The sequence below is a fragment of the Hesperophylax consimilis genome, chromosome 3 (genome assembly GCF_061612785.1).
Source record: "Hesperophylax consimilis isolate HC1 chromosome 3, BYU_Hcon_1.0, whole genome shotgun sequence".
NCBI classification, from domain to species: Eukaryota; Metazoa; Arthropoda; class Insecta; order Trichoptera; family Limnephilidae; genus Hesperophylax; species Hesperophylax consimilis.
Genome location: NC_142838.1, coordinates 22,889,741 through 23,178,098, shown reverse-complemented (window position 1 = coordinate 23,178,098; position 288,358 = coordinate 22,889,741). Strand labels below are relative to the sequence as shown.

Genomic DNA, 288,358 nt, shown 5'->3' with positions numbered 1-288,358 from the left:
AGATATAATACTATCGTTAAATGTAATTATGTTTTAAACGATTGAAAAATGTGGTGCAAGCTTAAAAAATATTTGATATAATAATTGAAATAATTTTGTTAAATAAAAATAGTTCAGTGTGTAAACATTAATAAGGTTGTGGTGTTAAACAAAATATTTTATTATCTGAATTAGAAAACATTGCAGTCAATCTAAATATTCCAGGTTGAAAAAACTGTGCCCACTTTTGATGTCAAATCATTTTAAAGAGGAAGCGTTTGAATTTATTTGTGCACACCAATAGTATCGAAAGTTTAAAAAAAGTTTTTCGAACGACGTCGTTTGGAACACCCGCCAGCAGTCCTCTCTTACCCTGCAAATGCCAAAAAGTACTGGGTGCGTTACGACGTTTATGAATAATTGTTTTTATTAAAAATGTTATCTGTAAATTGAATTAAAATGATTATGTTCTTTTTTTGCATTTCTTTGGCATTCACTATGTAACAATTTCTAGACATTTTTTGTTTTTAATGAGTTTTATTATTCACAATGTACATTTTTTACGTATAAATTTTATTAATTAGCGCATTAGTGTATTTTAATTTGTGCGCATTAGAAATCAACAAAAAAATTAATTCAAGCATTAATATAGTAAATAAAATAATAGCACCTTGCAAATCACCTCTATTGAAAATGTTCCCCGTTATGTTGACTCCTCCCTCCGTTTCCCTCTCAACCCCCTCCCCCTCCCTCAAATCCCCTCCCACCAAAGAACCAAACTAAATAAAACCCCATATTTCTGCACTTAAAAATTTAGTTTTAAAATAGCTGACGTGACGTGTCGAAACCGGTCGCTAATTAATAAAATTTATACGTAACAAATGTACATTGTGAATAATAAAACTCATTAAAAACAAAAAATGATTATGTTCACCTAGCATCAGTACTCGAATAACTACTTAGAGAAGAATACCGTTTAAACTCAGTTTCCCAATTAAGGCATATTAACTCTTTGTAATGTTCACAATAATAAGTAATAGGATGTATTTAACTATAAGCTATATCCTCTTCACTTTGTATTTGTACAATTTTTAAAAATGTAATTTTTAATTTTTTTATTCCAAACGTCAAAAGTTAAAAAGGTTTATAATCGTTTGTTTTAATTCATCCAGTACATTTAAAATCATAATATTTAAACCACATCAAAGTTTGATAATGTCAAATAGTCGTTTCAAATTTTAAAGTTTACAAAGTACAAATTGACGTCCCCTGCGAACGAAAATCAAATTTTATTTGATTTATTTGTAGAATTTACAATTTACTCCTTTAAAATAATATACAGTACATTTGCGCCACGTTACAAAGTGGAAGATACGGAATTAAAACGTTGTTGAAATGGCTTTGGCCGTGTTTGGTGAACAGATATGAATAGCCTGGTACTTACCCATCTTCCTCTCCTCCATCTCCTTCCCACTACTTTCAGCCTCCAATTGGGAATGCCATAGTCTCACTGGCTCCAGGCGGTTGGTAGCAGTAGGGACTCTTGTGCGGTATTCACATAAAAAAATAGAATTACTTAAAATTATTGCAAAATAAAATCGTTAAATTTATTTATTTATTCGCTTACATCCTTCGGGCTTTTACGTAAAACATGTACAAACCACATAACATAAGGCATTAATGTTAAATAAATATATTATACATATTAATTAAAGTTTTCATTTACATTAATTAAAAAAATATATATTCTCAATCAATATTACCAAATATGCGTTAATAAATATTGTCCCTGAATATTGAGGGAACCTCTCGATCAAAGGTGGATTTTTTTATTAATAAATGGCTCGCAGATCTAGATGTCCCCCTCTGACCCCCCACCATACGAAAGAAGAAGAAGAATATGCGTTAATGTCGATTCTTTTTGATTAATAACTGGTGTAACTATACAAAGTTATTCGAATTAAAATGACGCCACAAAGTGAATTTGGAAGTATTTAAGAAGTAAATTCTGTTTGTTTTAGATAATGCAGAGATAATGAAGAGAATTTCAAAGTTCTAAGAAAATTTCGCAAAAAAAATTATGTATGTAAAGACCTCGTAGTAACAATTTTCTCTCATGGCCATAACCACTAACTGTGGATCATGCCAACCCTCACCTTCAATGGGCCTCTAATCATCTGATATATTCTACTTACGATTTTCCACTTCTTTACAAAACCAATTTCGTTTAAGGGGTAAAACAACCACCAGATCCTTCACCCCCCGAGGAACTTCAACCTTGTAATTTGTCTTTGTGGTTCCTTTTCAAGGAGAAAAACCAAAAATAGGAATCATGAATATTTCCATTTCATCCCTCCTCGTTTCACCAGCATTTTTAATGATAGCCGTATTGTGGCTTTTAGAATTTAACTCTCAATGAATTGAGATTGATTTGGACGTACCTAATTTTGTGTTCAAAATGAAATTTTATGTTTCATTTGTAAAATTATCGTCTTCTTCAGAGAAATTGGAGGGATGATTCATTGTTAGAGATTTTCTTTCCTTTATTCTTTTCCTGTGAGGAAAACGTATTTTAGGAGAAGCAATCTGTATTTTTACAACAAAAGCTTTTGCAGAAATTATAATGAAATATTCTGTACGTTTTAATAATATCTGACTGTGGGTTGTTAAAATCTTGAAATAAACCACAGTTTAAAAAAAACTCAGATACGTACAATTTTGCGCTTAGATGCTTAAGATGAAGTTAACTATATGAAAAAGTAACAATAATAACGAAGAAGGATTTATATAAGAGACATAAAAGTAAGTAGAGTACACCACATTTTACAAGTTCTCAATACGAATAAAAATGGAAAAAAGTTTTTTTTTACGAACCCTTTATCTAAAAATTATTGATTGGATTTTTAGGAAATCAGTTTTTGGGTTTTAAACTCACTATACAGCGCTCCAAAGTTTTGTTTTTTAAATTGCTAATCTAAAATATTTTTCGTCTTAAGAGTTATTCATTTATTAATTATTTATCTAATTTATGAATAAATATGAAGAAATGTTTGTTTGGTTGCCGTAAACACAGTAATCAGTTTTCCCCTAGACATAATTAGTTAATTGATAATGGAGTTAAAAAGGTTCAACAGTTTTATTGTATGAAACATCCTCAGTCCTCAGTCCCTACCCATCATCTGGTTACCGAATAATCCATTAGGAATGGAACGGGCGCGCCAACAAAAGGAGGATTTGATGGCAAGGCGAGGAGCTGCAAGGAAAAGCTCTATCGTTAAAATATTTAATTAACTCCCCTATCTCCTGCAAACTTCTCCTTACACTATTAGGTAATTAAGTCGGAATGGAAAGTTTATGCGAATCGTGGAATACAACCATGTGAGGTACAAATTAATTAAAACAAAGAAAATATTGTGTTTAAAAGTTCTTTCTTGCGCCATAATGCGAAGATTTAAAAATAATGACTTGATGTGCTATTAATTGCATGAATATGGGGTACAAATTGAAAATTATTTAGTTAAATGTTACCACTAGTTTATTAATTTACTTTGTTTGGTAACCAGAATACCCCACGATTTGTTATAATTGAGAATCTCTGAACACTTTCTGAAAATTTTGGATTGATTAGTAGTAGGTTTTTTTTTTACTTTTTCGATAATCTGGTTTACGTAACCGTTCGAATTAAAGACGCTTATAAGATTTTGAAAATTCCCGTAGCAGAATGATACTGATTCCATCTTAAATAAATGCATGACATATAAAGTGATTCCATTTTTATTATTTTTTTCGTGAAGAAATTTATATTGATATGATTAAGAAATATCGCAAATAAATTATTAGCATTTTTAACAATTTAAAAAAATATGAAATATACATAAACATATCAGTTTTGTTGGTCCGCCATGTGAAAAATTACCTCAACACGGATTACATAAATGACACTCCGTATGGCATGTTGCAAAAAACAAAACAAAAGCACATTCATGAAATATAAATTCATCTTAATTATATCGAAAAGCTGGCGTTTTTATTTTAATTGATTTTTATATATATCCTCGAGTCTTCGAAAAGCTTCCCATATTGATAACCGGGTAGCAGAAACATAAATAGTAACCTTCGTACATAACGCGGCCGTAATTCACGCTTCTTGTCCCCGGGCAGACGCTGGCGGTGCAGTCGCTCGACCGGACCGCGCCGCGCGGGTTAAATGGCCCGGCAAATATCTGATTACGACGTCAGCGGACACCGCCGCCGACTTCTGCGCCCCGGATACCTACCATTTATTCCTTTGTGTCCCGGGTAACGCGCGAAATGATTAGTTATGGTGGAGGTCCTTCATTTTATGTTTTTTTTTAAATGAACGGTTTGAACGTATCGCTTTCGAAACTATCGATCATAATTAATTTTAGATTGTTAGATTATCTTTCATAGTGATTGTATTTACATGTATTTCATCTCCAGTAATAAGTGCAAAAGTTATATTAAAAGGATAAAATTGAGTATGTTTTGCATCTCCTTTTGTGTTATCATATTTACTATCAAACTGCCCATTGGCGTTTTAATTTATCTTTAATTAAGGTTCTATAAACTATTGCAATGAAAAGTAGTGCGTAACGTGACGCAATTAGAGTATAATCGTAGACGTTTTCAACAACGGGTTTAAATAACGTTTCATGAATAATAAATAGCATTGTAATGTATCTAGTCCCTATGCTCCTACACTAATATTAAACGCAAACGTAAAAGTACATTTTGATGCATATCATAATCAACGCTAATCACTCCGCCAATCGAAGTATAAAAAAACAACTATTAGCCCTGCATTGTTCCGGGGCAGTGTGTAGACCCGCTGATGCATCTACTGCGCGCTACTGAGGGATTCGTACAGCCTGCAGTGCAGTGTACATTGTGCAGGGTACAGTGTATACTTGTACAGTGCAGAGTTGTACATTGCACACTCCCCTCGATAATGAAACCGGCCGGCGGTGGTTCGTTGGCTGGCCGGGCACGCGGTCCGCCGATGCATCGCCACATTAACACATAGCCGCACTGTGATTTGTTTTCATAAATAGTAGATAAAGGTATAAAAACAAAGTTGAAAGCAAGGATCTAGCAATTTTTACTTCAAAGAAGTGTTTTCATCTAGATAGCAAACTGAAAAACTGGTGCAAAATTTACAAACGAGAATAATCCACCGTGTAATAAATTTTCCCGAATGTCAAGTTTAGTGCTCTTGCAGTCTAGATATTGACTGTTTTGGCAATAAATGATTTTGTTTTTCTAAGGTGATCGGTACGTCGGTATAGATTTTTTTAAAACTCTTAGTAGGCAGCCAAAAGAGGAATTAAGTAAGTTTTTTTTGCAGGAATCTCCCACGTCTATAGTTGAAACGATTACAAATTCACGGAGATATTTGTATCCGTACATATTTCTTATAATGTTTCATAAAAACGTCTTTGCACCATAAAATGTAAAATGCACCATAAAAACGTCTTTGTTATGAATAAATCAATTAAAATTTTATTTACAAAAAAAATTTCCTCACTCTTCTACTATTTCCTTTCACAATTTATTTGACAAAAATAAGTACACGGAGAAAAATGATCCTGTTAAAAAAGTCATAGCATGCTACTTACCTGATAAATTTTTAGTTTTTTAGAATGTATCGAGAACACGTGTTTTTTTCTAATATATACCATGACGAAATGCGACAATATTAGTATATTACAATCAATATCAACATTTGTGTTTCGCCGTCATAATAAAATATTCGCTTTTGATTGATATTTTTTTACGAACTCTGTCAATTCATTCGTTGGAGGCAGTCCCGTTTTTATCAGGCAAATAAATAATTTGACCAGATTTTTAATAAATTAATAATATTTCATATTACTAAGTTTTCTTGATGCAGGAAATACGTTGCAGCGTAGCTGGTAGACACACATACGACCAAACAAACGTTGATATAAATTGTGATAATGAATGCTCGTTCATTATTGTTGTACCTAACAAGTTTTGTACCTCTCAAATAACACCAGAAACAAACTTTTCACAGACCATCTAAAAGATATCGAAGATATGGAAAGGCTAGAGAAGAACAGGTATGCTGTCATGGCGTTCAATTTTACAGTAAATACGTCAAAATGATATTATTCAACGCATTCTGCACATTGCCGTATACCTACGCCAGAACTGCGGATAGATTATACTTCATCGAGTAAAGCTTATAGCTGCTTTATTATTCTGCCTACCGAGATACTGCAGCACCACGGAAATGTTCCAAGAAGGACGAGTTCACTCATTCAGAGCACTTTAGAAGCTTACGGCGCAGACTAAGCCAAATTTAGAATACCATCATCACTACCATTGATGCTCTATGGAGACGGGAGGCAATCAAATATCCCCCATAAATCTCTACGTACTCTCTGGAATAGATTTTAATTATTATACAACCTATTTTATTTTATTTTTTTAATCTGTAGACCATAAGACTTAGAGTTCTCTGCAGTTGAATGTTCATTTCAAGTGCGAAAATACAATATATTTAGGCCAAGTTAAAATAATCATAGATTAAAAAATAAAAAAAAATATAGTTCACTGGCCGCCACTGCGCAAACGTCACGTACAATGCGAACTCTGCAATACCACGGGGACCGGATTTGAATCGGATCGGACGGACAGATAATTAGGTTTATTATAAAGAGGTGACGTTTACATGTTGTGGGATGGATTTACAATCTACTCCCGTCCCGTTGTGGCGAGAAAGTCTGTTTTTATGTTTAGGTATTTACCTACTAACTGAAACTATTTTTAATGCATTATTTTTAACATAAACGCCACACAAGAGGCCCTTTGCCACCTTTTGGGATGCTGTGTGGAGGGTCTTTTTAAAGAAAGGAAGGAAAATGTACTGGAAACATAAAATGTATAAGGATTGGGTAGGAATCTAGGTATCAGTGTGTTCATGATCTTGAATCTTGATCTTGGCCTTTGAAATAATCGAGTTTTTTTTACATATGTCTTTTTATAAGCCAAGAAAAAAAATTATAAGGCCTATGAAAACCGCTTTGAAGTTCAAAATTTCCTATTTACGAACCCATTTTCGGTTATGGTTTTCTTGTAAAATGTGGCAAATTAAGTTATTTATAAAATGATCGGAAAACATTTAAATATTTATGCCTGAACATTCACAAAATAAAATTAAAGGCACTTTTTGGCCATGTTTTTTCGTGCCTAAATCAAAACAGCTGGATGGTGTTAAGCGGGAATTTAAGCCTTATTGCCATCTACGTAAGGAGTGTTATTGATAGCGGCTCGATTCAAAATATTACACGACGTAGTGCATCGTCTTAAAAGTAAACTGAAGGTTAATTCAAATAATTTTTCTTTCTAGGTGTATAAAACTTTATAATGTCGGGCTCTGGAGTAATGATGAATCCGCTTAGTTTTTTCTGCCTAAAGTGTTTGCCATGAATGTTATTCAATGTAATTTATCTCCTTGCGATGTTATTTCTATTGTGACCTATACAAGGTATCTAGGAGTAAAGTGGACTAACTTAGAGGGGTTATTCTACATGAACGATTAGTAGATATGTAGATACTAATCTACAAGTAAAAAAGATAACGACATTCGAGGTTTTCAGTCAAAAAAAATGTACGGAAAATTTTTCCTTAAATACAATGGGATTTCAAAAAAGTTATCCACTTATAATTTTTACTTCTATCATCATGTACTTCACTTCAGTCTTCTTGAACACCTGTAAACCTAGCTTAGAAATGTTTATATAAGACAACATGCTATGAAGTTTTTTCCACATTTTTCTATTGGATGGATAATGAGGAAAAATATCAACTTGTAAAAACATTTTTTGTTTTTTTATATACAAATCTATAATAGACAATTAAAATGTATTTGAATCTCAAAAAAATGGTTGGCTGAGGATTGATCCTGCCTACCCAGGAACTGGAATCGATAACTGTACCGTGGGATTTACATATATTTATTTTATATGAACTGCTGTAATGTTACCCGATGTCAGAGATATGCACATATATCTATGTGTTTGTACGTGATTTCCACGAAAAAAATTATAGAATGCATTTTCATTGACGACTAGTCTATTTCTATCGAGTTTCATCTCAATTACATGTCGGGAAGTGGATTTATTTCCGCTTCAAAGATTTACAATAATTGATCAAGTGAAAACAAATTGTAATTCAAATAGATTTATTTAAAAATAATTAAATAATCATGAAAATCATTCTGAGCTGGGTAGTTTGGATAGTACCTAGATACTACTATAAAGCATAAAAAATAAATAGAGTAAATTTGTTCAATTTCTGTTATATGAAACAAAGTCATACTTACATTTTTTAGGCTTTTCAATCTGCATTCAATGAAAATAGTGGAGTATAAACATTTTACCTTTCTTCAAATCCAAAAAGATTTATTTTCACTTCTAAAAGTATATCTGCTTTCAAATTTCATCATTTTCCATGAAAAAACTGAAAATGTAATTTCCTTCATGAAAGTGAAACCTCTACTCAGATCATAGATAGAAACTTTATTTTTTTTTAAATCCAGTCGACCGGGTCGTGAATATGGCGAGAAAAAAATAATTCATAAAATACTAATATGTGACAGAGTGTATGTTGCTAAATTCACATGCAATTAAAAATACTAATTTCTGTTTTGACTCTATCTGAAACTGCGATTCAATAAACTTTAGAATTTGGATTTATGTTGAATTTACTTGACATTCACAATTGTAACTGACTGTGGGAATAATTTTGATAAGCAAAAAGTAGGCGCTAAAATTATTTTATTTTAAAGAATTTAATACTTTGATATTGAAGTGTACATTCCTTTTGTTTAAAATTTTGAAAGAGGTAAAAAAATATTAAAAAGGCAGAGAAGGGTTCTGGTCAAATAGGTAAAAAAATACACTAATTGTAGGTATATTCATACAAATTAACATAGAAGTAATAAAAGAATATGATAATGTATATAAAATAAAAATACCTAATATGTAGCTATTCCAAATTCCTGTAATATTCAAAAATCTGTTTCTGAAAAAAAATAGAAAATACACACAAGATTTAGGAGATGAGAATTTGGTAAAGATCTGTCAAAAAATTTATATAAAAAAATTCAAAAATCAATCATTTTAAATACAAGCAGGATTACGAAAGAATATACCTACTTAATTAAAAGATCATATTATTATAAAGATTATACTGAGGGATAAGTAGGATTTATAGGTCCAGTTAGGAGTGCTACCGAGCCGCACCCTGTAATAAGAAAATATCTGGAGTCGGTGAATTATTTTCCCATTTGATCTCTGATGAGTTGACGTGTTGTTCTTGTATTGCTTAGTATTTATTATGCTTATATATTGCACTTGCATAATGTGAATTGATTAGATGATACTTTGTGGAAAAGTGTGTGGAAGGGTTTAGTTTTTCCTGTGGGGAAGATTTAACCCGGACATAAAGTCTAAATTTAAAAAATATATATTTTTATAGTGTCCTGAGCACAGCAACGAATTAACGAAATACACATAAATACAAAAATTTAAAAAAGAGAAAATAGCGAAAAAAAGTTTTTACCTGGTTGTAGTAAATGATGAAAATCAGTATAAAATATTATAAAAAGTATGTAACAGATTATATAATATAAAAGGTAAGATATTTTTGGTTTAAATTTTAGTACATAAAATAAAAAAATCAACGAAACTGAATTTATTTTCAAGCCTATGTTTCCTTTGTCTGCGAAATCAATCAAATTGTTTGTTTTAGATGAATGGACATAGAACAACTCAGGAAGTCTCTTATTACGAGTTGGTACTTTTAACGTTATTAGTTTAGTTTTTTATATATTTTTCTTTATTTCTACATTTGAAGATTTTTTTTACATATTATTTAGTATCACAGGGTTATCTCTACGGAAACCCTCATATTAAAACTTTACGTGACCAATTGTATGAAAATAAAATTAATTTTATTGAAATTATGTTAAATTAAACGAATTTAAATTAAATATTAAGAAAGAAAATATAATACAACGGTAAAATTAAAATACTTAAGGGTAGTTATAAAAACTTAGCAAATATGTATGTAATTATTAGACCTGTTGTTTATTATTATTTAATGTAATTTTTTTTATTGTAATTATTATTTGACCTGCAGCCAATTGCCCTATTTATCGCATCCTTCAAACATTCAACTCAATTCAAACAAGCACAAATACCGATATATTTTTTAATTCACTCCCTCAATTTAAGAAAAACTTTTTTAGCACACTGAATTCGCTCACATAACACATATAACCACACACACACACGTGCACACGTACACCAACACACACACACACCTCTCTCCTTCCCCAGCACACTAATTAACTTAACTTAAAAATGTAACTTAACCGTTAAATGTATAAAATACCTCATTTGTATATATGTCAGCGACATGTCAGCGACATGTCATTGGTACCAATTATTGTACTAACTTTTATAACTTTTTTTTATTTTTTTTTTATTTTTTATTATCAATATAAAGTTTCTTTTACAGGTTTTTTTTTTCGATGTCTGTCTCACTAGGATAAACCTGTGTCGAGACAGACGTATTTGATACATTAAAAATGTTTACATATTTTTTGATACATTAAATATTTCACTACATTAAATGACATTGTGAAAAAGATAGAAAATAATAAATAATAATAATAAATGATACATTTGTTAATCAGCATCTAGTTGGAGTACATACTTATGTAGGGATTTTTATAAAAAAATTTATCATGGATCTGTCTTGGCTGATGATCCAAGATTTGATGTCTGTTTTATATTTCAGAAAAAATTCGTTCAGTCTAATGGCTAGTGGGAGAGCATTATATAGCCTTGTTGCAAAATATCTAAAATTTCTCTGGCCAAAAGTTGTTTTAGCGAAAGGGATTTGTAAGAAATTATGTCCTTTTGTTCTAGTATCACGAGCAGTTTGGATATTGTCAAAAGTAGTTTTGTGTTTGAAGAGGTATGTTAGTATGTTTTTGGCATAAAGTTGCCTAATGTCCATAACACAGATTTTCCTAAAGATTTCATCCGAACTGCTTGTGATTGGTAGTTTGAGGATAATCTTTATTATAAGTTTCTGAGCTTTAGATATTGGATCAATGGCGGCAGCGTTTGCTCCTCCCCATGCTATGATACCATACTCTATTAAAGATTGACAAAGTGCATAGTAGATTGTTTTGAGCTGGCTTAGGTTGAGAAAGTTGCGAGTTTGTCTAAAAAAATAAATGAATTTTCTAAGTTTGTTTGCTGTAGAGGTTATATGTTCTTTCCACTTTAAATTGCTATCAAAAATAATACCTAAGTATTTAATTTTAGTTACCTGTTCTAAATAAGGGCAATCACATATTATCGGATTTGTCAGGTTGCAAGCACAAATTTTAATTTGATTTTCTGGGTTTCTTAAGGAAGGATTAATACTAAATTCAATGTATTTAGTTTTGGTCACATTCATTGTAAGTGTATTATTGTTTAACCATCTTTTAACCACAGTTATGCCCCTGTTAGCTTTTATGTATACATCACTCTAATTGCTTGATTTGAAGAGGAGAATCGTATCATCAGCGAAACTTACAATTTTGGCATCTATTTGAAGATTACATAATTCATTTATGTATATTAAGAACAGGGTAGGACCTAAAACACTTCCTTGAGGCACGCCGTAGCTAATTGGTAATTGATTGCTATTGCAGTTGTTGATTTTTACACTTTGCTTTCGGTTTGACAGGTAATCGCTAATAATAGTAAGTTCATCACCATTTATACCAATATTAGATAGTTTTTGTAAAAGTTTAGTGTGAGAGATAGTATCGAATGCTTTGCACAGGTCTAAGAATATTGATATGCATTTGATCCCTTGTCTAAGTTTTCATTTAGAAAATCGGTAACTGTTGCCAGGGCTTCGGAGGTGCCTTTATTTTTCCTGAATCCAAACTGGTTGAGTGATAGTATGTTATTTTGTTCAAGGTATTCAATTAGTTGATTATTAATAGTTTTTTCAAAGACTTTAGATAGTGAATTTAGTGATGTAATTGGACGATAGTTCGTTGTGTCTGCTCTAGAGCCTCCTTTATGTATTGGGATTATGATTCCGTGTTTTAGGTTGTCGGGGAATCGGCCTTTTAGGATGCTTAGGTTAATAAGATTTGTTAAGGGAGTGGTTATTTCTGATACAAGTTTTTTAAGGCAATATTTGATATATCGTCCAAGCCAGTTGAAGACGAGTTTTTTAATGAGTTTATGATCAATCTAGTATCTTCATTTGAAATTTGTTTTAGACTAAAATGCAAGTTGTTGGGCAAATTTGTATTACAGCTTAGTGAACTGGAGTTGGTATGGTTTACATCGATATTTTTTGCGAGTTGTTCACCTATTTTTGAGAAGTATTTATTTGCATGATTAACAATAATATCGGGATTACTAGACAAACTAAATATTTTATCATTTACTTTTAGTTGTTTTAAGTCATTCGTAAGATTAGGTTGAGAGTGGGTGGCTTCTTTAAGTGTTTTCCAAAGTTTTTTAGGATCATTATTACAGTTTTCTATTTTCTGTTTGTAATATATCTCTTTAGCCTTTCTTATTATTTGGGTACAAATGTTTCTATATCTTTTATAAAAGTTTCCAAGTTGTATATCATAAGGATTGTTAATAACGTTTTTGTGGAGTTTGTTACGTTTACGGATAGATTTAATAATAGTGTGGTTAATCCATGGCTTAATTGGTAAAATATTATTTGGTATATGTTTTATAATTATGTTTGTATGTTCGTTAATGGTAGTCTGTAAGTAATTGATAAAGTACGTCCAGGCGTCTTCTGGATTTATAATGTTAAGTTATTCTGACCATGATTTACTCATCAGAGATTGACGAACACAATCATAATTGATTTGAATGATTTTTTTCTTATTTGTTGTGTTTTTATGTTTGTCTTTTCTGTTGCATGTTTGTATGGAGAGAATAGTGGTGTAGTGGTCGGTAAGTGTAGATTCATATACAATAGATATTACTGGGCAGTTGGATTTGACCATGATGTGGTCGATGCACGAAATGGAGTCTAATGTAGCACGTGTGGGAGTGTTTATGGTGCTTTGGAATCCATGGTAAGTGAGCGTATTTAAGTATTCTTGGCACTGAGAATGTTCGTTTGTGTGCAGAATATTTATGTTGAGGTCACCAGCAATAATACAATTTTTAATATTACATAATTCAGTTAAACAGTTATTAATTGATTTTAGGAATGGTGAAATATTATAAGAGGATGGAGAACGGTATATTGCTAAGATACATGTGTCATTTTTGAGAGTTATTTGCAAACAGTTTGCACCGCTGACTTGGATTTCCTTGACAGATAAACCAATCAGGTCAGTTCTGGTATAGACAACAACTCCATCATTTTGTTTAGTATGTATTGAAGTGCTGTAGTGATCATACCCTTTCAAAATTTTAGGAGCATAATTTTTTGGTATCCAGCATTCAGTAAGAATAATTATATGAAAAGAGGTTCCAATATTATCAAGTTGTAGCAAGAATTCGTCAAAATTCTTGGAAATTGATCTAATATTTTGCTGTAAGATTTGAAGAGAGAATGAGTGTGTTTGTAGTACATTTTTACAGAATTTAGGATTTGACGTCCTATAATTGGTAATACATTCCATTTTTAATAATATCCATTACAATAAGGGTTTTCTCTAGAATTAAAAATCTACAATACCATTTTTTTAATGTCACTTTCATGATTGACTTGAATGATTTTTTACCCCGGACCCTTACGAACGAGTAATTTATTGGCTTTAAACCACACAAATTCGAATTTTGTTTCTTTAGACTTTTGTTTTGCTTTCCACAGCAATTCCTTATAGTAAGGCGTAAGCACTTCATTAATATAAATAGGTGATTTTGGGTTAAGTATTTTGGCTGTATTTTTGAAAGATAAGACCATATCTCTCGTTTTCTGGTTGTAGAAATTTACTTGCAGTTTATCGGGGGCGTTAGTTCTGCGGTCCTGGGTCCTGGTCACAAGGCGTAGATCCTGCTGCAACAATGGCATACCAAGGGAATTGGCTACCCGAAGAACGGCTTCAGCTGGTTGTTCTCCCGGCCGCAATTCAACACCCGCCATTTCCACACAGTCGCAGAGATTATTTTGTTCCATAGTGGCTAGTCTGGTTTCCAGGCTTGAAATTCTTAAGTCATTCTTTATATTTATTTCACGTAAGGATTGTGTATCTTTTTGTAGGTCTTGTAGTACTTTAAAATTTGATAACAGATCTTCATATTGATTACTTATAAATTCGTTGCATCTCTTCAGTTCCTTAATTTCGTCTTCGAACATTTTTTTAAGTTCAGTGACCTTTTGGTCAAAATGTTTGGTCAGACGAATAAAGAGCATATCATCATCATCGGTATTTGCAGCCGAGGATTTAGACGGTGATCCTGGTCTAATTAGGCATTTTGGGCATTTCCAAGAAGTTTTATTTTTTTCTGCCATTTTTTTGTATTTGGAATCAGAGATATTGAGGCAATTATTGTGAAATGTTATTTTGCACTTGGTACACGTGAACATATACTCATCTTTATTTATTGGGTTGAGGCAACCTTCACAGTTAAACTTTGTGGTTAATAATCCTCAACGCCTAAAAAATAGTTTTCCGCAAAATTTTAGCACGAAGCGATCTCACTTTTGACCAATAGCGAGATAGGTATATTGTTTTGAATTTTGTTTAATGTCAAAGTAATTATGGACACTGATAAGATGATCCTAAATTTCACTTAGATACAATCTTAAAACTTAAATAGGTGTTAACTTTTCACTTATCAATATGGGTAGCCACAGAGTAATTTTTAGACCGTTAGGTTTCACCGTTTTACACACGATTGCAGTTTAGTTTCACTATTTTATCACTTTACTATTTCGATTTTTTTATACTTAATTTGTTTATCACATTTATATAAGCAGCGCGAAACGCAGTGATGACACTGTGAGTAGAGTTTGACACTTTTTTGGTTTTATTACAGTGATTTTGGTGATGTTTTTTAGATTTTTATGTAGAGCGTTTGACAGTCGACTTGTAGGTAGGTAGGCTAGTTGTTAAACTGACTTTGTAACTATTGTCCTCTATGTAATTATGCACTGTTTGTTTCTGCAATAAACAAAATAAAATAAAATATAATAAAATGTGTGTACTATGTAGATATTATTTAAAAATTAAATTATGTAAAAAAATGTAATACATCCTTGGGTATGATTTGAGATTTTCACGGCCAAACGTATTATAGTGATTTGTTTTTGGGGTATTATGCCGTGTTGCGCTACCTCCTTTTTGAAGAGCAACTAGAATATGTGAAGACAGATGCACTAAAGCGTAACGGTTACCCCGCAAAACAGATTAGGCAAATCATAAGAGCCAAATCTACCCCAAAGGAAGACAGGATTGAATAAGAGTCAAAAGTCAAAGAATTATGTTCACAATGTGACAGACATAATCGCCAAGATACTTAGGAAAGAAAGCATTGAGAATGTCTTCGGAACCATAACTAAAATACAGGACTTACTTAAACCTGCAAAAACAAATTTTCCTCTGGAAATAGATGGAGTGTACAAACTCAGCTGTTCTGGATGTGACAAGGTTTATGTGGGTCAGACAGAACGGACAATCTCCAAAAGGATATCTGAACACTTCAGAGCTTGTAAACTCGGCCACCCTGACAAATCGGCAATTGCCGAGCATTTGATTGAAACCGGGAATTACTGTGGATTTGTTCCTGAAGTCCAGGAGAGACCCAAAATGAAATGAAATTCACAAAATTCCCTTAAATATTAATAGAGACTATAGAGCTAAGCTTAGTAGTTATTGGTATCCGGTAATTGACGGCTACACCACAACTAAAGAAAAGCAGAAACGCAGAAAACCACTTTAACATTATACGTTACTGTCAGGTCTTAGAGGGTTGGAGCTGGCAACACGGTATCACATCTTCATACATAATCACACATTTCACCACAACCGTAAATTTTATTTTTTTACCTACCGAGAAAATACTCGTACAAGGCCTCTAAGTCTATAAAAGCCAGGTAATATTTAAAACACTCATATGAGGTAAAAATTGTGAGGCGCATATGACGCCGTTCTATTTGTATAAAGAACATTAACTTTAAATTCAGTAAATTCAAATGATTCATCACTTCATGGAATATAAGAATCTAGAAAATCAAAAAAAAAATCAACCTTAAATGTCACATCTGCCCTGATGATGGACACTGCAAAGCTGTCCGAAATGTTGGCTAAAGAATTAGTATAATACCCCGAAAACAAATCACTTTAAGTAAAACATCCTTTTTTGTTCTTTCATACATTTCTTGATTTTGTTTGTGAGATCTTTTTGTTTTCCTAGTAATAGTGTAAATTTTTAAACATCGATAAAATGTTTATCAGCTGCGGTCACGGGTGTATTTTATCACTTTTGTAGAATACAGTAGTGATGAGATGCTGGCGTTTTACTTAGTGTTCTTCAATATTAAAAGCGGCTAAACTTAAGAATTAAAAAAAAAAACGTCGCCATATGGACGGTGACGTCACACACCAACAAATTTGTTGCGATTTCTGGAGACAAAACTACAAAAATTATATTAACTTTTAATACTTACAATAAAAATGAAAAATTATCCTGGTATTTAAGTAAAAATGTCACTATCGACCAAAAAACAAATATAAAAAGGGAACTGAAGTTACTACAAAAAAAAATATTACAAAAAAAAATTCTTCCTCATTTCTTTCATGACTCTCGGTATTAAAGTATTGACCTACTAACCAAGGTATAATTTTTTTTTCCTATATATTTTTTTATTAAGTTAGACATCAAATAGCTGATATATATTTGAAATATTTCTATTAGAAATATTTTGTTGGGAAGATTCAACGGATGAATGTATTATTATTAAGACCATTTTAGCTCTCGGTGAATTGAATGCAGCTTAAAGTTATATCTACCCTTGTAAAATAATTACGCAAACTGCTATCTGCACTGCTGAGCATGATAGCTATCCAAGGATAGGTTAATTATCTACTTATTGATATTTCAACGAATTACTCCACTTGAGCTGTTTCTCAAGTTACGGGTTTAAATTGTTTTATGACGCACATAAGTGAAACGTAAATGAATCTGCATTGCGTAAAAAGCTATCAAATACTAATCAATATACCTAAACCCGTTATTTTAGACTCGACATAAACATAATTATATTTTTATTGTACGTGTTGACTTATCAACTATGTTTTAAGGATCCTTTCGATACTCGGTTAAAGATAGAGTATTAGAAAAATGAAGACCTTGACATTGTAACAACCAACAACCTTATATGTACCTATATATGAGGGATGTGTTTATTTTGTGTTAAAAAGGAGGAGCCCATCAATTTTAAGGCGTTGCAGAAAAAAAAATGTACTCCGAAAATTAGGAAATTTTTTTTTAATTAATTTTTTATTTCATATTGATGCATTGAGTATACGGAGACAAAATTCAAAAGCAATGTTACTATTCAAATTCTAATTTATTGTGTTGCAATTTCTTTTTTTCAACATCTTTTTCTATATGGTTGTGCAATCTTTTTAACCAACGCTTAATGGAGGGTTACACGCCTTTAGATTAGAGAAAGGCTGTAATCATGTCGTTATACAAAGGTAAAGCGTCACGTATGAAATGTGGGAATCATAAAGCCAACAGCCTGCTTAGCTCAGTTGGCAAGCTTTATGGTAGAGTTTTGATTGAAAAGGTAAGAAAGGAAACAAAGGATAAAATATGGGACGAAGATGCTTTTGAGTGGAAGGGGGAGTGGAACTAAGAAGTTTCTGGCAAAAAATCAAAAACTTTTCTGTGACTTTGTAGATCTACAAAAAGCGTACCACCGAGTGGACAAGAAAAAGCTATCGAAGGTGTTGTATGCAGTGAAAACGAATCTTACTCAGGAAATTGAGTCTCTGTATGAGGGAAGCGTTGCATGTGTTAGGGTGAACTGTGGTTATACGAGACGGTTTGATATCACAAAAGGTGTTAAACAAAGCTGCGTAATATCACCGTGGTTATTCAATCTATACGTGGATGCAAGAATTGAAAAAGGTGGGATTGGGCGGGAATTTGAGCAATCTGAAAGTGTGTTACCTGTTGTATGTTGATGATGGGGTGCTGCTTGCTAACAGCATGTAAGATCTACAGTTTCTCGTGTCTAGGATGAACGAAATTTGTATGAAGAATGAGTTGATGATGGATTTAAGTAAGTCTAAAGTCATGGTGTTTGAAAGAGAGAGTACCAAAACAGAGTGCAATAATTCTTAGCGCATGTGGATGAGTTTATGTATTAAGGTAGTATGTTTACGAGAGATAGGAAGGCTGACAAATATATTAAAAGAAGGGTAAACGCAGTTGACGCTAGCAAAAAATTGACAAAAGAAGGGAGGCTAGCAGTCCACAATAGAGTCTAGGTACCTACCCTGATGCACGGAACTGGCAGAAAAGGGATGAAAGTAGACTGAATGCTGTAGAAATGAGATCCCTAAGGCTTATGTGTAGTAAAAACATGTATGATCGTGTAAAAATGTGAAGATCCGCAAAGAGTGCAAGGTTTATGTAAGCGTAATGTGTAAGATTAAGAAAAGGACGCTTAGATGATTTTGCATGTGAAGTGAAAGCATAACGAAAGGAATGTAAGGAGAATATACGACCCAAATGCGAATGGTAGCAGAAATCGGGGAGGCCCGAGGAAGAAATGGCACGATCGAGTGAATAAGATATTTGAGTCGTGCCATGTCAACAGTCAGAATAATAAAAGAGTATGTGAGATGATTTATGAATGTGAATGAGGCAATAAAAGTTTGGTGGGCCGTCCTCGCGGCCTACCCCTGAGGGGAAACACCGTTATGGTTAGTTTGTTTAATACCTGGTATATTTAAAATAATAATCATATTAACAAAAATAATATTTATTATTAATCATATTAAAATTTTTGATATATTAACAAAACCGTACCATTTAAAAACACAGCAAATCTCAGGTATAATAATATAATAATATTATATAATACTTGGTATATTTAAAATAATAAACATATTAACAAAAATAATATTAAATATTAATCATATTAAAAATTGTGATATATTAACAAAACCGTACCATTTAAAAACACAGCAAATCTCAGGCAAAAATACATGTTACCAATTCCGATTTGTAAAAAAACTACAAATACTCATGAACAAATTTCTTCAATAAATTGCCAATAAATTAAGATCACTTAATTATAAATTTAAAAAATTCAATACACCATTGAAAAAAATTACTGAAAACCTTAACTAAAAAAAATATAATAGTAATAATAAAAAAAATATATATTACCATTTGTTATTTCGGCTACTGGAATTATACCTAGCTTTCTGATTAAAAATTTAGGCGTATTAGATCTCTCAAAGAATTTATATTTTAAAATGCGAAAATCAATAATTTTAGATATATGAAGGATTACGAAAGATTTTGTAAATATTTATACTGAGGGTTAAGTACGATTTATAGGTCCAGTAAGAAGTTCTCCCGAGCCGAACCCTGTGATATGAAAATATCTGGAGTCGGTGAATTATTTTCCCATTTGATATCTGGTGAGTTGACGTGTTGTTCTTGTATTGTTTTGTATTTATAATACTTATATAATGCACTTGCATAATGTGGATTGACTAGATGATCATTTGTGGAAAAGAGTGTGAAAGCTTTTATTTTTTCCCATGGGGAAGATTTAACCCGGACATAAAGTCGAAAAAAAAGTAAAATAATTACAAAATAGTAATTTTTCGTGAAAAAAACCACAAGATCGCAGCCTTATCCATGTTTGCATACAACATTAATAAAAATACGACAATAAGATTTAATGTATATTAGAAATTTCTCGGGGGAGTTTAAATAATATTTAAACTTAAATATTATTTGTTCTTAAATGTGTTATATTGTAACAATTATTTTACAAGCAATAATTATTCGCCTGAAACACTCATCCACATTGAAAAATCTCCTGATAAAAGATACATGACGCCAACGGGACTCGAACTCGTGTCCCTTCGATTTCCGGTCGACAGCTCTGACCACTGAGCTATGGCGGCTTATCTCTTACCCGCGAAATTATTCAATATATACTAGTGTTTCATTGAACAATTACTGCTTGTTACATTTTTCACCTGAAAACAACCAACTTTATTTTATATGAGAAAGGCATTGTAAGTGCTAACTCTCTCACTAGATGGCGTAGAGACAAATTGTCTACATTTTTAGGTGAAATACTTGAACTTGTCAAAAAATATTGTTATGTTGTGGTTGCTAGCTCTTTTCTGCATAACGACGCTAATTTTAACGGTGCTGTCATAAGGTTTAGGGTTCATCTGGTATCAAAGCGGTCAAACCACTTGTGAGTAGAAGAAAATAACAAATTATTTAATAGCACACTTAACAAAATTACAGCGAAATCACTTTATTTATGTTAGTTGTAAACTTTGAAAATAAATACAACGATGTAGAAGTTAACGTTGGCGTTAAAGGGCGTACGTTATTAATGGATTATTTATGAATGTCGTCGGAACAAAATGGCAAGATTTAACATAATAATTTCTCCATTTATGTGAAACCGTTAATGTATCAATATTAATAAACCCAGTTCATGATGATTGGGTGAGTGAAGGGGTTAGATTTTATAAAAGTAAGGAAATAATCATGTAAAATCTACAAAACTTCCAGCTGTTCATACAAAAAAGTAATCTTAGATCAATGAAAATTGTGAAGTTTTCAAAATAATGTTTTTGTTACGGAAATTTATAATGTTAAAACAATATTAAAATATTTATATTATGAAATAATAAAATCTTTACGAGAACTTGAGAGCGAATTACGATTATATTAGAGAACCTGGTTTTTCAAAGTTAGTGAGATCATTGGTTTTGGACTCTTTATAAAAACCTTGTTAAATGCCCCCGTAAGATGATCGTAAGGCTGAGAGGTTAGACGTTACTTATCTGAATTTTTATTAATCAATAAATATTTACTACGCGTTGCAAAGTTGTTAAGATTCAGTGCAGTAATTCTTTTTTATCTGTCATTATTTCGCTGCAGACATAAATAAAGAAAATGTTTTTAATGCTTCGACTGGCGTCATTGGAAAAATACTGAAAGAATTATTGGGTGCTCTAAGCCCAAAGCATTTGTAAATATTATTCTACACCATTCGCTAGTATTTCGTTCAAAGGATTATTGATATTGAATCTGAATGTTAAGCCGGGTTACAATTGATAGGTACTAAGAAATAATTAATTAGTTGTTGTACGGTGTAGGCAAATCTTCACAGGTTATTGAAAAAAAATATTTCAGGCATTTTTCCTAGTAATTTAGTGATCCGGTGATTCAAGGAGTCTGGTTTTCACCAATGTGTCACGGCTTTAGTTTTCTGATATCTCCAGTATTATTATTCTTAATCACCGACATTTCAGCTTGTAATTTAAATATTATCACGCTGTTCGTAACCTAAAAGTGTTTATATCAAATGAAAAATACACTTTGTAAAACACCACTTTTATTTTGAATTAATATTAACAGCCAACCAGGTTTCGCTTAGCTCAAGCTTCATCAGGGCTTTTTATATCAACTTTTGATTTAATAAGCCCTGATGTTGATATAATAAGCCCAACAGTTGATATAATAAGCCCTGATGAAGCTTGAGCTAAGCGAAACCTGGTTGGCTGTTAATATTAATTCAAAATAAAAGTGGTGTTTTACAAAGTGTATTTTTCATTTGATATATAATGTCACATCACAAAGTGTTTGCTTCCTTCGATAAAACTAAAAAAAAGTGTTTGGCTAAAATTGACAATAAAGTTTATGAACTAAATAGATGAACGTGCTATTTAGTTAACTGAGCATAGTGAAGTCCTGTTTTTAACTCAACCTGTTGGCATTTCATGTGTATAATACCATAATACCTTCTTATACCTCTAGAATTCGCATGAGCATGAATCAGATTACCAGCTTTCAAATCGGAATAATCAATATAGTTGTACCTATCTGCCTAAGCAAAAATATATATGTTTGTAATTAAGATAGTATAGTTTATTTTGGAAAATTGTTTTATTCCTCATTGGAAATAAAATATACTCTTGCATAACATTAATAGTACATATAAGGTACATATAAGTAGGTAGGTATTTAAGTACCATCGTAAAAACCATATATATTTTATGTTGTCAGTTATGTTTCATTGCATATTTATTGTTTATATAATTAAGAAGGTAGGTACGTAAGTACCATCTTAAGCGTAAACCATGTGTATTTTATGTTGTCAGTTATGTTTCATTACATATTAATTGTTTATATAATTAAATAAGTAGGTATTTACGTCCCATCTTAAGTATAAACCATGAATATTTTTTTTATAATTAAGAAGGTAGGTATGTAAATACCATCTTAAGCGTAAACCATATATATTTCATGTTGTAAGTTATGTTGCATTACTTATTTTTGTTTTATGTAATTAAGTAAATAGGTATGTAAGAACCATCTTGATTAAAAACCATATATATTAAATATTGTTAGTTATTCATAGGTGGAGTAACTATTCTATAACGAAGTTCTATTTTAGTCACAGACTCACATGAATACTGTTAAGGGCTTGTTTAAAAATAAATAACATTTCTAATATTACCAGGTTACTATTCCTAGTACCTACCAGTAGCTTTGATGTATTTTCAGACCAAAATTGTCCGTATAATATCAATAGTTGCATTAAATAATAATGTAAAAGCCTTTGAAATTACATCGCAAAATGCATTTATTTATTTTCATCTCCGACCGACGAGATACGCCGAAGAGAACTCGGTGGCTGCATATTGGTTATTATCAAAGTGCGGAAATTAAAGTGAACTCGTCTGACACGGCTCTTTGTTATCCCGGCCAGTGTATGCAGTTGCCGCTGAACCGCTACTTGCAACTTCACGTGCACAGAAAACACAATGCACTGGATAAAATGCATACTATCTATATATGCATACGTACTGTACAACCTATACAGGGTACTTGTGTAGGAGGTACCTGATTGGGATGGTGCTTTGACTGACCCTTTCCTCCAAACGAATGGACCACTGGCCAGCTTCTCTGTAATCACGTACGGGGTGGTTTTTAGCTTTAGGATACCCTCTACTCTACGCTGACTGTTGATAGTTATGGAAATCCATGTGTGGTCTGTTTGAGTATAATAATCATTTAGGGGCCGTTCAAGTATTATGTAAGCACTATAGGGGGGCAGGGGGGTCTTTGCTTTGCTTATTTTTGATGACATGGGGGGGTGGGGGGTCGAGATAGTGATTACGTCAGCACTGCTCAGCAGTAGTTATTTTATTTTACACATTGGCAACCCACACATTGTCTATGTTTGAAAACCGAATACATATTCGGGGATTCCCACCGTGTCAATAAAGTTTGTTTAAATGAATATTATGTGCATTAAAGTCCTCTATCCTAAGTCTATTTTATAAGTGCTGCTTATGAATCAATCAAAAAACAGAATACATTAACAGAAAAATGCATATAGGTTCCAATTTTTACGTAAGCATGGAAGGGGGGGGGGTAAGAGCTTTGCTTACTTTTGATGACAAGGAGGAAGAGGGGGTAAATAATTTTAATAAATCTGCTTACGTAATACTTGAACGGCCCCTTATATCAGATAAAATGGTGCAGGTTATTGGAAATTTAACTGTCAGCTGATTCGAAATTCTGTGGATACGATTTCATATTATGAAAGGAAATGTTTGAATCGTTGCAGCATAAACCTGGGTATCTAGCGCGGTGTATCGATAACGAATTTATCCTTAATATAGACAACTTGTCATCGTTCCCGAGCGCAAATGCAGCTCGCTAACCTACAAACAATATTTCGCTTCGAATAAATTAAGAACACTCAGTCGTTGCGAACTGTTGTTTGACGATCTGCAATAATGCTCAGGAAGGATGACAACCTTTATCGATCGACCGTGCTGGATACCCTAATCTGTCTTTATGTCTTCCGCTCCTTAGTGTTCTCCAATATTCAGCATGATAGTATAGTTTGTGGTTAGTGGCAACCCTGTGTAAATTATCACTCAAAAATACGTTCATGTAGTCCAGGAAATTATGTTTATATTTTGTCAGAAACAACAAAAATATTTAATTGTTTACGACTGGTTACGACTCAATATGTTTTTTTTATTTTTTTTTATAGTGAATACCTCACAAGAGTCCCAACTGCTCCCGTCTGGAGCCAGTGAGACTATGGCATCCCCAATTGGGGGATGTTGTGAGGCTGAAGGTAAGTGGGGAAGGGAAAGAGGAAGGTGGGGAAGTACCTGGCTATTCAGATCTAGTCACTAAACACGGCTAAAGCCATTTGGAGCAACGTTTCAATTCTGAATGGTGGTCTTACACCAGGGCGATATTGGTAGTATCTTCCACTCTGCAACGTGCCGCAAATATACTATATATTATTTTAATTAATTAATTGTGAAATAACACAAATTAATCAAATAAAATTTATTTGCGCACGCCGGGTTCGAACCCGCGACCTTCGGAATGGCAGTCCAATGCGTTACCACTGGACTATGCCGGTCGTCGTAGTATGTACGCTTGATTTTACCTCTTAAGTGATTGGTTCCGTTTACGTGTCGGTCGCACAAGGTACTTACGTTTGTAAATAATTGAATATTGATGAAAAGCCCCGAATACGCTTTTATGATCGCAATTAATTTCATGCACTTTATTTTGCCCTTTTGACGGCTTATTTATTGATTAGCTTGTTAGGAGCGACTCAGTACGATTGTTGGGCGTCGTGTAGACGGGACCATGTATATTATGAGCTCGATACGTTATTATTTTTATTACTACAAGAGTAAAACAAACTTCTTATCGTTAAGGTTCCATTATTATTTATTGCGTCCAAGAGATGGCGCTGTTTTAAAAAAATCAAGTTTTTACCTGTCTTAGATAACATCTGTTTAATATTAGTATATAAAAAACACACATGTATTTGAACGCAACGTTTTGTATAAATTTAAAAGCTATCGGTGAAGAACCCTCAGAGATTTAAGAGTTTGAACAAACGAACATTTACATTTTTATTTATATAGAAGATAGATAGATAGATTTGAAAATAATTTACATTCATAATTTTATCATGCGACCACCCAATTTTTTTTCATGATTTGTGAGTATTTAAAATATTATTAATCAGTTTGGTAAACTTATTGAGTACAATGAATCTCTTTATCAATTATTTTTTTCATAAATGTTTTTAATTATACCCTGCTTTAAATTTTGTCATTTTAAGTAAATACATGTATTGTTAATTTGAGTAAATTAATTAATTGTAAAAGCCTTTTAAATAGATGATAAAATAGTCAAACAATATAAAATGTAAAAACCGTTCAAAAAAATATTTTGAGAAAGGGAGAAAAAATATTTTTTTTCATAACTTTTAAGATAATCGTAACCCGTTATCACATTCTTCATGTATAATATTCATAGTATGTAGCTATGGTTGAAGTAAAATTTATTTTTCACAAGTCGTGTTTTACGCGTATAAAAATAGAATCAGACATATACATATAGCAGAGCTTTACGTAGAAGACATATGCATAAAGCAGAGCTTTACGTAGCAGACATATGCATATAGCAGAGCTTTACGTAGAAGACATATACATATAGCAGAGCTTTACTTAGAAGACATATACATATAGCAGAGCTGTACATAGCAGACATATACATATAGCAGAGCTTTAATTAGAAAACATAAACATATAGCAGAGCTTAACGTAGCAGTCATAGCAGACGTAGCAGACGTAGCAGACTGGTACAACAGATCTTTACAAAATTGCTTATAATTTTTTTCATAATGTGTATGAAATGATTATACGATAGCAAAGAATATCTTCTACGCTAAGTTATTTTGAAATGATTTTTTTGAAAACTTAGGAAGAACATAATATTATGTGAATTGTATAAAACAAGCACGTATGGCATAAGTACCTTCGTGTAATCTTGTGACTAGTTTCCGGTATATTTACCGTTGCTGACGAGCAGAGATGTGCTTTATTTCAAATAAATCCATTTCAAATGGAAATGCAAAATGGGTATTTTCCATTTTGCATTTTAAATGTTTTTTTAAAAACCATTTTGCATTTTGCATTTTAAATGCTTTTCTCAATGCATTTTCCATTTTTAATGCTTTTTTGCAACATTCTTCCTACTTTCTCCACTCATCTTTTTTTCATAAGCCCCAAATAGGATAAATGCAACTTGATAAATGTAAATTATCTATGAGAGATAATTTAAATTTATCAAGTTGCTCCCTGGTAGGAGCCCTGGCAATTGAGTGATACCATTACAAAAAATACTGATTCAAATACTGAACGTGGGGCCATGACGTTGTAATATTAAATGTTAGATAGCAGTTTCTATGTTTTTACGTTGGCAACATTAGTCCTGCGCAATTTTTTTGTGGTTTCATAATCTTTAGTCGTGGTGTTTTTGGATTTACCATCAATATGTTTGTTCTACATTGATGTCCATTATTAAATGACAAAATTGTTTAAAAATTCTATAATTATTTTAATTGTTTGACCTGAGAAACTATTTTGCATTTTCAATGCATTTTGAAAACAGGTATTTTGCATTTTGCATTTGAAATGCTTTTCTAAAAACCATTTTGCATTTTGCATTTTCAAATGGAAAAGTTTTGACCCATTTCCATTTTGCATTTCAAATGGTTTTGGGTACCCATTTTGCACATCTCTGCTGACGAGATGACGTTGAATAAATATTTGTATTTACAATAATATTCCTTGTCTCGAAAGCTCTCATGTTTGTTGTATAAGGTTTATTTACTCATTTGTTGTGAAAAGATCCCTCTAGAATGCATTTCAACTTTTGAAAAAGCAGAAGGTTCCTACACGGAGAAAATTTACTGATATGAAATATTTTTAATCAATTAAAAATCTGATCAAATTATTCGTTTTCCTGCTAAAACCAGGACTATAGGCCTAAAACGAATGATTTTCCAGATTTCATCAAAAAATACACTACAGGACAAATATTTTATGAGGAAGAAGGAATACGTGTTCTTAAAAATAATAATAAGTTCGTGTATCGCCCCCATATTTATTCGGAAAGCCCACCTGCGTTGAATATGTATTCAGATATGTTCTGATTGATTAATTTTATCTTAATAAATTATCATGTGGTCACATTTCTAACCGTATAGTGATACAAAACCCGTAATCATGTTTCTACGTATACAATACGAAATAAAATACTTCAATTGACAAAATATTCAAAGATGTACACGCTTCATTGAAACAATTCGAAGAGAATAACATATATAATCAAATAAATGGTTTCAGTCTGGATCAGAAACAAAGGTATTATACACGCAGTTTGTCAAAACTTAAAACCAGACAAAAAATAACGCAACACCATTTACACTAAAATATAATTTTTATCCTTGCTATATTTAACCGCACGTAAGCTGAAGAGAGAAAAAAAAAACACGCAAATATTAAAAATAAATTAATTATTTAAAATTAATGGCATCATTAATTCTCAAAGAAAATATAAAACAAATAATCAACCAAATGCTATTTACTTTCTGTGTCTTCTGTTTCATATTTTCACTGTGAAGTATATGTTGATTTTTTTTTGTATTTAATATTACAACGGAAAACACGATACTATAATATCACGTTAATTTGAGATGTTTTTTTTTTAATTTGTGGCTGAATCCAAATGAGATCATAATTATAAGTAGGTTAATTTTTAAATAAAAAGGTGTGTGTTTTTGAAGTATTTCGAAGGATTTTACTCAGGGTCATCAAAAATTTGACATAAGCCGACGCGCGACGTGTATGATTCCACTCGAAAATCATGGAGGGGCTTAATATCTTTTTCCTAATCCATTAGATAAATTCATCCATCATATAGTATTGAGAGTTATATCGGCGATCTGCTCATCACTTAAGGCCCTCCACCGGTAAAATAATTACCCGACACGGCACTACATCAATCACTATTACCAACAATACCAATCAATTTGCATTACAAGAGGAAAATGGGGCCGGACGGCAAGGGTTGAAAAATGCCCTTATGATGGTAAACGCCCGCCCTCATCAACGAGGTTCTTGAACGCTGTTCGGGCTACTGTCCGCCTACAGACTGATGACTTCTGTGGACCTGCTTTTGGAAGTCTCACTGAACTTTTTTATAATTGAACGACGACCTGTGCGTCCTGGAGTATTTTACGCGAATATAAACAGTAAAACTTCATTACAGATATTGTAAATCGCTCACAAAATAAACTATTTCAGTGGTTTTACTTGAATTCCATCAATAATCTGGCACTATTTATTGAAAGATGGTCTTTTGTAGATTTCACCGTAATACTTTTTCACAAAATCAATACATTCATCACAATTCAAAAAGTTCAATTTTTATAAACAATGTAACAAATTCGACCCATTCTTAGAAAAACAAAAACAACCATGAGTCGTAAAAAAATACGTAATACAGTAACTGAGCTCACAAATAATTTAAGTTCAATTGTAAAAGTAGTTTTATAACATGACTATTTTTAGTTTTTAACCATTACTATTAAACACGAGAATCGATTTAAGAAAAGTTTTTTAAGATAAAACATTAACTAAGTCAACACCACTCTTAACTCTCCGAAAATATACATGTTACACGTTTTATAAATATTTAAAAAAATAAAAGAGGTGTTTAATGAGTAATTGTTTTGTTTGAAATTATAATGTCACATCACAGAGTCTTCAAATGAAAAAAATATTTTTGTATTTTATTTTCTCATCGGAATCTTTGTGGTAGCTTGGATGTAATGTTAATTGCTAATTTATTGGAGTCCTTATCCATTACATAATAAATTATTAAAAAAAATTTAAATTGAAAACACTACAAAACAAAATATTTTGTTTCACTATACACCTTTGGCTGATAGTAGTCATACAGTTCGCTATGCTACCGGCAACAGCCTCCTTCGTTACGCGCGGCGCGCTGGACATAAATTGAAATATACAGCGGCCACTCACTGAACTTTTTAAAATAGGCGCAAAAATTGAGATAAATGCGGCATTTTATTAGTCCACAGTAACCGTTTGAGATTTTCCGCCAATCTTCGCGATATGCATACAATTTTATTTTTACAAATGTCAAAGTTAAAAAAAGTGTTCTTTATTGTTTTTGTAAACTATCATCATGTATATCTTTCGTACATATTATTAATTAGAATTATTTATATACACCCAATATTGTTTTAATTAACGGCAATTCTCATTGACATATCTTTTGCCAGCTTCCTTTATGCCAATTGGTACCATTATATTGATTATTCCGATTCGACAGCTTGTTGTGGGAATCACGATCATGCGAAATCTGGCAGATGAAATATCAAATGGTCGAGTTAAAAAAGGACTTAGCTTCTCGCAGTCAATTAAGTTCTGAAGGATTGAAATTAATGAAAAATACTTGGTTGTCTGGTAGAAACCTCTGCCACGCAATTAGCTGGTCTATAATAATACAAATCAAATGTACTAAATATGTAGATATTATAGAGCGTTTGTTTTATCAATGCCAATAACTTTTTTGTATTTTTATAGTAAATTTACTGGCAGAACTGTTTTCTTACGTAATAACTGACAAATAAAAGAAGAAAAACTAGCTACTTTTCTACTACTTTTATGCTTTTCCCTTAGGCAATATTGTACAGCTAATATATCAGCTAATGTATTAATTAATAATTATAATACGGTTGAACTTATTAAAAGACTATAATATTCTTACAATTTTTAGTCGATAACATTAATTAGAGGTAATCATAGTGCACACTTTTTACATATTTCGCAAAATGTGGGTACTTTTGTATAAAATACGAAATTTTATACTCATAACTAAATACACGAAATAGCCTTTTCTGAGAGGACCTACTATTATATTTTCTTTAATGGCAACATTGCGTATTAATAAATGTCATTTTAAAAGAACTTTAATGTAATTTTGACGATTACTTTTAGCCATTATAAAAATTGAAGATCCGCAGATAGCTAGCCCGAGGGCCGGTGTTAGAATGAACTGCGCAATTGTGAGTAACAACGAACCCTTTCTTTTGAAGGTAATTTGTTCGGATTAAACGATCGAGTGATCTTATCGATTCCCCCGAAGGAAGGGGGATAATTAAAAGGCGATTAATCTTTAAGATCCATTATGTTTAATTCACTTTCAGCTATTATCTGCACTATCACCGAAAGCTGTCGGTTGCTATCGATTTCAGTTATTATCGAACAAAATCACTCAAACGAATTTGGGGGAAATGATGCGTAAAATCTATTATTATATGAAAGAGTAATTAGAGTGATCCGATTATCTGGGCGCCTTGTTTTCGGCTATTGAAAATTTGCATGTTTTGTTTTATTTTTAAGCCGAAAGGCAAAATTACTCGGGATCTGGTTAGAAAAAAAACTGTTCATGATTGATTATTATTTTTTACTTATCCGTTTTTAATTTCATTTTCAGTACTATTGAACAAAGATATGTACTATTATTTAAAAATAAAATGCTTAATACACTCATGTTGGGGATTTTAAGAATATCTGTAAGGATTAATGGACTTTTCCAAATGGGTGTGAAACTTACATGCTGTAATAAGCATAATAATATCATGTTCACCTCCTTGTGAGAACATTTATTATTTGGCTACAATGTGATCCTTAACTTTTCTTAATTATAAATTTTCATGGCGAGACTCATATTTTTTATTCCCTTCTGCAAAATTGCATTTTTAAAATATTATGGATGCGTAACATGAAGACAACAAGTCATATATTCTGTAAGAAATCAATGATGATGACGTATTCAATGCATGATTCAGCCAAAGTGAGGCGTTTACCATCGAACATGCAATGTAAAATGTCAAATACACTTCCTTACAACCTCGGTTTGTTTCTTGCTCAGTTTAACTAGCCTTACTTGTGTTTTATAAACAGGGGGTAGTTTTATATAAATAGGAGGTTGTAAATCTACCCCGGACCCCCGCCACAGGGTGGCTTGTTAGCCGTTTGTCTCGGGAAACCACGTCGGGAGACTTAAAATATTTATACTCCACAAACTTCCGGATCGCTGTGTATTTGTACAATGCGGAGTGATTATGAATAAACCTGAATGAATTTTTGTTACTTGATTTTTCAAACTTCCGTGAATCTTCGTGTTGTTTTTAAGTTTGTATGATTGAAAGGTTGCGTAACACAGGCAGGGTCATAATGCAAATAAAATTTTAATGACTCTGAAATTGTTTTTGAGAAAATAACCTTTCCCTTACCGGTAACATACTTGTTTTTATTTAAGTACTTACCATTTTTGGCTCATTGTGAGTTAACGTTTTCTTGTAAGAAGCAGTTACTACTCAGCAGCTACTTAAACATATGTTTGCATATTTAGAAATATTACGATTCGTCGTATTATCGTTTTTGTCAAACTAGGTCATTTAACCATGTTGTGTTTCATTGTCACCAACGTTGTTTTTTCGTTTCATATTTTTATTCTGGTGCTATCTAATACCGGAGATTAGCTATCATCAGGCAAAACTTCATCCTGAAAAGTACAACCCGGAATAACTCGTGTCCTTGGGACAACAAGGTTCAATCTGACCTTTCGGCCAAAATTGACTGTTTTACACCAAGTTTCTAAATTTTTTTTCACTTTAAAATCCTAACCTCCAAAATATGTCCAACTTCCATTATATGTAATTATAAACTTTAAATGTAAATATGTACTTTCGCACAGTATCTATTAGTTGTATGATTATGCAACAAAGTTAAATTTAAAATACTTTATTTTTTAAAACAACAAGGATTTGCATATTTTACGGATAACTTACTACAATGGATATATTTTTGAGTGACATAGTTCTATTTGCATTGTGTTTGAGCTCATTCACTTGGGACAGCAAGTTTCCATCTGCCAATTTTTTTAATATCCCAAAATAAATTAATAATGACATTTATGAAATAATGAATATGCATTATGTATAATAATTGAATTATCTTAAGCTTTAAGAACATCTATGCAGAAAACGTGGCTTTTAACCAAAAAACCTAATTCAAATAATCAGATAAAATTGCTCTGAGTTTAGCTGATTTTAAGAGCAACAATACTTTCAAACTTATGATAAGATAATCTAGTTACAATACGTTATGTGTTTCGTTATATATTTCAAGTGTTGGAATTGAACTAATTGTTAGTATTTTATTTAGGATTCAAAATTTTGAACCCTAATTTGTTAGTTTCATACCAATGGCAAATAGAGCCTTGTTATTCCAAGGATATGAACTGTTAGTTTTACACAAAGGAAAAAAAATATAAGTGCCTTGTGGACGTGTTTTGAGATCCAAATATTTTTTAATCGACGCGAAAATTTCTAATACCAAACCGTAATTACGGAACGCAAACGGAATGGAGATCTACGACGTCAGAAGAGAGTAAATGATACAGAGCGCTGGGCTGTTGAGATAAATGGAACATTTGTTCCATTCAAATATGTATGAAAGGCAATTCAAGTGTTTTGTATTCTATGGTTGCTTGTCTCATAAATTTGGTAAGAAGTATGGTATCTTCCTCAACTCCGTCTTTCACCAATCTTCACCCAGATAATACAAAGTCACCGTCAGTGTATTCACAAATTCTAGCATATTATTAAGTAACAGGTCATTCGTGGTATTTATCCATATTATGTTCTTCATTATTGTCTATTATCTATTGTCTGTTGTCTGCTGTCTCTTGTCTGCTGTCTATTGTCTATAGTCAATTTCCTATTGCCTATAATATATTGTCTATTGTCTGTTGTCTGTTGACTGTTGTCTATTGTCTATTGTCTATTGTCTATAGTCAATCTCCTTTTGTCTATTGTCTATAGTATATTGTCTTTTGTGTATTGTCTATTGTATATTGTCTTATTGTTTTTTGTTTATTGCCAATTGTTTATTGTGTATTGTGTATGGATTATTATGTATCATTTATTATTTATTGTTGGTTGTTTATGGTTTATCGTTTATTATTAATTGTTTATTGTCTATTGTTTATTGTCTATTGTCTATTGTCTATTGTTAATTGTTTATTGTGTATTGTGTATTGTGTATTGTGTATTGTTTTTTTATTATTTATTGTTTATTGTTAATGTTTATTGTCTATGGATTATTTCATTGTAAGTTGTTAATTTTTTACTTCACTAATGCAAACCTGAAGCAGATGCACAATCTTTGAAAATACGACCGTAAACAACAGAAATAATTAATGAACAATTAACGTATTTATTTATTTATTTTACCTAATCCACGGCGATTTAAATATATTAATTATTTATTTTTTAGTGGGGGATTTAAAAAAAAATTAAAATGACGCCATATAGTGAATTTGCAATAATTATTGAAGAAATCAGAATAAATTTTTTTGACGTTTTTTATATTATTTTTATTTTCACGAAAAAATATATAACTTGCTTGAAAACCTTATTTTAAGTTGCTCAACATCCAAACTTAGAGTTTACCGGCTTCAATATTTGTTAATAAATTGATTTCGTAATCTTATTTCAGAAAATAAAATTGGTCCATAATGTTTTTGTGATTTTAGTAAAATTTTCTAAATATTGCTTTGCATTTCTATATTATTATGATGGCATAGTTTCATTGAATTTGCAACAACTCATAATTTTTTTGTTCATCTAAACACAGTTCCGTTATTTATATAATTATATTATATCTAATATAAAATGTACCATGTAAACATTTACATTAGATATTTTTGGCCAAATAAAAAATAGCGTTCTTATGTTCTACTAAATGTTCGAAACCCTACCGTGCTTCGTCACGGTAGGGCTCGGAAAATTTGTTTATATCTGTTCTCCGCGGGTAGTAGTAATGTGGGCGGTTGCTGAACCACTGGCTTATGATTATATTTTTCTTTTACGAATACGACTTAACGATATTTGTTCCATGGACCGAAGGTTATATGACTATAATAATCTTATTACCACTATGTGGGTGTTTTTTCCTAACACCTAACAAATTGTTTTGTTTCGCAGTACGAAACCTTAAATTTTAAATTAGCTGTTATAAATATATTTTTATCTATTTACCAATGCTAACACTCTGTGTTATAGTAAATTAATTATGTGTGTGATGGTGTGCTTAGAACATCTGATTTCCTAATCTATCTTGAATTTCATGGTAACATTTTTAGATTTCATCGATTGAAAGTTTGAATTTTTAGGATGAAACCAGATTTCATTTTTTACGTTTAGGATATATGTATGATCTATTCCGCTTGTTTAGGCACCGCCATAAACTCGTGTTTTTGAACTCTATTCGTGCGTTCTTGCTTTAATGGAATACATGCACTATTCATACCCTCCATTCTTGGGTATTCTTCTGTCTTTGGTCAACTTCGAATTTTTCGTTCACTTGATCAAAACATGATTCTTTTGACATTCTCAAGTTCGCTTTATAGTGATTCACTCTGCTTACAGTATTACAAATAAATCCAAGCCTTGAAGAATTTTTTTATGTTTACCGGCCATATTGTAGCGGTTGAGAGCGCGGTGGGTAGGATCCTGGGCCAGCAGTCAGATGAATCGAGTGGTTACCGTTTAGTTCTCTTTTCATATTATATCGAATGTGTTTTATAAAACACTTCAAGCGACATTTTTTGGTAATGTTACGTTTCAGTGGTTTCATATAGAATGTTCCTCAAAATGCAACATATGTGAGTAGTTTTTACGAGAATTTTAATATAATTTTTATTAAGAAAATTTTATTCTTAAAAACTAAATTTATGCTTTCAATTGTTTTTAGGTTATTACAAAAACCGTAGACCCAATAACTCAACCCTCAAATATCTCATAGTTATAAACAAAATAGCACGAGAATCGCAGTTTTACGAATCAGTAAATAGTATTTACCGTATTCTGTAATGCTTTCATTTTGTAGATTGAAGGGTTAAAACACTTGACATACATATTACGAGTCAAATGATTTTTTTTTTCCGAAATAAGCAGATTTTATAACGTTTCTCTTTGGCAATAAAACAGGGTCAAATAATTATTAGCAACACTTACTTACTAGAGACTATAATACGAAATACTAATAAGATAGATCTTCCCTTTAAAAATATATATTGTCATATAACAGATTTTAGGCGCAAAGATCCTACAGTTGCCAACTTGAGTAGCGGGAATTATCAGGTTAGTTGCTGGGTCAAACGTAACGCGCAAAAGATCCGCTACAGTTCCCCCCACCCCCGGCGACCGAGCTCCTCGTTCCTCCTTCTTACGCGCCGACCTCTGACCTAGCTGGACGTGTGTTCGTTTCGGCGCCCGCGTTCCAATTCGCACCGCTCGGTCGAGAAGCCAAATGTACGACAATGTCGCGCTTTGAACATCGACAGGCTGGCACCGTTTGTTTGAAACACGGCGCACCGTCCTGCAATCAACAGGATACCCCGACTACACCATGCTGTGAGTCTCTTACATTTCCTATTACCCTTGAATGTGTCCGCTAATAACCTAAATTCGTCCACGCTGCCTGTCGGTCTAGAGAGCTGTTAATTATTTCCCAGAGAGAGATTAGGGAACCCTTTGATGATAATTCTAGTTAGGATGTAACAACCTGTATTCTATTGTCATTCCCCCATGTAATGTCCATTTTGCCGCTCAAATACAATGTTGATTTATAAAAACCTAACCTCTTTCATTTGGGGATAGCGGTTGTATGGGAGTGTTTTGTGTAGACGGTGGGATATGGATTCTTGAGCCTCGCGCTGACCCCGAACCCTGACTATGAGAGAGACGTCTCATGCCCCCGCTTCTGAGCTGGCCGAGGGAAAGTCAGGGCCCCCCCCAGGTCCGACGCGCGACACTGGCGACCAACTTAGGGCAGAATTTTTTTTTAAACATATCCTTCCCGACTGCACAAAATTGCTTTTACGATTGCCCCCAATTTGAAAACATGTACTATGCAATTTTGTTGCCAAGCGCATTTTTGCCGCGAGAACTTTTGTTTGTTGCCAAGCGCATTTTGCCGCGAAAAAATAACGGTAGGAATCCTCTCGAACGAATAAAAGAGACGCACGAAATTCCCGCCAAAACGCTGTGATAACGAAAGTTTGAACATAATGTTTCTTCAATAACATAGATTCTGTGTTCTTTGTTTAAACAAAACAAACCCACTGTTTTAATTTCGGCATAAATTGCACCATAATAATAACAGTCAGGATTTAGAACTGTGAAGCCAATTTTTACACCGGAAGTGATTTTTTTAAAAAAAAGCACAATACACCCAACGGCCCATCGAAGCTGATTTCTAAAAAATATATCAGCTACAACCTGTAAAACACAAATAATTCTTTATCCCGATTAATTATATAGGTACGGTGTTCGCCCATTTTCTTGTTTTTTTTCAGCATTTGACTGTTATAAAAGTGATTTTAAGTGAATTGTTTCAAATTAACTTCAGAAGTGCAGTGTTTTTTTTTGCAAAGAAGTGCTTTCTCGACGCAATAATAAGAACGTGTGTTCAATCTCACGATTTAGTGCCAGTAAATGAAGCAAATATAAAATCTTTCCATCAAAAGTGTTTTTTCGCTTCTAAAGTGCTGTTTTTTGTGCCTTTTTCGTGCCTTTCCTCAAGTGCAGTGAATATAAGTGCGAATAGTGCCCACAAAATTAAATAATGCAAATCCTAAAGTGTCCCCCTGGCCAAATTTTCTTCAAAAAGACTTAGAAGAATTTCGGAGTTTTTTTTTCCTTTTTTAAACCATTTTTTAACAATGAATTCCAATCAAATGGCTACATCTTTGGACATGGGTGTCATTCCCAATGTACACAACTTATCCAAAGTGCACCTACAAGCCGTCTTAAAAGACAGAGGAATATCACCACTAAACAAATCAAAGTCAGCATTGAAAGCATACGCTTTGTTATTCAACAAGAAGTTCATCAGGAAAATAAACCTATCCGTTGCAAGTGAAGACAAGGCACCCAATACCCCAGTTTTGGAAATCCCCGTTTCTAACAAAGAAACCAGGACACATGTTACAGTAAAACAAGACAATGCACCCATCACGGCACAAGAAAAAACATACGATCTCACTCCTTGGAAGATCAAATATAACGGTGTTTCTGATGTACTGGATTTCATTGACCGAATCGAAGAAACGGCCTCAATTAAAAATGTTCCATTTGACGTGCTGCAGAAAAACTTTATAGAACTAATATCTCCAGAATTAATCCCGTGGCACCGAATACAAAAATCAAAATGCAAGGACTGGAATAAACTCAGATCAGCCCTGATCACTAGCTTCGGCAAATCAGAGGCCCAACACAGAATTAAATTATCGTTACTATCCATTAAACAATTAGTAAACGAAACGGTGGCAACATTCATAGAGAGGGCCGAGTCCATCAACATCAAACTTTCCCACCCTGTCCCGGAAGCCGAATTATTACCAGTTATAACTGATGGCCTCCTACAAAGATATGAAAACATTATCACCTCACAGAAAATTGTGTCGTTGGCCCATTTAAACGAAGTTTGCCTCATTTTGGAATCCCACCAAGACAGGAAAAACAACAAAACCACCACGGACAATATCACTGTACCAAGCCGTCCTTCTGGATTAAAACCAGAATTTGACAACAAAAAAGTTTGCTCCTTTTGCAAAAAAGTAGGTCACCTAGCTACCACTTGTTTCAAGCAGGCCAAATTTCTGGAAGCTAAAGAACCCAGAACCTTAAAGAGACATCGCTCCAGGGATCGTTCTCCTCCACGCGACGAACTGCGTGAAATTTTCAAAAAATCAAGAAATAACATGGAAAGGTTGCAAGACCCTCACTTTGTTAAACCTCAAGTGGATTTCTCTAAACCCCCACCGAATTTTCACGCAAGAAAACAAAAAAACTAAATAATAACCTCTCAGGTATTCATTCTGTACCAAGGTCTAAGGAATGGACTGATTGGTTATCACACATTAAATATTTTAACCAGACCTTAAATGTTTCTTCGGTTTGTTGCAAACAAGCTAAAGATGGAAGACCTTATGCCCTTTTCTCCGTTAACAATGTCCCCTTCTCTGGACTACTAGATAGTGGTGCATCTGTTAGTTGCCTTGGCAACAATGCCCACCTGCCTTTTGTTAACAACGGTTTTAAAGTTTTTTCCAAACCTACACTCGTGACAACTGCGGACAATGCTCCCCAGACAGTCATCGGTACTCTGCAATTACCAATTAAATGTAACAATAACACAGTTACAATTAACTTTCTAATAGTACCCTCTATATCCCAGAATTTCATCCTTGGCGTTGACTTCTGGAAGGCTTTTAACGTTGCTCCACAAGTATTGAATACTCTTGACCAAAAACCTCCGGTCGCTCAAGTTGGTGAGATTCGCACTATAATTCCTCACGAAAACCTAAGCACTGACCAGGCTCTCCAATTAAAGGAAATGATCAACAAATTTGAATCAATATCTTTCGAAAAATGCGGACTGGGTTTAACTAATTTGGTAAAACACCACATCAAAACCAACGGCCCACCAATCAAGCAACGCTACTACAATTTAGCCCCCCAAAAATTGAAACTTTTAGAAAATGAACTTGATGAAATGTTGAAAATGGGAGTGGTAGTTCCCAGCAGAAGTGCTTGGACCAACCCAACCCTTTTGGTTTCAAAAAAAGACGGCTCTGCACGCTTTTGCCTCGACAGTAGACGATTGAACTCTTGTACTGAAGCCGACGCGTACCCACTGCCTTTCGTTCACGCAACTTTAGACAAATTACGCAATGCCAAATTCATTTCTTCCATTGATCTAAGCAAAGCTTTCTGGCAAATACCTTTAGATGCGGAATCCTGCGAAAAAACTGCTTTTGTTGTACCTGGTAGGGGAATGTTCCACTTTAAAAGGCTACCTTTTGGTCTAAAAAAATAGCCCCGCCGAACTACAGAGGCTGATGGACAAACTATTCGGCCCTGAAGTTGACAACAACCTATTCTGCTACCTTGATGATCTCATCATCGTTAGTGACACCTTCGAAAAACACCTGTTAATGCTGGAAAAAGTTTTTCAACAACTTAAATTTGCTGGTTTAACCATCAATTTAAAGAAGTCTGAATTTTGTAAGTCTCGCCTGCGTTATTTGGGATTCATTGTCGACGAAAAAGGTCTGAGAACAGATCCTACTAAGGTGGAAGCAATGGCAAATTTCCCCCGACCCAAAAACGCGAAAGAAGTCAAAGGTTTCCTTGGACTTACAGGTTACTATAGGAGATTCATTAAAGACTTTTCCACTATTTCGGCCCCATTAAACAAAATTACTGGTATCCGTAAAGGTATCAGCAACTTTCGTTGGTCTACTGAAGCCGAAGAAGCTTTTACGACTTTAAAAAATGCTCTTCAAACAGCCCCTGTCCTGAATTGTCCTAATTTTGAACTACCTTTTACCCTCCACACGGATGCTTCTAACGTAGGGATCGGTGGAGTCCTAACTCAGGAATTCCCCGATGGCGAACACCCGGTAGCCTATTTTTCCCGCACCTTGAATAAACACGAGAAAAATTACGGAATCACCGAAAAAGAGTTACTGGCAGTATTGGATTCTGTTCACCATTTTCGCGGTTACATAGACGGTAGCAAATTTACTGTAGTCACAGACCATAGTAGTTTGAAATGGTTGATCTCTCTAAGTAATCCCTCCGGCAGACTCGCTCGCTGGGCTTCTCGCTTGTCCCAATACACTTTCGATGTCATCCACCGTAAAGGTGCGGACAATATTGTCCCAGATGCCCTGTCAAGAATTGAACTTGCCACATTAAACATCGATACAATTGCCTCTACCCCATCCACAAAAGATGAATGGTATCTCAAAATCTATGAAGGATGCAAAAACAATCAACAAAAGTTTCCCAATTTTATTATAAAAGAAGGACAACTATATCGCAATTGTAAGGCCCCACTGTCCATCCTTGAAGATTACTCTTGGAAACTCGTTGTGCCCCTCGAAAAGAGAAAACAAGTAATCATCAACAATCATAGTGCCCCCGACTCTATACACCCAGGAACCTTCAAGACGTATAAAAAGATTTCCTTGAAGTATTACTGGCCTGGTCTTTTCAAGCAAGTTCGCAACTACATCTCCAAATGTGAAACATGTAAAGCTTACAAACATAGTACGGCACCCCCTGCCGGCCTAATGGGAAAACCCAAACGTGCTGATAGACCCCTCCAATCGTTATCTATGGACCTCGTCGGACCTTTTCCCAGGAGTTATTCTGGACACATGCATATACTCAGCATTGTGGATATCTTTACCAAATTTTGTTGGATCTTCCCCTTAAAAAGAGCCAACGCCGCCGCCATTGTCAAACTTGTGGAAAAACACATTTTCATACCCTACGGAACACCCAAAACCGTAATAGTTGACAACGGAAAACAGTTTATAGCACAAGAATTTAAAGATTTCCTTGCTAAATACGGGATTAAAGATATTTATTATAATACCTTGTACACTCCCCAAAATAACACTGTCGAAAGGTATAACCAGACTATTAACACAGCTCTGGCCATTTTGGTTGACAAAGACCAACGTAATTGGTGTAAGAATTTAGATAAAATTCAAGCTGCCATGAATAACACTGTTAACCTATCCACTGGTTACACCCCCTTCTTTTTAAAACACGGTATGGAACAGGTGGTACATGGTTCATTGCACTGGAACACGAATTTCCCCACGTCAACCACCTCCACAAGCAATCCTGCCGTTGATTACGCTCATCGTTTGGAAGAACTTACTGCCATTTATAGTGAAGTTACTGATGCCCTATTGCTGGCCCACCAAAAAAGTGCGGACAGATATAACCTACGTAGGAAACACATCACTTTTAATGTAGGCGATGTTGTCTGGAGAAGGAATAACACCCTCTCTCAAGGAGCCCTGTACTTCTCTGCCAAGCTGGCACCCCGTTTTGTCAAGGCCAAGGTTGTAAGAAAAATATCGGACTTAGTTTACTACCTGTCCGACTCCTCTGGCAAACATACTGGTAATTACCATATTAAGGACATTGTAAAGTCTGGAAGTGAGGAGACAGTTGAAACTGCCCCACCACCCCAGCAACTTTAAACTAACCCATTGTGTATTATCACAAACTATTGTAAGCTATGAAGTCTTACCATAATTAGGCGTGTAAAGTGTCAACTACATGTCAACCTATTCGTCAAAAACGAGTTTAACCTACCTTTGTAAATAAATGTATATTAACATATTATGACCATGAAGTATTATTCCTGTAATAACGTTCTTTCCCTCACGACAATCGTTTTCTCTCTTTTTACGTTTTATTTTCCCACCTGTTCTGAAACTGATCATTTTAGAATAGAGACACGTTTTCGAGTTACAATCGCCGGGAAGTCGCGAACCCGCTTTTGCTTCTCAACTTCTACACTATGCAATGTTTATGTCATGTCACCCCATTTTCGTTTCATTTTGTTCCCTTCGTCGTGTTAGAAAGAACCACCCCACTTTTGTTTTTGTTCCTTGTAAAATAACGATTGGTAATCACTCATAAGAGTGCCATCCAAAAGAGTTCGGATTTTGTAAATTCCAAAGTGTTAAATACCGACCTTTTTTTAAAAAAAAAAGAAAACCTGTCAAGTACAGCCATTAATTCTTTCTTGTCCAATTCAACGTTACCTTGAGTATGTAAAACCCTATAGTGGTCTCAAAGGCAAGAACCAAGTAGCAATTAATCACATAATTGTCTTCTTTGTATGTATATAATTTTTTTCATTTTTTTTTCAATTTTTTCCTTTCAAAAATTGATGGCGTCCTACCCAAGCTCACATTTACCAAAAATCGGATTTTGACACATCCATTTTGGGAAATTGTATTTATAAAAGAAAACCAAATGTCGGTCCTATAAAACCACATACCATAACTGGACTCGCTTCAACTAAAAGTATGTAAAACCCATTAAGGTCTTTTATTGTATGACGAGATCTCGATTTCTTTTCTCTACTGTTACGTCACGTATGTCTCGTACTTCACGTTTCAACCCTACGGGACAGGTTAGTAAAACCTTACGGTTATCCTGATCTTCGAACGCAAATAATTATATCACAACGTAAATCAACAGGACTTTGTTTGATCATCGTTGCATAATATAAACACCCAACCTTTGTCTCACCATTTAACCAAGTGTTTGCAACCCAATTGCACGCTACAATGAACAGTATGTAAAGCCATTATGGGCCTGTTCTCACCCATCGCACGATGTAAGTAGAAATACCTCCTACCATCATCTTGCACCTTGTAACAAATGAAGTAACATTGAAATTGTTTATCTTCTCTATTGTTCCATCGTACGCCTCTCCAGGCTACGGAGTTAGTCAATCTAACAAATCTTTGCAAACAGTATCAAATGATACTGCTAGCTTTTGTTGAATTATATTTAAATGTAAAATTTGTCACGCGATAGGAGAGATCCTTAAAAAATCCACCACTACACGAGAAGTTCGTTACAATTACTTAATATTTATAACCATGTGTTATAATTTGGTCGTGTGACATTAACTTGCCATGAGTACCGCCTTTGTGTATAATTTGGTCGTGTGACATTAATTTGCCATGAGTACCGCCCTTGTGTATAATCTGGTCGTGTGTCATTAACATGTCATGAGAACCGCTTTTGTGTATAATTGTGTACAACCCTGTACACGAGACGTGGAGACGTAATAATAATACTTACCGTGATTCGTGTGAACGACATAATATCGACATCGTCATCTCCTTTAAGGAACTGTTTTTACACTCTTTGACTTCTGTCTATAATTGAGTTGTACCTTGCATATACTGCATACTCGTACACTATACGTGAAGACGTTACAATACTCACCATGAATCGTGCGAACGAAATAATATCAAACCTTTATATGTGAACTACGTAAGTATTTCACAGAAACCTCTTTGTTCAACGCCAATGCCCGTGGACTTCCTGTTTTTGCTGCTTTCCAAAAAGAAAAGAAGCCCAGGAATATCTACTATCCCAAAAGGACTAGTTTTCAGCTTCACTGTCAATTATGGGGCATAGTGCCGCAGGAGTTAATCGATGGGCACAAAACCACTAAACTCGTCGTCTGGGAAACGAATAAGAAGAATCCCAGGTTTGTGAAATTGGAACTAGGGTCTGTCTTTTCTCACAATCATGTAGAAGTTTAAAACGACCCCTAATCTTTTGCCAAATACACGCAAAAGATTAGCCTCTTTAGTACAATGTGTATTCAAATACTGTTTAAAATTAATCCACTTTATTAAAATGTAAAGAGTCAGGAAATCTGCTGGTTGAATATGTTTCACTCTCACATAGAGGTTGAATTGGAAATTAGTCCAGTCTCTAGCAAATTTCGTAACTCAATTCCCGTCCTTTTTCCTCCCACTCCCTACCCCCATGCCCTCAGGCATATGTATGAAGTGGAAAATCTGTTGTCGACCATATTTCGCCCTCACTTCGAGTTCGAATCGGTAATTGTTCCGGTCACCAACAGGCTTCCTACCTCACCTTTCACGTATGTTGTCATTTTTTTCTCTCCTCAACGAAACACATTCATGAATTTTGAATATGTATGATACGCACTTGGCGTATCGTCTGTCTTTTCTGACAACCTTTATTCATGAATTAGTTTCCCTGCTGTTGCCGTGACTCGTTCACGAATTTTTTTGTCTTGTTCTTTGAAATCCTACGAAAATGTTACCACCTGTATGTTAACATAGGCCAAAGAAGGCCGGTTGTTTTTTCAACCAAGACAGTTTGTCATTCGGCAAACGCCAAGTCATCCTAATAAAGGATAATGTTTATGTAATCAAAACTAGTTAGGAATCTCTCTACCTCTCTCTCACACTCTTCGTCACTCTCTGGACCGGCAGTTAAACCTCGTTTGTTTATTTTTTCTGGACACATTTTGTTTCTCTCCAAACTTTTCTTCATTGGTCCCTAGGCAGGTAAACTTCAAGAAATTTGCTTTAATAATAATTCCCCCCGGATTTAAAAAGAAGCCCAGGCGGATGCCATCTCCAGCAGCCAAGCTGAGCCTCACCTCCTAGCAGCCTGCGCTGTGGTTACAAAGGCCCCTCGACTACTACTCGCTACACACTTGTTCCATCTTGTTCCATCTTGTTCCTGAAAGCACAGACAATACCACTCATATGTATGACGTTTGTCACACCACTGCAAGCCGAGTTGTCCCACTATACTTTATGACACTCTGAACTACCTTTCGGACACGCTAGTCCCGGAGTTCAAATTTCTTGCCCTCAATGCCAATGCCAGTTATACCGTCTCTTGCTCTGTCATGCAGTGACACATACCAGGTCATGGGTGAAACATAATTACCCTTTGCCCCTCCAGTAAACACAAACTGCGCATCTCTAAAAAGTTATCCTGAGCTACATTATGCTCCGATAACCAACACATACGATCCGTGCCCACCATAATAGCACATAGGACTCGTACTGGCATAACTACGGAACCTGGACTACTCTCTCCAATGACCACTGTAACCATAGCCGCAGCCCCGCAAACCACAGCCTCACTTCACAAACATCAACGCCCACAACGAAGCAAAGTGTTTTTTTCCAAGGCCTAAGTGTACTCCTGAGTGTTATCTCAATGGGTCAGATTACAGTGATAATGTAATCTTTTAGAGTCAGTGAAATCTCGTTTCCTTCGCAACTCTTCGAAACCAAAAAACCAACGCAACGCAAACTTAGCTTCCAGACCAATGAAACCCTAGAATCACACCTTAACATTCCGTCTCTTGTTTTTCAATTGTATAATGTTGTCTATTGTTTTTTCAATTGCATAACCATGCCCTTTTGTCTTTCAATTGTATAATGTTGTCTATTGTTTTTCAATTGCATAACCATGCCCTTTTGTTTTTCAATTGTATAATGTTGTCTATTGTTTTTTTTCAATTGCATAACCATGCCCTTTTGTCTTTCAATTGCATAATTTTGTCTTTTGTCTTTCAATTGCATAACCATGTCTTTTGTTTTCTAATTGCATAATTTTACTTGTTGTTTCCACACCTGCTCTCTCCCCAAAATTATTTGCTCCAAACATGCTATGTACCCTTCCTCATTTCTCCCCACAAATATTGTTACCTAGCCTATGGCATAAGCTAGTCATTATGTTTTAGCTAGGCATCTCTCTGGCCATCCAAGTCTCTCAAACTAAGGGCAACTCTTGTTTTGTCAAAAAACCCCAAGGGAGGCACATAGAGGATCTTTTAACCCTGATGCTCCATTACCACGTCGCCCTTTTTACGAGCGCGGGGGGAGGTGTCATATAACAGATTTTAGGCGCAAAGATCCTACAGTTGCCAACTTGAGTAGCGGGAATTATCAGGTTAGTTGCTGGGTCAAACGTAACGCGCAAAAGATCCGCTACAGTTCCCCCCACCCCCGGCGACCGAGCTCCTCGTTCCTCCTTCTTACGCGCCGACCTCTGACCTAGCTGGACGTGTGTTCGTTTCGGCGCCCGCGTTCCAATTCGCACCGCTCGGTCGAGAAGCCAAATGTACGACAATGTCGCGCTTTGAACATCGACAGGCTGGCACCGTTTGTTTGAAACACGGCGCACCGTCCTGCAATCAACAGGATACCCCGACAACACCATGCTGTGAGTCTCTTACATTTCCTATTACCCTTGAATGTGTCCGCTAATAACCTAAATTCGTCCACGCTGCCTGTCGGTCTAGAGAGCTGTTAATTATTTCCCAGAGAGAGATTAGGGAACCCTTTGATGATAATTCTAGTTAGGATGTAACAACCTGTATTCTATTGTCATTCCCCCATGTAATGTCCATTTTGCCGCTCAAATACAATGTTGATTTATAAAAACCTAACCTCTTTCATTTGGGGATAGCGGTTGTATGGGAGTGTTTTGTGTAGACGGTGGGATATGGATTCTTGAGCCTCGCGCTGACCCCGAACCCTGACTATGAGAGAGACGTCTCATGCCCCCGCTTCTGAGCTGGCCGAGGGAAAGTCAGGGCCCCCCCCAGGTCCGACGCGCGACAATATTTAGTCAGCAGAATTGCATACTTTATTATGTTCTCAGCTATGCATGTAAACGAACCTGCTTTCTATCATAAATTCTAACCTAACCTAACCTTATCTAACCTAACGTAACTTAAACTAACTACGCGCAATTCCGCAAAACTACCCTAGTGTGGAGGAATCTTCTACAATTAGCATTACCTACTTACGATTTCCTTAATACTAAGCACAGAAAATATTTCCTTTACATTTACGGTTTTCGTAATTTGTATAAATGTTGCTATTTTATGTTGACACCGAATCTTGGATGCTTACCATTTCAAATAACGAGGTCACGGTATTCTGAAAAAAAAAAATTTTCTACAAGTTTCATAGAAATTTTCAATAATAAAACTCGTTGAAAGGTGGAAAACCATATTGATTGCTTATCAATATGAACAAAAATGTGAATAAAAACACCAATACACTTAAGCGATTTTATTCAATATTAATACATAGATATACATTTATATTATTAAGGATAATATAATACAATGAGTTTCATGACATTCATGACACATAATATTATGATGTTTAACTAATATAGCGGATCCCTGAAGAAGAATATATATTATATTATGTTTATAATTTTCTTACAAAATATTTTCATATCGCTATAACGGTGGCATGCAAACACTGGTATGCTCGTGAGTTTATCGGTTAAACATCAGTTTGATGAATCCATGTATATACTGAACGCCGCTTTATTTGATTTAATACATTGAAAAAAGGTTATCCTAACATGACAGTATTGTTGTAAATGGGTATGTTCTAATTTTAAACAGTATCTGGAATTAAATTTAAAAAACACACACACCTTGTTTTTTACTATAGATATGAATAATATAATATATTGTAAAATGGTGGTGGAACGATTATTCAATGAAAATTGTTGAAGTATTAATTAAATTTTTAAATATTAAATTAAATTTACTGAGTTAACAATTTTGCAGTTTTTTTAAAATAACTATCTTTATTTAAAATCATTACAATAGAGGTAACGTTACTGTTATCGTAGAGATTAATGTATGATTATAATTAATAACATCTTTAAATAAGCATAGAAAAATTGTTTTATTTGTGTATTGTCATTTAAATGTCACCATATGGATTGAATTAAACTGTATGCAATTAAAATTAATAATTTTTTTAAGTACAGGTCTAATAATTAGTTGATCGCTAGACATCTTGCATAATTTAAGTTTATCTTCGATGGATAATATAAGTTTTCTTAATGTCTAAAAATATTTACATAATATTTATCAAGTAAATTACTAAGCATAGATAGTTTTTTCTAAATTCGTTATTATTATTGATGGATTCCTGTAAGAATGAAGTATAATATTTGTAATCGCTTTCAAAATTAAAAAAAAAATCTTTCCTGTATGGGGCAATTCACTACATTGATTAACTAAAATCAATCTAAAAAACAAGAGTCCATATAACGAAATTTTTTTTTTTTATTAAATATTCAAATTAACTAGATGATCTTTTAAAAATTTCAATATTATTTTTATGTACAAGTTTATAGCTTGGCTTTTTTCATAAATGAAAACTTTTTTTACAATATTTGTTACATTTTTAAATTTAGAAAAAAAATAGGAAAAGATTGAATTTTAAACTAAATCACTAATTTTTCAACTCATTTTGTCTCAACTCAACTCTGTTGAAAATGACACGAGAAATGAATGTTAATGTATTTATATTACTATAAATAATTTTTTAAGAAAATGATCACAGAATATGTAATCTTAATATAATTTGACTAACCACTTACAGATATTAATAAATATGTAAGATTTCTTAAATATTATTTCATGTTCAACTGATTTAATATCTTCATTTTCAACATTCATATAGTATAGTAATCTAAAAAATAATAATATTTTTTCATTTGATTAAAATATGAACAAGGCAAATTATTTTTACCATTTTAAATATTTTTTTAAATAAGTTATTATAATATGCCATATATACTACATTACTTAAGTTATATACTATATACGTACAAATATACAACCCACTGAAATATTTAAAGATTTAAAAATTCTCTTATTCATCTTCCAAAACATTTAATTTTCTTACATATATATCCTTTTTCATTTAAAACTTCAGTTTGAAAAAAATAAAAACGTATTTTACAATCAGTCCCCATCTTTTCAACACAGTGACATATAATGAAAGATATATTTTCGTGGATGGTAAACATACTAAACTATTATATAAGCATAATATCAAATAAAAATAATGCGTTGTGTAATCATTTTAAACAATTTTTAATATACAAGTAATCATTAATATGTCAAAATTTTATACGTTATAATATGTTTTATTATAGAAGAAGCTATGAAGCACGTCTTAAAACTGTTATTAAAATTTGACTAATACGCTAACAGTTATTAACATTGCAAGAATCTTGTTGTTGAAGTAGCCTTTTTGAGTTGAGCTTCCTGATCGAGGGGCTTCCCCTCTTCCAGAAGGAGTCAGAAGAACCTGACTGTCGTCCTTGCCCTTGGAGTGATGTTCCCTTGCACCGACAACAGAGTTTCCTTGTGCTCCTCCGTTAGTCCATTTGTTAGGTCTCTCTGACACCCGGTTTTTCTGATCTCCTTCCTCTGCTTTGTCATTATCGTCTTTATCCTCGTCAGGATAGTCTTCTTCTTCAGCCCGCCTTCCAGAAGATCCACCCTCTGGTTGACGACTTCTGTTAGGTCCCGGAATTTCTGAAAACACAAAAAGGTATTAAATATTTTTTAAAGCTTTAAGCTTTGCGTGGGTTGAGAATGAAGGTTATGCGTGTTTAGGAATGTAGCTTATTTTTTTAAAACGTTTCCTAAAGTAGGTTGATACTTTTATTAAACATCCGTTTATATTTATGTTTAATAATTAGAATATAATAGCTTCGTTTTTCATAACACTTTATTGTTTATATTTTCAATATATAAAACAAACCGGTTTCGGTTCAACCTGAACCTTCATCAGGGTTATATAAAAACATATTAAATCAATAACATAGTTACAGCCTATTAACGGTAAGATAGAAGGGGGAGGGAAATTATTAACTTTGGTGAAAAAAATTAAAATTAAAAAATTATTAACTTTAGGCAAGAGGGAGGTAGGGGTGAATGTTGGTGGAGGGGAGGGGAATATGTTTAAAATGGGGCTATTATACAAGTCTACTTTTTTCATTGAGTAAATTGGTTTTATTTAGTTTAAGGCATTGTTTTTATTTATTTCCAAAGCGCCTACATTGCTCAAACGTAAACCTTTCCCATTTCTGTGCTGCACATCCATACCCGAGGATTTATTAAAAAAATGATCATTATCTATTAGATTTGATGTGATTTCTGAAAAACCTACACTATTTAGACACCTCAAGTGTTCAAACACCCTCGTTTGAACATTTCTTGCAGTTTTACCTATGTGAAATGTTGGGCAATCATTACATTTTTGCTTGTAGATTGCTTGCTGATAAAGTTTCAGGGTGAACTGAAACCGGTTGGTTTTATATTTAGAATATATATAAAATAAAGTGGTATTAAAAACAAAGTTAATTTTTTTCTAATTATTATAATTTAGTTTTTCCACAAAGTGTTTGCTACATGTGAAAATGTATGTTTATAGATATATTGAAATTACACACATATAATCAGAAAATTGGGAAAAAAGTTTATTTTAAGTGAATACCCACTTATTTCCAGAATCATAGAAATAAGTTTTCTAAATCTACGTTTTGGGTGTGTAAAAACATATATTCTCTTAGAAATACAATTAATTAAATACAATCGGAACAGCTTTATGATAATTTCCTTCAACTTCATTTAAGTAAAAAGTAAATCAAACTAAAATAGAACTTTTACAACTTATAAACAACATTCTTTAATTTGATTTACGTTTAATAAAGTAAACATATAAACTAGTAGCATCGTGAAAACAATTGTAAATTATTCATTTTGATGATTTTAAAGAAAAGTTTTCATGTTACGTTCAAATATATTGTAAAACTTTATGAAAAAATAAAATCGTAAAATCTTAAAAGAATCCGAACTGTCCTCAACGCTAAATGTAAGGATCTATAAAATCAGGGAATATAAATGTTCCTACCTGCAACACAACGGCTGCACAGCACCAATACCTATAACCGAAGCTATTTAGTGATTTAACTGTTCAAATAAAAAGTGAGTAAAACTATTATAAATTAAAAAAAAAAACAAATTTCACATTTCTACTCTGTTGCTATTTGTTATGTATTTTTACTGATTTATTAACTGTCCAATATTTAAATTACTTAGGTACTGAAAAATTTTGTAGTTTGATAAACGTACAATTTTTGTTTCGGTATTTTTTTTATAATTAATTATAAACGAAAAGACTAGCTCCCACGTAAGACCCGAGATTTTTTCTCTACTAACATGGTAATTAAATTATCTAATTATGTTTGTTTAAAACAAAGATAGTCTTTCATTTGTGTAATAATGTCAAGCCACAAAGTGTTTGCTTCCTTCGATAATTATCTAATTAAGTTTGTTATGTAACAACTTATTATTTATTTAAAAAAAAAATTGTATATACTTGTCATGAAACGTTTAAGAAAGCTTAGTGTCTTGTTTGTGGTATATGAGTTTACCGCTATGATCCACTATAAATTTAACGCAATAAACTAACTAATAAAAGACAATATCACTTTATAGGCATGCTATTATCATTCCTTAATGATTATGTACCTATCATTTACACTGAATAATCATGTTCACATATTCATGTATTATATTTAGATAAAACATGAATTGAAAAATAGGTTCCGACGACAAAATCCGGTCTACGAGAAGTACGCACTGATTATCGCTAGTGGAACACGTTTCCTCAAGATAAGTACGCGATAGCGTATGTGTGTGACTTTATGCTCAACCACAATTGTTGCGTATAGAAAATACCAAGATAAGATGCATCTAGTACGGTGAAGTCTTACCGTATAGTCTAATTTTGCTCTCAACATCTCCCAGTGAGTTTTTGGCCACACAGGTATAGCTACCCACGTCATCTGCTCCAATCCTCTTCACCGACATGGACATCCTCGCCTCGAACATACTCTTCTGGTGAACTTCCATCTCGTATTTCTCCGAGGGGATAATCAGCTCTCCTAAAATCATGGACACATTATATGAATATCAAGCAAATAAAAAAGTTCGGATAAAATAAAATAATTAAATATACCAATCCATAACATCCCTGCTAATTTTAATGTCCCGGAGACTTATCGGTTTTTAATTCAAATTTTACAGTTCAATGATTTTCACAGTTCCCATTTTTTTTAAATAGTACTTATTTAAATACATGCTTAATATCCCGAGCACTTCCTTGCATTTTTTTTTTAAATTTTTCTCTCATTTCAATTATTTTTTACATTTAAGTCTTATGTTTTAATGTAACTTGATTTTATTAATTTATACGACCGGTGGAGTGGTGCATCAGATAATACAATGTTAGTTTAAACATAGGTAGATTCGTGTAGTTGAAAAAATCGATCCAGTACCAGTGTAACTCATGCATAAAAAATATTTTAAAATCTATGTGCTAATTATTTTTATAGTATAACGCAAAATCATCACACAAAGCTGCTACCAAAAGGGTCATTTAATCTTTTTTTGTACACAAAAATGTACCCCTTTTTCCTTTGATAAACAAAGTCAATTATACAATATATCGGAATCAAACAATCTGGTTGAAAAGTAAATTGGATTTTATATTACAAATTTCGGCCAAGAAATAATAATAATAAAATAACACAGCATTCGTGTGATCGGAAAAATACCAACGAGATCAAAAATAACTATTTTCCAAACGAGATTAAAATTTCCTGTTTTTTAAATTTTGAACTGGAATTCATATTTATAATTTTCAGCATTATCTTTGAGACTTTGAATATGCTTAATTTTTATTAGTTTTATTACATTACAAGAACCTATGAACCATTAAATAGGAATTTTCTAAATCGGTTTTTAATTTGATGAAAATATTAACTTTGCTCCCTTATTAGTGGATTGTTACAGCAAAAAACTCTTATAATACATATTTGCTTTATTCTTGTAACCGTACTAGCTGACGTGTACCCGGTGTTGCTGGGGTTATCCTTAGGAGACATACATACCTATACCATTACCAACTTTTTTGTAGTCCTTTTTAAGACATTTTTTTAAGACAATTCCGTAATACATTATTTTGGTGTATCTCACAAGACTTAGCTAGCGTCAACAATGTAAGCGCACGAAAATATTTTTTTACGACTTGATTACAAGACATCAACTTTTCTCTACTTTCTATAAATATAATTTACATTTATATTACAAGCAATAATTATCCGCCTGAAACACTCATCCACATTGAAAAATCTCCTGATAAAAGATACATGACGCCAACGGGACTCGAACCCGTGTCCCTTCGATTTCCGGTCGACAGCTCTGACCACTGAGACCATTTTATCTCAGGTATAAAAATTTACACCTGAGATAAAATGTCTCAAACTACAGTTTGAAGTGGTGAGAAAAGCTTTAAACACATCACATTACATTATCCTTATTTTGATTTGCAACTTAACCAAACTCTTCATGGAATGAGCACCTTTTCTCAACAATGAATATACGGAAAATTATAGTATTGGAAGGTAATGTCTATTTTTGATGCTTTCATAATAATCATAATTCATCTGAATTTCTGAAAGATTTATACGTTTGGAAAAAAAATCATATTAATAATTACATTCAAGAGAAAACCCCACATTGCATGTTCCCATACTCGTAAATCTATTATATTTTATACCGTTGATATTAAAAAATAAAATAAAATAAATCTATACCATAATCGTACTTAATGTACGATATAATTTGAAAGTATGAATTTAGAAGGGTTTTTTTAAATTACTCGAATGAGAGAGAATAATAGTATCCTGATCAACATTAAGTTTTTTACAAGTTCATTACCTATATTATATAGATGTCACATGTGAAAGGTAAAAACATGCTTTTAATGAAAAACAGCGCCATCTGTTCGACGTAAAAACAACACGCGCTATTGTTTCTCTATCTGCACAGATACTCTGATCCACAGCAACGCGTAGCGGGGTACAGCTAGTTTATAATAATAGTATCCTGCTCATCATTATCGAATAGTCGTAATAGTATCATGTCCAACATTTAGTTAAAAATGATTCATAATAATAGGATCTTCATCAACATGGAAATTAAAAAAAAATGAAGCCCCGTTTGACATTCAAAATAATACTACACATCGTTATATAGTTAGTTCCGTTTTGATATTATGAAGCAGAATTTTCGAATATATTTCTTTTGTATGAAATTTTATGATTATCAAATATTGATTTTTTCGTATTTATTCAACTATTCCGCATGTCAGTAATTTTTAAATACGATTTATTTTCTAAATAGCCAAAAATATACCACCCTTCGCTCATATTTCATGCAAAATTAAATTTTCACGAATTAAAAAATTAAATTAAAAATTTCACGCTTATCTTTCTAAACTCTAAATTCGACTGATGGAACTTCTGCAGCTCATAAACTTACGAATACCTTCAATAATAATTCGACAAAATACAATATTCCACTGCAACACACATAAGCGCAATTACATTGCCAACTCCCCAATACAACGGTTTCACACTGTGTGAAACCAATCCAGGTGATGTCGATATATTTCATATTAACTTTGTGAATTTTGTGGATTACGTAAAAGACTTATTTCAACACTTTTCCTAAATGGAAGTTGTATTTTTGTAAACCAGTCAAATCGCTGTATTTTTAAAAATTTATTTTGTGTCTTACATATATTATTTTTTAATGTAATTTTATTTTTACTATTTCTTTCTCATGTTTCAAAACTGCCTGTCATTAAAATTGTACCACCTACATATAAAAGCCCTTTGGGCGTTAAATAAATAGATAAATAAAATAATTAAATTAAATAAATAAATAAATAAATAAAATGTTGTTTCTTTATAAATTATTTACCTTAATACTAACATGTACATAATTGAACTAGAATTCCCTCACCAAACACAAGAGCATTGTCTCTTTATGGTGAGGAAAGGCTACTTTAATTTCTATTGTTTTATATCTTTTTTTCCTGTATACTTATCTATGTAAAAATATATGTTTTAAAATATTAAATAAAAAAATAAAATAAAAAAATAAATAAATAAAAACACAATAATAAAAAAAAACAAAATTTTATTCTAAATTCAATATCAAAAAACAATGAAGAAAATTTGATTCGGTTCCTTGAGAAACATAATACGTCTATTAATGTATTTTCTAAGGGGAATGCAGTCGAGAAAATCCACCCGCCGTATCTCGAACAAATAGCATGCGGTATCTACCGATATTACCATCGATTTTACTGCCACTGGTGTGCCCGTGCACTGTGCGGCGTATTTGAATAAACAGACACAATTCCATTACCGGGGTAAATACTTTCTGGTACTGTCCCCCGGGGCGGGATTATTGTACCTCCATCACGAGCTCGTGCCTACATATTACGATTTACGCAACTGTGTTTCGAGATACCAAATAATTATTGGATTGAAACTATCGAACTTTTAATGTTGGTTATGTTTTGTGGATTAAAACTACTGAAATTATTGGGCATAGTGTTATTTTGTAATGGAATTAAACAATAATGTTTCATGTTGGTAATATTATGTTAATACGTTTGAAAATATACAACTGGTCATCTTTTAGATTATATGCAAATGAATAAGCTCACATATTGATAACTGACACATTTTTTAAATGCCACAATAACTTCTTTTTTTTATGTTTAATTACTTCATTTGTGAATAAAATATTATTACTGCATACTTTTGTTTGATAGCTTCAGGTGACATATTGCTTAACCCTCCGAACGCCTGGTAGAGTCTGAGAGACCAAAGATTTTAAAACAGCAGCTGTAAGGATTTAAAATATTACCCGCGAAAGTCATGCGTTTCGATAGCTGCTGCTATGTTATTACGTTAGCATTATATGAAGAAAAGTTAAATATACCCTACCAGATGTACGAAGTAGTTATATTCTAAAAAGCAATATTTTTTCGATTTATTGAACAGGTGTTTAATGTTTAAATGAGTTTTATACTATTCAAGATTTGCTATGTTCACAATGCCTCCGAGATAAACCGTAAAGGATATTGAAGCACCATCAGTTGAAGAAAACCATGATTCTGTATTAAGTTCGATTCACTTAAATTCCGACACAAATTTTATTTTGTATGATTGTCAACCACCTCATTGATAAAGCATAGGTGTTCAACACGTCTTAACATGAAATATCGCAAGAAAATGGATATATGTCTTACTTGCCGTAGTCATACTTATTTAAAGCACTCAACTTTTGTCAAAAATGTGCCATTTTCTAAACCTAAAATTCTAAAGAAATTTTATCACAAAGATTATTTTCCAAGTTACCAGTATTGAAAAACGGTTCCAATACAACATACCATGTAACATTTTGTTTATGTTTGTAATCTTAATATATTTTTAGTTTTACGCGGTTATAAAAATAGTGAACTTATTTTTTTAAATGACGAAGGTTTTGGTTTTGGCTCGTGGTGAATAAAAGAGTAATAATTTCTAAAAAGTTTGATATCTATTTACTAGAATAAATTTTTTGAAATAAATATCAATGTATACAATTAAAAATAATTACTAAATATCCCTGGGTCACCATAAACCCAATATTTTAAAGGATTTAAAGAAAAAAGTGTATTACAAATGAAAAAACAAATGGTCCTAAAATGTATAATATTAAAATACCACTCACTCCCCTAAAGCCTGTATTTGCTAGAATATTATAAATTCAACAATCGAACGATCTGTATTATTATATTATCAGGAAAGATTTAATTGTTTTAGTCTGAGAGTAAATAATAACATGTAAATAACCTGAACTTTGGAACAAAATAATAATATTATTAAATGTATGGAATAATTTCCACGAATAATGAAGAAGTGAAGGGTGTTTTATCTGACTTCCATTGTTTATATTTTCCACAATACGACTGCGTCTATTCTGATGGAATAGTCTGAAAGATAATCTCTCCAGAGTACTTTGGACAGCGATTACGATGCGGATAAGTCTTCTATGTAAATAAATACCCCTTCAAGAAGTGTTTCAACCCTTTGGGCGTATAAATCGGGACGATATAACTGGAGCCGGGAAATAAACATATTATTATGACTGGGTAAGTTAAATGGTTGACGAAAAAATATTTGTATAGTTTACAAGCAAGGACATAGTTTTAATCGACGCGCGACGTGTGTCTCTGCTAACTAATATACTCGTGCATTGGTAAATAACCGGTTTTAATAAAACAAACTTGACTTTGTGCACCCTCAAAATACCTTTAAGACCATTGACTCAACAGCTACGGAAATATTTGCCAACCTCTTTGTTTCCTCCCTCCAATAACATGGGATTCTTCAAGATCAAAGTCTCAAGACCCATGTTCACTCCTTCCTCCCATCAAAGGGACCCTCCATACATCATCCTCTAAGGTGACATTGGCCTTGAGAAAAAATATTTTCCTCAGGGCCTCCTGTGTGGTTAAAAAAATACATATTTCGACTTTTGCTGAGATTTTTGTGATTTACTAATTGCGATGTTTATATTGTATTTCGTATTACTGTGTTAAAGCACAGGGTAGCCTAAAATTTCAGTAATTGACTAGCGTCACTTTAATATTAGTCACATGAGAACGGGTCGTTTTTACGACTTAAGTTCAACAGCTCAGCTATGGAAATATTTGTAAACCTCTTTGTTTCCTCCCTCCTACAACATGGGATTCTTCAAATTCTACAAAGTCTCAAGACCCATGTTCACTCCTTCCTCTCATCAAAGGGACCCTCCAAACATCATCCCCAAAGATGAAGTTGGCCCTTGGAAAATTTATTTTCCTCAGGACCTCCTGTGTGGTGTTAATGTTAAAAAAAAAACAAAAATATATATCGAATTTTGCTGAAATTCCTGTGATTTACCTATTGCGATGTTTATATTGAAATTTATTTAGCATTATTGTGTCAAAGCACAGGGTAGCCTAAAGTTTCAGTAAAGCTTCAAATTATATTTTTATCTGCGAAGACAAGAAAACAATCTTTGTAATTTATGTTGCTCTCATATTGTACTACACAGCAAATAATAATAATAGCGCTGTTTAGTGTCATTTCACTTCTAGTGATACCTTACTATACAAATAAGTAAGAAACAGCAGTAATAACACAATACACACGAAAAACCGATATAATTTTGAAGTTTTAACTGGTTACATGATTTTTTTAATGACGTTTGTCGCTATTAAATTTTACACAAATTGTCATCCTTCACCTAGTTACATTAATGTGACAAATTCAGCGCGATATGGGTTCGATTTTCACGCTGTGTAAAATACATTAAAAATATATTTCCTTCTAGCAGTGTTGTTAAGTTTTTTTAAATGTCTGATGGATGGAATAAAAATGGTTTTGCATCTACGACCAGATATTTTAATGTGTTTGTGATCATTTGAAGTCGTTCTACTGTCATGAATTCTTTCAGTCTATCACTGTTCAAATATTGACAGATTATTTTTCGCAAGACGTTTCTGGTCCATTTACATGCATTAGGGGATTATTTGCCAAGTCTCGATTACACCCCCCTCCCCCCACCGCCATATTGTTTAGCATGCAGCTTGTTCTGACGTATTAAAATAATTACTCGCGCACTAATTTACACCGAAACCCACAGGGTGCTTTACACTGCTTACAGGATTATTGCAAATGGTTCATTGAATTATGTGCACCTGGCTTATAAACCGCACAGCTTATGACTTTCATAGTGATTATTATATAATGTCCATAAGTTTAATACTGAGAATTGGTCACTAAAAATTTAGTTACCTGCTTACAAACCATTGTCGATTTAGATTTATGCCATATTAACCATAACGATTATGATTCAAAATAAGTAAATGTTTTTTGTTGTTCATTGAACTAAACTATAGACCTTGCATCTAACATCATTTATTTCATCTAACTCAAAGTTCAAGACAAATATTCCTACTTTTAATATCACTCGCATGGGCCTGGTCAGAGGTATCTCGACCGATCTGTCCATCGCAGAAATTCAGTCTTCACTTTCAACCCCCCAACACATTGGCGATCCCATAAAATCCAGCAGGCTGAATTACAAGGACTCCTCTGAGGTTATATTTCCTGGAAACCCTCGCAATCTGTCGTTATCACCTTTGAAGGTCAATCTCTTTCCATATATATTTATTCTTCAACTCATTACCAGTTGTAATGTACACTTATCCCACCACTCAATGTTTCAATTACTGCCGTGTTGGTCATACCAAAGCTGCATGCAGATCCAAACCCAGATATTTTAAATTTGAAGGAAACCACGCAGCTGACCAATGTCCTTCTACCTCCCCACCTAAATGTTTTAACTACTCAGACTCACATATAGCTATCAACTCTTCTTGCCCAGAACAATCTCGCCAAAAAATCTCTCAGAAATTGTCTTTTCTGCAGGCTTTTAAACTATTCCCGCCTGTCAAAAAATCATTTGCTGAGGCTTTATCCAGCAACCTCTCATCCGACCCTCTTCCCTTCTTTACAACAACTTCTTCTCTTTCAACTGAATTCACATTCAAAAACGCTATCTCTAAACCGGCTCCTGGATACAATCAGCAACAACACAACTCACTGCTCTTAAATTCCAGTGGTTCATCTCTTTCAAATGCCACAAATGGTTGTGCAAACAATTATAATCCGTTTTCAATGAACTCTCTAAAACTTTCTGAAAAACTCTCCCAAGACAATTCATCATTTATCCAAACACTTACTATGCTTCCAATTGATCTAATTTCTTCTCAAATAAATCTACCGTCCAACGCTTCTTCTATTATTTGTACATTAAAATCATTCATTCTAAATGACTCTTCAGGTTGTCCGAATACTTCGGTGGAATAGCCGAAGTGCTATTTCTAACAAATCTGATCTCCTTAACCTATTTAATTCAAACCTTATTTCTTTGGATGCTATATCGGAGACATGGCTTACTCCATCCACCCACTTTAATGTGGGAGTGTATTCCTGTATCCGCAATGATCGCCCGGAAGGTACGGGCGGCGGTGGTGCCCTTTTTATTAAAAAATCCATATAATTTTCCCCAATAAATAATATCGAACCCCCCGATGCTGACTTTCAAATGATTGCAGCTGAAATAAAGGACATATTCTTTATTTCAGTCTACCTTCCCCCAACAGCCCACTTCAATAAACAAATTTGGTTGCAAATCGTAAGTCAACTAATACCTCCTTTATTTATAATAGGCGATTTTAATGCCCATTCCTCCATCTGGGGTTCTGCTTTCTCCGACCACGTTGGTCGAAGTGTGATGGGTTTCCAAGATGAATCCAACCTTTTCCTTTTCACCTCCTACTGGGATCCCACGCCCCAGCACAAATCCCAGTGCAATGTCGATGCTCTACTAGTCTGGTTTTCTCTCTTCTCGTGGGTGGTGTCCCCCGACCCTTGCTCCAATGATCATTTCCTGATCACCATTACTTATTAAACTTCTTTCCAATCAGACAAGTCTCATATTCCGACAAAGATTAAAACGAAACACACCAAATGGGATGAATTTAACTCTCATATGGACAAGTTCCTACTAAATTTACCCACCACCGATATATTTTCCGTCAAAGATTATTTTATTATTTTTAGTTAAATAAGTGAAAAATGTAATTTTCTTTTATCTAGAATAAAAAATATACAAAAAAAGATGACTATAATAACTTCTGCACATGGCTCACATTAAATGGTTTTGAACTTTCAATCCAAAAGACTACCTTATCAAACCGCCATAAAAACCCCCCGTTCAAATTTTATTTAAAAATTCTCGAATCCCCAACGCTTCTGAAGTAAAATTTGTTTGAGTAACATTTGATGGAAAACTTAAATGGTCTTCCCGTATTAATAATTTAGTTACTAAATGCGAAAAATTTTTTATATACAATTAGATCATTATCTGGCGTTTGGTGAGAATCTTCCCTACTTGCATTAAGTTGCTTTTCAACACACTTATTCGAAGCCACCTCGACTATGCCTGCCCGCTTTTTAGTACTGCTTCGAAAAATGTACTTGATAAATTAGACAAAATTCAATCTAATCCAATCTAGACGCAATCGTCACCCATCAATTCCCTTCAAGTAGAATGTTCTGATTTTCCTTCTTTATTTAAGGCGTCAACTATTTGCTGACAAATTCGTTCTTAAATGTTTAAATTCGAAATGTCATCAGGTTATCCCCAGAGTCTCGATGTTCATTCACTCAACCCATTCATCTACAATCAGAGCTTCAACTAAACCTCTTCCTGCCATCTGTAAAAAAAATAAAAGTCTCTCTCAGAGCTTCAAATCATCCAAAATGATCTACTTCCGTTATACAAATTAAAATATAGCCACATCACCCTACCCCGCACAATTTTAGAAGGGATCGGAATCCTAAAAAGTCATTCCAATCTCCCGGTCCGAACTGTCAATAATATTATGTTCAATGACATTATTTCATCTAAACAGCCCACTCTTCTCGTTTATTTACTGATTGATCCAAATCTCCCGACTCTACTAACTGTGGTATAGGTATTAACGTTTACCACAATAATTTTAATGACAGAATATTTCATTCAATTTCTCAAAAATAATTTTGAACATTCCCTCATTCTCTCTGACTCTCTCAGTTCCCTTCCAACACTTAAATACAGTCTTCTTCATCCTGATGATCTCTTTGTATGCCTTATTCGAGTGAGGATAGCCTCCATTCAAAGCTCTGGAAAAACTGTAACTATGATTTGGATTCCTGAACATGTTGGTATCATGGGTAATGATATTGCGGATGCCTTGGCAAAACAAAGAGCGTCCAACCCTGTTGTTACCCTCGTAAACCAAATTCCCCTATCTGACATTTTTTCCATCAGCAAAGATAGATCCCGCAATATTTGGGCAGAGTATTGACACATTGCTAGTCAATTAAAGGGAGCCTGCTATGCCTCAATACAAAGGACTATTCCATGAAAACCGTGGATTTAACAATTCCCCTATTTTTTCAAAAAATAAATTTCTTCACTTATTCGAATGAGGATCGGACATTGTTCCGTTCCTTCCCACCTTTTTAAAATTCACGTCGTTGACTCCCCAGATTGTACATTCTGTGGTCTAGAAGTGGGAACTTTAGATCACATATTTTTTGGTTTTCCCTCTCTTAACAAATATTCTCTCTTTTATCAAGCCTTAACTAAAATTGCCTCCCATCCATTCAACATCTCATCTCTTCCAAGTTTGAATTCGACTCCAATTTTCATTATAATTTTGAAATTTGCCTATTTAAATAAAATTAATATTTAAATTCACCTTTCATTTCTCCATGATTTTAAATGATGGCCAAGAACACCCCTGAAGGGTGGAAGCCAGCACTAATGGGAAAAAGGCAAATAATTTTTTACTTATTTAAGGTTTTAAAAAATACTGTTTTAAACTAAAATTTCAAACGGTTAATTTCCTTACAATTAAAATCAAATTTAGATTTCAAGGGTCTGCGAGTTTAAAATCACATTTAATTTTGAATCCTACAAATATAACATCCCGTGATTTTTCACGGGTGTGCGATAGTTTATTATTAAATTCTGTTAGATATCTGGATTGGAGCTCAATTATTGGATGTGGCAACGGACTCTTACTACTTATCAAATATTAATAAACTCTTAAATAATATTTCAATAAAATGAAATTAACAAAATTTTTATAGTTGCCAATAAAAATGTGCGGTGAAAAAATGAAGACAACGTTGGTAGTTCTTATTCGAAGTATGATACAGTTAAAAGTGACCGATGAGGATAGGGTCCCATTAGCGCAGTTGGTAGAGCATTGTCCCGGAAAGACAAGGGTCCTGGGTTCGAGTCCCAGATGTGACCGTTTCCTTTTCTGATTTTTCTGTTTCAGATTTGCGTTTAAAAATCACTAATATTGTCTTCAATATTTAAATATTATAATTTGAGGTTTTACTCAATAAGTTATTCCGAAAAATAATAACAAAATTTTTATTTTATTTTTAGAACCCTCACTTCAGCACCTAAATTTTTCATTTTATTAAAAAAATACTAAATATTTTATATGATTTTTATAATAATCAGAAAAATGGAAATACTTAGAAAAACCATGAATAGAACGATGTTTTTGTAATAATTATTAGTATTATCGCTTATGCACTCCATTAATGTACACCAGTTTTGCACAACACTACTACACGTACACTGAAGTGGTCTGGTTTAATCAACTAGCGACAGAACTGAGGTTAGAACCGGATTATAACAAATTTAAAAATAAAATAAACTTTACTGTCTTAAATAATATAGTTAATTAGAATCACGATGATATCTCATTACTTTTATGTATTATCACTTTTTAGTGTATTCGTTTTAAATTAAATTATAACAAAAAAAAACTTTTCACTTTAAATGTGCAACAATCATATACAAATGTATGTTAAGTTTTAACTTCTATTTTTTTCCCTTTATACACGAGTGTTAGACTCTCGTAAAGGTAAATATATTTTAATTCTACTTTAAAATATGTACTTACTGTTTCAATTTAAATAATTATCTTGTATTTTATAATAAATAAATTTAAAAAATAATAATTTAATCTAGCTACACAGATTTCCTAGTAAATTAATAGTAATTTCATAACACATTGGAATACGTGTTAATACAGCTGCGTTTTTCCTGATATTATTCGTGTCTTAATGATTTATTAAGAAATCTGTCAATGCTTTTGTTAAAGTCCCGTTTTCGACAGGAATACTATAAATTTGATAATATTTTATATCGGTAAGTTTTATCCGTGTACTTACAAAATCAAAGATTTCAACATACCACGTGTGAATAGTGAATATGTAACACGATGATGTCATTTACCTGTACTGTCCTTCACCCAGTAATTGATTGACTTCGGTGACGACTCCACATAGCACTCCAGCGTGACGTCAGTTCCCAGTGGCGCGCCGACCAGCTGATTGGGCACTTGAATCACAGGGTGAACTGGTCAAAGAAAGAAAACAAATGTCATAATTTTATATATTTACAATGTGCATTAGAAAAGCTTTCAGAAAGGAAATAAAAATCAGTGCGACTGAAAATCGAACTCTGATGCAGTGTGTAATGATCACCTATCCATCTTGTCATTATATTTTAATTTATTAATTTTAAAAGAAAGACTAACACTCCCGGGTTACCAATAACTTGAAAATGTTTTTAAACCTCCTTCAACCACCATAGTAAGCGGAAAATGTTGCTTTTATCGTGATGGAAGACTTAGCAAGAGGAGGAATTTAACTGACGACGCCTGGGTGGGACCCAAACGCGATGCCAACTCAGCCACTAACCGGTAATAATCAGTTAAACATTGCTTTAATATTACTGTCCGTGATAGGCATCCAAACTTATGTTTTTAAACAACAAAAAAACACTTTCTACTCACTGGAGCGATTGGAGTAATATATATACATATATCATATTATTTGATTAATACCATTCCTCAAAATATTAATATGAAACTGTTTACTGCGGTCTAAGTCCAATAAATCTGCATAGATTTTGCCGTTTATCCCATATTTTTTAATTGTATAAAAATGCCATATTATGACAAGAGATCTCTCAAAACGTTTTTGTAGAATGACAAAATATGCCAAAAATCACTACAGTTACTATTACTGTAAATATCGTAATAAAAGCGTAATTTTAAATTGAAAAATCAACCCGTAAAAGAAAAAGGTCTTACTAATAAAAAAGTTTTAAATTATAAACAACTGATAAATAACCATTAATGAAAGGGGGAAGTTTTTGTACCGTAATACATATATTTCAATATGTCCTTTAAAACTATTAAGATTTGGTTTCACTGAGGATTGTACCTTCCTTCCCATGGACTATAGTAAACCGCGCTAACATTCTTGTCAAATTCCAATCGAGTAGGACCAACATTTTTTTCCTTCGCTCTATATTTATTTCGTATGTTAATGTTATTTTGAGATTTTAGAGATACATGTTTATGTCCCTGTGTGTTTACGTGAATGCCACCAATTGCACCAGAAGGCATTGTCATCGACAACGAGACTATCTGCCGAGTTTCAGTTCGATTACATGTCAGAAAGTGGGTTAGATAGTTCATTTCCGCTTTCAATATTTACATTCATTAATTCCCGAAAAAATAGTGAAATTCAACTAGATGTAATTAAAAACATAAAATGCAAGGAATTGAAATATCTAAAATTATTTACTGGGTATGGAATGTGTTCAGCTTTAAGATGTCATAATCGCCTTACTGTTGTTTATACACAACGAATTTAAACATATACAAACACTGAAAGACTTCACAGTAAACATTGTTGTTCATACACAAGGAATTTATACATATACGAATACTGAAAGATTTATCAGTAAACATTGTTGTTCATACACAGGCAATTTGAACATGTACGAATATCGAAAGATTTAAAAGTAAACATTGTTGTTCATACACAAGGAATTTATACATATACGAATACTGAAAGATTTATCAGTAAACATTGTTGTTCATACACAGGCAATTTGAACATGTACGAATATCGAAAGATTTAAAAGTAAACATTGTTGTTCATACACAAGGAATTTAAACATATACGAATAATGAACGATTTAACAGTAAACATTGTACACAAGTCAAAAAATATATGATACTTAATTATTATGAAAGGTGATTTATTTCGTTTTATTCGCCATAACCTTTTTCTTAATGATGTAATAGTATTAATTATTCAGTCTGGTATATTTTATACTTATGCTAGGATATTTAGTTTTAGATATTAAGTCTGGCTGAAAAACCTTGTTAGCTTATGGTATCATTTTGTCAGAAAAACTTGATTTTAATAAATAATAATAATATTTGTATAATTTGTATAGCGCCGTTTTTGTGCAAAATCACCTGAAGAGCGCTATGCTATAGTTATATAAAGGGATATAAAACCGTATTTTGAGTTTAGTCCATTAATCATCATAGTACGACCAGGAAATTCCAACATAAGAAAATTTTTTTAAATTATATATTGTGGTACAAATTAATAGTTCGACCGTATATTATGTTGTTTGACGGTTCAAGAATGATTCACTGAAAATGTATCTATTGACTTTATTTTTTCCCAACACTTTTGCAACATAATTATGTACATGCATGTAGAAAATGAACATGGATAGTTTCTCAAGGTAGAAATATTCGTGAAATATTATGTTTTTGAAGCACAACAATTAGTACGATATTAAACACATACAACAGAACCAACACCACACAGCATCCTCAAGATCTGAGTGAAATAATCACATATTATATTGAGTAAACAACAACAACAAAGAACCAAATAAGGTTCTTGCTTTAATTTAAATTAATCGGGCAACTGAGAAATTGAGAGAATTTAGCTGAATTCGGTATTAACATAAAAATAACTAAATAATTATATGTTTAGTACTTACAGTGAACGTTCACCCTTATCCTCTTGCTAACTGAAGGTGGAACTCCATTGCTTGCGATACACAAGTAGGCCCCCATTTCGGACCTTGTAATCTTGGATAATTTCAGGATCTCTCCTTGGAATGTGGTTACTGAAACAAATGAAAAAAATCAAATGTAAGAAATTTTTTAAAAATACAAGCTCGTTCGTAGTTTTGTGAGAGTATGGTACTGTAATGTTGGAAATAAATAATAAAAATAATAGAAAGACAGATATTTTAAAATACGGATAAGAATTAGTATTAGAAATAGCAGATATTGATTAGGGAGGGATAATTTCTTCTGTACAGAAAAAAATGTGTGATGAACATCAAAATAATTTTGCAGTGATTCTTATTAAAAAAGATTTATGTAAAAACCACGAATTTATACAATGTATGATAGGAAATAATAGGAACTAACATAATCTTGGAAATAAATATTGTAACGAAGTGGAGAAGTTCTAAAATTTACAACACTAATAAATACCCATTAATTATAATATATTGACTGCCGTAATATAATACCATATTATAAATACGAACCAAATTCATTTTTAGAAAAAGAATTTTATAAAATATATTTTGATAAAACTATACTAACAGACCGAACGATTAGTCATAATAAACCCGATATAGTTTTACAGGGCAAAATTAAAAAAAAATAACTTATATCATTATGTCGATATTCCAAATTCCTGTAATATTAAAAAATCTGTTAATGAAAAAATAAGAAAATATACAGATTTAGGAAATGAGATAAAAAGAATTTGGCATTCTCAGACTATAAAAATATTACTATTCTTTATATCGGCTACTCTCATTAAAAATGTGTGCGTTTTAGATCTATCAAAAAATTTACTTATAAAAATGCAAAAATCAGTCATTTTAAATACATTTAGGATAACGAAAGATTTTTAAAATATTTATGTTGAGGGATCAGTAGGATTTATAGGCCCTATTAGGAGTTCCACCGAGCCGAACCCTCTGATATCAAAATATCTGGAGTCGGTGAATTATTTTCCCATTTGATCTCTGGTGAGTTGACGTTTTGTTCTTGTATTGTTTTGTATTTATTTTGCTTATATAATGCACTTGCATAATGTTGATTGACTAGATGATCATTTGTGGAAAAGTGTGTGGAAGGGTTAAGTTTTTCCTATGTGGAAGATTTAACCCGGACATAAAATCGGAAAACATAAAAAAAATATTAATTGTGAATATCTGTGCACAAATAAGGAGTTATTATTACGTAACAAGAATATTTATTACGAATATCTGTGCGTAAGGAAGGAATTACAATTGCGTAACAAGAATATTTATTGCAATATATATTGAATATCTATGTATATCTGTATATCTGTGCACAAATAAGAAATTGTAATTACTTTACAAGAATATTTATTTCGAATATCAGTGCACGAATATTTAGAATAGCTCATTGGTTATCTGAATATAAATATCTACTTACTGAAAAATGGTTTTGAATTGTTTATTTGCGGTTTTATTCCAATAATATTTTAAACTACAGTTTTAATCTTTTTTATCCATTGATCTGGTCTTTGATCAGGCTTTAGAATTTCACTCTGCCATAGGCATGTTCAGACAGGCTTACCGATAATCAGCTTATAAATTTCCATGGCAAAAAAATGTGCAAATATTAAATGTATAGGTTTTACAACGCCTTTGGAAAATAATCTCCAAGTAGCGTAGGTACTAGTTTAAACTTCTAGTGTAATTTTAAGATTTCAGTTTGTAGGTATATAAATAAACTAGGCAACTAAGACTTTCAAGAAAATACCTAAGAAAATTTTGAAATCATTCATCATGATTGCTAACGCTAACGCCTTCCGCAATATGTTTTGTCTCCCCAGATACTGCAGCGTTTCCCGTATGTTCACAGAGGGGCAAATACCCGGATATGCAGCCCTTATTAGATCCGGGGTGGCAGGAATGAGGGAAAGGATAAGCAGCTCTAGAAATATCCTCACCATGGAAGCCCGCATCACTCCATCCTCCAGCATTGACGAACACAGGAAAAAAATAGTAGCTCCTAATATATTCACGGCCCTAAATGCTTCAAATTACTATTATTATTATCATTTTATTATGTTTAATGTACAATTCATCTGTTTTTTTGTTTTGCTTTTGATCATATTTTTATACTGTTTGTATCTCTATATGGAATGTGTGAGACTGCACTAACCTCCCCACATACCGGAATAAACACTTATTATTATTATTATTATTAATTACCATGACGTACGTATTACGTGTGTTATAAGGTAATTTTACAAGGTATATTAATTAATAATGATAGACATCCCCAAATCGCTTGTGTGGGATTGAACCAAATTAAATTACAGAGCATTCCTCATCGGCAACACTCAACTATTCATTAGAGCCCAACAGTCTATCGATAGATGATGTAATTCGGGGCTTACTGCGAACCCAACTGCGGTGTGCACATGTATTATTGAAAACACACATATTATATTCGAGCGGAGAATGTTCTCATGGTAGCGGAGATGTGGGACCGTGGTGGCCACATGTTTACATAAGAACCCTTTAAAATATGTACCAAAACTGATTTTTTTAAAAACATTCTGAAGTGAAATATCAAGTTATCTACTAAAATTTTACAGAAATTGAAGAGTGGAATTATGACATATATATTAGTATACATGGTGTTAAGATACGTACAAAAAAAAGTCATCGGAGACCAAAATGCCATCTACATTTATCATTCCAAATAAGCTCAGGATTCACTAGTTGTGCTGGCCGCGTTTATGTACACATTTTTAAAAGTTTTTAAAAGTTTTTAAAAGGAAGTGGGTTGGTTCCTGCTAGAATTTCCGGTCGATAAAAAAACGAAACAGGTAGGCAGACATCAAACAACATTATGATTTTGAAGAGAATAAGATGAAAATAGTTTTTTTTATGAATGTGAGAAAAAAACTCTAATATTAATGAACTTATTATTGAGCAATTGATTTAAAACGTCGCGCGTCCTGTCATTCGATTATGAAAATGATTCAAGAACGAGTATTTGGCGTACATCCATCACTTTTATATAAACAGTAAATATTGAACGATATGAAAATAAACACAACTTTATTCCAATATTATGATCAATTGAGATTAAAATTTATGCAAACAGAGTTATAATTTTAAGTTTTACCTGGCGTTGCTTCAATAATTAAATACTCATTTCGTCGGATCATCGAACCTCGCCTTTTAGAGTTATTTCAAATAGTATTCTGCAAATAGAAATAAATATTTCAAAGAAAACCAAACAAATCGTACTGGTGTGTTTTTGGCTTCTGTTAGTCGATTATCCGAAAACAACCCAAAAACACATGGGTAATTTTTTTCTCAATTTTAGCGCACGTAATCACATAATCATACGTGTAATACGGCACGTTCTCTTCTTGTGCGATACAATATACAGACAGATATTCTCAAATATTTTATTTGAAATCATATTTCGTGTGTTAGAATCCCGACGTGTGCAAATTTATATTTTTACATTAACAGTTCGCGACATGTTCCAGAGTGGAAGATATGGGGTTAGTATAAAGTGAAGTACCGAAATTCAGAATCAAAACGTGGGTTGAAAGATTTGGTCGTATTTGGTGACCATTTTTAGCTCCACAAAGGAGGAAACTAATCTCCCTCAAACGTCATCTTAAGGGATACTGTGTGGACGGTTTCTTCAAGGGAAGGAGTCAAAGGAAGTTCTGAGAAGGAAAAAGTTATGAGGTGTGGATAGGAATCTGGGGGTCAGTGTGCCTAAGAGTGATGAACTTATTAATACATCTCTCCCGCTGCGGTGTAAGGTGATGGGACGAGATATTCCTGCCGGAGAGGTCAAAAGGTCTCCCTCAATCAGTCTCTCCCGATGCAAAACGCAATCACAAAGCCAAGCACCCCTACCAAGTCTTCAAATGAAGCAAACTACTTAGGGTGACCTATAGCAGATGCTTTTGTCATCCAAATGAAAGATTCTCGGGGCGGCAGGACCCGTCCCCATACCCGCCTACCAAATTGATCCACCCCGATCTAATTTCCGAAGAATTCAACAATCTCGCTCTCCCCACACTCTTCAGACTCACATAATCTCTAATTGGTAATGCCATAGTACCACTGACTTCGGACAGTCGAGATCAGTTGGAACTCTTGTGCAATATTTACGTAGTACTACATAAAGCTATGTGGACCATAAAGTGGTGGACCATAAAGTTAGGTGGATTCGAAAAAATCGTTAAAAAAAAAAAAAAATACCAAAACATACATGAATTTAAATGAAAATAGACACCTAAAAACAACTCTGTCCAGATGTGAGCTATCACGACGCAAACACTTTTCAAATCTGAACCTTAAATTTGTGAAAACTCGCAGGTACATTGCGCTTGGGGTATTAGCTATTTCTTTCCTAATATTGGACTTCAAATGGGCAATTTTGGATGGAATATTGCTATGAACTAGACTTTTAATGTACCCCCAAAAAACAGTTGGTCGATGTTAGTCAGGTATATCATGAATATCTTGCACGTTTTCCTGTAAACACCTCGTATACGATTGTCAGTGACACATTTGACATATGTTGCAGGTTTAAAACTCTTGAAGTTACGGTAAGAGATATTGTCAAGACATATTGATGTGTACCGGCCAGAATTTACCGTTTCAGTCTGATTTCACTGACTCCCTTGAAACCGGGATTGCGTTTTACACTTAGTGCTTTTTATGTTCATATTGATCTTGGGTGCCATGCAGGTTTCATATTGAGAGTGGAACCCGTAGCTTCTAAATTTTCGACCCATGACCTTATAACATTTTTCCAGGGACAATGATTGAGACTATACAAATTGAATTTAGGACGAAATAACAGCGTAATAATAGTGTACAAATCACCATTTTGTAAAAGTTCTTTAAACGATGTGCACGCAGCGCTCTTGTGAAACACTCCATAGCAAATGCGTTTCCAAGAACCGAGCCACCAATCCCCGCTCACCGCTCGCTGACGCAATGATGAATTGGTAATCGTACTTTATGGCCCATCCTATTCGTTATTTAATCCCATTTTTTTTTCTTTTTCCGAAATTCAAATCGATCCCATTTTTCCTTGCTTTCAAATTATAGTTCTACGTAAAACAATTCAGAATATTATTGTCGTAAAAGGATTAAGTTCTGGATATTAATATTAAATATAGCGATGGCTTCGTGATTTTCCCAAAACTCAACTGTCTAGATTGTAGGTAAATATTATTTTCTAAGTAACTCATGTTTGTTCATCTCCCCATACTTAAAGCTTTAGATGAGATAGCTCAGATAACCGTCGTGCGTCGCAAAGTTATCCAACTAAAATCAATCACAAGCATTGGCAAATGTATTCCAGAAATAAATAACTCATTTTAAAACATAAAAAAACTAGCTTTCATTATTTTAACTATTGTTCTCATAGTGGAAACATGTGCTTAATAGTTGGTCTCAGAGTTTTGCTACAAAATAATTCTGTAGGTATTCGAGTATTTCAATTAACCTTTGAAATTGGCTTGGTAATACGAATAACTTCAGTAGAGTATGAGTTAGACTTCATTTTTTAAATACATCTAATTGAGTTAACACTTTTGTTGTTGTGAATGAATGCAAATTGGAAATGGAAATTAACCCATTTTCCGACATCCGATCGAGCTAAAACTTGGTACATACACTCGTTATCGATGATTACCTATTCTGTCAATAATTTAGTATTCTTTTTGTAGTAATCACGCATACACAAGTGGACATATACACATTTCTCTGAAATTGGAAGATAATACCTCAGATTATATACATACATATATAATATACGAAATAGTTATCGGTCCTACCCATCTGCTGAGCGTTTAAAGCGGTTGACTCTTGTCTCAATAAACGAATAAATTTAATATACATGTATATATATACATTTAATATACATTAATATACAAATTTAATATTTAATATAAATTTAATATATAAATCTTAATAATAATACTAATAAATCTAAACGACTAGGAACACAAGACAAAATGTAACATTCTTCTGTAATACATACACAACCAACTATCAGACACACTTACCAAACAATAGGATGCATGACCTGGGAAACAAGTTTGGGGGTAATATTGATATTTTTAATGAAACCATTTATAGAATTAAGCTTAATCCATACCAGCACTGTGTTGAATCCAACAAATTATAGTAGCGTTGTTAATTAAAGTCTTAATTGTGGTATTGTTTTAGTTTCTATTTTATTTTATGTTACTGTTACGTTTTACTAATATTGTTGCATAATTATTTTTTTTTATATTTTCATTATATTCCAATTAGACTTGTAATCACAGTTTTATATTTGTGTATTGATAGATTATTTTTTGTACCTATTTTATAATGGGTTACATCTAAGTAGGTATTGTTATAATTTCCTAAACAATAAAAATATTTTACAATGAACACAGCATCACGTATTACTTTTATGTGAAATCCTTTTTAGGTGTATAAATAAATAAACGAAATATAAAACAAAACAAGATATAGAAAAAAAATAACAATCAAAACTAGGAATCGAATACAGGATGTCTTGTCTTACCAAGACAGGAGTCTTACCCATTCGACCATTGGGACCGATTTATTAAACGTCATATTTGTCGATCTCATTTTTCAAATTCAGAATTAACATTTTTGTCTTGCAACTATTCATATATGTGTTTTTTTTATATACTAACATCTATTCATAAAAATAGTTGTATCATAACTTTGTTTTTAAGGGTTAATTTTTTTTAGTTTGCCTTGGATCTCAAGAAGTTATACAAATGTATAAATTTCTCAAATAACACACTAAAACAAAAAGTTGACAATTCATGACAAATAATATTTCAAGTATCAATATCCTTTGTCAGACTATCAAATTCATGGACCAATAGACTAGGGTTCTTTGAGAAGAGTAATAGATCAAGTATACACTCATCTATCTTCCACTTCTTCAAGTTTCAAATTCCTCAAACTAGTGATCACCGTGAATTTACTTGGTAACTCACGACTTTCTAATAGTTTAATCTTGCTAACACAAGGATCTTTGGTGTCTTTCATTCAAGTGTGGGTAAGTTCCTTATGATGTAAAATTTAAATTAGCTTCTCTACCGACACGACGTCTAATTAACACATTATCTGTTTTTGATAAAAGGCGGCCATCTTGAAAAACTGTCCAGAAATGTAATGAAGACAGATTTAATTCACATTTTAATCTGTTTTTTTTCACACATTTTTTTTCAATCTTTAAGAAAAGTTTTCATTTGGTGTTGCTTGCAATGTGAACGAGATATGTATGATTTATTTTCTTTTATCATGTAACTGTGATCTAAGTTACCACACCGTCTCTTTCTGTTAAGGGAAATTTGTGTGAACCATTAATGAAATAGCAAAGTTTTTCCTACGCTATTTAGTAGACGTTGTTTGTAATAAGTTTTTATCGGCATATCTTGTGGTTCTCATTAAACTATCTTAAAAATGACGTAACTTTTTAACTTGAGGCTTATGCGGCGCACTACTACGCGAAATAAAGCTTCTAGGTGTTCTTATCATGCGCTATTTCAGTGGCCCAACTGTCTCCTCGCAAAATCCTCTGCATTTGTATTCCCATAGTGTTTTAAATGACATATTGCATTTCAAACACCTGTGTACTCCAAGGGAGGTACAAGTCCCAACAGAACAAAATAAAGAACGCGGCAGTTTGCTCACATTTGCTTCCTTTCTCGCTTAAATTTGAATAAATGAAAACAAAATAGGAAATAATAAAATTCTCCAGAAGAACGCATTGAATACTAGGAATTTTATTACCTTCCTCACCCGGTCTCATATGAGGCTGATTCTACCCTACCAATATGACAAATATTTTCAGAGGTTCAGAAATACACATGGAATAAACAAAAAATTTGAATGCATTTTTTAATTTACGATAATGATAAAATATATTCTGAAGTGTCAATAAACTACTCGGGAATTTATTGACACTTGTGAGATCAAAGATTTAATTAAAACATATTCCCATTTGAGATTAATTTCCAAATTAATTCACGTATTCCTAAATGGAAAACTGTTCTTGAAAACAAATGAAAGATTCTTTCAGATTGTAATGTCACCTAAAAACCTACATATTATGCAATTGACGTTAATAATGTTGATTTCTAAACGAGAGAACTATTTTACGTTTGTTTCGTTTATCTTTCTACTTAATTTACATTTACTATTTTGGTGTGTGGGACCTCCAGTAACCTCAACTAAGCATTTTGCATTGGTTAGATTGCAAACCCTGGAATTTTTTGACACATTTCAGTTGCCACACCTGCTCTCGGAACACAAAAACTGAGCAGTTCAAAATCGAAGCAGTCTCATTCCTTATTCAACAGTTTTGTTGAACAGCCCAAAGATGGCCCAAAATAATGGCCATTCCTTTTGGCTAGTGACCGATGAGTCCGCTCACTAATCTCGTCGTTATTTTAAAACTGTAGACTTCATCCCGGGATATTGGAAATCGGAAGATATCTGCTCATCTTGCGTCCAAACTGACATTTCACACGAAAAGACCTGATAACAAGGCTCCCCGTTCTTTTGAGGAAAGAATATTTTGGGACGTTCTGGCTTTCGCTGCCGATTCCCGCATGCCACGGAGTTCGACGTCAACATTGCCACAAAATTGCACGGTATCGCACCATAATTATTAATTCAGCAAGCCATTTTTGCCAGACAGATGAACTTAGGATGCAATTTGTTATTCGATATATAGATATAAAAATATATATATAACAACACAATAATGTTATAAAAACACCCCATTCGTTTCAGTGCAGTAGTTACGTATTTTACAAATCACTTTATTTAATTGTTGCCATCTAATCCCGCGGTAACAAATTTTTGTAACCTTTGTTTTCATTACATATACAAATAATTAATAAAAAAACTTACAATCTTGCGGTGTTGCTTCTTTCTAACACTGCTTAAATCATATTATATATCTCAATGTGCAGTGCAAAATGAGATACAACTATTTTATGAGTCCATCTCAGTTTGTGCCATAAAGGCATTCTACTCCTTTCGATGTATTGTGTACTAAAAGGTACAAAAATGCCCAAGGGTTAATTTAAAAAAAAAAAAATTATTGCATCCTTTTTTTAAGATTATAATACATCTTAAAAGTTGGAATTCATTTATAAGAAGAACTATTGCATTACACATATTATTATTATTATTTGTCTTTGTTGCCTTGTATGACGTTTTTATTTACCATTTTTATTTATTAGTTTTCGGACAGAAATTAATTTTATCATTTCAGTTGTTTACTATGAAAGCAAATTGAATTATTTGCATTTTTTAATAATAGATAATAATTTTAAAAATATCAATATCCAAGGATTTTAACCATAGCACTGAATATGCCCATTTTAATAAGCTTACATAAAAAAGTGGCTGGTTAAAAACCTTATTATATTAATTTTAATCATACTTAGTGTAGGTTGGAATCTAATCGAGGATATTCGATCTATGGATACTATTCTTAGAATCGATCAAAAATCTTGAACCTTTGCGTTGATATTTCATAAAAACAGGGCAATGTAAATTATACAAGCGTTTTTATTATTAATTGTATGACCCCCTCGAGCAGGGGATAATTTTCAATTTGCCGCATAATCCTAAAATAATTAATAGTTCCACGTGGTGTAACAGTTCCCAGAAGGCAGTTCATATGGAATTATCTATATCCACTGGAACGATTTCGGTCGAAAAATCGACCACTTTTATTTTTCTGCGATTGATATCGGTCCAAAAATGGACCGATTTTTCTACCATTCGTAAAATATTTATTGTAATTATTTAAAACGTTTCCATGGCCAGCTACTTGTTTTATCGAATAGCTGATAATATATTCTCTTTGTCTATGAACTTATCCGTTGTCTTTGAAGTGTTATTTAACGAGTTTTCGCGGTTTTTTTATGGCGTCCTGTCAAAAACAAAATTATAAATTTTCAACATTCACGAAATTTTGGACTCTTCCTAAAATGCCGTAAGTAATTAATTTATTGGGTTTTTAACGCATAATTATATATCTGTGTAATCATGATTGACTTATCTATCTTTGAAATGCGTTTTTAATTCGTTTGTTTGTATTATATTGTTTTGGTTGAAGTTTTTGTGTAAGATTACGTCAACTGAAGACGTCATCTGTTTTTGATTTACAATAATGTCTTAAATACTGCACTCGCGCATTTGAAATATAGATATTCCATCACAGTGATTCAAAACAAAGAGATATATATAAGTTTTATTTGAATTGGTTCATTATTAATACAGATATTTGCTAACCAATTATTTTAAGTCATATGTCAAAAAGTTGACTCTTTTTCACATGTAAAATGGTGTAAAGCCTTCGTCACACAATAAAAATTTAGTAATTTAGTTGTATAATTAATTAATTTGTTTACTTTTACCAAATTTGTGCAGAAACAGCTGTCGTCCAGGGAAAGGGATCACTCCACAACCCAATAATTATTTTCAAATTTTATATTAGTGCAATATTTAACAAAATTTAAACATTTAAGTACTTACATTAAGTGTTTTCAATTTAAAATTTATAGAGCGGTGCTGACTGCAAGAGGAGGCAGAGGAAAAGGGAGACGTGGGGTACGAGCTGGTGCCGGACTACCTGCACGTGGACGTCAACGCAGAGCTGCAATTGCAGCCTCGTCTGGAGTGTTAGTATTTTTTAATGTTTTTTTATGAAAGTACTTTGCTGTGGCCGTTGAACTCATCATATATTTGTATTTATTTAAACAGCGACCCTGCTTTGCTACTGGTGCGAGAAGATCGCGTCAAGGCCCTAAAGGCTGTTAGGGCCCTGCCTGCTTCCATCCGGCTAGAGCTGGAAAGCCGAAAATTCAAGAAGCAGGCGGCGCGCATTTTGCTCCCTACCGCACCTCCAAGAAAAACTAAACAAAAGTAAGTAATCGTATTTAGATGCTTGGTACAATATTATTGTTTTTTCCTGACAGCGTTCCACTCTTACAGTGAGAGTTGGTAAGTTCAGCGCTCTGTGCATTTGGCACATTCAGTGCATATTTTACAGAGTTCTTATTTTATTGTTTATTTACATACTGTACTTACTGTTTCACACGTGAATGAGAACAATTTTCTATGATTTATGTAAATGTTTTCAGAATTCCATCTCCGGAGAGAACAACGTGTCCCTTTTCACAAGGGACGCCTTCACCGTTGCCACGACCCGTACCACCACCGTGGATGTCCACTCCCGCACAGACCCAATCAACGGCTCCCAATGCACCAATTATGCCTATCCGTGCAGCATCTCCCGAGCCGTTACCTGGGACATCGCGGAGTGGGGAACTCTTCTCTCCGGAAGCCGGCTATCACAGCGAGCTGTGGGTGGACGTACCATTCTACGAAGAATTGTCGGCGTTTGGGAACGGTGAGTTTATTTTTTGAAATGTCATACCAGGGGCTCAATATAAAATCAATTATCTATATTTTATATTGATATCCCTAGCACAGTTTCACTGTTGGTATATTGGCAGGAAATAAGCATAGTACTTAAAAATTCCACATAACAAACATACAAAATGTATTGTTGTTATGTCGTGGATGCATCATTACACATCTTTTTTCTGTAACGGGTATTGCAGAGTGAGAAATAAGACATGCCGAACTTCTTTGCGAGGATTACATTTGATTCACCGGCTTCTAAACGGTGTAATACAGCATTTTTTTCTTAAATTGAAAAAACACTTTCGCTTCACGGGACTCATTGTGTTGCGAGGCTGTATTGGTAGGTGGGTTTTGTAACCGGACAAATTATCATTAAAATAGGTCGCTTTACGTAGTTGGTCACTTTAAACGGATACGTTTTCCTACTAAAAGCTATGAAACCTTACTAGAGTTTACATTATCGTCACTTAAAACAGTAGACCGTTAAATGCAAAGTCATTATATCCAAATTCTACTGTAAATTTGTGTTTTCTTTTATTTCAGAGTCAGACATGGGCAGAAAAAGTAACGTGGACGAGGCAGCTGTACTAGAAGAGTCTGTACTTGGAAACCGTGAGTTATAAAACTAACTAACTTACCTTCACGCCATTTCGGTAGGCAGAGAGGATGAACCACCATGCAACTCGATCTTGGCACACACACTCTTTTCTTCATTCCATACCTACCTGACTGTGCTATTCTGACTCCTGACATTGCCCGCCTCAAGTATTTGATTAACTTTTTATATTTTTTTTTATATGAATACCTCACAAGAGCCTCAGCTGGAGCCAGTGAGACTATGGCATCCCCAATTGGGGGATGTTGTGAGGCTGAAGGTAAGTGGGGAAGGGAAAGAGGAAGATGGGGAAGTACCTGGCTATTCAGATCTAGTCACTAAACACGGCTAAAGCCATTTGGAGCAACGTTTCAATTCTGAATGGTGGTCTTACACCAGGGCGATACTGGTAGTATCTTCCACTCTGGAACGTGCCGCAAATATACTATATATTATTTTAATTATTATTTTAATTAATTAATTGTGAAATAACACAAATCAATCAAATAAAATTTATTTGCGCACGCCGGGTTCGAACCGGCGACCTTCGGAATGGCAGTCCAATGCGTTACCACTGGACTATGCCGGCCGTCAAAAGCCATTTCAAGCAACGTTTCAATTCTGAATGGGGTCTTACACCAGGGCGATACTATGGGTATCTTCCACTCTGGAACGTGCCGCAAATATAATATATATTATTTTAAATGAATTTTGTGTGAAAATAACACTAATTATTCAAATATAATTTATTTGATTTGATCCCGCGACCATCGTATTGCGAGTCATAAGCCGTACCAGAGGCAGTGGGTTATCGTAATATAGACACATTAAATTAATTTGGGTTTTCTGTTGTTTCAGAAATGGACAGATCGAGCGACGAGGATGACGAAGCGAGTGACGTCGACCACGAAGAGAGCGATGAGGATACCTTCTGCATGCCGCCAATACCTTATCATAATATTATCAACGTTTCACCTAACTCCGCTATGGCCATAGACTTTAGTAGACAAGACCAGGTAGATAGTGAGGCAATGCGTTTGATTCTGCCGCCTGAAGGTTACTCTTTCGATTGGTCTAATGATATCTTACGTTTTACTGGGATAAGGGAGACTTTCACAGGCACGCCGGGACCAACTTTCAATACCGACGAAATGGGCAAACCTGTGGATGCCTTTCTTAAAATCTTTGATGCAGATTTCGTTGAACTGATCGCGAGAGAGACCAACAGGTATGCAGATCAATGGATTGCGAAAAAACAATTTAAGCGTCATGCGCGTACCAATAAATGGGCTCCCACGAATAAAGAGGAAATGTATGTATTCTTGGCAATTTTAATGTATCAAGGTATTAGTCTTTTCCAGATCTAGTCACTAAACATAACTAAGCCAATTCAAGCAATGTTCAATTCTGAATGGTGGTCCCTCACCAGAGCGATACTCAGAATTTCACTCTATAGCGAGGCACAATGATATTATTATGTATTGATTTTCTTAAATTATGAATAAACCAATAAACTGAATACATTTTTATTATGACAAAGTGTGTAAACAATGTTTAAATCAAAATACTGCTCTTTCATTGTAACCATACAACTGTAATATTGATTTAAAAGGATATTAGGGCTTAATAAATAAATCAATTATTGGTTCCATCAATTATTTTCCCCTCATCCATTTTTTTTCGATACCTTTGCGTTTAGATATAAAATTATCACTATGATTTTATTTGCCATTCTACGGTCATACAAAGGTTTGATATATATATACAAATTTATCATCATTTTACATATTCCGATATACCCTATGTAGATTGACCTTAAGGTAGCTGTCAGTAGTGATTTTTCGTCAAATATTGGTGAATTTCATCAACTTTCAAAGTATCCCCCTGAAATATTGGCAATGTTTATATCTATGATGTATATCTCATTTTAAGCCTTATTTCCTCGTTTTGCACGTTATATAAAAACATGGTTACAAATCTCCAGTTCTAATTTACAATTATTTAAAAAGTAGCACCATGATTTTGACATCGTGAAATAGGCTCTCTGTATAATTCATCAAATGAATAAAATAAAGCCAACACGGCGACTATGCTTATTAATAATTGTAGACAGTTAATGTATCTTCCTAACGTAATACCAGTTTTTGTGGTAAATTTATTATATAGTATAATACAGTGATTTCAATTTTGACACGTCACGCACTCAAATTTTAAAAAATTATTTTCTAACCAAACTTTTGAAGAGAGCATAACGTACAAAAAATTATTTTCCCATTATATTCTTGCATCTGTGGTTATCAAACAGGCCATAGAGAACATAAAAACGTAGAAAATATTCTATAAAGATATTTAAAACTGCCACTGGCGGCAATTTCAAATCACAAAAACGCTAATTTCGCGCATTCATAAAGTTTAAGATTTTTTAATAATTTATCTATCAATTCTAAAAATATAGAATAATTATAAAAATATAGGTGAATTCATTGGCTGTATAGCACTACAATCAGTTTTATGTCTCCGTATTAAAATTCGGAGGTTTGATTTTTTTAATGTTGGCGGAAAATATTCAAATTCGTCGCCAAAAAACCGCGAGCAATCGGAGAAAAAAGTTTTTTGACGCGCGATCGTTCGAGTGGATAATGAACACGCAATTTCCCTCTATTATAATTATTGGTTACTAACAACGTTATCCGGAAAACTAGACTAGAAATAACATGGAAACGAAAATCACATTTCACTCCTTCAATTATATTTGAATGCAATAAACCTTTGAATTAAATGCGTACTACAATGATTACTTTAGGCCACTAAACCTATACCATTTTATTAGGTTAAGTGCTCAAATTTTCACAAATTATGTTGAATCCTTAAAAACTAAAAGGTTTTTTGTCATTTCTGCAACGTCAATAACTTAATCATTCAATAGAAGGTACTTAGTTGTTTCTTCGTGGTAAACCCTCGAAATCAAAATATCGTTTTGATCTATTCTACCAGTATGTAATAATTATGCATTTTGCCGTGAAATGTTTGTTAAAAATCAGATATAACAAGAATTTCTTGCACGCGCTGTTAGGAAGATATTTTCATACAATAACAATTAGTTAATTTCTAACCAATCTATTTATCTACATAAATAAAAATTTTAATGTTCGTTTGTTCAAAATCTTCAATCTCCGAAAGTTCTTCACAGAATGTTTTGAAATTTTGACACAAAGTTTTATTCGAATACGCGTGCGTTTTTATATATTATATAGATGTCACCTGTGGCAGGTTAAATCATGTTCTTTTTTGAAACAGCGTTATCATAGGACAAAAATGCTTAAAAAAAACAAAAATAAAAAACAGCGCCATCTATTGGACGTAAAAGCAACACACTCTATTGTTTTTTCCGTCTGCACTGATAGACCGAGCCACAACAACGCTTGGCGGAGCTCAGATAGTTATATATAATTTTTAAAGTCATTTTCTAAGATAAAACTATCTTAACAATCGACAGGCCAAGATACCTATAACTATAGCCGTGGAACAAATGTTCTAGCATGACAAGAGGAATGATGCTGATGGATGATATTTCCGAAAAAGTTGATTTCAGTAAGTTCTCTTTAAAACTTTGTTTTATTATCTTTCTAAATGTTAAAAATGTCAAAAAAAGAAATCTTGTACTTTAACTGGATGAGTAAATTGTAAATTTAAAAAAAAAGTGTGGTCATGAGAGGTGACTGAGTTACCCCGCACATTTGATTATTTTAATGCCATTTTTTTATATTCATAAATTTTATCGCACATCATAATTATGGCTTCCACATTTTAATGTGTTTTCGTGAAATAATTATCACAGTGCAGTAAATTTTATAAAAAATCTCTTCATTCATCAATGAACGTTGTACTTTAGCGAACGGCTGAGGAAATCGCGTGGTATGAATATGTTGTACATGCTTTGGTACAAGTACTGGGTGTGATGGTTTCAAATGTGGTATGGTGCCAGCGCACAAGAAATACTGTTACCAATGAACGATACTTAAATAAGTATAAAAAATAAGGATACTGTTTTAAATTATACACTGAAAATAGAGACTCTGAAAACCCCTAATGGCCACGGAAAACTGTTTTGTGACAAAACTACAAAACCATGAAATCTCAGGGGCAAATATGTACCTGTTTACAATTTTAAATAAATGACTCCAAAGTATATACACATCTTCAGCTCCACTATAAATATTAGTTGAATTTTTTTAGAAATATTCGATTTTGTAAAGGCTTACAAAATACCATGACGCAACCTTATAAAATTTATCTCGATATAAATACATTTGGCATATTAAAGTAAATATTGCCTTTTCTTAGTAGGGTTATAAATTTTTTTGTGTTATGAGCCCTGTCTACGTTGTTCGTAGCACATGACTCCCCACAATATATAAGTCCATCTCGTTATCATTTCGGAGACAAAATATTATACGGCAAAAATAGAGCCCTATGTATTTTTCTGCCATCAATATATAACATGCAATATAAGCCCTCAAATTGAAAAAATATAATTTTCTGAACAGTTGTATAAAAAAAATGTATTGTCAGGTAGCCAATAGTTGATAATAATTTTCACCGTCTAATCTAAATGTCAAGGGTTTAAACTGTGTGAATGATAAATTACATGAAGTATGTATATTAAAACGAAAATTACATTTTTTTAACGAAAATAGTTCACCATGAGAATTTATCAAATCTAAAGGTTACAATCTGATTTGTATCGTATAGCAAAGAAAACATAGTATCCACACGGAGAATACTTACTGATTGAAATATTGTTATTCTGTTCAAAATCAATTATTCGTTTAAAAATGGGACAGGAGGCTTATAACGAATGATTAGACAAATTTCATAACAAACTCATAATCGGTAAAGCACGAATATGTCATGAGGAAGTCGGAACACGTGTTCTTGAAAATAATAATAGTTTCACATCTCTTTATTCGGACAAAGCACCTGCGTGAACAAGTGCTCAGATATATTCTGAATGAATAATATTTTTTTGGGAAATGATCATGCAGTCATATAGTCACATACCAATAGAAGTAAAGAGGGACTTACACTTCAGCTTCACCCAGCCCCACCTTAATAATCTGATAGAAATTTGGAGAAACACAAACATTACATAAAAACTATACCAATAAATGAACGTATTGAAGATTAGAAAATTGTACCAACACAACATATGCCTTTTAATCTACAAAATACAAAATGGAGTAATACACTCGAAAAAAAACAAAAATATACATATATACTGAATCATATCATAAGTATTATATAGTAATATATGGTATCAGTATATATATTGTACACTAATTCCATAAAGATTGATAGAGGTAAAGGCCCGAACAAACCGCCGCGATCAAAGCGCGTCCGCGATCCCGTGCACGGTGGCGATCAGATGTTGTGTATGAACTTGTAGCAACGTGTTCACATCGAAGCGTTCTCTGATTGGCCGCGGCGTCCTGTGCAGCGTCTGGACGCGGCGATCGCTCGCGTCCGCGATCAGTTGCTGCTTGCAGGATCTGCACGCTGCACGCAACGTAATTATCTCTGAGTTTGTGGTATTTCTCATGATGTCGGATACAATTACAGAGAATGATCAACGAAATTAGCATCTGCCGATGGTTTTTTCATTTTTTCAGCCATTAAATTACAATTATTATCACTTTCGATATAAAATATAATAAACATAATCGATTAGCTTTGAATATTCATATTTTTCCGATATTAAATCGCTTATTTTGAGATGTGTATTGACTACACAGCACCGGAACTCGTGTATTTTTTTAGCCGAGTTCTATGTTTATATTTTGTACAAAAGAAGTTTTAATTATTATATATGTGTTCGATTAATTTGTTTTATGTAAGTGTAAACCATTCTTAAGAATTTTGTCCCCATTAATCTGATATTTAAAATATTGAAATCAAAAGAAACTCTTGTAATTAAAATTCATAAGAAAATAGTTAATTCAAATATACATAAATTCTAACAAAATTGCATTATGGGTTTCATTTTATCCTACCAACCCGTCGAAATTATTTATCTTACCAAACCGTCTTTTACACTTTTCAGGGGCTTTTTCACCATCTTCCCAATAGCTTATCTACCCTAATAACGAATATTATTAAAATAAAAATAAAATACTTACAGTGGTTAAAAAAATCGGCCAACTTATCCAATATATAGCCACTATATATAGGTTCGATTACCGAATTATAAACTCCAACTTAATAAATAAATAAACCGTAAATCGTAAATCGAAAATATTCGTTATTAGGGTAGATAAGCTACTATCTTCATCATCTGCAATAGCCGCTAGAAGTAATAATTCTTCTTCAGGTTCGTCTCCAAACATGATTATGATTATTTAAATGGTTCCCGCTCCGAGCTATACCTACCACATAACCGACACGAACGTACGAGTGCCACGGACGCCAGCTGATCGCTAGTTGATCGCTAGTTTGGTGTGAACGGTTCTGCACGCACACAGGACGCTCACCGTGCACGCCATCGCGGACGCAAAATGATCACGGCGGTTTGGCTTTGCCTTAAGAGAAGCATTGAGCATGAGGGTATCCAAATTTACAATCTCCTTCCGGATAGCCTGTATACGGAGAATCGAATAAATAAATTTAAAAAATAACTGTTCAATTTTAAGGTAATTGAACAAAATTATAATGTAGAATAACTGTAAAAATATGATATATTTTCAAATATTATGTCAAATTATTATTGTGATATGTATACATAATATATAGATATGTTTATGTAGTTAGGCAGTGAAATATTTATATTTATGTAACTATGTATAGTATAGGTAATTTTTGTTTTTAATAACCTACTTAGAAAGTTATTTTAGGAAACATATCGTAAGCTGCACCAATCTTATTTGCACACGTTTGTTAGACCTGCAGTTTGTAGGTGTATCAACATATATTTAGGCCTAAAAGAAAAAGAAACGAACAACCTTCAGGATCAAAAAAAAGAGATTTATACCTATATAAGACAATTCATAATGTAGGTTTCAAATAGCTGTAGTACAAGAAACTATAAGGAATTGTAAACAAGGTTGTGAACTAACTTCTTGAGTGTTATTAGTTGTATATCAATGAAGGAATAAACCATGGGCGTTGAAACACACTTGGAATGTAATCAGGCTCCGAATAATGGGGAATGAGTTAGTTTCCCATAGAGTTAACAGATGGAGTTAAGTTTTTGTGGGGGAGATAATGTAGGTACTGATTTACTTAAGTATTTGAACATAAACAAGAGTGGATTTATGTATCTGGCGGCTTGTCGCGGCTTCGCTTGGGTGATGATTATAATATCAACAAAAAGGTATACATTTACCGTATTTTGTATTTATACGTAACGTGTTCTTGTCAACCATGTCTTTGTCAAAAACCACCAACTATACCACCTGCTAAATTAATAGAATGGAGTTTTTTTTTTAGTTTTTATTCTAAATCATTAATTTAGTATGGTACATTGCTTTCCGATTGAAATTAAATTATATTGATTATTTCGAAATAAAATATTTGCATTTTCAATAAATATGTTTAAGGTAGCCGATCGTGTGTAAAAATATGTATAATGTGCATACAATATAAATATAATTCTGATGGGTTGAAAAAATGTATCTCTGACATTTTTTTTTTTTTTTTTTTATAGTGAATACCTCACAAGAGTCCCAACTGCTCCCGTCTGGAGCCAGTGAGACTATGGCATCCCCGATTGGGGGATGTTGTGAGGCTGAAGGTAAGTGGGGAAGGGAAAGAGTAAGGTGGGGAAGTACCTGGCTATTCAGATCTAGTCACTAAACACGGCTAAAGCCATTTGGAGCAACGTTTCAATTCTGAATGGTGGTCTTACACCAGGGCGATACTGGTAGTATCTTCCACTCTGGAACGTGCCGCAAATATACTATATATTATTTTAATTAATTAATTGTGAAATAACACAAATTAATCAATTAAAATTTATTTGCGCACGCCGGGTTCGAACCCGCGACCTTCGGAATGGCAGTCCAATGCGTTACCACTGGACTATGCCGGCCGTCAAAAGTAACATTACTCAATAACCATTTAAATAATCATCCACAACAAAGCGCTGATAAAAAAAAGAATAAGCAATCTAAAATAGCTGGAAATATTATTATAAGTATCAGCAAATCTCTTACAGTGTTCACATTCGAGAAGTCGAAATGCCTTTTTCATGAGTTTTTTATAACTACGCTGTTTTCACGTGTGTGATAAGTGTTATGATTAAAGTATTTTTCGTTTTGTACATTTTTTTTATTTAAAAGTTTGAATATTTTTTGTGATAAAAACAGAATGGATAGAGAACTCAAAACAATTTTGTGGTTTGTCGCTTTTCCGCAACAAAAGATTTTTTTATTTTTTATTTATGTACCTTGAATAAATACATAAATATTAAATGCATATCCTTTATTGCATCACAAAGTACATATTATGATTTAGTTCTACATTGTGTTACTTTCATTTTTCAGAATTCCACGCATAAAAATACATTTTAATGAAACGCAAATAATTTCTCGAATAAAACATTAATTCACCGATGTACGAGCCGTTAAATCACAGCGTAATTTTTTCGCGTACACGTAAATTACTGCATGCTATTTTGCAATAGACAAAATAAAAGATAAATTCGCTTCGTGTGGGAAGTAAATCAGTCTGTGAAACCTCAGCCCCGTCCATAATAGCCCGGTGCAATTTAAAGTGCAACATAATATCAGTTATTCTGATTCCGGAGGCTGTGCGCTGAAGTTAAAACATTGAGGTTTATTATCATTTGAATTGGATAATGTCATAAACTATTTGGTGATAATTTGTCAGAAATAATGTGTCAGAAAAAAATATCTTTAGCGCATTCGTTGTTTTCCTTTGTTGAATACTGTCAAACTTATTGTAAAATCAGATATGAGCGCATCAACAGAATGCTGCCTGCTCATTAAATTATAATAAAATAATTGCATGAAATTATTGCGAACAGAATGGCGATGTATCAATAGTATACATTGTGTTCGTTATTTATTAAAAAAATGTTTTTTTTAATGTTAACAATTGTAGTACAAACTGTAATAGAAAAGTAGGCCTACTTGTTTCTCAGAAATTCAAATGTAACGTTGTCATAAAATGGCCATTCAGCACCATTTTGTTAATTTAATATTTTATTCTTGTCATCAAATTGTTATAAGCTTAATATTATCATGGTTGTCATCTTCGCTAATTACAATTTGTTAAAAAGCTGAAACGGGCTTAGAATAGGCATTTAATATGAACTTTTCAACTATGTATAAAAAAGGCGCTGAATGGCCATTTGATGACTTTGGCAGATTTCTGCAAAACAACTGGGCCTTAGTATTCAATTTAAAAACAGCCATGCAAAGTTTATGATTTCAAAGCATCGAAGGAGGATATTCGTAAAGTGTATGCCCGTGTTTTCTAAAAAAACAAGTTCTTTTATATACATATAAATAAATGCATCCCAATAAATTTAACACTAAAGAACATTTTCGCTTTCATCAAAAACGTTATCGTTTTTTTTTTAATAATCGTAGATTAGTAGGATTGCTGGATGATAATAAGTTAAACATAAATATGACCTTTAAGTCAACCATAATTAACATCCTTGACTCCAGGCTGATTTAAATTTATAGTTGCTTAGCACTACTCGAAAGGCGTAAAATTTATTTTGATGAAATATTTTCAAATGCATAAATTAATGTTTCGTTTAAATCTTATTTCATAGAATAAGTTTTTCCCAACTATTATTTTATTGCTGAATAGCTGGGCGTACTGTACAGGGCCCGCAGATACTTTAATAGTACACAACTGCTGACCCTGTACAAATCACAAGTGCGCCCTACTGTCGAATTTGGCAGCCATCTCTGGTCCGGAGCCCCTAAATACCTGAAAAAAACCCTTGACTCTGTGCAAAAACGGGCGGTCCGTTTGATAGATTCCCCAATCTTAACAAACGGACTGCAATCTTTAGAGCACAGGCGTCGGGTAGGTATGCTGTCCTTACTCTATCGGTATTACAATGGAAGATGCTCTGAGGAACTAGCGTCATTGATCCCTTCCGCACCGGTGCGTAGTCGGGATACACGCCAAACGCGCGCCCAACATTTGTACACGGTTGACATTTGTCACATGAGAACGGGTCGCTTCTACGATTCGTTCGTGAGTTCAACAGCTCGGCTGTGGAACGAACTGCCGTCCTCTGTGTTTCCTCCTTCCTACAACATGGGACTCTTCAAGACCCGTGTTCACTCCTTCCTCTACACAAAAAGACTCTCCACACAGCATCCCCAAAGATGACATAGGCCCTGAGGGAAATTATTTTCTTCAGGGCCTCCTGTGTGGAGTTAATATAAAAAAAAAATTAAAAAAAAATATTCCACTTTCTTTTCCACCTTTTACTTCGCCTCACAAAATTGCAAAATCGGGTTTGAAATAGTCCAACTTGCTCCTAACACTGGAACATGGTTGTACTGTAGGTACAAATAAAATAATTCGGTACAAGTGGGTACCAGCTACCAAATGTTAAATTCTCGGGCGGAGGAATTTGTTCCGGTCGGTTGTATTCTGGTTAAATTTGGGCAGAGAAAACATCACACTGTGCAATGATTCATTCCTTTGAGTCGAGCAAAGCAATTTATTTACTCTCTCAGAAAACAAACCAAAAAACCGCTAAGACTTTCGGTGGGTTTGCGAGCTCACGGAATAAGAAAGCACTCGGTACTTGTAAGTTTTCAGCGTTCGGGTAATAACATCATTGTTTAAATTTCTTTATCATTTCGTTGCTTACATAATCCGCGTCTGATTATCTGATAAATAATCAACAAATGAGAATCTTTTCACTTGTAAGTAAGTACCTATTACTTAGTGTGAAATTAGAATGAAAATGGTAAAATGAATGATATGTTAGTAGATTTGAAAAATAAATTAATTATTTATTTATTAATACTTCAGATAAATCTGTATAAAACATTTAGCAGCACTAGTAACGAAACATTACATTTAATTAAAAAAATGGAATTTTTTACGGATGACTAGATTTTATGGCAAATATTTCATTAATCTAAAATCAGTTTTTTAAGTATTAATTAATTATACATTTAATAGGAATTAACTCTTGACAGGCCAAGATGTCAAACAAAACGTCTTTAACTAAGTGGGTCTTCCGACGACCCCGTGCATTTTTCTGTCTTTTGTGCTTTTAAACTATAAACATCCCAATTATGCAGTCAATTATTAATGGTAACTTATGTATTTGGGCAGGAATACGTAAAATACTAAAATGATATGTCAAGTATTTAAGCTAAAATAAGGAGGATAGTAATTATGGGTACTACCTACTCCTCCACTTGGCTGCGGGATAGTTAATGAATAAATCAAAAGTTTATAAATGTTTTTGCTATCTACATAAATGCAATAATTCCCTATTTTTATGATAATTGTTTTTCTTAATTAAAAAAATGTAATAACTTAAATCCCGTTTTTTTTCCTCACATTTTTTTCCGTAGACGAATATAATTTTTCCGTATAAACAATTCAACTCATTTTCTAAAACTTACCTTTTTTAATACGGACCTTATTACCTTGGATACGGCAATGTACATCTCGTACCGATTGTTTGAAGGAATTATATCCTTAGAGGGAACATCACAATCAAGTCACAACTTAGTGTCTTTGATACTAAACTAATATTTGGGTCGTTTCTTACCTAAGCAATGGGGTATTTTTACTAACTTTGAATATCGGTAAATATGTTCAAGATTATTTTTCTGATTCTGATCATTGTACTAAAAATGTGTAATTCTAATGTTTTCATTCATAATTATTGATCTTAACCCTCCAATCGGCAATGTGGCCTAGCCAGGACATTTTGATTTTCTATTGTTGACATGTTGACTTTTTGGCGAGCAGTATAAATATATCATACTATTAAGCGAGCTGCGTTGAATGGTGCTAAGGCTGATGAATTAACGTACGGTTCGTAGAATAAAAATGAAAATTACGATAAAAACTTCCAAGACTGTACCACATGGACTGGACAGGCCATCATATATGACATCAAGGTCTGGTGGTTCTGTGATTCGGATACTAACTACCCGCTCAGAAGTCAAATTTACACCGGAAAACTTAAAAAACCTGAGCATGAAGTGAATTAAGGTGCACGAGTGGAGTTAGATTTAGTTTGACTTCGACGGAATTCTGATAGAAAAAAGGACTTATCTAATGGTACTATACGCGCAAACAGAGTATCTGTTCGGTTATATACATAAATACAACATATATACTACATATATACAATATATTGACACGTTCATACACACTATTTGCAAGCCTGCCCTTATTTTAAACTAGTTTGATAGCCCACACCTCTTATTTAGTCTGGCCAGGCCACATTGCCCATCCAAAGGGGTAAAGAAGACCTAAGAACGATCTTAAGCCGCACATTCCGAAATGGTTCCAACTGGCTACAATGTCATTATGACATAGAAAATTCCAACGCCAATATCATTATGACGTGGAAAATGCCAATGATCGGCTAGACGGCTGCCGTCAACGTCGCCCGGCGTGACGTCAACGCCGCCGAATGAATAAACAAAAATGAACACATCGTTTTGGCAGCAAATCATTACAGAAAACTTATTTATTAACATAAAAATAATTTCACTTTCGTAATTGTTTCTTGATTTTTTTAGAGAATAAAAAACAGTAAAAATACCCTATAAAATTTTTTATAGGGTATTATAAAATATAGTGTTCTTGTTAAAATTTTTAAAAGTTTTAATTATTTTATGGTGTAAGAATACCTTTATTTAAATCTATTATATTCCATTCTTAAACTAGACTAATTACCAGTTTCTAAATAGAAAATTAATTGGTCAGTTAAAAGAGCAAAATGTTCGCGATTCTTCCCTAAATACTTCAATATTTCCGCGTTGTTCAACCATTCAACAATAGCTGTTCAAATAAACCCACCCCCGGCCAAATTCAATAACGCCCACGAGTCTTTTTTTAATTGAAATCTTCTTCTCAATTACAGTCTCGGTAAACATCGATTCGTTTTTTAATGCTTCAATCAGTTTCCCTTTTTTGGTAGAAAAAAAAAGATTAAATCATACCGTCGTGAAGAGCAACAAATATTTCAAGTAGTCAAACACGATATAGTGGTGTAATTTCGGGGTTAGCCAATAAGGAATAAACTAAGTAAGAATAATTTAACTATTATATATTTGTTTATAATATTTTGTCATACCTATAATAATATGAAATGTGGAGGAAAATGAGTGGGTTCGTTTATAGGTCTTTGATATTTAATAAAGCAATAACGTTATCGCGCGTGTTAAAACACCTAAACAATTATCAATAATAGTATAACAGTCAAATATTAACTTTTCAAATGCTTAACCGGATTAGACGACAAAGTTAAAGGTACCAAATATGGTTTCGGACCTCTTACGTTATGTAACTTAAAGTCTATTTAGGTATAAAAGCGAGAGGGAATCATTTCACTACCAGAATTGATCGAAACAATTTTTTTTTTTTTTAAAGAAAGACAAACATTTCCGGGTTACGAATAACCTGATAATATTTGAAAATATCTTACTACCACCACAGTAAGCTGGAAATGTTGCTTGTGTTGTGATGGAGGACTTAGCCAGCCGAGGAATTGAACACACTACGCCTGGGTGGGACCCAAACGCGATGTCAACTCAGCCACCAACCGGTCCGTGGCCGAGTTGACATCGCGTAATTTATATATAGTACAATAATTTATAAACCTTGTTATTATTATCATCTGATTAAATAAAATACATTAAAAATAACATCTATTAACAGTATTGTGTTTTCACAAGTGTATTGTAAATATTGTAAATATATTGAGGTTGATTACAAAAGATTCAAAATATTTCTATACTATTGACTTTTCATCTTCGTTATGAGCTGTTTTTGCCAGCTATTTTAATGTTTTGAATATGGCCATGAAATGTTTTAATAATAATTACATATTAAGAAAGTTGAATGACGAAAGAACTGTTGGCAAATAATGAAGTTCGACGCTAACAAACAAAAATGTTATTTTTACGCAGAACCACGTACTTTTTTCGTACTGTAGTTTTAAAAGTGCTAATGAAATGTTTTAAAACATACTAACAAGCACATCGACTTGATGATGTACGACAGTGATGAACTTCGCGAAGATGATATCCTGCCGGTCGCTGTCTTTTTGAATAAAAGAGGGGTGATGTATACGGTATTTGAGCCTCACGGAGCTCCCTTGAGGTTCCATTTCATCACGTCTACTGAGTGATGCAATAAGGAAAGAATACATCTTTGGGGGTTGAATCTAGACAGGAAATCATGTGCAGTTTTATCCCTTATCTTTGTACTTGCCTCGAACTCGAGGGTGGAATTCAAACACACAGCACCCCCATTGGAGGGCTATCCTGAAAATTGTTTCTCTAATCTCTAGACTTGATTTCAATAGACTTCCAACTCAATGAGGAGTTTCTTCTGTCTGTTTTTGCTCAGTTCACCATTGACGAGCAATTACGTGCAATCTACTGGTAGATAATATCTAGAATGAAGATCATAATTATGACTGTTGTCTTACCTCTAGACTTGACTCCACTGGTCTCCCTGACAGTGATGTCCTGACCATCCTCCCTCCTCCACTGCACATGGGGTGCAGGGGATCCCCTAGCTCGGCATGTAAGCTTTACGGTACCCCCTTCTGGTACCATGACATCCCCTGAAGTCTCCTCAGGGATGAAATCAGGAGGAACAACCACTTCGAGGTACCCGAGCTGAAAAAAATAAGAGAAATAACATTTAGAAATAGCATTACAAATTTAATAATAGATTTGGTCGAATATTTCAAACTTCAATTCGTTACGCCATTTAGAACTGTTAACATATGAGCGGTCCTCGTTAACGACGAATTTATGGATCGGTTCAGCTTATGATCAAGTTGTGTTATGATCAACTGTCAAGAATAGTGGTCATGTTGTTCTACTTGTCAAATGATTCGACGGCCGGCGTGGTCTAGTGGTATACGCTTTTGACTACAGATCCGAAGGTCGCGGGTTCGAACCCGGCGTGCGCAAATAAATTTTATTTGATTAATTTGTGTTATTTCACAATTAATTAATTTAAAATAATATATAGTATATTTGCGGCACGTTCCAGAGTGGAAGATACTCTCAGTATCGCCCTGGTGTAAGACCACCATTCAGAATTGAAACGTTGCTTGAAATGGCTTTAGCCGTGTTTGGTGACCAGATCTGAATAGCCAGGTACTTCCCCACCTTCCTCTTCCCCATCTCCCTCCCCTCCCCAATACCCTCAGCCTCACAACATACCCCAATTGGGGATGCCATAGTCTCACTGGCTCCAGACGGGAGCAGTTGGGACTCTTGTGCGGTAATACTGTAAAAAAAAAAAAAAAATGATCACAATTTGATCGAAAACCAAAACGAGAAGAAAATCGGCGCTTAACGTGGACCACTTAAAATAACAGAGCAAATAAATTAAGAAAAAGCAAAATTTCGTAATTCCACGATATAAGTATTTCGTAGATATTCACAAAAAATATATTGTTTTCATAAATTAGTGTAATAATGAAAACAACCCTTCGAATACAATTCATTGAATACAATGGCTGTTACATGTATAATTTTTTTATAAAGAGATCTAAAAAGCTAAGTACTTCCCAACATTGCGTTTATCTTCCAAAGACCCCTCCTCCCATCCTCCTACTAATTGCATTTCCCTCCCAACTATCTTCGGCATAAAATATTCCACGACTCTAGGATACTACAGTACCCCCTGACTTCGGCAGCCCATATCAAGGTAGACAAGTGCCATCAGTTCCAATATTCTGTTAAAAATATTATATATCACAGATACTTTATCGTTTGTCTGAATTCTCAAAACAAAGGCTTCCAATTTTGAAAAGACGTCACTTAAATTTATTGCAAATCGAAGAGTTCATTGAACTGGAGCCACCGATAAAATTAGTATTTTTAATACGAAAGATAACATATGCTCCAGTTTCGCAAACAGAGATCAAAAAGACGTTTGTGCCGCGTATTCTAAACCGACTATGAATAAATCCCTCGGTGTGTTTGACTTAAATCATTTCAGTGCATTTATTCCGGAGCTAACCGATGTCGAACGGTCGTCGTCGGGTTTTCATGACGTCCGAATAGAAGCCCATTAAATCTCATGTCCTAGGAATATTACCAATGTTATCACTGTGTCCGACTTCATTAACCAAACTGGTCCAGAGAACCCGACCCCCTTCCCACTCCCATTATCTACCTCCTCCCCCTCCCCCTTTCCCACCCCACCCGTTCTGACCAACCAACCCCCTACCGATTCGATCTCCAGGGACATCTTGTTATATCAATTAAACATTACATCCAGAGGAGCAGGAAAGCTGTTAGCGGTTGGCTTGGAATTGAACCAATTAAGATAAGTTAATCTCAGAAATATATTTTCTGCAGATTTGTCAGCTGATGAGTGTGTTCTTTGGGTTTAGTCGGCAAATATAATCAAACATACATATTTCGGTTGTGGGTCAGTCTGTGATATACCTAATTCTGGTTCAATGATCTAAATTTGTTTTAAATTTGAAGTTACATTTTCCAAATTGGAATTGATTGTGTCATAAAATCAGACCAGTGATAAAGTACCAACCTATAAATATAATATTTTAATATTAAAATATTATTTTAACCAACAATTTGAAAAAAATCTGTCAAGAATTCGGATAAGCGATAAATAGCCTGGGTTTCAGGGGTAAAATGACAAACTTCGGGAAGTGATTATACATGATGGCAGCAGTACAAAAGATAATTAACTTTTTTCGGAATTCCTTTTTTTCCCATACAAAAAGGAATTTTAATTTTTTCCATAAAAAAAATTAAACTTTTGTACCTGAAATGGACTGAAATTACCTTAAATCGTTGAAATATCGAAAAAATTATTTATCCCTTCTCTCATTGGTTTTATCATGTAGAATCACCTACCAGAGTTTGTGCCTTTATTCCCGGAAACTTTGTTTAATAAAATGTTTTTAGCAGAAAATTATTTTATAGCCAAATTTGAAATTTCTTGGGGATAATCTTGACAAGTAAATCATATTTCGTGGTTTTTCAAGCGTCTGGGATTTTTAACTAATATTCTATAATAAATTTTCAATCCTACAATTATAATATGCCGTGATTTTTTTACGAATCTACGCTAGTATAATACACAATCTTTTACAAAATGCATTCACTCTTTTTTTCCTTATAAAATATCACAGATACGTACATAAATTTGCATCATACTCTCGTTTTTACTGAAAAAAGCTTATTTAGAATTTAAATTATTCAGATATTTTCAACATTATTAAACATATAATGTGAATTATGTTACTTATGCTTTGATTTGCTGACTCACAGGTGGTAAGTTGTTGGTAAATGAGATTCCACGAATGATAGAGGGCGGAAAAAAATAATAATAAACTATGCCAAATAACTTCACAACCAGCTGTTTAGTGGTCATTTTAAAGGTTTTTCAAGGTTAGCATTCCCGTAAATAATACACTTTTTTTTAAATAAAATTTTGTTGTTTACCAGCAAACAAGACGAACATTTAACGAACTAAAAAATTAAAGACACATTTTTTTAACTCTCTTATTTTATTCATGTTACAACAATTTTTTTCCAATCACAAACAAACTTTTTCCAAAAACTCTGTGAAGGATACTCGTAATATGAAAACCTTAACTTTTCACAAAAATTCCAGTCCGGAACTGAAAATATGTAAATTCAAGTTTACGTTTATTTTATGGCACCCGCTTAATTTATCTGATTAGCTATGTATTCATGGTAATTTCACTATAGATTTAAGTTATTCTTTATCTTAACTTAGTCACCCTCGGGGTGATTTTTAACAAAGACTTTTCTATATAAATTATCCAGTTACCAAATATTACAAAACTGTATGTTGACAAAGTCTAAAAGTAGCATCGTCCATTTTTCTAAGAAAGATTTGGTTTTCGGTGTTTTTCAAAATCAAGTGAAAAATTAATTCGTGATTTTTTTTTTAAATTTAAAAATATATTTTAAGTAAGACTAGTAGTCTTTGTAATTCGTATCTGTGTGTTAACATGGAGATCATTCATCAATGGTTAAATTAACATTGTAAATTTGTAGTAGTTGTAAAAATTAAAAAAAAAACTTGTACACAGCTTGGGGCAATAAATGCATTGCTAAACGACTGATGATATCGCATACCGGAAGATGCCGCATCTTAATAATTATTATTATATTTGGATGATTTGTTGGAGCTGTTTTTGTGCAAAATCACCTCAAGATTGCGCATAGGTTCCATCAGTCTTCTTACAGCTGCTGATGTTGCTGATCTAAGAGTTGACTGCCTCAGACCAGTGTTTTTCGGGACGCATAGTTCAGAAATGTAGGGTGTGGCCATTTCATTGATGGTTTAAAACACCGTGCAGCACAGTTTGTACTGGATTCTTTCACGACACTTGAGCCAGTGAAGGTTACGAAGGTGTTCTGAAATGTGTGAATATTTTGAAACCCCGGTTATGAGCCGTGTCTTACTGTTGTTTTAGGTTTAACTCTTTATTGTAAATGTTGACTCAATGATAGCTATCCTCTGAGACAGCATAAGAATAACGATTTTAATTCACTTTTTTTAGAGTTGTTTTTTTTGGTTTGAACTACTCGAAGCTTCTTATTTCAAGCTACTATGATATAAAAATAAAATATTCTTATTTTCTTCCATGTTTGTACTTCGAAAATACGCTTGAAGGGTGAAATACAATTACATGGCAAAAATAAAATAGAAGTGAACAAAACAAAATTATCATACCATTTTAAAGGCGACGTTTATTGACAAAAATTCCCAGGAGGGCATTACAGTTTTGTCTATGTAGTTTTTTTGGATAGTTTTCATTGCTTATTTTTCTTGAAAATTCCTGTTTTAGTAAGTAAATAAAATGGTTTAAATTTTTATATTCTTTTAAAACTGTGTAACTAAATATTTTGTACTGTGTCCAAAGTAATAATTGCTATTGAATTTAAACCATTGATAAACTAAAATTATTCAAATAAATTAATAAAAAAAACATTAGATTATTTATTCAAAAGTTTGTATATTATTTTAAAAGAAAGTTAAAAACAAAATCCCTGTATAATAGTTTCAATTAAAATTTTCCAAGATATTCTTCTCTGCAGAAAACTACCGCAAGAGATCAATGATAAGGAAATTGACTGCATTTGAGGGTGAATAAACCTCACCGGTGTGGAAAGAAGATTTATTTTATTTATTTATTTATCGTTTCTTTACATTGTATCTTTTTTTTAAGTTATAATTTTTAACCTCACTAGGACAAGCCTGTGTTGAGGTTAATAATTTTACAAAATATTAAAAAAATAGTACAAAGATTATAAGAGATTTAAAATAGTACAAATATTAAAAAAAAATAATTCAAATATTAAGATAACAATATTGTTACATTGACGTTTCTGCGAATTGGATACCTACATGGTACCTATCAGCCTATTCATTACAATATAATGCTGTAAACATGTAGGGTGACCTAGATATTTAATTGCAATAAAAATGTAACAAACTATTATTTTTTTTTAAACAGAGAAGAAAGAAAGAGAGAAAAAAACATTCACATTAAAAAAAGAAAAGGATGAAAAAATTAACTTATTCAAAATATTATGCCACAATTTAAAAGGACAAAGATGAAAGAATATGTTGGAAATCCTCGGATGGCAGAAATAATTTAACATTCTTTTTAAATGTACACAAGGAATTTGACGATTTAATGTGATCTGGAAGGCTATTAAATAAAAGTGGAGCCTGGTACAAATAATGTCTCTGCCCAAATGAGGATTTAGGGTGAATTGCCATAAAGTTCAGACCAGAGCCAATTCTTGTAGTACGAATTTGTTGCGTTCTTTTAGCAGAACTAATATTGTTAAAAAATCTGCATAACGTTTGTAGGATAAATAGTTGTTTTAAATTCATGATATTACATTCCTTATAAAGTAACTGTGTAGGATATGTAAATTTTTTCTTATACATAACTTTGAGAATCAGTTTTTGGGCAATATTAAGTGGTTCTATTACAGTCTTCAGGCAGGAACCCCAGCACACTATATTATATGAAAGTAGGCACTGAATTATAGCAAAATACACTGTTTTTAATTTTTCCTTGTCTAGTACATGTCTGAGATCTTTAAAAATATAGATAAGTCTCCTAACTTTATTTACTAACATTTCGACATGATCATTCCACCTCAAAAATTTATCAATTTTTACCCCCAGGTATTTGAGGCTGTCTACACTTTCCAAGGGGTTGCAGTTACACGTTTGCACACAATTGTGAATAATCAAATTATGAGAGGTAGATGGCTGACTTTTATAAGAAATGCTAAAAGTGATGTATTTGGTTTTTTGTGTATTTAAAGTTAAAATATTATTACTCAGATAATTATTAACTATTCCTAAACCTGTATCACATTTTTCAAAAGTTTCACTCTAATTGTTACCCTCAAATATTAGGCAGTGTCATCTGCAAAACTAACAATGTTACCTGGAATTTTTAGACTGCATAAATCGTTTATATAAATAAGAAATAATATTGGCCCGAGTACACTACCTTGTGGTACTCCAAATGAGATAGATTTACTATCGCTTAACATTTTATTTATTTCTACTTGCTGTGTTCTATCACTAAGGTAAGATCTGAACCAACCCATAGCTGTATTATCAATGCCTAAAGATAATAATTTCTTAAGAAGCAACTCGTGGGAAACCGTATCGAAGGCCTTTGATAAGTCTAAAAATACCGCTATAGCTTTGTTGCCATAGTCCAGTGCGTTTATAACTTTGGTCAATACCTTTAATATAGCATCACTCGTACTTCTGTTCTCTCTGAAACCAAATTGGCTGTCGGAGAGTATTTTGTATTTTTCTAAAAATGATACTAATCTTGACTTAGCCAGTCTTTCTATTATTTTTGAGAGAGTATTGAGCAAAGATATTGGTCTGTAATTATTAACACTTTCGTGATCTCCACCTTTGAAAAGAGGTATAATCTTGGCATTTTTACAATGGGAAGGAAATATGCCATTCTTAAAGCTAAGATTAACAATATGAGTTATAGGACCAGCTAACTCATAAACATGCTGTTTATACACCATTATACTTAAGCCATCGATACCACAGGAAAAAGACATTTTTAATTCATTTATAACTTTAGTAACTTCAAAAATGTTAGTAGTTTTAAATTCAAAACTATCTCCTGTAACTTGAGTACCAGGTTTAAAATTATTAACAAGATACATTTCGTTGGTTTTATTAGCACTGCACAAGTTTTTTGCGTATGTAGGACCAATATCACTGAAGAAGTTATTAACATGGTTGGTAATTATATGTGGATCCTCCTCCAATGAGATAGTTTTGTTATTGATTACTAATTTTTTTATGGACACTTGCTCCTTTTGAATATTTATGGCTTCCTTTATAATCTTCCACTGTTGCTTGTTATTACCGTTGACTTTATCCAGTTTCCTTCTGTAATACGTTTGCTTTGTATATTTTATAATTTTTGTACACCAGTTTCTGTATCTCTTATAATAAGCCAGCAGTTGAATATTATTAACCTCTCCTCGACATTTGTTGTGCAGTTTGTCGCGGGTTCTAAGGCATTTGATAATTCCATCATTTATCCAAGGTTTTAAGTATTTGATGTTATGTTTTACACTTTGTACCGACGAGCAACTTTCCACGTGCATTTTTAAACATTTTACCAAGTTTTCAGTAGCTGAATTAACATCTTGCGATGACAGGACTGACTGCCATGATTCTTCTTTTAATTTAGCCTTCAAAAGAATGTTATTTATGACGGTTTTGATTTTTTCATTTTCCTTTGCTATTTTTTTTTGTCTAAAGCTCATAAATCTCAGCAATACCGCATCATGATCTGTTATGTCAGTAGTGAAGACAGCTCCCTGTGGTTCAAATTTAGATTTTACCATAATGTGATCGATGCAACTTGAAGCAGTAGACGAAACTCTTGTAGGTGAAATTATAATAGGCTTTAAGCCGTGAAAAGGCAAAAGTGAGAGGTATTTTTGAGTTTTTATACTGTTCAAATCTAATGTATTAATATTTATATCACCACATAAAATGATTTCCTTATTTTGTATAGATGTAGAATCAAGTAGGACACTCAGTGATTCAAGGAAACTATCTATATGAGTCTGGGACGGAGATCTGTAAATGGCTATTAAACATATATTATTCGATATCTGCATTCTTAAGCAGTTTGCTCCAGGGAAAACAATTTCCTCAACAGTCGCCTGAACATTTTGTTTCACGTAGGCAACTACACCATTGTTTTGCAAATAGTTATTATTTGTATTGTAAACTGTGTATCCTGGGATGCTAGGTATATTGATCAAATTTTTTAGCCAAGCTTCTGTAAAAACTAATACCTCAGGACGATGTTCTATGCCATCAAGCATAGTTAAGGTTTCATCAAAGTTTTTACTTAAACTTCTAATGTTTAAACAAACTAAAGAAAAGTTTGAATGTTTCAAAAAATTTTTGCAAGTAAATGAATCTTTAATAGTTAAATTAGGTTCTGTATTGTCATCCAAATCAATGTTTTTTCCTAAATCGATGTCCATTTTTAATATATTAAATATTGTCGGTGCCTTTTACCATACAACTTCTAAATTCTATTGAGGTCATCTTCGTGTTTTATTTCTTTATTTTTTTTTCCTTCATCTTCTTTCATTAGAATTGATCCATTTTTAAACCAAATATATTTGTATTTTAATTCTCTTCCCTTTAATTTGGCTTTCCAAAGCAGTTCTTTAAAATAAGGAGATAGCGATTCTCCTAGGAATATCATTTTCTCACGGTTTGAGATCACCTTCTTGTTTGCCAATAATTTTGATCTTGTTTCTGGATTTCTAATTTTTAAGAGAATTTTTTTCGGATGACCTGGTCTTCTGTCATATTGTCTTATTGCTGATGTAATATCCTCTGTACTTATTTGGATATTAGCACTTTTTATTAGGTTTATAGCAGTTACTTTGGGATTTTCATCTGTCTTTTCCTCAATTCCTGTTATTTCAATACAGTTATCGAGGTTCGACTGTTCTAAACAAGCCAGTCTGGTTTCTAGATGTTTAATAATTTTACTTTTATTTGTCAAATCATTTTTTAAGCTTTCGACTTCTCCTTTAACTTCATTCATGGAGTCCAAACGAATTATTATGTCATCATACTTTTGACAAATAAATTCGGTAGTTTTTTGAAATTCAGACATTTTTTTTTCAATGTTTTCGAGTATTTGGGTTTTGAGTTTCTCCAGTTTTGTGTCTACGAAAGACGCAAATTTAGTAAAAGTATCTTCTTCTGGGCTAGTGTCTTCGGGGGCAGTGTTCATTTTGTTTTTGGATCTTGTAAATGTATTTAGAGTATCTTGTTGTTGAGAGCTTGTATTTTTGTTCGAACTCATGGTCACCCTTGCAGTAGTTTTGGTAGAAACAATAAGATGCGCAAGCGCCGTCAAAGCGAAACAAGCAAGCCGAATGGCCCGAGTTTTAAAGATGGCGGTGGAGTTGGCCAATCACAATAGATTCACTTATACAGTAAACAGATGTCAACTTCACCGTTACTATTTCGCGATGTTAATAATTTATAAATCACTTGAGTAATTTCGCTTCAACGCGCAAAATTCTTATCACAATTGATGCAGTGAACACTTAGTTAATGTCGCAACTGACTCGAATTGAACCGTTCACCGATATACACAATTAAGCCAAGTTTTCAACGGGTCACTATTACTGTGTGCTACTTTGATTGTTGTTGTCCAATTGATTTGACAAGATAAAATGGTAAAATAAATTCACAGTTAAAATAACTAATTGTTAATAAATTTCTTTCGTCTGTGTTTAGCTTAAGTTTATCAGAAATAAATTTCTTTCGTCTGTGTTTAGCTTAAGTATATCACAAATAAATTTATTTCGTCTGTGTTTAGCTTAGGTATATCAGAAATAAATTTCTTCGTCTATGTTAAGCTTAAGTATATCAGAAATAATTTTTTTTCGTCTGTGTTTAGTTTAAGTACATCTGAAATAAATAACATAATTTTGGAGACTTACAAATACCCATTCAAGAATCATAGCACGATTTGAAACTTTATTGTATTTAAAAATGCATGGATCTTGTAATATGTCTCACTGCCCGTAGCCGAAAGGACTACAGCATTCCCAATTAGGAGGTTTTTGAAGCCGAAGGAATTTGAGAGGGGGGGAAGAAGAGAGGAACAGAAGGGAGGGGTTTACTGGCTGGTATGTTGTACACTCTGGAACGGTGTTACATAAAATTGGGTTACCGCCTAAAGGAAAATAAAAAGTGTTCTAAAAAAAATTTATTCGTCTCGATAATTTTTTTTTTTTATATTTTCAATTTTAACGTATCTTCAATAACGGTGACCGGATAAATCATCACAATGATAATTCATCACATCTTTAAAAAAGTCATGGAAAGTGATGAAACAAAAACTTTATTAACTGGGTTAAGTAGGTTAGGTTAGGTTATGTTAGGTTAGGTTAAAAAAACTAAATTTTTCATCATTTCTAATGACTTTATATCACTTTTTGTTAAACTGTCACTGTTGAGTTATCATGGAACCCTTCGATAACATCGATGTTTTCAAGAGAATTTTTAAGTATCTTCGATGATATCGGTGTTTTCAAGAGAATTTTTATGTATCTTCGATAACATCGATGTTTTCAAAAGATTTTTTAAGTATCTTCGATGATATCGGTGTTTTCAAGAGAATTTTTATGTATCTTCGATAACATCGATGTTTTCAAGAGGATTTTTTGCAAACTAACTTTTTTTCTTTCTTGGCCCGGTTCCAGGGCGCAAACTACAACCTATGGGTCCAGAGTCAAAAGTTTTGCTGCTGCACCAGGAAAGTATTCAACCATTCGTTATTTTCAAGATGTCACTTTTGTTGTGTTCGATTGGCCGTTTATCGAACGGATTGTGTTCAAAACTCACCAACTGATAGTACCTACTTACTGCCATTTTGAAGTTATGCGCAGTTACTACAAAGTTTTTCAAAAAGTAAAATGATTTCAAGGGGCTGAAAACCGACAACGAAAACATTATAAAATATAAGAATTTGTTATTTTCTATGTAATTTAATTTTACATATACAGATAAAAAGTATTGACGTATGTTACGGCAAGCTTTGCAAACTAACATCACGTATAATGTCTCGGAGCAGTAACTGCTTTTGCGGCGATAGCGGAGTCTTAAACGGCGTGGGTGGCGAAGGGTGGAATTTCCACAGAAATGTTTGGAATTCATCAACCGCGGTTGCTGTCCAAGCTTGTTACTGATTCCACTAGCGTATTTGTTTTGAACTACGATGAACTGTTACGAACTATTTGATGGATTTGGGAGTTTATCATGTTAACATCGCCTAAATGTCTTTTGTAAATGACATATTTAACATATATCAAAGTAAATGAGGAACCTTTTAAGGAAAAAAAAAATATCATAAAAATCTTAATTATTTTACAAGCAATAATTATTCGCCTGAAACACTCATAAACATTCAAAAATCTCCTGATAAAAGATACATGAATCCAACGGGACTCGAACCCGTGTCCCTTCGATTTCCGGTCAACAGCTCTGACCACTGAGCTATGGCGGCTTATCTCTTATCCGCGAAATAATTCAATATATCCTAGTGTTTCATTCAACAATTACTGCTTGTTACATTTTTTCACCTGAAAACAACCAACTTTATTTAATATGAGAAATGGCGTCATGTTTCTTTTATCAGGAGATTTTTCAATGTTGATGAGTGTTTCAGGCGAATAATTATTGCTTGTAAAATAATTTGTTACCATTTGTGCTATGCATTAAAAAAAAATCTTGTCTTAAACATTAGTTTACCAAAAAAATAATAATAAAAAATCTTGTTGGTATATTAAATAATAGTGAAATGCACTTAAAAACAATTAGTAGTGCATACTTTTTTTTATGTAAAACTGCACAAGTGTCCCAACTGTTCCCAACCGTCTGGAGCCAGTGAGACAATAGCATCTCCAATTGGGGTAAGTTGTGAGGCTGAAGGTAGTAAGGAGGGGGAGGAGACGGTGAAGAGGAAGGTGGTGATGTACCTGGTTATTAAGATCTAGTCACCAAACACGGCCAAAGCCATTTTTTTTTATTTTTTTTTTATTTGGTACATTATTTTGTTACAATTTATGTTTTCCAGTAATGTAGGCCTCACTGGGTGGCTTGCCCGTGCTGAGGCCTTCATTTTATAATATGAAAATCTTATCTACATATTACATTTAAAGAGAAGATAGTAAATTTGAAAAGAAAATAATAAATTTAAAATTAAAAATAAAAATACATAATAATACATTTAAAATTAAAAAAATAATACAATGAAAATAATCTTGTGTGTTTGTGAGTGATGTGTGTTTATGTTGGTTTTGTGTGTTACGTGTAGGTTTTATTTTTATTTTATGCTATGACATTTTGGTAATATTGTCTTTTTTGTTGTCCATTTTGTAATTTTGTGTGTGAATTTATTTTTATTTTCCTCAATTTTAATTTCAATTTTTAGACTGTTGAAAGCTTTTATAGCATGGTATTGGTAGTGTCTTTGTCCAAATGTTGAATTTACTGTTGGAGTTTTAATGTTTTCTTTGTACGCTTCTCTAACTGGTCTGTTAGTGTTATTTTGTGTATGTTGAAATTTATTTTTTTTGTTAAAAATGTAGTTTAGTAGTGTTTTAACGTATAATTGGCGTATATCTAGTACGTCACAGCTGTTGAATATTTGGTCTGTATCGGTCAGTCTATGTTTTTTTAGTATTACCTTTAAGATCGTTTTCTGTGCGGTTTCTATGTAATTGATAGCCGAGTTTGTTGCTCCTCCCCAAGCAATAATTCCATATTCTATTATTGATTGGCAGAGTGCAAAATATATTGTTTTCAATTGTTTTATTTTATATATGTTTCTTATGTTAAGGAAAATGTGGATTGTTTTGAGAAGTTTATTTGTGATATGTTTGATGTGAGGTATCCATCTAAGGTTATGGTCAATTACGATTCCTAGATACTTTATTTGTTCTGTTTTTTCTAGAGGAGGGCAATCGCAGATGTTGGTGTTTAAACATTCGTGTATTTTTATGGTGTTTGTATTGTTTTTTGGCTGTCCCGTGCTATTTATACTGTATGTTGTGAATTTTGTCTTTGATATGTTAAGTGTAAGTATGTTTGAGTCTAGCCATGTTTTCACTTGCGAGATTCCCAAATTCGCTATGTTATATACATTATTCCAATCCTTAGATTTGAAAAGTAAAACTGTGTCATCAGCATAGCTAACTATTTCACCGTCTATTTTCATGCTGCAAAGTTCATTTATGTAAATAGTAAAAAGAACGGGCCCTAGTATGCTTCCTTGTGGAACTCCATATGTAATCGGCAGTGGTTTACTAGTATGGTTGTTAATTTTGACTTGTTGAGTTCTGTTACTCATATAACTTTTAAATAGTTGAAGTTCCTTGCCTTTGATACCCATGTTTTCTAATTTTTTAAAAAGTGAAATGTGGCAGATTGAGTCAAAGGCTTTAGCTAAATCTAGATATATCGCTATGCATTTGTACCCTTGATCTAAGTTGCTATGTATATAATCTACTGTACATGCTAAAGCTTCTTTTGTGCCTATTTTGTCTCTAAATCCATATTGGTTATCCGAGATTAATTTGTTTTCTTCAAGGTATTTTATAATTTGGTTTTTTAATACTCTTTCGAAAATCTTTGATAGCGAGTTTAACAGAGTGATTGGTCTATAGTTAGTTATTTCCATTTTGTCTCCGGATTTATAAATGGGGATAACTAGTCCTTTTTTAAGAGTACTAGGAAAGCAGGAGTGTGTTATACTAAGGTTGATTAAGTGTGTTATAGGTTTCAAAATTTCATTTTTTAATATCTTAATGCAATCCGTTGTTATCTCATCTAATCCAGGAGCAATTCGGTTTTTTAATGTGTTTATTATTTTGTTAATTTCCTCTTCCGAGGTTGTTTTTATTGTAAATCTGTGTTGTGTCGGTTTTTTATTGATATTTGATCTATTTGTTTGTGTTAGTGTGTTTGTGTTATGCAATTTACGGTTCGCTAAAACTTTTCCTATATTTGCAAAGAAGTTATTTACATGATTTGCTATAGTTTCTGTATTTGTATTGACACCTAATTTTTTGGAGTTAATATTTAGATTTTCAATAGTATTTTTCTGTTTGTATTTTTGTGTGTATGTGACTTCTTTTAATATTTTCCATAATTCCTTTGGGTTATTTTTTTCTTTTTTAAGTTTTTCGCCATAATATAATTCCTTAGCCACTCTAATAATTTTGGTGCAGATGTTTCTATATCTTTTATAGTAGTTAAGTTGTTCCATGTCGTAGGGTGTATATTTAATTTGTTTGTGAATTTTGTCTCGTTTACGAATACAGTTTAATATTCCCTGTGTTATCCATAGTTTAATTTTTTTAGCTTTGTGTGTGAGTTTTACTTGTTTTATGATAGTGTTTTTATTTATTTCTTGTGCTAACATGTTATGAAATTTATCCCAGGCCTCCTCCACGTTCTCTATTTGGTATATTGTACTCCAGTCTATTTGTTTGAGTTTTTCTTTCAAGTTTGAGTAGTTAATTATTTTTTTTGTGAATATTTTGTCTTGGTTGGGTTTTGTGTTTTCGGTGTCTATTGCTATCATATTCATGTAGTGATCTGTGATAGTGCTTTCAAGTACTACGGTTTTGGTTTTTAGTTTTGTTTTGATCATTATATGATCTATACAAGTTTTTGTGTTTTGTGTGACTCGTGTTGGAATCTTTATCGTTGGCTCCAGTCCATGCTGTGCTAGTAGTGTTAGGTATTCTATGTTTTGTGGGTGTCCGTTTTGTAAGATGTTTATGTTTAGATCTCCAATGATGATGATATTTTTATTTTTGTTGATTTCTTTTAAAGTATTGTTAAGTGCAGTTAGGAAATGTGTGATGTCGTTTTTGGATGGAGATCTGTACATCGCAAGAATACACGTTTCTTTATCATATGCTATGTGTATGCAGTTGGAGTCTATTATGAGTATTTCTTTGACGATTGTATTTATTTTATCATTGATGTATATGACTATGCCATCATTTAGATTTTTGTGTTTTTTTGTGTGGTGTGTGTTATAGTTTTCTATTGTTTTTGGTACATATTTATCGTTCAACCAGCATTCTGTCAGCACAATTATATCAAAATTATTATCAAGCTGTTGTAGGTATATCGTAAATTCATCAAAATTTTTATTAATTGACCTAATGTTTTGGTGTAATATTTTGATTCTATTTTTTTCTTTTGTAATGTTTGTCCATATATTAAAATCGTTTGTACTTACACAGTAGTGTTGGTTGTCCGAGTCTGTATATTCCATGTAATCCGCCATGTTGGTGATTAATTGTGAAAGTATATGATGTGAAGTGTATTTACGTGTGGAGTTGTGTTTATGTTAGTTTGTTAATGTCATCACAATGTTTAATATTGAAAATTTTGCCTTCCGGGGTCTTCCTGGTTAATAGATGGCCTCTTCGAAACCATACAAATTTGTAGTTAATTATTTTTGCATGGTTTTTTAATTTCCACATTAGTTGCTTGTAATATGGCGTCATTACTTCTCCAATGTAAATGTTTTGTTTTCCGGGCTGGTGTATTGCCTCCGTGGTGAGACCTTTTCTTGATGATAGTATGGCATCCCTTTTATTTTTGTTATTTAATTTGAAAGTTATTTTCGGTGGGTGGTTTGGTCGGCGATCTTGGATGTGATTTATATTCGAAATTTCTGTGTCTTCAGTTTGAACTCCGCACGCAGCAGTTATTTCCTTTATTATGTTTTTTGTCATTTTAGGATCATTATTTTGGATACCTGATATTTCGAGATACTCTTCCAGTGTCGCCTGTTCCATTTCTGTTGTTTTTACTAAAATACTATTGAATTCTATGTTTTTTTGTTCTAGTTCATTTTTTATTTCAGATATTTCTTTTTCTAACTGTGGAATTTTTTCAATAGATTTTATTAATGTATCGTATTGGTCGCTTATAAATTGAAGCGATTTTTTATTGTCCGCAGATTCCGTTTCTATCTTGTTTAAAATCACTGTTTTCATTTCATCGAATTTTTTGTCGATGTAATTTATAATGTAATTCATATTTTTTGGGTTTTCAGTGTGTGTTGAGTCGGAAGGCCGAAAGTTCTTACTAGAAGAAGGAGTGTAATTGGATTGTGATTGAGTTTTAGGATCCAATGTTTTACATTCTTTGCATTTCCAGTTGTCTCTGAGTGTTTTTGACATTTTTTTAAATTTTTCTGCGGTGCTATTTATGCAGGTGTAATGAAATGCATTTAAGCATATGCTGCATTTTATGCTCTTGTTTGGACTAATAATATTATCGCAACTATAGCAGTCCATTTTTGTTATTATTTACGTTTATTGTAATAATGTATTTATTTATTCGGTTTCTGTATATTTGTCTTTTATGCGAGGTTTCTTGATTTTATTTGATAATGGTAATTGATTTATTTAATAACAGTAGTAAAAATATATTAAATTAACACTGTAGTGACATCTATTGGTTTACTTCTAGTTTTTGAAAGATATTGCTCGGTAGGTGACTGGTTTCGCTTGGTCCATTTGTCGATAGATGGTGTAGTACGACAAATTATAAATAATTATTTAAATTATAACGAATGATTTATGATTTTTTTTTTAAGTGTCGCTTTTTTATATTGTTGTTGAATGTATCAGAATATAATTTAAGATCACATGGATTTTGCTTTGAGAATCACTTTTTGCGATCTATTTAATATATGAAACACTATTTGACACTAGATAATGTTCTTGATCAGTTTTAGGGTAGTTAGATAAAGTTTTTAATTGTTATTTTATTTTATTTATGTTGAATTTATCAGGGAAACACTGTTTTGTTCATTTCTACTGTTGTTTTTTTTGTTTTTGCACTATTTTAAACTGAAAAACAATGGTGTTGACAAATTAGATATCGGAAGACCGTTAGGTTTGTTGAGTAAAGTTTTTGAATTTTTATTATTGTTTATTTGAAATTCACTCTTTTATGTATTAAACTTTGATTATTCACTATTAAAGTTTTTTTTTTATACGTTAAATGACTTCAATTTAAACTAAAGATCGGGAGATATTTTGACAGGTGTTAACTGCACTAAGTAGGTAGATTAATTATAATATTATTATTATATTAGATTCGGTTTAAAGTGATATTTTTTCCGCATAACATATCACTTGATTAATGTCTAATTAACACTATATTCATGTGATATTATATTCGCTGGTTTCACTTTTATTTTTAAGGTATAGTCGTTGACTTACAGTTGACCGCTCAACTTTTAGGTTAAGTATTATTGTACCAGGTTTTTATGCTGTTAAAGGGACTATTATTTGTTTTTGGAATTCACTGATTCACTCCACTGATTCTATCAAGTTCTGATTCACTCCACTGATTCTTCATTTCAAGCAACGTTTCAATTCTGAATGGTGGTCTTACACCGGGGCAATACTGAGAGTATCTTCCACTCTGCAATGTGAAGTGCCCGTAAGTATACTGCGTGATATTTTAAATTAATGAATAATGAATAGTAAAATAACACAGATGATTCAAAATGAAATTTACTTATGCACGTTGGGATTTGAACCCGTGACCTCCGGCTTGCTAGTCAAGAGCCTTACCCCTCGACCACTGAGTCCGTCATGTTCATATTTTGTTTGCCCCTTCTGGAAAATTGCCTGATGTTTATGTACATTTCATGTATGACAATCTAGGAATAAACTAATTGTGTTTATTTTTTCAGATCTTTGACTATGCAAATCTTTAAGTGTATCAATCTCTATAGCAGCAAGATTTCTGTAATGTTAATAATTCAGTATGGTCCCTTTCCCTAAGAAAGCTATGTTAAATTATTTACTAAGTCCCTTACTCCCGACAAGTATAATGGACGTACATTTGTGGAAGGCAAATACACCTTTTATTCTTTTATTGGATTTTCTATTCAAGTTGAATAGCAAATACAGCTTTATTCCAAGAGTTTCGCGAAGAAATATTCCTGTGAACGAAGAAAGAAAGTTTGTGAACCTTGGTGTAATGCCAAGCTGCCAGACCCCTAGGCCGGCTGGAAGTATATCCAGTATACCCACCGATTCAGAACAAACAAGAATACAAATATTTAGTAACGAACTCGAAAAAAATATCATTCGAATTTAAACATAATTGTTGTAGATACCAGCATATTACAAATGGTAATTAAGCTAAACATCAATAAAGTTAAAAGATGAAGTTTGCTTTAAGTATATCAAGACAATGAAAGTACATAATCATAGAAAGAACAGAATTAACTATATAGTGACCCTGGTTCCACGGCAAAAAAAAGTCCAAAAGATTTATTTCCTGTATCTCGAGAATGAGAATTGGCCACTGCTCTATTGCAACTCATTTGTTTAAAATTCGGGTGCTCGAAAGTTCATTATGCCAGTGTGGTGTGGAGGATGAGACTCTTGACCATGTCTTCTTCAATTGTAAAAACCACTCTTCTTTCAAAGGCATGTATCGATTGCTTATTAAAATCACCCACCAGTCTCCCCTTAGTATTCCATATTTGCTGTCTCTCAACAACTCTCGCGTATATTCTATTCTTTATAAGTTTATAGATTTGAATGACTTTAATATATGATATGTCCAGTCCCCTTATAGATAATTCACATCAGTTTAACCATATATCTTAACCCAATCGGCACAAAGCACTCTCTTTAGGGTGAATTGCCTAATACAAAAAAAAAACTATATAGTGAGTAGAATTGAAGATTGTTTTATTCAATCTATCTCGACGGCATTTTGTATTTAATTCAATTTATGTGAATTTGAAAATTCTCACACAATAAGTTACATGCATAAATATTATGAAACTTGGTGTAATACACCTATCTACAGTCGTTGAAACTAGTCTTAAACCAGGTAAGCGAGAAAAATGTACACTTTTTAAATGATTTTCGAAGCATGTTTTTGTATTTCATTACCAACTCACAGTACGCTACTGAAATCTAATAAAGTAATGGTTTTAAATGATATGAACAATTGAATTTATGCAAACATTAAAACAGACGTTTTTGTTGATATCAAAGCCTCCACATAACTTATTAGTAATATAAAATAATTTACCAAGTATTTAACAAACAGAATGTAGCAGGAACGAACGATATATTGTTATAAACTTTCTAGAATCCCCCCACAACCAATTTCATACTTTTTACTAATTTAATTTTTTTGTGTTTTTGACATTTTTTATCAGAAATTGTGATGCCGAACATATTTAACCTTTTTACCAGAAACTTTTTTCTTGAAAAGGAATTTCTACGCATTAAATTTATTTAAATTGTTTAACAACGTCTAACCTGTAAAATGAATAATATCATCAAGACAAATAAAAAACTAATTGTTGAAACGTTGCCATTTTTGAAAAGGTTTGGTTCCAAAAGCTGTTATATTTTCTAGCCTTTTTATCAGCCACTTCTGGTGTTAGTTTTGATGAGAAATTAAGCATATTTTGTCGATTGCAAGTCGTATTTCATCATCCATCATGATTTTAAGGGAAAAAGAATATCATAAATACGTAAACAGGTTCCTAAATTAAGCTTTTTAATAATATCGAATAATAAAATCCAAGTTCCGCACCATTCCGTGGAGTCCATGTTCAATCAAGTCTAAGTACGTCAAAATAAACATAAAATTTATTATTATTTGTTTGGTATTTTATATTTACAAAGTCTTGTGAAAACAAAAATTTCGAGTTAATTCATGAATAAAAAACCAGCATAGGTTTATTTAGCGAAGAGAAAAATGTGTAGTTTTTTAAATTCTGAGAATTTAACAACAAAAAAAATCTCAGTAAATCATTGGAAACTTTTTAAAAAATCCTTTGGAAATTCGTGTCCTTATACAAAACATTACCAATGAATTAGTTCATTTGGACTATAGCAAAGGAACGGCTGCGTCCAAATCTAAGAGTTATAAATCGCATGGCGTATAAAATGGTAAAAATCAATTCCAAAAAATGTGTCGAAACTCTGGAAAACCGGATAAAAATTATCACTGGTCTTAACTACGAGTATATAGCAGAAAATTTATTGTGTCATATCTAAACTGAAAAATAAAGAGGTCTTTAAAATTGTCTTGGCTTTTTGACTGATCAACACTAATGTTTTCAGTTGCAGCATCTCAATCATCATGAGCTATAGAGTTATAAAGTAGACATATTTATGCAAAAAATAAGGCTTGTAAAGTTTGCAATAAATAAGATGTATATATGATAGATAAAGGTTTGAACAGCATTTATCGAGATAAAAAAATCTCACTTGGCTTTTCATTGGATCCGTATTGATCTGGCACATGTACTGTCCGCGATCCTCTTCTTGCACATTCCTGATGTGCAGATACCACGTGGAGTGGTCGCTGTGGGACACGGAGACACGTGGGTTGTGCGTGATCACGTGGTCGTGGATGGCCTGGATGGCCTTCGTGTCAGCTTTCACCCAGCCCACCTGGGGAAAATATAATTAAATTTGAAAATCATTTTTATTCAATGTAAAAATAAAATAAGAATAGAGGTTCATATAAAATCTATAAAATGATAAAAGTAGACCGGTCAGTGGCTGAGTTGGCCACTCAGGCCCCAGGCGTAGTGAGTTCAGTTCCCCGGCTGGCTAAGTCATCCATCACGACACAAGCAACTTTATTCCGCTTACTGCGATGGTAGTAGGAGATTTTCAAATGTTGTGAGGTTAGTCGAAACCTGGGATTGTTTGTTTTCCTTTAACATAAATATATATGTAACGAATACGGATTGATGAAGGTAATGCGATGAAATGCAATGAAAGTGAGTGTTGGCATAATGAGTAAGATTAAGAAAACGACGCTTATGTTGTTTTGGCATGTAGAGCGAATGTACAATGAAAGGATTTACCTCAGGAAAATATAAGACGCAAATATGATAGGTAGAAGAAGATGAGGACCCTCGAGGAAGACATGACAACCAAATACTTGAATCGGGCCATGTCAAGAGTCAGAATAACAACAGATTATGTAGAAGACGTTTTATGATTGTGAATGAGACAAAGAGTGTATGCCAAGACCGACTTGTTTGGCGGTCTGTCCTCTCTGCCTACCCCTACGAGAAAACAGCGTGTGATGTGAGTTATGAAATTGGAGTGATGAATGTGAAGTAATGAAAGTGGAGTGATAAAGGTGGAACACTGAAAGTGTAGTAATGAAATTGAATTGATTTACCAAAAATCGTGTTTGTATTAGAAGTTGTAGGATTGAAAGTGGGGTAAGTGTGTATATGAAATTGGAGTGATGAACCAAAAATTGTTTTTGTATTGGAAGTTGAAGTGATGAAAATGGAGTAATGAAAGTATAGTAATGAAATTGGAGTGATGATCCAAAAATCGTGTTTGTATTAGAAGTTTGAGTGATGAAAGCGGAGTAATGCAAGTGGAATGATGAGATGGAGCACTGAGAGTAATGAAATTGGAGTTATGAACAAAAAATCGTCTTTTTATTAGAAGTTGGAGTGATGAAAGTGGAGTAATGAAAGTGGAGTAATGAAAGTGGAGTGATTAAGATGGAGCACTGAAAGTTTAGTAATGAACCGAAAATGTAAAAGGTTTAAATGTTTGTAAAAAAAACAAGAAGTGTATATGCACCATGTATCATATTAAAGTAAATTTTTAATCGCCCAATTTAATTTATATATGGATAGCTGAGTACTGTTGAGGTATTTTTGTGAGATAAACATCTAACATGAATCATGATGTTGTTGATTTAATAAATAGCATTATTTGAAATATCAAATAGAAGATACTTCCAGCTAATTGAACTTCTGTGAGTTCGATGACCCTATTTTCTAAAACGAAATCGTAATATTTATAAAGGCGAAAGGCTGTTACTAGGCGAGATATTATTGGCACTATTGCCTGCATTAAAACTGAAAAACACGTTTTAACACACGTACACCTGTAGAACAAATTATGAATACACAACATTCAATTCTTACAACTCGTGTAAGCAACACCTAATAACTTGAAATTACAATTCCTGAGTCTCAACTGAAAGCTGTATTCGCTTCTGTTCCTCCATCACGGCATTTATCATTTTAAAGATTATAACTATGTGCAACGAGCTGTTTCCTGCCGGCACTTCATGAGCTGAGCGAGACGCTCTCTCTCATCATTACAATAGTAGGGCGTCTCCATGTGCCGGCCCTTATAATCAAATGACCATGCCGCCACTGAATTCCTGGTGGCTACCGACAGACTGAACTGGCCACAACTGCTGACAACCTAGAGGCTAGCCAATTCCTCCTGGCTACCGACTGAATTGGTCACTGATGCTGACAACCTAAAGGCTGGCCAATTCCTTCTGCTGCCAATTGCTGGTAACTGATGCTGACAACCTAAAGGCTGACCAATTCCTCCTGGCTAGCGACTGAATTAGTCACTGATGCTGACAACCTAAAGACTGGCCAATCCCTCCTGGCTACTGACTGAATTGGTCACTAATTCTGACAGCCAAAAAGCTGGCCAATTCCTGCTGCTGCCGATTGCTGGTCACCAATGCTGGCAACCTAAAGGCTGGCCTATTCCTGCTGGCTACCGACTGAACTGGGCACTGCTGCAGCAGTCGCTTGCGCCATTTGCTGTATCGTATGGCGCGTTGATGCACAATGTGCTCCAATCTGAAATCATCGTTGACAGCATTCCGAAGGTCTCAGTTTTCTATCCGTGTGTGGAAACCCAGTTGTACACGAGATTTCTTGTGAATCGGGTTGGCTATAAGAAATAGGAAGTACCTATAAGACACACCCCTTTGTACCTTCTGTATACCGGTACAAAACATGTAATTGAAATGTGAATTTTGATTTGTATCGTCTTTCTTTTACGATGGTTTGGTTAGAACACCTGACAGTGTTTTACTTAAATCATTACCCAGGTTGAGGGTTGATGTGTTGCCGGTGCTTATTATATACATTCTTTTCTTGTACAGGCAAACACGTCCCGTACAAGATATTTGATATTTTCATTGCTCGCCTAGCTATCAGTAATTTGCTTTAAAAGCATCTGTATAATAGTGCATACATAATATGTATATGCCTACCCTCAAAGAGCTTATTATTTCTAATAGTGAACATTAGAAACTGTCTGACCTGTCTGCCTAATAAATTGGAGTCGACTAAAGTAATTCGGGAGGAATTTTGAATACACATAGTTTTCCAAAATCATTGCATGTTTATGTCACAATATTATTATGAGCATTCCTTACCCGGTATCCTCCAAGATGTACCACGAGACACCTAAAGATAGCATCCCGTCCCACCGGAACCGTCAAGTTAGACAGCGGCTCCCCGAACTCCGGCTGGTGTGTGATTCCTGCAACAATAAATAAAACTTCGATAAATAACATCACTTTGTAACTTGGAGTATTTTTATTGGAACTTTTACTAAGTAGGTAGAAGAGACTTGATTGATAAATTCAAGCAAAAGTTTTTTCTTAAAGTTATTTTTTGTCAAATTTTTCGTACAGTTTAGGAAAATTTCTACACAAAATATGAAATCGAATTTCAGAACGCTTAAGAAAATAATATGAAGTATTTTTTTTTAGTAAATGTAGGTGTATGTTATTACATTTGCTGTGAAAATATGTCTCTTCAATTATTACGAGATTTTTTTTGTGCGAGCATTTGCAACATAATATTCCAGAAATCAATTTAAGATAACGAAAAATGTGTTTGATTCTCACATTTCAAGGTGTTCAAACATCTAGTCAGAGATGAATAAAATGAAAAAAAATCTGTTTGAAGGCTGTTAAAGTTAAGAAATGTTTATTTTTTCAAGTTGTCGGAACTAATATTAATAATAATAGTAAATTCCAGAATGTTAAAACAGAGTGAATAATATTAAATAAAGACATTTCGACTATATTTTTTAATGGAAGTGTACATGGCCATTTATGGAAGCTCTTTAAACGTCTCCAGAGGGCCATAGAAGGGACGCCATCCAGGCAACCTTGGCAGTGGCGATGGTATTTTTCGATTGACGTAGTCGGTGCCATAGTCTCCCGTGCGTTGGCGGAGAAGTGCTATGAAAGAGTGCACTCGTCCTTCCAGAAACATTTCCGTGGCGCTGCAGAATCTCGGTAGGCGGAATAGTTGATAATAAGCATTATTGTAATCTATTTTTAGCTTGCCATTGGGATGCTGTGTAATCTACCCACAGTTCTGACGTATACATCGATGCGCAGAATGCTATGAATAAAATTTTATTTTTACATTTGTAATGCAAAAGTGAAACTTTGTCTTTCTATATTCTCGATATATTTCAGGTTGTCTATGATAATATTTTCCAGGTATGTCAGAGGATGTTTTCATGAGTTTAATTTTACATTTGAAAACCATAACAATTGATTTGAACCTATTGTATAGAAGGGTGTGATTTTTTTACAAAATCTTCACATATTTGGAGTAGTTTCTTATGTGATGGTGCTAGAAGAACCATATCATCTATGCTGTTATTATTATTTACACAAACTCCTTGAACATGTGTCATTACGTATTTGAATTAGTTCATCAGTGTGTGTATTCAAGAGAAATGGAGACACGCTTCCATACTAATGAGAGATACCTACTAAGGCTTGAAAAAAAAAACAGATTTTTATTTCAATTGATACAACCGCATGACGTGATTTACGGTTCTAAATAAATCAAAAGATTATTTGATCCTTCACGGCAGAGAAAGCCTACATATTATTGAATTTTTCCAATCCACTGAAAAAAAATGCTTCAAAGCTTATTTTTATTTGTATTAATAATTCCGAGAACTAAAACTTGTTTCTTTTGATACGAGCAAATAATTTCATTATTTTCACGCACACATTTTGTAGGTTTCTTAGAGGACATTATAAACACTGTTTTATGTAAATTTCAGAGTATGGAATAAATGACCGAGTAAGTAAATATTTGAAAAGGGTCTATGTGGCTTCAAAGCTTCCGCGCTAATGGAAATATCTCGCCAAAAGTTTTTATAGTGTTCATATTTTGAAGATTCACGGATTTAAACCCAATTCTTTATTGAGGAAAAAAGACAATTATAAATGTTTTTCCTTTCATATTTATGCAGAAATACAAATAGAGTCAAATGTGTTTATTGCGGAAATGAAAAAAAAAAAAAAAAAAAAAGGTTAGATTTTAGGCTCGTTTCTCAAACTGGGTATTTTTTTAACCCAGATTTTTTAGAAAAAGGAACCGAAAATTTTATTGATCATGGAATGAGACATTTGCAATTTGCAGACGAGACCAGCCCATATAAAATGTACTGATGTGATATTACAAGTTTATTTGTTCAGGAGCCTTTCATCTATGTTGCTTACTCCTCGATCGATAGTTAGAAAAAAAAAACATTTTCAAGCAAATGACTTTGGGCAAGACCTTTGTAGCAGAATGGTAAACTAAAGGGATATTCACCTCCTAATAAGTAAAGTAGAGAGTAACTACTAGGATTAAATAGACATTCACATGACGGGTAGGTAGCAGTGGTGGAAAAAAATGATACATATAAGCACGCTACTCGACGAGTAGGTAGCGCTAATCGACAGTTTACGCAAAGGTGGTGAAAAGCTCCCTAAATTAAGTCTGAAGGTCGCATTGGTAACAAAATATATTGCAATTGATTTGTCAAGCCAAATTACGCAAAAAATAATTCACATACTTTATCTAAAATAATAAAATTATTGCATGGCTAAAACTTCAAGTGCCCAAATAAAAGTTTACTTCCTGTCATCAAACCATTTTCTTGGGCAAATAGTGAACCCTATAATCCACTATTATTTAATCGGCTCCACAATTTACACATCGGGTATATGCTAATGTAGAAAGCATTGTAGTACCACTGTAACTGTACGTAAAAACATTTAGAAATATACATAATATGTTTTAAATAATATTCAGCTCTAAGGAATAATGTTTAATAATAATAATAATAATAATAATAAATTGTTTATTCCAGAATGTGGGGAGGTGAGTGCAATCCCACACATTCCATAAAATGTAACTACAATATACAGAGATTCAAGTAAGTACAAATAAAATAAAATATAAAATGTAAGTTTGATAAAGCAAATAAAACATAAATAAAAGGAAATATATAGAATGGAGAGTGATATCATAAAACATTTACGTTTCTTGTAAGCTTATTGGTATATCGGAGCAATAATTATGGGGGCCAATATTTTTCTCCATTTTTTTTCGATGCTCGATCCTGAGGTCTGGCGGGATTCGATGATGAGAACGTTTCTGGAGTTGTTGATCCTTCCCCTCGTTCCTGCTACCCTGGTTCTCATTAGGGCTGCAAAGCCGGGAACTCTCCCCTCCATGAACATCGAGGAGGCACTGCAGTACCTTGGAAGTCCGAAAATTATGCGGAAAGCATTGTTATATTGAATCCGAAGCCTTTCCATGGTTCGCTTTTTGAAATTGGCCCACAGCTTGCAAGTATACAAGGTAGTGCAGAAAGCTAAGAATAGCGTCCTTTTCACCTTCGGTCTGCAGACTTGAAATCTTCTACTAAGCATGTTACGTTTTATGCTCAGTGCTGGCCTCTGCCTGTCGATGTCGTCGTCATCCGTTAAGTTGTTGGTGATGATATGCCTTAAATATTTCGTTGTTTCTCTATTATGAGAGGTTCTCCATTCAAAAATGCTGGGGGTTTTTAAAAAATATTAATAAAAATAATAAAAAATATTAATATTAATAAATTTATGTGAATAAATACAAAGTTTTAATAATATTTTTATAATAATGAATTAATACAAAGTTTTAATAAAATATTGATTATTGTACAGTCAAAAAAAAACCTAAGATATCTTTTACAATTGACCTAATGACCGGGGGTCGTGCAGGATCTTTGAACCCTTCTCATTCATCAACATGATTTGATTATTATAATAATTTACACAAACATTTTGATCTACAATAAACTTGAGCAAAGACTTGCAATATATTTTATGTAGTTAGGTTATCACTTCACACACCTTTCCCAAAGATGACACCGAACCTGTGAAAAGTTACTTATCTCAGGGACTGTGTAGAGTTAATATGGAAAACTAATACCAAACTGAAGAGATCCACTCGAGCGATTTTTGATACATTATGGCAAGTTTGCAACGTTTTAAGCGATTGCTTGCCATAATGTGCCAAATTTATAGAAACTAAAAATATGGCATAAATGGTGGAATTTATGTGAATTCATTGGCTTTAAACCGTAAAGGAAGCAATTTCATATGTTTCCAAATTAATATTTTGAGGAACGGTATAAATAATAAAGGAATGGTAAATTTATATATACGACACAAATCGCTCGAGCAGATCTACACAATATTTAGGATTCTCGTGTGGTCGATTATATTATGGATTTAATACTAAAAGCCAATAAAATATTTTTTCCCGATTTTGCCAATCAAATTGAGCGAAATAATAATGTCATCAAAGCGACCATAGTGTCTGTGACAGACCACGCTTTAAGCGTGCTATATTTTCGTGACTTGATTTTTTTAAGGTATCGCTCACCATACATTCCCATTGGCAATGTGTAGCGAACTATATGCTGAAATAGACCAAGCCATGATGCGTATAGCGTAATGTTTCGCCTACCTAAATCGCAATGTTTGTACTGTAAAAATGACGATCAAAATCACTACCTCCTTAGAAAAAAGGTCACATACTGTGGACTTTAACTCAGGACCCATAATCACGCGTTAAATAAAATATATGTTCATGTTCAACTACATCTTAAATAAAGTAAATGAAAACAGTGGTAGGTTTAGTTTGCTTGTTATTGCATCCCTTGTTGGAAGCAATAATATGTGTTTAAGTCTGAAAGGAACGGCGGACCTTGTTATTTATTAGCGCTAACACGCCGTCTTTAATTGCTTTCCATGCGAGGAACGAGGGTACTACCGATCTTCTTGCTGTTACTCCTACTAGTACTACCTTCTACTGTTCTTTTGGATTCTTTCGAAAATGACACTACATATGCACCTGCTAATTTATCCGATAGCTACTGTTTTAATGTACTTCATGGTTAAAAATTTTGTTTTATTTTTTGGTTTTTCTATACGTGTTTCCTTTAGGGTTTAAGTAGGTTGCATTTAATGGGTGCTTGCTTTGTGGCGGTATTAAATATTTTGTGACTTTATTTTATTTATAAATAACAATTAAATTCAAAGCGTAGTAATTTATTTATAGTCCTCTTACTGGGGATTCCCGTTCCGAGGTGATTCCTGTTCATGATTTCGTCATCTTCACGTCTGTTGGTTTCATCATCTTTATCTCTGTTGACTATGTTTGTTGATTTCTTCATCTTCATATTTATTTACTATATTTTGTTGATTTTCACATCGTCGTGTTCATTGTCTGTAGGTATTTAACTGGGTAACTGGTGTTATTTCATATTAAATGATTTCGTCCTTGTGTTTACTTTGCCATTTTACTATGTTGACTTAATTGAAATGTTTTCAAATTGGATTTAAATAGTTATTACTGATTTAGTATAATGTAGTTTTAAACATCTGTACAATGCATCTGCAAAGATAAAGTTTTACATTTCATTTTGCTATTCGCACTTTTGAACGCTAACATAATTGGATCACGTCCTCCGTTATTCTCCGAATGTCGAAAAAATAAACATGACTGAAATACATCGACTTTAACCTGAACGCCATCCGTATCCCTGACATAGATCTATTTACACTCAAAGTATCCTATATCCCTGGAATGATACACGCCCTAAGATAACGAACAATGTTCAACCCTTTTTATTGTGAAATATTCATATCTCCTTTTGACATCGTTACTTGGAGAAAGATTCTCAGGGGAGCACAATGGCCGCCAGTGATTACTATCATGGCCATTATATTGCTTACAAAACTCTTAGATAGCTAAAATATTCCTCAGAGAAGATTCCACGAAATATAAAATTTGGCTAAGCTTCCGAATGAAGAAACATTGCTATGAAACGACAAGATTTAGTTCACTGAAAAACAGCCCTCGATGGATGATGCTTTACCCAATAATTGTGCTTACAAAAGAATATCGAACAAAACTAAATAGCAAAAAGTTACAGGGAAATTTATATACCTAATAATAAGCAGTGAACTTCAAATTGATCTTGATTTTTTTATATCCTAGAGGCGTAGTGCTGACGCAAAAAAATTCACGTTGCTCTTTTCGATGAAGATTTCAATCTTGAATCTTTCGTATCTTGCTTTCCGCGTACCTAAAAATCTACTTAAGAAGTTACTTTAGAACTTGTTGTAATACCCATTTTGGTATTATAATCTAATAATATTGAAATTTTGTTTAGACGACTCATTAACAACGCGTAGAGGGTGAACTCTTAATTAATAGGAAATGAACAGAGAATTCGCTGTGTTATTGACGGAGACTTAATCAGGTGATGAAAAACATAAACAATATCATAACATTCAAAATCGTCATTTTGCAGACGAAAGCAAGTACAAAACTTACACTATGTGTGTTTTAATATTGCTAATATCGGATCAAAAGAGTTATTAGTTACTACAGATATACTGCAGGCCTTGAAAGCTGACATAAATTTTTTAAAGGGGATCCATTATTACAACACGTATTGATCGCAGCCGAGAGTCCCAAATTCCATAACCCTAATAATAATAATTTTAAGCTTGGGCCAAAGACTTATGTAAGTACAAACTGTGATTTTGTTACGTTGGGAAATGAAAGAAGAGAATTCCGGTAATTACGTTTACTGCTTGCTTCGGCAAATTATATCAGAGGTCTGTTTCCGTAGTAACCCTAATAGAAAACCTCAAAGCCGATTTGACTTAAATAAATTAATTGAACGTGACGAAAGCCTACCTTTGTTAATTACATCTTTGTGTAATGAAACATTCACTCAAATTATAATCTTGGTTATTAATTTATACAATATTCAATATTCACGTTCAATTCTATCACAAAAAGGTGTGACGTGAGCGGGTTCAGAAAATAGGAAAAAGGGTGAATCACTATCAATTCAGCATTATAAGTATGCTTTTATAAAGGTTTTTTTTTTAACTATGTTTCTAGCTGGAACCTATCAATTTTTGTTATTTTATTTTTAGTAAACGTGCATTATCATGACATACGTGAATTAAATAGATTCAACATGTTAATATTTTACGAAATAGTTGCCATGCTAAAAAATGCCTTAGCATAACTTAATACTCAATTAATGAAATTTTGTGAAACAATTAAGTAAAATTATCAATTCATTTAATTAAATAATTTTTTATTATATAAGGATTATAAAAAATATAACTCAAAAAGATTACGGAATAAAGCTATTAATAAAGGTCAGGGACGTGAAAAGCAAACTGACTTGATAATGTAGAAAGATACGAAAAGAATACAAATCTTTGGTGATCTGTAGCGGTTAGGCTACGTGAATCCCTTGCAAAGAGACACCCGGTAAACAATGTCACACAAAAGTGTTAGTAAGGGATGATAGGGCCGGACAAAGAAACACACAGCACACAGAAAATTGGGAAGCCGGGGGATGAAATTGAATCCTTCGTGGAAAAGATACCGTAAGGTCTATCAGTTTTTTTTTCAAGATTGGGGATATGTTTTTAATGGAATAGAGTGGTGTGAAATGGAGGATTGATTATATCAGTTTTGGGTATCTTTTGTAATACAAAGGGCTAAGGATTCAAAGTATTGTTAATGATCATTAATTTCATACTGGACTATGAATGTTATAAAAGAGCCGAGTAGGTAATTATCTCCGTGGTTGCGAGAGTCACGTTCATACAGTTTTAAAATTTGTTTCGGCAGAAGGAAGAATGTTAGTCAAAATGGAACATATGTCCTTTGCAACTCCTGGTCCGACGACTCAATTTATTTCCCTTGATCTGTTAGTTAGCTACCAATCGGTGCTTTATCAGCTCAGGATCTCCTTCGTTCCATTATTGTGCAGCGGTGTGAATCCATCATTTATGGGTTATCACTAATATTACATAGTTATTACCAAATGTTAACTTTTACAATGTTTGCGATTACTAAAGACCTCCTATGATGTATGCGCTAATATTCTTAAGATATCCTTGCTTACCGAACATTAATGTCCGTACGGTATGAAAGGAAAAATAACATTTATGTAATTAATAATTATAATAGTATAATCTGTAAAACATTAAGGTGAAGCTTAATACTAAATCACTATTTTGATTAATCTTTATAACGAATTGGTGTACATTATGAATACCAAAACATATTCTTTAGATAAATTGAAGGTTTTCCTATCGTTTCGCTTGAGTAAAATACATATAAGAATATAAAATACTCAGTAAAAAATATAAATGTAAACTACTAAAAAATATTTTTTTTCAATAGAAATGTATGAACGCGTAAAGGACACAACTTTTAAAAAATACAGTGTAATAGCTAAGATTATCTGTGACAGTTTCACTTGATTACATTTTTTGCTTTCTTACAAAATTATTTACAAAATAAATAAAAACCAGTTTTGTGCATGAAATCGAACGTTTCTAGACTCCGTTTGTCAAGCGATTTTAATGCCTATTACGTACAGTATAAGGTATACCAAGAAAATATACATTTTTGGCTTGTAGCTTACTCTTAATATTAAACCATCAATACCTAGAATCCAACGATGAGTGAGAAATGATCCAGTGTTTCCAAAAATTATTATAACGTCTAGATATTTTGTCGAGGCTAATTTCCTGTGGTCAAATTTTTTATCGAGAATTTACCCACAATTTGAAGTAATAATAAGTATAATCGGACGAGGTTCAAGTAAGTTATTGGTATAATTGTGAATAAAAACGCAGAATTTAGACAGCCGCCTCCGTTGAAACAGTGTCTCACTCGTTCTAACGTAATCGTAAGGTTTTTTTTATAAACTTAACGAGTGATGTTGGAAATATGAAAAAGTTCACAATATCATATTTAAAAGTTAATGCATTGATATATAAACAAATTCGATTTTTTGAATGGGTATATACGTACCAATCATAGCTGCTTATGTTTTGATTTGACCCACCGGATTCAACGTGTAAATAAAAAAAAAATCGTTAAGAATCTCTCTATTTATGAAGTGCCTAGATACTTTTTTCATGTCTTTATCTAGTTTGGCTGAACCCAAAGGAGGGGTTAAGGGTAAAAGAACCCAAGATGGGACATTTACTCTCTTGTTACACTACGGATAGTTTTTATTATAGGCGTGACGCAGATGTGCCATGGACCATTACGTTTATAAATATATTTCCTTCAAATTTTCTTTTTTTCTTATCCATCTTTTGTCAGTAAAGGCCGAGATCTGTATGCAAGGAGCAGACAAAAGGATTGAACAAGCTTAGGTTTGTTAATATAATTTGAAAAATAAAATACATTTTCGAAACGATGAATAAGCAATTATTTCTGAATCATATAACAAACTATTGATAAAGATCCGAGATCCTTTCGCAAAAAATCTAGTATATTAAATACAAATCAAAGGTAAATTTGAGTAAAAATAATTACTTATATCGGTATATTATGTAAAGGGTTAAAATAAAATCGTTTCAAAAAATGACAGCAAGATAAAAAAGCCTACGCAAGACAGAAGTGAAACTTCTAGTTTCAGCTGATGCTTGGCGTGGCGCAGTTCGCTGGTGTCTGAGAGAGAGGAAAGAAGAGAAGAGAGAGAACGTTCGTGAGCGGCTCCCCCACCTCAACAAGGTTTCACTTCAAAAATGCCACAGCCGAGAATCGAACCTCGCTTAACTGATTGAAAGCCAACCACGCTGAGCACCAACTGTAAGCAAAGCCGCATAAATTGATTATATTATGTAGGTTCTGAAAATATGAGAGCTTGTTATGTTTTATAATGTTACCTACATCACACCCAAAATATAATATATTTTTAAAAATAATGTACAATGTACAGAAATAGAATCCCACACAAGATCGCGTAGTGCGCTCTAGCGAACGGATATTTTATCAGAGGGAGATAGTTTTAATTTTTTTTTCTGTAAATTATTACATATTATCAAAATAAATAAATTAATTAAATAAATGTAATACAATTATCATAATATACGGATTAGATAATAATTTTAATCCAACACAATAACGCAAAGCGCGCTCTAGCGGAGTAATGTTTTATCACAGTGAGATAAGTGTTTTTATTATTTTGCAATATTATTTTCTTTTAAAAAATGTTCTGACCTACTAAAAAATAAGATATTGAATGAAAAAGGCGTTAAAAACAAAAAAATAATGTGCGATGGCCGAGAATCGAACTCGGATCAACTGCTTGGAAGGCAACTATGCTGACCATTACACCACCAACGCCAGTTGTCGGGATGAGCTAAGAAGCATTTATATGTTACTTCAAAACTTTGACTAGATCAAATGAACTTTAATCGGTGGTGGGGGTACCCGCATTTTCGTTTCGGTCATGAGTCGGTTTTACTCCGGTCCTCGAAATTGCATGACGCGCGTAAAGAAGTTTCACTTCAATTTATACAGCCTCCTTGGTAAGGCTCTAGACTACCAAGCTGGGGGTCGCGGGTTCAAATCCCGGCGTGCGCAAATGAACTTTACAATTTAGGCATTTAAAACAATACATTGTATATTTGCGGCACGTTTCAGTGGAAGATACTCTCAGTATCGCCCTGGTGTAAGATCACCATTCAGAATTGAAAAGTTGCTTGAAATGGCTTTGGCCTTGTTTGGTGACCTAAATATCTGAATAGAGAAGTACTTCCACACCCTCCTCTTCCCATCTCCTTCCCTTCCCCACTACCTTCAGTTTGACAACATACCTCAAATGAGGATGCCATGATCTCACTTGCTTCAGACGGATTGGAGCAGTTTTGACTCACTTGCGGTTTCAGATAAAAATAAAAATAAAAATACATTTAAAAAATGAACATCCCATACCGATCAAAATTTAAAAATGGTGTTCTGGAAAACGGGAAGAATAGTCACGGAACGCCGCTATTCTTTGGGAAGATATAGAACAACCATAAATCATAGTGTTATCGTACTCGTGTCAACAATATTCTTTAAATAACTACCTACGTACCTACTACGCAGGTATCATAGTCTTTTCTCAGATACATTCGATAAATGTATTTTCGTGATATTTCTACTGATTGAACTAAATACTGCTTTCCGATGAAGATAAATCAAACCATTTCCTTCTTTTATAATCCTCGTTAAACCGACATAATACACCAAGAAAGAGAGAAAAACGTAGTTTTGGGTTACGTGATTCTGTTTCCAGGAACGGTTCACCCCTCACCTACCCCCGCCCGCAGGCGGTGTATTATCCCCCAGTCCCCCTTATTCTACCCAAGAAAGTTATTCAATTACCTACATGTGTGTTCTTCCCGCATAATATTCTGATCCCGGCAAAGAGTCCCTGAAACTATTTTAATTCGTTCAAATTTAAAGGTTAACCTAATCTAGTCGCATGAATAACTGATCGGGATAGCGAAGTTCATATTTCCCAAACTTTCCTTCCTAATAATGTGAAATATATATAATAATATTTGACTTCTAGTTTCACTTTTCCTGCCTCCTTTATTTTGGCGAAACTTTTCCAGATGATGTATCAGCAAGAAAAGCAACTTTTCCTGAATATAAGCGTAATGTATATTAGAAAGCCGGTAAGTTGGAAAAATAATAAGTATATCACTTCGCAATTTAACCCCGCATTTACAGTTCTTAAGAATTTTATACTTATTGCTAAATTATTCGCGTTAGAGGGAGATCACTTAATTAAAATTTACTTTCTGGTTATTATGGTCTAGAACCTAGAAGTTGGAACATTGTATGCTTTTTGTTTTCCTAACTCTAATCAAAGTATTTTTTAAAGCTCAATCTAAAAATTCACTGCCTCCTTCAATATTTCAACTTTTGATTCAATTCCAAATCTAATTTTCAAACAATGCAAAATAATTTCTTAACGATGAATCTTAAATATTTTTTTTTCAACCCCTGCACTTTAAATCAAAATACAGAACAGCAACAAAGAAACCCAAAAAAATCTATCTAAACAATATTTTAATTATCTATTCACGCCCTATAATGTGTGAAATATTAATATGAATATGAAAATAAACTTACTTTTATATCACAACAGAGATAAATGTATTGTAACTGAATACGTACATTTTGTAGGTACGTTTAACTTTTCCATATAATAAAGAAGAAAGACAAGAAATGCCACGTGAACCAAATTTTTGACCAATCGAGCCTTAAATTTCCAATACAAAACTGTGTTCCTGACTTATGAGCCTTGATATTTGACTTTTGAAAACCTCTTAGAAATCCTCTTCTTTTCTTTATATGTCCAAGAAATATTTTTTTACTGTCAGAAATTTTTGAAAGATATTTTTTCCTCCAGATCTAAAAACATATTTGTGCAGTCTGGAAGGTCGCTAAAGCTAATTGTGTGGATGCAAACAAAATTCATAAAAATATTTCGTTTATTAGATAGTTGGTTTCTTAAGCACCGAGAGGGTAAGAACGTAAATCTAAAGGTTAATAATATTTACATTCAAGTCTGGGAAAAAATTCTTAGACAAAATATTTTTTGTAATTCATCAACAGTTTGTCAATAATTACTAGGCAAGTTACATAACGACACTGAAATTTCTTTCTCCGTTGTATATTATCGTTCAAATGTTATGTAAGCAGAATATAATATATACAGAAGAATCTTTTTTTTTCCTTGAGGAATGTGATCGAACTGAAAATTAGATATAAACGCAGCGCGGTACAACTCCAAGTAAAGTTTAATTATTCTATGTTCTAACGCACCAGTTGCAAACGAGGAGGTAACGACACACTGTTGTGTCTCACATTACAGATTTTTTACGAAGAAAAAATCCATGAGGAAGATTTCATTCCTATCTCCCATTACGCCGCAGTGTACTTAGCCTTCTCCGATGTAGTCATTCCCCTTAGTTTGGTAGACTGTTGGCGTAAACATCGGTGTGGCTATACCCACATCACATGTGTGGAATATAAGTCCCCGTGTGGAGTTAACCCAGTTTACGTTTTGCATTGTTTTCTTGTTTGCCGCTGTGACAATTTTGATATCATGATAAGACGACAAGACAAAGTAAAAATTTTAATTTAACAAAAAATTATTAATAATTAAATTTAAATATAATTAGATATGTTTTATAAAATGGCTAGCGAAAACTATTTAGATGTTGTGAATAAAAGTAGAACTGTGAACAGTTGACCTCGCGTCGAAAAACTTTTCAATTAAATCATACACAAGTAGGACAGTAATAACACCATTCGTGAGTTGGTACTTAAATACTTATCTATTTTAATATAAACCGTGTATTTGATGTAACTTTTTTTTATTTCCAATAATATAATATACATTTTGCCAAAGAAACGTCACTATCTTTAATTACAATTCTTTTATCAAACTTTCTTCAGGCAGGTAAATACCGCAATTTTAACAAAAATGCAAATAAAAAGTCCAAATAAACACGGCAATTTCACATTTGAACACCACACTGAAAAGGAAATGGAACGTACGGATAAATTAACAGTTTAAATTAAAAAAATCAAATTTACTAGTTAAAACGGGACTTCGCTACGCTCAGACAATAAAATAATCCGACTGTGGGCAGTCAGTGAGAACAGTAATTCTAATAACAATATTATTTGTGTAGAACCGCTTTTGTGAAAAATCACCTTAATGGCACCTACAAACTTGACTTCCTAGCCTTTTTATATGCTTTTCTTTACCTGGCAGGTTGTGAAGAAGGCCGAATATGTTGAAAAATAGATAAATCGATACAAGTGTGTTGTAGAAACATTGTGGGTGTGTCCATATGCCATGTGTTTATTTGCTTAGATTCTTTACCTGGCAGGTCTCTGTTGTGAAGAAGGCCTAACATGTTGTAAAAGAGATAAATCGATACAAGTGTGTTGTAGAAACATTGTGGGTGTGTCCATATGCCATGTGTTTATTTGCTTAGATTCTTTACCTGGCAGGTCTACGTTGTGAAGAAGGCCTAACATGTTGTAAAAGAGATAAATCGATACAAGTGTGTTGTAGAAACATTTTGGGTGTGTCCATATGCCATGTGTTTATTTGCTTAGATTCTTTACCTGGCAGGTCTCTGTTGTGAAGAAGGCCAAACATGTTGGAAGAGAGATAAATCGATACAAGTGTGTTGTAGAAACATTGTGGGTGTGTCCATATGCCATGTGTTTATTTGCTTAGATTCTTTACCTGGCAGGTCTACGTTGTGAAGAAGGCCTAACATGTTGTAAAAGAGAAAAATCGATACAAGTGTGTTGTAGAAACATTTTGGGTGTGTCCATATGCCATGTGTTTATTTGCTTAGATTCTTTACCTGGCAGGTCTCTGTTGTGAAGAAGGCCAAACATGTTGGAAGAGAGATAAATCTATACAACTATGTTGTAGAAAATTGCGGGTGTTTCCATATGACATATGTTTATTTGCTTAGATTCTTCACCTGGTAGGTCTGTGTTGTGAAGAAGGCTGAACATAGTTCTTCATAGTTCTATAACAATATTGCAAATATTCTTTAAACAGACTTTTTTGATTTCATTAGCCTGTTTGGGGCATTGTGACATAATAATTTATTAGTTTAACAGTAATGATGATGTAAAATTTGCTTTTAAAATTATATAAAACCAACGCACAAGAATAGTATTGGGCTAACCATAATTATTATTATGATTGAGGTCTTTTATTAAAACCTTCTTGTAACTACTACATTTCGTGCACTGAACACATCCACAATTTCTGCGAAAATATTGATATAATTTACTTACAAGTAAGTATCTAAATTGTATTGTTGTTGCAATTAAAAATATTTTTTGACCGAGTAGTTCTAATTGGTATGTTGAAGGTGGTTGATTAAGCTTAGTAAATCAGGGCTGAATATATATTTTTTTGTATTTTTTTAAAGTCATATCGGAAACAAATCGGATTATCTGTTTAGTGAAAAAAAGGAAGGTTGATAAGTACCTCAATCATATAAAAACCTCAACTTTAAAGATCTAGTCACTAAACATAAGTTTATGAAGCTGTTTAGATTCTGAACGGCAATCGTTTACCAGGGCGATACTGAGAATCTTCTCCACTGTGAAATAACTTGTAAACATAGAAAATGTATGTGTATTCAATTTGTTTAGAGAGGTAATTGTTTTTTTCAATTCATTTATAATAATATTAATTCGAATAAAATACTTTTTACTTGGTTTGACTCGGTAAATAAACTTTGCAAAATGTATTGTTTCAAGCCACAAAAGTTTTTTTTTCACCATTTAGCTGGGCGAAAAAAGCGGGGATATTCAATACGGGAATATTTTAAATAAGTCCCACACGCGATGGGGAAATTCTGGAAATTGTGGTCCTATGTTAAACAAGGGTACAAAAAGTTCACTAAATAAAATCAGAGCACTGCGCAGCTCACACTCCCTGAATTGGACGGACTTGGAGCTCTGCAACGAATAGACCCTAAAAATGACGGTTTCTGGGCAAAGGAAATCAATATTGATGATATTGAAATTCCTTATAGAAACGTATTAGGTCGTTCATTAATTTAGTCGTCACATTAAAAAAAATGCTGTTGTCTTTCTATGTTTATCTGTATCTGTCGTTCAATGAACTCCAGAACTGGGATTTTCTTTGATTTTCAAAATTGGAAGTGATAAATTGGATACCAATTTTTTTATATTTTAATTACTTTATTAATTATTCTTTATGTAAAATATGTATTTCTTTCGTTTTAGTTTTCGACAAACTTTGTTATTTTTTGCTTACGGTGTTCGGATATAAATTTCTGTTCGTCGTAATTTGGCAATATTCATTTCTGAAAGGCAATAAACCTTTTCATAAATACTTTTAGGTTTGCAAACCCTAAAATTATATTAGTCCGTAATTTTTCACGGGTCTGAACATATATATTTGTTTAATTGCTTTAAAACCGAATATTTTTGGCAGTTTCCACTGATCGAATTGAGTAACTTGCGAGATTATAAATACTTAATTCTATTTTTGTTATGTCAAATATTTGAACAAAAAAAATATACATTTCAAAAATGGAATTATTGATAAATAGAATATGGTACCTACTTTATCGCTTGTCCAATAGAATGTTTTAATACTTCCAATTCCTATTTGGAAATATAAGAGTACTTAGAAATATAATAATTTAACGCATAACGCAGGAATACTTTGGAATATTTCACATCACGCATGTACCAAACACCGAAATTAGTTAGTTTAAATACTCGGTTTTTTATGTATTAAATTTTTGTCGACAAGTTTTCAAACGTAGAAAAACCTCGACAAAATCAATTAAGTGAATAAACCTCACATTGCCCTTACCTTTCCATTCATGGTCCAAATAAAGTTATTTAAAGATTTCCAATCGCGTAAGCTTTTCGATGGGAAAAGGAATAAGGGATGAAACTATCGGGGGGCTGTTCCCTGTTCTCCCCTAACAAGATGGGTAAAATAGTACCAATTTGTATGTTGACCGTGTTAGCGATGTTACATTATTGTGCGGGAGGGAAAAGGGTCAATAGTCAATGACGATAAATTTAAATCGCTGTCAGAAGAACGGTAATATATTCTTTGGATGTTTGAGTGGTAAAGAATTGTTTTTTTAGTGAAAAAAATGTTCTTTTCACTTTTCTAATAATATCGCAATGCATTAATTACTGGGCAGGTCAATTAAAGTTAACTTCTAAAGGGCTGTAAGACGTGTCTTGGCTTAATAAAACTACTTTCATTTGGTCGTAAAAATATAAATGAATTTTAACTTTATGCGACAAAAAATTTATCCTAGAAAATAGTTAACACAAGCTCTTGGACGGTGAGCTCTGGAATCATGAAATTAGCACAATAGGGAATTCTCTTCACACCAAAAAATCATTTATTATTAATTATTCACATGTAGAAACACTTCAGACACAAGAATACATAGTTTTTATAATTTTCAAAAATCATTTATTAAAGTTATAATGACTATAAAAACAGGCGCGAACGAAATATTTCAATGCAGCTAAAAACGCCCGGTGATTGATCAAGCGTTCAAGGGTGAACGATGACGTCACTGTTGACCGGCCCGAGTAGATCCTGCAAACCGATGGCGGCGGCAGCGGCAAAGGTGTGACGTAGCACTTGTGACGTAGCGGTCAAAATGGCGCATGACCGTTTTCAGAGCCGAAATAGCACGCAATTTTTAAAACAACAACAAAAAATTGAAAATGCATTTAAAAAAAAAGAAAAAAAATAGGCACATAATAAAATAATTATCTTTATTGAAATAAATTATTTACAAAATGCACGAGAATTCCTTATTTGCACAAAAAGTACATTTTTTAGTGCCTCTTAATATACAATTTGACAAACACTTATTAAAACAAAAAGATTGAATTTTTTTCTGAGGCCTTGCAGTATAACTAGTTACTTAATAAAATAACTCAATAAAGAACGATATTACAGGTAGGTATATGTTTTTATTCAAAGTATCCAAGAAAAAGGCCGTGGAATCATGGATTTTTAAGACGCCATTCAAAATAATTCCGACTTATATTAAAAAGATCCGTCTCTTAATTTCGATTTTGGGCAGATTTGGCCAAATTCTCTGGGCGCTTTAACTCTAAAGTTCCCACACAATTCCCAGCATTAAAATTAACGCCAAGATTCGACGAAAACAACGGAGAGAAATTCAAAATTAAAAGCGTCCATTGTGGGTTGATGGTTATCGCCGCCCTAGCGGCAAGTAATCGAATTAATTTTGACGTTTGGAGGGCAAAATGGCGGGAGCAGGGATCAAAGCGAGCAATCGGCTGACGGCGGACGGCGAAAGGCGAATGGAGGCTCTCATATCAATTACAGGCCTACGGTCGCAAAGAGCATTTAAAACACTTGTAATTTGGTTTCGTCACAATTCAAAAGTAATTTTATTCCCCGCAATCGGGACAAAGGCATTACTGTTTAATTGCGCTTCGTGATTTCTGAAATCCGCTAAGCTTTTATGCGCGCCTTTCGACGGCAGTTTGCGCTAACGTCGGCGACGGCGAGGAGGAATTATTTCGCTGGAAATACTTTCAGCTAATGACCTTATATTTCATAAAATTCTAACTTATGAAAAGAATTAAAACTTTCAAAAATCATTGTTTTTTTATGTAAAGAATTTGTTTTTTTGTGGTATAATAAAGAACGATTATCATCCATGCCAAAACATCTACAAAATAATCAATCTATGTATAAAATCAAGGCGAACAAAATTGATACAAGGTAAATTTTAACATTATAACCCAGAAATCCAATAATAAAATATATAATAATGTGCAGTAGGTGCCCATATACAATATAAAGCGCTCATTGAACTTAATTGTATGGTTTTCTTAGTGGTCAACCCTTTACTTCAATCTGGTTAGTAGACTTGTGTCTTCAACCCCTAACACCGAGATACATTATTCATAGAGTCTTGCTTTGGCCACGAGGGTTACACATACACCCCATATACCCCTGAGCGCGGGATGTGTTTCCTGTAGTTGCTCACTGAGAATGTGCTAGTGCAATATCCTAGTACAACAATTGGGAGTAACTGAAGTGCACTATTCGCCTTCGATATTCCTCCTTTGCCTTCAGATCCCCACTTGTGTTTTATTTAAATGAAACAGAATAATACAACTGTTAGAATTCGCATTTTTTAAACAAATTCGATTACTGTGGGTACCTAAATGTTGTTATGACTTCTAATATTTTAGCATACTAATAATAATAATTGGATGACTTGTATAGCGCCGTTTTTGTGCAAAATCACCTCAAGGGCGTTGTACAAACTTATAATACATTTCTACAGTTAACTATTTATGGAGATAATAAACACTACAATACTTACCTGGTAGGTCACTTGAGATTAACACTTAATTAACATTATCTAATTGTTTATTGGCAAAATTTAGATACAGGATTTAGTACTTGATTGAAAAATTGAATATAACATTCACTTAGGAATGGTATATTTAATCTAAGGGTACGACAGCTTAAAAAGGTAAGTTTTTGGTTTAGATCGGAATTCTGTTGGACTTGTTATGGATCTTGGTTCCGGAGGAAGTTTATTCCAAGCCTTTGGCCCAGATACACTGAAAGCGCGATCACCAAACTTAGTATTTGGCTTGCGCTTAGGTTCTATCAGTCTGCCTACAGCTGGTGAGAAGCTGATGAAGAGTTGACTGCCTCAGACCAGTGTTTTCCGGGACGCATAGTTCAGAGATGTAATAAGTAAATATTCCGTTTTTATGTTATTATTAAAGTACCTGCATAAATCAAATAATTGATTGTATTAATTGAGACTGATATATTTACTCCTAAGTATTTAAAATTTGAACCGGTCGGTGGCCGAGTTGACATCGCGCTTGGGTCTCACTCGGGCGTAGTGTATTCAATTCCTCGGCTGGCTAAGTCCTCCATCACAACACAAGCAGCATTTTCAGCTTACTGTGGTGGTAGAAGGAGATTTTCAAGTATTGTCAGTTTATTCGTAACCCGGGAATGTTTGTCTTTCTTTTAAAAAAAAAAATATATATATATATATATATTACAAGGAAAATACTGTTCAAACGGAAGCATTATGAAATTCCCTGTGAAACAAAAATTCTAGGGATGGTATATACGGTATTAGTATAAATATTCTATACCAATCAATAAAAAAGCGTGTGGTTACAATCAGTGATTTTGAGATGAAGAAATCAATAGATCCACTGTAGATATTTTCATCTCAGAAAACTAGCCATAGTTACTCATTAATTGAAAAACTACGTTTATTTTTTTAACATTACCAAAGCTTTTTAACGGTTATGTATATATTATTATATATATAAATAACTTATAAAATATATAATAATTTATATATTATATATTTTTATAAGAAATCCTTAATTAATGTAACAACGAAAGTTTATTTTTTCTGCTTCATCATGCAAATAAAATTACTCATTTCATTGCTCGTTATGCTTTTAAGCGACTTTAGATTACTTTGCGTTCATTAATATTATTTAGTTCCGATTAACTTCACATCAGACCACACATGTATCGATTAAACTTATACAAGTTATCTTCATAATTTATAAGTCTGACACTAATCTGAAATGTTTACAGCCCTCACACGCCCTTGCCTGGTGGATTAGGAAGCTAGGGCGGGGGCGAGGGCGGGGTGTGGGATGGGTGGTTGGGAGCCACCGCCACGCCACTGAGGGACCTGTTGAACTGGCAAGCCCGTACCACTGCCAGTATCCAGCGGTGGGTGGAAGGTTCTGTGGGAGGGCGGGAGAGGGATGAAAACAATGACATACAAGCCTCCTTAATGACACAACTTAAGCATTCGTGCTCGAGTGTAGGGATTGCTTAACTGCCGAGGATGTTGACATATCACGAAATGGTATTTTATTTGTGACGGAAATTGATCAATCAAACAATTTTACGTGCATTTTCAATGAAAAATTGCTATCCAAAATCGATGTAGGTTTCTTATTTTGTATAACAAATTTACATTAATAGTTAGATTATTCATTTTTGTAGTTGTTAATGATATTTTGTCTTTTTCAAATTCTTATACTGTTCTTTTTGATATTACAAATGTTAACAATACAAAATGTTACAGAAAAATGATTCATTGCTTCCGTATTAGCGCGCTTAGTTTATTTTCAACTAGTTTTATTTCAACTTTGTAGCGGCCATATTCAATCATGTTTCTTGCGGTGAAATTTTCTAACAACTCCGATTTAGACGATAGTTTTTGCCATAATTTATTATTGTTTTAATTGAAAATATCCAATTGACTTTATGAAATATGTATAATGAAGCCCTGTCGTACAAAATGCTGTGCAATCAACTATATCAACAAATGCTATATAAGTGTCACAACACGGGAGGTCTAAATTAAGGATCTTTCATAAAAGTTGATTACAAGAATACATAATTTTACGCAAAAATAAAATACGTTTTTTTTGAGATTTGATAGTGTTTTAAATTCAACACTTTCGAGCTTTAATACTAAATTAAACAAAATAATAATAAGTTGCTATGTTTGGGATGTAGCGCCAGCGTGTTGGTGTTTTGTGCCCTAGTTGACAGTGCTTAATAACGGAGAAGACACTTGACTAAATGTGTCGCGTTGAGTGGTTCACTTGGCTCGGATGATAATGCTTTTAACCTCTCACGTATGAATGTCAACGACTCTATTTCTTCTACTCTGTCTGTTCTCCTGGTATGGGGAGAATTATTCATTTAACTTTAATATGTGGTATCAAACAATACTTTCAATCTCGAAGCTTGTTCCACGGTTTGCATTCCATAATTTGCATTACAATTTGAGAGTGGGTTTATTGCCACCTCGGGAACCATAAATTGCATTAACTAATACCTCTGCCATAGGTCAACCCACATGGTTCGCTACATTTCGTGACTTAGCAGGGGTTCCGGGTTCACGGGATGAGGTTGGTTAAGATATTGGCAGCGGATGAATCTGCCCATCTATTTCGTGGCCAAGATTCCATAAAAACCCCTTCACACAGCATTCCCAAAGATGGCATAGGTCAGCAGCAAAAGTATTTTTTTCAGGGCCTACTGTGAGAAGGCGGAAGTACGATTCAGTTATATGAACAGCGGGTATAGGGTCGGATTATTTCAACGGCAGAGCAAAGCCCCGGCAAGGGTAAGATTCTTAGTTCAATTCCTATATACGAAAGAATCTTTTATTGATTTTTCTGTTTGAAATTTTCGTTTGAGTTGGTAATATTACCTTTGTAGCGTCGAGAAAAATCTAGATTAACTAATTAATAATAAACAGCTCGACCTACTTAGTACCTACTCCCGAATTATGTACCTGCAGTCCAAACCGCAACGTAAACAAAGTTATCTACGTACCACAAGACCTACTTGTCTAACGACAACAATAATATCGCAAGTCGGTCTTACACATTACGAGAACTCGCCAGAAGGTTCGAGTCTACGGCCTATGCATAATTGCCGCGCTATCGAAGGTTCCTGAAACGTACAGTCTGTGCGAGTGCCTAGGATTTAGTTGCCGTCCATCTACCTACTGCTACCGTCGGCCGTGTAGTATAAATATGCCCGACGCAGCGAGTCAGTCAGTCAGTCATCATTCTGCCGCCAACGATTTACTAATCTCACGAGTGACAACTGGTGCGCCCCGCGCCCCTCCGCGAAGGACACATACTCGGCTTCGCCCGTACCATCATGGACTCTATCGGGACATCATCATAGTGCCTTGTCCAGATCGCCGTTCCTGGCAAGCGCTACCCGGATTACAAGCGCCCTGGTTCCAGTGTCTCTGACCAGCGCTTCTTCCACGCCATCATGACCATCACGAGGACACGCAGCATCCTCACTGGTCACGCCGTTCCCGTTCAACCGCCTACAAGGTCCGCCGCACCTTCGGCCGTCTCGTCAGCACTGGAGTGCCTGAAGACCTACGTTCTTCGCCAGTGCCTGACCGTCATCGAGTCCCGGTCACCAGCGCCCGGCGTCGACTCACTGACCCGCGCCTGACCAGCACATCATCACCGCAGCAACCGGAGTATTTAACATCTGTCCTACATCATCTCCTCGTCACGGCAACTGACTCATCAATAAACACTGTGAACTTCACGACACGCCTTTCATTTCGTGCCTCACACAACCGATCCCCAAACCTTCAATAATGACATATTACAATTTGAGTTTTAACTCATTTAATTATTTTAAAAAAAACACCTACGCAGAGCAAATGTCGTATTCATCCCGCACCAGTGGCGGCTCGTGACTTTTGTATGTAATAGGGTGCTAATATTACGAAAAATGGCATAATTGATATTTTTGTAGCTCTCGCGTTTTATTATTAAACTATTCCTTACTTTTACCGGTGGAGCTACCAAAACACTGATTTATTTATTTTGTTTGTAAGTTGGAGCTAAATAATTCACAAGTTAGGTTGTCCACAATACCAATATATTATGACGACAAAACATTAACAGCCTTACTAAGAAAACACCTAACAACCGTTAAATGGTGTTTTTGTTACACTTTGTATAAAGACTGTAAAAGTTTAGATTCGAGTTGGTACTATTTTTTTAAAATCTGTGTCGTCTTTTTGTAATTATTTTTTTATTATAAATATTTACAGGATCATGTAGTACATTTTATTTTGATTATCACACTAGGCTAATGCCCGTGTTGTGGTAGTCTTACATAAAATACTTCATTAATAAAATATAATAATAAACAATTAAAAAGTAATAATACGAAAATAATAAAATAAAAGATAAAAAACTAAATGCATATATAGAAATTAAAACTAAGGTAAGAAATAAGGTAAAAAAAAAAATATTTTGACGAAGATAGAACTGAAAATTGAAATAAAAATTGTAGAGGTGTAAGGTGTAAAATTTTAAAAGAATTGTAAAGGTGTGATAGAGTAAGTATATTTTTTTAATAGTTTCATAAGTTTAAAGAGTCTTTGTAGAAAGCTCGTCCCCTTTCAAATAACCAATGTTTTACTCGGGCAGTAAAAAGGGAGTTAGAATTATACGACTTATTTCGGTACTCAATGCATTATATATTTTCGGAGCAATGAACCAGAATTAGCGTTCAGCGAATGAGGTATATTTTTTAGGAATCAATTATCCCAGGTTTGATAAAAAACGGGTGTGTACTTGATGTTGTGGAGCCACTAGTAGGTTATTTTTCCGTATATAACATAAACTTATCCTAGTAAATAACTGTTATCTTCATAAATTGTATTTTGAGTTAATTTTCGTATATTTACAACTCAATAGTTTTATTTTTCGACTATTTTAGTCAAATAATTATACAAGAATTGCATGTTGCAAAAAAGTTACTACGGCCCTGAAAAATATTGATATTACCATTAATACTCTAGACCAGTGGTTTTTGACCTTTTTGGAGGTACCGAACCCCACCAGTAACATATGCGCATTCACCGAACCCCTCCTAATTGTGTAAAATAAAACTAGATTTTTACAAATTCAAAACATGGTATATATTTATATATAGGTGTACAAAATGAAAAAAAAAACAAAGATCAAAACATTAAATTTTATTGTTTAAATCAAAACATGAAACATATTAGTTATTATTTATTTTAAATAAGTGTGACTTTTGCTGTTGCCTTTCAGAAACCAATTCAGAAATTCGCGGCTTTACCTCGGCAAGTGCCACTCTCATGTCATTTCCACAACAAAGTCTATTCCTCTTCTTCGTTTTTATATCCAGCATCTTCGAAAAGGATTGCTCGTAAAGAAATGTTGTTACAAACGGTATAAAAAATTTTCTTAGCAATAACACGGTTTGTTTCCATTTGTTGACACCAAAACGTTAAGAGCGATGTTGTTCTGAAAAGTTGCTGTTGAACCTGGCTCTGCTGTAATCGCAAGCTCTACCGCTGCTTGATTACCTGCAGCCAATGATGGACAAGCGGGGCGTGTCACCACGAATCATATAAGTCGGGGGTCTTGACCTCTACCGAACCCCCGGGACTGACTCACCGAACCCCTGGGGTTCGATCGAACCCAGGTTAAGAACCACTGCTCTAGACATTAAAATGTACAGGTTGGGAACGAAGAAAATTTCAAACAAATGTAGACCAATCAAGATAGAACTCAATGAGGAGCATTTAGTCCGGACAATCTTAATTAATAACAAAAAATTCAAAGATGGTGTTAAAACCGGAAACGATCAGACGAGTCAACAAAGAAAACAACTTATGATGCTTCGGGACGAGCTGGAAATTAAAAAGAAAAATGGCGAACCAAATTTAACTATAAAATATATTAATAACCTCCCCAAAATAATCAACGTTTTGCCAAAAAAACTCCAACTAAACAAATGTAACCTGTACTATCAGAATATCAGAAATGTTATAGAATTAAGCACGAAGGTGGTTGATGTGAAATTACAGAGGCCAGCTAATATACATAAACCGGGATCATGCTGCATCTACTACCAAAATATCAGGGGTATCAAATCAAAACTCGGCAAATTCAAAGTTACAGCTCCTACTATCACACAAGACGTCATCGTACTCACCGAAACCTGGTTGGAACCTTCTATTCATTCAGCGGAGCTCGGATTACCGAATCACAACATATACCGAATGGACCGGAGTCATAATACTAGTGCCAAATCAAGAGGAGGGGGCGTCTTAATAGCAGTAAATAAAAGCACTAACTCTAAATTAATTAAACACAAAAATTATGATGTTGAGCAAATATTTGTACTATAAAGCGGAAAATCATGTAAAACTATTATTGGCAGTGTATATATTCCTCCCAACTCGGACTTGTCGATATACAAAAATCACTGTGAGGACGTCGAGTATGTAAAAACAAAATATCCAACACACAAAATAATTGTCTGTGGTGATTACAACCTACCGAATTGTAGGTTTAATGATCCTAATTACTCGCCAATTTCTGATTATGAAAGGGATATTCTGGATATGTGTTCTTATTTAAATCTTTCTCAATTTAATAACGTACCCAATGTTAACAATCGCATTCTCGATTTGATATTCTCGAATGAAGATAATGTAAATCTATACGAATCTCCTGAGTTCATTGTCCCTATAGATAAACACCATCCTACACTTATAATTTCTATACCCTACACTGGAAATGATAATCTTAAAATCTCAAAAATTTGTTATAATTTTAAAAACGCAGATTACAATAAAGTCAATGAGGTACTGTCTAACATTGACTGGATAAGTCTAAATGACGATGATATTGATTACAATACTGACTATTTTTACTCGCAACTCAATAATGTAATTTCAAATAATATTCCTCTTATCCAACATAAAGAATCAACGTATCCAATATGGTTCACTAAGGAATTAATTCACTTGATAAATTGTAAAAAAGAATCTCATAAAATCTATAAAGAACATAGATCTGCACCTAATTATATTAAATTTCAAAGTGTCAGGAAAGCTTGCAAAAATTTGTCTAAAAATAGTTATAATAATTATATAATGGAAGTGGAAAATACTATAAATCATGATGTAAAACATTTCTGGAAACACGTAAAGTCTATGAAAAAAAAATGAAGTCGGGATCCCCGGAACTATGAATCATAAACAAAGGAGTTCTAGCCACATAAAAGAAATTGTTGACATTTTTGCCGATTTCTTTAAAGATGCGTTTGAACCTGACATTTCAGATGAACAAATTCCGGAATTTAATTCTGATATAAACTTGCAATTATCAAATATTAATATTAACATCACCGACATTACAAATTACCTTAAAACACTTGAACCAAAATTAAGTTCCGGGCCGGATCAAATTCCACCCATCTTGATTAAAAACTGTGCAGACAGCTTATCCATTCCGTTGTACATATTATTTAATAAGTCTCTGTCAACGGGAAATTTCCCAAAACTTTGGAAAAAATTTACTTAACTCCAATATTTAAATGCGGGGATAAATTTGTAATTGAAAATTATCGTCCAATTTGTATCCAATCATCAACACCCAAGATTTTTGAAAAATTAATTCTTCTAGAGATAAACCCCAGCGTGAAATTCATCATTACAACTTGCCAACATGGTTTTGTTTCTAACAGATCAACCTTAACCAATCTATCCCTGTACGAAAATTATATAACAAATGCACCTGCTAATAGACAACAAGTCGATTCTATATATACTGATTTCAGCAAAGCGTTTGATAAGGTTTGCCATAAATTCTTGTTAGCAAACTGGCGAAAATTGGCATAACCGGTAACGTACTATCGTGGTTTGAGAAATATCTGTCTAATCGAGAGCTTACTGTCTGCATTAGAGGTCAACTGTCCTACACTTTTACAGCTACAAGCGGCGTGCCCCAGGGATCACATCTAGGACCCATTCTTTTCAACATATTTATAAATGACGTTACAAATGTATTTAAACGTGTCTTTATTTTGTTGTTCGCAGATGATATGAAAATTTACCGAATTATTGACAATATTAATGACTGCTTATTATTAAAATCAAATCTCATTAGTTTTTCTGATTGGTGTATCCTAAATAAATTAAACCTTAATGTAAAAAAGTGTCAAGTCATGAAATTTTATACGAAGAAAAACCCATTGATTTTCACATACTGTATGAATAATTAAGTCTTAGTATCTGTACCCGAAATAAAAGACCTGGGGATAATATTTGACACCAAATTAACATTTATCTCCCAAATTAACAATATAACCACTAAAGCGATGCAAATGTTGGGTTTGATATTAAGAACTTCAAAAGATTTCAAAAATTTAAAAACTTTAAAAATATTGTATTCATCCATTGTCAGAAGCCATTTAGAATTCAACTCAACCATTTGGAATCCATTTTACAATATTCATGAAAAATCTATCGAGCGAATCCAACATAAATTTTTACGTAACATAAATTATAGATTAGGTATTCCTATTGAAAACATTAACTACACCACACTGTTGAAAGTCATGGGCCTTGCCACATTAAAAGAAAGAAGAATATGTTCTGATCTCTTTTTTCTTTATAAAATTGTTAATAACATGTTTGACTCCCCTGAACTCCATAGGTTGATCGACTTTCATGTGCCTAGTAGAACGGTTCGTCAGAAGGTACCTTACCATTGTAACATTGCAGGCACCAAAGCAGAAATAAATTCAGTAATGAACCGACTACACAGTGCAGGAAATAAATATTGCGTGAACACTAACGGTACTGAATGTCTATCAGCCTATAAACACATTATTATTAAATCTATAAGTCAAATATGAACTTGGCAAAGATTAGGTAAGTTTTTAGATTCTCACGGCCAAAAGCATTTTTGTTGTTTGTTTTTGGGGTGTTATGCCGTGTTGCGCTAACTCCTTCTTTAGCCGACGTTTCGGACAGCGTTGCAGTGTCCATCATCAGGGCAGATCCGGTAGATCCGAAGATGTGTAAATTTTGGTTGTCGAGTTTGTGCTTATTTATTTGTGGCCTGGGCCCGTCCAAGTGCGAAATGCCAACGGAAGTGGCGAACTCGACAACCAAAATTTACACATCTTCAGATCTACCGGATCTGCCCTGATGATGGACACTGCAACGCTGTCCGAAACGTCGGCTAAAGAAGGAGTTAGCGCAACACGGCATAACACCCCAAAAACAAACAACAAAAATTGGCAAAGATTATTTAATTTTAATAAATATTTTATGTAATAGTGAGAGCTTACACTGAGTAAAACATTAATAATTTACACAAAGTAAGATTAAGAAAGGGAAGCTGAGATGGTTTGATAGTTCAGACCAGCCTCTCCCGATCTGGCACGCCACGCAGATGGTGAGCAGGCGCATCTTGAGCACACCCGATGAACCCTGGCACCCCTGCTAAATCACCAAATGTAGTGAACCACTCGGGATGACCTATGGCAGAGGTTTTCGCTATCCAATAAATGGTTCCTGGGCGGCGGTACCCAAAATTACTTACGTGACGATTAATGAATGTTAATGAGGCATGGATGGTGCGCCGAGACCGAATTGTTTAGTGGTCCGTCCTCTCTGCCTACCCCTACGGAGAAATGGCGTAATCGTTAGTTATGTAGAACACCATGCATGTTATTATAAATGCAACGATTGACGAGCAAATGTACGGATAGTAATGTTGTTTTCCTACATAAATGGGTTTTCTTTGTTTTCCTTCATAAATGTATGTATAAATATATACTCGTATATATATGTGTGTATATATTACATGGTGTGAATCATACAGTAAATGCAAATATCTTCTTTGAGACGGGGTGTTTGTGCTGGATGCCGAGGATTTCTCAGACATCATCACCCCAAGGATAAATAATATATATGTTTCAAAGAGCTACGTCTCTGCAGCTACATTTTCAAGAGAATCCCGTTTGACTCGGTTACAGGTGCAGTAGAGGGGCGGTTTTTAGAAGGCCGCAGGGACAAATACCTTTGAGATGGAGCCACGTTGGTTGCCAACACCCGTTAGGAGAAGTGATGAAGTATTCAGTTTAAAGTGGTCTTATTGACCCCTCATAACTGACATCGTGGAGCCAGTCAGCGTCATGCTGCATGATGGAGAAGAACAAATCTGTGTAAATGGTATATGAAACCAAGCTATATTATACATGGCACGACGTAGAAGAATTGCTTAGTAACGAGTTCTAAATCCTAGTATTTAAAATTCTTGACCAAGGAAGTAGATGTCGCGGATTCAAAACATGGAGTATGCAAATAAATCTTATTTAATTTAGGTACCTACAGATATTTTATTTCACTTGTAAATAATTATTTTAAATAATACAATATAGATTATTTACAACACGATCCGAGGGAAAGACCACCATTCAGAAATAAAATATTACGAATTTCTAGAAATGATCTCAATGGCCAGGAACTTTTCATCCTTAGTTTTTCTCATCTCCTTCTCTTCCTAACTCTATGCTACCTCACAACATATCCCGATAAGGGATGTCATAGTTCTATTGTATCGATTCAGTTATTCTTTTTTGTGCGGTGTTCAGATAAGATTTAAAAAAGAAATATACATGTGACAGATTTTCGAAATTGGAATGGCAATATACACATCGGAAGTAATTAGAGTCTTTTAACTAGTTCGTCCTTGGTTACGTATAATATCTATCAATTTTAAGTAAAATGTAAGCAAATATTACAATAACTATTATGCTCCTAAAAAAACAACGTTGAATAAAAAATAAAGTGTCCGCAACTAGAAATAAACGCTTTGTGAAATATTCTCCCAACGGTTTCTGAAAATATTCATATCTTCATTTTCTTTATGCCCCGTTTGCCGTCTCTTCGATAGTCGTATTTCCCGAAGAGCCTATTCATAACCTTTCTAATGATGACAGTTCTACCGTATTGTGCAAGTCCAGCCATTCAAAAATATGCCATTGTACTCTTTGCTGGCAAAGTGTCAAGGAATATGAGCAATTTTGCCGCACTAAGTGGCAGAGTGTGGGAACTGGTAACTACAATACACTGGAAACTGTGGAATTATACTGTGGAGAGTTGCAATAGATTCAATTCCACAAAACTCCTTTGGAAAATTATAATAATCGCCCGTGTTTATTTATTATGTTTAAGGGATTACTTTTCGTAATTTGTAATATTAATTCGACTTGTCTAACCCAACTCAAATTTTACGAATGGCGAGTATCTTCACTAAGCTACCTGAATTATTATTAAAAAGTGGATAGACACATATGTACCTACATACAATATGTTCATTGTATTTCAATTTACAATACCAACAGCCAACAATTTATGTGATAAATCAAAAATAACACTGTGTGAGTCGAAACCGATATTTTGTACCATATTTCGTTACCTACTTCTTTACTCTAGAACTCTAGAACGTGGAGATGTTGGCTGTAAGTGGGGAAACAAAGCATTTGACAGATACTCAGCCTGCAGAATGAGGATATACTTTTGAATACTTACTTATAATACTTTTTGCTTTTTGTACATCAATAATAATTATCAAACGGCCACTGCTGGGCAAGCACTTACGATAAATATCTTCAGAGCGGAGGGGATAAATATATCCAATTTCTGTGAACTACCATTGAAATGTAGTTGAAAGAGACACGATAATATTAATAATAATAATTGTTGGATGATTTTTAAAGCGCTGTTTTTGTGAAAAATCACCACGATAGTCCCATCTATTGTCTGAACTCTGACTGATTAAGGACGGGTTTTTTCGGAGAATCTGAACAATTCATCAAATTTCAACGTTCATTTTCAAGTTCTGTGAAAGATTTTTTCAAGTTCTGTTTTTATTTCAGTTTTGTCAAGCAACTAGCCTACAATGATATAAAAACAGAACTTGAATAAGTCTTTCACAGAACCCGAAAATGAACGTTGAAATTTTATGAATTGTTCAAATTCTCCGAAACAACCCGTCCTTAGATGGGGAAGTCTTTTAGATGGACTGCATAGAATCGAGGATTTTTTTTACAATTTCCAGAAACTCGATAATGGTTGCCAAAGTCAACGATAGTGATCACTTCCAATCTGTACATAGTAAATAGAAGTTTGCTATGCGGGTTCTATACAGAACACCCGTCTTCTGAATATTAAGTTAATTATAATACAAAAGCAATGTATGGTTCTAATGAAAAATATAAATGTATATATACTACATACCTTCACCGTTCACAATTAATTAGCGTCAAAAATTCACGTAGGTACCTTTACAACCGATTAAATTGCGTCAAGAATTCACTTAGGTACCTATAAAACCGATTACTTTGCGTCAAGGATTCACATTGGTTCCTTTAAAACCGATTACTTTGCGCCAATAATTCACATAGGTACCTTTAAAACAGATTAATTTTCGTCCAGAATTCACGTAAGTACCTTTACAAGCCATTACTTTGATTACCGAAATTTTTTTAATTTCTCAAAGGGTTTTTTGCAAGGTCCATAAGCTCAATACCCATATTTGTTAGATTCTTCAAATCTGTTAAGACGAGACAATACCCTAAAATAAAACTAGAATCTTAACGACGTAACTGAAGCAGCCGTGCACAAAAATATGCGACACGCGGCCCTGTGTATTGGACAGACCTGCGGTTGAATTTGCCAGTAAGTGATGAAGTCAAGTAAAACAATAGTAATGGAAGGACTTTGCTCTAGCAGGCCTGGAAAATCAATCTTTCCGTGGGGATTATTTTAATTATTTCTGAAAAACGTATTACTAAAATCACAAATGTTTCTAGAGGGATCCCTCGGGAAGTCACAAATTCATCGAATAGAAAAATGAAATCTGGTGCTTACTACTAATTTTAAAGATGGATTTTTTCAAACATAACTAACTTTCGTAGGGATCCCTTTAGTAATCAGATTAAATAAGTAGTAAGTAGATTTTAGTAATTAGATTAAGTAAGTAGTAAGTAGTAGTAAATAGATTTTAGTAATCAGATTAAGTAAGTAGTAAGTAGTAGTAAGTAGATTTTAGTAATCAGATTAAGTAAGTAGTAAGTAGTTGTAAGTAGATTTTAGTAATCAGAAATAATTCAAATGTGAGCGTCTAGCAAAACCCCTTTATTGTAGTCTTATGTGGCCTTACATAATAGCAATATTTTAAATATCTATTGGCAGCCGGTAGGTACCTATGTTTTGTTTGCACTACCAGTATTCTAATGAAAAATAGCTCGAATGTCGAATGATGTGCTGAATTTGAGAGAATTATCTTCTAGAACATAGTATGATCATTATCCGGGTTCATTCGTTTCTTTTACAACAAAGACAATTTGGGAGGCGAGTATGGGTACCGCCGCCCCGCTAACCATTTATTGGATAACCAACACCTATGCCGTAGCTCACCTCAAGTGGTTCACTACGTTTAGTGACTTAGCAGGTATGAGTTCATGGGATGAGGTGTGTCCAGGTCTCAGTGTGTGCCCACCAACTGCATGGCCGGCCGGATCGAAAGAGACTGTTTGAGGGAGGTCTTTTGACTTCTCCAGCCGGACTCTCTCGATTCATCGCCTTGCATCACAGTTAGACGGATGGATTCATACGTGGACAAACTGACAAACAGATTTCTATCGGCCCCATTTCTCCTTCCCAGATCTTCACCTCCTTCCTTTCTTTCCTTTCCTTCCTCCACACAGCATCCCGTAAGATGACATTGGTCCTGTGGGAAATAATTTTCCTCAGGGCCTCCTGTGTGAAGCTAATGTAATAAAAATACTTTAAAATTGACATATAACATTCCTGTGCAAAGTTCATGTAAAGGAATAAACCATTTACAGGTCTGACAGCGGTATTGAATAATTATTAAAATTTATTTTCAATTATAAAATCGGTTTCTTTAAAATAAATAATCTAAAAAAGCCTTAGAAAAACCGCAGTAGAAATTATTCTCATAGCCTTAATGACCGTAAAAAAATTAAAACACTCCCGGAACGTGTGACAGTCCAATAAGTGCGATTTGACAGTTTGTGCGGATGGGCCAATTATTAATTCCCCGTACTTAGTATGCCGGTCATGGGAAGCGGGCCCTGGCGGGTATTAGAGACACGCGGCTCGACCGCCAGTGGCTTTAATGACACTCGGCAGAAGGGGTTGCCGGATTCTGTAGCCCAGTGGGGAAGGTAGTATAAATATCTACGTACCACTGCTCCATCGCAGAAATCCCGGACAATTTTGAATATGCCCTATATATCACGGATTCTCTATGAAAATTTTAAAGTCAGTCTGCTAATGACACGGCGCAAAGTTATGGTTTGATAAATGGCTATGTAGGCGGGCGAACGGTTAAGTGGAACGGATATAATCGTTTGCCAAGCGAAAGGAACGTTTTATTGTGCCATCTTGCTGGAGATATTATTATTATACAATAAGTGGTCGACGGCCTTTTCACTACCCAACCGGAGAGCGAATTATTAGCAGGTAACAAATATATAGATCTCTGAAAGCTTTCACATTCAACTTAAATAATAATTGGAGAGCATTATAAAAGTCGGTTTTTAAACCTAATTGGAACTGCACTACAAAATGGAAACTTCCAAGTACTCGAGATTTTAACTGAGCATGAAACCATTGTAAGATTATGAACATCCCAAAACTGCAATATGTGGAAAACTTTGAAAAAATATCAGGTGATAGGACCATGTGGGTGCCCCAGTGGATGCGAATAAGAGTTTGATTGTATGATGCAAAATTGGAGCATGATGGGAAGGCTTTACGACTGGAGAATAAATCACTGTAGGAATGGTTCAAGGTCAGTAGAGAGCAAGTATAGAAACCAAATCCCGCAAATTTTTTACACGCTTTAAATAAACAAAAACTTTCTCATTTTTTTAACTCTTCACAGAAATGTTTAGCTTAATTTGTAAAGCGTTTATTTTTCTAAAAACTTTGTATTTTAACGGATAGCATTACACTCTCTATAAATAAAGTAAAGCAAAGAACTGTCCCTGGACAGAGGCTCAAAATTTTGTGGTTTATTTAAGCCAACCAAATTTACTTTCATGTCAAGCGCATGAAAACTACCACAGGGAAAGATAAAAATAAATAGAGAAATTCTACGCGTCCTAGGAAAACAATCCCCTTCATTTAAATGTGATAGGAAAGATTGAGTTAAAATATTAAACCGGAAGATAATAAATATTAAAGCGGAGGAACTGAAAACATGGAAAAATGTGTTGATGCAAAGAAATTGCAACACAATACGTAGACGGACGGAGAATAATTATTTTCATGTTTTGAAAAGCAAAGAGAATAAATAAAATTTTTGTAATGATTTCTAATTAGAAGCAGTTCTGCCACAGGTCACCCCATGTGGTTAGCTACGTTTGGTGACTTAGCAGGGGAGCCGGAGTTCATTGAGTGAGGTGTGTCAGGTTTTGACGGTAGATGTGTCTGCCCACAAATTGCGTAGCAGATGGGGCAGGTTTTGGGAGACTCTTTGACCTCTCCAGGATCCACAACCCAAAGATTCTTACCCACCCCTCATAAAGAAGATCTTCCAGAACTCAGTCTCCTTCGTTTCCTAAAAAAGACCCTCCACCCAGCATTCCTAAAGATGACATAGACCCTGAGGGAAATTATTTTCCACAAGGTCTCCTGTGGAAAAAAAAAAATATTATTATTAACTTATGGCAGATTTCACTGGTTGCTCCAAATATATGAATATTTTACGCACGAGTGTAATACACACACACATAGTCACACTACGCGTATGGAAACAAAAAAAGTCACTTTTGTCAACACTATAGATACACCTTGTATTTATTTTTTGGGATATCATGGAAAATGTTGGTTCAAAAAAATATAAAAATGATACGCCGATTTATGTAATTAAGTGTTTTCTAATTCATCATAGGTTTTTTACTTCTTCTAGAATCAATGCGTCACACTGGTAAATAAATAATATAAACAAGTGAGATTGGCCATGAACCTTCATTAGTATGAAGCGCTTACATAAATGTCACCAATATATCTATCATTCTAAGTATTAAGAAAAGAAGTAAAAAAACGACGTTCAAGTCGTTTCAAGTTTATTTCATCTTTTCAATTTCTGGGACAAAAAATCTTCTAGTGGTATCAAAATATAAAATCTCAAAAATATTTTTCGATTAAAAATAAGTAAAATTTACTTTATAATTAGTTTATTGTACTCAAAATCTAATCAAATTCGTGACATTCGTTGTCTCCGTCGTGGTACCGTTTTGGTAGTCCGTGCAGTTTGATTGTAGCTCAGTGATAGTCGGCGCCAAATTATCTCACTTTGTTTCTATTATCATGGTAAATTCCCCTTTCTCAATCGATACATCACATGTGTGATGAATATGTAGAATGTAAAAAAACTCAAATGTCTCAATAATATTTTCCAGTAACTTATCCAGAGCAGCGATATCGTAAACAAACAAAAAAAAAACAAATTCAACGCCAAGTCGTTTGTGCTTTTGACTGGAAACCCGCCGCGTCCACGCAAAGAAATTGAAAGGAGAAGATCCTACGAGAATCTGGCCCGCCCCAGCCATTGCATTATGAACGGGTCATTGGGTGCGGCTAACACGCTTTGTGTCGAATAGAATGTACGAGAGTACGGGGCTAGTAGGAGTATTCGGCTGGGGAGACTGTTAGCTACCATCTCGCAGCCTGGAACGACGAGTACGGGATGGGGGAACTGAAAGAATAGAATAGAATGGTGATTTGGATGAAAACTGACGGGAAAATAAGTGGAAATTAGTTGTTAAAAGAAACAAGGCATGCAGTCTACAATTGTGTGCTGATGTCAAATCTGATAATATGGTGGCGGTGCATGAAACTGGCAGAGGAAGGATGGCAAGGCAGGATTGCTAGTTGTAGAAATGAGATTACTGAGATATGTGTATGGTAATAATTATGGACATCCGGAAATAATTCAAGTCTGATGTAATATATAAGATCAAGAAAATAACGTTCAAATAGATTGGGCATGAATAGCGAATGAGTGGTGAAAAGTCGCAAGAGAATATTTTGTGACGCAAAAGTGAATTGTAAGAGACGATAAAAAGAGTGATGTCAAGAGTTCAAAGAATAGTGTTATTTCACAGAAAATTTTGTCAAATCTCAAAGTTAATATTCAAGTTCTGTGAAAGTTCTTTTATTATTTACGCACTGTCAAAAAACAGGCCCATGGTGAAATCATATAAGATAACTTGAATGGAACTTTTCACAGAACTTGATAAGTTTAAACTTTGAAATCTGAAGAATTGTTTGAATTCTGTGAAACAACCCGTCCTAACAGATGAATATGTATGAGACGATGTATGAATGTGAATCAAAGCAAAGAGTTTATGGCGGAATATTCTCTCCACCTACCTATAAAAATATAAATTATGCCTATGGTAAAAATTTATTTATTTATCGTTTCTTTATATTGTATCTTTTTTTAGGTTCGAATTTTTAACCTCACTAGGACAAACCTGTGTTTAGGTAAAAAATATGGCAACAACAATCGTGAAACTCACTATTTAATGCGTCGGATTGTCCGTTTTCTGGGTTTTTATACACTACCGCAATTTTAAACTTTTTTTGCAAAATATAATTTAAAACCATGCTGTTTTTGCTTTCTAAGAAAAATTAATGCATTTTTCTCAAATGTAAGAAACAAAATTCGTTTTGGTTTCATATAGATTCGGTTTTCCGCCAAGTCTACTAAGAACAATCTTTATAAGAACCTCAGAGATGAAAAAGCACCGGCAACTTTGACAGAATGAGCAGTTTATGCCGCCCCCTCACTCCCGCGGCCGATAAGCCCGAACTCTGCCCGCAGCGCTTTACTCGCAAGGCTTGCAAACGGTTACGGATTGCGCTTATTTAGGCACTTTGGTGGTTTGTATTTGTGCATAATGTGCATACTGCATTTCTTCTGGCGCGAGCAGTCTGAAGATGGAAGCTTTTTACCTTTTGTAATATCTTTTGGTTTCGCGAATCAGCGGTTTATTTAATTTTAACATCCGTTTTAATACTATTAAATAAGTTACGTGTTAGGTTAAATGGAGTTGAATGCAGTTTGAATCCAAGTTATAGCAAAATTTTTCTTCTCTTCCTACCTTTTTCATTCGTTTTATAAATGTAAGAATTATATGAGGATGATGTAAGAATAATGGTTAAGGTTAATAAAGGTTGATTAGATGATTTGGGCATGTAGAGCAACAAATTAAGAAAGGAAAATATTGAGAGAAATCGAGGACGTCCGTAGAAGACATGACTCAATCGAAGTTAGTAAAATATTTGAGTAGGGTCATGTCAAGAGTCCAAATAACAGGAATAATAATTGGTTAGTTAGTTAGTTAGCATTATTAAACTGAAATGTATAACAAAATACAAATTTAAATGTTGTACTAATGCGTTAATATACTTATATTTATGCAATATCTACGTCTATCATGATACGGGCATTGTGGTGGTCGAGAAAACTCAAATAAAACGTAACATTAAAAAAAATTAGTTAGAATAAAATAATAATCACAATATTTCTACCTGTATTTAAAATTTTCTGTAGAAATATGATAAAATATGTGAAAATCTTTTAGATTTTTCGATGTTTGCGTAGCAAACGAGTAGGTACATGTAACGATAAATTTTATGTTTTCCTAGAAGTAAGTAATGATATTGCGTAGTATATCACTTATGAAATCAAAGTTTCTTTTCCTTTTGGAAGCTTTTCTGCTTGATCTGACGGCAAATCAACTTTTTCGAGTTTCGGGTAACAGGGCCTTAAGCTTTTAGCTTCAAGCCGTAATCCGAAATACCTTTATTCATTACGATATTTCCCTCCAAATGTTAAATTCAAGAGAAATATACAAAAAAATCAAAACCACTTTCTTTGTATCATCTTTGAAGCAACTACCTACATATTTTTCAACAAACAAAATTCATCCTGTCAAAATCATTATAATTACGTTTATAATGTAACGTTTATTATAAGTGTTTACAATGAAACTTTAATACCTATTTCGTTTTCAACCTCAAATATTGCCAAAAAGTTGTGCTACATAAATATTGGATAAAATTTCTGATCAGTCGGCCAAAATATTATTGGAAATTAATTTTAATTGAAAGTTCAACTTTTTTTTAACCAATTCTTTTGTTGCTTACCTTAACTGTCAAATTATCTTATATCATTATCCACATTGGCAAAAATAATATTGTTTGCACACTGATATTTTATTTTAATTTAATTATGTTTTTATCCAGGGGAATTAGAAGAACAGTGCAATCCCAGACAGCTATACACCAGGCATAAACAATTATTTCATTTAAAGAGAAAAGAAATTCAAAATGTACTAAGTAAGTAATGACAACATAAAATAAAAACGTTATAAAAATAAACAAAACTAAGTAACGCCATTAAGATCGCCGCATCATCTTCATCCACTACTCGATGAATGAAGAGCTAAGCCACTCTTTATTTAAATGAACGTCACAATATTCTGAATTTTTAACATTTTATTTTTTTCCTCCCCTGACTAACTCGGCTGATCCGGCAGATCGTGCTGACTGAGTGGAGAGCGAGTGAAGCGCTGAATTGAGGGAGTACTTACTCGACCGAGTCGTTGGGACTTGCTTCTTTCCACTATCTCGCCTGAATCACTCTCCCGCTACTAGGCCGAGTACTTACTCTACTGATCACATCAGCCGAGCACGGCAGGTGTGATTCATTTATATTTATAAATGCAATACTCGTGAAATGGACCAAAGAAATCGTGTAAAGGTTTGTTTAAAACTTATGTTTTGCGCAGGCGCTAAAGTTTAGCAATGTATGCAACATTTGGTCCAGGCAGGAGAAGAGTGCGATGCCATGTGATGGGGCTACTATATTTTCTCCATACTCCTAGGGTGCAACCGTGCAAAATTTGAATCAGAAGGAATTTAATATAATACACATTTTTATCTGGGGTGTGGTGACAAAGGAGGGTGTTAGATATCGGGGGGTGGGTGACTTTATTATCCTCAGGGTTCGTAAGTGCAACTGAATAATATTTTAAACAGATGGCGTTTAATAGAAGAACATTTAATTCGGTTGTGTAACAAGAAAGGTACCTAGGTTGAACTTTACAAACAGTAAAATACATTTATTAAAAAGACAAATAACTTTGTTTACACCACTTTAATTTATAGGTATACACCATCTACATGTTTCGTGAACGATGTTCACATAATCAGGATTAGATGTACACTGTACGTCTTACTAGTGTACTAATCTTATTAGTGTACATCTAATCATAATTCATGAAACATGTAGATGGTGTATAGAAATAAAAGTGATATAAACAAAGTTATTTGTCTTTTTAATAAATAAATAATGACATCAAAAAGTGATTAGCTTAATGAAGATTTTTTAAGTAAAATTAAGTAAAATGTAAGTTTTGATAGAGATGGTTGCAGGGTTGTTAATGCACTACGAAAGCGCTAGATGGATGAACTCGTAATCGGTGCTTATTTAGTTTTGATGGAGATGGTTGCAGGGTAGTTAATGCACTACAAAAGCGCTAGATGGATGAACTGGTGATCGGTGCTTATTTAGTTTTGATGGAGATGGTTGCAGGGTTGTTAATGCACTACGAGAGCGATAGATGGATGAACTGGTAATAGGTGCTTATTTAGTTTTGATAGAGATGGTTGCAGGGTTGTTAATGCACTACAAAAGCGGAAGATGGATGAAATGGTTGCAGGGTTGTAAATGCACTACGAAAACGATAGACGGATGAACTGATAATCGGTGTTTGTTTAGTCTATGGCATAAAGTTATCAAAATATACCTTAAATGATTTTTTTAATAGGTTAACATTTTTCCTCTTACGCCTCAATCTTTATCTTACCGAGAGACTAATCACATTTAGGAAGATAAATTGCAATCATAAAATTTGCCTTTGGTTTTCTAAGCATGTTTAGAACATGTTATGTATTATTTTTAAAATTCATACTAGTATTAAACATGTTTCATGCACCCTTGAGGTGACTTTTCACAAAAATGGCGCTATGCCAATCATTCAAATATTATTATTATTTTTAATCCTACGCACAAACATACATACCAGACAAAATCATGCTTTGTTTGCCAAATATAATTATATTATACCACGTATTAAAATGAGCATTAAATGAATTTCATTTGACCAATAATTAGCACTTCCCACAAGGGATGGGAAGAAAGTGTTATAATTGTTTGTTTTTTTTTTTTAAATTTATGCGGCTGATGACTTAATGTTATGTCAATGAAAAGGGTATCCTTATTATATTACATGTTTATTTAAAATATTTTTCTTGCTGTTTAGTAACAATGAGAACCTACTTTTTCTTTTCATAACCCAACTAATTCGCAATTAACCAATTTTCACCGATGCATACAAATTTATAAATATTTTTTTATATTGTGATTGGGAGCAAATGACACATTAGTGAGACATGGGTAGGAACTTTATTACCGCAACATCTTCTATCCTCCAACCTTCATACCAAAAAGATATAATTTTATTTGCTAGGGAGGTAAAGTGATTCGACAACAATAATAAAGGACATAATGCCGGCGATACGTCGCGGGAACAGGAAATTTACTTACGCGGCTGGTAATAAAGATTATGATCTAAAAGACACGTGTCTTGGGAATATTTGAATCTCAACATTTATGAGTTTTGGAATCATGCGAGACGTTATTGTGTTCGGTTGACGTCGTCTTTATTCCAAGCCGCTCGCGCTCGTTTGTCAACATGCGGAACAGCCATTTTGATGGAAAACATTTCATTTGATTACTTTTTGTAAGGATGTTTCATTTATTTAATCTGTCAATCAATGAATGCATCAAGTAGATATCACAAAACAAAACATTGAAGAAAAGGGAAAAAAATATTTAAAAAAACCCAAATACCACACCTAACCAAACCTAGCCTAGCCTAACTTAAACTTATTTAATCAATTAACTTTTTTCACGGCCTATTTTATTCTATCTAATTACCATTAGTTATTTGGATTATATTATTGACCGCTAAAAATATAGGAACAATTTTCTCCTGTATTAAAAAAATTACACTTTTACGAATGTGAAACGTGGTAATTCTTATTAAATATTTGCACGCAAATTATGTGGAAAATATTATGAATAGAAGTGAATTTTATTAAATAAATATTACGTTATTTACTTGTAGTATGCTGAACGTATTTCTGATGCATTTTGAAAGAGAGAATTAATGAATATTTTATGTTATGTGTTACACAGAACGATCAGTCCGCATTTACAGGAAGAATTCTTTTGGATGAAGAATTTATTGTAAACTTCACACAGAGCTCTAAAAACCCAATGGTCTTTAAAATGCCACGTGTTAGTAAATTTAAAACTGTAATGTCCTCTGAACCATAGTGAAACATATAATAGCAATATCATTAATCATCTCTGTTTGAGTATGTAAGTGCGGTTAAACAAAAATTAGTAAAATATTTAAATATAAGATATAATTACGGAACTTCCAAAATATGTTTTAAGATGCCTAGTAGAGCAGCTTATATTATATTCTGGTAATAAAATTTCGTTAATAAAATGGTTGTAACCCTCAAGAAAATATTGCCATAACTTAAACATTAAAAATAATTTATGATCCTCATCTGTCTAATCTACTGACAATACAAAACGATACGCCTGTTTTACGCTAATGCCTTATTTCGAGATATTTAATTTTCTTTTTTAGAATTATTTTTCACAGGTTGTTACAATATTAGATTTCAAATAACAGAATTTGAACAATTCATAAAATTTCAAAGATAATTTTTAATTTTTATGAAGGTTATATTCAAGATCTGTTATTATATTACTATTGGCTAGTTGTTACCAAAACTGATATAATAACAGAATTTGAATAGAACCATTACAGAACCTGAAAATTAATTTTGAGATTTGAAAAGGGTCGTAATCAAAGCTGACCAGACTGGCAACATTTTAATCATAATATATTATTAATTAAAAAAAAAAGAAAATCCAATTTCCAGAGATCGTTAAACCAGAGTTACAGAAATAAGTATTTAGAGACAGATATGGATTTTGAAAATCCAACGTAATTTTGCATTTGACGGTAATCATTTTAATTCCCTTTAGAAAAATTATTATTCTGTGGAACTTGAATGAAGCGAATATAAAAATTTCATTCTATGGAGAAAAAATGTTATATCGTTGTATATGTAACTTTTGGGAAACACTAGGTCTATCCGTTTTGAGGCCCCAATCATTTGTTTTTTTTAATCAAATTAGTCTACAACGAAAATTACGTTACGTTAGTCACACATTTTGGAAATGTAAGCAGTAATTTAATTTTTTTTATTTCTAATTTGAAAGCAATAAAAAAATGTAGATATTTCAAAATGGTAATAAATATATTATTTTTTGTCAACATTAATTTTTTTTCAGGAAAACATGTTATTCAAGTTACGCTAATATTCAACCGCAACTGCGAAACTGTGATCGCCCGCAGAAAACTTTATGTTAATGTTTTGCTTTCTTCATAAAATATACACAAAACCGTGGGAAGGTGCAGGCATATGTTGCGAAAATAAAAATTGGGGGACCCATTACATACAAAATTATGGCCGTCGTTCCCACAGGAGGATGGGTAGTTTACTTTACAACTGTGGTAAAAAAAACACTTAAATGTAAATATTGATATCTTTTAACGGACCAGAAGATAAATATGTAGGTTGATGGTAATTAAGGTCATCAATGATTTATTGTGGATTCTATGATTAGGTCTGTTCATCGATACATAATAACAATAACTTATACCCAATTCCAATTCAAAAATCCTAACACTAATTTTACGTACATTTTTAAGTACAACTCGTCATCTAATGCCTATGCTTCGCTCTGAAGGCCTATATAAAGATGAAAAATGATCTTCACAGCTCTCATGGAAGGAACCAGCTAGAATACGAATTTTCCCCGTGCAGACCAACAAAAGGTAAAAACCTATTCTTTTTCTGATTTTTCGACTGCAAGATAATGCACTTTCTTTTCGATAAATATTTTTTTGAACCAATTTTATTGGTTTCGGTTTAAATTTTATGGTTCACACGTCCTGTCTAGATAATATTTGGGTCTGTGTAGTTAATGTAAATTAGTAACAATTGTATTTTTTAGTAGAACAATAATTTTACATAAATGTTGTAACATGGGTAGCAGGTATCATGTAAGCTGAATAGATATACGTAAGATATGCAATGTCCCGCCATTAATGTATTTTTAAATACAAATACATTAATCAACAATACCTACTATTATTTTCTCCCGCATTGTTTACGATTGACACAGAATGCCGTGGTAAGTTTTTCTATTGCACGTTAAATCTGCCATTTATTTGGAGGCGATGAAGGCCAACAAAACGTTCTCCAGGACATATTATTTTTATAATACCTTCACATAAATTTTTTGAATCCAATAAATGCCAGACGCTTAGTTACAATAAAACGTTACCATTACGTTGTCATCGTACAGGTGTGGAAAGGGATGTACTTGTTTTACTGTAACCAGTAATTCGTGACATTATTCGGAGTAAAAAAGGTCAACTAAATTTTGGCGAGATATTTTTGATGTTTTCTTCAATTTATTTTTTTTTGTTCCAATATAAACACATAAAATAGTTTTTGACCACTTTCATTTTTATTATAATCGACCAAGTTCGGTAAAACCCTGGAGACCAAAATTTAATATCCATTTCTTATTCCAAATAATGTCAGGAATTACTGATTAATTAAATTGCCACCTCTGGGCTGGAGCCCCACGATACTTGATAAACCTACATGATTCTGTGCAAAGGAGGGCAGTCCATCTGATTAACAATCCATTGTTAACAGACCGATGCACTGGTGAACGTGCGTGAAACTTGACGTACACAAGCGGAACACCCGTGCACAGTTGATGTTGGCTTCATGAGAATGGGCCGCTTCTTCGGCTCGTATGTGGAACGAGTTACCGGCATCTGTTTTTCCTCCATCATATAATCCGGGTGTCTTCAAGACCTGCATTAATAAATCCCTCCCTACAGTCCCTATCTTAACCCTCCTCACAATACTTCTCAACCGGGTGGTGACATAGCTCTCCTGCCTTTACACTGTACAGTCAGGGGCGTTCTTGTGAGATGTCACATAAAAAAAAAATACTGGTAAGCTAAGCATGAACGTCTCACACCCTGCATAGTATCTCAAAAAAATGTATTTTAGTAATTAAATTTAAATGCCATTTAAATTTAATATAAATGCCATTTTAAAAATCTGAAACGTTATAGAAATTACTTCATTCGAAGTAAAACTGATTATTGGGTATAAGTGTGTTCTAGGCGTTCATTAAATTGTATTTCAAAATTGGGGAACAATCCGTTACTCCTTAATATGTTAAATAAGTTTAAGGGAAATTTAAGTTATCTACGATATCGATTTCAAAGGAAATTAGCATTATGGTAAGAATACAAAGGAATCAAGAAGTCAGTAATTGAATAAGTTTTAGAATCACATTTCAAGGAACATTAACCAGTTAAAATTATCAACAGAACAAAAGTTATTGTGTCTTATAAACAATAATCATTATTGAAACTGGGTTCGGCATTAAAAAATTACAAATAAAATTAGTTATATTTTATTCATATTGATTATTTATTATTATTTCAACAAAGTCATCAATTAATTTTGATCACATCAAATCTTTGGAGATTTGTATTTTAGAATGAAATAGAGATGTTGTTTTCAAATTTAATGGTTTTAGGAAGGTATTTCAATAAATAAAGACAAAAATAATATTCCTCGATCAAAAAACAAGATCAAGATCATAACATCAAAACCCCAAAACAAACATAACCAAAATAAAAAAAATATATATATATTTTTTTAATATACCTATATATATTATTTACTTAGCAGTCCTTTCTCTCTCTTTTCGTAAATTCTTTCATATGATATACTTGGCAGTCCTTTTTCTCTCTCTCTATTTGTACAGTATCCTTTCGTATTATTTACTTGTCAGTCCTTTCTTTCCATTTTCGTATATTCTTTCATATAATTTACTTGGCAGTCCTTATACTCTCTCACTCTCTCTCTCTCTCTCTCTCTCTGTTTGTACAGTTTACTTGCCAATTGTTTACTTGGCAGTACTTGCTCTCTTTTTTCGTACAGTACTCTTTCCTATTACTTACTTTGCAGTTCTTTCTCTCTCTTTATATACAGTATTATTTCCTATGATTTACTTGGCAGTCCTTTCTCTCTCTTTTCATACAGTATTCTTTTCAATTGAATAACATACTCTAAAGTATCTCTAATAATATTTATATAAGGTTTTACCAAAAAAATATCCTTTAATTAACTACAACTATAACGTTTGTATAGGAATAAATACGTGCATAAAAAAACTAGCTGTACCCCGCCACGCGTTTCTGTGGCTCTTGTCTGTCTCTGCAAACAGAGAAACAATATCGCGGTTTGCTTTTACATCCAACAGATGGCCCTGTTTATCAAAAAAAACACGTTTCTACACGTCATTTTCTAACATTCAAACATCTCTTAAGACTCCTGTCACTAATAACAACAAATTATGAAATTTTCAGCGATTTCAGTCGACTAATTTTCGAGTTTTGCGAGCACAAACATACGCATGCTGAAATTTCACATATTAAGATTAGAAACCACTTAGAATTTAACTCAACCATTTGGAATGCATTTTATAATATAAGACGTTGTCCTACCACAGCGCCCCTTCTACGTAAGGAAATTAAAATTGATGGTTGTATATATTTTTGGATGAGAAAATTGAGAAAAAAAATCGTTGAAAATATTTTCTTTTAGCTCTCGACAACAGCACCACCATCCTAAACTATCCTATATTTCAAGCTGGAACCAACCATACGCAATCACAAAATTTCATTGAAATCGGTTAGGCGGGTTCGAAGATTAGCGTGTACGAACACAGTGACACATGATTTTTTATATTAAGATAAGTATCCTCCGGCTTCTGGCTGCTTGAGAGTATTTAAAATTTAAATTTTTGTTATTCTTTTCAATACTAACTACCAGCGAGTATTAAAATACTTTAACTTCGGTCATACTGTGGAGTACAAAGTATTTTAATACTCGCTGATGTCCCAAGTTTTCGGATACTAGGGAAACACTCTTCTTATGTGGGGGAGTAAGTGAGAAAGGGTTTTGAGACTTCAAACAGTATCAGATCCCTTCTCGCTTAATCCCTTGTATTCAAATATTAGGTATGCACTCTTCTTAAGTAGGCCAGTAAGCGAGTAAGATGCATATAGATATCCCATGTCCACGGTTTGTAGGTGTAGGTATACGCAATACTCGATACATGCAATACTTAAGAACAAATACTAAGTATGAAAGTATCGTTGACATAATATGTCTGTATCTGTTGCAAACATATGTTCTAGTATGTGCGCTTCACCTCTAGTAAGTCGGTAATACTTAATTAAAATAATAAATCCTATATTTTATTTGTTTTTTTTTATTATTTATTTATTTAATATTTTAAATAAGGAACTATATAATTTGTCCAAAGAAACATCACTATCTCAATGATTTTTTTTTTCAAGCTGGTGCTAGGTGAATATGAAGCATAATATTGAAACAATGCCAAAAAGAAAGTCCAAATAAACATGCCTTTTTTACATTTAAAAAAAAATCTTTACAACAACATTAAAACGGCCACGTACAAACAAATTTACATATAGACGAAATGCAAAACGCAAAAATTCAAAAGACGAGTGTAAAAAGTTTTCGCTACGTTAAGTCAATGATTACTGTAAAGGTATTGTATAGAAATAAAATAAAATTAATAATAAACTGTTTCTTTTTAATAAACTGTTTGTTTCAGTTAAGTGCTTTGTACCTACATAGCAAAGGTCAAGATACATGCCTCGGAGGATGGATCTCGAAATTTAGGGTCGCCCAAGAGGAACCTAGAACACCCATAAACCCACTGAATTGATGATAATATGAACAAGTGGCAATGGGCGGAATTAAATGGAAGCACAAAGCGTGGAACCTTGAAAAGTGGAATCTGACATAAACTTAATATAAATTCGAAAGTTCAAAAAAAACTATTTTAATAATTTTTGTATAACTAATAATGACGACAAAAGATGCTTAAAAACCAGAATATGATTTTCAACGTGGTATTGCCTTGTCGAAACCATTGCAAATATATTTTTGTTTTTTTTGGGCGAAAATCGATTGTAAATACCAGCGCAGAAAATTGAAGCAATATAGAAAAGATTTAGAAAAACCAAGTTAATGTAATGTAATCCACGGAGACTTTATAGGAACTTAGCTCAGAGAGGAAGTTGAAGTTGGCAGTTTTTTTTATGTATATATACCATCGATGTTTCTCAATCACATGAGCTTCCCATACTTGGTACTAAACTCTATAACAAAATCCCACTGTCATTAAAAAATCACAAAACTATTATATCATTTACATCTCAAATAAATAAGCTGGAAACAAAACACAGGGAGATAAGAAAATAAAATAAACTCACAAGAAATATAGACTGAAACTGAAATGACTCTCACTCTCATTGAAAGGATATCATTTTCTCTTTTTGTTACAAAAAATGTAAGATGATAAAAAATTTATTTATTTATGTACTATTCTCTCATCCGTTTTTACTGCAATATCAATATATAATAGATAATCATATCGTCTAATATTCTTCAAATGGTACTTTGTCCAGATTATTCAAACTTTTAAATTCAATTCAATTCGATTTATTATTTTAAAAACATTTTAAAACTTTTGATTTTAGTGCTTCTAAAAATATTTTTAAAGAATAATTATTACATAAATTAATGTAGACCATGAGAACATCAACTACACTAGTATTAAGAGAGCTTGCCTTTTAAAGGTAGCTTCATCCATGCTAAATATGTCGATTCCGAATTGATTCAATTCAACAGCATGATTCCTCTCTCCAATGGCATGACCATTGGTAAGTTAGTCCTTCAGGCTGGGAAATACGACATTCTATGCTAGAAATGAATTCTCTCAATGAAAGCCGAGTTTTAAAACCATCCACAAATCAGCCCGAAGAAATCAGACCTTTTGTGTTTTACTTTGAAAATAACAGTATGGATAATTTTTCAATGAAAATGATATACAAAAAATTTACCAACAGAGAAACAAGTACATTTTAATTAAAGTTGATAAATCTTTCAAACTCGAGGTTCAAGCACTCACAATAATAATTAACGTTTTCTCACCACCGATCGCCAGATTTTAAAACTATAAATTATTGTTACAGTTTATTAAATTTAGTTTGTGTGCTACGTATTCGATTTAATGCTTTACCAAATCTCCCGTTCCGCCCTTGCTGACATGCTGATATGCATCGGCCGCAGCGCTCGGCCTGCTATGGAAAATGCCAACGTGGAGATATTATGCTCCGGAGCAATGAAAAATTCCAACCAAGTTCTTAGATGTAATTCAGAGCCATATTTTATGCTGCATCGAACTTTTGAATTGCATTTAAATAAGCTTTAATCCTATTTTTAAATGTGTTCTTTTCATAGGGGTCTCTACCGTGTCAAAACAATTATTGTTTTCGTCGGTGGAAAATTTTATTGAAGAGTAAGTTGATGTCATTAGGCGATGCACTACGTCGTGTAATATTTTGAATCGACCCGCCATCAATAACACTCCTTACGTAGATGGCGATTAGGCTTAAATTACCGCTAACACCATCCAGCAGTTTGGATTTAGGCGAGAAAAAAAAATGGCCAAAAAGTGCCTTTTATTTTATTTTGTGGAAGTTCAGGCATAAATATAGAAATGTTTTTCGATCATTTAATAAATAACTTAATTTGCCACATTAAACAATAAAACAATATAGATAGATATAGAATATAACAAATATAGATTTAAGTAATCACAAATTAAAAGTCAGTTCTTACAGATGTTATTACAAATATACCTGTGTGTGTAGGTACCTATATACATTGAAATTCTTGTTAAAATTTTATATCAAGAGCTCGGCTGACCATCTTTCAATGTCTTAGTTTCTAAGATGTAGCATCTGATTGACGGTTCCCAGCATCGGTGATCATCGGTGACAGCCGGAATCGGTTGCGGAATTTACTTTGTCATCCACCAGAAATGGAGAAGGGTCGAGATAATCCATCGTCAGGGTAAAGACCACTATTTCTTCTTTATTGAATTTGAAATTCTTATCGAATCACAGTGGCCTAGTTCTTTTAGAAAATAGCAACCTTCTTGGAAAGACAAATATCAGAAATAAAAGCTGGAAAATTTTACTTATTCATTACATCCTACTTTCAATCCTCACTTTGATTCATTTCTAAAATAAACTAATAGTTTAAATAAATATTTTGATAAGTTTTATTTATATGTAAATTTTAAAACAGATATTTATTAGATAATTTTCTTCGCGCAGCGCTGTTTTCATGAAAATATACTCGATGACGGTTGGCCATAACAACCAAATCAAGAAAAATTACGTAAGATATTTGGTTCCTAGTGTGATGGGACGCTAAAATGTATTAAAAATTTACTAACAAAAATCTAACTTTAAAAAATATATTGAATTATGCATATTCGTTAATTTTTAATCGATAACTTGTTTAACAATAACCTGTAATTAATAACCTACCCATTACCGAAAAATTGCATTACCTACCAAATAATTAATCATCAATGTAAAATAATATTAAAGCCTTTGTTCCACACTCACATTGCTACATTTCAGGGGGTAATATGGTTCAATATCATATATACATGGTGTTCGGAAACTTGCAGTACAAGCTGATAATGAATCTACAACACATATGGAGTCGATTTTGTGGTGTAACTTTTTTAATTGAAGCAGTCGTTTTCGAGTAAATCGATTTTTTAAGTTTAAATTTTTGGTGTCAAAAAAAAACGGCTACTACGGGATTAATATCAGCTGTTTTATGTATTTTCAAATGCGTTGAACTGGCTCCAAAGGTTTTTTTAATACTCTAGTTGTGGACAGTAAAGAAAAAGTTTTAAAAAATTCTAAATGCTCAATTGAATAAATACATATTTTTGGGGTTCTCTATTTTTTGTAGATTGTCTAATTTTCCACTGGTACTACGATTTTCCGGACACCGTGTATAAAACAATATAAAGTAAAACTAAAAGTTGAGGGAGATGCTTCAATATAAATGTAAGTACATTATAATATAGATAATTCTCGGCGTTGCAAATAATAAAATCAAGAGTATGTATTATTATCTTTTGTTACATAAAATTCACCATTTTATTAAAAAAGAACACACTGAGTCTATTCAATGAACATACGTAGTTTTTATGTAATATTTTATCTTCGGTATGACCCAAAATGATAACGTGGATGTGAGTTATATTTCTGATAGATATTTTCTGATGAAATATCTAAGTCGAGATTACAAGCTGGCAGAGCTTAGGAAGGACTTAACCTTTGGTTAATGCTCGCAACAGTCCATTAATTCGTAGAGTTAGTAAACCCGAAAGAATTTATGTTTTTGGCTGGTTTTTATCCGAGAAGCCAAGTGCCTTAAATAATTTTATTAACGATTTAAGCTATTTTGTATTGTAATTTAGAACCGTAGAGATTTTATGTTTGGCTGAATACGATTTATCTGCCGCAGAAATAATTTAAAAATGAAAACAATGAAAATCCTTTCGTCTTCTTTCTTCTTATATTCTATATATTTCTTCTTATATTGTATAAGAATTGTCCTGTTTTGAAAATGAATTTCATTACACTAACATGGTGTGCGGTGAATGAAGTATATCGCATCAATGTCACAATATCCGAGAGTAAAAGCATTACTGGGAATGTCGACATCTACTCGCGTCTTTTTCAAATAAGAAAACATCTGACAAAAATCATTTTCCGCAAACATGTATTCGAAAGGCCTATTCCGCCTTATTGTATTTTTGTATGAAAGTCCAAAGTTCCCAGCGTGAACAAACCACACTCCCGGCCTCGCAACAATGTTGGTAACTATCCAGCGGAACGATGCGTCGAAATCCTCGCCTACATTTCTGGAGAAAACTGCGAGAAAGGTGGAAATAACGCGGATAAAATGAAACAAAAGTATCGTATTTTTACTCGTACGAGAGTTCACATTTAATGGAAGTGAGTTGTAATGGTGGTCGTCTTTTCTATCCACTGCCGTCACATTAAACGTGAATTTGGCATAGGTATGATTTACGACAACTCGGTCATATTGTAGGAAAGTCTGCGAGGAGAATTGCCCTGAGGATAATGTGGGTCGGCTGATGTGACATCTGCGCGATAATGCATCTCCTCATAATGCAATACCAACGATAAATTGCTATCTTCCCGTGTAACCAAGTCAAATATTATAAATAATATGTGTCGGTATTATGGTGGGAAAGAAAACTATGAAACCACAAAACTTTTTGATATTTGGTTAATAATTCCGGTAGAAGACTTAACCTATGTTAAACCTTATATAAAAGTGTTGTAACCTGAGGAATAGTTTGTTTGAGTCCCTTTTTTTGTCTGCCACAGAAAAACGAGATGGATGAAAATGTTGAGTGAAGTTTGCAAAATCGTCATATAGTTACATATATTTTGGTAGAGAAATTTAATATTAAAAAATTTTATCTGTCTCTCATCAATCCAAAGGACATGTGACCTCTGAATTTGTTAAACAACAAAAAGATAAAAAAATAAATAAAAACACCTCGGAAGCACTTACTCATTTTGTTGGAGCTTATTTGGAAATAATGTTACGAAAGGGCAAGTTTTTTTACAGGAAATTAATATAGTCGTGCGTTTATTAGATTTTGTCACATTCTTCGTTACTTTTTCACCTAAAGCTATAATGTCAATACTGTCAAGGTTGTAAAAATAAACGCGTGCCTTTAAAAAATGTATATGTTAATACCGCACAAGAGTCCCAACTGCTTCTAACATACTGGAATCTGTGAGAAGATGGCATCCCCAATTGGGGTATATTGTGAAGCTGAAAATAATATTGAGAAAATAAGGAAAAAAAGAGGAGACCGGGAAGATCCTTGCTATTAAGAGCTGGTCACATAATATGGCAAAAGCCATTTCATTCAAGCAATGTTTCAATTCGATACCGAAAAGCATCACACAAAAATAAAATAACAATACAAAATTTACTTCCTTACCCTCTAACACGGAGATCGGTTTATTCAAATTGAACGTGCAATGTGGGCGGAATGAGTGTATGTTATTTTAACACTATGTACTATGAACATCTCAAAGTAAAAACAGAAATGGAATAAGTGTGGGAGTGAAATAAGATCCTTGGTTAAAAGGATCCGTAAAAAATGATCGCAAGAACGAAATTCTTCTGGAAGACAGCTGGGAGGGTCGCTTTTTTTATAAGGGCCAAGATTGAGTTACACTAAATTACTTTGATTCCGTTATTTCTTTGGTTGAAATAAAAACACCATGTTAGAGGTAAAATCCGACCGTGGAACAATAAGCTTACTTGGCACCCCATTAGCCTGCTCTACGAACCTTGGTATTATATACATCTATACACCTGTATAAGGTAAATAACACGAAAACAATTTTGGTACCTAGGCAACTTTATATCCTTTTTTCATTTCATTTTACACGTGATAAGGCGCCCTAAAGGTAATCATTTATAAAAAGGCGCAATGGCTATGTAAATTATCCAATTATAATTATGACTGATTGTGATTACAATTCGACAAATCGATTTTTGATTAATGTAATCTATTGTAATTGAAAGGAACATTAGCTATCGATTTTGATTACGGGGAATTTATTTGAACAAATGGACAAACCAGTCAACGATTTCAGTCGGTTTTTCTCTACTAGCTTTCTAAAGAGTTCCTGCTTTTCAAAGTTAAATATATCTTTGATTTAAGTTGCAAAAATCCACACGTGTTCAGTAAATTAATTGCGCCATATCGTTTTATCACTTTCTAAGTATATTCTGTATTAATGTTCGTTTAAGGTTTCGTTTACACATAAAATCCTGTAATCCAATCCGATGGCCTCCATGCTTAAGGAGTAATGCTCTCAAAGAGTAATCCGGAGGTCGCGGTTTCAAATTCTAGCATGCTTAAGTAATTTTTATTTGATTTAAAATAATACAAATTATTTGCGGCACGTTTTAGAGTGGAAGATACTTTCAATATCGCCTTGGTGTAATTCCACCATTCGGTTTTGAAAAGTTTATTGAAATGACTTTAGCTGTGTTTGGTGACCAGATCTGAATAGCCAGGTACTTTCGCACCTTCCTTTTCCACATCTTTTTTTCCACTTCACTACCATCAGTCTCACAAGATACCCCAATTGGAGATGCCGTAGTCTCACTGGCTCCAGACGGTTGGAAGCAGTAGGGACTATTGTGTGGTATTCACATAAAAAAGGAAGTGATATAACCACTATACATAATGATATTATGTATTTTCAATATGCACTATTAAATATGATGTATTTTATGTATAATAATAATTTTAGTAAAAGCCCTCTGGGCGTTAAATAAATAAATAAATAAATAAATAATATAATTTGTGAACTGTTCAGAAAGACATTTTAAAATTAGGTTTTAACTTACAAGTATCATGTAACATGTTATTTCTACACCGCAATACGCTATAATGAAGTCCAAGGTTTTTTTTCACAAATATGTAAAAGTTGGTTGGTTTGAAAATAACGTGGTTTTTAAGCAATAAATACGGTTAAAAAGACATAAAAATAATTAATTTTTCTATTAGCTATTAAAAGGTTCCGAGTGTGGAAAGGGAAATTGGTCTTTGAGTCATTGATTTGTAAATTATATGCTCTTAAAAACTGTACACACTGGAGATTCAACGATATCAAAGAGTTTTATAGCTTTCTGGTATATCCATGAACCTAAAAAGCATTGGGTGAGGTGAGGTTTAAGATGCATGAAGAATGCCAAAACGTACTTAATTTTTTTAATGATTTATCCCATTTCCTATATCATTAAATACTAAAAAAAGGTCATGAGCCGTTATAACTGCGTTAACAACACACACATACAATTATAATGGTTCATTATGCACCACTTCGCACACAAATCATTTCAAAAGCTTGACATACAAGATGGCTACCGCGTAATTTCCCCTCACCTTAGATTTGACTTCAATGCTATTCATACAAAATTGCATTAATGCCCTGTCTATGGCTTTTTAGGTCCATGGGTATATCGCATAAAAGACCAGCTTTATTTGAAACAATTGTGTATATTTGTAAGTAATTTCACGGCAAGAGCCACTCCTTAGGATTGTAAACCTCCGTCATTCTGTCTCAGTTTATCATCCGACGCATTATCATCAAAACACGCCAAGTTTACGGCACATAACTCAGCCATTAACATTTTTAAGATCGTGAACGGTTTGCAGTTGAAATTTCAGGGCGGATTTCAGGGGGATGACGATCGTTAAGTTTCTCGGGGATGAAATGGGTGCGTGGGAGGATTGGGTGGATTGAGTGAATAACTAGGGTGGTAGCGCTGCACTGCGGGCGACACTGGGTGAGGGCGACATGTTGTTAGGTGCTCAGATATCCTTGCTTGAGATCCTCGGATGGGTACTGGTGCCTAAGTACGCAAACAAATGTTGCCACCCATCCGAGTAACGTACTTCCTGCATTCGTTTCGGCCGGGCTGCTGTCGGCTGCCTGCTCTTAATTCTCTGCATTCTGGTTTTATGTTTAAAATATCAAGCCTATTCCGTGTTGCTGAGCATAAAGAAACTGCTAGATTAAATAAACACACAGTGCTTATCCATCCCGTGCTCAGCAAAATGAAAACCGTTAAAATAATAATATTGGTGTTATTGAAAGAATAATAATAATATTCAAAGTATGTAAAAAAACATCAAAAAAGATTAAAAGATGAGGCTGTGAACCAGACATTATTTAGTTTTAATTATAACCTAATATATATTAGGTTAGGTCAGGTTAAGTTATCCACTTAATGATCACTACTTACCATCTGAACCACATTCTTCTTTAACGAGTTGAACAAATCAGAAACCTTTTAGCATTACTTGACTAAATTTTAATTGAAGGATCATGTTTAACACATCATAGAAAAAGCCTGGAAACAAATGGGGTTCATTTACGTATCACAAAACTATTCAATAAACATTTTACACTCGAACTACTATGTATGGCATATGTAAGATTTATTTTATTTAATATCAACGGTATAAATATACCATAAACAATGATAACATGTCACAGTTAAAATCGTAGAAATATTTAAAAAAAAAGAATTACAAATATATTTGGCATTTGATTGTGAAATGACATTAGAGAGTAAGTAATTAAGTTAACAAGAGATACAAGTACATAAGTTTCTATAGTGCAAATAAGGTAGAATTAGACTAACTTAATATTGATTGAAAAGATTTGATAGCATAGCCCTCTTGTACCTACCTTGCGTGCAGTTAAATAGATCTGCCACATCTGCTATTACTAACTTCATGCAACCTAGGTACAAGCGAGTGTTTGGAATACTCAGTCCTGATATTGTTGCATTTAAACAAAATTTTAGAACGAGTAGCTCTCGAGGGTATATGAAATTCAATGAGGTTAATTAAATCAGGACTGTCTATACTACCATTTACAATTTTGAACATAAATATTAAGTCGTATATAATTTCTTCATATGAAGCGGTTACTTTGTGATGTGACATTATAATTTAAAATTAAACAGTAACTTTGTAAACATCACTTATGGGTAAATACTTAATGCCGACCGGGTTTCGCTACAACCGTAGCCTCATCAGGGCAGTATAATACTGTATAATGTATTATACTGCCCTGATGAGGCTACGGTTGTAGCGAAACCCGGTCGGCATTAAGTATTTACCCATAAGTGATGTTTACAAAGTTACTGTTTAATTTTAAATTATCGTATATAATTCTTCGATCTGAGAGTTTTAATAAATTTAGATTTTTCATCAAGTAATTATAGTTTATATTGTCAATGGGAATACCTCATCTGTAATCATAAAAAAGGTTGTAAATTAAACATATCTGGTTTACTTTATGCTCAACATCTTAAAGGTAAAATGAATGTGCGTGTATAACTGTATGTTTCCTAAATATACTCAAATAAAATAAATATAATATTTGTATTCACATGTGAATATTTTTACATTGGGATTCTTTTAAGATAATACTACTAATTCAAAGTTTACTAATTCAAATTATTGCCTAGATCCCAATAGTATCATTGAAAGCAAAAAAAATGCTCAATACTCTGAGATAATAAGAAAATGTAAGTATATTCTTGTAATTGAACTTTAAAATCAACTCTTGTTTAATCCAGATTTTACGAATCAAAATGCTTGCAATCGAAGCACAACAAGTGAAATCGACCACAAACGATTCAATTTATAAAACACTCATTCTTGTTGGTGCCAAGCCGGAATCTTTGTTCACCAACATAAAACACATAAGACAGTACACATCATAAGAAATCTGGTAATAGAAACTCTTTGTTATAGAACTGTATTCGTGTATTTTTCTTACAGAACTACAATCTTCATAAATTATTATGTAGGAATCTGTTTGCTTACTTCTATTTTTCAATTACAGATTTTTTGTAGAATTTTAGACTGTTACTATGATTAAACTTTTATAATATTTTAAGCATGTTCATTAAAACATGCATATTTGTGTGCTTAGTGGCAAGAAATGAGATTTTCTAAATCAAGGGGTATTTCAAGTCACATCCTTGGAAAAAAACAAATCCAAAACTTGCCTTTCGTAAACCAAGGTTTCAACTACCAACAGCCATTGAGACTATGATATCCTCATAATTTGTGGAATACTGTGAGCGCTACACCATACTTATTTGCACCCAGCATCCTTCATTGACATTCATTGATCGCGTCACATAGACTCTTCTGTTATTCCGACTATTTACATGGCCCAACTCAAGTACTTGATTTTTGGGATATACCTAACATCTTATTATATCCCACTGCCCATCCTGTATGCTCCAAACAAACCTTCCTCCCTCCATTCACACCGCATTTTGAAACCCCTATAAGCGCCCCTTTCTTATTCTTGTATATTTTGCTAATATCGTCCTGCAACCTTTTTTGGAATTCCGCATACGTTAATACATGGTATTACCACTCATATACCTACTGGATCTCTTTTAATTAAATAAAATAGTTCATTCTTTTCGCCTCAACGTTGGTTTCAGAATTACTTTTAGGACTGCTCGCCTCTCAACTTTATCTTTTTTTTTCAAATTAATTGTGTATATAATAGGTATCTGACAGCTTAATAATACAAGCAAGCTTTCATAATGCGTAGAATCTGGCGTATAAATAATATCAGATTAGTTCAGCGGCACTTGGGATGATTTTGGACAAAAATTCTCTATACAAATCATCCAAATATTATTATTATTATAGATGTCCACATTTCAGTGCACGGATCCCACAAACTTTTCCCACAATTTAAAGGAACCCGGTGATAAATGGCTGATAATTTAAGTGAATTTACCGCCAGAAGTTCTCAAGACATCACACATTTAATGGGCTCTGCATACCGGCCAGAGCTTTATAGCGCAGACATATTAAATAGGTAACGGATTTATGGCAACCTCTATTACGCTGAGCCCGGTACTGCAACCGACCAGGACAAAATACCGTACAACCCGTACTAACTACTTCTTGCGACACCGCTCCTGAACAACATACACATAATAACACAACATATATACAAATACTCCCAACGTATTTCTTTGTACGTTAACCCCACACGAGAGGCCCCGAGGTAAATAGTTTCCCTCGGGGCCTACGTCATCTTTCGGGATGATGTATGGAGGGTCGTTTTTAAAGTAAAGAAAAGAGAGGAAGGAATCTAGGGATCAGTGTATCCAGGAGTGACGGACATATAAATTAGGTTAGGTTAGAACCGAGACGAAACTGTGTGGTGCTTAAGTTTGTTAGTTAAGCAAATATCAATGTTTTAACATTGTAAATACTCAAAGAAAATAAAGCATTGTAAAACAAAACATGAAAAGTTTTTTATTATTTCCCCATTTTGCTGTGCCCAAGTTGACTTCTGCGTGGACAAAGATAAGTTTGTGCGAAACCAGTAGTATGTTCAAATAAATATCGTATTTTTTTTATTGAGTTTTTTTAATTTATAACATTTTACGTATATAAATGAATATGTACGATGTACGTGGTTAAAAAATTATATTTTTACAATTAATATAACAACTTTTTGAAGTGAAACTTCTTTAGGCGCGTAATTCGGGGACGGAGTAAAACCGAGTCAGGATCGACACGAAAATGCGGGTACCCCCACCACCGCTCACCGTTCACTGTCCCTCTCTCACCATATGCGCTTGTTGAGGTGGGGGAGCCGCTCACGAACGTTCTCTCCCGACACGGGACAACAATCGATGCAGTTTTTGCACGATTCATTAAGGATTTAAGTGCTCATGTATATATCTCGCACTTTAGTTACCATAACCCAATTATCACGACATTAGGAAATGATATTCATGAAATTGACAATGAAAATGGCACATGATTGGTAAATTGTCATTGTAATTTCTTTGTAATTTTTAATTGTAATATTGTTATTTATGTAATATTGTATACTTGTGAATAAATTGAAAATTTTTGGAACTATACATTAATCGAACGTCATTCATCTATAAGAAAATATTAGAAAAAGCAAATCCATGCTTCGTCGTTGAATTATTTAACCTCTAATTTTCAAACTAACCTAAGAGAGAAAATAGAGATGATGAAATGAAAATAGAGAGAGAGGAATACTAGAAGTTTCACTTCTGTCTTGCGTAGGCTTGACACACCCACTTTTTTTTCTTATGGAAAACTGTTTCATTTTTATAGAATTTCTGAGTTTGGTTTTTAATAATTTGATGTATAAAAATTAACACATTATGTATTGTTATCTTTTTTATTAGAATTCAATTTAGCTCTTCTCTCATTCGATTATTTTTTTTTCAAATTTGTCTTTCACTTCTCATAGCTCTCTTCTTTTAATAATTTCTAGTTTGCTTAGGTTTCCTTTATTGGCTTAATATAAAATCGTATAGCAGTATAATCTAAATGTAGAAAAACTATAGTTTAAAAAATAAGCTCTGTAATGTTTATATGTATTTAGTTGTTATTTTACATGTAAATAATTCAACTAGAATTCCCTCACCAAACACAAGAGCATTGTCTCTTTATGGTGAGGAAAGGCTATTTTAATTTCATTTGTTTTATATCTTTTTTTATCCTGTATACTTATCTATGTAAAAATATATGTTTTCAAATATTAAATAAAAAATAAATAAAAAAAAGTTTATTTCATAGTCTTAACAAATTAAGTTTTTATACCGTCTTTAGGACATTTTCAAAATCTGCTGAGAAATCAATATTTATAGGTATTTGATTTGATTTACTTTCTGTATTTTTTCATCAATAATTTAAAAAAAAAGACAAATTTAACTCTATGTTATGATTTTATTGCCTATTTCCACATTTTTTGTTTCCCTTCAGTTTCAACTAGTTTATTTTCAGCCATTTTGATATTTATTTATTTATTTTTATTTTATTATAAGAACTTGTTGAACATTTATACATATTTGTGATAATTCATCCGCCATGCTAGGGATGTCCCTGTGTTATGGCGGGTGATGCTTACAGATTGGATTTATAAAATAAGTTAATTATAAGTTAGAAAGTTATGCAAATTAGATTGAAATATAAGTTAATTAGATTATACAATTAAATTAAATAATAAGTAAGTAATAAAACTATACAAATTAAATTAAATTAAAAGTTATTAAATTATACAAATTTAATTGCATTACAAATATTAAAATCATGGTTTCTAAATGTATTTATAGTAGTAAAAATAGTATTAAAGTTAATAATAATTGATAATTAGTTGATAAAATTATAATATAATTTAATTTATTTACCAATTTTTATATATTGTGATCTCCAAGTGAACTTATCCATTTTGATATTAGTTTTTTAAATTTATGGGGTTGGGTTTCGGTTTTTAAGTTTTCAGGGAGAAGGTTAAATATTTTGGGAGCTAGGTACATGAAATGTCTTCGAGCTGACGTGGTATGTAGTGTAGGTACGTTGTAGTGTCGGTTGGTTATTCTTCTCGTGGTGTAATTGTGGTGTACGAGGGTTTTTTTTCTTATATTTGTACAACAAATGCATTAGAGTAAATTTTATGTGGAGTTGCCGTATGTTTAAGATATTGTATTCAGTGAAAAGTCGAGTGGAGGAGTATCTTGTCGGTCGCTAGTTGATAGCACGTATTATCGTTTTTTGGGCTTTTTGTAATGGAACAATAAGATAATGTGCACAACCGCCCCAAATTATGATGCCATATGCTAATTGGGATTAGCAGAGAGCATAGTAGACTGTTTTCAGTATTGTAGGAGTAAGGATATTTCTTAATGTTCGAAAAACATAACAGAGCTTGCTTTATATTTCGTAGGTCATAAAATTCATGTATTGCCTTTATACACCCTTCACATGAAACTGAGATTATCAGAATAAAATCTGCCAAGTTTAAAATAAGTATGTTTATCCATATTCATTGCTCGTAACTTTTCTTTATTCACTATATGTAAAATAATGAAACATTAAAAGAGGAACGGCTGAGTAACCTTCTTCATGCAATCATTTCTATGAGGCCAAAATACTCGACTAAACTGAATTACTACTTTTGTATTCAAAAGATAAATATATATTATGGATATGTGCCTTTTCTCGATTTTAGATGCAACTTTGACAATTTTACGAGTTAATGGTTATTATTTGATTTAATTTAATCTACTATGTTAAAATCATATTTTTCCAACAACCATTATTATAAATTCATAATGAAAGAGAAAAGGGCCTTGTTGGCCCGGAGCTCTGTATGCCAATATATCAAAAGACAAAAACTATGTTGTTGTAATGAAATAGAAATTATATTTACATAGTAGGAAAGGTAAGATAAGTAAGGTAAGTTTTAGTAATTACCATTAAGTAAGAAATAACTGCCAAACATGATACTAAAATCATTAAATTCGATTTCTATAATGGCTCCTATTTTATAATTTCAAAACACAAATAAATAAAGTAGCACACATCCGTACTGTATTTACTACGCCTTTCGAATAAAAAAAAATCAGTTTGGATGGGTATTTTGGCCTTAAATCCAAATTTGTGTTTTGTATGAAAAAAGCCGTTCAATCGTTCCCCTTAGCATGACTGAATTCAAAGTCACAAAACATTTTTAAAAATCACAATCTTTTTATTCCCATATTGTTAAAAAATAGCTCTAATCTGATTTTTCAATCCCTTTCTTTGCTAATGTCCAACACAGAATCGGAACAACAAACGAATATCCGTCATTAACGCTTTACAAGTTGTTGGTCGAGCCACGTTATTTAACCAGCTCTCTAAATAATTTAAGCTCATGTAAAACACGCACCCCATTCTTCTGAGTAATCAATTAAGGGTGGGCGGAGCTCCACTTTATTACTGTTCTTGTCACGTCCCGACTAAATTCCTTAATCATTACAGACCCAACGAATAAACTCTAGAGAAATGGCTAGCATACACCTTACATTCATTTTGGCTTTATTAATTGGTAGAGCATTACTTAAATTTCATGTTTAATGCGATTGTTCTATAGTCGTATAATTGCACAAACCAAAGTGGAGTAACCATGATTAATTGATATTGAAAAAATGTGATTAAATCAAATTAATCTCTGAATTTGCCTTTGAAAGAACCAAGATGTGGGAGGCAAAAACAAGCGGGTTGCGAAACACCAATGCATAATCAATTCCTTTGTCTTCGTCTATTTTTAGTTCCAGTATTGGTTTATCGTATTTCCATGTATACTGGTCGATTAAACTCCGCAAAAATAGCCAAGAAGAGAGACGGAGAGGCAAAAAAAGCCACGAAAGGACATTGGAGAGGACCCCACCACTTTCCCGTTATAAGGAAATATATAGTTTTCTCCTTAACCGCACACGTCAAAGCTCAATTTTTATTTTGTTTAACGAAGTTACATTTTTAAATGATTCTAGACCCTCCAATATCCCTGCATATGGGTTTAGCAAGCAGTATGCAAGTATTTACATAGTTAGTTTAATATTATAGACAACGCAATCTGATAGTATAAGATTAACAAGAGATAATATAAAAGACAAAAAATGAGATTGATAATCAAATATGTTAGTATACAAGGTTATGAACTTGCACTATCGCGTACCCAAGACAGCTAAAACGCTTTTCACAAATCAAAAAGGGACAATAAGAAGCAAAAAGAGTCAAGAAGACGCAAGAATAGAAAGAAGTTTTAAGAAGATTTTAAAAAAGTCAATCAGAGGCAAGAAGAAGGAAAACATAGAAATATAAAACAAAAACAAAGGTCAATCAATTCCTAATTCCTTCCCAACATAAATACCAATATCGGCTTATTAGGTTGCCATGTATACCAGTAGATTAAACTTCAACCCGTTTCCCATCCTCAGAGCATATGTTCCAAGTATAAGAAGTCAGCGGACAGGTCTCACCGGGACAGGAGTGCTCCTGGCTGGGGTGGTACAATCGTATCGTCATCGTAAAGCAGGTCTACAAAAACGGCAGTTTCGGTAAAATACATATCATGACATTTAATATATATATTACCATTTATGTAAGAAATATATAAACTGTAAATGATTTACATATGTATTTTAGTGTTTTGTGAACATCTTATTAGGATAATAATTGTTGATTATTACACTGTACCAAGCATGTTGTATAAGTGGATGAAAAAATAATCCGGTGGCGTTCGAATAAGCAAATGGTTATTAAGGATATCAAGATATAATCGTATGACAATACATTTTCAATGCTGGTAAAATGGTGTTATGTTTAGGTACTTTATTTTTTTTTTAATTGGCTTGTGTCATATGGCAAATGTCTTGCTTTATAAGGTAAAGTTGTAATTATGATCAATTAAACAAGGAAGGTTACCTTATGTTGCTTTCACAAAGCTTAAATACCTGCTTAACGAATTGATTGATTATTATTGTAAGGAAAATGACTATTTTCTTGTTAAAGTAATATATTTGTTGAACCAAACCTGTAAACAGCGCATCGATAGCAAATATTACCGTTCAATCAAAATGATTGCCCCATATTTAAATTCTAACGATCTACAAGCGTATAACGATCGAGAAATCTCCGCGATTTGCAAATCGTTAAATTTTAGTGGAACATAAAATTTGCAGTTTCAATGGTATTTCAGAGGACAGCTAAAAATACGAAAGCATTGATTTCTAGATTTTGCATTGTTTTAATATAAGTTGGTATTTTTATAAGAATATTTTAAACTTACTGAGGATTTTAAGTTTTCTGTTTCGTGTACGTAACCAAGATATGTCATGTTATCAATAGTATTCTCCTTCGATAGCATTCTACTACCCAATCGGTCAGCGTTCAAAACTGCAATTTTGCATCTTTGAGTTATAGTTTAAAATTTTTCCCTATTGCCCATCATAGTGGGTTAGAGATTCTACCTAGATTTTTATTCCTAAAGAAAGTTATTATTTTATGGATTAACGTGACCGCCGACTTACCTGCTAAGAACTTTTAGGCATTATTTCAGTACAGGCCTCCTTCTCGCCTTTTTTGTTTTGGATCAAGTGCACATTAGTCATCTGTATCTTTTTAAATCATCACTCCATCTCTGTTACGATCCTCCCAGTTGCCCTTTTCCTTCTGTTCTACTATTTGAAAGGTTGCATGAATATTATATTTTCTTGCGTGGTCTGCCCGTTCCATTTCAGTTTGACACAACGGAACAATATTCGTTGTCGTTTTGACAGTGTAAGATTTATATAATATAATATTATCTTGTTGATTCACGTCTATCATCTTGCTATTTACGGCATGTTTTGTGCCTTTTGTTTATCACTAAAGTTTTCTTGTTGAAATTTCAGTGAATAATTCTATGTTTCTTGAGAATACCTCGAAGCGACAAGGTCTGGTTGAAATTATCGATTTTTTAACTGCGTACCTTTTTTTCTGGCTATTTATTAACTTGATGTCGATGCAGCAAACGCAACGGGTGCAGAAACAGATCGATTTTGTAGTAATTTTTTTAAAACCAGTTTTGTGTAGAAACACTAAACTTTTTTAGGTCTGTGCAGACCTAACAAATATTTGCAGGTAGTGGATGTATATTCTCGTGATTGGATACTCTTGGAACTTGAGTTTAGTTTGGCAATTCCAAGAGAAATACTGATAAGAGATGTTCGTTCGTAGTCGAGCTGGACCCACAACTGATAGTTTCAGCATGGTATGCTCATACCTCCATATCAAAAAAGTAAAGGCTGTTTTCAATGTTTTTGTAAATATTCTTAACAAAAACATATACCTTACAAATACCAACTATGTATCATATTTTTCATACTAATTAAATTATGTATAAGGTCTACACAGACCTTGTTTCACCACTTACCTCCCGGATGTCGCGCATCGGAGTGTTAATAAATTATACGCTCTTCTTAAGTTTTGATACATATTTTTATATTTTTATTACCACGTTGTTTGCAGAAAACGATTAGGTACATAGAACATAATCTGTTCTATATTCAAGGTCGGGTTTATTTTCTATCAACACCTGCCGTGGTGAAATATTTTAATACTAAGCTAATAATCGTGTTTATCACGCCAAAATAACATTTCTACTCTATAAAGTCCTTAAACTAATCCCTTTATATCAAAGCTTAATGGTTATCTGTAGATTTTTACTCAGATGACTGGAAATGAACGCAAATTATATTGTTAGTGTGAGAATTTCAACCCAATTGTATTAACATCACTTATTTCATAATATTTAAAATCAAAATACGTCATCCATAATAAAAATTGACCAGGTACAGATTTAATTTCACAAATTTTATGAAAAGAATAACAGTAATACCAGAAAAAATATAATTTTGTTGGTATTAAACATAATAATATTGTGGACTAAGAATACCAAAGAACGAAGAGGCAGTAGTATTATTTTCACTAAGTACCCAACTCGTTTGTTGTTAGTGGCATAAAGGCATATAATTTAATGAAGGAAATTTATGAAATCCTCGATTATCTTCGTAATACTAATTAGCGTACAAGTTAGGAAGCACAAATGTACAAATAATGTTTTCGAAAATTTCAGTTTAAGAAACACCTAAGTCAAGAATTCAAAATAGAAAACGCTGTAGCTTTTCGTCCTGTCAGAAACAAAGGACTTAAGGAAATTAAAAATAATAACAATAGGATTCTTTTCGATTCTCTCAGGGCCCTAAAGGGGGTTCCAACCGGGGGCGGGAGGAGGGAGGGAAAGGGATGATTGATGTTGTCCGTAATTAGACCGCGGCATTGTTCAATTTCTTAAATTACGTTCAATTTCCAGAACATTCAAAGGATATTTGTGGCGTAGTAGCGTTTTATAGTCGCGCGACAATCTTTTTGTGGTTAGGGAATATACTCAATAATTTGACAAAGAAACAAAGCATTTCCAAGAAGCTGGAGAGTTGTAATGTCCTGCAATTGATCCAATTCGGCGGAAAGGATCTATATTAACTATTGAAACTGACATCTTAAAACGTTTATTTGTGAGATACACGCTTACCCACATATGCATTAGGCGTTGTCATAAAAACTTTACTTTTATGAATTTCTGATAAAATATAGACTATAAAATTCAATTGCCTAACCCCACCGTTTGACTGAAAATGAAAATTTACATTGTGAAATTATTATAGAATTGTTTGACAAAAACTAACGATAAAAAACACAAATACGTTGTAAATATATTGAATTATACTTATATAATATTAAATTAGTCATTTAAATTGAAATGATAAACAAGAACATAATTTGAATCACACATCACAAATCAAAACCGTCATTTTGCAGAGGAAATCAAACACGTGGCGTATGCGCCAGTCTGCCAAAATGCAATGTTGCCAGTTCTTTCACAGCCTGTTAAAAACATTTTTAAAAGTAATAATCCGAAATATAAACTGTACAGTCTTTATACAATGTGTAACAATTACTATACGGTCATATGTGATCAACATTATTTTCCAAGTTCGGTTCTATAGCGGACCATCATCGATGGCGTAATGTCATTCATTCCGCGCATATTTACCGAAAACGTCGATTAATACTCTAGCAATTTTTTAAATTGAAAAACCTCATGAAATTGATCCGTTATCATAAGATTGTTCGCATTGGAACGCCATGAACAAACAGAGACTTCCACAGCAATGTTGATTTATACCGCTTTATCAGCCCCTTGCCCTTCTGAATAAACATGCCCTGTAAATAATACACCCCTCATTGGAATCGGAAAATCAGAGTCATAATACATCGGCATGTTGTGTTTGAATAATAGTATCCATAGTTATTGAAACAACCACTGTTTACTGTCACACAAAATATCACCAAATAATACCTGAATTTTTGAAACCAGCAAGTTATTTAAATACGGATCGGGAATTCTTTATTATTTTTGTGTTAGTTCCTACCTACTGGCTTTAAATGTAAAAAACTTTTTTTTAATCAGTTTTCCAATCAATACTGTTGGAATAATCTTTCAATATTTCAAATACAATCTGCTTTTGGAAACCCTATGTTAAAGAATCAGGACGCAGTTTTTTTTAATTAAAAACGAGATAAATTAAAATTTTAGGTTCATTAAATTGAGACGGCTTATCAATGTATGGAAACATTTCAACAAGGGCGACTAATTGTGGATAAATCAGTAAATACATGCAAACTTGTCAAAATATCAAACTATAAACTACAGTTATTAATAAACCTAACACCAATTAACAAATCAACAACGATGATAAACAAACATTTTTTAATATATTTTTTTTAATACATAAATAAAAGAAGGAATCTCGGAAAAAACAGTGATGAAAATGACAAATCCGGATAGTAAGGGCAGTTGTCAATAATATTAACTTCCTTAATATCGACTGAAAAAATAGGTTAAATTTTTGATATTAAAAAAACTCTTAAAAGTTTTACGAAAAATTAGTAGGTGTAATTTTATTTTTCTACAGATTATTTGCGATGTAAAAGGGTGTACAAAAATTATGTTAAAAAACCCTAATTTTGGGTGAAAAAAAAACTTTAGTCACACGGGATTTTAAAAACTAACCGATATCAGCATCAATAAACCAACGACCGGGTGTATAACATGTACAAGTTTATTAGTATTAGTATTTCGAGTGCCTAACTTAAAAGTTAAGGAATTAGAAAATAAATATGCAGATCATTGATCACGTATTTCCCAAATACCTATATTGTTTTATTGTTGGATTTAAATATGCAACTAAAATATTTTATAAGAGTCTCTCTCTGGTTTCAATCCTGGGATTGGTTTGCAGCAATTTCATCTGATCTCCTCTTCCATTCTTCCCTGTCTTGTGCGGCTCTCTTGACTTCTGCATATGATGAGCAGCGCACGTCCACCAGCAGGTCCTCCAGGTACTCTCGGCGTGGGCGTCCCCTAAAGTTGGTCCCCTCGGTCATACCCTCCATTATGACATGCAAGAGGCCTTCTTGTCGTATAACATGGCCGATCCATCTTGCACGCCTTTCGGACAAGGTCCTGAGCAGGTGCCTTCCTCCTTCGATTCTTTGGAGAACCTCCTCATTTGTAATATGGTCTCTCCAGGAAATTCCTAACAGTCTTCTATAGGACCACATCTCAAAAGCCTCTAGTCTCCGTTTATCTCTTTCGGATAGGCACCATGTTTCGCAGCCGTACATCAAGATACTCCATACATAGGTCTTGATGAGGAGTATTCTCAGTTTTAGGTCTATATTATTCGATTCTATTATTTTCAACCTTTTATTGAATGCAAGCCTGGCCTGATGTATACGGCTGTCAACCTCGCTCTTAGATCGACCGTCCCATGTTATTTTGCTCCCGAGGTAGACAAACTCCTTGGTGTTCTTTAGTGGAACTCCTGCCATCTCTACTCTCATCTGATGTTGCGTTCGGCCTACAGTCAGCAGCTTTGTTTTGTCTTTATTTATCTTCATGTTGTAGTTGTTTTGAAGAATGCTTTGCATGGTTGTTAAGGCCTCTTGCAGTTCTTCTTCGCTTTCAGCAACCAAAGAGTATAAGAGTAAAGAAACGTAAATAAAACATGTACTTGTAAGAGTTTTGTTTTGGGTCGTAAAGCAATGTTTAAATGATAGGAGGTTTTTCACATACTGACATATTATATAAATTATTAATAATTCATATTTCAATATGGTATTTGAGTTTCGTTTCAAATTGGTAGATACCGAAATATGGGGTAAGGCAAACCCACGGGTGTGAACCGGTCTAATAAGTTTCGCCGATTTCGCAAATCGTTAATCTAAATTATTATCACCTTTTTTACACTCTGTGCGGCCTTATTTGGGTTGCGTCGATAATAGCCGTGCGTACTGCGTGCGTGTAAAAAAATCTTTTTAATTCCGCAGTAAACTTTATTTTGTCTATATTGTAACGTAATTTTGTAAAGATTTTTGAAAACTTTACGGATTCCGCTGCATGCAAAAGCCCTTTAAAAAACAACACTTCATTATAAGTTGACCATCTAATGTTTACAAATCGGGGGTTTAAGTCGCACATGCAATGAATAGATTTTAGGGTTTAGTTTGGGTTATTTTAATAATTTAACTGAGACTGACTTTTTCTAAACTGAGAACTTAACTTTGATTGAAAAAAATGTAACTTTATTGCATCTTTTACTTACTCGCACCACATAAATAGTTACTTTTTGTTGTAATTAAGTCGAAACCTATAACCTATGATATTTATAAATTTTTACGTATTAAGCGTGCAGTGGAATTCTACAAGTTTCTCAGATTAAAAACAATAATCTTCGTTTACCTCGCAATGATATATCGCAATTCAAAATCATAACCTTAGTTCAGAAGTCAAATTTTTTTAAAGTATTTCTAAATCTTTCTCTTCTGCTTAGGCTTCTCCGATTTGGATCCGCTTCATGACAATGTGCACATAATTCGAAGTGCCACATTTCATAGTCCCACGAACTCTGGGCTTCGGTTCCTTTTTTGTGCTGATAAATAAACAATAAATCTCGCTGCAAACTTGTGAATATTATTCACAATGTACCAAAGCATAGAATGTTTAACAAAACTGCCAAACGTCAAGCGCCAAAAAATAAACATAAACGGATCAATTATTCCAGTTTCAAATACCTCACGTTTACAGTTCAACAAATTCAAAACACTCGTATTGCCAACTAAAATAAATTTTCACATATTCTGGCGTAAAATAACAACAACAAAAAACTTGTGAACATGATGACGGGACGTTTTGTGTTGACATTTGATTGGTATCCATGTTCGCCGCTTCTACAAAAGTATGCTTTCAGTTTTTAGGTCACGGTTTCTAATTATATTTACCCCGTTGAAAGTTAATCCATGAGAGTACTGAAAAACAAACATTAAATTAACGAAGGAATAGCCTTTTTTAATTTAAAAAATCACAATTAAATCATTTGTTTCTCCCTATGATGATTTTTTTGGTATCATTTCAGCTTGGCGGAACCCATTTTTCTTGGAAAAAATACCCCTAAAAACCGTTTTGTAATCTTGAAACCTTAAATTCCATTCCAACGGCGCGGGGGAATTGAAAATTACGAAAACACTTGGACGGGCGCAGGAGGGAAGTTGTATTGTAAGATTAAGCTTTCATTTCGCCCGATACAAGTTATTATAACGTGGCAAGTTTCGCCAAATTCAAGGGGCGGAATTATCCGGTCTTTATGCGGATCGCATATTTTTACGATATTTTTATACGCGTACATGGCATTAGCAGGTGGTGGCTCCGCCCGCTACAAGATTATGGCGTTGTAAGAAATATTCAGGTTTTATTATGAGCAGAGTACGGAGATTTTATTTCATCTGTCTACGTATATCAATTTCCTGAGTAAATAATAGGGAACACGTCTTGTGGTGTGGATATAAACACGTTTTACAGGCGATAATTTAACTCTAAAGCATTGACGTCGTCCGTAGTCGAGGGGTAAGGCTCTAGCAATCCGAAGGTCGCGGGTTTATATGCCAGCGTGCGCAAGAAAATTTTATTTCATATATTTGTGCTATTTCACTATTTGTTCATTTAAAATAATATGCAGTATACTCGTGGCACGTTCCAGAGTGGAAGATTACCACGAAAAAGATAAGCATAGAAGTTTATCTCCGTGTAGAAACAGAAACCTGGATTATCACGTAATGCATTTTCAAATGCTATTTTTTCTTCTTGAGGCTGGGGTATTTTCCAACTTCATCACAATAATAGAACCCTCAAATCGGCTATCAGCACTATTAAAAGGTCGTTTTTGATCTAGACTTTGAGGTTATGTTTTTTTATTTATTTTTTCTATGGTTCTTTAAAGTATTATCCGGTTAAACTACAATTAGGCAGTTTTTCAATAGGATTTACATGTTCAATTACATTTTAATCAAAACAATACGTACACATAATATTACTAATAGGAAATAAACATAATATTGTTGCTAATGTAAAGTACTCAGATTATTATTATTGGCACACATAATCTAAAATAACACTAAATCTACATGCTAATGAATAACAACTATTGATTGATAGTAATGACTAGTATAAAGTATCTCTACTTTTAAATATGTTTTCAACATATATCTGGAACTATTTTAGAATATGCAATATTTGATATTAGTTGGTAACATGTTGAATATTTTAGGCCGTTTAAATTTGATATCCCGGCTGATCACAATTTTATCAAATACTAAAACGGACTTAAAATCGGCGTTTGACGGGGACCGTTCAAATGTCATTTGATAACCATCATATTGTCGAAATTATAAAGGAGATTTTACTGTCATTGAAAGTGAAATGTTTAATTTGATTGTAATTATGGATAGGTACACTATTCCAAAGTTTAACAATAAAGTTTTATCATTGGATGACCCAGCCAGAATAATGTGGTTGTAATGTCTGTGCTAATAACTCAAATTCAATAGTTCCGAAGTAACTACAGTATTCTACCAAGCGTTAAGTTTAAAATGCCAATGCTTCAAAAACGTGATGTTTAGTTTAGTTCTGTGTTAAAACCCATTTAGTTTATATTAAACCCAAGTGGGACTTAGTAAAGAAGAAATACATAATGTTGGGAAATTAATCTCAATTTAATATTTCTATCTAATGCGAGTTTAATCCTCTAACAAGTTTCAGTGAAATGTAAAAGGTATATGATCTTCACGTTTTCGTTAAATTTCCAAATGTAGCAATTATCCATAACGAGATTTTCAAATTATCCATTCATCGATGTAAATTCCAAATCAAGTTACGGATTGTTCGAGCTTTAATGATCGATTGTCCGCTTTTGCAAATTTTTGATCTTCCTACTTCAATGAGAAGACCTTTTTCTTTTGATCAAAATAAATGAGCACCATTCAGTGGTCACATCCAATCAGAACAGACCAACTTCCAAAACAATTTATTTCATTTTATCAATACCATTTGGAGGTAAATCGGCACCGATTTAAAAAACAATGGAAGGGTCCCTGACTAAGTAATTAGCATGTTATGTGATTAATGTGAACAATTTTTTTTTCAAATAAATTTTTTGTTGGGACAAAAGCATCCTCAATTGAGCTATTTTGTGAGGCTCTAGAGCTCTGGGGAGTGGAACAAAATGATATTGGGAGAGAAATGTTGAGAAGTACTTTGCCATACAGTAAATTTCAGGAAACTTATCACAGCTTAACCTATTTCAAACAACGTTGTGATTTTAATTGATCAGAGTATTTTTTTATAATGTCATACGTCATTATAATGTATGTCACCTCAATTCACCATAAAAGAAGTTTTGTAGAAAACGTCCAATATCGAAAGTTTTTATAATATTAAAATGAAAACAGTTCATTACTTTGTTCCTATAACTATTTACCTAAAATAAACAAAAAAAACGAAAATATAGGACCCTACCTCAACAGACATAAATTAGTTTTAATAGCTTTATTAGGTTAATAAACACTTCATTTAGTTTAATGCTTAACAAGCATTTATCGCTGAAATATTATAATAAAATAATACACGTTTTTGTCATTTTTTAAGGAAAGACAAACGCCATAGCTTACAAATGTTTAATGGGACTTTATCTGAATTCCTCCCCTACAATCTACATAAAAGGGTTGCTTGCTTAATGATTGAGGAATATCAAAGCGGCGGAGCCAAAAGTTATGCATTTGGTGAGTAGGCAGTTAGAATATGTAGTTGTACTAAATAAAATAATAAAATGTATGAACGAAGTTGGCGAAACGTTTTCTGCGCGGTTTCATCCTGAAAACTAATCATAGCACATCTACCTTGTTTTGTCATCTACGGTAAAGACCAATCTAGAATGAGCTATGTCAATGTAAATCGGTGATTGTAGGTAAAAAGTTTAACGAATAAGTAAATATAAAAGCGCAATTTGAGAGGATTCATCATTCAGATTCTTCTATTTTCGAAACGTTTCTATGGTGAGGGATAGCGGCTGCAAACAAAGCAGGAAAAGTTGTAACTAGTTGTAAAAGTTCTAACCTGCTGGCAGAAGATGTAGTAAATAGTTATTCAGAACCTCGTTAAAACTGAGTGCGATATTAGTACAATTATTTTTAAAGACACTCATAGATAACATAAATTGTTCAGGATGTGTTTGTCTGTACAAGAAAATACTGTAAATAATAAGCACCAGCACACATCAGCCCTCAACCTGGGTAATGATTTAAGTAAAACACCGTTAGGTGTTCTATCCAAACCAGCATAGAATTAATGACGATAGGGTCATCAAACTCTCAGGTATTCGACTAAGCTGCAAGGCTCATTTAGTTGATATTTTAAATAATGCATTTTATTAAATGCAATAATATCATGCTTCACGTTCGATATAGAAACAGAGGAAAATATGGCATGGAAGCATGCCAATTGTAAAAATTGCACAGTCTATCAGAAAGGGTGAATTTGATGAAAGTAATGTATTTGTTATGTATGGTGCAAGGTTGTGGTTTGAAGTTGTATAGGTGAACGATGTTGGCAACACTTTTGTGCGCGTTATTTTTATATTAATAATGATTCATAGCCTGCCTCTTGTTTGTTTCTGTTATTGTTATTCAAAATTTGAAACCTAGTTGAATATAGCGAATTATGTATAATTAACTACTACACTATACTAGTTAATCTATAAACTACCTATTTTTCATTTAATAATGCACTTATGAGTCTAGTTTTATGTCAAAACTGTAGGGAAATGAAAGCCAGACGATTTAGTTCCATACAAATTCAAATAAAATCATATCAAAATTAACAAATTGAGAGCGTAAAGGTGAATTGTTGTATAACTACGCCTATGTAAAATTTATGTTTTAAATAAGAACGCTTTCAATTTTTTTTTCATGATTAAGATTTATTCCACAAAAAAAACCGTTTTAAAAAGATTTCAAATGACAATCAAATCAAAATCCTTATTTCAGATATCAGCCATAAATCAAAAAAAATCTAAAAAAATAAAGTGAAATTTCAGTGAAACCAAACATTAGTCAAGGATAAATCAAAGACCAGACGAAGATTTTCTTTAATTTAATTTGTATGGGAGTCTGTACTCTGCAAGTGAGTAGTGAGCACATTACCAAATGGGGTATGTTGTGAGGCTGAACAGTGCCGTAGAGAAGAAGATAAGAAGGAGGAAGGAAGAAAATTATGAAGCTATCCAGATGTGGTCACGTAAGGAAAAGCCTGTTCCAAGCTGCAAGGAATGCAGAGCTTCCAACATGGCGATGCCGTGGGTAACATTCTCTAATTATTACTAATATAGTGAAAAACTAAGTAAGTAACACGATAATATAATAAAAATATTCTTAATCACTCCATAGAAAATGAAATGTGAATGGATAACTAGAGGTAAGTATGTTTATTAGACAATTCAGGTATGTACATGTTTGATGTCAACTATTTTATGCGGCTTTTACATTTTATAAAATGATCAAAATTTCCATACAAGTGACAGCAATAAACATTGGTTGCATGAAATAATAATTACTTACATTACTATGGCCACAATTTAGATTTTTTTTATTTGTATGAGAAATAGTTTCGTGATGTAAAAAAACTGTTTAGGTGTGTTTACATTGAATTTTTGATGTTAAAAAAAATAATTTCTTTTGTAGACCTATTCAGTTGCTAAACTATGTAGGTGAAGAATTGGCTTCATAATTTGTTTGTGAACCGTGACATTGAAATTTTTTTATATCTAGTGAGTCCAGGAATAAGTATTCTTATGTAGACTAGACTCGAGAGTTCTATACACCCATCTTTAGAAAACACAACCACAAACAGATTTCTTTTGTCAAAAAATTATAATGACTAATACAAAATATTCACATTTCCAAATATTTCAGGTAACATAGCCAGTAATGCAAAATGCCTGCAGGAAAGTAAATAGTGCTTTCTTTAGTACATGCAGAACACCCCTCGACGGCTAAATCTTCACCCCTTCACAGATAGAAAGTCGCAGCGATAAATACATGCATCTTCCCTTACAAGGAAAGTTAAAAGGAAATTCTGCTCCTTAAAAATAAGCTTGCTTCATTGCACTGTGTATATTGATGTCACACCCAGTTACTTACATACTCAATAATGCTTATTAAAAGCAAATACTCACACACGATATATAAAACCGTTTTAAATTACACAAATATACAAAATTTAACTATTTTTGTTATTTGTTTTTGTGGTGTTATGCCGTGTTGCGCTAACTCCTTCTTTAGCCAATATAGTTTCAAGAAACAATAAGGCCCTTATTCTAGAGATACGCAAGTATCCGATACTCGACCATTCAAGTATCTTGGCGACTACCGCCATACATCTGCGAGAAGTTTCGTGAACAGGCACACGCTGTCAACATTTTGTAAACTCTTCAGAAAAATCGTTCTCCCGCAATATTAATATTTGGGCGAGGTTACTCTTACTCGCGTCGTCGCGACTTAAAACATGGCGTCATTTTTTTAAGTAAGAATCGTGGCTCCCTTATCAGGCACAAGAGCTCCTCTTTTCTGATAAGGTATACATGACCAATTATGTACCTAAATATTATATTTTGCAAAATATGTATGTATTAATGTAACTATGATCTATATTAAAATAATAAAAAAGAAAAAATTGTGTATCTTTTGAAAAAAATCCATGTGGTTTAGATCAATGCTAGGAACAAAACAGTCAAAAAGAATGACATGAAATAATAATGACAGCAACTATTTGGTTGTGAGTGAGGTCATAAAATAAGTCTACTTTGACGTTTAAAAATTCAACGATGATTGGTATCGTGATTTTAGTAGCGACGCGTACGGACCGTGCTTGACAATTTGTTTGCGACGTGAGTACAAAACATGAGTCTCGGATAATTTTGTATTCCTGTGTAAGAAGAGCCTAACTCTAATGACGGTGGTTTCAACCCCCTAAATTGAAAGTCACGAGAAGTGTGATCTGAACCGAATTGAATGAAAACTGATATTGCTAATAAATATAAGGCCTTTCGGCTCCTTAGCCCCGGACGGACAAAAAATTATGATTATTATTACTGATGACAAATCAAAATCGGCATTTGAGAATATTTGAGCAAAAATAACCCTTAGTTAAATAAAATTAGCATTTTGTCGGGCACGAAAACACTCCCATAACAAATTTGTCTCGGTTAAACTCCTCAATGTTTCAAACCATTACGATGATGACCTCATAAATCGATAATGCTGTCACGCAATAATTATCAATCAATGAGGACACCTAACCGAACATTTAAAACTATATTTTTTATGTGTTTATTCATAAAAATAATGTTACATCGTTTCCAGAAAAAAACGTAACAATTTACAACGCAATAATTTCACATTATGTTATATATAATATGTACCATAATAAAAAAGCACCTAGGTTTGTGCGTATAGGCGATGTGTCTTTATGTTCGTTATTTCTATATTCATATGTTAACATTTTCAAAACTAAATGTAACAATTATTTTCTATGATTAAGTTTTTGCTACGTTTACAAAAAAATAAGCTTAAAACGTAACTCCTTATTCTCAGTTGCTCGGTTTTGGGAATAAACAGCTACTACTTGTAGACACTAAACGGTTTTACAGATAAAGAAATATAAAACTTATATTCAAATATAGAAGTTATTAACCACATAAGAATAAAATGTTTACGTAAAATAGTACGTGTCCATGAAACCAAATTTTCCGAATGTTATTTGAGAAAAATTTATGAAACTTTGTAATTTTTTTGTTAATAATTTTCACATAGAACTACAGAAATGTGACTATATGTTTATAATACATTTTTCTAAAAAAAAATGTAATTAAATAGTAATTTTGGTTTAGTGTTTTGACTGAAAAAACTTAAGGTGAGCCATTATTATAGCTTTTTCAGGTTTTACTTCAAAATTAAAAGAAAAATAATATGCCCATTTTCAATAAAATTAAAAAGTATTTTATAAACTTTCAAAAGCAGTTTGTAGTTTTTGGATACTTTTATAAATATTCCATTTATTTGCATTTTATTGCAAAGTTGAAATGTATTCTCCGACTTTCTGCCAGCGTCTTTAAAAATACAACTCACAAAATGCCAGAGGCCTGAGGGGTTATAAGTTAAAATAAAAGTCGCCACTGTGCTTTATCGAACCGACCTATAGAAAATCTACAATTATAATATGATTATTACCATTACACCTAATATTTTTTTTAATAGTAAATTTCGACGAGGTTATTTTATTAAAATGACGATTTCTTATTTGCGAGTTAATATTATCTATTATTTCCTAGTTATTACATAATTATTTAACTCAAGAATAAATAAATGCACATGTTTATGGTTCAAAAATATTTTTTTCTAGTTTCTAATAAATTAGACAAAAGAAAACTTAAACTTAAGAAATCATCATGAAAAGATAGGATCTTTTCTTGAACAGTATTTAGAAAAGCAGCTGCCAACACTAAGTATATGTTGCTACCGTAACCATATCAAAGAACTTCAAACACAGAACTACTGATTGGGAAATAAAGGGAAACACATAAACAAAACAAAATACTGCGGAGGAACGGAGGGAAAGAATATTACCAAAGTCATAAAATAGCAATTTACTCCACATCACAAATTAGAGAAATCTAGGTTTCTTAGATTAGGATTGAGCGATTTTCTGCAGAATTGCAACAATATCTGCAATGAAAATACCAAAGATATTAGAAGAACGAGATATGCTATGTTGGCCGCCGGACCGTAGCCGGAGTACTACCTAATTAGGGTACTTTGAACGGTATCGGGACGTGTACGCACAGAAATCTGTTATATGTATTAGTGCGGATACCTTAGCGCAAGCGAAGGTGTGCAGTAGTATTGGTGAACAAAACCGGCGACACTGGGCAAGACAATTCCACTCAGTACGAACTACGCATAGCACATCTCGTTCTTCTAATATCTTTGGAAAATACTATAGAAAGAAATTATAAAACATCATAAAGATTTAAATAATACATTGATTTAGTAATAAAGTTACATACATTTAATAATTTAATACACATTAAGTATTGTAAAAAAATTCATATCAAGTTAATTTGTTCTTATTATCGTAGTTTGACGTAGATGCGTGTGAGTGTATGATAGTTTAAATCACATTATCATTATAGTTTAACGTACGTAATTAATTTGTTAGTGCTTAATAATTTATTTTATTTGGTTTTGATTTTAATAGATTTTATATTTTATTTTATGTTAAAGAAACAAAATGGTACATTGGTGACAGTGATTATATATACCTATTTAACAATTGAGTCGTAAAGTTCCTATCTACGATAGGTCCACTATTTTCCAAAAATGAACTAATGATGCAGTTTTACTCTAACGGCTCTTTAGCACACTAATCAAATATCAATGAGTTCAAAACGGCCGTAAAATCCTACGAAAAGTGGATTTAAAAATCGCAATGAGTTCCAAACAACGATAAATCCACGGAGCAGTATGTTCCAAAAGCCGATAAGTCCACCTCTCGTGCAGGCAGCCAATGAGCGAGAAAGATTTCGTCCAGGCAGCCAATGGGGGGGAAGCATTTTTCAAATTCTAACATGGCCGCTGAAGCAGTTGTTGATGTGGTGTTTTGTAAAAGTGTCTGCCTTTTTATACGTTTTTACAGCTAAATAATGTCCGATCTAACCACAAATGTTGTTCAAGTGGCGGGTAATACATCTAGAAAGCGAGTCATCATCAAGGAATCTTGGAAAAAACACGTGGATAGCCGTAATAGGTCCTTAAAAATCTCATATTTTGAGTGGAATCATTCATTGAGAGTCGGTTACTATTTATTACTGGGTGATCCCAAAACTTCGCTCAGTTGTTTTTAATAATTTTTAAGTTTGTATTTATTGTTTTCAAGTTTAATTTTTATTACAGTTTTTTATTATTATTTCTAATAATAAGTAAGGTACACAATACTATTAACAAATTGACAAAAGTTTTTATTTTATTTGTTTATTTCTTGTAATAAGTAAGGTACATAATATTATTGGCAAATTAACCAAAGTTTTTTTAATAAAAATAATACACTTGTTTTGTTTAAAACCACGAGTTTTTATTAAGAATTAATAATTGAAAATCCTCGATTTTTGTGTAAAAAATATCTGTTTTTGAATTTATCGAGATGAATACAAAAAAATATTATCATCATAAAATTGCTACATTTCTTTAATCATTTTAATAATATATATTGTTCTATAATTTAGTTTATTCGCAAAATAGCTTATGAATTTATTGTGATAAATACAGAAAAATTGTAATCACAAAATTATTTGCATTTCCTTTTTTATAATATTGTTGTATTTTGTTCTATAATTTAGTTGATTGGCACAATAGTTTTTGAATATTTTGTGATAAATACAGAAAAATCGTAATCATAAAATATCTGCATTTACCTAACCTAACCTAACCTACTTAACCCAGTTAATAAAGTTTTTGTTTCATCACTTTCCATGACTTTATATAACTTTTTAAAGATGTGATGAATTATCATTGTGAGGATTTATCCGGTCACCCTTTGATATTTATATTTCCTTAAAGTGTCTTATATGTGGTATGTATAATTAATCATCAACCGGGTAACGTGTGTATTGCATAGATGTGGGTGAGTGTGTGAGTGTGTGTGTATATGTGTGCGCATTGAACAGTTTTGAACATTTTTGAAAAATGCCCGTAATTATTGTTGGTTTGGCGTAGGTAATACTTTTGCGGTGGTGAATATTGACAAAGTAAAATGCAAGGCGTGTTCGAGATGCCAAAAGTAATACATAATATTATGATTATTTTGCTGCCATGAAATACCTGCGCGTTGATTTGATCTTCCGCTTACGAGGTATATTGGTAACTATGTAGGTTTACATAAATAATTCCATCCTAAGAAAAAAAAATACCGTAGGTACTTATTACCAAGACGGTTAAATGTTTTATATGGTGCTTTCATATTTAAAGATCTCATTTTTGTGATCAACTGGGAGAAAACCGAAGAAATACGTTGTAGGTATGTCTGAGTACCCGAAGTAGGATAAATTTTATCTCACTTTAGGTGAACTTAACGAAATATGGAACAGCTTTGAATTTGGAAAAAAAACGTACCAGCTTTCTTTGACATTGGTATTGATTACACGTGTGTTGATTTTGTGTTTAGTGCTTACCATGAACACACTACATCATATTATGTTCATAATTTGTCTCTAACAGAACCTATTTTGAATGTAAATGTAACGCAATTTGTAATGCACTTTTTTACAATTCAACATTTTGGTGACAGTTTAACGTTTCTCAGGGATTTATGTGAAAGACTCAAGCGGTTATCAGTAACATGGTGCTAGGATTCAAATACGAAAATCGGATCCGAAGTCATTCGTTTATTTGGTTACATCGCTACATCACATCGAACATTGCGGTGTATAAAATTCCTTATCTCGCTTTCCTTTCCTTCGATATTTTTTTCGATTTTATTTACGGAATGTCTTCGTGTGTATCAAAATAATACACGTCAGCTTATCGAATTACAAAGCAGGGATGTGTTGACAAAGTTGACGTATTACTTTCAATGTGTGTTTCGTGAAATTCATACGCAAGTACGAGTTTTATTATGTTTTCTGTTTAACCGAGCTGATGCCTCGCGCCTGTTGGCTAAAATGTATGGTGATGTGAGCAAGATACGAATGCTGATATATTTATTTAATATCAAAGAATGATATCATAAACACGGCGAGGGCGAAAATATGCCTGACAAAGGTGTTTAAGAATTGAAAAGGCTTCTTGTGACGCAATGGTGTTGATTTTCTCGTAAACAAAACTGTTTAATAAATATAATATCCTGTTTAATATATATAATGTAATGCCTCATTATACTTTCTAAAGGTGCTATAAGTATTTACTGAAATTAAAATATGATTTTATAAAAAAAAACGAATGAATACGTTCTTAATATTATTTAATTTTTCATTTCTATACAAGTGGGTTTGTGAACCCACGTTCGCTTTAACTAACATTGACCTGCTGGATACCTATGACAAATAACCCAGCTGTATTATTATTCAGCTAGATACTAAGGCTCACTATTTTTTCTATGAGGCGTGAGGAGGTCATTTTGGACGTTTTTTCCACATTTATTCAAACAGCACCGCTCTCTAGTTCATTCACAACAATTATTTTAAGTAATGTATTATCCACGATGAAAATGAATGTCCCTTGTTAAGTTATACATAACAAGTAGACTATAGGCTATAATAATGACCTGTTACATTGAAACTTAACATTAATCGTTATGTTGATATTGATCATCCACAAAACAGCGGTAGTTTTAACCGTCAGAAGTTATTTTCATTCGCCAAGTCTTTTAAACAGATTTTTAAATAACTTATTTACCGAAAGTAAAGAATACAAAATCTTTCAGGCAGGCGCAAACATTGATTTTAAACATATCCTTAACTTCTGAAAAGCAGAGTAGAAAATGCGCGTATCTTCGTGTAAACCAGACACAATATTGTCCCCGGCTCCGATACGAGATCAGCGCAGACAGTTCAATAGTTAAATTATTTGAAGTAAAGTTTCCCATCTACGTGGTGTCGATGATCCGCTACGTGAGAGGATGTCTCTTCTCCACCCACCCAACTTTATAGCCTCTGGATCCGTTTTATCTGTGCACTCGCAAATGGAAGGATCCTCGCTGAGTTAGAGGCCAAGCAAGGTAGGGAAATGAGATGGTGGAACATTTTTGCAAGAGCAAAGTGAATTCTTGTGTAACGGAACTTTAACGTGTACTAAAAGTGATAAAAAAAACTACCTGCTCACACAGGATCGCAGCCGACCGCGATTGGAGGCGTGGCCAGATAAAATTGGGAGGATACAAAAGGTCGTTCGGGTGGAAGCATTGTTCTTCAAGTTTTTTTTTATAGTGCGATGTTTAAACTGATTATAAAAAGTAAGATTATATTTGCTAACATATTAACAACTTGAAACTAAATTGAAAAATTTAAAAAACTAAAGACTGCCGCATAACAGAAAATCCTAGTGAGGTCTGTGAAAATTTTTTTATTTACACCTACATCATGTTTTTTGTCAATTTTGCATTAATATCCAATTTTACGTATTATTTAAATTAAATTTATAAACAAATATATAAATGCATTATTATTAATAATATTTAAATGATTTTTTTTTAAATTATTTTAAAAGATTACAATTTTGGTGACTACCACACTAGGCACATGCCCGTATTATGGTAGTCGTACATAATTTAAATAAGAATGACAAAATAATATTTTGTAGAAAAAATAAAATAACAAAAATTTAAAAAATACATATTATTATAAAAACCATATTGGAAACAAAAAATGAACTGATTGTTAAAAAAATATTTTAAAGAAAATAGAAATAAAAATATTAAAAGTGGGATTATTAAATATCATTATTTTTAATAAGTACTTCTCTAGAAATGTACCTATTTACGGTCACATTTGAATTTAGCAATAAATTTCGTTTTTTTAAAAGGATAGTGAACAGTGTTAGGAACTCGTGTATTCTTTAGTTTCAAATAGCCAGCTTTAACACGGATAGTAATAGGGGATATAGAATTATTTGACTTTAAATAGGTGTTCAATTCATTATATGCTCGTATTTTAGGATAGATGAATCAGAATTGTCGCTGAACCAATGTGGTTCTAGTTTTAGGGACCACACATCCCAGGTTTGATGAAAATCGGTAGTATGCTCGATGTTGTGGAGACACTAGCAGGTTACTTTTCCGTATAAAGAGTATGTTTGTCTTAGTAAATAACTTGCGAATATCTAAGACCCTAATTTTAGCAAATAATTCGTTTAGCGGAAATAACCATTGATACTTTCTCTAATTTCTAAAATGTCACAGTTATCCGTAGTATTTGAATGAAAAATTTTTAACCCTTTATTTATATCAATAGAAAAACTTGTTTCCAAATGTGATTTATTCATAATAATTATTATAATTCAAAGACTTCAGGTGCTTCTTACTAGTATCAACATTTTTAGAAGTCTTACCTGTATAAAAAAATACAATTGTTACAAATTACTTAACAGACCCCAATTAGTAAAAAATGTCATCCTTATAACGAAGAAATTTGAAGGAACCATAGATTTCGAAACATGTCGGTTATTTAGTTTAAATAGTAATGTATACAAAGTTATTTATTTTCAGTAAATCTTACTGAATTGCTTTTTAGGTAATATGTTCCTCCATTGACAGAATATTCGTTATTCTACGGTTCGAAGAATATATTATGTATGGGAACTTTAATGTGACATTAATTTGCCATCGAGGTAAAGTGGTACAATAAAAGTTGGTCCCAGAAGTGACATAAACAACTTACTTGGGGCAAAGAAGTCCTAACTGTCAAATGAAGTTCCTGGTATCATTTGATTTTTCAAACGGATTTATTCATATCTCCCTAAATTCCCCCGAAGTAAACGTCCTCACTTATTTAAACTGTCACTTTTCGAAAGTGAATTATAATATCACGAAGAAAGGTACGTTTAAATACTTCAATTATACTGTTAGACGATTCGAGAGTCTCTTTTCTTGAAATGTGGGAAAAATATTTTTTATAGGTGAAAATCGGTGTGCTGAATAAGCAAAACTCTCAAACTTCTGATACATGGATACCCTTTTGCTAAATGTAGTACCGACCCAATTAGGTAATTTTAGTTCCTTTGCACAAGAATAACGTCCTTTCATGGAACCGATGCACAAGAATATTTTTATGCATTTTTTTTATTATTATAGCCTCCTTTAACTACATTATTTTTTGTTTCATAATATTCTTCAACCCAAAACTGGGACGAAGCCGGGTAGAAAAGGTAAAACATTAAAACAAAAATTTACATCAATACCTCATTTTTGTTATTTGTTTTTGGGTCGTTGTTCCGTGTTGCGTAAACTCCTTCTTTAGCCAACATTTCGGACAACGTTACAGTGTCCATCATCAGGTCAGATGTGTGAAACGTCGGCTAAGGAAGGAGTTAGCGCAACACGACATAACACCCCAAAAACAAATAACAAAAATACTTTTGGCCGTGAAAATCTAAAATCATAATCAATATCTTACTTTAAAATATTTTACCATTATTGAAATCCTTAAAACTTTTTGGTTTCTTTTTAATCACTAAACCTTAAAAACAATTAAAATATATTATAAATGATATACGAATCAAACCAAAACTAGTATTTATTATAAAACAATAAGATGGATCGCTTCAAATCATAGGTCTACTACTGTCCTCAAAAACACACCTCGTACAGCATCCTCAAAGATGACATAATCGTATGAAATAATGCCCTCTCCCCCCGCCCAGAGTAATTAGTTCTTTCAGGGCATCTTGTGTGGAGTCAATGTTAAAAAACAGTCTTGAAAACATAAATACCATCGGTAAAGCTGTACTGAAAAATCTTAGATAAAGCATAATATTATCTACACAGGCTTTCTAATAATACATTGTATCAGGTTTTTACGTTGGTTCTCGTTTTAAACAGAATCCCAACAAAAACAAGTTTCTAGAATTCACGTCTGACCGATTGATGAAGCCAGCTTGGGGATATCAAATACTAGGGCTATTATTTATCTCCCCATTAATAAGGGCAACCCCTCAGAGTAGCCGATCACCATCATCAAACAACACATTCCAGCGTTGGGCAGATGACCTGACCAGTGATTGATTTCATACCGCAGATAGTGAATGCTGATAGGCTCAATATTACGAACTAATTTACAAACAAACACAAATTTATTAGGCTAATTTCAAACTAATTTACTTTTAATAATAATTTATACTTGATAGTTGAACGGTCATTCCTGTTGGTAAAAATGAGGACTACGTTTTACTCCGATCCAAAACATCCATAATCCGCAGCAACCCCGGGTACACAACAGCTGGTCTTATCTTTAAGCAGAATAATTGTTTATTCTGGCCCCATAAATAATCTCGAATGTTGAGCTCTGGCGTCATGAAATATGGACAGACTCTTTTTGAGTTTTTTTTTCAGATGCTAACTGCGTCATTTCCATCAAGTGTTATAGAGTTTTTTTTAAATACTCATTTGTATAATCTACATTAAAATGAGACTGGATGCCATATTTTTATTTTCATATGTTATGAATAGTGTTTGTTAGTTAAGAAAAAAGATTTCGGAAATAAAATCCGAGTATAGACGGGTATTAACAACTAATTGTTTGCTTTCAATTAAATTGTTACAAAATATATTTTATAATTCAATCGTCATTTTTTTAAATAATTAAACAGCCATCAAATGGAAACGTTCGGTAGGAGCATCTTACTTTTATAACATTTTTGTGTCTAAAAAGGTTACTAAATACATCGCTATAAATAGTGGTTTTTTTACTATTTTTAACAAAAATCAATATTGAGCACATTAACATGGAATTCTTCATTTGGCAAAGGTCACATTAAAGTGGAAATCATCATTTGTAGTCTGTCAAAATATTTCCAGATACCTGCTGTAGCCCAACATTGATAAGATCATCAAATTTATAGGCTGTTAGTTCTTTAAACTAACTCGTTCCGTAATACTATTGTTTGAAAAGACTATACGTACACTCAGTGATGGATTTCTGATGTTATTTTAAGGATGTATCATTATTTTATTTGATTTTATAACGAGCTGGGCTTTTACATGAATTATAAGAGCAGAATATAAAGCTATCGAAAATTATACAAAAAGTTTAGCACACAATAATGTAAAAATGATAAAAAATGTGTTAAAAACAAATTACAGTAACAATAAAAGAGAAACTAAAACAATATTATGGCACAAGAAACTAAAACTAAAACACTCTTTTATAAATGAAAGAACGTGCCAATTCCTTCGTAGTCCATAGCCGTGCAGGGGATCAACTGCCTATTGACACGGTGACGTTTTAGTAATTGCTTCAATGAATAAGATGGTGCCATGATTTTTTTTTTTAATTTAAAATAAATCAAATTTAATAATGTTATAATAATTATTAAGTTCTGCAAGTATTTCTGTTATTTTTACATTTTTTAATGTGACAGCTGTTAACGTACTAACAATTAAGAAAACCCTTAGGTCATTAATTTTAACAGGTGTATAAACACTGCTGGATTTCCAAATATTTTGGTTATTCCAATTCTTAATGAATCATTTTTGAACATTATAGAAATTTAAATGGGTGGGGATAAATAAAATCATATAAATAATTTGTCGCCGTGTGGACATGTCAACAGTTTGATAATGGCCTCAAAAGCCGAAACAGCTGTCACATTAGAAACTGTAAAAATAACAGAAATACTTGCAGAACTTAATAATTATTATAACATTATTAAATTTGATTTATTTTAAATTTATTTAAAAAAAAAAATTAAATGGAGTTCTACGAATTAAACACCAAAACAATAAATAAGTGCCATGAATTGATTAGATTGCAGAGCCTGTTGGGACGCAACGCGAACAACTGACCGCTAATTTGCTAGGTACGCAGCAATACGTTTACTTCGTTTGACCTTTTGGCTGCAATGTTTAATGTCACGTCGCAAAGCAGTGACTGGATATAGATCTTAGAAAATATAAGAGTCACTTGATTTATTTTACAAAGCATTGGAACATTCTTATCTTCTTAACGATTGGTTATTTCTCCAGTCAGAAAATAGTACATGTTCATGGAAAAGATATAAGCTTTCGTTGAATAAAAATGTAACTCTGCAAACCATACGTATTATTGAACATATGCATTCAGTATTATTCAAAATAATCATTCAGTATTATTCAACATATTCATTCAGTATTGTTCAAAATATTCATTCAGTATTATTCAATATATTCATTCAGTATTATTCAAAATAATCATTCAGTATTATTCAACACATTCATTCAGTATTATTCAAAATATTCATTCAGTATTATTCAATATATTCATTCAGTATTATTCAAAATATTCATTCAGTATTATTCAACATATTAATTCAGTATTATTCAACATATTCATTCAGTATTATTCAACATATTTTAGTTCCGGTTAGTCAGTTCAATCCCCGCCTGATAATACGAGTAGTTAGATACAAAGAACAGACCTTACTTTTTAGGAATTGCGTGTTTTTGTAGGTATACGATAAACCTGACCATTGTATTACTAAAAACATCTTTGCTACGTTTACTCAGAAATATAAGTTTCTGTTTTTTAGTCAAAACTTATCTTTATATTTCGTGTAACTTGATCATTTTTCTCCCTTCCATAAAAAAACATCAACATGTAATTGAAAAAATCAACCCGTAAAAAACATTTTTTTAATATAATATTGGTACTAATTTTTTTTGAATAGATGTATTTAAAAATGCATATTTTTGTTTTGTTTGACCGTCGATTAATTTTTTTTCCCCAGGAACTGGTTCTTAACGGCTACGAACTTTAAAAATGTCTTATTAAATAAAATAAAAATGTTTTGACTAAGGAGTGAACCTTCACCCCAGGGACTGACTAAAATGAGTGAACCCCGCTTCACTTAATCACTTAAGCCAAATCTTAATTCGATGGTACCGAGATGAATGCGTTATCATCAACAACGAGAAATTACATCGACAAATTACAGTAACAATAAAAGAGAAACTAAAACAATATAATTGCATAGCTTTTATCAAATGTAATTTCAATCTTATTTTTTACGTTTCAAAATATCTGTCAAATTAAAATTATACTACCAACCATGTAAAAGCCCTCTGGGCGTTAAATAAATAAATAAATAAAAAATAAATAAATAAATATGATGACACAAGAAACTAAAACTAAAACACACGGACGGACTTCTAATGTTGTAAATCTAGTGAAACCCGATGTTTTCGAAAACTTCGAAGTCATAATAATTACATTATTAAGGACGGGTTGTTTCGGAGAATCTGAACAATTCATCAAATTTCAACGTTCATTTTCGGGTTCTGTGAAAGACTTATTCAATTTCTGTTTTTATATCATTGTAGGCTAGTTGCTTGACAAAACTGAAATAAAAACAGAACTTGAAAAAATCTTTCACAGAACTTGAAAATGAACGTTGAAATTTGATGAATTGTTCAGATTCTCCGAAACAACCCGTCCTTAGTATGTGAGTTTGAGATTTTTACATTCCGTATAACTTCACTCTATCATTGGGTTGATTATATGTAATTTTTTGTTTACCTGTGGCTTGATAATGGTTTAAATTAATAAAATTTAATTTAAAATGCCGATTTCCATTCTCTTCTAATGTTTTTATTTTGGTGTGAGAAATGGATTTTGATTTCTAATCTTTATTTTTGATGTAAATTTATCTTTATTTTAATGTTGTTTTTTGTTTAAATGTATAAACTCGTATATTTTAAAATGGGGGCCTCAGCACGGGTGAAAAACCCAGTGAGGCCAACGTTGCTGAATTGAAATGTAAAGTACTGTAGAGTAATGTATCAATAAATAAATAAATAAATTGAACACATTTTTACCTTATTTATAACTAGGGTCACTTTAGGATTCCCGATATGGCTCGAAAATTCAGAAAAACGTCCATTTCACGAATATTTAAAAAAAAAACAGAAATTAACATTACAGAATGATTATGGTACCTAATCATAATATCAAAAGAGGCTATGGTAGGTATACAAGAGGAGTGTAAGAATGAAATAGCATGATTATAGGCGTGTCTGATTTTTATCTCGATTACACTAACTATTACCTTCCTGATAATAACTTGTGTCCCAGTATAAACTTTATTTCCAAGAATATGTCATTTAACAACCCATTAAATATAAATTTAATTATTGAAGGATACGGTCACATCTAGGACTCGAACCCAGGACCCTTGCCTTGCCGGACTTGAACCCAGGAACGTTGCCTTACCGGCAAGTTGTGCTGCGTTCGAGTCCTAGATGTGACCGTATCCTTTTCTGATTTTTCTGTTTCAGATTTTCGTTTACGAATCGCTTATATAGTCTTAGATAATTTAAAGTTTTACACATTAAGTTATTCCAAAAATAAATAAATATAAATTTACTTGTTGATTGAGCGCAGCATCTCAAACAAGCAAACACTTCACTTAGGTCTGTAATTATTGTGAAAGACATGATTTTTTTAAAGTTTTTACCACCGAAGGGCAGGGGTTTAAAAGATTTATTTTTTTTTTGGAAAAAAGTACAAAATTGTTGTCATACCGGCATAAATATGTTTTGCATTAGACAGTACACCGAGTATATTCGTTTTTTCTATTTATTTAAAAAAATTCAGTACGTACTTTAATAAAGCCTTGGGTTTCGGAAAATTACTTACACTAAATAAATTAAATTACGGACACTAATAGACTACATTTTTAGCGAAAAATAATGACAACTAAGAAATCGGCATTAAAAGTTTTATTTTTTTTACTCATAATTAATAAAGGTAGGTTACTTTTTGATTGTATATTACTGTAATACTGTAACAGGGGCTGGTAAGTACTCCAGTACATTAAAGAAACTTACTTACCATAACTAAAATATCTATAAAAGTAATTGTACATGACACGCTTGTCTGTGTGCCTATACAAAAAACCAATTTAGAAAATATGTAGGGAGCAAAAGGGGTTTATCCATCCGTCCGAAAGTTAAACAGCTTGAACACTTTATATCAGTTTAAAAAACCGTAATAGATGTTAATAATAGGTAAAAAATCAAAAAAAGATTATAATTTTGATCGACAAAATAAACACAAAAATATTTTACCTATAACAAAACACTTTAAATACACCGAGAAACCGATACCGTTAAAGACTTTCACGAGAACAATAATAATAATAAATAATAAATCTTTTCGCAAATGTTTCGTGGAAATATTAAAAATACACCAAGAGACTAGTTTTTTTTAATACCAATGCAAGGTTATCTATATACTAAAAAGGTGTAAAACCAAATTCAGATTAATTTCAAATGAAATGAAATGCCATTGAATTTTTAATTTTGTGTTTTAAAGCTAGTATTTTATTCGGAATCAATTATTTTGAAAGGCGAAGCTCAATGCCAAATCACTATTTTGATTAATCTTTATAACGAATTGGTGTACATTATAAATACCAAAAAAATATGTTTTAGATTAATTGAAGGTTTTCCTATCGTTTTGCCTGAGAAGAATACAAATAAAATAAATAAAATACTCAGTAAAAAATATAAATGAAAACCACTATTTTTTTTTCATTAGAGATATATAAACGCATTAAAGAAACAACTTTAAAAAATTCAGTATTATAACTTAGATTATCTGTGATAGTTTCACTTGATTTTTTTTAAAACTTTCTTATAAAATTATTTACAAAATAAATAAAAACCAGTTATGTGCTTGAAATCGAACCTTTCTAGACTCCGTTTGTCAAGCGATTTTGATGCCTTTTAACTACAATATAAGGTATACCAAGAATATAGAGCTTTTTTTGGCATGTAACTTCCTCTTAAAGAAAAAATATTCTTCCAACGGCCGTTGAAAAACACTAATGTATTACACTATACTAAAATACTAATCAGTTTTTAAGCTATTTCAAAAGTAAAAATCTTAGTTTTTTGTAACTGCCTTAATTATTTTATTTTTATTACGTTACTTTATTTTATTTTATTTCTTAAATGTTCATTTAAATTCGTTTAAATAACATATTAAATATAGTACATTTTTATTTACACACGTAATTTGGCTCAATAAAATTGTAAAATGGGAGCAAACAACGATTCAAGTTTACGAAAAAATAATACACGTAGTACCTACCCTGGTATTTACATACATATTATAAACTTTTGTCTGACTATGCCTAAACGAATCTCTTCCAATAAATTTTGCTAGACAATGTTGTTTGTACCTATTACATTTTATACATAATCAAGCGAAAACCATATCAAAACAGTTCTCCGCGTACTGGCTAAAAAGGAAAAAAAATATATTGCTGTCCAGATATTACTTGTGATAGAGAAAATGGTTAACCCGTCACATCCAGATGCAACAAAAGTTCCGGGATTTAGTCTCGGTCACAACCTTATCTTTTTATTTTCTGGGTATTTTTTCTTTTTTTGTATTCTTTGAAGATTTTAATATTTTTTCAATAATCAGAATTACAATGGATGGTTGAGTTTTAATAGGTTAATTATATTTACAGCACTCTTGAGTTAATTTTTCACGAAAACGGTTCAAATTACTTTTATTATTATTACTGCTCAATAAATGTCCGCAAACTCTTTTACATTCTTAAAAACAGTAAAATTATCCAAAACCGCACTATTTGAGAATATACACCAAACCACATAATATAAATGAACTTTTTATAATTAGCGGAATCTCTTAAAATTCCATTTGTCCAAGAGTGTCTCCTAATGACCTGATCGCCAGCGAGGATAAAGAATGGTTGAAGGACGCAGGGCGCAGAGCGGGCGGGTTCACCATAGGGCGGGAATACCGCGCAGGGTTAGAGCGGCACATTCCTCCGGTGATTAATCTCCCGGAATTCGTATCGCACAACTTGTATTGTGACCGCAGTGAGTGCACCCCTAGTGGAGAGAGGGCGGCTTTACTAAGGGATGGAGCATGATCCTGCCTTGTTCTGCGAATGATAATATGACAAACGTTGTTTATATAGTTGCGGTTTTTCTTGTAGATTTGAATAATGAGCTTACCATTCACTATGATTCTTTCAGTTGGGTAATCAACATAGCACTGAGTAGCTATATTTATGTGCATACAAAGAAAAATATATTTCATTGTGGGACTGAATACTTTACAATTAAAAATATCAAGTTTTGATATTGACGTATGTGATAGTTTAATGCGTCTTACTTTGTAAGGGAAATAATTACAATCATCTACTTATTTCAAGTCCAAGCCCAGTACTCGATTGCTAATTCGTAACAAGCAAGAGTAGTTATTCGGTTTATGATATCAACAGTCAATTGTGATGTCAGTCAGTTAAAAAAAAGGTTGTAAAACTACGAACGACGAGGGGACCTGTTTTGTGTACAATTACATTTTATTTTATTTATTTATTATTGCAAGGCTGGAATCCCTTTCCAAACCGAGTAATCTACTTGTTTGATGAAATGCATAAAATATATTTATGGTTTGTGTCATTTATAAAAAGACAGGTCATAAAATACTCTGATTGTTCATGATTTCATTGGAAACTTTGAAAATTATTAGTGACAAAATTAACATTGTGTTTGCAATAATTTTGCAGTACTCACCTTTCAAATATGATGAAATATACAAAAAATAACAATAAAAAACCTTTTGTTGGATCAAAATTGCAAATTATGAATGACAAATTTGTTGCCACCTACTACAATTTATATGTAAAGTTCATCCGTAATATTTACCATATTTCAAATCCATTTACAAATATTCAAAATAACAACCATATAATCAAGCATATCATAAACTATGAGATAAAAAAAAACATATAAAAATAGCCTGCCACCGGAATGCAAGGAGAACGAACTTATTTACAAGTTTATTCTGTTGCTGTCTAGGGGAAGCATTATGGCATTATGTGGCGTGTGGCGTGTATAATGTATACTGTATATAGAAGTAGGTACATTAACCGACTAGGCCAACTGACAGTAACAGAATCCCAACTTGGGCGGCCTTATTCGATAAACTTCAAACAGGATCTTGTTACCAGCCCCCGCTCGCCGCCGGAAACTGTGCGAAACTTTCTCAACGAGGAAATCATTTTTCAGTACCTACATGATATGGACGTTAGGTGATCAGCTGCAAACTGCAGTCTAGTGGGAAGTAATCAAGTTGTACTGTAATGTTATTTAATTATAACCTCATGTCGATCATCAATAGTTTTTCTGTGATTATGCATACAGAACAAAATTAATCACCTACCTACAAGTCGACTGTCAAACGCTCTACATAAAAATCTAAAAAACATCACCAAAATCACTGTAATAAAACCAAAAAAGTGTCAAACTCTACTCACAGTGTCATCACTGCGTTTCGCGCTGCTTATATAAATGTGATAAACAAATTAAGTATAAAAAAATCGAAATAGCCAAGTGATAAAATAGTGAAACTAATACTGCAATCGTGTGTAAAACGGTGAAACCTAACGGTCTAAAAATTACTCTGTGGCTACCCATATTGATAAGTGAAAAGTTAACACCTATTTAAGTTTTAAGATTGTATCTAAGTGAAATTTAGGATCATATTATCAGTGTCCATAATTACTTTGACATTAAACAAAATTCAAAACAATATACCTATCTCGCTATTGGTCAAAAGTGAGATCGCTTCGTGCTAAAAATTTGCGGAAAACTATTTTTTAGGCGTTGAGGATTATTAACCACAATGTTTAACTGTGAAGGTTGCCTCAACCCAATAAATAAAGATGAGTATATGTTCACGTGTACCAAGTGCAAAATAACATTTCACAATAATTGCCTCAATATCTCTGATTCCAAATACAAAAAAACGGCAGAAAAAAATAAAACTTCTTGGAAATGCCCAAAATGCCTAATCAGACCAGGATCACCGTCTACATCCTCGGCTGCAAATACCGACGATGATGATATGCTCTTTATTCGTCTGACCAAACATTTTGACCAAAAGGTCACTGAACTTAAAAAAATGTTCGAAGACGAAATTAAGGAACTGAAGAGAAGCAACGAATTTATAAGTAATCAATATGAAGATCTGTTATCAAATTTTAAAGTACTACAAGACCTACAAAAAGATACACAATCCTTACGTGAAATAAATATAAAGAATGACTTAAGAATTTCAAGCCTGGAAACCAGACTAGCCACTATGGAACAAAATAATCTCTGCGACTGTGTGGAAATGGCGGGTGTTGAATTGCGGCCGGGAGAACAACCAGCTGAAGCCGTTCTTCGGGTAGCCAATTCCCTTGGTATGCCATTGTTGCAGCAGGATCTACGCCTTGTGACCAGGACCCAGGACCGCAGAACTAACGCCCCCGATAAACTGCAAGTAAATTTCTACAACCAGAAAACGAGAGATATGGTCTTATCTTTCAAAAATACAGCCAAAATACTTAACCCAAAATCACCTATTTATATTAATGAAGTGCTTACGCCTTACTATAAGGAATTGCTGTGGAAAGCAAAACAAAAGGCTAAAGAAACAAAATTCGAATTTGTGTGGTTTAAAGCCAATAAATTACTCGTTCGTAAGGGTCCGGGGGAAAAAATCATTCAAGTCAAACATGAAAGTGACATTAAAAAAATGGTATTGTAGATTTTTAATTCTAGAGAAAACCCTTACTGTAATGGATATTATTAAAAATGGAATGTATTACCAATTATAGGACGTCAAATCCTAAATTCTGTAAAAATGTACTACAAACACACTCATCCTCTCTTCAAATCTTACAGCAAAATATTAGATCAATTTCCAAGAATTTTGACGAATTCTTGCTACAACTTGATAATATTGGAACCTCTTTTCATATAATTATTCTTACTGAATGCTGGATACCAAAAAATTATGCTCCTAAAATTTTGAAAGGGTATGATCACTACAGCACTTCAATACATACTAAACAAAATGATGGAGTTGTTGTCTATCCCAGAACTGACCTGATTGGTTTATCTGTCAAGGAAATCCAAGTCAGCGGTGCAAACTGTTTGCAAATAACTCTAAAAAATGACACATGTATCTTAGCAATATACCGTTCTCCATCCTCTTATAATATTTCACCATTCCTAAAATCAATTAATAACTGTTTAACTGAATTATGTAATATTAAAAATTGTATTATTGCTGGTGACCTCAACATAAATATTCTGCCCACAAACGAACATCCTCAGTGCCAAGAATACTTAAATACGCTCACTTACCATGGATTCCAAAGCACCATAAACACTCCCACACGTGCTACATTAGACTCCATTTCATGCATCGACCACATCATGGTCAAATCCAACTGCCAAGTAATATCTATTGTATATGAATCTACACTTACCGACCACTACACCACTATTCTTTCCATACAAACATGCAACAGAAAAGACAAACATAAAACACAACAAATAAGAAAAAAATCATTCAAATCAATTATGATTGTGTTCGTCAATCTCTGATGAGTAAATCGTGGTCAGAATTACTTAACACCACAAATCCAGAAGACGCCTGGACGTACTTTATCAATTACTTACAGACTACCATTAACGAACATACAAACATAATTATAAAACATATACCAAATAATATTTTACCAATTAAGCCATGGATTAACCACACTATTATTAAATCTATCCGTAAACGTAACAAACTCCACAAAAACGTTATTAACAATCCTTATGATATACAACTTCGAAACTTTTATAAAAGATATAGAAACATTTGTACCCAAATAATAAGAAAGGCTAAAGAGATATATTACAAACAGAAAATAGAAAACTGTAATAATGATCCTAAAAAACTTTGGAAAACACTTAAAGAAGCCACCCACTCTCAACCTAATCCTACGAATGACTTAAAACAACTAAAAGTAAATGATAAAATATTTGGTTTTTCTAGTAATCCCGATATTATTGTTAATCATGCAAATAAATACTTCTCAAAAATAGGTGAACAACTCGCAAAAAATATCGATGTAAACCATACCAACTCCAGTTCACTAAGCTGTAATACAAATTTGCCCAACAACTTGCATTTTAGTCTAAAACAAATTTCAAATGAAGATACTAGATTGATCATAAACTCATTAAAAAACTCGTCTTCAACTGGCTTGGACGATATATCAAATATTGCCTTAAAAAAACTTGTATCAGAAATAACCACTCCCTTAACAAATCTTATTAACCTAAGCATCCTAAAAGGCCGATTCCCCGACAATCTAAAACACGGAATCATAATCCCAATACATAAAGGAGGCTCTAGAGCGGACATAACGAACTATCGTCCAATTACATTACTAAATTCACTATCTAAAGTCTTTGAAAAAACTATTAATAATCAACTAATTGAATACCTTGAACAAAATAACATACTATCACTCAACCAGTTTGGATTCAGGAAAAATAAAGGCACCTCCGAAGCCCTGGCAACAGTTACCGATTTTCTAAATGAAAACTTAGACAAGGGATCAAAATGCATATCAATATTACAATATACATACCGGTCAGTGGTTGAGTGGGCATAGCGCTTGGGTCTCACCCGAGCGTCGCGTGTTCGATTCCTCGGCTGGCTAAGTCCTCCATCACAACACAAGCAACATTTTCGGCTTTCTGTGGTGGTAGTAGGAGATTTTCAAACATTGTTGGGTTATTCGTAACCTGGGAATGTTTGTCTTTCTTTAAAAAAAAAAAAATAAAAAAAAAAAAAATAAAAATAAAAAAAAAATAAAAAAAAAAATATATATATATATATTCTTAGACCTGTGCAAAGCATTCGATACTATCTCTCACTCTAAACTTTTACAAAAACTATCTAATATTGGTATAAATGGTGATGAACTTACTATTATTAGCGATTACCTGTCAAACCGAAAGCAAAGTGTGAAAATCAACAACTGCAATAGCAATCAATTACCAATTAGCTACGGCGTGCCTCAAGGAAGTGTTTTAGGTCCTACTCTGTTCTTAATATACATAAATGAATTATGTAATCTTCAAATAGATGCCAAAATTGTAAGTTTCGCTGATGATACGATTCTCCTCTTCAAATCAAGTAATTGGAATGATGTATACATAAAAGCTAACAGGGGCATAACTGTGGTTAAAAGATGGTTAAACAATAATACACAAACAATGAATGTGACCAAAACTAAATACATTGAATTTAGTATTAATCCTTCCTTAAGAAACCCAGAAAATCAAATTAAAATTTGTGCTTGCAACCTGACAAATCCGATAATATGTGATTGCCCTTATTTAGAACAGGTAACTAAAATTAAATACTTAGGTATTATTTTTGATAGCAATTTAAAGTGGAAAGAACATATAACCTCTACAGCAAAAAAACTTAGAAAATTCATTTATTTTTTTAGACAAACTCGCAACTTTCTCAACCTAAGCCAGCTCAAAACAATCTACTATGCACTTTGTCAATCTTTAATAGAGTATGGTATCATAGCATGGGGAGGAGCAAACGCTGCCGCCATTGATCCAATATCTAAAGCTCAGAAACTTATAATAAAGACTATCCTCAAACTACCAATTACAAGCAGTTCGGATGAAATCTTTAGGAAAATCTGTGTTATGGACATTAGGCAACTTTATGCCAAAAACATACTAACATACCTCTTCAAACACAAAACTACTTTTGACAATATCCAAACTGCTCGTGATACTAGAACAAAAGGACATAATTTCTTACAAATCCCTTTCGCTAAAACAACTTTTGGCCAGAGAAACTTTAGATATTTTGCTACAAGGCTATATAATGCTCTCCCACTAGCCATTAGACTGAACGATTTTTTTCTGAAATATAAAACAGACATCAAATCTTGGATCATCAGCCAAGACAGATCCATGATAAATTTTTTTATAAAAATCCCTACATAAGTATGTACTCCAACTAGATGCTGATTAACAAATGTATCATTTATTATTATTATTTATTATTTTCTATCTTTTTCACAATGTCATTTAATGTAGTGAAATATTTAATGTATCAAAAAATATGTAAACATTTTTAATGTATCAAATACGTCTGTCTCGACACAGGTTTATCCTAGTGAGACAGACATCGAAAAAAAAACCTGTAAAAGAAACTTTATATTGATAATAAAAAAAAATAATAAAAAAAAAGATCATTGATTTTTTAAATTTTTTTAAAGAAAGAAATACATTCTCAGATTACTTTTAACCTCATATTATTTTCAAATGTCCTGCTACCACCACAGTAAACGTAAAATGTTGCTTGTGTTGTGATGGAGGACTTTGCCAGCCAAATAATTGAATACACTACGCATGTGTGGGACCCAAACGCGATGTCAACTCAGCCACAGACCAGTATCTTTACTATCTTCATTTCATCAGCTTTTAAGGATGTGGGAACTAAGTTGAAGGATTTAAAACTTTCATCATATTAATGTCCATCAAATCAACGATTAGCGACATTTTCATTTGTAGTAATTTTAACGGTCCTTTTTAAAAAGCGATTCTCGAACTGATTTAGCTTTTTAAATAATTTATTGTCATCAGCTGAGAAGCATAAAAAATTACCGTTATATTTGAAAGCGGGACGATGTTGAAAAGCTAAAATGGACAAAAAATTGGCGTCTAACAGAAACTATTAAAATGTAAATATTTATAAATGGCAATTATTTTTTATGATCATTTTTGTATGTCTGTGGTAGAATTTGAAATACTACATCCCACCTCTAACTCAATTCCAAGCATATGATTAGTAAGCTGGAGTGCTTTTTATAATTTTTAGAATTTCAAAATACCTATACGTTTTATAATTGACCCCTTCCAATATGAGAAAAAAACACAAAATTTTATTGACCTGTGATCATTTGTGGCACCTTCGAGTGGCGCGGTTAACCTCAAAAAGAGAAAGACGTTTTTTGACTGGTTACTGAGCTCCCCACAAAGAAATTCAAGTAACTTTAATTATTACTATTTATGGTGACACGTGTTGGACTATTGTTTTTCGCTCTTGAAACTCTTTCTTGTGACTTTCGTTAAAACAAACAGTTGCAAATTTTCCTATACGCGAAGCGCCTAAACTCAAAATCACTCGTCGTTTCGTTTTTAATCACCGCTCTCGGTTTATTTGAAGTTACACTTATTTACTTTAAAATTCCCAACACAAAAAAAGATTTGTGATGCCTTGAATTTGTGAACCAAAACAGTTTAAATACAACATGTTATCGACTTATTGTATTGTTGTAAAGTCTCATTTGTGGGTGAACAATGATGTATTATTATTCGAGAATAACGGAAAAAGTGTTTATATTTGAGAAGTTTGTGAAATATTATCAAAATAAACAGAAAAATTATTTCTTTGGCTATCAGAAAAAATTGCAAAAAAAATATTTAAAAACAGCTTAAAAATGGAAACATAAACAAAAAAGTTGAGTTTTCACCAAATTTTCTTTCTAAGGGACGCTTGGTTGTTTTGGGATCCACATAAGTACAATAAACCTTATTACGAATCTCTCTAAGGTTTTTAGGAATCCTCGATTTTTTTGGTTATTTTGACAAAAAAACACACAACATTGTCCAAATGTTTCTCAAAGGCTTCTTCGTAAAAATCCGTTGTTTTGGACGAAAGAAAATTTGCTGTTTGTTTAAATGAAAGTCATAGAAGTTGCAAGAGCGAGAAACAATAGCCCAACACGTGCCACCACAAATAATAATAATACAAAATCTTGAATCGCGCTTTGTGAGGAGTCTAGTAACACAATAAAACGTTTTTTGTAAAATTAAAATTAACCGTGCTACCTGAATATGTTATTGAAGGTTAATAAAAAGTTTTGTTTTTTTCTCATAAGATATAGGATCAATGAATAAACATGTAGGGCTTTTTAAATTTTAAAAATATACAAAATTCTCTCCGGTCTAATGATCAGTCTAGTCAATAATCTAGCAACAATCTATGACCGGATGAAAAGTAAAGAAAAATTATTTTAATTAAAATAATGGAAATTATAAATGTTTTGTTAATTGCGAAATAGTTTACCTAACCACTTTATCATGGATACTAATGACTCGAATGTAAGGATGCAATGAATTTTCTCGATAACCGCATTTTTATAAATAAAATAAACTTCTAATAAACAAAACCAAGACCATAGAAAAACAGTTGCAAATGCACGTAGTCACTTGTTTCCAAGATCAAATAAAGCACGAAAGGTAATAACACGAAAGTAAAAATGTCAAACGTACAAAGTATTAAAACGCGACATTTTAAAAAAGACAATTCAGTCTCTCAAACGTCTAATAAAGCACCGTTGTCTCTTAAAATGGAACATTTTCATTAATTACTTAGTATATTGGTTAGCTCTAAATTTTTCCTAAGCATTGTAAAGTAAAACCTACCAGGGCTGCATCAGAATATATTTTAGATTTCAGCGTTTTTAAAGAGTAAACGCATTACATTTTGAATAAGTGAAAACATTTACATAATAAATAAAATAAAATAACTTTGTTTGAATACTACTTTATTGTATATATTTATAACCAACCGGTTTCAGTTCAATCTGAACCTTCGTCAGGGTTAATTAAAAAAATTTCAATAAAATATGAGATTTTTAACTCAATGGGTGAGTATTCAAAAATCTAATAATGTCTGAAACATTCTGAAATATGCAAAATACGAGAAGATTAGGAGTTCAAAAGATTTTTTACAGAAATTCCAAATCCTATTTTTTTACGTAAAATTTTACCCCCAAATTTGTGTTCGTTTATATCAAATAGTAATCATTGGATACTTTTTTTCTCAGATTTTTTTTTAATATATTTTGTCTTTACATGAATGAGTAATCAAATATTTTTGCCATATTTGACTGAATCTAATACATCAAAAATCTATCAACACTGTTGATATAATTGATCATAATTCAATCTAGTTCATTTTCGTAAAAACACTGCGACAGTGTCCTCATCTCTTCGGAAAAACTATTGATCGTATGCAAAACATTATCATGTAGCTATTAAGCACACAGACAAACAAAATATAATGTTATCAATTAGGGAAGCGTTTTTTTACAAAAAAATATTGTGTATTTGTAATTTAATTAACAAAATACCGTTTTCATTCATTTTCCGGGCATACACAATCACTAGTCCGCCCGTTCCATAGTCTAGAGCCGTGCCTAGGTAAAGCCGTTTGTTTACCCTTGTACTATTTGTTGCGAAAGGGAAAATGCCGGTCTTTATGGGAAAATACACCAAGTGTACACGCAACCATTAAAGGGACTTTTAACTAGGAGCTTCTCTTGCAAACAATGCCAAGTGAAGTGGCATTAGGAGGTTTTGAGCGTAAGAAAACATTACTGGGGTTTTTGGGCGTGTGATTTTAATGTTTATTTCAGTTACTTCGTGAATGGTGAGCTAAAAAAATTTGAACAAAGAAGATTCAATAGATTCTGTTCCTGCGAAGTTTTTTTTAATCTTAAAACTCAGAATGTGAGCATTCGAAAACTTGTAGATTTTAATAAAAGAAAAGGTGTTTCAAATTTCTCTTTTTCTTTAAATCACTTCGGGAAATGTTTAATTAAAACCAAAAAAGGTAGAATAATATCATATAAAATATGCACAAAATTAAAAAATGCATAAATAGACATAAATTCACAAATAAAAGTAACATCACATAAAACTTACCAAAGTTGTTTCCAGTGTTAGCCAAGGCTAGAAGGCCGCTAAAGATGACAACTTGGGCCAACATGACTTGATGCTTCTCATCAAAAGAGCACCATGGAACTTATTAGTCAATCTGAAACAAACATTTCAATTATTTTTAAGTCGAAAATCGATATTGTGGTTCGATCTCTTAGCCTGAAGAAAGTTTAAAAAAGAATTTTCATTTTTAGGATGATATTTCTGTGGAAAAAATGTATGATTCCTTTTTAAAATAAAATGTAGTTAAAGTATTAACGGTTTATTATTATGGTAAGTGGGTATTTTAAGTACTTACAAATCTTTTGATTTTGATTTATTGAGAAAATTACAAATATTATCTACAGAACCTATTTTTTATACGTTTCACAGAACAACTAGTATTAAATACAGAAGCAATATAATTGATCATCATAATTCTTTAGAAAAACTCACAAGGTTCTCGTAAAAAAAAATACCCGACAAAAAAGATTTCCCGATAGCAAGAAAAAAAATCTAATGTTGTATTTCATATAAAGCCTACGCTTTTATGTGATAAATATTATTTAATTGCCTACATAATAATTCACCAACAGCAATGCATCTTATCTACACTTTAATTCAAATGTAAATGCCGATCGAGAGATTCAAAGGGATGTCTACGTTGTAATAGTGTTACCTCCTTCAATAGCTTTGAACTTGGAGGTACGACAGAATACATTGATGTAAATTCAGCAATAAAATTATTACTCCCTTCCTTTATGATTGCCTGGTACTCCGGGAAGATTGGGCTTATTGGATAACTTTATTCACCAGTAAGACTAGGGGAGATTAGGTTTCTATAGGATCGTGTCTTTGCCCATCATCATTAGAAGGCTAAGCTCAAATCTCCATTGAAAATGAACATTTATTCAATCCATGTTCGATTGTACATAATCTTGATTAAGTTTGTACCCTAATTCTGACACCAACGTAACCTTTATAGGTACAGGCAGATGAAAACATGCCACGAACGTTACTTCCTTTGATAAATTGATTCAGTCATTAGGATATTATCAATAATGAATATTAAATTTATTAAAGTTATATAAATGATAATGATTGTTTTCATTTTCATTATTATAATTTTGTAGTGGGAGATATCGTGGGATCAGCAAATGGATAATTGAAGAAGGCGCACAATTCTCTTTGTTTTATTCAAATTTATTTAAATTTGATATTATTTATTTGACTAGCAATACAAACAGTATATTTTTAGACAAATTAAATGGTTTTAAAGTATTAAATATTTTAATATAGACATGTTGATATTAAAATCTATTTATAATAAGATAAATAACGACACAACACGCATTTTACCATAATAGATGAATTCAAAAAAGGTTTATTGTTGAAACCAGGATTGTATTTAACCACTAATTTATCGAGGCAACCAATTTATCTTCGCATATATTTGTATACATACCTATTTACAATAATTTTTAATTAGGTAAAAAAATATGAGTATATCTAAATTTAATCACCAAAGACAAAATAAACCAAAATCCTCTCAAATGAAAAACGTTGGAACGTTGAAAAACTCGAAAGAAAAAAGTGTCGGTCGTATCTGGAAATAAAATTCACGACCTTTGCCTTTCGGGGCAATGTTCTCACTACTGAGCTAATTCAACCATAGCAACATCCATATTTTTTTTACTGAATTCATTTTCTTCTCGCATATTTTTGGCTGCTATCTTTATTTTTTTTTAATAACTTGTTAATTTTTTAACGCCCTATTTGGCATTTACATGGAGATTGACACTTTATTACAGTGTGTAAGTATAACAGAATACATTGACGAATATTCAATATTTTTAAGAAGAACTAATTTTTTTTAGTAAACCTCAAATTGTAATATTTAATAATAGAAGACATTATTCACTACAAGTTATTCCACTGTAAACAATGTAGTATATCTAAGTCCAGTATTGTATTTAAGTCACAGACCAATTTAACCATGAGGGCTGAACGTTTTAGAGTTCTGTGGTTACCTTACAAAATTAATAATCCTGATGTTATCAGATCAACTCTCTATTGGAGTAATTACATGATATGAGTATATGGCAAGCTTGAACATAAACACGTCGCCTGTGAGGAGTTGAGCCTCCAGCCTACACGTGCTACAGATAAATTTACATACAGATAATTAAATCCGCCCATAGTGAATCACCATTTGCTTCCACCACATCCATGTGTCTTCTGATAAAGCCATTCGAGTTATCGAACCTAAATCCATTTATTGAGGTTGTGTTCCAATGAAATTTTATCATAAGATAACGCAAAATCTTCCAACAGGCTTATTACATCATTTTATTATATGAAGACATTTCAAACAATTTTCACACTCGACCGTTTTCCATTTCATCGGTCTGTGAATGTGTGTGTACATTCCGTTTGCATTTCAAGATGTATATCAAGTTAGTGATGTTTCTTCCGACAAATTACATTAAAAAAAACTGCTTTTCCGTCAGGAAAATGTAAATTTTGTATATTGAAGATGGAAATTTTAAAAATTGAAAATATGCATTTTAATTTCAATTTTCGCAAAAATTTACAAAAACCTTTTGTCTTGTTTCAAGTAAATGTTGACAAATGTTGTTAAAGCACCCACCGTGTGTCAACTTTACAAATTGTTGAAATAACATAATAAGTAACATATTAGTTTTTTATTTTATTTTTTTACATATTTTAAATTTAGCACAAAACTGTTTTTTTTCACGGAATTAGTACCTTTTTATGACTCCACACCCAACGGCCACGGCACTGAGGAAAATAATTTCCCTCAGACCCTATGTCATCTTTGGGGATGCTGATTTTGAAGAGATAAAGTAGTGAATAAGTCTTGAATAGACCCATGTTGTAATAAAGAGGAAACACACAACACAATGCAGTATTTATACTCATTCTTATGCATAAATACTGCAAACTTGATATTCAGCATTAAACTCATTCTGACGCATAAATACTGCAAACTTACTCGATTTTTTTAAAATTATTGTAATTCAGCGTGTGAGCAGCATCAAACAAATTTAGTGTTGCAAACATGGATCATTGTCAATTTAATTTTTTACCTAAGATTTCACTTTTTATAGTGATTTGTTGCGAAACCATTATCACATTTGAAATGGCGTCTTACAGTAGATAATATACGCGGTCGTTAAAAAGCCTCATTTCAATTATATGACCTATCTCCGCTCGGGTTCACTAGAATTGTTAAATAATGCATTGAGAAAATTACAAGGAAACGTAGTGTTCAGTTTACGACCTTTTAAATAGACGAAAATTATATAAAGAGGGTACTGAAACATTATTTACTTTTATCGGCAATGTTAGTTGGAAAGCTGCTTAAAGAAGTTAGATTAAATGTTTTTATGATTTACTCTAAAACAACTTATTAAACTCGTCGTATAAGCAAAATTAATCATACCAAAGACTGGCGTATTTTTAATTCAATTTTTGTTTAAAACAGTAAAAACAATTGCTTATTAATGGACTTTAATAATTAATAGATCAAAAAGTAAACATCGTGACATTATTAAGACAACGCTTTTAAAATTCTTCACTCGGCCGGCCTCGTGACTCGTCGGCTCTTTCCACCCGGCCGCCATATCTCTGTGCGGTGTATTTACTTCTATTCTCACTATAATTGGCAATGGATCTTTTCTAAGAGATCGTGAATTTTTAAGTTGAAATGTATTTCTTTCTGTACATATATTTTAATAATAATAAAATAAATCTAAACTTATCTGATATAGATTATAAATATAAAAAGAAACCCATGTTTCTCTACCCGTCTAATTTTCTTCACAATCAGCCACTGCCATCCACTGGTGGTTATGGTGGTAGAAAGCCCTCAGTGTCACATCGAAAGTAAGAGAGTTTGGTGGAGGTGGTTGAGCGTGGGTGGGAGTGGGTTACGAAAACGTGCCTTGTTGCGGGAAGGCCGCGAATGCTTAGGATTATTTCAGAATGGGCCCGTAAAATGTGGCGGTGAGTCTGGAAGGTTTTAGAAAGTTTATGAAGGTTCTCAAATGCTCTAGAAGATTCTGGTAGGAGACAGTTCAAGAAGTTTGAACCGGAAAGTTTGAGAATGCTCTTGAAAGTTCTGGAATGAGCCACTGCAACGCGTGGCGGGCGGGGTACAACTAGTGTTATTTTATTTTAAAAAATACAGTGTGTGGCAAGCCTACGCACGACGGAAGTGAAACTTTTAGTATTCTTCTCTCTCTCTCTTTTCATTTCATTCTCTCTTTTTTTCTGTCTATTGACATATTTATAAGTAGCATGTGATAAAAAAAAAATAAAAATTATTAAAATATGGGATTCGAACCCGGGTCCTGCATAACGAGTGTCGAACGCTCTGCCTCTAGACCGCGAGGAGAGGTATCTCGCGCGACGAGAACCGCGTATACAACGTGAACTCCTCAATTGACTTGTCCCGCTCAAATTTTCGTTTTCAAACACGGCAAATTAATAATATCACATAACGTCTCGTTAACGCTTTATATAGGGTCGAATCGAAGATATATCGGCAGTGTGAAGTCATATCTGTCGTTTTTCAAAATATTTCCGTATATTTGTCCGTTTTGAAAAAGATCTATCGTGTTTTAACAGTCTCATACCCGTATGGAGTCTAAATTTGAAAAAAATTTCTAAATTTTGAAAAACTCACTTACGGCTGTGTTTTTTACTAAAAAAACTTGTCACGCACGTCTGCGAGGGTAATTAGTCGCGTTATCAGCCTTGATTAGTAATTTTAATGATTCAAAATAAAAATAATTAATCAAAATAACGAGCGGCTCTATCGGCTCGATTTGTAAGCTATATTTCGACCAAAATATCATATAGTCAAAATATCTAAAAGTCGCAACACGAGAACATTTTATCACTTTTCCTCGTATTAAAAAAATCACAAAAAGAAAAAAAAAATAGTTAAAGCGGGGATCGAACCTCGGTTATTCACGACGACAGTCGGGCGCTCTGCCTCTAGACCGCAAAACTGAGTTTGGAGAGTGACCTAAACTAGGTATATAATATTAGCTAGGCTCCTATAGCGAAATGATCACGGTTTTTCGTGACGGTCATGAGTCGGTTTTACTCCGGTCCTCGAAAATGCATAACGCGCGTAAAGAAGTTTCACTTCAATGTAAAGACTTGTTAACTTTAATTTTTACTTCCATCAATAAATATCAATTTCGATGTTTCACGTCAGCCAGGCGTCCCGTGACGGCTATATTTTTATTCATCATAATTTGAAAAACGTTGATTGTAACCGATTATTATTACTTGTAATCGTCAACACTAAATTATTCGTAAGTCATTGTATTTGGTTAACTCACTAACGTTTCATTTAGAAATAAAAAAATTGCTTATCTTTTTACTACCAGAGGTGTGCTACAAATTATCCAGCCCCCGAGCAAGCCTATTAACCGGGCTCATGCCAGTGAATACGTAAAATGTGGCTCATAGAAATTGTAACGAATAATTGGGATGCTACATTATTATTTCATATGCTTAAGTCCATATAATCTTTGTGTGATAATCTTGCGGTGCAGATGAAAATTATTATAGGTTCCGTTTACCTACTTAATAAAACTTTCTACATAATCCCAGCAAGTACGGGAGAGAATAGGGGAAAGAGAAAACGCCACAGGCGATAATTTTTCGGATCTTTAGCAAAATATTAATTTTTTAATTAATTTAATACGAGCCCCAACAAGGTCCAGGCCCTATGGTAAGCTTCCAGCCCTCTCTGTTGATTGCTACCCTACTGATTAGTATAAAGCAGAAAATATCTTTGCGTGAATCACGAAAAGCTCTCGAAAGATGTTGTGAAATATTCTCAGTTTAAACAGTCCGGAATATCAAGATTAGCACTTCTTCTTCTTCGATGGCGCTACAGCCCATATCGAGCTTGGCCTCCTGCAACAGTCGCCTCCATCTCCTCCTGTCCTCAGCGGCTGACTTCCAGTTTGTCACCTGGAGAAGCTGTGCTGTATCCCCTCTTACCTCATCTTCCCACCTCAGTCTTGGTCTTCCCACTTTTCTCTTTCCACCTGGGTGACCAGTCAGAATTCTTTTTGGGACGCGTGTATCCGGCATTCTCTGTACATGCCCAGCCCATCTCAGCCTGAGGAGTCTCATGTGTGCAGAGATTCTAGGGGCCTTATATATATCGTACAATTCTATATTGTGCCGGATACGCCACTGTTCGCCCTCGTTCACGGGTCCACATATTCTTCTCAGCACCTTTCTTTCAAAAGTATCCAGCATTTCAGCCATCTTTACCGTCAGTGTCAGCGCCTCACATCCATATGCCAATACAGTTCTTACAATGGTCTTATATATGGTTATTTTGGTTTTTCTGTGGACACTACGTGACTTAAACACTGGCAGCAAAGAGAACTATTTTTTGTTGGCTGCTGTGATTCTCCTTCTGATTTCTTCAAGATTAGCACACAACGTCTTTTATATAACGAGTTATCGAACTGTCATATATGTTTTTAACATTTAAAATGCTTCCACGCGAGATCCCAATTGTTTTCTTTATATTATCAAATAAGTCAATTAGAAAAGTGGTTTCGATAAAATAACGTTCCAATCTCGGTCAAAGCCGGATTGTCAGTAAGTAGGTAAATATTAATATCTTACGTAATATAAATTATATGTACCGGGCTGTACAATTAAATTAGTCTGTTAAGGAATTAATGATAATTCAATTTTAATAAACCCCAAAAGGGAGCACTTTTCGCTGCTACCTGAAAATTAACATCATAATAAGGGTGAAAATTGTCATTTTACGTGATTGAAATTATTATACAGTTACATTATTTAATACCTCGACAAGCCAAGAGAATAAAATAATGTCATGTTAATCTATTCCCCACGTTTACATTCGTAATAAGTGTATAAATTCTTAATCCCTACAGGGTGACGGTGGGTGGGTGAGGAGTGGCAAGCGGAAGGGTGGTGGGGAGGTTGGGTTTAATGTTCGTATGGAATTAATTAAAGGGAGGCTTGTTATAAACCCGAACCCAAGGTATGCAGAGCGTCTGGGCCCAGATGTACATACATACCTGCCGCTTGAGCATATTGCCAAATTGGTGACTTTATTAATAACGATCCGAGTATCTATGGGCCATCAATATTTCCGGGTCGAGGAACCTTATGGTTATAAAAATGTTTCAGAAAAATATTAATAAAAAGTGAACAGAAAAAAACATTAAAGAAAGGCAAACAAAAATAATAAACCTCGGGATAGGTTACTTACTTAATCTAAACTAATTTTACCTTTTTTCCCAGTTACAACTTTTATCCAGTGACACTTTTTTACTAGAAAAGTTCACTTCAGTCAATAATTGCCAACAGAAAGTTAAATGTGTTATTTACCATCATTTTGATGATCGAAAAGTGGATTTCCTACCATACATATCACACGACGATACTGTTATGGTCATACGTTCTTAGTTTGGGAACAAAACTTTATAATACGTTATTTTACATAGTTATGATACTCGAAAAGTGGATTCACTGCCATACATACTGCTCACAATTATACTGTCATTAAGTTCTTACCTCGTGAACAACAAGGTAAATACGTTTATTTGACACAGTGTTGATGCGCTACAAGTGGATTTACCACCATGCATACAGCACACAATTATACGAGAGAGTCATATTTTACCTTATGAACAAACCGTTAAATACGTTTATTTGACATAAGTGAGAAAAAAATCGAAAAGTGAATTTACTTAGACACATACCGCACATGATTATATTGATCTCTTATCAAAATCGATCATCAATTTTCTCCTTTTTCCACTATACAATAAAACAACCGTTGCATATTAATGCTAGTGAACTATGCCACATACAAACAATAAGTGTAATAAAAGAAGGGTCACTCATTTTCTAAATTCATCTGAATATTTTTTTACTTACAAGAAAATATCTGTTGATTTTCCAAGTTAATTTTTTAAATTTAAACATTCACCTCTCCTCGCTTATAATTATTTTAGGTTTCACTCGAAATTGTCTCAAATTGACTTTACAATTTGCCTTTGTCTTATTAATAATCAACTATGGATCGCGAATATTTAAAACACAACACGCACCGTGGGAAATCGTTTCACCAACTAATATATTTGTATCCGTCGTATCTTCCAATACTAGTCACTAATATAAACTTGATGCGTTTCAAAAGATTATTGATACTTTGCTTTATAAAAAAATAACAGACACTTTACCTGAATCATTGAACCGTCAAAAGATTAGTTTTTATGGAAAGTTACTTTCGAAACCGGGCCATCAATGCGTTAAAATAAAGTGATTTAAAACACAGGTATGTGTTTATGTACTCATTAATTTTATTTTTACTTGGATGGAAATATGCTTAATTTTCAAAAAAGAATATGCCATACTGCTATACTTGCTGAATTAATGGCAAAAGAAAATGAAACCATATAGACGAGCAGCTATTACCTTACGACATCATCAGCTCTGTGCAGTCGCATCTCGGTAGTTTTCAGTTTTCATAAAAAATCTAATGGGACGGTTTGAGCTACCGCATGCCATTAAGTCGGCAGCTACCATTGCCTTGCTGGAGCGATACTGTTGTGTTGATTTTCTATTATCGCGACAGCATGCCGAAAGCACGTATGTTGCCCACAATGGACTTCTGCAAGCTGCTCGGCAATATGATGGTGATTTGATTATTAAAGTAATTTAATTTATTTTATCGCTATAGAGAACCCTTTCTAGAGTTATTATATTATTATTAAGCAGCTATTTCCACCAGCCCTTCTACACATTTTCTGTGTAAAGGTACCTAGTTAAATTAACATTTCACTTTTCTCACGGGAAAAAGAAAAAACCCCAGCATTTTTATCATTCCTAAATTCGTAGATTTTATCGGTAACTTTATTAGGAAATTCAAGCTTTCGTGTAAATTCAAATTTTAATATTTTTAAGCCTAAAATTTTCTTAAACTTTTAAATTCAAATAATACAACATAAAATGATAGCTATTAATAAAAAAATAAAATAAAAGGGAAACGAAATATAAAAATGATAAAGTTTAAAGAAAGTAAATGAAAAGTTTAAATGATATTTGGAAAGTATGTAGAGTAAGTAAATTGTTAGGAGAATTTAATTTTCAAAGTTATTTTAAATACTCAACAAATCTCATCCTAAACCCTTTATGAGCTTAATTATAAGTTCGATGAAAATAATAATAATTCTGGGAAACTATTATCGTTATGTAATGTGTTGTACCAGATGGTAGAATTCCTTTAAATCGTATTACATACCATTTCCATTATTAACCCCTGATCTCGCTTTGTTGGGGCGGAAAAACATACTAGATTATTTCCCTTCAAGGTATAATAGAGGGACCTTACATTATATTAGGATATTTTTAACTCCACCAAATATTTCTCACTTGAAATCTGATAAAAAACAAGTCTACATAAAATTACTAGAAATATATTAGAATTATTTAATAGTTTAGGGTTTGAAAACTTTTCACGAAAAGACTAAAATCGAGATCCTAAAAATCTAAACAGTCAATTTTGTTCGAGAAAATCAAGCAATACTGCCCACGTAAAACTTGAATTTCAACCATTTATTTTCTTTTAAATATTGAAGACAATATTAGTGATTTTTAAACGCAAATCTGAAACAGAAAAATCAGAAAAGGAAACGGTCACATCAATGTGACCGTTTCCTTTTCTGATTTTTCTGTTTCAGATTTGCGTTTAAAAATCACTAATATTGTCTTCAATATTTAAAATATTATAATTTGAGGTTTTACTCAATAAGTTATTCCGAAAAATAATCATTTATTTTCTGTTCAGCAATGGAAAAAGACATTTAATTTGGGAGGCTGGTTTGGGTACCGTCGCCCGGGGAACCATTTATTGGTTTACCAACACCTCTGCCATAGGAAGTCCCAAGTGGTTCACTACATTTGGTGATTTAGCAGGGGTGGCCGGGTTCATCATGTGTCAGGATGCACCTGCATCCAGATCGAGAGAGGTTGGTTTGGGAGACCCCTTTACCTCTCGAACTGGTCGCTCGACCCATCGCCTAGCGCCGCAGTGAGAAGGACAGATCATTCATCCGTCACTCCTGAACACACTGATCCTTAGATTCCTACCCAACCCTCATCCTTCGTTTCCTCTAAACATATGCTCCATACAAGATTCCTAACTAGGCCTCCTATGTGGGGTTAATGTAAAAATGATATATATTATTTTTCGAAAATACCAAAAACAATATTAGTAGATAATGTAATTAAACAACTTTAAGCAAAGGGCGAAGTAAAACTTGTTCCTACGCTTATTTAAGTTCATCAAATATATTATTGTTTCTAAACTTATAAAAATTGGAAAAAAATAGATTTTGTTCACATTATTTCATTCTTCGGATCAAAATATTGCCAAAGAGTCCAATTCGAAAAAAAACAACTGTACCCGGTACCATCTATACCAATGAGCGTTCTTTTTTACGATGCAATACTATTTAACCCTCAGGATCCGACCAACTACAATAGCAGTTCTGTGAAATCATGACTTCCTTCAGGTGCACTGCAATGTGCAGTGTGCAGAACTAGGTTTTAGATGTTTTGAACGCATTTTAATGCTGTCCATGAAAATTCCTAAGTAAAATATTGATATTGTAGATGTCTGTCAATTATTTCATATATATATATATATATATATATATATATATATATATTTTTTAAAGTAAGACAAACATTCCCGGGTTACGAATAACCCAACAATGTTTGAAAATCTCCTACTACCACCACAGAAAGCCAAAAAAATAAAAAATAAATATATAAAAATATAATTTTCAATATTATATTGGTCTTTGAGATATTTACAAAATATTACCCGGCTTCTAAAAAAAGCAAGGACGTGTGTAAAAATGTACGAATCATCTAATTTTGGGGGTGTCTCGAGCAATTCGAGTTTTGTCGTTTTCAATAACTAAGGTTAGAGTTTAGTAAGAAAGAATTGACGGGAAGACACACGACCAAGAATTGCCATACTGCAGATTTAACTGTCCTAACGTATTTTAGACAATTGTATATATTTGTCTTTTAGAGGAAAAAATATATTTTTTGTTCATAAGAAACAGATACTTTGTGATGTGACATTATCATTTAAAATAAAACAATAAACACGTTTCGCTATAACCTTTGTTTCCTTTTTTAAATTAAATTATTCTTACTACAAAATTATTTCGCAAATACATCGATAGATCTTTAAGATAATAATAGGAATATTGATACGTTAAGTGGATTTACCTTGTGAATAAACACTAACTCAATAACGTTATCTTGTTGCGGCTTGTATCTCAAATATTGACAAATCGGATCTAATGGGGTATGGTATTTAAGATCGGCGGAATTTCCTAATATTGAATTCGATAGAGCGGTGAACCAAGCAACGGGACCTTCCACTTTCCTTTGGGTTTAAGGGTGCGGAGATTGGGACGGGTAGAAAGTCCTGCTCCCTTACAAACAACTGTTATAAGTATTCTGAATGCATTATTATGATTGGTGATATAATAATATTATAATGCTAATAGTGGTAATAAGCTAACATAAAACGTAAAATGAAATTATTTATAGTCGATAATACTCCTGCAAAGAATTGTCTTTGCGTTTTATTTTTCTTCCATTGCGTCCTTAACTCCAAAGGCTTATTTGTTCCATTCTGGGAACAACTCATATATGATCTCCTAGAATCGTTGTCTTTCTTATTGTCATGGTTAGAAATATGATCTAAACAGCGCGAGCGTCGGAAAGTAAAAACAATATCTTTATATATTCAAATCTAGAAGTTAATAACAGAATAATTCAAATGTATAGCTGTGTAAAACCAAATGTTCCGACCGCAATTTGAGAAAATTTTACGTATTTTTGTGATTTTTTTATTAATTAATTTTAAACAAAAAGAAAAATGAGGTGGCAATAATGTTTATATAACATTTGTCTCTTAAAATAAGGTGGCAATAATGTTGATAAAACATTAGTTTCATAAAATGAGGTCGAAACAATGTTGATAAAGCATTTGTCACATAAAATGAGGTGGCAATAATGTTGATAAAACATTAGTCTCATAAAGTGAGGTGGCAATAATGTTTATAAAACATATGTCTCATAAAATGAGGTGGAAATAATGTTGATAAAACATTTGTCTCATAAAATCAGGTGGCAATAATGTTGATAAAACATTTGTCTCATAAAGTGAGGTGGCAATAATGTTGATAAAACATTTGTCTCATAAAGTGAGGTGGCAATAATGTTGATAAAACATTTGTCTCATAAAATGAGTATTTTTTCGTTATCGGTAATTTTAGTTCAGTGTTTAGACAAAAAAACGTGTGAGCCTTTTTAAAAAAATTTTTATGTTTCTATTCAAAATTTTAATATTTTAAAAGTTAAATGTTTATTTCTAAACAGTTTTTAGTTTTCGGATACGTTCACAATTATTCCATTATTTGGATTTTATTTCAAAGCGGAAATACTGCGACTTTCTGTTAGAATATGCCTGTTCTGAGGGGTTAAAGACATTAATTACTATTGCTGTCCTATTTGGGTAAAACCTAGATTTACATGCCAGGCATTGAGGCGCTCTTTCTTTGGTAAATGGCATCCAACGAGTAATGATTATTTTTGATTGTCTTTAATTACAAATTTCAAGAAATTTCTGGATCAGTATTGTTTACTTTGACCCATCGTATTATATTTCTTTAAAATATCAAGGTAGGGGCTTTGAAATATTCCGAACGCAACTTTGTCTTTCGAGTCAAATATCCTCTGGTACGTCAGGTGGTTAAGGTACTTACATAGTATGTCGGGAGGCATGAGATGTGGAGAACGGAATATTTAGCAGGTCACGTGACAGGGTGTGTTAGACAATGGGTTTATAAACTCCCTGCAAACCTACATCTGCATGTACTCATTGTTTCATCATGTATTGTTAGCAGTTATGATTGTTTGCATTGCTATTTCTAGTTGGTACTGCGAGACTTGATTTGTCCTCCGGCAACACATGAAACTATCATTTGGTCAAACAACTTGATTTTAAAACTTACTGCTGACAACCTGCAGACTTACAGACTTACTAGTAAACATATACCGCCGCCCAGGGAAATATTTTTTGTATAACCAACCCCTCTGCCATAAGTCACCTCAAGTAGTTCGATACGTTTGATGATTTAGAAGGGGTGCTAAATTTAAAATAAAAATGTGTTAAATTTTACGCAACTGATAAACAGCGATTGTTTATTAGCAAGACATTGATCTTTTTACTAGTAATGCTATTAATATTTAAATCTGTTCAGTTTTTTCTAAAGATTTTTTAATAATAAAAGAAATCTCAAGACTTGGAACTTGTTCTCAAATGGATACTTTCACCTAGTTAGATAGCCAAACAAAATGGGAAAGGTCACATATACTCGAATATCGCTCATATATTAACCCAGTGTAGTACCAAAACGTCAATTACTTCGTGCACACGGGCAACACCACGCGCCATTAAATTTAAAAAGGCTTAAATAAATAAAAAATCCTATTTAAGATTAGTGCAAAAGAAAATGTCCAGAATTACCATGCGAGAGACAAAAACTATTGGTTCGCTTGAATTTCAGTAAGATTTTTCTGCTAAACTCCATTTTATAAAATCATACTTGCTTGCAAATATTACGTGCAAGCAAAGGACGATGGAAAAGCACCATCGGCAAGATGACGACCAATTTCAATGATGAAGATGAAATTCACAAATTCAATATGACGCAAGGAACGAGATTAATTTGATCATCCCAGGAAATTCGCTTAAAATATTAAATCCGAGAGCATTGTCAAAGCTTTGGTTATTAAAGGGATATAATCAAGCTCGTGCTTCCTGTATTTTCATCAGTATCAGTGGGTGCCTATGCTTATAGCCCACGTGTATGTATAGGTACTGTGGTGTCTGGTGTGCGTATTTATCTCTGGAACGACGGAGAGGTAATTTAATATGCAAATTATTTCATTTTTACACGTTTTCTTTAACGCTGCTACGTTACTCTCTCGCTTTACAAAAATGCATTTTTACCATAGGCGATTACGGGAAAGACAGAACAATATCGCTAATTGAAAAAAAATATCGGATTGTTAGAGAAAAATCTGGAAAATTTAAATGTTAACACCTAAAAAAAAAGATTTTTCTTTATTGTTTTGCTGTGTTTTGGGTGATAATAAAATAATAAGTTCTTATCAATTTTAAGACACCATAACAAGCCAACATTTATAACTTGTTTGGTGGTTTCATATTTGTTTCCTATGATGAGGTCGAAACAATTATAAGAATTTTTTAAATTGTATTGATAATGTAGGTATCCACTTACACCTTTTAAGCTTCCGATAAAAGGTAACATCGTTGAATTTAAATGCAAAACACTTTAATATTGAAATTTATATGTGTTTTTGATCTGTAGTAATGTAGTCAATTCACGTAGGAATTCATTTTTCAGTAGTAACCGTGATTTTTTTCAGAAATTATGTTTGTTATTCAAAGTAAGGATGATTTTTTCTTTTTGTCAAATTAGAAATTTTTTTTGATAAACAGCGCAATTCTGAAGAATTGTCGATTCACGACAAACATCTTTTTGCAAGATTAATGAAATCGTGAGGGTTTTTTGTAATGTCCCTAGAAAAGTGTATACTCTAGACTCTAGAGTGTACTAGACCCTAACAACATACATCGAAGACTACTACTAGACTAGAATAGAAAAATTTCTCGTAGCGAAGCGGAATGAATCCTTAGAAGTGAACGAGCAATTTTTTTATGATGTTCGTATAAATGAATGGCTATTAGAATATTTGTTTAAAATCAAATATTCCAAATAAAACGTCTTATAAAAACTAACAATTTAACTCACTAAAACTATGATTTCATGATGTCGTTTGTGCCCATTATGAAATACTAAATCAATAAATGTAAAGATTTCAATTTAGGCCCGGCCCTGAGCCAAAGCAGCGCCTGGCGCGAGTAAAATTTAGGCGCCCATTGTCAAAACCAAAAACGCGCAGGTCGGTGATCACTATAGTAATAATAAAGCGTGGTTTTGGGGAAAAATAATTTCAAGGGTGTTTCAAGGAGTGTTAGGACTGTTAGGTGTTAGGCATTCGGCGTGCGGAGAAGACTTCTCCCATAGGGCCGGCCCTGGATGTCATTAAGGTTATCACATTATTTATTAAACGAATTACGGAATATTTCCAAGGTATTTTAAACATACTATATATTTCTTATTTTTTAAGATGTCGTAAAAAAATACCATTTTACAAACTAGATAAAATTAGCTTTTTGATTTGTTGCATTTGAATTATTCTTTAATATTTATAAATGGAATATTTTAATTTTAAACATGATAAATTTAAAAAATCGCATAGGTATTCTGCTATTCTACTTCCAACGTCGAAAAATTGTAGAAAATACGAAATTTACGAAACAAATTTATTTTATTCAGAGAATCAGCAAGATAACTTCTACTTGATTTTTACCTCATTTACACGATAAAAAATATAGTAGATACTAATCCTAAGAGAATAACCAAAAAAATACAGTGTGTGGCAAGCCTACGCACGACGGAAGTGAAACTTTTAGTATTCTTCTCTCTCTCTTTTCATTTCTAAGTATTAATAAGTTTTTGTACACACTGTTTGTGTGTACATGTCCATTATTTATTATCAATATTATAATTATTAACATACTTTGCATTATTATTATAGATCATTACATCATATTTCACTGTTAGTATAATCTCGCCAATATGTTAATCAATCCTATCATGCTATTACAACAACAATACTATTTTGTGAGATATTTATCCACTCTTCTTGGTTATGTTTACCTTACGTTAATGTCATCACTGTGTGAATCAGACTCTCTTCTTCTTTGGTGATTTTCAGGGGATATTTCCTCTTGTGCCACGAATGTTTTTCTCACTTCTATCTCGTCACTACTCATTTTTGACACTAAAACTCTGTTCCAAATCGAATAAACCACAATCAATTACGTATTTCACTCGTATTACACTCACCGCGCAGTACACGAAGCAAGCAGCTGATGCCTGGCGTGGCGTCGTTGGCTAGAGAGAGAGGAAAAGAGAGAAGAGAGAGAGAGAAAGTTCGTCAGTGGCTCCCTCACCTCAGTAAGCGACTACTGTGAACGTGAACTGTGACAGTGAACGGTGAGCGGTGGTGGGGGTCCCGTACCCCCACCACCAAATGATCACGGTTTTTCGTGACGGTCATGAGTCGGTTTTACTCCGGTCATCGAAAATGCATGACGCGCGTAAAGAAGTTTCACTTAAAAAAAATCACATTTACATATTTTGGATTCAATGTTTGCGCAAAATAAACGTTGATTTATAGGATTTATATATATCTACCTACACATGCATTAGACATTTATGTTATTAAAATTCACACAGTGAATTTAATAAAACTTCCATAAAAGTGGTGTTGTTTAATAACATAAATGCCTTATGCATGTGTAGGTAAATACAAAGTTTAAAAAATCCATGTTCAAGTTGGTCACAAAATGGATCCAATATGTCAGATTTTTTTTGTTAATTATCTAACATTGTTATAATTTTTAATTGTATGAACGAAATCAAAAGTAAATTGACGGTTTTCTTGCAAATTCCTTAAATAAAAGGACTGGGTTTAATTTAAAATGTTTGCAGTAAACTTTTTGTCAACTTTTTAAATGTTTAAATTAAAATCTTACAATTTTGAAATATGAAAGTATATTTGGAATGGTAACCGGATAAATCATCAAAATGAAAATTTATCACGTCTTTAAAAAGTTATATAAAGTCATGGAAAGTGATGAAACAAAAACTTTACTTACTGGGTTAAGTAGGTTAGGTTAGGTTAGGTTTAATCTTTTTATTTCATCGTTTATAATGACTTAATATCATTTAAAAGGTGTGTTGAATTGTCACTGTGTTGAGTTATCATGGAACCATTTCAAATACCTAAAAGGCATTCTAAAATTGTATTTTTTTCCAAAATATTCCAAAAAAAATAAAATAAAACATTTAAAATACCGAAAATTTCCGAAAATCGATGAGAAATAATTATTATTTCAAGTTTGTGCAATAGAAAAATAACCGTCTTTGGCTGGGTAAGCAGTTTATATAATATTTTTTCATGAACTATATATGTCAGTTACTATTTAACGTTTCAATTAGTGAGGTTTTCACGTACATAGTTTTTTAGTAAGACTGTTAATTTTTTATTTTTGGAAGGCTGGAAGACTTACATAAACAAAGCGCTTAGCTTCAAAGTAATTCCGCAATCATACCTAGGGGGTTATGGCAGAATGTTATTTGGTTAAATCTTTGGGTGGTTTCATGTTTTACAACGCTTACGAAACAAGACATGAATATAAACGATAACATTCACGGCGACATCAAATCTCGTTAAACAAAAGTACTTACGCCGTTAAATAAATCATAATACAGGGAAAGAAGTAAAAAAACTTTTATGACTTTAAAAATCATTTAGGACGTGACGGCTCTTATCGCCCCCCGGGAACTGGCGGATAAGGGAGGGATATTTTAAATTATCCTCAGGCACAAATTATCCCCTAACCGGTTCTTTTGCTTCAAATTAATCTTACAATTCCCAGAGGAGCCAGCCCTGAGAAACATCCGACTCTATCTAAGACACTGACACAGTTTTTCGATGTGCGTTTTAAATCATGATAATTAACAATATAAGAAACCCAATCATTGTTATTGAGTCAACGTTTAAACCTTAGAGGTCTCAGAAGTAAAACGTTTTTGTTAATTAATTTTCGAAACATAAAAATACTATAGATGAAAAAAGACAAACCTATACAACATGGGCATGGCAGACAAGATATTTACCTTCTTTCTACAAGATTAAACTCCAGATTGTCTTTTTTGACAAAGGGTTTTAAAGTAAATAATATCAAAATCAATGAAAAGGGACGCCCAGATTTTTTTGGAAAATTCACGCAACCGCCAATTAAAACCGGTTAATTTTACCAAGATATGTGATAAATACATTCGTTACTTACCTAGTTTATTTTCCAGGGAATGAATATGTTTTCTAATACTTATAAACATGTAAGATTAACTTTTCCAGTCTCTCGTTAATTAAAGAATCCGTCAATCTGTTGGCCAATTCCGTACTTACAGACAGGCCTGAAAGCTTTCTGGGATTCAAGTTTTAGACCACCAATATATTTTATTCTCTCGACATTCAATATCTACTACCTGTGTTTTAAGAATTCATAGACCAAATTCATGTTGAAATGTAAAACACACCTTATCCGTATTATGCTATAATACGGATAAGGTGTGTTCAAGAAATAACAGGGGATAAATATTTAAAAATTTAATACAACTCTATTACTGGTATTTTAAATTCACTGAAAAATTGAAAAATTATATCATCTGGTCATCTATTCTGATGATAAACGTCAAATTTTTTTTAATAAATACATTTTTCGCATTTCCAGTATCTTACCAAACATTTTTAGATTGGTATTTAATCTTGCATTTATCCTTATTTTTTTCTAGTGAAAATATCATTAAAGTTAAACGTAAGCCTCCTTACTTATAATGCTTATAATGATGGTGTAAATATTACGCGGCGTGTAGGGTTAAAATAGTGATAAATAGACTTGTCACGGACTCACTTAATAAACAGACTTTCACTTACTTAGATTAAGACCGGCGTAACTATACAAACGCTAGACCGGCAGATAAGACAGCAAGTATTAAAAAAATGTGTGGAAAGGGGTCAAATTCCAGCTGAAATTATAACATCACACCTGTAAAAGATGAATTCCGTATTTTAATCAATTTATTGAAGGAAAATAAAACTAGTTCAGCCGAAATTCATGCGCCTATCTCAATAAGTAGTGGTGAATGTTTTTTTATTTTTATTTATTTTTTGATTTTACACCCAGCCTGTCTTTTAAATTACAATTTATTGTTCCATATATATACACTCAATGAAGCTTAGGGTTCTCAGATTTAACCCGATTAATCCAGAACTGTAAAAAAATTGACATAGATACCTAGTTTCTGTTGGTATCACCATTATTTTGTCTCTAATCCTACATTGGACACGCAAAACCAGTCTTTAGAAAACCTTTCTCCAAGTTAAAATGGAAAGATATGTCTCTATTCATATTGTCTTTAGTTCAAGGGATAGAATCGATAACTAGCATAACTTTGACAATTTATTCCGAATAAATGTATACTGAAATTGAAAACGTGTATTTTATTTCATTTTCTACTGCCCTATTCTAAATAAATTTTCAACACTAAACAAACCATTACGTTTGCACGATCTTCGAGGCATTTTTTTCACGAAATCTTTTTTTTAAATTTTTTTTTTTATTATCAATATAAAGTTTTTTTACAGGTTTTTTTTTCGATGTCTGTCTCACTAGGATAAACCTGTGTAATCGAAAGTTTACATTTAATAAGTTTTTACATAAGTATTATATAGTAAAATAAAACCAATTATGGATTTCCTCCTTGTGACTTTAACTGAGACAGCATAATATGGAATAAGTTATTTAAATTTGTGCGAAAGGAATATGAATTTGAAAATTTATGCAAAACAAAAGATTATATATAACGAAATATTTACAAAACAATACATTTATAGCCATGGAGAGAGGTTGTAGATATAAATCAAATCATAATAGAGATATAAACAATAGAGACATTATTCACTAACCAATAGAGAAATATTATTTTATGGACGTCTTGTATTTGGTAAGTTCGCAACTAAAAATATCAACCTTGGATAATACGCTATTGTTATTATTGCATAGTCTGTTCAGGCAAGAATTCTGCTAAGTGTTCGTTTTGCTTTGATCAACCCTGAACAGCACACAAGAGCATGTTGAACGCGCAGGTACATTGAATGGAATCTTGTTTAGCAACTCTAATCATCGAATATTATTGTTATCTACTTTATATAGGAATAGTGCATCCTTATGATGCCTCCGTCCACTCAATGAATCAATTTTAAAGTATGAAGCTGCCCCTGCATAATTTTACAAATGACTTCTAACACAGATATTTTAGGAATTTGTTTTGAATTGCTTCGATTTTGTTTATGTGGATTTTGTAAAATGGAAACCAAAAAACTGATGCAAACACCAAATGACTTCGTAAATAGGCAAATTAGAGTTGCTTAATGATATCGATGCTATTAAAAAGTTTTGTGTTTCTTATGATGAAGCCTAACATTTTAGCAGCTTTATTTGTGATTTGATGTATATGAAGGTCATATTGTAGTTTACTATCAAGGGTTATTTAGAGATCACGAATATCTGAGACTATTGCAATGTTGTTGTTGTTTAAAGAATAATTAAATAATATTTTATTTTTATTTCTCAAAAAGACAATGTGATGACATTTTGAAACATTCGGATATAGTTGATTTTGTTGGCAATAGGTGGATATATTGTTTAAATCATGTTGTAAATTGACACAATCGTTTAGAATTTTTATTGGTTTGTATAGCTTAGCATAATCAGCAAATCATTCTAATTCAGAGTATTTTACAACATTGATCAAATCATTAATATATTTACATGAGTGTGGAAAAGACCTTACAATACATGAAAAAATTCATAATAAAGGCCTATTGTTGTGCATTTCTCAACATTGGAGGGGACCCACCCTTTCCCGACGGCTGTGTGTGGAAACTGAATGTTTAACCTCCTTAGCCGCACACTTTTGGACAATAATTTTTTTGTAAAAAGAAGCTAAATTTATTTTAAAACGATTCTAGACCCTCCAATGTCCCTGCATGCATGATTGTTAGTAACATAAAAATATACGAGCCGCGTATCGAGGGTAGTTTACCCCACTATCACGGGGCAGTCCCGGCAAGAATGAGCGTGGCAAGCGGCCTGGCCACAACGATCCTAAGCACCCGCGTCCCTTAGCCAGTTTTCCGAGAGTACCCTCGAAGAAATGTAAATGGGAGGGAGGGGGGCGGGGAGATACTCCCAAAGACCCTAGGGAATGAAGTGAGCCTCAGGTCACCGGAGGCAGGACGGAAGGGGACCGGGCTCGCGCAAACATTCCCAGGCCCGCTCATGATGCCGGGGGAGGCACCCGTGGTTCGTGGGACAGCACCTTATGTCACCTTACTGGATGCAGGAACAGGGTCTATCCGCCCCCATGGTGGGGAAATGAACAACACAGTACGATGGAGTTCAGTTCGACAACCTATTCATAAACCAATTCGTTAGTAACAAATAAAAAGGCAAATAACAAACGTAGAAAATAAGTTGTGATCAACAACAAATTGACCGTTCATAATAGAAAAAAAGAAGGGAAAAAAAGATTAACATAGTATTAAAGAGCTTAAACACAAAAAGAAACAATATAATCATTATCAACGCGTTCCTAATAAATAAGGCCCAAATTCAAAAGTAAAAGGAAGAATGTGCATAAAAAAAACAGTGTAAAGAACGGGCAAAAGCGGTGTAAAAAGCCAATATACACAATAAATGAATAAGAAAAAATAAAACATACAAATAAGATAATAAATGCATTGCGATCATGCCATAAAACATAGAAAATAAAACCAATGAGAATATAAAAATAAAAATAAAACACAAAGCAATTGCGCATAAACAATATTAAAGTTGTTATAGAGGAGTAACCGTGGAGTGACAGGAACAATACGCTTGGCACCTGAAACAAAGATGATTTTAATCTAAATCAGCAACTCTAAGCACAGGCCATCTCTCTACCCAGGACTTTACAAACTTTTTGAAGCATTTAAAATTCTCTCTGTTCAACACGAGATCGGCATTCCATGCCGTTCTTGTAATCCCTCTCAAGACATCCAACATTTCCTCTCGGGCATCCTTCATACACTCGCAGTGCCACAGAATGTGCTCAGCTGTCTGGTTAGGGTCACCACATGAACAGTTCGGATGAGGAGACAAGGCGAGACTATGTAGCCGCCCCCTGAGCTCCCCATGACCGGACACCAATTGCGTCATATAGTGATCCAGTTTTATGTGCGCCCCTTCCATTCTGCTTTTAACTGAAGGGAAGAAAGAGAAAGTCAATCAACCCTTCGTCGACCTATCCCATCGCTCTTGCCATACACTCAGCGTTCTATCTCGCATGGCTTTCAATAAGCTAGGAAGGGACACCGCTCCACCGGGTGTCAGTTCGACTCCCAAGTAGACAGCGGCCTTACCTCTTGTCAATGCCTTTTTTGTCAAAAATTCCCTAATTTCCAAGTCAATCGGCAGTGTACCAGCCAGAACCGGTAATGCATCATTAGCCACAGTCCTATATGCGCCCGAAAGCGCCAACAGAGGATTCCGTTGGCCCCGCTTGAGGGCCAAGTGGATCAATGCATTATCCAGCCGGTGTTTCCACACAGAAGCGGCATACGAGACATGCATCACGTAAACTCCCCTATATATGAGGCGAAGTGCCGGAGTCCGCAATCCCTACTCAGCCGTTGAGAGCCTTCTCAATTTCAAGAATAGGGCCTGGACCCTGCTAGAAACGCTCTTGACGTGCGCTAGGAACGAAGAAGATCTATCTAAAGTGACACCTAAATACCTGGTGCTTTCAACGAAACGAATAGTGGAGCCTCCCATTCTGATGGTAGGGTTTCTGGCACGACTGAGCATTCCCTTCATCAAAAGTCCCACGGTCTTATGGGGAGCGAAGTTCAACCTGTTTCTCTTACCCCATTCAAAAATTTCACGCAGACCCTCTTCTGCTTTACTCTCCACTTCCTTTCTGCTGTCCCCTGAGACCAAAAGAAACTTATCATCTGCGTAGTCAACCGATATGCATCCTTCAGGCAAGGGTAACCTAGAGGAATCGTCAAAAAAGATGTTCCACAGGTGAGGCCCGAGGACTGACCCTTGTGGACAGCCTATGTTAACGTCACGTATGATGAAAAAATCACCATACATCACAATAACCTTTCTGTTACGTAAATAATCAGTAATAATACAGAACAGTAAAGGCGGGCAATTACGACTTTTCAACTTAGTTAAAATCATCGGCCACCACGCATGATCGAAGGCACCCGAGATGTCCAAAAATATTCCAATTACATACTTCTTGGTACAAACCCTCACCCATTCAAGCGCATACTTAATGGCGTGCTCAGTGGACTTACCGGGGACGAACCCAAATTGGCGGTCGCAGGGCGGAAACAGGGTGAGACGGAGCCTATGTTTGATGATTTTTTCCAGTATTTTACCTAAGATTGGAAGTAGAGTAATGGGTATGTAGGCTCCGATATCTGTTCTCGGCTTGTTGTTCCCCTTTGGTATAATCCGGAGCACGCCTTTCTTCCATTCTGTAGGGAATACTCCTCTACGCAAGCACGTTTCCAACACTTCTCAACAATAAAAAAACTAACCTACTGATAATCGACAGGGCAAACACTCTTGTAATAATAAACAATGCTCTTACAGATATGTGATAACGGAGGCTGAGAAATGAAAATAAGGATTTGCATGACAAAAGACGCAATGAGCAAAATGCAGAAAAAAATTGGAGTAACAGAAGCATAACAAAGACCACCAAGACGAGACTCGTCCGAGCGCTGATTTTCATAATATTTGTATGCTGTGTGGAAAGAAGGACGTTTTGAGCCAGCGAAAAAGAATAGATATATGGATATGGCCCTGGCAGTGTGATGCTAGAGAAACGCACATGATCCCATAGACAGCCAGGGATACAAATGTGTCCATTCTGGAAGAGCTAAGCATTCACAGTAGGCTTTCAACTATCCGCATACAACATATTTAAAGATACTTTGGACACGTGACATGTTGGTCGCCAAACTGGGGACTCCAACTTGGGAACACTTACTGGCAAAGTATCATTGGCATTCGGTACGCCGCTGTGCTTGTGCTTTCCACGCAGTGCAGGGTAGAGGAGCCTTGTGCACAGTGGAAAATGGAGTGAAAATTTAAACTTTGTCACTGATATATGTGGTTTGTTGTGAAAATCGTCAAATTATATAGAGAATCTTTTCAAATTTAGACAAGCGATAAAGTAGGTACCTACCGAACTATTATTCATTTCACAAGACGATTATTTTTGTTCCAAATTTGAAATGAGTTTTTTTTTTGTTCTGTTATACTTTTCACTTTGACAAGTCAAATTTGAGACTTTATTTGCGGCAACAGTTATGTTGTAATAGTTGCGGGCATAAAAAATCATTACACGCGACACTAAGGAGACTTTTTTTGAATTTGAATGGATTTTTTTTCCAACTATCGCCGCTAGCGGCCTTACATTTCGTGATTCTCCACGGGTATAAAAAGTATTTGTTTTTTTAGTTTGTGTTTTTTTTAATCTTTTATTAAATATGACGAATTAAATAACCCGGCTTACCCCCTTCCAGGTTGTTTTCAAGCGCTGTCGTAGCAAAAAGTGGTCTGAATTACCCCCCAAACCTTATCTTATCATCCCTGACGTCACTAAGGGGTTTAATGGTTCTTTTCCCTAACATTCCTTTGGCAGTTTCCACTTCTGCTTGTTACCTGATTGCTTGAGGGAGGGGTTAACACTAAACACTAGCCACGGCGTCAATCATACGCGATTGCTTTAAAAGATAGATTCTTCTCTGCTTCAAAATTTGTGCATTCACTCTGTAGCACCATTTTAACTAAAAATACACAATCAACTTTGTTTAAACCACTACAAATGAAAGTTCATTATTACCTTAACTTAATGCTTATATCCAACTCATTAACATGAAATTTATTTATTTCTGGTTCGAACACGTTTGGTAAGAACACGATTTACAGGCCAGCAACCGCAAGAAATGACCTTCGTGGTTAATATAATGGCAAAATGTTGCAGAGTGGAAGATACTCTCAGTGTCGCCATGGAAAAAGACCATGAAGACATCAAAAGTATTATATTTTTTCATCTTGCATGGTGGAGTGTCTAGTTTCCACTTTATTTCGTTTTAGCATTGTTTTTGTTTAAGAGGTTGTGTTTAATTATGTCTTTTATTTTCATTTTTTTTTTTTTTTTGATTTTGTATTTTTTTTTTTTGTGTTTATTTAATTTTTTTTGTATAAAAGATAAGAAAATAACATTTAAAAGCCCAGCCGGGCATGCATTTAGAAATAAAGAAATAAATAAAAATGTTCCTTGGAAATGACTTTAGCTGTGTTTTGTAACCTGAAGAGTCAGGTACTGCCCAACCATCATGTTTCTCATCTACATTCTTTCTTCACTTATTCTTTCTCCTTCAGATTCATAATATACCTCAATTGGGAATGCCATAGTCCCACTGGCTTCATACAGTTGGCACTCTTGTACAGTATTATTTATTAAAATTATTAATTCTCAAACTTGTCAAAATAATTGTATTTCCACTCTTATAACTCATAAGGCTATAAACGCATAGTAATTTTGACTACCAGAGTATCTACGAAACCAGCGTTGAAGTCATAAAATTTGTTAAAATTAACTTCCATTGGAAAATTGTTGAGCTAAATATATCTACAACATCGGAGGATATTTCCCAAATTTTGGATTCGTCTCATAGGCGCGTAATACTGCGACGTTGTAGAAGAATTGCTAATGAAAAATCAAGAAACACTTATATACTAGGTCCCTGATAAAGTTATCTCATTCAAGTTTCAAACATAATATCTTGCGGATTTTTTTAAATATGCCTTCAGTATTAATGTTACTTTTTTTATTATGTGGACATTATAAAATTGTCCGCAGGGCGCCATCTTAGATTGAACGTTAGTAATCCGTCTTAATTTGAATGGTTCATACCTCAAAGCGCGCAGTTGAAGTTGAAGTTTTTCTACCCTAAACGGTATAAAGCCCGAATGTCTCGCTGACAGTCGCTGATTCAGACAATCAGTCACTGAAAAATTTCCCCCAATCTTTTCGTTTCTCTTTTGATTTCGGCTTCCTGTGGATACATATTTTGACAGCTGAAAAATTGAACGAAAAAAACAGATGCCATTTTTTGTCGCCCAGATAATTATTTGCTCGCGTCGGGAACCCCCTGAGATACGCAGTAATCACGCTTTGTCTCTTTGTTAATTTGTCAAAATGTTCTACGTAAGGTAGGAGAAAGAAATGAAGGTGCTTTGTTTTGAATAAAAATGATAATAGCGATCAGTTTCGTAATACGCCGTATTTTCTATGTCATTTTATCCACTTCAAATAATATAATATCTCACCCCTAAGAAAGTCCGTATACTCTGAAAAGAAGGGATACATCGTCATGTTAAGTAACATTTAATAACTTGGTCAGGAGGTCATAAAATAATGTATGCATCTCATGTAATTGAATTTAAACAAACGGAAAATAGTTTTGCTATATAGAAAAATAATATGAGATACACAGTTTTTTTATGTCCTCCTGATCATTTTTTTTAATGTAATATAACAGATATCTATCACCCGCGCAACTACGATATTCGATAATTTTATTTATATGTAAAATAAAACATAATTATTTGTGTAATTACCTCACTTTCGAAGTGTTAAGAATTATAAACAAAAACAAAATTCCAAATTTATTTTCTTATTATTTAGGACTTTAAAACTGATCATTCTGAAATACCCAACGTAAAAATGTATTTTTTTACCCATTAAATATCTAAAAGTATAAGTATGAATACCTCGGAGTCCATATTCCACTTGACCATTAAGATTTGGCGAAAATATGAATCTCACGACACATTAAAGAAACGTCACGTCGGGACACACTTCGGGCAACTGTTCAAGCCAAAACCCTCGCGAGGGGTTTTGCTAAATAACCGCAAACATGCTGTATTGCGATGAGCTACCGGAGGCTTTCTGCAAAGAACGATTGCTTTTTCTCATCTTTTGTTGTACCAAAGCCGCGGAAAAGACAAATGGCTCGTAAGTAAAAGATATAACGGATGTAAAAACAAGCTGATGGTTCCCATTCTCTAGTAGAACGACCTACTCCTGGATCTATTGTCAGGGCGAACAAAACCACTTTGCAAACAGCTGATGTGACAGAATATGATTATTGATGAAGATTTATTGCTGTAAAACATGGGCTGACGTGCGCTACAAATTCTCGTTGAAATTCAAGTGTCTAACAATGTCAACAGTTTAATATTCGATTGCAAACAATATAAACACGTTTTCACAAGACATGATGTTACAATACAGAAAATATCTGTGAAGAACACTTATCAATAATCAATCAACGTTTGATTATTTGCAAGGTATTCAATTAACATAACATTAATATCCCCGTGAGCGATTTGAATATAGTATACGTATTTGTGTGGTTTCAGCATATTTTTTGGTTTTTGTGCTAAATGCGTAATTTTATTTGACAGTTTAACTTGCAAAGATAGCACTAGGCAGATTATAATATCTTCATTAATAATCGTCCCTCATATTACAGAGCTAAAAGTAAGTAACAGAGGAAAATTTAATTTTCAACCCGTTGCAAGGCTTACTTTGTTGCCACGAATTTGATACGTTAAATAATATTAAATGTCAAAAACAAATTAACAGTCTAAAGGCTTTTTATGGAGTAATGCAATGCATGTAAATGATCCCAATTAGGCTGAAAGCCTAGCGAGACGATTGCTATTTAAAAATAATTCTTTTGCTTGAGAAAGTAGTTTGACCTTTTTTAGAATTAATTAAAAATACCAGTTTGAATATTTGAGTTGTTACCAGGAATTTTATAGTGTTACTTTTATGAATAATGCAAATTATGAAATACTTTATTTCTAACAAACCTTAAACTAGCATAAAATCCGTTTTAGATGATTTTGTCATTTTTTGACTAATATAACCCAAAAAAAATTCTCATACCTGTGATCTCTGGATTTAAAATTGTTTTTTTTTTCTGTCAGGAATTAAAATGATCAAGAAGCTATTTCACCAATGTAAATCCGTATTAGCTTACATTTAGATTACCCATTATTCGCTACTAAAAAATTATGTTAACATTAATTTCCTCCTGGAACGCGGATAAATACGCTCTATTGATAGAAATTTTGCAGACAATACAATTGATTGTATGAAGTTTCTAGACAACGCTATTGACATATTGACATATAAATATATAAATACTCGTATGTAAATAGCGTCGTCCAGACACTCCACACATCGCACATGAGCCGTTACCAACTAGCAAATGAGTTAATAAATACATTCATGGAAAGGCCCGAACACATTATTACAGTGGCAAATGATTTCATACAATTTTATTTTTCACGATTTTATTATTTGCTAGATAGGAACGGCTCACGTGCGTTGGGTGGAGTATCTCACCCTAACCTCACCCTTTCCATCCATGAAGTGTTTTCGGGACTTCAGATGGCATACAGGGTGAGAGGCGACATCATAGGGCAAAGTATTGCGCTTTTCAGCAGAGCCTTCGTGTATTCCCTCAGTGTTGCAATATCTCGCCTGTTGATTGGCGGGGTTATATTTGCAAGTATAGGGAGCCAAAATAGAGGTATAGATTTTAAAGTCTCGATGATGGTTTCTATTGTGGCATTAAGTTAAACATCGGCCATGGAAGTGTGGCCGATTCTAACCCATGCTGTTGATAAAACCAGGGCAATAGATGCCGTTCCTAGGATATTGGCGTCGGATTCCCAACTAGTTCCAGCTTATCGGCTAAGTTGAGCCTTTTCCTGGTTTATTTGCTCACTGTTTGCATATTTTGCCGGTAGTTCAGGCTCCTGTCCAAAGTGACTAACTCACAAATAGCGGGGGCGCGGGTCATGGTTAATATTTTTCCATCAAACTGAACACGCTATTCGTCTGAGAATCTCCAAGATTGAAAGCTGTCGTATCTGTTTTCTATCCATTATTGCATTGCCTTTAGTTTAGAATTAAGGATCTCTTGTGCTGGTTTAAGGGTTTTTGCTCGGGCTGAGACGGCCATGTCAAATTTAGTCCGAGGAAGATCACGGGTATAAGTGTTAAAATTCGATGGGACCGCCACTGGGCCTTGGGCAAGGCCATTATTAAAAAGATTTTTTTAATTTTTTAAATTCAATTAGCGTAATCTCTGAACGAGCAGTTCATTAATAGCTTTAAGTTTGCCATTAAAGATATTTCTTAATACATCCTACCTACATTTACATATATTGATGAATTATTAGATGGGTAATTTTACAGTAAATAGTAATAATATTTGAACCACAACTACTTATCACCATTCCCAAGAATAAACAAGTAGATAATAAAGACAGCTAAAAGAGGGTTACATTCAGTTTTTAGCAAATGGGACATATATAAAATCTTAATATTTAAGAAACGACAAGGATGAAAAAACATTAAGACAATCGTCTGTCTGTACAAATATCTGAACTAACTTTTTAAATGTAACTTAAATAAAGGAAATTGTAATTTAAAAAAAGGAATTGGTAAACTTAATGTGGTATGGAAGAATAATAAAAATAAGTGGTGCTTGATGTAAATAGTTTCTTTGACCAAAAGAAGTTTTAGTATGTACCGCTACAAAGTTCAATGTAGAGCAAATTCTATTTGCCCGCGTTTGATGTGTTCTTTCTGCAAATTTGATATTGATAAAAAATCGACAAAGTATTAAGTGATTGATATATACCTGTTTTGAGTACATACATTTAAGTATCATTTTTTAGTTTGTAATTTCTCTTTGTCCAATATGTGTCGAAGTTCTTTAAAAATAAATGTAGGTAAGTCTCCTGATAACAATTTCTTTGTTAACAGATCAATATGGTCAATCCATGTTAAAAATTTATCAATATTTGTCTTCAATTCAGTCTAGTTCCACAAGCAGTTCAGTCTACAGTAACTCATCGACTCCTACGCCGAGCGACGTTTTGCCGACCTATGCCTCACCGCGCGCCGGCCACTCGAGGCCCACTTATCTCCAGCCTAGCGTATCTACCAGTTTCCGCTCGCATAGCGCCGAGGACCGGACTGCATCCCACTGGGGCCTCGAAAGATCCGTCGTCTTCACCACCAGGGATTAACATTACCTTAGTCTAGTCTGCGCCCGCTTGGCGTCGAGCCATTGACTACATCACCACGATCACACTCCACCACTGATCATCTTTACTATCTACGGTGTTGAGCATTGACCTTGAGGATGCAACATCGATTATCTCCACAACCACGATCTCCACCACTGTGGTATTGAGTATCGTCTTGGGGCAGTCCATCATCCATCATCTCCATCAATCACAGTTTTGAGCATCTCACTGGAGGACTAGGAAGGTCCGTGATATTCCCCACCAGCTGACTATCATCATCATCAGAAATCTCCGCAAGCCGTGCGTTGAGCACAGACCCACATCACGTAGTAATGTGACTTACATGCAGCCCATCATGTTGCACACTGATAAAACTACAATGTCTACATAATACAGACATTGTGATACTACTACATTTTTCATAATAATAGTAATAATATATTTCACAAAAAATTATACAATAAAAATCTGTGATTCCAGATTCTTGGTACTCGGTCATAACATCTTTAACTTTAGTTTTAACAAGGTGAGAAGGAACTAAACAATGTCAAAAATTTTTGGAAACTGGCGCTTGGTTTGGTGAAATTGGCTATATTTCGAGAATTCTATCCGCTGTTGAAAAAACATTATTGAGAAAGAATACAATGGTAAAGTGAGATTGTAATGATAGAATAAAATGTGTTGTGGCTTTCTGTTATTAGGTTTCAATAAAATATTTAGTTCATTGTATAATATATTTTAGGTACGTTTAATTATATATTTTAAATATATAAATAATATAATATACATATTAAGGTACATAAAATACTAATATTATGTAATTAATAACTTATTATATTGTGTAATTATATTATGTTATTGTTATATTATGTAATTCCTGTATCTTTTTTTTACTAATAAAAAAAATATATATATATTTCTTTCATGCCGTTGCTACGCCACTGGGTAGGCTTGAAAGCGAAAAAAAAATAGAAGTACCTGCCTACGATAAGCTTAAAAGTTAAAATAATTAATTATGCAACAACTCACCAAACCATGGAGAAGTAAAATACTTTTATATTTAATATTCAAATTAACATGCATATTTTATATCTTCGCGATTAATTAAAATTTGGAAAAGCTGATATTTCACAGTTTTATGAATTTCAATCAATGATTACCTACCGTAAAAAAAATTAAGAAAAATATTAACAATAGATTTGTTCGACTAAGCGTAGCAAAGTCCGGTTTCAACCCGATTGTTCTGCATCTCGTCTGTCCGTAAATATGTTTATACATTCCATTTCCGTTTCAAGATGGTGACCGTTTTAAGAGTTTGGAAAAGATTATTTTCTCAACTGTGAAAACGTCGTGTTTATTTGGGCTTCTTATTCGCATTTTATCGTCTTACCTATCTACCTGAAGAAAGTTTGAAAAAGAATTGTCATCGAGATTAGTGTCCATTCTTTGGATAAATTGTATATTTACTTTTATGAAATTTCATAAATTTACAAAAAATGTAAGGTTTATAATTAAGTAGGTACGTATGTAAGTACCTATTAACAAATCTTATGTTTTGATGACTTCTACATTAAATGATCACAGAACTAACAGTTTATTCACGTTGAAATACCTTGATTGGTGATCGTTACACATTTTGTCAACTTATTTTTCACTTTTTTTTTACATTAGTTCCACACAGGGGGCCCTGAGGAAAATAATTTCCCCTCAGGGCCTATATCAGTGTGTCTAGAAGAGTTCATTGTGGTGCAAGGCGATTAGACGAGGCGTATAGTCTTGCTGGAGAAGTAAAAAGATCTCCCTCGGCCAGTTTCTTCAAATACCTAGTCAATCCTCACCCCATGACCCTGAGAATCCCTTCTAAGTCACCAAACGTGGCGAACCCCTTAGGGTGACCTATGGCAGAGGTGTTGGTTATCAAATTAATGGTTTCCGGGGCAGTGGTAACTATACTTACCCAACTTAATGAAAAATGAAAACTAAGCGTATAAACAACAAAGTACGTTAAAAATGTGTTATTGCCTTATCATTCATTACTTTTCAGTACCTTGTAATATTAATTTATTTTCCATCTAAATTCCACGAAAAACGCGTTAAGTACATACTATTAATAATTTAAATGTTGCCTTAAATATTTTAGTTACATTCAAGTGTATATTATGTTGGCATCATTTTAAAACACAAACACCCTTTTAAGAAAGGGTAAATTGAATATAATAATTATTTCTTGTCAAATTCTATAGCCTCACCGTTATAAATAACCTAATCTTATGTTTTACCTTGAGAATAAAATAGAAATTTAGTTACATGGAAATTAACATTTTATGATTTTACAGAAATAACCGTTTTTGTAGTTTTTTCGCAGAATGACGATCAAAGTAATAAAAATGATAAAAAAAATTAATGAACTTTAATGTATTAGCTTTTCGTTGTCTTTTCTCAGCTCTTCGTTATCAGAATATGAATGTTTCAAAAATGGCATACCTTACACGAGCTTCTGTGTAAATTTAAAAATCAATCAATCGCTGAGATATAAGGTAACTTGTGTATTATACTAATGAAAGCTTTTCTTCCATTCGCCAAAAGCTCTCTTTTTGAATGATAGACATAGAAATACTCATACGTATTTGGTTGTGATTTAGAAAGTAATTTGTACGTAAAGTTGGGAATAGGCTTAACCTGATAAGCTTTCGCCTGTGAACGACAAATATAAGAAGGTGGAGAAAAGTTTTTCTTGACTTAAGAATTTCCACAAAGCCAGAGCCATTATCGTTAATTCTCATCCGGGGATAGTGGTGGAAGCCATCCTCTTACGTGTCACCCTTAAAACTGTATTACCCGCAAAATGGCGGAAAAAGGGAAATGAAAACGAAAAGGAAAAATCAAAAGCGTCGGTTAATCGCCTAAACGAGTTATTGGACTTCTGCCAGCTGTACTGGCTTTTTGAATTGCAGTTAAAACTGAGTTATCCTGATAATTCAATTCATGCCCCATTGGCTTTAATTTATGTCATTAACAGGGAAAATATTACACCGGCGTATTCACTCAATTATTATGAAGACGTCAAAGTGATTCACGGCCCAGCGGTGGTTTGTAAATCCAGTCAAACCCTCTTCCTTTGTCATTGTTATCGCATGAAAATTAATAACTCTCTCGCGATTAACTCGTATTTTTGGTAATCTGGGCAAATAAATGTTTTTATATTATGCGTAAACACATAAACCGCTTTTCACAGACATAACCTAAGAGCCAAAAGTCGTATCAATCAAAATCTACAAAGGAGGCCCGGAGAAAAATTATTTCCATCAGAGCCTATGTCATCTTTGGGGACGCTGCGTGGAGGATCTTCTTTGGGAAAGGAAGGAGTCAAAATTGTGGGAAGTAAAAAGCTAGTGGTGTGGGCAGGAATCTATCGGTTAGTGTATCCAAAATTGACGTATGAATCCATTTCTCTCCCTGCCATGCAAGGCAATATAGGTGGGGAGAGTCCGGCTGGCAATTAGGATTTGGCTTAAGTGACAGCGCTTTTCACTCATTTTAGACAGTCCCTGGAGAAAAAGGTACAAATCTCAGATAAACAAATTATTATTTAGTTTTAAAATTCATTTTAAAAGTTCACAGCAGTTAAGAGCCAGTACCTGGTGAAGAAAGTTCAATCTTCGGTCAAACCAAAAATAAATAAATTATATATTTGTAAATACATCTATTTAAAAAATATTTTAAAAAAATATGTATTTTATTAACAACAAAAAAACATTATTTTTACGGCTTGACTTTTTATACACCTTTTATCTAAACATTATATATTTATAATTACATAAATATGTAGGTATACAATTTGGAAATAAATAGAATAGCTGTGTCATAAATTTTTGTAGATTTTAGTTAATAAACCACGTTAGTGTTTAGCAGTGCAGATAAGAAACACCTTGTAGATAAATATTATTAATTGCTTTAGTTACTTGAATGGTGGTGTTACAAAACATATTTTTTCCAGCACTTTGTAGTTTCACACTTTTTAAAAAGAAAATGTGACATATTTTTACCAATCTACCGAATAACTGAACCATAAACAGAGAATTATTTCCCCATTTAAAAACAAAAACATATGAAAACTTGAATCGCTCTTCAGCATTCCTAATGCGAGAAGTTTTTAAAATTGCCTAATTAGGCTTTCCAAAATCAAACAGAAAAACCTCAATTGCTTCTGGAATATTGTCGAGTATTTATTGTCCAGGTCTTTGATTAAACTGAAGAAATGATTACATTTGTTAATTTATCGTGACAGAATATTCCAATTTAATCTATAAATACACTAACCAATTCCATGACACGAGCACAATATTTTATCAAGACACAAAAACGCCTTACTAATAAGAAAAAAAAACACTTCCCAACCGTAAAACGGTGTTTTAGTTCCACATTGAATGAAGATTGTACAATTTCGGTGTCGAATTATTGCTAATACAAACATATCTTCCCCTACTGTGCGTGCGGCTGGCTATACTTGCAGTCCAGTGAAATTATGACTACCTTGAGATACACTGCAGTATGCAGTGTATGGCGAAAGGCTTTATAAGCTGAACGCACTTATTTACTGTCCAAAAAAAGCTAATTTTGTAAAAGCATTTCTATTATTTCATATCTAATTTTCAATTTTAGATTTGGTTATAAGAAATTACAAAATTATGTCAGTCTCATAGGGGTTAACTGGCAATGCAGCATTTTGGTAGAATGATGCTTCTTTTCCCATCTTGAAAAAGTCAGGTTATTTCTGACGTATTATTTTTTAATGACTGTTACCGCGTGAATTTAACAAGATCTCCTCAAAATTTATATTGTTTAATAAATGCCTCACGCATTTTTAGGTAAATATAAATTTAAGAAATCGACGGTTATATTGCGCAAACTGAGAAATCAATTATTTTTTTTAGTTATAATGAGATAAAAAGTGAAGTGGCAACTTTCTTACAGATTCCCTAAATAAATAAATATGTTTGTATTTTCTACGATTTTTTGACGTTTGGAGTAAAAAAATGTGGGTTTATTTTCAACTTTGTTCATGTTGGAAATTCAAATATTTCATATCATAAATATTAAAAATACAAAAATCTAAAAGGTCATTTTAGCTCGTTTCTAAAAATAGTATTTGCTTTTACGACATCTTCAAAAAGAAGAAATATAGAGCACATTTAAAAAACCTTATAAATATTTCGAAAATCTATAAGATGAGAACAGATAAACAACCTTCTTTGGCTGTACAAACACTGTATATATCTTTTCATGAGCTATTTCATGTCCGTTAAATGTCAGTTATATTAGAAAGGATTTTACATACACGGTAGCTTAAACTGTATACAATATTCATCACGTTTATTACTAGAGCTGTTAAAATTCTACCTATAGCTTCTTTTACGCAGCTGAAATATAGCTTTACCTACAGCCGTTTTTACAAAGACGGTATTTTAAAAATCTATTTAAAGCGGCAATGGACTCATCTAATAATTAGTATTCTGGTGTGTTATCAGGATTTTGTTCATGTTAATTGCTGATTAGTTTTGTCAAACATAAAAGAACGCTCTAAAAGTAAATTTCATGAAATAAATATGTTAATTTTCCGGTGTTAATATGTGTTTCCTAGAACAGCCTTTGATTATGAATTCCTGTAAAAAATCTACCTAAAATAAAAGCGTTATATTTTGATCATATCTGAAAATAAGATAAAATTATTTGTTCCCAAACTTCAAATATTAAAATGTGATAAAGCTCTAAAAAATGAACACTAATACCCGGCTTCATTCAATGCAAACATATAAAACTAATTAAAAACCCTCACTACAGTCTCATGACTATTATTCCACCATCCCATATCACTATAAAATCTTAAATACTTAAGGTCTTATTAGAGGTACAGTTACAAGAAAGAAATCCAAAATTGGTTTTATTGTGGCTATACTACACATTTACAAACTTATAAAATATAAACTCTCGATTTGCCGAAAATAAATAAATGAATAAAGGCCACCATCCAAAAGGCATAGATTTCACTCTAATTACGCAGTCTCGTTACAGTCTCTTGACTATTATTCCGCCATCCCAATATCGTAGTAGAGCTTAAACATAAAAGGCCATCATATAAAACGCAACTTTCTGGCACCAATTAAACAGTCATTAGAATATCTTGGCTAGTATTCCGCCATCCCAAAACTGTATTAAGATATTAAATGTAAAAGATCTCCATACAAAAGACAAGGACATCTCACTAATTAAGAAGTTTAAAAACACCTTTCATAAAATGTATATTTGATAAAGTTTAAGATTCTATTTAATGAGGCGAGCGCTCTATAAAACTGTTTGCAGACCATTTCCTCTTTCATTAAGAAGCAATAATACCTATAGAATGCAGTTAAACTGCGGCCTTTATTCCCCACTTAGTTTTACTGCATTAGGAAATGTTTTCTCGAAACTTTGTTTGTTCTATTTAGAAAACTTATCAGACAGTTAATTGAATACATTTAATTATGTGCCTAATGGACATTTCAACTTCTCCAATTGTATACAAGTTAAATTTCTATATTCGCCGGGGATATGGCAATATGCCGTAACTACAGGTACGGCATTTTGGGTTTACAGCGCTCAATCAATTCAATCTGTCGAGTTATATCTTATGAACTTACTTTTATTTATTTAATGTGGTTACTTCCCAAAGAATTGAAACTTCAAAAATACCACTTCTGTAATGGCAGAACATTGAAATATAAAATAAACCATTCTGCCAGGACAATACCACAGATACGTTATTTTGCCATTACGACGATGTTGCCGTGCGGGACGCGGTATATTTGAGTTATGGTGTATTGAGCCACGTGCGCGTCGCGTAACGTTTCGATAAGCTGTATCTTCACAAAACTAATTTTGATATGAACGACTTTTTTTCGACATTTTGTTATTTTCCTCTCGAACTCACAGTAGTAATAATTTTAAAAAAAGTAATAGGTGTGATTGAAACTATATTTGAATTGTTTAAAGTGAAAAAAACGGTAACTGAAAATGATCAAAATGATAATTCAACACAGCTTTAAAAAGTGATGAAACGAAAACTAGATTAAAAAGGTTACGTAGTTAAAGTTTGTAGGTTTGTTTTTTCGTCGCTTTTAATGACCTTAAATCAATGTTTAAAGGTGTATTGAATTGTCACTGTGTTGAGTTATCATGAAACCAAGAAGAAAAAAAAACAAATTTTTGCATAACTTTTGTGGTTAGAGATGGCAAGAGAGCATGAACTCTTGTTGAACCTTCTCAGGTTTTTGTTGGAAGGCTGCTACTGCCTTCAACTAGTGAGATGAGGGTCTCAACTCCCTTGTTAAATAACAGATTGACCTAAAGAACAAACTTTCATTAGGATAAATCAACGCCAACCAAAAACATTCCGTTAATGCAAGAAAGAAATAAAATAAGTATATAAAAACTTCGCAAAATATCACAGTCATCAACTGCGAGGGAATTCTCTTTGAAAGGTCTCAAGTTCCGACTGAAAGCTTCATCCAACACTCTCAGGCCGATGACGATGAAATTCTTCGTCCGGCGACAAATTCCGCCACTCTGAAACCCTTCTCCACCGCCACCTGACCACCGGTGTGGGGCAAACACGTGGAGCACCAGGCAATAAAAACTCGACCCCGAACATCGAGGACGAAATTACAAAAAAAGGCTCTAAGGCCAACTCGGCATCCCATGAATCCTCTGAATGCTATCGGAAACAAGCCTATCGTCCAGAGCGACGAAAAACCAAAACTCTGACCGTCAAGGCCTACCAGTTCATGGGTCAATCTATCCTTTCATCAGATTTGAAATTACTACTACTCTTAGCTTGCGAAGAAAGTAACAAAATATCCGAAAAATCTGGTCATTTATCTCCAAACTTTTTGCAGGTACAGCGTATTGCCACACACGGGCGTATTATTTAATGTTATTTATAGATATTTAATAAAACCAGCAATGAGATGGGCTTCGTTGCCGTATAGGAAAGTTCCTCATCTTCGGATCAACAGGTCAAAATAATCCAGCTAGTTATGTACAGTAAATATAGTAAATACAAATAGTTTTGTGAACGCGTCCAAAAAGATAACAATTTTGATTTTCTCATAGAATAAATTAAAACAAAATTTTCCTGTGAAATCGTGAGATTCATATTTTTAATTTTTTTATTGTTTTATGTGAATACCGCGCAAGAGTCCCAACTACTCCAAACTGTCTGGAGCCAGTGAGACTATGGCATCACGAATAGGAGTATGTTGTGAAGATGATAATGGTAAGGGGAAGTAAATTGGGAAGCGGAATGTGAGGAAGTTCCTAGCTATTCAGATCTGGTCACCAAACATAGCAAAAGCCATTTTAAGGAAGGTTTCAATTCTTCGTGGTGGTCTTTCATGTTATACACCATATATTATTTTAAATGAATAAATTTATTGTAAAATGATTCAAATCAATCAAATAAAAACTAAAAAATAAAAACTACTTGCGCACGCTGGAATTTGAACCCGCAACCTACGGATTCTCACAATTAAAATTATGTAAGCCGTCCTTCTAACATGACTTACTTTTATAAAATATAGATATTTATAATTTTATATGAGAACAAAATTTATGAAACTTTAATTTAAAGTATACATATCAGTCTTACTTATAAACATGGTGAAAATTTGATACAATTGATCAACAACCGTGTATGAAAATATCTAACTAAAAACTTAAGTTACTGACAGTTAAAAACATAAAAAGGTATGCACATTGTTTACACAGCGGAAGAGAATACTTTATTTTTGTATAAATTTGAAAGTTCTCATCTAATTTCTAAATATTTCCAAGGTATTTTAAATGTGCTATATATTAGAAACAAAATAGAGAACCTTTTAGATTTTGTATTTGAAATATACATTTATATTTATGAATTGTAATATTGTTATTTCGAATATGAGAAAAGTTGAAAAAAAATGTCTGCTAAAATACGACTTCGCAAGTTCTTTCACCGCACAGTTAGAATCATGTTTTATTAGTAAAAATTATAAAACAGAAATCTTTATTTAATGCGTAATTTAAATATTCTAAATATTAAAAAAAAAAGATTTGTAGTGCCACCATGTAATTTTTTTTACCTTTTCTTCGATATATCATGTACATCTTAAATACATTGTGTATAACTTTAATATATTTTCTAATGAAACAATTCTTTCTCTTCTTATTTATATGTTTTCTACTCTATTAGCATCTAAAATAGTTAAATAAATATAAATTGTCTAATTTATTTGAGATTAGAAATTCACATTGAAAATTATAAATCATTATTGTATACATGTCCAACTTAACTTCACTTTGTGAGCTTTCACTTAAAAACATCACTTTGTAACCATTAACTTTAAACTTCAAACTCCATTTTGATTATTTACTTTAATAACTTTAGGCAATAAAATATCAAATATTAATGAACTTTCACTTTAATTTTTAAACTTTGCTTTGAAAATTAGCACATCATAACTTCACTTTAAATTTTTTCATTTTATAACTTATCACAATAATATACATAAGTAATATGTAAGTTCTTCTCTCCTGATCACAAGCATCACCTTAATAAAGAGAATTAAAGTAATACAATATAAATCAATATCACTAAAATTAACTAAAATGCGGTTGGAAAGTGTTTTTTTTTATTTGTAAGGCTTATTTGAGTATTATGAAATTATTCATGTGTTAACCAGTATTTAGAAAACTTTATACGGAAATAATATATTTTTAATTTTTAATAAGATCATAAACCCAGCATGAGATTTTTCCTTTGGCAAAATAAATACTTTATTATGTGTTTGCCTATTTATTAGCAGGTTACTTTCCTAAGAGTGCTTATTTTTTAGCATTTGCCTACGGGAAGCGCCCCGTAGGCAAATTGCTAACAACATTTTCCTTTAATTTAAAAGTATTCGAAGGAAAATAAAGTTTGTTTCGTTACAATATGTTTGATAAAAAGATTAAAAGCGATCAGTTTTGCGAAAAAATACTACGGGGAAATCAACAGAACTGAAATAATTTGTTGAAAATAATATCTTTATTATTTAAAACAACAACAAAAATTAAAAGAAAAAGGTTTTCGCTTGTTTTACAATATTTAATTTTAAGTGAATGTGAATTAGTTCATTGGCCGTGCGCTTTTTTAACATCACACGATCTACTGCACCGTATCCATATTAGCATAGACACATCGTGAAAAAACAATTAAAATCATTCTGAAAATACCTAATTTCTTTACATTATATTCATTATTTAAATTATGAACAAAAACACAATCACAATAAAATAAATCAAAAAGAATCCTTTCGGGCTCTTAAATAAGAAGATAAATAAAAATTGTCACGAGGGGTTGTGTGTTCTCTATGACATTCCAAATGAATATTTCTAACAATAGTGATATATCGTTCCCCCTTACGGCAAGGGATGAATCAAACAAATAGATTCGTCAAAACAAATAGGATGAGACGTGCCTTGTGTAAATGGCCATCAGCTTTTCAAAGATTTTTTTTATTATTTTTCCCGTTCAATATTTGAACGGTCTAAGATTTTATATATGAAACACTAATCTGCAGGGCCGATTTTCTCGCAATGATAATTTGTATGAATAAGGCGTATTGTATTATCAGAAAAGGTTATAGTATGTTTTTGGCACACTGGAGACGAAAAAATTACATTACATACAAAAGATAAGTATAATATTTATTGGTTGAAGATTTTCTAAAAATTTAAAAAGAATGTTAAATTGTTAATACTGAGGCACATTTCCATTTATTTATTTAATTACTCAAGCAATGGGGTATTTCTAAAATAAATGTCTTAAGTGAAGGAGATTTCCAGACATTCGAATTTTGATTTGGCAGTGCACAGTCAAAAAAATTATACCTCCAAATATTAATTTTGAAACATATAAACTGATTTCTCGAGTTTAAAATTAATAAATCCACCTATATTTTATTGCTTATCCAATATTTCTAGCTTTTATAACTGATCTGTTTACAATAATTATTAGCCTGAAACACAAATATAAAATTTTAAGATAAAAAATAAACTAGTATTTAATGAATTATTTGGAAGATAAAAATAAACCGACCTAACACAGTGGCTACGTGCACCTGATCGGTAGTCAAAAGGTGCGGGTTCATTTTTATTTCAGGTTTATTTTTTCTTCGAAGATTTTTACATTTATTTATATATATTTTTCAGGCTAATAATTATTAAAATCAATTTTTGACCTTTGTGATTTTCATAAAAACCTTGTCTTGTAAATACAAGCTTACCTTTAATTTTTTAAAAATCGTCTAGAAATAAAAAGAGGATTTTATAACTTTTCGATTCATTTAAATGGGATAGATTTTATATTTTAACCAAGCAACGCGTAAAACGTTCAAGATTTTATCAAAAAAGGTCTTTTGGAAGTTGCGTGGATACCATTAAACTATACTTTGAAAAGTCTAGGCATAATTTCGCCTAATCCAGCCCTAGTGTCCCATACATGGTGGCTTACATCCAAAAGCGATTCTCCCACATATCTGCGGGAAGATGACAATCGTACCGAGGGAGACGTGATCAGAATCCGCTTCTGCCCTATTCCCACAAACGCTCAATAGTTCTGAGTTTTGTGTTTTACGGGTCAAATTTTTGGGGTATGCACTGTTAAACAAGCACGCATAATGCTGAAATATGGGTAAGCTTTTGATGGAATTTTTCTTTCGTTTAACAATTGAGTAGGTACAAAATATAAGTATGTATATTTAATGGATTTTTACGATACAAAACAGTAAATTTGCGTATGTTAAGCGGTTTAAGCAATCCATATTTGAACTCTGGCATTGTAAAATGTGCACATCTATTTTTGACTGAAATTTAAAATAATGTACATTATTTGTTGGTATCAAATTTAATTTGTAGAACTCATTAAATTAAATCATAATATTATATTTAAGTACATTTGCTTGAAAAAAAAACAATATTTTTTGTTCTACATTTTTCAAATATCGAACAAGATTCGAACAAAAGAGTATTGAAACTTTGACATAGTTGGATAGCTGTTAGCAATATTTTGATTTATTATGATAATTAAACCTTTTAAAAAATGTGGGGATTGATGAAAATTCTCACACTGACCTCCAAAATAAAAGATATGTGACTGTTCACTTGCTAGTCAACAAATAAATAAACAACAAAATAACTCTATAACACACCATTTCGTTGGGTAAAATTTCTTCTGAGAGGCAGTAGATGTGTCGGTTCCAGCTACATGGAACTCGACCAATATGACTGCTCGAGCTATCAACTACTTTTTAGATTTTTTTTCTAGTTCTTGAAGTATCCTATTCTATCCTCGATCCTCCACTGAATGAAATCCTTTCCGAAATTCTTTCCTGCCTATCGGATTAGAACGTAGCACGACGCTGCTATAAAATATTATATGCCTAATACCCAAAACGAATAACCTAGAGAATTTAAATGTGGATATTATGTACTTATTATTGAATATATTATATTAGAAGTAAATCTACAAGGCGTTTTTGAACAATTGATTTATATTAAATTTACAAATTACAGAACATTATTTTCTTATTTTTAGACACTTGGACGAATATTTAAACGCTCATGATGGAAAAGGGGAGATGAAAATCTAGTTTTTTAAGGAAAAGCTGTGCTAATTTCATGAGTTCAGAGCTTCATTTCCAACTTTTTAGCAGTTAGTTTTTTACCAAAGATTTACGTTTTGGCAAAGAAATAAAAAATCTGATTTTCCAAAACATTTTTTTTTCAACATTTTTTGCAATTTAATACTTGATAGAATAATCCTCCAAACCTTACGAAATGGATTATTCTACTGAGTTCATCGACGCGGAGATTATAGGAATGAGGCTTTGATCTCGTTTAAACTATCTTGGTTTATGCTAATAACAATTGAAATATCAGTAAAATGGAATGAAATTTAGGTGAGATCATTATTATTCAAACAAATATTTATTCACCCGGCAATGGGAAAGTTTTGTGATGAGTTTGGACTTCAACGAGTCCCTCTCCCTCGGCATAATCGCCGAACCAATAACTCCACGAATCTTCATTACAATAATGGACTTGCCATTACGCTCTGACCATCTCTTATAACGCCTCCAAGGATCCAAGGATGATTAAGCTGGCTCAACCCAATCAATAACTGACATAGCTTTAAGCATTTGCAATGCCCGGTCATTTATAACCTGGACTATTAATCATTGGTTGGAATAAATTGATTGCACGTAAAACATATTATCAAGTATCCACTATTGGTTTAGAGCACCTACCCACCCGCTATCAAGAAGGCGGTGGCAGAAACGATTATTTACCTACGCACTTGTCGCCCAAACAAAAATCAATGGGGAAATGTACCTTATTTTTCTTCTAAGCTTGGATGCCCACTGAACCTTGAAGGGTCAGGTGTAAGAAAGGATTTGAGATTGTTAGCAATATAATTCCAGTACAGTATTACGTATAATAATAGTTTAAAAAATCATGTTTTGGTAAATTATAACGAATTCATAATAACTACACGACTCTTATTGGCTGCAAAAAATTTCAGAAATACCAAAAATGTATATATTTTTCAGTCATAATTTTTTTTGTGAATACCGCACAAGAGTCCCAACTGCTCCCAACCGTCTGGAGTCAGTGAGACTATGTATTTAGGTCTGGTCAAAAAATACGGCTAAAATTATTTCAAGCATGGTTTCAATTCTTAATGGTGGTCTTACATCAGGGCGATACTGAGAGTATCTTTCACTCTAAAACGTGTTGCGGGTTCATCACACAAATTCATCACATAAAATTTTAGTCTAGAGCCTTTCCCGCGGCCATCGAGGCCGTGTACTTAAATTATATTTTTTTTTAACTTTCGACACGAGCGTCACTATTTTGTTGGTTAAATCGTGTGTTTAGGAAAGTAGTTACTTTAACAAGTGATTTCCGTCATTATTTGGACTAAATTTTGGTCAACGGTGACCGTGTTTTTTTTCCAAAAACAAACAACAACAAAAATTCTTCCACGTGTCGTCACCAAAGTCCACTTCAACCACTTTTGAGAACAGTCAAAAATATCTGGTTGAAGTAAGTTATAAGATATATTGAATTATTTTACTTTGTAATAATACATTATTATTTATTTATGACATGCACAACATATGCCCTTCTCTGTTGTTTCCAATAACATCGATATGGCAAGTTCTTGGTACAATTTTAACAATGTGTTTTTCATTTATATACCTACTATTTTGATAGTAATTTTTACTTCGGGGATCAGAGAAACTTTGGCGACCCCTTCATAAACGCTGTAAGGAGGAGAAAATGAGAGTAGTAAAAAGATAAAATATTGGAAATGCTCGCCTTTTAAAATCACTTTACATTGGAACCGCACTTTCGGTTGACCTTCTCTTTAAAAATGGTGATCTTACGCAAAGCCGACTTTAAGGAATCTTTTAATAATAGTACAAATTATAAATTGGTAGTAAGCAAAAAAAGCAATGTACATGGGTAAGTAATCAGTACTGGACTCATTTTACGCTTTACTGGAATGGAGACAAAAAAGTTAAAATTTGCAATGGCTTTAGAGTAAATACAACAATTTCATTAAAATTTTGTGAGCGATCATAGGAATCCTTGTTTGTTTTTAATTACGTTTATACCGGCACACTACTGACAAGAGATTGCGTTTTCTATTGGATGTTTGTGGATTGAAAAAGAAAAAATTGACAGATGGAAATTAATTACCTGTTCGAAATGATAATTTTGAAAGAGGAACACGTCAAAATGTTATTTAGAAAAAACATTTTTATGAAATAAAAGGAAACGGCAAACCAAAAAAACAGGCTTTATTCCGGTAGAATTGAATAGATATTTTTAAATTATTATGTGAGAATACCGCACAAGAGTACCAATTTCTCCCAACCATTTGGGGTATTGTAACTGTTTTTTTGAATGAAATAAATAAATAAATAAAAAAATTAAAAAAATTTGTCATAGGGTTGTAGGTAGCGAGGGGGAATATGAATATTCAGTAGGTACTTGAATTTTCAGATCGGATCACCAAATTCATTTCAAGCAACGGTGGTCCTTTACAAGTGCGATGCTGAAAGTACCTACCACTCTGGAGCGTGCTGCATATATACCATATTGTTTTGAAGATTTTTATAGTGGAATAACTTAAAATGGTAATATTTAATAATTGAGAGTTGTTAAAGTGTGAGAAATTTTATAGACGTAGGTACCATATTAAAAAAAATGGATGTATTTATCGAAGACACAATCTAGATTGGAACTAAATTCGGGTAGAATCTTGCAATCAGCCAATAAAATATGCATTGAGAAAATTAAGATAATGTTGTTACTTAGTGGAATGAACGTACGTCTAAATTTATGAAAGTGATAGCAACATAATAACGACTAGTATATATGGGTAGGTCGTCTTTTGTTTCATCTTTTTACCAGTAGCTTCATTCTAAGGTAAGGTGAGGCAACGAAAAAGTGTAAATAATATACCTACACTCCAATAGTATTATTAAACCAACCTGTTATTATAATACACAAGATGATCAACTGAATCTCTGCCATAAGAATACACTAAGGGCGTTACTAATAAACGTGTTATAAATTTAACAAAAATAAAAATAAAGGTAAATGGTTCTTTATCAGTTGTTGTACAATTTAAAACACATTTATTAGTGAGGGGGTAAGTATATACAAATAGGAACCAGTCCTCCACAAATAGTTAGTGCAGCAGATCATTACAAATTGGCATAGTTGACATTACAAATTGGCGCAGCCGGTAGTCACCACAGATAGTTCTTAGTCAGAGTATGGTACAGTTAATAACGCCGGAAGGGCTATGGTCGGATTAGCTCAGTGGTAGACTGAGGCCCTTGGTTCAATTCCTAGAAGCGACTGAAACTTTTTTCTCATTTCTTTGTTTCACATTTTTCATTTGAGAGTTGATAATATCATTTTCACTGATTGACTACTATATATAATTAAAATACGACAAAACACAGTGGATAAATAAAATTTAATCGTAACCGCACGTTCAAGAATGTGGTTAATCGAAAAGTAATTGTATTATTCAAATGTTTCGATCTTGTCCATCACTAGTCCGAATGTGTACAAATACATTTTTGGCGTTTATCGCGGACACACATTGCGGATTCCGGGATGGCTTTGTGTTGTTTTCGGGGGATAAAAAGATTTTTCCTGAATAATAAAATTGGATGGCCGATGGTAATCCGTCCGGGCAGTTCATTACTAAAACAGAACGTGTCCGTTGTTAGCGGAACTTTAAAAATCTCACAAAAGAATATACGAAGGGGGCAGGGGCGGAGCAGGGGCGGGGCAGGGGCGGAGCAGGGGCGGAGCAGTGGCGGTAGATAAGTTCTTCTCCTTGTCATAATATTTATCTAAACACTCGTAAAAACTATCCGATCGTCGGTATAAATATATATTTTTTTTTACATTAACCCTGTCATCTTTAAGAATTCTGTGTGGAGGATCTTTTTTATGGAAAAAAGGAGAGGAAGGAAAAAGGTATGAAGGGTTGGTGGGAATCTAGGGGTTAGTGTATCCAGGAGTGACGGACGTATGAATCCATCCCTCCCGTTACGGTGCAAGACCATGGGTTGAGAGAGACCAGTTGGAAAGGTCAAAAGGTCTCCCTCAACCAGTAGCATGCGTAGGTGGGCAAACGCATCCTCCGGCATGACTTGAACAAACCCGGGAACCGCTGCTAAATCACCAAACGTAACTACTACTAACTACTTGGGGTAACCTAAGGCAAAAGTGTTAGGTTTGGTTAGGTTAGGTTAGGTTAGGTGCGAATAAGTACGAATTATACTGCTGTTTTTTTTTTCAAATTTAATAACGCAATTTGTACGAATATCGTTAATCGGCTAACCAAATATTTCAATTATATCAATGTCTTCTGCACAATTAAAAAAGCATTTACCTCGACTAAGTTCTTAATTTTTTTCCAGTCATCATCGTTTTTTAACCGTTCTTTAAAGATGTGAGTAGGTATTTAATTTTTCTCTGTGTGTTACTGACAAATTAATTTTACTTCACTGGTCATGTGCTCCATCACGTATCCATTCTTGACAACACTGTAGACTTTATAGTCGAAGTCTCCATTCTGCAAAATAGTACTTCACCATTCGAAATGGACTATTCATCACCATTCACTTAAATCTATGTAAATTCCACCTGAGCGTACATACATAAATAAAAAACAAATCTCTGTAGGTCCTGTAACAATAAATTGAGTTAAATTAGCTGCCCATCAGAGAGAAAGTTAATAATAATCTATCAATAAGCTTTGGAGCAAACTACCATAAAATATGGAGATAAAATCACGTCTCGTGCTCTCAGCTAAAATGACGAAGGTGTTATCAGAATAAACACCTACACCACTCCGTAGTATCGTGGAAGGGAATACCGTCTATAAAGCTTTTAGATTATCATATTTTTATAATTGAGTTTATCGAGAATTTATGAATTACCCGCTGTGTAAGTTTTTTGAATATTTTTTCGTGATTACGCTACCCCCGCACTGTATAAATTATTTAAGTACCAACATCCTTTGTAGCTTATAACCTAAATTCATTTCCTTCTCAATCTGTTATAATATTAAAAATGAATTTAATAAAATGGTGTAGGTGGTTAATGTGGAGAATTTATGCGTAACAACTTCTCATAATAAAAGAATATTGTGGTTACCTAAAAAAATATGTCCAATAAATAATTTTATTATTCTCATAACATATCTATATTTAATCATTATAAATGGGTAAATACTAAAAAAACGTGTCCAGTCAACAATATTTAAAAATAAACATTGTTTTCATGTTAAATTTCGCAACAAATATGTAACGGTTTACGGAATAAAATTTATGAACGGAATAGTCATATTAACAGATTGACTGTGTGTGACCGAGTTAATGTTTGATAATGGTTTTTAGCGAGAAATGACAGCCAGGCGAAAAAAATGTAAAAATATTGTATGATAAAATTAAGCTCAGAGAAATCGTGGATACCAATATTTTCGTTATTTTGACGTAATTATGTCGAGGAGTAAAGCTCTCGACTAGAAAGCTAGAGGTGGCGGTTTTAAATCCCGGTGTGCGCAAGTAAACTTTATTTGAGTGCGTTGTGTTATTTCACATATTACTAATTTAAAATAATATATAGTGAAATTGTGGCACGTTACAAAGTGTAAAATACTGTCAGTATCGCCCTGGTGTAAGAACACCATTCAGATTTGAAACGTTTCTTAAAATGGCTTTGATCGTGTTTTGTGACCAGATCTGAATAGCCTGGTACTTCCCCACTTTCCTTTTTCCCATCTCTCTTCCTTCCTCTCCACTTTCTGCCTTAGAACATACCAGTGGCGGTCGGTGACTTTTTTGTAGAAGGGATGCTGTACATCAAATGTTTTTACTAGTACTTACTACGTACTTGATATCAAATATGCACATCTACACTCTAGCCCTCGAACAAGATTCAATTATTGTCTAAAATTATCTCCATAAATCCATTAAGCTCCATAACTCAATATTTCCAGTATTATAATATTCTCAATATTAATGATTCAATTATACAACCACACAATTCACTATTATCATTTAGAACACGTTGGCGAACTATCCAATGATCCAAGCTCAAAGTAAACTGTCAAAGTAGCGCACGCATACAATCTAATGGATTAGTAATAGAGTATATGATTCTGTGCATTATACATATGAGTATTAAAGACCGTTTTTGTACGTTGGATGCTGTCATTAATATCGTATAAAGTTGACGAAGATATTGGCTTGCGGGTGTCAGTGAGCATGCGCGGAAAGAACGAACGTTCTAGCATTCTTGGATATGGTTTACAGATCGCTTCCACACCTCAGGGTGTTTTACACCTTTTACAGTATTTATGTCGTTCGTTATGCGTACTACACAGAAACAGGATGATAACATGCACCATGTCCCTTTGTTCCTTAATGTGTTTTTGTAAAAAAAATCACATTAAGGTCGCTGTAGAAATATTAAAATATTTAAATTGCAGTATTGCTGTTAACGGCTAAAAGTCCAAATCTTTTTACTCGTATAGACGGACCGCGCCTGGAACATACCCCGATTGGGGATGCCTTAGTCTCACTGGCTCCAGACGGTTGGGAGCAGTTGGGTCTCTCGTGCGATTACATAGTAAAAAAAATAAATAATAAATGGTGTTGCCACTACAGTCATGGTTTCAAATAAATAATTTTGCATCCAAGTGAAATAGAGGTACTGTTCAAAACTATTGTTTATTTAATAAAAAAATACATTTTCAGATGTTTGATCGGGTCAGTTTCACCCTTTCTGACATCTTTAGATGGATAGGTATTTTTAAACCATAATCTTGAAAGTTTATAATGTTGTCTGGTATATAAATATTATGTTGACGTTAGATAATTATGATTTTTTTGCAAATTAAATATTTATTTGAAGTTCCTTACTTTTTTTTAAGAAATACGTACATTTTCAACTCCGCCAATGACCGGGTACCGAAATATTTCTTTATATATTTTATAATTAAATTAGAGGCGAGCAACATAAAAAAAATGATTAATTAATACTCGTGAAATAGTATAATAGGTATCTTTAAATCATAATCTTATTTCAACGGTGGTAATTTCTAATATTTTCTGTTGGTTTCCCATTTTAGTTGTGTTCACTGTCGCATGTTAGTTTCCAGTAATTAAATAATTACGGGTAGTTAGGCATAATAACATTGGTCAGTTATAGACAAGATTTTTTGAATAATTATAATAGCTTCTTATATTGATGTAATACGTTAAGATGCAACGGCTGTGCGGTATTTTTCATACAAAACTTAAATTTGGATGTGAGGCCAAAATACTCGACCAAACTGTAGATTTTTTTTAAATCAAGATATAGAAAATATCTATTACGGATATGTTAGTACATGATACCGATAAATAAATTATTTCTATAGAAAAATAAAGGCCATAAAAATCTAAATCTACTAAATGGCCTGTGTTTCTATTGTAACATATGTTAGTACATGATACCGATAGATTAATTATTTCTATTGTAAAATATAGGCCATTATTATTTAGATGTTTAATGACTTTAGAGTCGACTTGGCAATTATTTGTGAGTTGGTGACTTTATTTAAAAATACTAAGCAAATATGGTGAGTATAAAACTGATTTAAAAAAGCAGTTTGATTAGTAAATTTAATTTATAAACGACAGATTTATGTTGAATTACAAAGTTCTTTTACAATATTCAAAATTCCTATTTTTAAAATGAACTCGCAAAAAATGCCTTTAAAATCTTTTAAATTGATTTTTTTAAAAGCCTCTCTATCACAATATGAAACATAAATAAATATATTATTAGAAGATGCTTTACCTTATGTTAAAAAAAATTGATGGGTGTTTTATACTCAATTCCAAATTTAATTTTTTTACAAAAAGGCCGCACAGTTTTCTCTATTTCCTTTATTTTGTCTGCTATTGGGTTTCCTACTTTAAGTTTATAATAATTTATGTTATTTTTATGATTGTATTATACCCAAATATATCACTTCGACATTATTTTATAAATCGGACTATTTTGATCAGTTTTTCAAAGATGGAAAATCAACTAATAAAGAGACTTTTTTTGTGAAATATCACCCTAAGGGCGCTTATATCGAAGTAGTGACCGGTCGGTGGCCGAGTTGACATCGCGCTTGGGTCCCACCCATGCGTAGCGTGTTCAATTCCTCGGCTGGCTAAGTCCTCCATCACAACACAAGCAACATTTTTCGGCTTTCTGTGGTGGTAGTAGGAGATTTTCAAATATTTTCAGGTTATTCGTAACCCGGGAATGTTTGTCTTTCTTTTTAATTAAAAAAAAAAAAAAAAAGTGTTGAATATATCAAATAGCGGTTTCAAGGAGAAATACCACGATACGGAGAGGATACCAAACTTTTACATTTATAACAGGGATAGACTGATAAACCCATAAAAACGAGTCATTTATATACGTTTCACCAATGTGTGACACTTGAATTCCTCTACAAATTTAATGAATATATTTAATTGAGAAAATTAACACTAACTTAATCTGTAATATATTAAAAGGTTTTCAGTATTTTTTTAAAACTACTATGTCACTTATTAGATTTCACGAATATAGTAACGAAACAATAGGCATTTTTTTCTTAAGTAAACATATAAATCAACTAATTTTTCCTGTTTTCGATATTCTTATAGTATCCTATTGTTTATATTATATTTGTTCTCGTTGTAGTATGCGCATTTACGTATATACCTACATAATTATTAAAAATATATTGTTTTAACGTATGTTCAATTTACAATGTGATTATCATACACACCGTGTTCCACACTCATACCGCAAAACTTTAGGGGGTGATTTTATCAATGAGAAAAAATCATTAGTGTCTAATAAAAGCATTAAGATAAATTTCTTATTTTTGTGGGCTAAGATCAAAATTTTATGTTTGACATCTGAAATACATAAATCTTAGTATAAAAAAGCGTTGAATATTTGCCAATCAGTTATTAACTTAAAAAAAGGATTTGACAATTTAATCTTATTTCCAAACTAGTAGCACTTGGTACAAATAAAATTATTGTAAAAAGTTATTATTATTGTAATAATAATAACTATTATTGAAATAATAATATAATTTTTCTCAATAATAATATAACACTATCTCTTTTTCTTGTTTTTCTCTACCGTATCCATTATTTTCATATTTAATATTTGAAAAACATTTTTTTGTTCAAGAGAGCTGTTTCTGAAAATTTTCAAAGAAAATTGAAAAATTGTGAAAATAATAAATAAATATTTTAAAATAATTAAGTAAAAGACAAAAAAATAATATCGTTAACAATTAATAGACTCGAATAGTTACGCAAGACATCAAATAATTAGCAATGCAAACAAGTTGAGATGGAACGTAACGACATAGTGAGTAACCGACAAAGTAGACGCGCGTATATTAATAATTGTATTACGTAGTAGATGTCAGATATATTTCTATTAGCGTTATGCCTGGTACTCTATTATTCCCCCTGCATATTCCCATGTCATGGAATGCTTTATTACATAAATGTACGTAATGTCTATCAACAACAAACATTTTTTTCTGGAAAACAGAAATCATTTATTTCCTTTTATCTTAATGCTCGTGTCGATAAAGGGGTTCATTTATTTATTTAATTTATTGGATTTTTATAGGGCTTTCGCACGTGAGTGAAAATAATTCAAACATTATAAAAACTCAAAGAGATGCCCGGGGACCATTTATTGGAAAACAAACACTCTTGCCATAGGTCACACCAAGTAGTACGCTACGTTTAGTGATGCAGGGGTGCCCGGATTCATGGTGTAAGGTTTGTCATGGTCTTGGCAGCATATGCATTTGCCCACCTACTGCATGGCTGGCCAGATCGGGATATACTAGTCGAGGAAGACCTTTTGACTTCTCCAGCTGGATTCTCGACCCATCGCCTTGCACCGCAGTGAGAATGAGACTCATACGTCCGTCACTTCTGGAAAGAATGACCCCAGACTCCCACCCATCCCTCATACCTTTTTCCTTCCCAGAACTTCTTCTCCTTCCCTTCCCAAAAACGTTACCTTCTACACAGCATCCCCAAAGATGACGTAGGCTGTGAGTGATTTTTTTCTTCAGGATCATCTGTGTGTAGCTAATAAAAAAGCATAATAGAAGACATATAATCATTCAGGAGAGAGAACCTGTGATAAAACAGCAGAAGAGAATATATTTCTAAATAACGAAATGTTTCAAAACAAGTCACTGTTATGTTATCAGTTCATTCTATCATATTGTATGTACATTTGAGACAGAGGGATAAAATGAGAAATTATATAAGGAAAGACAAACAATCCAGGATTAAAAACCTGACAACATAAAAAAAATCTACTACCATCACAGTAAGGCAGTCCGCAAACGAGAGACTTTAGCTGGGGCGACACACGCGAGCGAAGCGCCACTAGGAAGACTTTTTAAAATTTTGTAACAGATTCCAACCGTCGCGTCGCACAGTGGGCTGAAAATCGCCTTTTATAGACAAAGAGACTTGAATTTTCAAGGGTATTTTTTTTGGCTAGAAATGGATTCTGCTGATCATTACTATGCTATAAAATTCCGTACGAAGCAATTGCGTGTACAAATGAAGGAGTTATCATTTTTTAAGAAAAAATTTGTATGGCACTGACATTAAAAATGAGGCTATCTCTGGAATCATAAGGTTGGCCATTCTATCATTAAACACAGACATACAACTATTTATTTGTATTTTTTTGACATACTTCGTATTGTGGCGCAACTTGCGATTATTTTTTTTTTTAAATCCTTAAGTTGAAAAAAAAACTTTTTTATGTTGATGATTCATTTTAATGCTTAAATGCTTTACATATGAATATGCTTTGTCTAGTTTACAATATTTTATTAACACTACAAGCCAAAAGACTGTGCACAGTGGGCTGAAAATCGCCTTTCATAAACATAGAGACTTGAATTTACAAGGGTATTTTTTTTGGCTAGAAATGGATTCTGCTGATCATTATTATGCTATAAAATTTTGTATGAAGCAATTGCGTGTACAAATGAAGGAGTCATCATTTTTTTAAGAAAAATTTGTATGGCAATGATATTAAAAATCAGGCTATCTCTGGAATCATAAGGTTGACCATTATATCCATACACACAGATATACTACTATTTATTTGTATTTTTTGACATACTTTGTATTATGGCGCAACTTGTGATTTTGTTTTTTTAAATCCTCAAAGTTGAAAAAAAAACTTTTTTATGTTAATGATTCATTTTAATGCGTAAATGCTTTACATATGAGTATGCTTTGTCTAGTTTACAATATTTTATTTAAACTGCAAGCCTAAAAGCACACAACTCCTTCATTTGTACACGCAATTGCTTCGTACGAAATTTTATAGCATAGTAATGATCAGCAGAATCCATTTCTAGCCAAAAAAAATACACTTGAAAATTCAAGTCTCTATGTCTATGAAAGGCAATTTTCAGCCCACTGTGCTTCGCCGCAACTAAAGTCTTTCGTCTGCTTCAAATGTTGGTTATATCGTGATGGATGACTGGAGGAGCTTGCCAAGGAATTGAACACACGGTGTCCAGGTGGGAACCATTTTAATGTGTTCAGCTTAAATATGTTATTGCGTTGCATGAATTTCTTTATTTTGTTTTATTAATGAAAATAACAGGTAACGTACAAAAAATAACAAAGGGTTAGTAATAACTACCTTCCAATAACGGTAAATAGCAATAAAATATATATTAATACGTAAAAATAAACAATTAGTAGGTAGATATGTAAAACAACAATAACAAAATAAGAGACAATAAAATTTGAGCCAAGTGAAGTCTCATTTATAACAAGAGATTCAAGATATTTTGAAAAGTGAGGGCTATCACTAAATATATCCGGAATCTTGATTACAATTAACTATAGATAAATTAATCTTGATTAAGTAATCTTGCACACGATAATTAATGGTTAAATACTTATTTGAAAGCAATATAACAAATCATATATTCGATTTTTTTATTATGATTAGTTAATTAACAGGATGTACATGTTTAATTAGAAAGAAAATATATATAGAAATCAGGTAAAATCAGCGTACAACGACAAAATCAGCGTACAAACATAATACAGGGTTTTCCAATAAGAGGTGTTATTTTGAATAGCCCGCTATTTCGGTAGATGTTACTTCTGAAGCTGTCATTTTTTGACATTTGACAAGTAGAAACTACGCCATCAATAAAAATGGAACGATGCACGCTTCAACAACGCATTGAAAATATTAAAATTCACTTGAATGAATCAAATGCAAATCATATTGAGTGATGAGGCCCATTTCCACCTCGGTGGCTTCGTCAGTAAGCAAAATTTTCGCATCTGGGGCTCGGAAAACCCAAGAGTTATTATTAAAAAGCCTTTCTATCTTCAACGTGTGACTTTTTGGTGCGGTTTATGGTCCGGCGGAGTCATTGGACCTTACTTTTTCGAAAATGAGACTGGAGCAACAGTTACGGTGAATGGATTGCGCTATCGAGAGATGATTAATGATTTTTTATGGCCGGAATTAGATGGAATTGATTTGTACAACGTTTGCTTTCAACAAGACGGCGCTACGTGCCACACAAGCAACGAAATCATTGATCTTTTACGATTGAATATCAAAATAACAAATCTTATTGGAAAACCCTGTAGTATTTTCTATTATTTACAGACTTTTATTACTGACACACATACTCTAAAATACTAGTAAAATCTACATGCTAATGAATAATAATAATTGATTGATAGTGATGACTAGTACAAAACTAGTATCTTCAATTATTTAAAAAACGAATTTAATAAATGTTATAAAAAAATGTTTATTCCTAAGCATACCATAACTGTCCGACAGAAGATTGGATTTTGATGTCATTTTTAAAAATTATTAATTCCATTATTGACAGACATGCATTGAATTGAAACATGAACTGAATTCACACATTAAAATATATTTTTCTCTGCAAAAATAACGTCATTACCAATTCGTTTATAAACTCAATTTCCGAACGATTCCAAACGATTGGTGTCATTTATATACATATAGCATATTATGTAATTAATACCGTTTCTCAAAATATTAATATGAAGCTGCTTACTGCGGTTTACAACCAATAAATCCATCCAGATTTTACCGTTTATTCCATGTTTTTAAGCTCTACAAATTTGGTACATTATGGCATGCGATCTCTGAAAATGTTAATTGCAATAACAATAATAAGTACTCACAAAAATGTTTAAACATGTGTTTTGATAGTTATTAGTTAACCTTATCATGGTAAATTTTAGTTGTAAATGTAGTTATCGTACAAGTATGTTTACACTGTATAATTATTTTGTATTTTGTTTTTGTAAAAAATGTTTTATTCTGTATTTGAAGGAACTTGAACCGTAAATAAATAAATCAATAAAAAAAATTAAAAAATATAATAAAATGTAGCCTCTTTGGAAGATGATATAATTATATAGTAATATTGATGATTATTATTTGTGTTTCCCTCTGTCGTATTGTATCCTTTGTTATGTATTGTTTCATAGTGCTTTCATAAAAATGTACATAACATAAACTTTTATAAAAATGTTCAAAATAATTACGATACGATTGTACCACCCCAGCCAGGAGCACTCCTATCCCGGTGCGACCGGGAGACCAGGGGGCACTGATTTGTTAGTACTTTTAACCCGCGCTCTGAGGATGGGAAGGAGGTTGACCAACACAGACACGTCCAAATTTAACCACCCAGCACTCTACTCTCAAAATGTTGAAAATAATTAAGAAAATATTTCTATATTGGTCATGCATTTCGTTCGGCATATTTCTGACAATTAAGAGATTATCTGGTTTGTGATTTCTGATTGCGTTATACCGAGATGAAATTATAAAGCGAGCCATACAATGCAAATGCCACCGTGCTAAGTCTCCTATTATTTTATATTTATTATTCAAGTGGATATCGTGGAATAATATTATTACTAAGCCAACATCAAGTATGAGCGGTCTCGCAGTTCGAGACAGTTTTGAAACTGTTTGAGAGAGAAATTAATACTTTTAAACAAAAAGACGATACTAACATGGTCGGATAAAGTCTTTTTTATTATTACTTTAATGCCTGTAAAAATTGGATTGTAGTTTTATAAATTGTATGTTTATCCGTTTATAGTTTGACTTAGAGCAAATTGTTTCACAGAATTTAAACAATTGACATTGCAATAAACGTGTAAGTAAAGTAAATGTTTCGGAGGAAATAAAAATATCATCTCTTCTTTATCAGTTATTCCTATGCTATGAAGGCATTTATGATATTATTTAGTGGTGTACCAATCATATTTTCAAACAATGTCGTAGCTTACGGGTGCACTCAAGAGAATGCATAATCTGCTCTTTCATAGATTGTGCTTTTTTTTTTTTTTTTACAGTGAATGCCTCACAAGAGTCCCAACTGCTCCCGTCTGGAGCCAGTGAGACTATGGCATCCCCAATTGGGGGATGTTGTGAGGCTGAAGGTAAGTGGGGAAGGGAAAGAGGAAGGTGGGGAAGTACCTGGCTATTCAGATCTAGTCACTAAACACGGCTAAAGCCATTTGGAGCAACGTTTCAATTCTGAATGGTTGTCTTATATCAGGGCGATACTGGTAGTATCTTCCACTCTGGAACGTGCCGCAAATATACTATATATTATTTTAATTAATTAATTATGAAATAACACAAATTAATCAAATAAAATTTATTTGCGCACGCCGGGTTCGAACCCGCGACCTTCGGAATGGCAGTCCAATGCGTTACCACTGGACTATGCCGGCCGTCATAGTCCAGTGGTAATAGTTATTTTAATAGTTTTGGCTGAAATAAGTAAATCAGTTTTAAAATTTTTATATGAATTTTTTTTTTGCGCGCATACAGAATATTAATAAATTCTTTAAGGAAAGGCATACAAATACAAAATTGGATTTAATCACTGATACATTATTATATTTGTATGCGTTTCCTGATAGAATTGACTTTGTATACGGACAAAATTATTACTACGGGCGAAAAGAAATAATTCATCTTAATATTTAAATGCATAACTCACAAAATGTTTTTTTTCCTAGGTAATTAAATTAGCGCCATCTGTGAAAGAGCAGATTATGAATTCTTTTAGGTATACCCTAAATGAATTATGGAACGTAAAACCAAAAAGTTTATCCTTAAATATTATAATTTTCCACCAATAGTACAACGTCTTTGATTATTGAAATTATTCGCACCTTCACAGAATATTGTAGGTGTTCATTAAATGCATTGAAGTTATACATTCGTACATACCCAGCACGTGTACGCATAATTTGCATACTGATAGTATTATTTCGTTAACCTTTACTTCAGTAGTTTCAATTAATGACTCAATCGAGATAACTAACGCAAAAACCACCATAATTAATTTATAATTTATTTAGTAGTTTTATTATAAAACATTCATAATACTAGAATTTTTAAAATAACAAAAAAGTAGTCACGGTGTGCTGGCATAATTTTTTAATTTAATAAACACAACACAATTTAATCATTTTGTTTGTAAATTTAGTGACAATTATTTTCACGACAATATTTATCAACAATTCAATCTTTTCTACAACTTACTGATAAAAAGCAAATTATATGTAAAGACAGAAGTAATTTGTTGATTTTTCAGCGATCCGTACAAAAAATTTGAATTTTTATTGAAAATAAGAAAATAAAAATGAATTAATATGAAAATGTACATATCGAAAACGGTATATAATGGAAATATTAACACTTTTTAAAATCTTAATTTTTTGTATATAATATCATAATATGAACAGGTACACGAAGAAGGCTACGCTTCTTAGCATTCCTAATACGGAACATTAATTTTCGTTTTATTCATTAAGTAAATATAATTTTATTAACCTCTATTAATTTGTGTTAAGGCCTAAACCGCATGTTAAACAGAGCTTTACACACAGCAATAACCATAGCCACGCGCTCTGTCTTCCTCCTAACTCCTAACTTCCTCTGAATAATATGCTAATCGCGCTAAACTTCAATTTTGTCGTTTGTCACTTTTCCATTGTGTAGTTGAAAACTGTCTTTCGCTATGGACGAGATCTCTGTGCGGAAGTTTGGAGGTTTGGAGATCTGGGCCATCGTGCATCCATCTCACAACTTCGGGAATCGTCGTCTTGTTTTACATCACTGTCTCTCTGTGTTCAAACAATAAGTTCATCAAAGAGGCGCTTCATGTTCTTTTGGAGATTATTTTCGGATCAAGGGATTAAGAGATTAGGCCTCGTTTTATGCAAATATTTGTGTGGTGAAATGTTTTGATTTGGTTTTCGTCTTGCGTAAGATTAACGAGTTCTAAAAATCAATCAATTTTACACTTACAAATCTACGTATTTAATAAATATTAGAAATTATCTTTAGCACTAGTTTAATGTCCTATGTCAAAAAAATATTGTTCAAAGAAATTACAAAATTGTCTCTCCATTTTCCATAAAACGAGCTTTGGAAAATTATAAGGTTAAAGCTTTAGAAGCTTTATCAAGTTTTTTGCAGCTTCAGGGAATGGATTTAAGGTTTAGTGAATTAAAGTGGCAGAAGTCGACCGGAGCAAACCGGAAGGTTGCAGCGATCTGCTTCGGAGGGTAGAATCCATGGTATACGCCGATCCAGTTAGTGACTTCGATCGATAGATTATCACAAATTTATAATACTTTGTTCCGGTTGAAATATATATATTTTTTAAATTCAGCAAATAATAATAAAAAACATAACAAAACCAATTTGTTATTTTACCAAAATAATGTTTATAATGTTACAGTTGATCTAGTTAAATACTTTTATCCGAGACTTACTCGTCCCGGGGAAATATTGGCCGTACTGATTACTATTCCTTTCAGCTTCCAGGAAATGCAGAATTATTTCAAAGATGAAACTGCAGATTTTTCTTAGAAATATCAGGAATGTGCATCTCAAGGAATTATTCTCGAGACTTTTTTGAGCGTTTTCTTTTTTGCAATCCTAGCTGATGGAGATCACGATAGCTGATTTTTGTAGAGAAAATTACGTAGGTGTCTCTTTTGAGTTCACAAATATTTTTTATCTTCTTTGCTTAATTTGATGTCATACTACAAACCTTATCTATTCGATTTTCAAAAAGATAAATTTTTCTTTCTTATCATCATCAACGAAACGCGGTTTCTCCCGTTAGTTTCTTTATCTTTTCTGCAGTTTCTTATGAACAAAGACGCAATATCGGACAATACACATAATACAACGTAAAAAGAAGACTTGGCCTGAAGTGAGTAACAAATCGGCACCTACCAAGCAGCTCGAGAATAGAAACTTAACCTGAAGAATTGTGAAAAATTTCATCACTCACATCTTTACCTAGTCAAAGATGTGCTATTTTTCTAGGCGATACAATATTGATTCTAAACACCAATGAATTGAAGACAATGAATTGGTTAACCCATTTCATCCCAATATAATTATAAAATTGTTTTGCCGTGGTAGTGTATGTACATCCTGCTATTGATAGTTAGTGAGCCAATAATACATTGTTTGTTATAGTCATATGGCTGATTTTAAATTAATATGTATTATTTTTTGGATTAATTCTAATGGAAAGCAAAAAATTTTCATTCACCACCCCAGCCAACAATTTCATTGCAATTAGTCTCAGTAGCTCAATTGGTAGAGTGTTGACCTGATAAGAGTAGATGACATGAGTTCGAGTCCCAGTTGGGACCATTGCCTTTTTTGTTTGACTTAATTTTTTTTTATTATTGCCGTTGATAGTAGTTTATATTATTGTCAATAATTAAATTAATGTTAGCTTAAACCAGAGGTTCCCAAAGTGGTCCATATGGACCCCCAGGGGTCGATATCGGCATGCTGGGGGTCTATGTCAGCGAGAAAAAAATTTCGGGGTCCACGAGATTCAAATGGGGGTACATACGAGTGGACCCCCATTTACCTCAAGTCAACGTTTAGGAGTTTCGTAAATGACACAATAGACCTAACACACATATAATATATGAGAAATTACTTATTTCATATTTTTATTTTTGTATTTCGTAATGTTGTTAATTGAGGTATATAAATAGAGTCTACGTTCCTTTTCTCGTCAGAATTAATATATTCAAGCAAAACATTGCACATTGGAAGCCGCGAATTTTTCTAGTTCCCCAACTTGTTTTTAAAAAACGTCCAGGTTAATAATGACGTTCAACATTTAAATGCACTTCACACAGACTTGAAAACTATGTTTGAAGACATTTTGACTATAGAAACGCAACGTTGTAGAATCGGATATCATGTGACAAGAAGAACTGACCGGAATAAGCACTGACAAAGAACTTAAGGGGCAGTTTTGTAGGGCCAGCTACAGAAAGAAATTCCCGTTGCTTATCCTGCTTCATTTTCATTTGGTGTAATACTTCACAAGGGCGCCCCTGTCTGCACAGTGTAAAGACAGAGCAACTATACCGCCACCCGGTTGTAAGACAGTCAAGGGAGGGGAATATTTTTACTAAATAAATAAATGATAATCACATGGGACGTTAATAGTTTTAGGAAAATTCAATATTCGGCAGGCAGGGGGTCTGCGGAAAAAAAATATTTGGCAAGTGGTCTACGGGGAAAAAAAGTTTGGGAAACTCGGGCTTAAACTAAATTAAGATAAATTGAACAATTGAATGGTTGCAGTAGTTTTGAAATTCGTTTACATATTTGTTTGCATATTTAAAAAGACAACTATTTAGTTTGTAGTATACAAAAATTATTATTAATGTAAAATTAAATTTTTGTTCATTCGTTTGCGACTTAATACACACCATCATCCCAAGTCGAGGTTCTAACCCTTTCCCAATTTTGTCGACCCTAACTATCCATCAATAAATTTACATAATTTATTACAAATTATTCGACTGAAATTGCCGTTCAGGTGCTCTAAACTACTATTTTGCACGTGAAAATTCTAATAAGCAATAATTTTTTAATGAAATACTACTACATATTAAATTATTTGGCGGGTTGAGAATAAGTCTCACGTAGCTTAGTGGTTTAGAGCTCCTGACCGACAATCAGAAGGGTGCAGGTTCTATTCCCGTCGGCGGCATTTATCTTTAGTCAGGAGGTATTTTCAATACAGATGGGTATTTCAAGCGACCAATAAAATTTGATGTCCTTTAAAATACTTTGTCTTATAAACATTATTTTATCATTGAAAATAAAACATTAATAACATAACTATTAATGATTCAAGATTATATGTATCTAATGTACGTAAAACAATAACATCTTAAATGGATTCTGTGACCTGCAACTCATATTTTATGAATGAAATACCTCCCATTCCTCAAAGTTTTCCGGTAATCTTATTTTACGTCTGATATTACATCAGAAAGAGTTTTTATTCCCCTTTCAAAGTTGAAACAGTCGTACGCTGGGAAGCTTTCCAACCACCTGTTTATGGCTCAGGACTTTCCAACTTCGTTCAGAACTTGCACAACTACCCCCTACGTATTATTACTTGAAAATAAAACTGTTTTGTAGTGGATTTCATTCCGTTTTTATTGGCTCTCCGTCCCGCATATTGTACCGGAAACGTTCTCCTTGTTCCTGGAAATAATCGTTCCCAACGTCGCATACTGCTTTCGGTCTTCGAGTATAGTAACAAAAATAACCTCAGATATTTTGTTAACTTATTGAAGTTTCAGGAAATGACATCCTTGCAATATATCATTGTTTCATTTCACTATTTAAAATACATACAAAATAATATTTCCCACATCTCCAACAATGTTGAATAAATGTACTACAGCAGTTTAAGTAAAGATTTTTTTTGTATTGAAGAAGTGTACCATGGATATTATTTTTATGCAAACCGTCTCTGCCACTTTGACAAATATCTTGTTCAGTTTTTGCAATAAATTCACATATATTTTCATTTGCATTTCGTACAAAAAATCAAATAGAATTTTGCTTGGCCATGTAGATATATCAAATATTATAAAAATTTCATTGTTATGTACGTAATGCGTTTATTTTTAAATGGTTTTCTATGATGATTTTTTTTAAACTTTACTTTACTCTATTCTGGGGTAAGCGTGTTCGCAAAATATAAATTTGTAATATTAGTTTTGAAAAAAGGTGTGTAATGATTCGCCTTTCATCGTACGGTTTTCAAATAAATTCCTTATCAGGAGTTTATTTTTTGCTTCCGAATTACTTTTGCTTCGTCCCCTACATTTGATTTGAGAAATGACGAATGAGAAAAAGTGATTAATTAATTATTTTAAATAACTTTAAAATTAAACTAATAATTGAGATTGGCAATTAACAAAAAAATAATGTATTTATGAAGATACAAGATTTAAAATTTCAAGAATTCAATAACATAATATGTATAATATAACCATAATTTTAATAACATAAAAGTACAGATAAAATAATCAATGAAATGCAAAATAAAACTGATCGAAATAATATTTTAATATAATATAAAAACTCGACTTACTAAACAAAAGAAGAAATCCTCTTGAATATTACCGCCACCGTTAAACTCGACACGGGATATACATAACAGCCACCTTGTCTAGTCAAAAAAGAAACTTCCGAGCAACTTTCAAAAACTTCGCCTCTAATAAATGTCATATCACGTCGGAACCGAGCTTCAAAAAAGTAAAAAGCGGAAAGTTTTGCACCGTAATAGTATGATAAACCACCCGACACAAAACCTTATCGATAATAATAATCAGAAGAGAACATATTATATTAATATGTGTCTAGAATTATTATGTCACTAATAAAGTTTACGGGGTTTATTCGTTGTAGTGACGGGAGTTTTCGTAATTCAAAGGACGAGCCGAGATCGGAACGTTAAAGCGTCTCGCGGCATGTTTGTCGCTCGGTGGTCGGGCGAGTACTGTAGTCGCGCGATACGGCCTGGCAGCTCGCAGCGGGTTCCGACGGACAAGCCGCAACCCCAGTGCGATTGCGAGCGCCGCGACGCTATCTGGGAAGCACCGGGACGCCCATAGCCCTCGCTCAGGGTTATCTCGCACTGCCTGCGAGGATTAAATAAATTTTCATTCTGAAATTTTAAGGTATGCTCACGAGTAGTAGCAGTGCGCATGTTGTTTATAAATTTTACTTTATTTAACCGATAAACGTAGCTGTGACATATAAGAAATTTTGAAAGGGTGCCATATAAGACTTTCGCAAATATTGTTAATTCAAATTTTTCATTGTAAAGTCGGAATACCTTGAAGCCATTTATATTTAAAATAATCAAAATCTAATATGCGCTGGGTATCATGTGCATTCTGTTTGGCATTTATTTAATGATAAATAAATTTCTTCGTATAATTAACTTTTTTAATTTTCTTTAATGTATATAAGATATTTTCTTTAGATGGAAAAGTGGCTTTAATAAGTTCATTTTTAGAGATTTAAACTTTTCAAATTAAACTGTTTTATACTACTTCTTCAATAATTAATATTTACTGTGGCATCATTTTAATTAAAATAATGTACATAGTTTTCTGGATACCACTATCGATAAGAATTGACATAATACAGGGTGTCCGGGGGTAAAGTGCACTAACTTCGGGGGTGAGTCTACAGGATTGTACAAGTAAAAAAACAAACAACTTTTTACGAAATTCCAAGGTTTTAAGGTAGTTTTTAGGTTAAGTAGTTGAATTTTTTTATTTAAAATATTCTTCTGTGGAAAAACATTTGGAATAATAAACATCGGAATTTAGAAAAAAGTTTTCTTTTTTACTTCTACCATCATGTATCGCCTACTGAAGTTAGCGTATTTTACCCCCGGGCACCTGGTATATTTGTTAATTTTAATTGTACGTTTATTCTGACGAAGGAACCATTGGCTTCGAATCGTGTTGTTTATTTTAATTTAATATTGGTGTATATAAAGTTATTGATTTAATTTAAATTTATTTAAACTATTTTAAAAGAAATTATGATTAGGATGACTAGAGTAAATAAAACGATTAACAAAAAAAAATAAACTGTCACATATTGGAATAACCCAGAATTTATTATGAATTTAAATTAATCAAGAAGTGAGTGCCAATACAAAGTAATTTTCCAGGGAATCACAAATGTCCGTGAATTGAAGACAGGCCACATACGAGAGACTTTAGGTTGTGACTTTCGACTTTCGTGTATCAAAATGAATTACGGTTATAGGGAGGTACGCATACGAGTGACGTGACTCTTGGGTGGCTTTATTAGAATTTTTATAGATTTTTGAATAGTTTCTAACTTACGAGTTTATAAACATTGAAAAATTTGTCGTGAATTTCTTTTTAAAACATTTTTTTTATTTCAAAAACCAAGTTTTTGGCTTGGATTGGATTGAATCACCAATACAACATTGTATTTTTATAACTTTCTTGGAAGAATTGAGTTTTAACACGAATAAAATTATTTATTCATATTAATATTTCGTGTGTAGGAAAGCAAACAAATAATTCATCTAAATATTTAAAAGTATAACTTGCAAAATGCCTAAAATAATTAATTTGGCTCCATGTGAGAAAAAACAGATTTATAAGCCCTTAACTTCAATACAATAAAATCAATTTAAATACCCTTTTGCATTTATTATTTTGTAACAGTACAATATTTTTATTTTATGGAAAGCCAAGTTTTTATTCATTTCAACGATTGAATAGATAAGTACGAAATTTTTGTTTTCTTTATTCATAAAAATATATTTGGATACAGGTTTTTTACATGCTTTTCGACTACCACACTAGAAACATGTCCGTATTATGGTAGTCGAATGTGAATGATTAGATTTACTATCTCAATGTATGAAAGTACCAAGAGCACATAAGATGAAGAAATAATTATGATAATGAAGTCATCAACGTGAACAATGGCGTCTAATAACTTAATGAGACTCTATTATTTACCTTGTTATCGTATAGTATTAACGGCGGAGAGCCATTACATTAAATCTGGACTCATAACTTATGATAATGCAGACTATATGAGCTTCGTTAGGACGAGCGCATATCACAATTATGCAGATGATCACTAAATAATACAGATGCCCAGATTATGTCCGGCGAAGTATGATAGAAATTAAGGTACGAATAATTTTATCGTGATTATTATTATTAGTCAACCCTTTTTTAGGGGTTTTCTCTCGAGGAAATTTTGCAATCAAGGCTTACTAAATTTTATATTCCAATATCATTTTGCATAGCTTTCCAAATGATAATTGTCTAGATGTAAAATTCTTGAAAAATATTAATTTTTTATTATTGTTAAAGATCAAATAATTAAAATACTAATGTTGGATATGCCTCTCGTAACTCCGGTTCAATGAACTATAGAACTTTTGTTTGCTTTGAATTAAAGCTTCATTTTCAAAATTTAAAGTGTTTGTTTGTAGAATCCAGACAAGCTATAAAGTACCAACCTACCATTTTTTTTACCTATTATTTTTGGTAGAAAATTTTTTTTCCGTTTAAAATTATAACTGATTTCAGATTGGAACGGAATTTAAACTATCCCCATTGATATATATTTAAATAGTACACAATGCAAAAAAAATCAGTTCCACCTTTTTACCTCAAACTAGTCTAATTTGACCTCCAACACTCTCCCCCCACTACTACTCGATAATAGCGGAATACGTTCTGACGAAATACTAGTACGCAATAATGCATCTATGACTATCCCGTGATTTACACGGGTCTGCACTAGTAAATACATATATAAAATCTGAACTGGCTGCAACATCAGATGTTGACAATGGCTTGTGACTATCGTCCTAGATAGCAGAGATTGAAAAATGTGATAAATCAATTTTGTGAGGGAATTTTTAATTTTAACAAACTAGCTCTAAAAGCTAAATAATACAACGAAAGCTGAAAAATGCTGAAATTAAATATTTGTATTTACATAAAGAGAATATTATGTGTGAAACATCTATCGTTGAATAAGATGTGCTGATGGTTCAAAGACAAAAGGTGGAAGGGGTTACAAGAGCAGGTTTTATTTGTGTGTACGGGGAACCAGGACTAATTTGAGAGCAGTATGACTGTGAAGGTGGAGCATCTCAGAGTTATTTCACTGCCAAGTTTCCCATGGAATACTAATAATGTAGTAAAATTGAAATGGAGTGCGTTATCTATTTGCGGCCAGTTAAAAAAAGCGGATGAATGAGTGATCCTTGAAAACTTTGAATAAAAGTACGCAATTTTAATTTATTTATAATGCAATCTTTAAGCCGCGTTATATTCAGCAACACGGCTCATGACTGGCTTCTCTAAATATTCGCACACATCTGGCTAACGTACCCTAAAATAATCCACTACAAATTATCCTGGATTGTGTTTAATTCCATCAATGAAATGGCCCCACCTCACATCCCTGAAGAATGCGTCCCGGAAAACACTGCTCTGAGGCAATCGACTCCTAGATCAGCCATAGGCAGACAAACGGAATCTAAACGCAAGCAAAATACTATGTTCAGAGATCGCACTTTTGGAGTATCTTGGCCTAAGGCATAAACGCCCTCCGGAACTAAGATACATAACAAGCCCAACGGAATTTAGATCCAAACTTAAAACGTACATTTTTAGGCTCTCATACCCTGAAATTAAGTATATCCACCTGAGAGTACTTTCTTCATTAATCGCCTATATATCATAATCACACTTTTCTTATTGGATTAAAATTATACAACTCAATATGTATCTCACCGAGAGACGAATTACATTTACGAAGATAATTTATAATCTTAAAATTGACTTCTCCTTTTCTAAATTATTTAACCGGTGGATGCATTGCGTTTTCAATTCTCATCGACGCCATGTATTTTTATTCGGAAGATGTTTTAAAATTATAAAGGTGTTGCAGGCTAATAGTTGTTGCTTGAAAATAATATGTTATTCTTTGTGCTATGCATAAATAAACTTGTCTCTTAAACATTAGTTTATCATTAAAAATAATGAATGAAAGTTATTAATAATAGACATATCTAATTATACGATGCAAGATAAACTATATACTAAGACAAATAATGTAGTTTTCAATTTAAATTAATTCCTTTGTTCCCAACTCGATGCAAGCAAATAGCGAAATTGTAGAGTAGCGACCCGAAAGTAAACAGAAAAAGGTAAAGAGCGAAACAGGTTGTGTTTATTTTAATGAATACGATTTGCATTTTCTGTTGCCACAGTTAAGTTTAAATTGACATTTTTTGTGAAACGTCTACGATTTATAAAATACTGGTGAACCCTGAAATACTTCCCTATTGCTAATGTCTTCGCCGGGCCTCTGTGACTTTTTCCACCATTCACTACTGTATACCACAATGTTACTGTTAAAAACACTACATTACATCGACTTCCATTCAAACAGCTCTCTTAACACTACTGACACTAATAAGAACAAAACTTTGAAATTTTCATCGATATCTGTTGACTACTTTGCAAGCACAAACATAAGCAGGCATAATAATTATATATTGCGATTCTAATTTTTTATGATCAAAGTATCTATCTTATGTTAGGTTACTACAGAAAAAATTATAATTTTGAAAATCTGACAGCCATGCCGTGTTGCACATAAAATACTATTTCATTTAATATTTTGTTGTTTGTATTAACTTTGGTAAAGCACGTCAGTTTTAATAATTATATGTAAGTACTTAATTAATTTTTTCTCTTTGTCCAATTTTTATTTACAATTTTCGTGAAATTTTATATGTTGGTTCAACGTCGTCGATATAATTTTACCTAATGTAACTGTAAGTAATTTTGTTAAAAAAAATGTTTTATTGAAATAATGAATGGTTTAACATCAGCAACGTAGTATTCATTTTACGGGTTTCTTTGTAGTTGCTTAAATATTGCGACTACAACTCAGTTTCCCTCTTTTAGAAACTTCATAATGTGAATGATTATTTTCAGTTTTTCCTCTCCTATCGAAGCCAAAGCACAATTTAGTATTTTATCTTCTAACAGAAATGAATGATCTCTAATGGTTGTTAACTGCCGTCAACAACCATTAGAGATCATTATTACAGTGGTGAAGAGACCACGATTTCGGTTCATAAAAGCTGTGATTCAAATTCAAATTATTTTCTACAGCTATATTAATTTCGATTTATATGGTGTTATGGGCTTGTCATGCAATTATGTTTTTTAAATGAATTGCTTTATGTTAATCACTTTGAACAATGGACTTACCTGAAGGATGTATGTAGGTCGACTACGCTGATAAAAAATTGTTTCTGGTTTCAGGAAACAGCAGAAAAGAAGTTGAGAGCAAAGCTGATGGTTGCTGACGAAGATGGTTGACGAGAAATTCTAGAATGGGAAAAGATAAACCGAATTAATGTCGCTCCCCACAAGACCATGCAACTCCCGATGAAGGGAATCTTTCCATAAAAATGTAGTTGGAGTTTCCAACATTCGCTTTGTTAAAAATACAAGTTATTTAGGTGTTATCTGGAATAAATTGTCTTCGTTCTTGAAACACGTTAAAAAAGTATCTAACATGGCGCAGGTCCTGTTTTTGAAACTGAGAAGACTGTCAACAGCCGAGTGGGGACTGCGCTCTCCAGCGCTCCGCTTCCTGCATAGGGGCGTGCATGTATGTGGCTGGTACGCTGCCTCTGTATGAGAGCATCGCCTGGATAACGCAATGATCCACACGGTTCTCAAGCGGGGCCAGCGAACTCCCCTGTTGGCAGTCTCGGGCGTATACAGAACAGTGGCTTCGGACACATTACCGGTTCTGGCCGGTATATTGCCAAATAATTTGGAAATAAGGGAAGTTGTTTCAAAAAAAGAGTAAAGTAAGAGACGAGAGGTAAGGCCACTTTTCACCTGGGCGTCCAGTCGACATCAGGTGGAGAGGTGTGCCTTTCTGGATTGGTGAAAGAGGTTAGTTCGAATACGGAAAGATGGACCTTCTCCTTCTACCCATCAGTTTAATTCAGAATCGAAAGGGCGTACATCAATTAGGATCACTACATGACTCAACTGCTGTCCTGTCATGGGAAGCTCAGGGGAAGACTGCACAGCCCCCCACTACCTTCAGCCTCACTACATACACCAATTGGGAATGCCATAGTCTCACTGATATCTGTTACTGTACGGTAAATACCGTATCTATTACTTTTTTATGTAAATACATAAAAAAGTTTCTAATTCTTGAACATTTCTAACAACAGATAACTACAATAAATATGTAAGAATAAACTAAATCGATGTTTTTTTATTATAAAGAAACGCAGAAATGTAAATTTGTGAAAATAAATGCATTCCAACTTTCGTTCAACAAGATTCTAAAAAAGTTTTTAGATCTAGGCCCTGTATTTTTTTTAGTTTTAGATTCATGCATTAATTAGAAGTATTTTTTTATGAAATATTATTTGGCAATATGAGCCTCACTGGGTGCTTACCAGTGCTGACACCCCCATTTTACAATTTTATGTGACAAAACATGTACTTTAGTTCTAAAATCATGTAGAATCACCCTCCCCCTGCAGTCAGCGCATTTTACCCCCGGACACCCTGTATATTTGTAATTTTTATTGTATATGTAATTGATTTTATTTTATGATTGAAAACAACTTTTCTACATTACATAGATTACGCATATATAAATTATAATGTATGTTAGATTAATTATTACTATTTTATTTAATATATTATGATAAAACAAATATGAAACTTTTTTCATTAGACATTTTATTTAATTCCTACTTGTTTGCAAAGAACATTTCAGCGCATTATCGTTGAAATGGTGAACTGAACACAGTACAGATAAATATTATTACCTCACTTTTTCAAGTATCAGGTGTTATTTTTGATCGATTTCGAGGAATGGTGTTATATCTGTAGATTACAACCCAAAAACATCCCTTGGGAAAATCCTTGGAACACAGTTATGATAAATAATTCAATCTACATCATTCCTCTAGCTTACCACAAATAAGAAAATTGAAAGAAGATTGAGATTTTTATCTAAGACTTGTAAAACTACAACTGTTTCCGATAAAGCTTTAAAAAATGCTAAACTTACCGACACGTGTTTATTGTTTATTCCTAAAAATTGTAAAAAGTGGAAATACGTAATCAAGCAATTTTTTAGAACTATTTATTTTTAGTAAACTATTTCACATTTATGCTTGGGGGTGAAAACTGCTTTTCGCAGATGGCATCATATTATTTAAGGTTAGTTTAGAGTCCAAAGCTCTGCACGGAGCCCGCTTGCACAATGTGTAATGTTAAGTTAATGTTTTGATTTACAAAATGTAATTCTTCATCTGTGTGAAAGAATACATTAATCATAGTGATGAAAGCTTCAAAATAATACTAGAAGACAACCGAAAATAGTATCAGTGTCGAAACACATGCCCCGGGCAGAAAGGGGTAATTATTCAGCCGTATTAGAGCAGACCAATTAAATTATATTTTTCATGATTATATGGACAGTGCCGCTGATGTATGCGCTCTTCTAAAAATTGCTATTTTTCAAAATGTTAAATTTTATTGGCAGTTTGTTTACTTTCCAAAAAGAGTCGTTTTTTAATTTTATTCTTTTTTACATAGTTTAGAAAACGCATTTCGAAGAATTATATGTTGACAGATTTTACAAATTAATGATTATTTTAGGTGAGAAATTATGGTCAACCAAATCATTACACCAACATGGTGAGAAATTAATCAATTACCCAATTGATAATTAATTGGGGAGATGGAGCATGGGAGATGGAGCATGGGGAGATTGGTGGAAAACAACGTAGTTCGTGGCTTTGTAATCTATGACTGTTACAGTTAGAAGAAAGAAATGCGTTTTAACATTAGCAAAAAATGTAAAATAAAAATAAAAAGTGAAGTATTACAAAAAATTGTTATCCATAAAAAAAAGTTTAATTTTTTAAAGAATTTTCAGATGTATGTTATATCGCACTACCCACTATATGACAAGTTGTGCATGGTGCTAACAAAGAGGAAACTTAAAACAGTCCTGTATTTCACAAGCCGAATCTAGATAAAACTCTCTCCAGAGTAGAGAGTGGGACTGCATTCGGTCGGTGTGTTAATGCG

At 33.0% G+C, this 288,358-nt stretch overlaps 2 protein-coding genes across 2 annotated transcripts; one reads left to right on the top strand and one right to left on the bottom strand.

Moving 5' to 3' along the window:
- Window positions 1-48,447: 48,447 nt before the first annotated feature.
- On the bottom strand, window positions 48,448-280,110 carry LOC149425133 (lachesin-like). Its single transcript, XM_089650973.1, has 9 exons — window positions 279,769-280,110; window positions 216,422-216,533; window positions 115,617-115,723; window positions 112,652-112,837; window positions 92,701-92,893; window positions 65,894-66,022; window positions 63,308-63,430; window positions 51,256-51,426; window positions 48,448-49,009 (listed from the first exon to the last, which is right to left on the bottom strand). The coding sequence occupies exons 2-9, from the start codon at window positions 216,483-216,485 to the stop codon at window positions 48,657-48,659; spliced, it is 1,326 nt and encodes a 441-aa protein (XP_089507099.1). The 5' UTR covers window positions 216,486-216,533; window positions 279,769-280,110; the 3' UTR covers window positions 48,448-48,656.
- On the top strand, window positions 75,943-79,387 carry LOC149425134 (uncharacterized). The gene is made up of 6 exons (XM_089646643.1): window positions 75,943-75,989; window positions 76,561-76,677; window positions 76,760-76,921; window positions 77,140-77,408; window positions 78,879-79,036; window positions 79,382-79,387. Exons 1-6 carry the CDS (start codon window positions 75,985-75,987, stop codon window positions 79,385-79,387), a joined length of 717 nt encoding a protein of 238 aa, XP_089502769.1. The 5' UTR covers window positions 75,943-75,984.
- Window positions 280,111-288,358: the final 8,248 nt, after the last annotated feature.

Bases quoted from the DNA above. Each gene is read 5' to 3' on its own strand.
- LOC149425133 (XM_089650973.1), bottom strand. From the start codon at position 216,485: ATGTTGGCCCAAGTTGTCATCTTTAGCGGCCTTCTAGCCTTGGCTAAC. The intron at 92,894-112,651 runs GTGAGATTTTTT...TATTTTTTTCAG, and splicing joins CGGATCCAATGAAAAGCCAA to CTCGGGTACCTCGAAGTGGT. The intron at 63,431-65,893 runs GTAAGTACTAAA...TTCTTTGACCAG, and splicing joins GATAAGGGTGAACGTTCACT to TTCACCCTGTGATTCAAGTG.
- LOC149425134 (XM_089646643.1), top strand. The intron at 76,678-76,759 runs GTTAGTATTTTT...TTATTTAAACAG, and splicing joins ATTGCAGCCTCGTCTGGAGT to CGACCCTGCTTTGCTACTGG. The intron at 76,922-77,139 runs GTAAGTAATCGT...AAATGTTTTCAG, and splicing joins CCAAGAAAAACTAAACAAAA to AATTCCATCTCCGGAGAGAA.